General features: G+C 42.5%; 9 protein-coding genes across 17 annotated transcripts; 8 read left to right on the plus strand and 1 right to left on the minus strand.

The window, feature by feature from the left end:
* Positions 1-314: 314 nt before the first annotated feature.
* On the plus strand, positions 315-1,281 carry LOC310874931 (hemoglobin subunit beta-2-like). Its single transcript, XM_083787865.1, has 3 exons — positions 315-473; positions 705-927; positions 1,077-1,281. Exons 1-3 carry the CDS (start codon positions 382-384, stop codon positions 1,203-1,205), a joined length of 444 nt encoding a protein of 147 aa, XP_083643991.1. The 5' UTR covers positions 315-381; the 3' UTR covers positions 1,206-1,281.
* A 2,068-nt stretch (positions 1,282-3,349) lies between these two features.
* galk1 (galactokinase 1) lies at positions 3,350-15,234 on the plus strand. 2 transcript variants are annotated; one of them, XM_083788301.1, is made up of 8 exons: positions 3,350-3,704; positions 4,154-4,343; positions 4,528-4,647; positions 4,808-4,943; positions 7,208-7,389; positions 7,655-7,805; positions 12,174-12,336; positions 15,025-15,234. In XM_083788301.1, exons 1-8 carry the CDS (start codon positions 3,540-3,542, stop codon positions 15,097-15,099), a joined length of 1,182 nt encoding a protein of 393 aa, XP_083644427.1. In that variant the 5' UTR covers positions 3,350-3,539; the 3' UTR covers positions 15,100-15,234. The 2 variants fall into 2 exon arrangements, with proteins under 2 accessions (XP_083644427.1, XP_083644428.1); XM_083788302.1 differs by having other exon boundaries at positions 7,208-7,296.
* On the plus strand, positions 13,275-14,288 carry LOC310875168 (BTB/POZ domain-containing protein KCTD21-like; the record flags this gene model as incomplete). The annotated part of the gene is made up of 2 exons (XM_083788303.1): positions 13,275-13,682; positions 13,821-14,288. The coding sequence occupies 2 exons, from the start codon at positions 13,275-13,277 to the stop codon at positions 14,286-14,288; spliced, it is 876 nt and encodes a 291-aa protein (XP_083644429.1).
* A 443-nt stretch (positions 15,235-15,677) lies between the features above and the next one.
* Positions 15,678-50,479, plus strand: llgl2 (LLGL scribble cell polarity complex component 2). Of its 2 annotated transcripts, XM_083787759.1 has the most exons (27): positions 15,678-15,996; positions 28,553-28,671; positions 29,192-29,289; positions 30,416-30,497; positions 31,813-31,928; positions 32,282-32,440; positions 33,632-33,794; positions 34,008-34,140; positions 34,235-34,289; positions 34,535-34,689; positions 35,815-36,026; positions 37,210-37,277; positions 37,789-37,942; positions 38,556-38,660; positions 39,087-39,182; positions 39,294-39,490; positions 41,105-41,252; positions 41,616-41,763; positions 43,649-43,765; positions 44,246-44,412; positions 46,260-46,524; positions 46,887-47,043; positions 47,139-47,167; positions 47,391-47,438; positions 47,919-47,961; positions 48,726-48,787; positions 49,047-50,479. In XM_083787759.1, exons 2-27 carry the CDS (start codon positions 28,597-28,599, stop codon positions 49,049-49,051), a joined length of 3,057 nt encoding a protein of 1,018 aa, XP_083643885.1. In that variant the 5' UTR covers positions 15,678-15,996; positions 28,553-28,596; the 3' UTR covers positions 49,052-50,479. The 2 variants fall into 2 exon arrangements, with proteins under 2 accessions (XP_083643885.1, XP_083643886.1); XM_083787760.1 differs by lacking the exon at positions 47,391-47,438.
* Positions 50,480-53,590: 3,111 nt separating this feature from the next.
* On the plus strand, positions 53,591-93,933 carry myo15b (myosin XVB; the record flags this gene model as incomplete). The annotated part of the gene is made up of 66 exons (XM_083787561.1): positions 53,591-55,468; positions 55,669-55,845; positions 57,194-57,258; positions 57,624-57,687; positions 57,891-58,000; positions 61,585-61,664; positions 61,763-61,869; positions 62,021-62,124; positions 62,302-62,365; positions 62,501-62,614; positions 62,716-62,877; positions 63,114-63,227; positions 63,327-63,385; positions 63,542-63,665; positions 63,756-63,851; positions 64,500-64,631; positions 64,727-64,852; positions 65,826-65,903; positions 66,308-66,459; positions 66,726-66,771; positions 67,096-67,220; positions 67,563-67,677; positions 68,193-68,368; positions 68,552-68,645; positions 72,661-72,723; positions 72,843-72,900; positions 73,049-73,173; positions 73,547-73,642; positions 74,447-74,682; positions 75,438-75,607; positions 76,131-76,203; positions 76,576-76,758; positions 77,316-77,425; positions 77,728-77,795; positions 78,150-78,234; positions 79,057-79,089; positions 79,312-79,356; positions 79,456-79,550; positions 79,714-79,821; positions 80,194-80,266; positions 80,383-80,484; positions 81,074-81,236; positions 81,694-81,781; positions 81,904-82,174; positions 83,349-83,455; positions 83,610-83,669; positions 83,766-83,841; positions 84,491-84,609; positions 84,906-85,021; positions 85,140-85,281; positions 85,440-85,551; positions 85,978-86,248; positions 86,358-86,421; positions 86,512-86,584; positions 86,710-86,786; positions 86,895-86,971; positions 87,088-87,218; positions 87,736-87,830; positions 87,935-88,012; positions 88,116-88,212; positions 88,361-88,506; positions 88,716-88,840; positions 88,961-89,094; positions 89,234-89,367; positions 89,597-89,737; positions 93,697-93,933. Exons 1-66 carry the CDS (start codon positions 53,630-53,632, stop codon positions 93,931-93,933), a joined length of 9,180 nt encoding a protein of 3,059 aa, XP_083643687.1. The 5' UTR covers positions 53,591-53,629.
* On the plus strand, positions 92,381-124,294 carry tmem94 (transmembrane protein 94). 4 transcript variants are annotated; one of them, XM_083787755.1, is made up of 33 exons: positions 92,381-92,488; positions 93,581-93,993; positions 98,512-98,631; positions 99,540-99,667; positions 100,391-100,527; positions 100,910-101,118; positions 101,279-101,430; positions 102,471-102,573; positions 102,658-102,744; positions 102,894-103,010; positions 103,805-103,861; positions 105,064-105,168; positions 107,295-107,468; positions 107,604-107,828; positions 108,249-108,549; positions 109,642-109,815; positions 110,016-110,118; positions 110,267-110,475; positions 110,799-110,980; positions 111,077-111,212; positions 111,631-111,746; positions 111,917-112,016; positions 113,997-114,105; positions 115,522-115,708; positions 116,002-116,079; positions 116,770-116,855; positions 117,293-117,374; positions 117,637-117,785; positions 118,529-118,623; positions 118,967-119,060; positions 119,812-119,982; positions 120,505-121,255; positions 121,529-124,294. In XM_083787755.1, exons 2-32 carry the CDS (start codon positions 93,970-93,972, stop codon positions 120,575-120,577), a joined length of 4,083 nt encoding a protein of 1,360 aa, XP_083643881.1. In that variant the 5' UTR covers positions 92,381-92,488; positions 93,581-93,969; the 3' UTR covers positions 120,578-121,255; positions 121,529-124,294. The 4 variants fall into 4 exon arrangements, with proteins under 4 accessions (XP_083643881.1, XP_083643882.1, XP_083643883.1 ...); XM_083787756.1 differs by having other exon boundaries at positions 120,505-120,649; positions 122,043-124,294; XM_083787757.1 differs by lacking the exon at positions 103,805-103,861.
* A 223-nt stretch (positions 124,295-124,517) lies between these two features.
* On the plus strand, positions 124,518-135,380 carry tdrkh (tudor and KH domain containing). Of its 3 annotated transcripts, none has more exons than XM_083787769.1 (15): positions 124,519-124,566; positions 127,793-127,867; positions 128,904-129,055; positions 129,134-129,231; positions 129,483-129,684; positions 129,870-130,009; positions 130,128-130,458; positions 131,221-131,387; positions 132,259-132,434; positions 132,542-132,606; positions 132,722-132,873; positions 133,075-133,179; positions 133,343-133,397; positions 134,669-134,746; positions 134,832-135,380. In XM_083787769.1, the coding sequence occupies exons 2-14, from the start codon at positions 127,803-127,805 to the stop codon at positions 134,722-134,724; spliced, it is 1,764 nt and encodes a 587-aa protein (XP_083643895.1). In that variant the 5' UTR covers positions 124,519-124,566; positions 127,793-127,802; the 3' UTR covers positions 134,725-134,746; positions 134,832-135,380. The 3 variants fall into 3 exon arrangements, with proteins under 3 accessions (XP_083643896.1, XP_083643895.1, XP_083643894.1); XM_083787768.1 differs by having other exon boundaries at positions 134,849-135,380; XM_083787770.1 differs by lacking the exon at positions 127,793-127,867 and having other exon boundaries at positions 124,518-124,566; positions 134,849-135,380.
* An 871-nt stretch (positions 135,381-136,251) lies between these two features.
* On the plus strand, positions 136,252-155,004 carry mbtd1 (mbt domain containing 1). 2 transcript variants are annotated; one of them, XM_083787766.1, is made up of 17 exons: positions 136,252-136,410; positions 137,196-137,400; positions 138,264-138,397; positions 138,559-138,673; positions 138,756-138,838; positions 138,943-139,060; positions 139,409-139,543; positions 140,272-140,360; positions 141,319-141,553; positions 144,001-144,056; positions 144,507-144,611; positions 144,764-144,911; positions 145,168-145,250; positions 145,445-145,688; positions 148,242-148,313; positions 148,935-149,087; positions 149,688-155,004. In XM_083787766.1, the coding sequence occupies exons 1-17, from the start codon at positions 136,390-136,392 to the stop codon at positions 149,804-149,806; spliced, it is 2,115 nt and encodes a 704-aa protein (XP_083643892.1). In that variant the 5' UTR covers positions 136,252-136,389; the 3' UTR covers positions 149,807-155,004. The 2 variants fall into 2 exon arrangements, with proteins under 2 accessions (XP_083643892.1, XP_083643893.1); XM_083787767.1 differs by having other exon boundaries at positions 145,445-145,679.
* Positions 155,005-155,673: 669 nt separating this feature from the next.
* nme2a (NME/NM23 nucleoside diphosphate kinase 2a) lies at positions 155,674-158,548 on the minus strand. Its single transcript, XM_083787771.1, has 5 exons — positions 158,429-158,548; positions 157,205-157,334; positions 156,706-156,807; positions 156,369-156,481; positions 155,674-156,163 (listed from the first exon to the last, which is right to left on the minus strand). The coding sequence occupies exons 2-5, from the start codon at positions 157,328-157,330 to the stop codon at positions 156,049-156,051; spliced, it is 456 nt and encodes a 151-aa protein (XP_083643897.1). The 5' UTR covers positions 157,331-157,334; positions 158,429-158,548; the 3' UTR covers positions 155,674-156,048.
* Between the last annotated feature and the right edge of the window lie 129,810 nt (positions 158,549-288,358).

A 288,358-nucleotide genomic window follows, 5' to 3' on the forward strand; every position in this document is an offset into this window, starting at 1 on the left:
CATTATACTATTTTATTTTAGGCAGATAAAAAAAACATCTATAACGGGTTTGTTTGTTTGTTTTGGTCCAGATCAGAGGGGCATGAGGGCAAAAGGTGGTGACTCAATTGAGCCACTGTGTTGCCACGCCCTTCTGCAGCACGTGCTGTCAGTAAAGATACTGACCACGGTGGTGCGTCTCAAATCCAACCATCCAGAAACTACAGGCTACGAAAAGAAAGTTCAAGCTTATCGGATACCTGCATCTGCAACCTATGACAACTCGCCTTCTCATTTAGGGCGGAGGAAGTTTCAGGGATTTATATAGAGTGAACGGGCCCTTTTGGGGCCAGAGACTGTTTCTTATTAGGCCTACTGCAGTAACTCACCAAGAAAGCAATCATGGTTGTGTGGAGTGAAGCTGAAAAAGATTACATTAACCAAGTCTTTAACAGTGTTACATTTGAAGACATCGGACCCAAGGCTCTGTCCAGGTAAAACTCCACTCGGAATTCGTTGATTTTAGGTTTCAACAAAAGTATTATTATTATTATTATTATTATTATTATTATTATTATTATTATTATAGGCTAGTAGAAGGCTAGTATTAGCCTGGTTATTATTGTTATTATTATAATTTGTATTATTATATTTTTAGATATTTGAACATATGAGCTGTTCTGGACTGGTCATTCGGTTCAACATAATTTCAACTCACTCCGCAGGTGTCTGATCGTGTACCCATGGTGTCAGCGTTACTTTGGGGCCTTCGGTAACCTGTACAATGCCGAGGCCATCATGGACAACCCACTGATCGCAGCCCACGGCATCAAGGTGTGCCACGGTCTCGACAGGGCTCTGAAGAACATGGACAACATCAAGGAAACTTATAAGGAGTTGAGCCTTCTGCACTCCGATCAACTGCACGTCGACCCCGACAACTTCAGGGTAAAATTTATAAAACATGCATGACAGCCCATCAACAGTATAGCTAACTTAACTTGAATAAAGGGTTTTCATAATTTTCTCATAAATGAAACCCATAGGCGTACTCACAAGTCATTTATCTAATAGTGAATTTTCTCTGTCTCCCGCAGCTGTTTTCTGACTGTCTAACCATCTCCATCGCCGCCAAGCTTGGAACCAAATTCACTCCAGAAATGCAGACCGCCTGGCAGAAGTTCGTGGTCGTCGTTTGCTCTGCTCTGGGCCGGCAGTACCACTAAAGCTCGGTCTCTAGGCCTGAGGGAATTCAGTTTCCGGGCTGTTTTTGTTTCCTCAATAAAGAATCGTGCATTTATAGACGTGGCCTATTTGTTGTCTTTTTCCCCCCTTTTACGCGTGCGTATTTACGCACGAAAGCAATTGTTGTGGTAAGGTAATGTCAGATTATGGCATTAAAGTTAAAGATATACCATCATTCATATTTCATTGATTTGTCACAATCTTTGGATACATTTCTCCAAATTATAGGCAAAATAACGTTCTACATAAGTTAAGTGGTTTTCAAAGTGTAGAGGAGAGGCAGAGGGAAATAATAATAAACTCATAAAAATAATAAAAATATATACTTTTATTTTTTGTTGTTTCACCCGGACAATAATTATACTTTTGTAATTTTCATAATGCTGCTGATGTCTGAGGTGGCGGGGTCTTTCAGTAGGATACCTTCATGGTGCTCAGTCAGTGACATGATGTGACTGCGGAGTCGGGGAAGAGGCTCTGCCTGCATGCCGGTTTCCTGATCCAAGTTCAGCATAAGCTTTTTCACACCAGCATGTTCGGTACTGTGGGATGGATGGATGTGTAGGCAGGGCAGAGAGAGAATGTAATACAAGCACCAATACAAATCATTGTGTGTACACTCTTTATAGGTCTACACTGCTTACACATCGGTACATAGAAATTCTGTTATATATACAGAGCAACAAACTTTAATTCAATTACATTTGAATAAATTGCTGTTAAGAATGTTTTTTATACTAATTGAATGCAAAAAAATGAAATACTGCTCTCAACTTTCAAACTTATAAAGCTAATGTATCCTATATATGGATGTATAACTATGTCTGCCAGGAAATGCAACAGCAGTAGATAGGTAAGATGAAGAGAAGAGTTGTGTAATTTCACAGAGTTCAACAGAAATGTTGAAGTATTTTGTAGTGATTTTACATTGAAAGAAAAAGGGTTGTTGTGCTATGATTTATAACAGCCACTAGGTGGCAATGATGACTATATACTACTGCTAGGCCTACATCTAGACCAGTGGTCATATTCCAGGGATCCCATAAGAGAAGATCTTTTGTACGGCTCTATAGCAGTGATTCTCAACCCGTTTCATTTCAAGGACCCCCAGTTTGACATGCGTTAGTCTACGGACCCCCATTTAATGGCATTTCTATATCTGGAGTCTGTCTTATATATTTCCAATTCAATGTTAATTTAATTCTGAGAGTGTACAAATGGAAACAACGGGTCCATTTGGTTCCATTTGTACACTCTCTGAGTTACAGACCCATAAGGGTCCATTTGGTTACTAACTATCATTTAGCTGGGGACCCCCTAGAACTCCCCAAGGACCCCTGGGGGACCCCGGACCCCACTTGGTCAGATGGAAAGAATTCATCCAAATTCATCAATTCAATCATAACTACTAACAATGTAAATATAAGCAGTAGCCTATAGAAAATCAAGGGCAGAGAAGTATACTCTCGTAGATGTATTTATCGATTATGTATTTATCGATTAAGTCTACATCTTAGGCTACCTTTAAGCCTGCCCTTTACAAGTTTAAATGATGACATTAGGGAACACATTATTATACAAAAGGATTTAATTGAAAGATGATTACCGGTATGTACATTTAAAAAACCACACCCGTGTGAACTGTGAAGTGAGGGGCGCTAATATATTAAAGTCAAAATTTTCCCTTCATTGTCAATGCCATGGCGTTTTTAAAACAAACATTGAACTAAAAACAAACATTAAACCTGTATAGGAGGGGCTCAAAAATATATACGGCTACATACAATATACATTTTGGAGGATGCGGGCATCGATCCCGCTACCTCTCGCATGCTAAGCGAGCGCTCTACCATTTGAGCTAATCCCCCTCGATGGTCAACCGAACGAATAAAAAAGGAATATATACATATAACAGTAGCCCATCTCACGAACAGCACATTCAAGCAATATCGTAAATGTAGTTGTTTAAACTAGATGAATGATGATGACTGTTGTAATATACAACATGCACTAATCGAACAAACATAAGAGATAAGGAATAGCCGGTCGGTCATGTGATGTCTCACAGTCTACTACACCAATCAAACTCATCCAGGAACTAAATCAACTGACACATGATGTCATATGCTCATATGCCAAAATAATACAACTTTGTGTCCACACTACCGTTGTACTTAATCTGTATTGTATCTTATTCCTCTCCCACTTTGTTTCATAGTCATACATATTGGACAAAGTGACTTGAGTGCATTATTGGCTACCTTTCTTCATATACTTTATAGTAAATTACACTGGACTTGTACCACAATCTTTCGATGGCCAGTCCAGTTCCTAGTGTGTCCGAGCTGGCTCAGGAGGCTCGCCGTACCTACGAGCAGGTGTTCGGGGGAGAGGCTCCAGAAGTAGCGGTATGTGCCCCCGGAAGAGTCAACCTGATAGGGGAACACACCGACTACAACCAAGGATTCGTGCTGCCAATGGTAACATAACACAACGTTAATCCGTGATATATTTCTCGCACGTGGAATACGATTGTCGGTTAGAGGTTCATAACTTCATTACATGTCATGCATGGTCACTATCATGTACAAACAAAGTCAGACTCAGACAAACATTGAACACTGAATAATATAGTGTAAATTGTTGACCTTGTATATAGCCTACTTTTGTTCCCTGTGCTTGTCCATGCAAACTGTATGTATTCAATCAATCAATCAATCAATCAATCAAATAAAACATGGTCATTACAATAAATAAATCCATATTCCATAAAGCCCCCAGCCAAGACCCAGCCCGCAACAGCCCTGCCAATCGGGCTCAGCCCTATTGGCACGACAGGTTGCGTGTTGGTTTGGTGAGTGGGAGGCCCGCCCAGGTTCAATCCAATGCTACACATACATGTATGACAGCTTATGCCTCTCTCTATTAGGCCCTGCCCATGGTTACTGTGGTGGTGGGGACTCGGACATCTGGCCAGAGTGTCTCCATAGTAACAGTAACTAAGGATGTTGAGGAGCCCAATAGGGTGGACTTCAACCTGCCCAGTGATGGTTCACCTCTGTCTCCTGGGCATCCCAAATGGGCAAACTACGTGAAGGGTGTAGTGCAGCATTACAGAGGTAAATAAATTAGTGATGGCCATATAACTGAAATTAAATAAATAAATCAAGAAACCATTGAATGTCAAAGGCTGCATGTATGTGCCGGACACCAAATTTAGTTATAGCATTTAACTTGCGATGTGTACACAGTACACACACAGACACCAGCACAACAATACTCTCTCATCCCCCCCTTCTTCAGCTCAACCTGTCCCTGGCTTCAGGGCCGTCATAGCCAGCAGCGTGCCGCTGGGAGGAGGCCTATCCAGCTCAGCATCTCTCGAAGTGGCTGTGTACACATTCCTACAGCAGCTTAACCCAGGTCAGAGTCGGACCAGAGTTTGATAGTAGCACAGCACAAGTTAGCACACTAGTGATCACTGATCACAATACAGTTCAGTACTTACTTGGCTATAATCTGTACTGATGGCACAAATCGATTAACAGTGATTTGAGCTAAGATTTTTATTTTCTATACTCAGATGATGGAGACAAGGTGGCCAAGGCAGTGGCATGTCAGCAGGCAGAACACACCCATGCTGGCGTGCCTTGTGGCATCATGGACCAGTTTGTGTCTGTTCTGGGGAGAGAGGCTCATGCTTTGCTAATTGACTGCAGGTAATGAAAAGGTTTGCCAGCCCAGAAGTAATGTGTTTTTTTTTTTTTTTTAAAGATAGTTTTTTTGCGGCTTACGCCTTTTATTGATTTTTTTTTAAGGGATAGAAAGTAGGCTGACAGGAAACGGGAGAGAGATGGGGGGATGACATGCGGTAAAGGCCGTGTCGGGTCCGGGAGTCGAACCCGCGGCACACCGCGACTGGATCACCAGTCCGGTGCCCAGACCGTTACGCTACGGCCTGGGCCAAGTAATGTGTTTTCAATAACTAAAGGAGGAACATCTCAGGTGCCCTCCGTCCAGGTTGCACAGGGGTAAAGTGGAGAGTGGAGACTGGGTTGACTTGGCTAGCCGGCACAGGAGTGTTTTCTCTCACTGCACTAGTGAGTCCCACAGTTTGGGTCCTGGACCCTGGTTGCTGTTCAGAATGGAGCACAACTGGGAGGGATGGCATGTTTCTCCTCCCGTGTTACGCCCTCATTGTGAGACTACTCACTTCAGAAACATTATGACAACTAGATGTGGAATACACATGGTTGTCTATACCAGTGGTTTTACAATTCTGTACTCTAGGCTGTGAGCAAGTAAAAATTAATAGCGAAAATAGATGATCTGATTCTACAAGATATAAAGCTATTTGTGTTGTGAGCTTGTAGATCTGCTATTTTTGAAAACGCTGTGATAGATTTAAATAAATATAGTTGTGTGTGTGTGTGTGTTGTCCCCAGCAAAATGAGGAAGACACTAATGCGTTTTATTTATTTATCGGCTATTCAAATATAGAAGATCTACATGCTCACAGCAGCGTGTTGGATTGGGAGCTTGTAGAGCTGCTATTTTCAAAGAAAATCTATTTTCAAAAGTGTTGAGGTTGCCTCAATCTTTTCAAGTGGGGAGGGGACCATATCAATTTGGTGGTCCTTGCCATGAACAAGGAAAAACAACCGCACACTGTCTTCAAATGCAGTGACCACCATTTATTTACAGGGAAATAGCAACGTTTCGGCCTATGCAGCCTTCATCAGGCTATCTTAAAGATAGTTAATTTTTGGGGCACCGTACCCTCTCCTACGCACCTGTCGCTTGTAGGTGTGCAAAAGCTTTGCTTTTCAGTGGTCCTTGCCATGAAAATGTATAACCACTGTTTTAAGGTATAGAATTTGCCTCTGTTTTGGGAAATGAGTGTGCACAAAGTACTGATATAGTAAATAAAAACATCATTCTCAACCTTTTATATAGTTGTATATATTGCAGTAATAATATGTGTGGTTATGTCACAAAATCACAGTAGGTTCTGGCAGGGTATATTTGTATTGTCTGGCTTTGTTGGCAGTTCCACATCACGCCTGCTCAAGGATGTGGGGCTACGGGGAGCCAGACTGAGCAAAGCCACCAAATAACTCGGAGGAAGCAGAGAAAGCAAGACACTGGGTCTGACTGGGGGGGTGGGGGGGCATAAGTTGAGCTGCAGGTGGTGTCAGGGAGACATCTCTCCCTGCCACGGTACCACCAGGAGATGTTCTGGATAAGTGGCAAAATATCCATGAACGGAGGTCCCCAGCTGAAGGCCAGGCAGAAAAACATATTTTTTGGTATGTGGTCAGGTTTGGGACTGGCTCAGGAAAGAGGACGACCCTGTCATGCATAGTCCACCACAATGGGCACCGTTGGACAGGCCCAATGCCTAGCAGGAAGACCATCCTTCTGTATGAAATAAAACGTGGACAATGGGGAATTGGCAATGACTAAAATTCATTAAAAAGGTCAAAAAACGTGTTATTGACATTCTGAAACAGAATGTTAAGTGTCCTGGTGTAACTCGCAGACACACATCACAACATGTTAACACGGCAGTTAACAATTTCTTCGCCATCTGAACACTACATTGTAATTTATGTTACTTTGTTTAAGCTATTGATAGCTAATGATTGGACAGAGAGGGGAGACTATTATGCAATTATTAGACTATATATTGTTTTCATTAGCTCAATAGCAAGTTTCTGGGCATGCTGTGTCTAGAAACTGTTAGCCGTTAGGTGGTGAACAAATTGTTAACTTGTCGTGTCTGCGAGTTATACCAGAGCACTGTTAATATTCTGTTTCGGGATGTCATTAACTTAGCTGTGTGGGTAATGTTTGATATACATACAGACAGACCCTGTTCTAGACGACTTGGCCTTCTGCCACACTGTTAGATTTCATGATATGCATAATGCTTTGGTCATTTGAATATTATCAATCATGTATTTATGTGCCGCTTACTCAGGTCCCTGGAGGCAACCTTGGTTCCATTGTCTGACCCGAGCCTGGTCATACTCATCACCAACTCCAATGTCAAACACTCTCTGACTGGCAGTGAGTACCCCACCAGACGCAGACAATGTGAGGAGGCTGCTTCCATCTTGGGAAAGGCCAGCCTCAGGGAGGCTACCATGAAAGACCTAGAGGGTATATATTGCTCTTATTCTGTCGGTGGTTGACACTACAACAAACAAACCTGCGTAATTGGTTTAATTAATTCTTGAGGTGCCATAGAGTAGACTATTTCATGTTCAACATGTTAAGCTTGTCCCGAAACACAGGACCAACCTAATCTTAGCATTGCTAAGGCGTTATATACTGTATGTCTGATATCTAACCAAACCCGTTCTTGGTGGTAAATCATTAAGTTAAATTAACTATAGGAAGACTTTCATTATTGTAATTGTTTCAGATTCAAGGGGCCGACTGGATAATGTGACATATCGTAGAGCTCGTCATGTTATCGAAGAGATAGAGAGGACTTCCCAGGCTGCTGAAGCTCTGAAGACAAGCTCATATAAAATATTTGGCAAGCTTATGGTGGAGAGTCACAACTCCCTGAGGTAGGGCTCACACAGTTACTGTAAATACATTTGTGTCAATTTTTCTTCTTTATTTGTTTTAAGTTGCATCATCCCCACAAAACTCTGAAAGGGTAAAAAATTAGATGTCTGTGTGACCTGGAATTAAACATACTTAACTTGCTGCACAAAACAGTGTTCTGGGTCAGGGGGTCTTAGTATAATCTGATCGACAGGAGGAATTGACTTAAAGAAACACCTTTTTTCTGTTTCTGAACAAATATTGGTTAGTTTTCCAAATTTTCTAGCCCACAAAATAAATCGTGACAATGCTTGAATTTTCGGACCGCGTCCTTGGTATTTTGGCATAATCTGATTGACAGTTGGAACAGACTTAAAATAAACAAATTATCCGTGTTTTCTGATGTTTGCTTCAGAACAAACACAAACATCCAGATGCTTAGAACATTTTTGCGGCTTTCGCCTTTATTATTTTTATCGAACTATAAATGCACCACATCTGTGTGTCTGTGCGTGTGTGTGTGTGTGTGTGTGTGTGTGTGTGTGTGTGTGTGTGTGTGTGTGTGTGTGTGTGTGTGTGTGTGTGTGTGTGTGTGTGTGTGTGTGTGTGTGTGTGTGTGTGTGTGTGTGTGTGTGTGTGTGTGTGTGTGTGTGTGTGTGCGCGTGTGTGTGTGTACGGTAGCAATGCACGTAACTCGGCAACATTTTGCCCCACAGACTTCAAATTTGTGTTCCACACCACAACAGGGAGTGCAGTACCCAGCCTTGAGTCGGTGGCATGCGCCGCTGTCCAGAAACAGTACAAAAGTCTCTGGTCAGGCTCTGCCAGTGGACCTAATGAGGCCAAGTCCTCTCACCTGTGCAATTTCCAGCCTCTGCCTCAACCAATTGATTGCCATCCCACACCTCCCAATTTGTACTGCACTCTGTACTGAGTGCGGGTAGAATGAGCCATAGGCACTTGAATTAGTCCTCAAAAAGTCAAAGAAATCCCCAAGGTAGTCAAAAATACTCCAAGAAATACTCAAAAGATACTCAAAATACTCAAAAATGTACTCAAATACTCAAAAAGGTTACTCAAACATTTTCCACTTAGTTGGAATACTCAAAGTATTGACAATGTCAAGTCAGTCATTTGATGCAATCAATTGCTTTTATTCACCTTATTTGTGTCCAGAGAAAAAAACCATGGATGTGGTTTCCCGTCAAACAACTGTACATATAAACTGGCCAGGTTGGCTACAGGTCCTCTCAGCTCCAGGTACAGCCGCCCTACAATGACTCCTGCCCCTGGGCAGTGGCAGGTTTCCTGCTTATAAAGGCCAGGCCCCTCCCACTAGACCAAACCATCCCTGTCTGAAACTTACAAGTTACAACCCAGTTTAGCCCATGTCCAAAGACAATATATATAATTCCCAAAATGGTATAAACACCATGCAGTCTAACACCTGGTCTATTGACCATATTACTCAAACAAGTATTCATTAATAACTCTTCTCTTTAAACAAAACCCACAGATGGTATGGTCCACTCATGGACCAATCATGATCTCCCCCTCCATATAAGGCCGCCTGAGCCACTCCTCTGGTGCTTTGCCTCTGCCCAGAAGTCAGGGAATATACTGTGGTAAACAAGAAACAAAAGTCATAACTTTGATACATACAATGGTAAATAATAAAGAAAGAAATAACAATACATTTGGAAAACAGCACAGGAACAATGTTAATACCAGTTTTAGTGTGTGCTGCACTCACCAAACTAATGAACAAGACCCCTGGCTATTGTGTCATGGTGTATTGTAGTGGAGTGTTATGAGTGTGATGTGCTGTTAGTGGCAGGGTGAGCTGCCACACAATTGATTACTTAAACAGTCCCCCCAGAAGAGGGCAGGTTTACCTGCCAATCAGAACCTGCCCTCTTCTGATTGGCCGGGCCCAAAAATCTGCCCTCTTCTGATTGGCCAGGCCCAAAACTGCCCTCTTCTGATTGGCTGGGCCCAAAATCCGCCCTCTTCTGATTGGCTGGGGCCAAAAACATGCCCTCTTCTGATTGGCCGGACCCTAAACCTGCCCTCTTCTGATTGGCCGGGCCAAAAAACCTGCCCTCTTCTGATTGGCTGGGCCCAAAAACCTGCCCTCTTATGATTGGCCTGGCCCAAAAACCTTTTGTCTTTCTCTATCATTATTGCAACTCAAAATAGTATTTCCTGTAATTGTCCAAGTATTGTCTTCTATCTGCCACTGCCTTCGAATATGATCAGTGGAGTGGTTTGAACTTACATCAAAACATTCATACAGAATCTTTCTGGCACAGGTTGTGTAAGAATATTTTCTAGGAAGGATGTCCTAGGGGCTTGCATGTTCTTTGTTACATAATGACGGATTTGTAAAAATCTAAAGAAATGTGACTGTAATGAATATTTATTCCTTAGATTCTCAAATGACTCCATTATGCCTCTGTTATATAGTTTAGCAAGCTGGTCCAGTCCCTTATCATGCCAAACCCTGAATACTGGTCCTGATATGAGGGGCAGACCTTAAGTGTCAACATAACACAGTTTTGAGATTCAATATCGATCCATGTGTTTGTTATGTCCGGAATCCGGATTCACCCATTCATACTGTATGTACCGCATTTGTGCTGCCCAGTAGTAAAAACCTGCCCTCTGCTGATTGGCTGGGCCCAAAAACTTGCCCTCTTCTGATTGGCCGGACCCTAAACCTGCCCTCTTCTGGGGGGGACTGTTTAAGTAATCAATTGGGAGGTGTGGGATTGCCATGGCAATCAATTGGTTGAGGCAGAGGCTGGAATTTGCACAGGTGAGAGGACTTGGCCTCATTAGGTCCACTGGCAGAGCCTGACTAGAGCCTTTTGTACTGTTTCTGGACAACGGTGCATGCCACCGACTCAAGGTTGGGTACTGCACTCCCTGTTGTGGTGTGGAACGCTTGTGTCAAATTTGAAGTCGGTGGGGCAAACGGTTGCGTTTTGGTCGGGTTACATGCATTGAAACCGTACACACACACACACACACAGACACACAGAGATTTGGTGCATTTATAGTTAGATAAAAATAATAAGGTGAAAGCCGCAAAATATCTGAAAAAACAATATATTAACAACAAAATATTATTATTATTATAGTGTCTGTCTGTCTGTCTGCCTGTCTGCCTGCCTGCCTGCCTGTCCATCCCTCCCCCTGGGCAGACCTTAGCGCACAGCCACGGACAGAAGAAGCTGCGTTTATGTCATTTCCGAGTTTTTAGACAGCTGGTGGATGGAAAAGAAGCTCCACCCCCGCTGCTGACTGCCGCGGAGGAGAGCGTTTCCGGGAATCTGTCCGTCGCATCAGTCAGCCGCGGAGGTGGAGTTTATTTTCCATCCACCAGCTGTCTAAAAACTCGGAAATGACGTAAAACGCAGCTTCTTCTGTCCACGGCTGTCCGCTAAGGTGGCGTTCGACCCAGAGCCTGTCTGCCTGCCTGCCTGTCCATTGACTAGACTACAGCTTTTATTGTGAAGTTGATGACCATGTGACCTAAGTGACAATGATGATGATGATTTGTTTGTGGACTAGAACATTGAATATTGGGCCTATTTTTGTTTTTTTGTATTGGGGTGAAAACCATTGTCAGTTCCAAATCAAATAATGGTAAAATACGAATGACATTTTCCAGATTTGTTTTGTGTTAGAAAATTGGGAAAATGAACCAATGTCTGATGTTTGTTCTGAAACAAACATCAGAAAACAGAGAGAATTTATTTTGAAAGTAAATTCCTGCTGTCGATCAGATTATACTAAAATCCCGGCAAAAACGAGTGATACAATCAGAAAACTGGAGCATTGTCCTGATCTTTTGTGGGTGCTAGAAAATTGGGAAAATGAACTAATATTTGATGTTTGTTCTGAAGCAAATATCAGAAAACACAGACAATTTGTTTATTTTAAGTCTGTTCCAACTGTCAATCAGATTATGCCAAAATACCAAGGATCCGGTTCGAAGTATTGTCCTGATTTCTTTTGTGGGCTAGAATATTAGAAAAATGAACCAATATTTGATATTTGTTCAGAAAAAACGTGTTTCTTTAAAAGCAATTCCTCCTGTCGATCAGAATATATAAGATCCCCTGACCGTTGTGCCACACACCTTACAATATCCTGGTAAAACTCTGAAAAGTAAAACAGACTGCCGATGTGTTTGTCTACATCCGGCCAACTTTGGGGATTAGCTGTGACAGGGACCGTGTTGCATAGTTAGTTCATTGTTCAAGGGGAATTGGTCAGAAACAAAAAAACATTTTAGAAATTAATGCTGGATTGGCTGTGTATGATAATTAAGGACTAATATTAATATTAAGGACACAGTGTATGCATTGCCTCTCTGTCAGAGACTTGTATGAGGTGAGCTGCAGGGAGCTGGATGAGCTGGTGGCTGCAGCTATGGAGGTGGATGGTGTGTTTGGTAGCAGGATGACGGGCGGAGGGTTTGGTGGATGCACCGTCACTTTACTGCAGGCCCACGTCATTGATAGGACTATACTTCATATACAGGTAGGTGTTTATAGACACAGAAATAGACGGTAAATCATTCATTCAAGTTTTTGGAACCAACATTTCACTTTTTTGTTTTTAGGCAAAACTATTTTTCTAATAGTATGTGTAAAGAAGAAGAAACATGTTAACTCAAGGTGAATTCAACTGGGCTTTGTTCACTGAGGATAAAAGCCACATTTGAGATAAATTGTGCAGTCCCCCGTGTCTTGCCCGGATGGCCCCAGAATGTGTGTGTGTGTGTGTGTGTGTGTGTGTGGGAGCATGAGTACACAACTTTGTGTGTGAGATTGGGAGGGTATGAGCAGAGAATAAAAGCGAGTTCCGCTGTGGCTGAGACAGAAGAGTCCCGTTATTAGCATGCTAGTCTGGTCACTGTGCCCTTCACTTCCATTCTCTGTCTGCGGCTACTGAAACGCTGTCAAATTGGGCTTATGCAACAGGCCTACTGTTGGCTACTGGCAGTGCCACTGTCTACAATCCCAAGGCTAGAGGAATCAATAGGATATACTTTTAATCAAGGGGAAAGACCTGCACGGAAACTCACAGAAACTTGCGAACATGAGTTTGTTTTTATACAACAGAATGGAGCAAAAAAGAAACGGAGAACTGTATTTGTAAGGTATACCGGTTTTTCTTTTAATAAATCTTCAGTGTTGGCAGATTTCCTTGCATATTTTCTAACTTGTCCGTATCCTGGTTACTGATGTGCCTTGCTGACTCTCAAAAGAAGAGAGAGTCTTTCTTGGGAGCAAAAGAAACACTTGAAACTCCACATCTCTCACTCTGCTGCATTCCTGACCACTGCAGAAGGATCCTTATTCTCTGTAAGGCAGCATCCACAGCCTAGACAAGGCACAAAGGCCACCAAGCCCAGTGTTGAAAAGGCTTCCCGGGCTCATAAAATCTCAGCAGTTTGGCTTGCCTGACTGTCCAAGATGCTTAACCTCAACTCGCCAGACAGCAACAGTAATTCTCTCCAGGACCCAATATCATTGAATGTAGGTGGTGAAATCTACACTACAACACTTGACACTCTGACACGGTGTCGTGACTCGATGCTCGGGGCCATGTTCACTGGGCAGATCCCCGCACTCAGGGACAAGCAAGGAAACATTTTCATAGACCGTGATGGGAAGGTTTTCAGGCACATTCTGAATTACCTGCGTTCCAGCTCCCTGGATATACCGGTTGAGTATTTGGAGCTCACTCTGCTTCGGAGAGAGGCTGATTTCTTCCAGATACGCCCTCTGTTGGAGGAGATCCGCCGCTGTGAGGCATTGGTGCCACTCAGCCAGAAAGGGGGGCCACTAGGGGCCATGCTGATGGTTGATGTCGACTGCAAGGTGTGTGCATATTGTGTGTGTGTGTGTGTGTGTGTGTGTGTGTGTGTGTGTGTGGGGGTGTGTGTGGCGAGACCAGTTCTTTGTTTGTGTACACTGTTCAGAATGCATCACCAGCATGTTTTGCCATCTCGTTCCCAGGTGCAAGTACTCCACTTTAACTTACGCCGTGGGCCACAAAACTATGAACTTCGCACATGCTCTGTGTGTTTCTTCACTGTTGACCTCTTTTGTACCTGGAAGGCTTTTGTGGCACTTCTCTGTGAACGCTTCTCCTACAGGACCCCACAGGGTCTTGCCCACCCCCGTCCCTGCAACTCTAGACAAAACAGACTGAAACTAGAGTGGGTCCCTCGGCCAGATGAACTACCACTGGACCAGTATGACAAACAGCGTTACCAGGGTTTAACCATCTCTGACCCTGAAGTATCTCAGGCTCATTCTGATGAAAATGGTACACACCGGAGCCCCTATGACATCACAGATGGGCAGAGTTTCATGGAAGAGCTGCTGACTGTGTCACTGGCCGAGGGCTTCAAAGTTGATTCAGTGACCCCTGACCCCACAGATATTCTTAACTGTGCTTCACTGCGGCTTGTCAAGTGCTGAATTCTTGGCCAAATAACAAACTTAACCCACTACCCCCAGTACTTGACTTTCTATTACATCAATGATCTTAATATAGAGAGATGAAAGAACTTATGAAATGATATGACCACTAAACACTAAAACAAATGTACTGTAGTTTCTACCCCACTCTGTGTCTGCACATCTACCTTAGTTTTGGTTATTTTTGTTGACCAGTCTTAGCACATACATACCATTCAATGAACATTCAATGAACATTTATTAAATAATTTGAAAGTCCAGCTTCCTTCCTCATCCTGAATGCACATCCGCTTCTGAAGTGAGATGCTCTCATTCTGTAGTGGTCAGATTAGACATGGAGTTATGGACTGAGTGTGTAATTTTAGCAAGGAGGAAGTAGTGCTGAAGGAAGTATGCAAGAGGAAAAGATGTGTGTCCATTAGAGAGGAAAGGTGCCTGGTTGCAAAACAACCCTGTCCCTGTCTTTCCTCTTGTCCTTCCTGCAATGTGGACTGTGGAGAGATGAATTACTTAATAAACAGTTTGGTTCATGCACTCATGTGTAAATATGTACTGTATATTTGTTTGATTGTTTGATTGATCCCTCTTCCCCCTCCCCCTTATTCTTCCCTTTCTTTTTTTCTATGGAAATAACAAAACGATAGAACTTGTACAAAAACAAAACACCCACTTTTTTACTATGTAAACCTGTGATATCATAATAAAGAAGCTGATTCTGATTTTGATTCTTCAACAGGAGCGCTACAGTGGATCGCCAACATTCTATGTCACTACTCCTTCAGTGGGAGCTCAGGTTCTCCGTCTGTCATGACCTCAAATACTGTGTGTGTGCAAGTCTATTCTGAATGGTATAGCCACAAACGATGCATTCCTTTCTGTTTTTTTAATGTTCTCACTCAGCTGGATTATTGAAATAAACACTGTTGAAGATGAACATATTAGCCATCTGATGACTGCCTCAAATGTTATGATATACACTACACTATAGGCTACTGTGTATATGAAATATGCCTTCAATAAAACGAGTAGGCCTAATCAAGTAAGCAAGTTATCTTATTTATTTTTGCATAATTATGTATAATGTGGTCTTTTTTATTAATTATTTGGGAAAAATAAACAATTATTTTGTTAAATACTTTCCAAATGTATATTTGTTGGATGCAATAGGACATCTTAAACACAACAGGCTATGGTCATGGCCTACTTCAGTTATATTCAATTGCATTTTGATTTGAAGTGTTTTGAGGAAATCAAGGAAGACATTTATTTATTTAAAGAAAGGGGATTCATTCTGTGTTTTGTTCTATTATTACCAGCTCCCTGCCTAGAGGAGGGGTAGGTTAAGGGAGGAGTTATCAATCGAGTCAAGTTTAGCCCTGCGGAGGGACGCTGGCTGGCTGCTGCTGATGATTCAGGAAACATCGAGGCTGCCGCACCGCAGTGGTGGAAGGAAAAGAAGAAGAGAACAGCAGCCACAACAATTCCAGCTGTAAAACCTCAGAATACGAAACTATTTATATTCAGTCAACAACAACGTTGTGGGCACACAGCAGCAACACCACCAGTGGGAATACGTGGGTTTGCGCGCAGTCTAGTTCGCTTCGGGGGGAAACAAACCGACCCAACCTGGATAATACTTCTAGTTCTGACACACGGAGTTGCGGTTAAATCAGTGGACATTGTCTGAGCAACGACCGTTTGGAGTCAGGTGAGTTTAAGAGGAGGGCCCGGACACCCAGCTCCACTTTAAGCACCGTACGGCGGTGTCGCTTGTCAAAAACAGCTATTTTTGTACGGGACTACAACTGATCTACAAACTAGCGACGCGTCGTTTGCTCGGATATATGTTCTTTTTGGGCGTAGCGATGTTATTTTGGCTGGAAAGTGTCGACACGAGTTGCGTTTACACTTTCCCCCCCACACTCTAAATAACAATATACGTATTTTTTTCAGGTGAATGAATGTACGTCATTTTCGCCGAGCGACGACGCGCCTGTCTGGTCAGTGGTCACCCACAGGTGTTTTTGATGATGCCGACCCAACAAACAAACGCTTTAACCAGTAGCCTCAACTTGAAATCAGTGTTGTCTGAATACAAATGCAACTCAACTCATGCTGCTAATGCGAGCAATGCTAGCTAGTAATCTCAGAGCTAGCTAACGAGCCATAATCAATATTCAACTAAATCCTGCTAATCTGGTGCAGTGGACAAACTAGCATAGCTGCCGTTAGCATGCTAGCATGTGTGCTTAACTTGGGTCAGTGAGTAAGCTCGTCACGTCAACTCTCATTCATTTAATTTAGACATGGCTTGTGGAGAGGATAACTGATAGCAGGCAGAAGAAAGTGCTGTTTCTTCTATTAGTAAACCCGAGGCTGAAGTCAAGTTCAGTTTATATAGATACATTTGCATAATAAAGGAAACGGAAAGTTTGGCTAGAGGAGTGTGGTGGTGGATGGATTCAGAAAGGTGTGTCTGCCTTCCTCCTTGTAGTAATCTATTTGAGTCAACGGTCTGGTTTCATCCATGAGTAATAGTCTGTTTGGGGAGGGGGGCGTGTGTGTGTGTGTGTGTGTGTGGTTGTGTGTGTGTGTGTGTGTGTGTGTGTGTGTGGTTGTGTGAGAGTGAGAGAGTGCTAGCTGCCTCACCGGTTTGTCCAGTTTTCGACTATGCAATGAACCAAACGACAACAATCTGACCTCGACCCTCACAGTAGAAATACAATTACACCAAATTGGAATATAGACGTTCTTAGTTCTTCTGACAAAGCTATTGTAGTACACAACGGCAGAAGTAGGTGAAGCTGTCGCCTACAGTTAGACTTTGTGGCATGCTATTTTCTATTCTGTAAATGCATGACATCTCATATACCTCACACTATCCCCTTTATTCATTTTGAGAGGCAAAACAGGTGCACATCAGGAGGTTACTAGTTACTCTATGCCGTCTATGGGCAGATAAGTGAAGGACAGTTGAGCAGTGTCCTTCCAACTCCCACCTGCATCCAGTGCAAGGCCAACTAAACAAACAGCCTTTGTTCTCAACGAACCTAGTGTCATTACACCAGCATGGTAAGGTCCACCTGAAACTATTGTTGGTGAAGGCAAAATAAATATCCCCTCATGGGTCGGCCAGGTCAGACCGTCAGAGTGCAGGTCAAAATATCAGATACATAATGCGTATCTCTGATATGTTGACAGTTAGCCTTGAGTTAGCCATGTTCTGTATCCACAATTTTACTTGTAGAAATGATAAGAGTATAAAGACAATGATTCCACTAGCAACAAAGCACATCACAGTATACACAAAGTATATTTACTTTAGAGTGTACTAAAGTGTACCGGCGCGCAGCCGAAGGGGCCTTTCCAACTCCATTTCCCAGGCTGAAGTAGAGGCCCAGCCCACCACGTCCCTGGCTGGCTTTTATTTTGCGTTGTAGATTGAGAATACTAGAGGTTTACTAGAGCCCTCGCATCTAGAGTTTGGGCCTCACACCTACATCACACTGCCGATCCAACCAATATGTCTGAGTCATAGTGTTGGGGGGGCTTTGTCATGTACCTGTCAGTCTTTGTCCATTTTATTCCAATACATGGAGATGTCATCAATATGCTCATATATTGGAACTTGTGCATATTGGTGGGATCGGTGGTTCTGGACAACTGGATATCCCAACTACTCGATGGCCAGCACCGCACTCCTTTGAGGCCATAGCGGGCCATGTTTTAAGTTGGTCAGACCCATATGCTCATGACCAAATGGTGGCAATAGTCGGAGCTGTGGCTCTGGACAGGACAACCAGAACAGTGTGTCAGTCCTTGGCAGTGTTGGAAAGAGAGGAGATCCGCACACCGTTTTAAAAGCTCCCAAAATATTTTTTGTTTCCTGTTCTTTCTCAGTTATTTTTTTGGATCCTGCACCCGTTGCAATTTGTGGATGTGCACCTCTTGACCATTTGTGTTGGAAAGTTACTCAAAAACTGAAATATATGACGTGTGATTTAAAATCACACGTGAACTAAGGGGCGCCTCGAGGACAGTATTCAGATGTCTTTTGTTGTCCTAAAAAACATTAAAGTCACTAGACTTGGCTGGCAAAAAATTACATCATATTCATAACTACCCTTAAACAAACATTAAAGTCCATAGAATTGACTCACACATGACATGATGTAATTTCGGAAAGCCATGCATTGGAGGGGCTAGCGCCCCTCAAAATACTAATATTATTGAGGCGCTAGCTTTGAGGGTTTGTGTTAACAGTATCACAAACATTGTTTTGCTACCACCACCTATGACTAGTTTTGAGTGTTTGTGTAAAAACAACTAGTGTAGAGAGTGTACACAAACTAAAGACAAAAGTGAAAACGCAAATTGTGATTTGCCAGAATGAGATGATGCATGTCAAGAGTGCCCCTTACTTACCCCCTTACACACGGGTGTGATTTTTACTTTTCATATTACCAGTACATTACTCCCTGCTAAAAGTAACTAGTTCAGAGTATTTATACATTGTGTTATTGTTCTTTATACATTGTGTTATTGCTACTCTAACTCAAGTAAAACAAATCTGACTCAACTTCTTCCACCACTGCTCTTAACTGATTTATCATCAGTTAAGACCCCAAGCATCCTTGGGCTCAGTCATGATGCTGGTAGTTCTGTTACCTCTTTCATCCGATTCCTGTTTTACCTCTGCAATGTGGAAGAGATTTACCAAGCCGGTAAAAGCTTTGTCTGTGGTTTACTAATGAGACAGCAATGGGAAGTTGAGAAAGCTATAAAATGTCCTGTCCTCCACTAAATTGAATTATTCTGCTTTATGAGATGTATTAAGTCAAAACGCAGTCGAACACCATACAGTCAGTACTACATTCAGGACGGGAACCCCTTTTGGTGTTTTAAGTTATACTTTAGCTATTGGAAAAATCATGAAAATGTGGTGCAAATCTTTGAATATATAATTATATATTCTTTCATAGCGAATGATTATAACTCGACTCTGCTTCTGGGGGATCCCTCGAACAAGATATTTTCAGATGGGGGTCGGCGGCCAATTTCATATAGTTTTTGGGGTCCTTGTCTCCTTTAAATACAAAGTAAGTAAAGGCCAAAAGTAGTGATGCACCGAATATTCGTCCGCAGAAAATATTCGGCAGAAAATGTCTAAAAATGCATTTTCAGAAGAGCTGAATAAATGTTTTATGGACCCATAATAGTGAACTGTTTCCAATATTAGGTATTCGGTTTCGGCCAACAATTTCCCTTTCGGTGCATCCCTAGCCAAAATAAACCTTTTTCAATTGATTATGTCAGGGCAGTTGAGTTGACAGTGAGGTGAGGACTGAGGAGCCTTGCTGTACCAATGTAAACCTGTGCTCCTGACCCACCATCACCACCCTCTGGGTCTGATTACAGGAAAAGGGGGTGGTGGGGGTTGTTGGGACATTGACATCCTGCCAACCACACCCTAAACTGACAAGATCTTATTTCTGTTGTGTAAGTAAGGGACCGTGCAGAAGATGAGCTGCGGTAGGAAGCATCTCCACAATGTTTTTCTGTAGCGTTCACGATCATGATGAACACGCCTCCCTCTCGCCCCTCTTATTAGCTACATTCTTCTCTCTGTAAACACAGGGAGGGAATTTACATTTCACATACAGACTTCTTGGTCTTAGCTGAGCACTGGCTGTAACACACACACACACACACACACACACACACACACACACACACACACACACACTTGTTGGTGACCTGTTATACCGATCACGCCATATCATTTGATAATGAGTGTGAGAAGAGATGTCATCATCACTGCCAAGAATAGCCAGGCTGCCCAGTCATCATGGATCTCTGAAGTGTCACAGGTTTCATCCTGCACCCCTTGTTTCTTTGTATTGTTGATGCTATTATTGCAAATGAAAAGAAAGAAAGCTTGTTTGGTGTGATCTGATTGAGGGGAATGCCTCATTTGCTCACAGAGCTAATTCTCTCAGACTGTGTATATACTATCTTAATTGCACATTATAGCTGCCAAGCAAGTTTTTCTCAGAATGTGTGAAATTGATTTTATAGCCTGGCTTTTGACATTGTGAACTTAAGCTAGATAGACCCTTTTTCTTTTTTTGGTAAATGAAGAGTTTGTCAAGGGAGCGGCTCATTAGTACTATCAGCCTTTTTTGTCTCTGTCTCAGCAAGTGCTGACATAGCCAACCATTGCATAAGCCCATAAGCAGAATATTTTGAATGCCAAGCATTTCCGGGCCAATCATTCTTACGCTGGGTTAGTATGTTAACTATGTTGTTTAAGTCGGAACTCTCTGCAGCGTTGTTGGGCTACTCTAGTTGTCTCCACCAGGCCGAAGGCATGTGGGGAGAGTATGTTTTGCACTCCGTCCGTCCGCGTGTCCGTCCGTCCGTCCGTCCGTCCGTGTGTCCGTGTGTCCGTGAACAGCTAATCTCGGCCACCGTTAACCCGGTCGATGCCATATTTTGCACACACACTCCCTGGATGCCAACCATGAACCTCTGCCCCAAACTTTCCAGAACGGCCTGTTATAGCGCCACCAGGAGGCCGCTTTGTGCAAAACAAGTTTTTGCACAGTACACCTACAGATTTTGTCCAAACATCACGCAAATTGGTACACAGTCTCTCTAGAGCCATTCAACGAAACGGGTCTTTCAGATTTATCAGACTCCATCCTGATTGGTTAAGATTGGCTTCCAAAGTTCACAGGAGTGCTCAGTTTCAAACAAAATGCTGCAAATCATGAACACATCGCGTGATTTCCGTGAAATTGTGCACCCACATTCCCACTAGGCCGAGGACAAAATGCCACATGAACAATTTCAACTCAGCCTCAAGGTGGCGCTATAACTGGCCGAAAAGTGTTTTTACCTCTAACTGCACGGATCTGTGGATAACCTGGTGGAGACCTGTGCCCGGAAGGGCACTTTTTCTAGTTTACTGCTCTTGTTGTTGCCATGTCCAGGCACGTTTAGGACATTTTCTTTCCTCCATTGACTCCCGTCAGATGGTTCCCTTGATAGGCTGGGAATTTGATGACCTCACTAGATCATACTCATAGCAATAGTAGACAACAGCAATGCTTCTAATTAATTCAGACTGACAGGTTTTGGGAATTATATTGTAGAGTGTGGACAGCTGAAGGATTTGCCACACATCTCTGGGTCAATTCTGCATTCTGAGTGTTTTGTTTCCCCCTTTTTTTTCCAGGGCATTTTGTGTGGGTGTAGATGTGTATAACACACACAGTGACACAGTATGTTGCATTTAACATTACTCAAGGAATTTATTACCATCTCTTGCATTTTACATCAGTGGGAATTTATGACCATTTGTTCTTCCAACAGTAGCTCACACTTTGTGTCGGCACTCTGGTCTCACAACTTAAGTGCAGACAACGCAAGCATCCCGTGATGTTGAATAGGGCTCCTAAAGATTTTTGGACCCTTACACAAGTTCTTAACACATTAAGTAAAAGCTTGTAACGACATAAATGTAGCTTGCAAAGTTGAAACCTTCTCTTCTTTCTGACATTTGTATTAAACAGGTCAACAGGTGAGAATTAGCATGGGCTATTGCTCAGCGTTTGGCTTGAATGGGTATAGGCCACTCTGGTTCTCTGTCACTCACCCATGACATTGTTTTTCAGAATGACCTGAAACTGATGGAAGCCGTTTTTCTACGGACTAATTTCTGCTAATTTTTGAACGCCGTTCACAGGCAAACAAAGCTTGTGTAGTATGCACAGTCAAACATACTGTAGTGTCCACATGATCCCCGACAAACCTGTCCCGCTGTGGAAAAGTTAATTGTTTATGGTTTTGCCATTTTCCTCTACAATATTCTAACCAACCTCAAAATTGCTCTAATATCTCATATGACATTCCGCTTCTTTTTAGACTTAGCAACTGTAATATAGCAGTTCTCCAAAGTCTCAAGGATTGCTAAATTGTTGACCCATGGTTAACGAATAGGTTAAAGCCTTGAGTTTAATATCTTTTCTATATAGACATAGGCAGTTAGGCACAGATGCACCTTAAATCAAAGCTGTAAACTTTGGGAGCAAATGAGGAGAGTGACATATCTGACGGTATTAAACATGGCTCTGCCAAGCTAATTGTGCTGTTCATTTAAAGCTGAGCCCCTGCCCTGATAAGTACTGGGTGTGGGTGTATTATAATACTCTCCAGTGCATTTAATAGCTAGTTAAAGCTGCACTTGAATGTCTCAAGTTATTGGAAAGGCCACAATTAATCCACTTGGACTGTCGTGGGCTTAGCATGTCTGAACACTGTGGAAGGAAACACTGTGTGTACGTTTACTTTTCTAGACCCTTTAAAATGGTAATGCCACCTACCTTTGAACTTCCTTTTTTGTAACCGTTGCCCTGCCTGGCAATTAAATCAAATGGTTAGCTAACTAACCAAGGGAACAATGGAACATGGAAACCATCTGCAGGCAATGGATTTCAACTCTGCTCCTGGAGACTAAAGAACACTGATGGTTTTCATTTGAACTCTCTAGTTGGAGAGTAATTTAAACCTAAGAGACACATGATCAATATATTGGCTCTTATAAAGTAGTCTGGTTCCCCAGGAGTCAGGACTGAAGTTGAGAACGTGTATTATGTATAATCTATTCTACGTCCGAGCGATATGTTTATGTTTATTTAAGGATCCCCATTAGAGACAATGACTGAGCCTCTAGTCTTCCTGGGATCCTGAATACAACAAATACAATACAAATGTACAACTAAAAATACAATTTAAAATAAAAAACAGAACAAAATAAAATAAAAATAAATGCAGAGAACAAATTCACAAATCACAGTTCACAGTTATGTACTTGGCAAATTAGCAAGTTATCTCTTGATATTATTTTATATTTGTGGGCAGAGCATTGTGTGTGTGTGTGTGTGTGTGTGTGTGTGTGTGTGTGTGTGTGTGTGTGTGTGTGTGTGTGTGTGTGTGTGTGTGTGTGTGTGTGTGTGTGTGTGTGTGTGTGTGTGTGTGTGTGTGTGTGTGTGTGTGTGTGTGTGTGTGTGTGTGTGTGTGTGTGTGTGTGTGTGTGTGTGTGTGTGTGTGTGTGTGTTTAAGACAGTTTGATTTTGGTGTTTTTATTCTTATGTTGCCAGAAGCTGCTCCCCTGTTGTTGTAACCATGTTCAGAAGGCATTTTTAACTGGTGAGCCAAGCTATATGGCTTACCAGTGGAAATAATGTTCTGCAGTAGCATTAGAAGACTCACTGCTAATTTCTTTTCAACCATTAGCCATGCTGGATGTTCGTGCATATAACTAATACTTGTCCGGTATGAACAGCCTAGTGCCAGATGAGCCACTTTATTCTGAGCAATCTGCAACTTTTTCAAATCAGATTCTGTAGCTGACGACCAGATAACATAGTCGGGGCATATTAATAAAACCTGGGAATAAAGTTCTTACCAAGAATTTTCTTCACCAATGTGTTTGTAAAGGTGTCTCTACTAACATATCCCACATTGGTTTATATTCAACCACCCTAGGGGAATTTGACAGCTGCTGAAAGTTGGGGTACCATCAACAACCAATATATGGCAAAATGTTCTAAATTTCATTGTGCTTTAAGTAGCATGTGACGTGTCAAACTATGGGTTTTTCATCATTCTGAATCCATTCCAAGCATTAGTTTTGCACGAAAAACATTCCGTGGTCTAAAAATGGCCATAGCCGTCATCACAAATGTGATGAAGTCAGCACATGAAGTCAGCACATTGGGCATATTTGGGCAAGTGGTTATGGCCGTTTTTGTAGAAGAGGCAAACTAATATATTGTTTATGCCGTTTTATTTTACATGTGTACAGTGTAAACTTGAAACATTATTGTACTGTAAAAGTCTCTTTTCCCTTGATCTTTATCTTTTTTAGTATAATAGTATTAGTTTACTATAATTAGATAGACACTAACACTTTAATTTAGAACACACCCAAATCAAATCATACAAATATGTGTTCAATGATTGAACTTCAATCATTCAATCAAAACAAACGGCATAAACAATATTAGTTTGCCTCTACAAAAATAAAAGTTACAAGTTGTCAAGCTGTCATTCTCTTGTACTTGTACTTACTGTCTAGTAACCTCGGGTCTCGGAGGACAGTCTGGTGAGACCATTGGGGCAAGACGGTCACTCGGGCAGTGTCTGTAGGCCAATCGGAGGCAGGCGGGGCGTTACCATGTCTATGCTCGGACGTAAAATAGATATACGTGTTGAGAAAAGTTATGGCTATGGGATGATACACTTTGTATGATAAAACAAGTTGGTCCATACTTATTGATTACCAAACATTGCCGTGGGTGTTGTTTTTCCATCAGGGGATTCTTATCCTAGTCGAAGGAGTCCATGGAAGCCACATTTCTTAATGTGTGAAAAAGACCTCCCACCCTGCCATTGTTAGCAAGGCTTATGGCTTTGAGCTCCCTCTTTCTGCTCCACTGGCTCTTGTGGGACAAGTAACGTGCGTGTGCACAAAAATACCCACATGCTCATGTCTGCAAGGACAACAGGCCTGTCCCACTGCTGCGTCGCCCTTGTGATTGACAACAGTGTAAGAGCTACGTTGGTTATTGTCTCCGCCAGGCCGAAGGTGTGTGTGTGTGTGTGTGTGTGTGTGTGTGTGTGTGTGTGTGTGTGTGTGTGTGTGTGTGTGTGTGTGTGTGTGTGTGTGTGTGTGTGTGTGTGTGTGTGTGTGTGTGTGTGTGTGTGTGTGTGTGTGTGCGTGTGTGCCCGTCCGTCCGTCCGCGAGCACTGTTGGCCCGGTCTCTGCGAAACAATACACACTCTCAGAACCTCTGCCTGGGCTGAATTTTTCAGATCTAGTGCCACCATGAGGCAGACTTTTGCCAAACACGTTTTTTTATATTGCGCTACAGATTTTGTCCAAGCATCACGCAAATCGGTAAACTATCAATTGATGTGATCAATACAGATTTTTCCATATTCCATCGTCATTGGCCAAGATTGGCTTCCAAAGTTTGCAGGATTGGTCAGTTTTTGCACGCACATTCCCGCACCCACATTCTTGAGGAACAAATGCCACCCTTTTCACACTGGCCTGTTAGCCAATGTTAGCCTGTTAGCGCCACCAGCAGGTTTGATTGCCGTGAATGGCCTATTATAGCGCCACCAGGAGGTCACAAAAACCTACCTGACCTGGCGGGGACCTGTGCACTGCTGTCTCTGGTGTGCACTTTTTCAAGTTAAGTTCTGTTTACTGTAGCATTTCTACCTGATAGTCCACATGATTCATGATGACTGAAATTCTCTATTGGCTCAGAGTTTCACTCTTGTTTGATAAAACATTCCAGATGCCACCAGTCCAGACACTGTACAATTTGGCAACCAGTGACTGCTGAACCCGTTTGAACCCCCTAGGCCTATCAGGAACCAAGTTGCCCAACTGTTGTCCTTTCTGAGGACGTTTACTTGGGAAGTCTGTGAATGCCAGAAATGAGTAAGCCAGTGTCGCTGATATGAGGGTAATAACTGAGCTATGTCTCCATTTGGACTGAGAAGAAATGAGCTGGTTTGGATGGAAAATTGTGACTCATAGCTTAGGCCTGTGTCATGGACTTGTGATTTTATATTTATATATGTGTATCATATGTCTTGCTGAGTGACTGTCTGATTTTTCCTATTTTACTGTTATTTCTTTTCTCCCGAATCATCAGAAATAAAGCCTATTGGCTCAACCTGCACGCATAAAACTATAACCTCTATTCGCACTTTCTTGACGTGGACATTCCTTGGCGTCACTCGGCAAGGAGAAACGGATAGCTTTTGAGTTCCTGTGCAGAGAAAACGCATGCAATGAGGCTTTGAGGCCCTTAACATGCGGTTAACATGTGGTTTCCTTCACGTGATAGAGCTTTGTAGATCCATTCCTCTGAGGTGAGGAAATCAATTTGGGTTCTGAATAGTCTCCCCCCCCCCCCCCCCCCCCCTTTTTTTGCTTAGGAAGTTAACTTACGGAGTTCACCAAATGACCCAGAAGTACTGTATCTCTAGGATATGATATTATGATAAGAGAGTAAAGAGACAGATAGACCTGATGGGACCCAGGATATAAGAGTAAAGAGACAGACAGACCTGATGGGACCCAGTTAAATTCTCTTGGCTAAATGGTAGGGAAAGTTATGTGTTTCATTGCATCCTTTAGGCCTGCAACAAAAGTTGTTCTGACCTTTTCAATTAATCGAAACAAGTTGCATTTTTTATGAATCTTTTTAATATACTCAATCAAGAATCGACCCAAGTAAATGCTACCAAATGTTTCATAACTCTATTGTGTGATACCACTGCCATATTTTATACTCTGTTGTTCAACAGTGTCAGGCTAAAATAGCCGATCTGAAAGCTCACACCGCGTCGCATCATGGTGATGCTTTCTGAGCTTGTTGTAGATTGCTTATTTTGTATATATATATATTTTTTTAATTAACCGGTAATTTTGTTTTTACAACTGATTACTTTGATTTGTTCGATTTAGGAGATTAGTAAGATTGATAATAACATTAATTTTGGTCTCATCTGAAATCTTCTGCTTCAAAGTTATTTTATATATATATATATATATATATATATATATATATATATTGATTTTATAAGCTTCAGCTTAAGAAATAACGGTAGTGGGTCGCACACACCAAGACTTCAGTTCAAATTGTTTATTTCATATATTCTTTTTTAAACATATGTTTATTGATTTTCTTTACAGTACAAAGAAGTAATTTCAAAACAATTATTGACATATTTTTCCCCCCCACATCCCCATGGCAGCACAAATACAAACAAAATCTTATCAGGATTTCATATTTGAACAGGGACAAATCACAGACGAGTTTGCAAAGCTGTGCTTCTAACCTTCTATCCATGCTGTTCCGTGTTTACGTCTAGGTTTACCGAAGTGGCTTCCTCTTTCAGAAAGAGGGGGGCCTGGGGCTAGGAGCAGAGGAGGAAAGCCTTTCTGCTCTCTGCTGCCAAAGGTCGCCAGTGGTACTGTTCTCCGACTGCGTTGCGTTGTTGCGTGGGATTGGGAGTTGTTCCCAGATTGACGGACGATGTAAGGCACGGACTGGACGAGAGAAATTTCTCCACTCCTCCGTTGGTTGAAGCTTTCTGCGTCGATTACGTTCAACTCTATAAAGCACTTAACTGTGCTTGTGTGGTTACTGTGGCAAAACAATAGTTTCTCGTGTGTGTGTGTGTGTGTGTGGGTGTGGGTGTGGGTGTGGGTGGGCTGACTTTGCCCAGAAAATTCCTGTCTCTCATTATCATCAGCCTTGTCAGTGAACACTGTCACACACTGAGCTACCTGAGTCTGCATGACCCCAAAGCTTGTTCCTTCATTCCACAGACAATCGTTGTAATTCTACTTCCCTTTGGCTGTTCCAAGAACATTTTACTTTCATTCCAGGGGTCTGAACTGCTGTCATCTCTTTGATCACATTCTTAGCCAACCTCCCCCTCAACTCAGAATTTATAATCTGAATTTAATGAATCAGAATGACGGTGATCTAGTTTATGGCCTTTCCATATTAAAAGGTTATTGCCAGAGTGTCTGAATAACAATATAGTGGCCGGGCTGCACATCATCTGTCCTGTACAGTATGCGACTATGCTTCAAATAACTTTTAGGCTTTAAACCAGAAGGTGCCCTAACCGACAAAGGAGTAATCCTGCGTTCACACAGGCAGATGCAAAAGATTCAAAGATGCAAAGCTACATAGCATATTTCTTTGTAGCTGACGTTGAAACTAGCTCAACTTTGTTGTAGCTTTTGCAGCAGCTACAAACGTCCGATGCATCTTTGTATCTTCATGTCGCTGGCTTCCATTATGCTGCGTTCACACGGGCAGATGCAAAGATACAGTCTACCATTCTTTTTTTTTTTTTTTTTTTTTAAGATATTTTTTTGCGGCTTACGCCTTTATTGATTTTTTAAGGGATAGAAAGTAGGCTGACAGGAAACGGGAGAGAGATGGGGGGATGACATGCGGTAAAGGCCGTGTCGGGTCCGGGAGTCGAACCCGCGGCACACCGCGACTGGATCACCAGTCCGGTGCCCAGACCGTTACGCTACGGCCTGGGCCCAGTCTACCATTCTTTGTAGTTGTATTCATTAAAATATGTATATACTTTATACTGTGCATCTTTTCTATACTAAATGTTATTTTTCTTTTCTCTCTGTCGTCCAGGCGGTGTGTAGTGGCACTGGGCCTGTTGGCTCCAGTCTGAAAGGATGAGGAGGTTCAGGCGACATGGACAGGAGTCCCAAAGAGACCGAATCAAACAGGAGCTCTTCCAGTTCAATAAGGTACTAATAAAGAGAGACTAAGAAGAACCATCTGTATTTTTGAGCCACCCTTGAACTTCCAAGTTTTATTGTCACATCACAAGTTTACAGTGTAAGAGTGGGTGGGAAATTATTTACTAGCTCCCAATAATTTGCAGTTACAAAACATAGTCTTAAGAACTGGGAAAGGAACAAAGGAAAAAGTCAGATAACAGTATAAAATGTACACTGAAAGATAATTAAAAAAAAATAGTCTATATAGTCTGTATATTATAACACTCTTGTGCAAGAGACCTCACTTATCGATATCAACAATATGATTGTATAAATATGTGATAAGTGAGCAGCAGCAATGGAGTGTATTCATAGTCATGTATACGTGAAGCGATAATGATAAATAATGGCCCTGATTTTGGACTTTTTTCTTATTTCTGTTCTGTACCCCCCGCCCGCCCCCTTTTTGTGTCCTGTTTTGCACCTATCTCACATCCTGTCCTGATATTGGCTTCTTGCCTCGTTCTACATTTCACGTATTTTTCAGACCGTGGAGCATGGATTCCCCCACCAGCCTAGTGCTCTGGGCTTCAGCCCCACCCTGGACCTCCTGGCCATAGGCTCCCGCTCCGGAGCCATCAAACTGTATCCTCTGTGGTTCCTATACTGCCTAATCCTGAGCGTTATGTTTGTATATCCTCTGCTACGATTGGATAAATAAACTCTTAGGGATTTTACTGCAAGGAGGAGGAGTGGGTGTGTGCAAACACGTGTATTACGTTCCTGCGAGGACGTGCGCACGGCACGAGATGCAATTAGGTTTTACGTTTTCCGTGCGTGTCATGTTTGAACTTGAGACGGGCAGTACTCATGCGTGGCTGTGACTGCTGAAATCCTCGTCTTGTCGTTCACAATGCCACCTGACGAAGGTATTTAATTTTCCCACGCTGTTGCTCAATGCAGCCTAGTACTCTCAGACACTGAATTCTGTGTGTGCGTCTCTTGTCTGTCTCTCTATAGCCTCTCGCACAATTATACTCATTGACAGCGTGGTGGAGCCAGTCAGTACACTCTACCCATTCACACATTCAGATACACACACACACACACACACGCTGGCTGTGATAACCACAGTGCCTTCTCTCGTTAGACTAATCCATTCACACAATGAGGGAGATTGTTTGTGATAAAATAACACTAGGGACTCATAAAGGGAAATGTGTGAATTAATTTATTATTAGCCAAGAACAAGATGCTTCAGGGAACAGAGCAGATTGTGTTGTTTTTAACCCATTCTGACCTGAGATCAGATTCATACAAGGTTTCCACTGGACACACACTGGTCTGATTAACCCATTCTGACCTGAGATCAGATTCTAAAAATGTCAGTCGTTCTTCGATTTTTCAAAAAATAGCAGACCTACAAGCTCGTAGCTCGCCACTCGGTGGCGCGCTATGAGCTTGTAGATCTGCTATTTTTAAATAGCTAAAGCATAACATGATGCTAACACCAAAATGGGTTCCCGTTCAGAATGGGTGACTGCCTGGACAGATTGTTTTAATGCTAACAAAATGGTAATGATCCCAAGTACACACAGCATGACAAATGTACAGTACTGCGTCATCTGCGCCTCAGTTTATCTGTATGAATGCAAGGCACACAAACGTACTGTATCTTTTGTCCTTGTGTTCCTGTGTGTGTGTGTGTGTGTGTCCACTCCAGTATGAGGCGCATGCATGCACGGCCAGTTGTTCCTTGACTATTGTTCAGGTATGGTGCCCCAGGGGTGGAATTCATGGGTCTGCATGATGAGAATGCTGCCGTTACTCAGGTGCACTTCCTGCCACACCAGGTGAGTGAATGCATGCGCGCGACACTCTCTCTCACACACACACACACACACACAGTCCCTCAGCCACACATTTGTACCATTGTTGGTGAAATGTATCTTCTGAAATATAAGTCAGTTTGGATGGAAAAATCGTTGTTTTCATAAGGCTTGGACGAAATGACACAACATTCCTTATCAGCACTAAAGATTATTTGGCCCGTACGATTGAAAGGGCAAAATCACAGAATAAGGACATGGAAAGATTTCAAGTATTGGATACGGAAGTCTGTGGAATTTGGAAATTTGGGGGAAATTATCTATTTAGAATATTTTGTGTTTTAGCTGTTTTGGAACCTTTTAAGCCGTTTTGGAAGCTTTTGGTGACTAGTTGTTGCATTTTGTTGTGGTGTTAGGTATGGGTATAGGGTTTTCAAAAAGATGTGTACACTATTTGGGTGCGCGCCCCCCTAGTGGTCTGTTTGCACAGACTCAAATATTAGATATGTCAGTAAGTATTTGGTTGAAACGATGGTGTGCTAAATAACATACTCAATTTGTACGAACAAATAGAAAGGCATCACTTTGAAGATGGTGTCCACGGTGGCTGCCGGGAGCTTAAAATACTTCATGTTTCATTGCAAACCGACCACGAGCCAAATTATTTTGCGATGGTTTTTGAAAACCTTTTGCCAAAAGCCTAACACCATGCCAAAATTCAAAAAGTAGTTACCTAGTGCATAATCGTTATGATTTATTATGGATTGGCTGCCGGGAGCTAAAATACCTGCGATTTAATATGTAAAAAAAAATAGAAATCTCACGAGTTCATCTTTAGCCTATGCGTTTCTCCACAGCAGCAATACTCTATGTATATAATAACCACATATAGGGAATTTTGCTGGTCGTCTTCATTATGAGTTGATTACACTAACTTTCTTGAATTTAACTCATCAATGGAAGAAAGGGATTTTGTAAACGAGCCCAAAAGGACAGTCATATTTTTACCAGCTACACACACACACACACACACACACACACACACACACACACACACACACACACAGAGAGACACGGCAGCCAATCAGGATGATAGGTAGTCGATACAACAGCCAATGAGAAAGATAGGTCGAGTGGAAGTGAAAGCCAAGCAGAGAGAACATAGACCAGCTGTGCTTCCACAGCAGCTGGTAATAAAAACTAAAACAGAACAACATAGATTCACACTGAGGTTATTTCAGTACGTTCATTCCATTGTTATTACAAGACTTGAAACGGTCATCTTTCACACTAAGCTGGTTGTCCTGGTGACGTCCCTGTGTTTATATGATGACTTCAGGTTGAACTGGTGACTCTGCTGGATGACAACAGTCTCCACATGTGGACTCTGAGAGCTCACAAAGGATTGTCTGAACTACTGGAGATCGGACGCTTCACGCTAACTGGACCTCCTGGGTAACACACAAACTCACATGCACACTTAGTCCTCTGTATACACACTCGATACACTGTATAGCTCTGTGTTCTGTAGAGTTTGGTTTGCATCAGGCCATAGACAGACCCCCATTTTGATACATTTGTGACTCCCATCTACACTGTAAATCAAGTTGATTTTAAATCGGAGTATACATGTAATCTGAGTTACAGGTCCGCAAAAGGTCTATTTGGTTCCTATCCTGCTGGGTGTCCCCAGACCCCACCTAGAGAAACAGTGCAGAAGATTGACCATGAATGACCCATGACCTTGTTCTCTTCTAATGTACCTCTGGCTAACCAACCTCATGATCTCTTTTATCTCTCCAACTCAGTGCTCCCCCCAGTGTCACCCGTGTCACAGCGGTGCTGGCTCACTCCTCAGGAGAGCTGCTCTTGCTGGGGACGGAAGGAGGCCATGTCTTTGTGGTTGAGGTCCCAGGCTTTAGAGAGCTGGAGGAGAGAAACATCAGCCTGGACCAAGTCGCCAACAGGTCGGTGTCAATCGCACCATAGATAGACCCACGCCTATGCACTTCAAAAAACATTTGAAGTGCATAGTAAACTGTACCTGAGTTGGCTCTATACGTCAGGGGTTTTCAACAGGTCCACTGGTTGTCTGTGAAGGTATTTCATGTGGTCCCTGACCATGCATTTAGTAATGTAGGATTTTTTGATTTTTGTTTTCCACTAGTTGAGAAACAGTGAAGTGAATGACCTGGGGACCTATGATGACCGTCCATGTAGTCATTTACTGACAAGTGGAGGTTAAGAAATTCAACAGAAAAGGGAGTTAGAATCTCAAGGGAAGTGCACAGAATTGTCTTGAGTCATTATTATTAGGAAACTAGGAAAAGTGCCCCTCGGGGCACAGGTCTCCATCAGGCCAGGTCACGTTGTGGCCTCCTGGTGGCGCTATAATAGGCCAATGTGAAAAGGGTGCCATTTCTTCTTATGCCTTTGATGATTATTGGATGATTTGAGGCAGGATTTTTGGCATCCAGGGAGTGTGTGTGCAAAATTTGGCATCGACCAGGTTAACTGTGCCAGAGATCAGCTGTACACAGACAGGCGGACGGATGCACGGTGCAAAACATACTCTCTCCCCATGCCTTCGGCCTGGTGGAGACAATTCATAGTGGTCAATGGACCAACAGAAACAGTGGGATGTACAGTATACACAATTACACATGGGATGCATATCCAAATATATATACAAGTGTTACAAAAGCACTAATCTTAGCCCATATCCCCACCCAACAAAACAGTGGTCCCCAGGTTGATTCTAAGTCAGGGTGATGGTTCACAATCGGTTAAACCCCTGCTATATGTGGATTGAATTCTTCCCCCAAGTCTCTACAACAAAACTGTTCACCAAAATTAGCCGATCTACAAGGGGTGTGTGTGCATATAATTATAGGAATAATATTAAAGATAGATAATGAAGTGGTTAAACAAATGTAAACTCTTATTGACAGTGCCTTAAAAGCCCCACTCCTACATAACAATAGGAAATAAAACCTGCCACCAACACTACATCACTGCTATACACACTTGGTCACAAATTCACCCTTGCTCTAGGCCGCTGCAGATCAATAATGACATTTTAACTGCAATCTCTTTGTTTCCCTGGCTCCCTCCCTATTTTCTCCTCCACTCGCTCTACCTTCTGTCCCTCTGTCCAGTGTACCAGAGGACTATATAGGCAGGAGGAACCTGGAACACGTAGAGTCCTTGCAGGAGAACCCAGTCGATCCAAACCAGGTTATTATTGGCTACGGACGAGGTCTCATAGTCATCTGGGACCTGGAGAGACAGTGTGCTGTCCAGCACATACCAGCTACACAGGTACATTACTCTGCAGTCAAGCCAACAAAACTAACGTGCCACTCTTGCAAGACTTTATTTTTAATTTTTTTTTTAAGAAACTCCTGCTATGAAAGAACACCACCCAGTAATGTATAAACTGAGATTGTGAGCTGAGGAAAGGAGCTGCATTCTTTCTCTTGTTTCAGTTGTTTGTTTGTCATAAATTCTCCCTGTAACCGTTTGTTTCCACAGCAACTGGAAAGCGTGTGGTGGACAGAAGATGGTGGCCATATTCTTAGTTCCCATAGCGACGGCAGCTATTGTCGATGGACAGTGGGTGGGGAGGACACAAAGGATGAAGAAGAGAAATCAGATATCCCTTACGGTGAGGATTAAAATGCAAGCCTCACCACAAAGCAATTATAGCAATTTGCTTCAGGCTATTTACAAATAAACCCATCTTCATTTAATCTGTGCAGGACACTTCCCCTGTAAGGCCATTTCCAAGATTGTTCAGCTACCTACAGCAGAAGGGTAAGCTCTCTCTGTGCACTCCTTCATTCTTTCTTTCTTTCTTTTCTTTCTTTCCTTCCTTCCTTCGTGACATTGCCATTCTGTTTCTGCCACCTCAGTGAAAGTCATAACTGAGCTTATTTGTGTCATGAACATCTGAATGTTTAACTTGTGTTTCACATCCACCTGTTATACATTAATCCTCAGCAAATAGAGCTGAACTTGAACTTTCATTCCCCCCCCCCCCCTCCTCTGTCTGTGTGCAGGCCTCCGTTTCTGCTGTTCAGTGGTGGCATGCCAAGGGCCAGTTATGGGGACAGACACTGCATCAGTGTGATCCACAATAAAACGCACGTAGCTCTGGACTTCACCTCCCGGATCATTGACTTCTTTGTCATCAGAGACGGGCTGCAGCACACAGGTGGGCCCTACACACCAAACCAAACAACCAGCCCACGCACTGACTTCTTTCATAAACATGGCTGACGTACTGTACTTATGCTACGTTTTTGGCAGCTGTACTGTTATCACCATTGCCAAATATTTTAAGAAGCCAAATGTTGACACAAAATGCTAACGGCAATACCTCTTGGCTGTTAGCATTTTGACACGCTCACTGTTTATAGTTGTATGGTCGCCTGACAAGTCTGTTGTCGGTGACAACATACGCAACTTTGTTGGCAATGGTAAGAACATATCTACAGTATACTCATCTACAGATGAAACAAACGGAAGTTTGTTTTCCGTAGGTGGAGCATGTATATTAAAAAAATATATATATGGCATAGCTGACGTAGGGCACAGGCAAAATCCAGCCTGAAGTGCAATGTAGAGCTCTTCACTGGTTCAAAATGACAGACCCAAACTGTAATGAACCCCAAAAATCTTTTCCGAGACCCAATGTTTTTGTTTTGTTTTTGCCATAATTGGACCCGCAGAGCAACCTTTTCCACTCTTATTGTGCTGCAGTAATGAGTTAGACATGTGAAGACTTCTAGTGGAATGGAACATAAAGGGCAAGCAGTTCTTAAACTGTAAGAAAAGATGTATGACAAGGAACTGACCCTGTGTGTCACCTACTTCTGCAACTCTTTCATTGTCTGTGTAAGAGTTTCACAGATTGACACTTTCAGTTTTCGTACTAACGTCCCGATCCGAGTGTATTCCTGACAGTAGTTCTGTCCTGAGATCAGATCTAAAAATGTCTTCTACATCCTGACAGTTTTCTGAAAAAGCTATGTTTCTATGTCAGTCGTTCCTTGATTTTTCAAAAATGGCAGACATACAAGTTCGTAGCGCGCCACTCGGTGGCGTGCTATGAGCTTGTAGATCTGCTATTTTTCAATAGCTTAATGCTAACACCAAAAGGGTTTCCCGCCCCAAAATGGGTTAAGAAATCAAGGATGAGACTTAACAAAAATATTAAATTAATGACAAATATCTGCCACAAACATTTACAAACTGTAGGAGCTGGTTGTTGTACTTGTGTCTGTGGTGCATTGTTGCTTTCAAAATGGACTTTAGAGAATCCCCATGCCTTGCCTAGGTGATCCCAGTGCTCTGGTGGTTCTGGTGGAGGAGGAACTGGTGGTCATTGACCTGCTGACAGAGGGCTGGCCGGTCATCCAGACTCCTTACCTGGTGCCGCTCCACAGCTCTGCCATCACCTGCTCTCACCACATCTCCGCAATCCCCCTCAAGCTGTGGGAACGCGTCATCGCAGCCGGAGAGCTGCAGAGCACACACTATTCCAAAAGGGTAGGCTGACATTGACCTACTTTTCATTTGTGCATTTTCACATAACACTTCCAGTGCGCCAGAATTCTTCAAAATAAAGGTGCTAGAGTGCTCGGCAGATGAGGCAGATTTTACTCTGAAAAGCCCCAAACCGGGAGGTATAATTTTTCATTACTACCATGCGCTGCACCATCTGATCCCTCTTTAGAAGCGTTAATATTCCAAACGAGATGCTTGGTTAAGTTAGAAATGAGTTTTTACACAGTTTTGTCGGGCCGTATACAAGGAAGTGAACGGCTGCGCGCATGTCAAAAGTTTGATTTAAACGATTTTAATGAAATTTTAACTATTTCACACGGGTGCGTTTCAAAATCACACCTGTGTGAAATGAGGGGCGCTCTTATCATTATACATCTCATGAACAGCTGAATTTATGTGATCATCTACATATGACGTAAATTACATTGTCGATGGCATTTAATGTTTGTGTTGCCACAAATGTACTTCATATTTGACGGACATATGACCTCATTTCTCCTTTCATTGTCAATGAGACATGTGGGGACAAAAGCTGTATATAGGAGGGGCTGGACCCCTCAATAAAGACCCTAAGACGTCCCCACATGTTCTGGGCTCTCTACGGGTGTAATTATAAAGAGGTGTGCAGACGTCTTGAGCACTTAAGCTGTGAATAGAAATCATGGTATTTTTATTTATATAATTATTTTGTCCAAACAGCCTTTATTAGATAATTAGATAATGGCTAACGTATATCATTTTCTGCGGGACCATCTAATTTCCCTCAACTCCAAAGAACACCTTTTTGAGTGAGAAAAAAATCTCTATATATTATACTTTCTCTGTACAAACGAATCAACAAAGCTCTGATTGAAGCATATTAAATGTTCTCTTACTGACAGTGACATAATGTACAACTGGCCTAGAATGGCCTCAAACTCCCCAGCTATTCATTCTTCTGTGGAATGAAGCATCCTTAATGGTGGTATTGTGGTGGTGGAAGCAAGAGTGGAAGCATGTAGTCTCAATCTTTTGTTGGAATGGAGTGGAATGCATTAAGTTGGTATTATTGGAATGTTGCGTCCTAAACATAGATGTTGCCTCAATCTTTTGTTGCAATTGACCGCATTAAGGTGGTATTATTGTTAAACTTTCATTTCCCTTTGTGTGGTTTCCTTCCCTGCAGCCGTGGCCTGTCACGGGAGGCCAGAACCTGGCACCAGACCCCCCGCAGAGAGACCTGCTACTCACTGGGTCAGTTTAAAGTCACTTTGGAGATATTTTACATCTCTGTTGTTGAGCAACTCAAATCTACTTCACTTCATTGTCTAATCACAAGGTGTAAGTGGGTGAAATATGTTTTTGTGCAAACTGCCTACTGTTAGATTAAACATGGAAGTAAAATATTGAATATCAGAACAACTATCAGCAAATTGCAACAGATATCAAATATATTCAGTATAAGTTATTGTACCAGTGTAATGGGAGCAGCATGCTAGACTGCACTCGCATTCAGCAGCCTGGTGGCCTGGCTGTCCCTTAGTCTATTTGTTCAGCTTGCCACATTATCTTCTGCCTGCTGGTAACGGTGTGATCAGATTGTTGCTGGGGTGGTTGGTGTCTTTGATGGTAAGCTTGGCGTAATATACTGCATGTCCACGGAGGGAGAAAAGCTCACCTCCGGTGTGGTGCTGCGCCGTCCGCACCGCCTCGGTGGTATGTTGATCTTTTGGATATATTAGCAATGGTGTATTTTTGTCCGTAGGCATGAGGACGGGACTGTGCGCTTCTGGGATGCATCAGGGGTGTGTCTCTATCCCATGTATAAGTTGAGCACAGCCAGCGTGTTCCACACGGACGCCGACCCCAATGATAACATGAACCAGGGTACTGAAGGAGAATGGCCTCCATTCAGGAAGGTACGTCTGATAACCAATGATAACATGAACCAGGGTACTGAAGGAGAATGGCCTCCGTTCAGGAAGGTACGTCTGATAACCAATGATAACATGAACCAGGGTACTGAAGGAGAATGGCCTCCGTTCAGGAAGGTACGTCTGATAACCAATGATAACATGAACCAGGGTACTGAAGGAGAATGGCCTCCGTTCAGGAAGGTACGTCTGATAACCAATGATAACATGAACCAGGGTACTGAAGGAGAATGGCCTCCGTTCAGGAAGGTACGTCTGATAACCAATGATAACATGAACCAGGGTACTGAAGGAGAATGGCCTCCGTTCAGGAAGGTATGTCTGATAACCAATGATAACATGAACCAGGGTACTGAAGGAGAATGGCCTCCGTTCAGGAAGGTACGTCTGCGTTCACGTGTCCACACACAAAGATGTTGTGAGGAGTCTGATGACATAACAAAAGGGGACAATAAATATAATGGATAAAGGACAACTTCCCAGGGGAAATGTCACGTACAATTACGACAAGCATGTTACTTTTTATTGACTACAATATATATATATATATACTACAAATCTACCTATTTTCCCTTATCCTTCTTATCCTTTCTTTCAGGTAGGCTGTTTTGATCCCTACAGCGATGACCCAAGGCTGGGTGTACAAAAGATCCACCTGTGTAAATACAGTGGTTACCTGACTGTTGCGGGCACTGCCGGACAGGTAAAAGAGCACCCTGAAACATCTGTTAACTGAAATCTTAATCTCATCTGATGGCTGGATTTCATCATGGCAGAAATCTCTAGTGCCTGTCATTAAACTGCAACTAGGCTTCTGCACTCGATAGTTGTCGATGGCTGCTATCGTGTATTTGCTCACTGAGCCATGACTTTATTTTATCTGAACTGTGGTTCTTGTAGATTAATTCAAATATTAACCATTTAAAACACACACACACACACACACACACACACCAGTGATTCCACAACAATCTACAAGCTCACAACGTGCCGCAATGCTTTGTGAGGTTGTCGATCTGCTACGTTGCCTGAATGCTTGCCCATTTTCTCTGAATGTTCACCTAGAATTGCGACGCTAGGGTTCATGTCAGTTAATGTTGTGCCCCCCCTCCCCTCTCCTCTCGTCCAGATCCTGGTGCTGGAGCTGAATGATGAGGCAGCAGAGCAGACGGTGGAGGCTAAAGTAGTGGACCTGCTGCAGGGCCAGGAGGGATTCCGCTGGAAGGTAAGCACTAACTGTGCCAGTCAGACGTCTGTCATCTGATCAAATAAAGCGTAGCTATAGTCGTTGCTCATTTATGCTGTAGTACCAGGGTGTTTACCTTCCCCGGTTCAGGGCCACACTCGTCTGGACGTACGAGAAGAGCCTGTGATGTTTCCTCCAGGCTTCCAGCCCTTTGCTCTGGTCCAGTGCCAGCCTCCTGCTGTGGTCACTGCCCTCACACTGCACTCCGAGTGGAAGTTAGTCGCCTTTGGCACCAGCCACGGATTTGGACTGTATGACTACCAGCAGAAGAACAACGTCTTTGTCAAGTAAGGAACCGCGTGTGCCTATAAGGATAGAAAGAGGACAATCACAGGTCATTTGTGGTCGTCAAGAGGCGTATTTAGGGTTAGGACTTAATAGATTGCCTTTTCATAGTGCTTTTCTATGCACTATGTGCCTACTTACAATGGTCCATTCATTCATACATTTGGAGGTGAAGCATTTAATGTTTGAATTGTATTGGTTTGGGTAAAGGTTAAGGCCATGCAGTTGGGATGATAAAGGGTGGAAAATTAATTTAGTCAAAGTAAATCAGTTGAACATCTGCCAAGGATAGTAAAAATCACACCCGTGTGAAGTGAGGGGTGCTAATATATTAAAGTCTAACTCATGTTGATGTGATGTAATGGCGATAAACGGTGCCAACACAAACAATATGACGTAATGAGGCACATTATGACGTAAATTTTCCCTTCATTGTCAAACATTGAACTAAAGACAAACATTACACCTGTGTATAGGAGGGGCTGGCACCTCTCAAAAATACAAGGGTGTGGGTATGTGAGTCAGAGATTATCTTGTATTTGAGTTGCTCTTTGTTTGAGGAAGATAACTATATATACAGGAAATGTTCAAGAATACATCAGTATTCCTGAACCTGCTTATACATGCCATGCATATCTGCCTGCACGAAGAAGTAGCCATGTTTACTGCTCATCATTTTGTAAAGGCAGTACGTGATATTTATTGCTAAAAGTAGTGTTAAATAGTTCTATATGCTTCTATAGAGTGTTCAGTAACGGGTGTAGAGGCATATCTACAAAAATCTACATTTCTGCCTGGCCAAAATCCATACAATGAGAAAAAAGAGAGGACAAAAACAAGACCTATTAGTGGACAGCTGATTGGCCGCTGCGGGTGGCTCCTTTTCCTCCAGTTCTTGTGAAATTTGGAAGTGACGACACAAAGAAATGAGCAGACAAATGGAACTGGAGCACTAAAATGTAAGCTGATAAATGGGTATGCTCTCTTCTGATTGAAATTGGCAACCCAGTATAAGTTAATCACTTAGACAGCTATTGGGGATGGTCACTTATCCATAATGACTTATGAATAGTGTTTCACCTTGAGACCTGACACAGTTTGGGTTGAAACTAAAATGGAAGTTACATTTATAGTAGGCATGTGCAATGAATAAAAACTAATGGAAATTTGACATTTTACACATCACAATTATGAATACTAGGTAGTTGATTCAAACACTTAATCTGTTCAGCTGTTGCACAATGCCCTCATCTTCTCACCGTCACACAAGAGGTTAATAACGAGAACAAATCTCCCTATCCATCGGGCTCAATACAATCACACAGGACATTACAGCGTAAAGCAACAAAGACATATTTTTACACCTTGAAATAGAAGGATTCAATAAATATATTGTTGACGAGAAGAAAAAAATGAACCTAAAACTAAATTCAAAATAATTTGGGATTATGTTCATCATACCCCTACCCTGATTCTCATCTGCTGTACTGTACTTGTACTGTTACTGTACTTAACCATCCCTGGGGATCCCCGGACTCCACTTTGAGAAACGATGGCCTAATGCATATCAAACTGTGGGGGTCCTTGATATGACTAATTCCCTGCCTCTTCCGTAGGTGCACGCTGAACCCCAGTGACCAGCTGGCCATGGAGGGTCCTCTGTCCAGGGTGAAGAGCATTAAGAAGTCTCTCCGGCAGTCCTTCAGGCGGATCCGTCGCAGCAGAGTGTCCCTAAGGAAACACCACGTCAACAATGCCGCAAAGGTAAACGTTCTGAGTCTACACCACTTCGTCGGAATTACATGCGGTCCCCATTTAGTTTTTCATTTGAGAAGCATGTCGTGCACCGAAAATAGCCAATCTAGTGCACTGGTTTGGGACGTTATGGGTCGTGGAAATATTTTCCTTATTTTTTTGTATCCTACTACATTTCTTTTTATTATTTCAAAACATTTTCAAAAAACATTACCAAAAAAAGTTTTTTTTCATTAATTAAAAACAAATTCAATTACTTTTTTTTCAGTAATTTCATGAAGCAACGAAATATAAAATGAATTCTAGAAAACTGCTGTCTCTCTCTGATCAATTTCTCTCTCCTCCCTCTGACGTTCTGCCATTTCTGTGTAGCTCCAGGAAGCCAACGCGCGTCTAGAAGCTGAGCTAGCAGAGATGGAGCTGGCTCCTGTCCAGAGGAAGATAGAGGCACGCTCCTCGGACGACTCCTTCACCGGCCTTGTGCGCACACTATACTTTGCAGACACATTCCTCTCAGACAGTGAGTTTACGTTTCACAACCCCCCCACGTCGTCACTGAGGCCTTTATGTAGTGTTTGCAAATATTTTACGTTGTATTGTAGCACTTTGAATTTCTTTAAAATGTAACATTATCTATAAATAATGTAATATTTTATTAAGGTTAGACTTTTTCTTTAAGAGGGAGGGGAGCAGGGAAGCTTCATTCCTTATCACCCCTAAATGTCTGTAGAAGATTTCTGCCAGATGTGTTAACTAACCACTTAAGTGCCTTGCAGAGTCGAACGTAATCGACGCAAGAATACATAGGCAACGGAGTGAGAGAAATGTCTACCTTGCGTTTACGTCAGTTAAGTGATCCGTCTCGTTCCGTCTGGCTAAGAATCTGATCCCGAGCCTACGCAACCATACTGCTTGCGTCGCGTACCTTTGCGTCGAGGACACCCTGCCCACCTGGAGGAAGCAGAGAGCAAGAAGGCTTTTCCTCCTCTGCTCGACCCCTCTTAAAAGAGGACAACACTTCCGCCGGCACATTGAGTTGTAAATGTAAACACAATCGGCATGGATATATCACATTGGAAGTTAAACAGGACAACATGACATCAGCGTTCGAAGCACTGCTTTGCAAACTCGTCAGGGATTATCAGGCCTGGACTGACGTTATGTCCAGTGGGCAATGGATCGCCCAAAGAATGGGTTTAATATGTTCTTGGGCCAAATGTTGGCCCTTTGACCCAATCCAGCCCTGCTTTTCAGACGAGAACTCAGCGGAATTAGAGCGGAGAGTGTGTGTGTGTGTCTCATAATCCTATGCTTCCATTTGGTGACAATTTTGACAGTTTACAGACGCGACCATCAACCCGTGTTTTCCATTGCTGATGATCATCCACTAGCGGCTTCCTTTGACAATGAATGGTAGACTGCAATCTGCCCGTGTGAACGCAATGATTAATTGATTACAGCACTAACAAAAGACGCAACACTGGGTCAATCAATTAGAATAAACAAGTTTCAAGCTTGCAAGCGTCGTGGTTTATACAATCTAAACATATTTGACGCATCGCATCCGCATGTAATAAAATAGACCAACTGCAGGTGCCAGGGGGTGTCACAGCTGCCATCTATTGGGCGAGTAGATGCTTGCACATTAAAGATTATAATAGACCGACGCAAGTGACGGAGCGACTATATATGTATAAAATAAGCGTGCATTTTTTGTGTCCGTTTGACTCCCCCACGCAAGTCTTTAGTCTTAATGCTCTTCCATACCAATCAGTCAAACACTTAGTCTTAAGGCTCTTCCCCACCAAACAGTCAAAGACTACTTAAAACTGTCAGATTGCAACAGACTAGCATTTTTAATCGGCACAAACCAGTCGGCAGATGAAACATTATTTTTGCCCATGCAAGGTAGCCTGTAGTGCTGGTTTGCAGTTTTGCTAGTTCTGCTTATTATAAGCGACTTTGGGCTAGTTTACCTGTAAAATAGCTTATTCATAGTTGCACGTTGCCTTATTGGGCTTGTTTCTGAATTGTAGTTGCTTATTTGGGCTTGCTTTCACGATTTTTTTTAAAAAGTTATTCTTATTTTTAAAATACCTGATATAATAGGGCTCAAATGGTTAAACTGGTTGCTTCTTTTGGGCTTGTTTTCATAGACCTGGTCGCTTGTTTCATTCACAGAATCTGGCAACATCTCTGTATCCCACAACGAGAAAAAAACCCACAACTGGTAGCATTTTGTGTCACGGCACGCTGTAAGATTGTAGATCTGCTATTTTGTATTTTCACCTCGCCCCAGAACAGGGACGCCAGGGTTCATGTGGTAAAATTGGCAAATGTAAGTTATTGATATCTGGATGCATTGAGGGACATTACCCTGATGTTTCCCGCTCTTCCCCCCCCAGGCAACCACAACACACCCTCCCTGTGGGCAGGGACCAACGGCGGCTGTGTGTTTGCCTACATGCTCCGGCTTCCACCTGTGGAACGTCGAGCAGATGACCCTATCAGTGCACACCCCGGTGAGAACATGTGACCCTATCAGTGCACACCCCGGTGAGAACATGCACACCTAAACATGCAGATGACCCTATCAGTGCACACCCCGGTGAGAACATGCACACCTAAACATGCAGATGACCCTATCAGTGCACACCCCGGTGAGAACATGCAGACCTAAACTGTGGGGAGTAGTACTGTAGTTGGCACGTCGTCATACAACGTGTTTGCCAGCTTTAGCCCATTAAAACCGGGAAGGCATCTGTGTCACTTTAGATTTTAGCGTTTGATTATTATTTTTTTAATCTTGGAAGTTTGAGAACTGATTCAGAAGGCATTCATAGAATCAGCCCAGTGGTCTTAATGGGTTAACATTAACAATGGGCCTTTTGATTTAAAAAAAAAATGAACCTACTTGATTACATCTAAATCTTACACCCTTTCCCCTTGCTTCCTGTACTTTCTTCCTCTCATTTCCCCTCTCTCTCTCTTTTTTTTTTCAGCCAAGGAAATCCAGCTAATGCACCGTGCCCCGGTGGTCTGTATTGTGGTGATGGATGGCCATGGCTCTCCTCTCCCTGAACCCCTGGAGGTGGCCCACGACCTGGCCCGCTCGCCCGACATGCAGGGCTCCCACCATCTACTGGTTATATCCGAGGAGCAGTTCAAGGTAAGGAATACTTACCTTACACGTCCTTTCTAAGCCTTCCATATGGTGCCGGGCTAAAACAAATGTTTTTTTTGGCCTCTCCTTCTTGAATGTACTCATTTTGGTTTCGTACATGCGCACTGCCATTCACTTCCTTGTTTACGGCCTGATTAGAATGGCTCATAACTCTAAATCTAGAGAGCTCTCGTTGGTCCCCAAAGCGCAATGTTCCGTCTTCATTTCTGACTTCAGCATGTATCTCGTTTGGAATATATATGCTTCTAGAGAGACTTTAGGTGTACCAGCATGAGGTAAGAATGGAAGATTATGCCTCACGGTTTTTTGGGGGGGAACAGAAGGCGGGGCTTTTTAGAGTAAAATCTACCATCTCCTGGCCTTTATTTTGAAGAATTCCCTGGCATTTAATAAAGTGTTAACATGCACACACAAAGCAGCAGAACCACAATTCATGCATGACCCGGGTGAGAGGTTCAGAGGTACTCTGAAAAGAGAATAATAATAGAAACAATAGCGTCACAGAACAAAAAGAAGTGCCCTTCTGGGCACAGGTCTCCACCAGGATTTCTTCCTCAGCCTAGTGGGAATATGCATGCACAGTTTCATCGCAATCGGACGCTGCGTTGAGGAGTTGTGGCGATTTGTACAAAGCGGGCTACTCCTGAAAAGTGTAGGAGCCAATCGTGGCCAACCAGGATGGAATATGAGAAATCAAAAACACCTGTCTTGATCACATGACTATGGAGATCATGTGTACCGATTTGCGTGAAATTTGGATAAAATCTGAAGGAGTAATAATAGAAAATGTGTTTTACATATGTCGGCCTCCTGGTGGCGCTATAAAGAGCAGATGTGAAAATTTCCAGACAAAGGTTTTTCCTTGGCCTCTAGGGAGTTGGCATACAAAGTTATCCACAGATCCGTGCAGTTAGAGGTAAAAACACTTTTCGGCCAGTTATAGCGCCACCTTGAGGCTGAGTTGAAATTGTTCATGTGGCATTTCGTCCTCGGCCTAGTGGGAATGTGGGTGCACAATTTCACGGAAATCACGCGATGTGTTCATGATTTGCAGCATTTTGTTTGAAACTGAGCACTCCTGTGAACTTTGGAAGCCAATCTTAACCAATCAGGATGGAGTCTGATACATCTGAAAGACCCGTTTCTTTGAATGGCTCTAGAGAGACTGTGTACCAATTTGCGTGATGTTTGGACAACATCTGTAGGTGTACTGTGCAAAAACTTGTTTTGCACAAAGCGGCCTCCTGGTGGCGCTATAACAGGCCGTTCTGGAAAGTTTGGGGCAGAGGTTCATCGTTGGCATCCAGGGAGTGTGTGTGCAAAATTTGGCATCGACCGGGTTAACGGTGGCCGAGATTAGCTGCTCACGGACACACGGACGGACGGACGGACGGACACACGGACACACGGACGGACACACGGACGGACGGACGGAGTGCAAAACATACTCTCCCCACATGCTTTCGGCCTGGTGGAGACAATAAGAAATGCAATAATTAGTACATACAGTAATTGTGCCAATCGCAAAACAAAGTATGGCAATAAACAATGATGTAAATTGTCAAATTGCATCAATAAAAATCAGACCCGTGTGACTGTGAAGTGCTCTTATCATCGTACCTAATCATACATCCACTCATTCCAGCCAATCACAATTTGCATCCTCACCTTCGTCATCAATGTTTGTGTTATGCAACGTTTGTATTTACACACAAAAAAAAGGTTGTAGCCTCTTCAACGCCCCAAGTGGAGTTGGCCCCTGAAATCTGACCCCATTTCCTTGTGTGTGTGTGTGTGTGTGTGTGTGTGTGTGTGTGTGCGCACATGTCTAGGTGTTCACTTTGCCGAAAGTCAGTGCCAAGATGAAGCTGAAGCTGACGGCCATCGATGGCTCCCGCGTGCGCCGAGTGGGCGTGGCCTGGTTTGGCAGCAGTCGGACGGAGGACTATGGGGAGAGCGGCCTGCTGGTCCTCACCAACCAGGGAGACGTCCACGTCATATCGCTGCCGGGGGTGAAGATGCAAGTGCAGCACCCTTGTATCCGCCGCGAGGACGTCAGCGGCATCGCTTCCTGTGTTTTCACCAAGCACGGACAGGGTAAGAAAGGCTTGTCCGGGACACGCAGTGTGAAGCCCAATTTAAACTTGTTGAAACATATGAGTGTTTCTCGCCAGAAATGACTGATTTACAAGCTAACAACATTAAAAGAGAGAGAGAGAGAGAGACGCTTGCAGCTACTCTACTCCTTACAACAGTGTTTCACCGGATTTTTCTGTTAAATAAATAATTAGCGCGTTACTGCACACGTCTGTAGGTACCCGCTTGGTCCCGAGGTTCGGGACCCACCCCTAGTGCAGTACTTTCCCCCATTAAACCACCCATTGCTATTGCTATAGTACACCCATTGCGTTAAGTGCTTTCTCTGGTATTGACCTCCTCTGAACGTACACACTCCTCAGGCTTCTACCTGATCTCTCCGTCTGAGTTTGAGCGTTTCTCTTTGTCCGCCCGCTGCTTGGTGGAGCCGCGGTCCCTGGTGGAAGTGCTGCCTCTTTCACCCACCTCCACCCAACTCAGAGCACAGCCTGAAGGGGCGTCTGCAGAATCAGATCACAGGTTCACACACACTTTATTTTCTTAGTTTCTTACTCATTCAGTTGCTAGTTTATTTCTGTACTGATCAACTCTTGTTTTTCTTTGTGTCATTCCAGAAATGCCAGAAGGGACAGTGATGATGCAGGTAAAAGAGAATGTTGTGAGCTAATGAAAACCCCCCACGACGTAGTCAAATGTGCACGATTCACAATACTACATTCTCTAATGTAGTACGCTCTTGTTGTCTTGTTGTGCTTGTGCTAATATGCAATATACCTGTCTGTTTGTACAAACACACACACACACTCCCCTTGTATGTGCCTGTGTATACTGATATGCTGACTGCCTGCCGACTGCCTGTGTTCCAGAAAGCGCTGCTAGACGTGTTATGGAGCATGCTTTGCTGAATGACGAGAGTGAGTACTCAGGGAGGGAGAGATCGTATTAGATCATTCAGTTGAAGAGAGAGATCATATTAGATCATACAGTTGAAGAGAGAGATTATATTTGACACTGGCATCTCAATTATTCAAACCCTGAAAATGGAGCTTGAGTTACCTGTAGTGCAATGTGTGCTGCCAGATGACTACCGGTATGTCAGCTTTTCTGTGTTGTCATGACACCCATTGTGATAACGGACACACCTACTGTAAAATCAGCATTGTGCAAGCTCAGAACCTGTGCTGTAATTTTTTCAAGCTCAAAACCTGTACTGTATGTTTTGTCAAATAGCAAGTGTTTGCCAAACCATCATTCCTTTGCATGATTGAAATAACCCACATACTAATCATTGTTCACTGAATGCTGTTTGATATCGTCACTAACACGGTTGATTTGTACGAGAACTAAACAGTTTAACAAAGTTGCTAAAAGTGTGTGATTTTGTTTCATTGCAGAGGTACTTGAGGAAATCCAGAAGTCATTAGAAGGAGACCAGACGTAAGTATGGGTCACCCTTCTTCAAGGAGAATGTAAGGGCCTCATTCATAGACTGGTCTTAAGATCATTAAGTAACTAATTTATCTTAAGTAACTAATTTAAGTACAAACCGACTATAAAGCACATATTCGTAAAACCTTACTTGGAAATACATGGCTGTGAATCTGCTCATTCTGAGACGAGAGATGTTATAAATTGTGTGGCAAATTTCTTCGTTTTGTGGAAGATGTTGTCAACCGTATGTTTCAAATGGGGACATACACATGACGGGTACATACTGTACTTGTAACAAGATGGCTGATTGTCCAAATACACTCCACTCTGGGATTCCTCTCTACGGAACATTCCAGAGGGAACTCGGTGACAGGCTGTGTATCCCAGACATCTCTTCGCATCATGCCCACTGTGATGCAAGCTATTTTACACATCTAAACAGATGGATTGTTCAATGGTACATTTTATTCACAGGGAGATCTTTATTTGGTCCTTCTGCAGAGGCAAAGATGCACACAGGTGTGCGTGTTTAGATTAGATAATTTAAGACTCATAAATCAAAGTTAGTTTAAGCATAAATCCAAGACTATGTCTATAAATGAGACCTTTCCAAATAAGCATCAAGCTTTGTGAACTCTTGTTTCAAGGCCTTGTGTCCATCTGTGAACTTGTGTTGTTTCAAGGCCTTGTGTCCATCTGTGAACTTGTGTTGTTTCAAGGCCTTGTGTCCATCTGTAGCCATGTTCTTACAAGGAGTTTTCTGTCCACAGAACATTTCTGGAGAATAATGTGAACAGTACTCTAGATGGAGGGAAGGTGCTAAGCAATGGAGGTAATACTTTTTTCCAACTTCTGTAATCGAATCGCATGCCTCATGCCTGATTTATGTTTATTTGCACGCCTTGAAAATATATCTACAAGCTAACGGCACATTACACTGTGACATAATGTATTGTGATACCTGGTGAGCTTGTTGATCGGGTATTCTGTGCGGGACTACTGTGCGCAATGAGTATGTTAAGTTCAATCTGTTTGTAAGAATCATAATGTCTAGTGATGATTTTCCTTGTTTTCCTCTTCTTTTTTCTCAGACTGACCGGCACTGATCTCCTGGCCTATTACATCAACACTATACTACTACTACCACTACTGACCCCTAGCCTCAGACTGACAGCCTGGCTGACTGACTTCAGCCACCTCCCAGTGTATTACCAAAGGGCTTTAGTCAGTAGTGCACTAAGAGGACTACGGATGCTATTTGAGACTTGCCCACTGCTTCAGACAGCGGGGGCATTGGAGGGACCACCGCCTGTGCCTAGACCAGTCACTGTACCTGCCCCTCACCACCCGCGGTGTTCTGCAGCTCCTCGCCGACTCAGCCGGCCTACCGATGGCATTGTGGCCGGTCACCATTTAATCCAAAGCCTCTTAAACACATTCCTAATTATGTGACCATTAAAATCTGTCATTATTTTATCATGCCAGCGTCATACCAGCATCTCAAGCCTGCCATACTCTATACGTACATCACTTAGTTAAACTTGCTCACTAAAATACTACCCCTTCACGATTCCATTGGAAAGCTTTTATTTCATTTCCGCCTGTTTGACCGCACCTGTGGAACTGTGGTCTGTCCAATCACCACCCTGCCTCTGTTGCACAGCCTCACTGGCCTTATCTCCCCAGATGGACAGAGGTACAGGGAACATGGGAAATGGAGTCTTGTTTTTATGCTGATGCTTGATGTAACTTAAGTTCTACATGTAATTTGTGCCTGTTTTTAGTTTTTTTTTAAATCTTTATTGATTACTGATGAAACCTCAAATCAACGCAGATAAACTTATTCAAGGGAAAAAAAATGTTTTTAGAATGAAATGATGTTCCAGCATGAAAAAAAAAGATGTGACACAGGAGCTGTTTTTATATATTGGAGCGTTTTAGTTTTTTGTTTGTCACAGACCATGACAGGTTTATTTAGCAGCACCAGGGAGGTACAAACCCACTGCATTTAATGTCTTTCAACGTTATGTTGCTAACTCATACCTCCTTCCCCTCCCGTCCACTCGATAGCATGTTTAGTAAGTTTGTTACCTGCCATAGGTACTTCTCCGCTACTGTGGAGCACAAAATGCTGTACTTTTTAGGGGATTGACATTTTATGGGGCTTTGTTTTTAATTATTTTCTTTTTTTAATGTAAACCTTTTTTTAATGCCAGCCATGAATAATGTAATTTAGGAATGTAATTTTAAGATATTGTAGTCAAATGTTTAATATATATGTATATGAAACTGTATACCTGTGTTAAACAGTGGGTCTATTTTAACTGGGGTTTGCTGCTATTTAGTCTGATCTTACAAGGAAATATTTTGGTACTGTCTATCAGAATGCTGGGTATTTTAGCATTTGTGGCCTAGAATATATTTTTGTAGTGAATGATTAAGTCTAAGAACCCTAATTTTTGTTGATTTGTAACTTCACACTACAGTTTCCTGCTCGATGATGATTACATGTTTTTCACAAGAATTCCTGTGCCATTTGTCATTTTTACTTAACTAGACCGGTGCCCGGCTGTAGAGCACAGAGTCGGTAATGATGGAAGTTGGAGATCCATGAACCACCCGGCTATGCAATGGCCTGTGGTGCCTGTGTCAGAGTACCCGTTACACCCATCTATCTATCCCTTCTATGCCCATATATGAAGTTCTTTGACAGGCATGCCCATGTATGGAGTCTATGCAGATGCAGTCGGTACATATTTGTGATGTCAGACAGGCCAGCTCCATATATGGAGCCTGGGCAGGGCCCCTGTCCAGAGTCTGGGTAGAGGCCTTTTGTGGCTGTTCTGGACAACTGTGCGTCCGACTGACTCGACACCGGGCACTGCACTCCCTGTGGGGGTGTGGAACACGTGTCGAATTTGAAGTCGGTGGGGCGATCGGTTCTCGAGTAGATTACAACATACGGACACACAGAGACTTTGTGCATTTATAGATAAGATGCGTGCGTCATCATTTAACATTTGCATTTCATAACTTAAGTGCCTTGACAAGTCCTTGACTTAACATCTATAATTAAACTCACTGCCTATCAAGAATGACCACGGACTTGGTAGGCTCTAGCGATCGCTGGGTTGTCTGTATGGTGAAGTGGGTAAAGAAGGGATCAGTTGTCATACATGCACAGCCAAGAGTTTTGAGCATCCATTATGGAATGAGGTGCTTTGTCCACTAATTGCGCCAGCCATAGTGGCTTGACTGAAACCTGAGCCTTCTGAAGGACCTGTCTGTGAGGCTTTGCTGAAGAAAGCCTAATTCATGCTTTGCAAATGCTGAAATTGTTGTGAATTGTTGCTTCACTTTCAAACATGTTTGGTGTCATTTTAACTTCTCCTCTGATTTTTGTGTGCACCCCAGAAAGTTTTTGTTGCTAGATTCAGTATTTAGATATTTGATATTCATTTGAACCCTTTGAGGTCTCTGTTACAGACGGGCAGAAGAGAAAGTTGGAAGAACATCCTTAAAAACCTCAGCTTAGCCGGTTAGTGTGCTGGCCCTGTGCTCCTTGTGAGTAGCGAGGATGTTGGTTTGAGTCTGTATCTGCCCTTGGAATCCTGTCTCTCTGCACTTTCTGAATAAAGCTGAAAATCTCAAATTCTATAATATAAACAAAAAAAAGCCAGTCAATATTAATGTTTCTAATTGTACAATTTGCAAATATGCCAGTAAATATTTGTCTTAAAGATGGTGCCCTATATGGCGTCCTATATTAATATATTAAGATTATGCAGGTCATATCCCATCTGACACGTTCACATATCAAGTGGTTTTCCTATAATAAAATCGTAATTTCCAGCATTCCAACACATACACTGATGGAATCTTTCTGTCCTACAGGAGGAGGCAAGGCAATGTGTTCTTTCGTCAAACCCTTTCTCTCTCCCATCAACGCCTATTGTCAGTCACTCAACACACTGCCTCTCACCTTTCGTTCCATCCATTCACCAGCTGCCCATATGAAATGCTGCAGAGCTGTATGACCTGCCAAATGGAGGTAAATAATTCAGAAGGCACTTTGTGTGCTTGTGTATGTGTGTGTATGTGTTCACCTTTTTTGGGTGCATGTGTGTGTGTGTGGGGACAAACTACACACCCATCCTTTGATGGGTGGATATTGTATGTGTACTTGTATAACATTAGTGGGTGGGATATCAGCTCGTAGCTGTGCCCCAACCCTCAAGCAAATCTATGTATGTGGTCAGTGACACCAGTTCTTGAGGACACAACGGAACACTTTTCAGACCCCCAGCCATGCCTGTGTTTCACCTGAGAAGACAGGTAAGCTGCACTAAACTCAGATGAGCTCTCTCGATGCTCTACCCCCAGCGTGTACTGCTTAATAGAACCGCTTTTGGATGGATGTAAAGGTGGCCAATCAATGCCACTTTGATTTGACCTAGAGATATAACTGTTTGGTGTTACAAAGGGAGAGGAGGAGTTTATGTTTTTATCCGGCCAAGGAAATAACATTCATTTCATTGAATGAACACACATTCTTTTACATAGTGAAGATGGGTTACAGCCCAACATTACAACTAAGGCAGTCTAGAGGATTTGTCTTTGGAAAATGAGGTTAGTAGTGGGTAAACAAACGAGGTCTGACCTGTCTAGTCTGGGAACAAGGGGTCGGGGTCAGCTAAATGTGTAAAACCTTGTCTAGGTGCTGACTGACTGACCCAAGTACCTGGTTTCACTGAGCTTGAAGGACATGCCATTCAATGAACCTGCTGCCCTCATAAAGTTTTTAAAATGAGTAATAGATCTTTCAAAGTGCTTCAAAAAAGTGTATTAATTTAATGTGACTGTGATTATGTGCAACATTTGTTTTAAACTAATTTAGTGATTTTAAATGTTTTTGCTTCATTTTGTTATTATAGGTAAAAAATAGATATTTCCAGACACTGAAGATCTAGCCATGTCTGCTGCCAAATCCCGTAGCAGAGCACATGGCACAAAACCGAAAACACAAGCTGGAAAAGAAGAAATTCAGCAACAGAAACATGGAACAAAGAATGTCTCAAAAGCACCTAAACCTTCTTCCAAAGTTCATTCTGGTAAACCAAAAAGTAGGGGGAATTCACCCATTCCGGATCAGGATGAAGCCAAAGGTAGGGGGAATTCACCCATTCCGGATAAGAAAGATGAAGCCAAAGATAAAGTTAAGAATATAAAGGAAGAAAATAATAACAGAAGAATAGTGCAAGAAAAGAAACCACACAAAAAAACAGGGAAGCAATTGGCAAATGACCGAACTGTGCACAGCAAAGTACAACCCCATAGTAAGAATAGCAATTCTTCAGAATATAAGAGAACCAAACTCCAACCAACCCCCAAAACCACTCCAACAAAGTCAAGGAGGATCAATAGAACCCCAGCCAAGACTGTGAACAAGAGAAGTGGCAGGGTGACAGGGTCCTCAGAAACTGAGGAGGACGAAGAGGAGAAATCTGAGAGTGACGCAGGAAGCTCTGCGGAGGAGCACGAAGAGGGTGAAAGTAAAGATGAGAAGGAGGAGGAGGAGCCGGCATGTAATGAGACTGCTCAGACGCAGGGGAGCAAGACCAGCAGTGAGGAGGAGGCTGAGGTGTCAGACACACAGGGAGACACAGAGAGAGGGATGGAAGAATCAGCGGCAGAGGAGGAATCGGTGAAAGAACTCTCAGATGAAGATGTGACCAACAGTGAACCGGAGGAAGTACCTGCCACCACTGAAGAGGAAGAAGAGGAGGTCATAAGGTCAGAGGCAACTGACAGTGATGGGGGTGGAGAAAAGGAGATAACTAAAGGAAAACGGTGTCGACGGTCTGCCACTGATAAAACTGGCGGAAATAGGCGACTCAGACATAGGGCAAGTTCCTCTGGGACTGCTCAAGGGGGCAAACAAAAGATGTTTAAAAAAACAAAGGAAGATAAGCGAGCCGAGAAGGCTGAAAAACAAAGGGCCAAGGCGGAGAAAAAGGAGGCGGAAAAGGAAGCAAAGCAAAAAGCGAAGGAAGAAAAAAAGAACAAAAAGAAGTTGCAAAAAGAGGAAAAAGACTGCACTGTTCAAAAGGAGGTGCAGCCTCTGGTAATGGCCTCTCTAGCCAAGGTTGACACAGCAAAAGGGAAGGCCCAGCTGCTTCAGTTAGCCAACAAAACCAAGAATGTAAATGAAAAGAATGCGCCATTAGAAGATGTGGATGAAGAAGAACAGGATGCTACTCCCACGGCATCCAAAGCTGCCATAGGCCAGCGAATGATGCTTCTCAAAGTCAGAGGTAAAAGCCCCAAAGACAGCCCAGGGCCCGAACCAATGAAAGAGGAGCAACGGGATGCAGGAAGTCATGCCAAAGGCCGTGCCCAGAGTCTACTTCTGGGAAAGGCAAAGATGGCCTCTATTCAAAGTAGGACCAATAAGACATCAGAGAAGCCTGTTGAGGAAGCATCAGAGAGTGAGACTGCAGATGTAGGGTCAAACAATCCCAAGGAAAGTCTGATAACACGAAGAAAAAGTGTAACAACACTTGGCCGGGTGTCCTGCTGGATGCAAAAGAAAATGCCAAAGGGCTTAAATCTGAGGAAAAGGGTGTCAAATTGCACCAGAGCCATTGGGATCTCCCACTGGCTCTCGCTCCGAGCCCTTAAAAAGAAAGATGTGGGGAAAAAATCCAAGGGCAACTTCCTCAAGAACAGGTTGGCTATGAGAGTTGCCACAAAAAGTGACCTGGTAAGCAAGAAGAGCAAGGGCCCCTCTGAGAAGAGTGCTAAAGAAACACCCATATCCCAGGGGAAGGCAGAAGAGGAATTAGACGAGGCAGCTCCAGCTTCAGAGAAAGAGGCGGAAGCTAAATATGCTGTGGTGCTCCCCAGAATGAACAAACTGGGCCTAGGAAAGGTAGCCCAGAAAACCCAGGCAGCATCTAGCTCAACAAGCAGCACCACCACCTCAGAACCCAAACCCCCGAAACCAGGTGCCAGGCTCGTATTGCCGGTCAAACCGGACCTCGGACTCCTCAAAGCCGTCAAGAAACGCACGCCAGCGTTATCAACATCGGTTGGGGAAGCGGAAAGGAGTCCTGGGCCCACTGCCAGTGCAGTGGCACCGGGGGGATCGTCTGACACAGAGGACCGAAACAGGAAGACTGCCCTGCATAGTCAAAATGGTGTCAGCGTGCTCCAGGCTGCTAGGGGGAAATTGGGCACCTCCCAGATCAACCTGACAAAGATGGCCCTCTCTGGGGGAGGGGTCAGCGGTGGAGCCAGAACACCAGACCCAGAGAAGGAGCCTGTGCCTAGGATACCCAGGTCCACTGACACGCCCATTCAGAATGGTGAGCCAGGAAGGCCGGTGTCGGGGAGGAGGACCTTCTATGAGGAGGATGCAGACAGGGAGGTGGCCCACCTGATGGGTGACAGGGGACAATACACTACACAGGTGCACTGGGCTGGGAATGCACGGATGAGTGGAGACCCTCAGGTAGGCATCAACCTAATAATCATTTATGTTTAGTAGAGTAGAATCTCATTCTGTGAAATGCCAGTAGATAAGTGAGATGTTTTCTTCGTGTTGTGTTAATTTTACATTTATTTCCACCAGTGAAGAGCTTTCTAAAAAATAGTTTGTCACACAAGCTTCAGTGATTTTATGACCACATTCTCCTCCTGGTTGTGGTTCAGGACTGGCTGCGTGCTGAGCACCTGCTGCCCCACCAGACGGTGGAGAAGCTGACCAAAAGAACAGTGTATGACGACGAGGGCCAGGCCCAAACGGTCCCGGCCCACAACGGCAGAGGCCCATGGGAGTCAGAGGACCCTACCCAGGACATGCTGGAGAGTCGCCTCTACAGCACACAAGTACTGATGCTGCATGAGTTTAGAGGCCTGGCACAATGATTACATAATTGCCTAATTCAATTGTTTGGGGGGGAAAGATATATACAAAAAATGATTAAATGTGCTTAAAACTATGTGATTTCTTTGTATATTTAAGTTGTTTGTCATATCTGCCCTGTGCAATTTGTGATTACGAAGACTCAAAGGCAAACCGAAATACAAATTGTAACGTTACAATGTTCAATGAAAGAAAACACAATTTAATCTTTAATCGCAATTATTTGTGTGACAATTAATCGTCAATTTAAAATTGTATGCATGAGAATGGACCTTGGATTGCACGTTCACCCTCTTAAAACTGCTCCATTAGTTAAATGCTGTGAAAATGTATTCAAAATGTAATCGTAAAAAATAGGGATGCATGATATAATCTGTAGCATAATCTGAATTGACCATATCATACAAATGCCATATCGGTATCAGAACGGCTTCAAATTAATCCAGATTATTTAATCGGTTTTCACCAGCAAAAGAGAAAATTCATCAATGAGTTCAATATAAATCAAAATAATTCCCAGTACCTCTAGTCTAGAACAAAAGTCAAATGATGTAAAATCTTAAGTAAAAATAAACGTTCTACATTACTCATCTCATTGAGTAGTCCTTCAGTTGTGAAAACAGACACTTGCAAAAGAGTATAGGCTATTTATTGATTGATTGTATAATATCAGAAACGGTCCGAATCTCTATCGGCAGATATGACCCTGCAAATAATCGAAGATCGGATATCGGTCATAATTTCATAATCGTGCACCTCTAGTAAAAATTACTCTAAATTACATACCATAGCAAAGTTTTGTTCTCCTTCAAACCATTTTAATTGCAGGTGAACTCATTTATGGTGATGTCTACCGGTTTGAGTTTCAGCATCATCATTATTTCTACATCATCACTTATGGCCAGTGTTTATTGTAGGCTAGAGGACATAAAGGACTGCTACTGGTTAATTTATTTCCCAGTACAAAAGAGCATACAACACACTCTAGCATGCTGCTATGAGATTGCACTATATCAGCTATCACACGGCTCCACCACTGCAGGTGGATTGGTTACCTGCCGCCGGGAAACGTTATGAGTGGACCATTTATCCCTAAACTCTAACGGAGAAACATCAAGCCAAATGCAATGCTGATCGCACAAAGAGCTTTTTGCTGTAACTAAGCTTTACTTGTTTTTTTTAGAAAGCTATCAATATTCCAATGTTCGCTAAACAGGAAGGTGAATAGGTAATGAGGGTGAACACACCATGTCTATTGTACTTCCTGCCTGGTTGTGTTCATCTTGTTTACTCTTACCTTTCCTCTCTCAGGTGAAGATGCCAGGGAGTGACAGAGCAGTGGAGGTGGACGAGGTAGAGGATCTCTCCCAACTTGAGTGAGTCGCACGCACGCGCGCGCACACACACACACACACACACACACACACACACACACACACACACACACACACACACACACACACACACACACACACACACACACACACACACACACACACACACACACACACACACACACACACACACACACACACACACACACACACACACACACACACACACACACACACACACACACACACACACACACTCACTCACAAAAAACACGTGTAAACAAAAACACATATGCACATTGCACATGCTCACACCCTCATACACAGACAATATATAAACATATGCCACAGTATAAACATAAACACAAATGTCTGACCACTGGTCCATCACTGTGCTCTGTCCTCAGAGAAGTGTCTGAGAGTTCAGTGCTTCTGAATCTGAAGAAGAGGTTTCATCGAGACTGTATTTATGTCAGTTAAGTGTCCTCATCCTCACTGACTGCTTACCTCATCCTGTGACATTCCTTCAATAAAATCTATGTCCTCGTCCTTTCCCTGATGAAATGACTATACCATCTGTTATATCCCTTGAGATCTGTTGTACGTACCAATATGTTGCGCCAATATCCCTGTTGACTGGCTGTATCACATTCCCCTTCTCCTGTCACTCTCAGACATACATAGGGAATATGTTGATGTCGGTGAACCCCTTCAAGCCTCTTGGTATCTACACAGAGGAGCTGAGACAGCGGTACCAAGGCAAAGAGCAGCAGCGCAACCCACCGTGAGCATATAAGTCCTTCTCTCTGTTATAAGCTGTGAAGTGTCTTAGCTGCTGGACATGGCTACACTGAAGAATGAATGCTTTGCTCCTCAAGATTGATTTAGAGGGTGGAATTGGGTGCAAGGCTGAGATTTTTGGTTGTAGTGACATACAAGTTCCTAATGTATCTGCATTCCTGTCTAATCTTTTGAGATGCAGCCTTTTCTAGGTGCTCTAATTAATTATTGCTTTGTGTTGTGTCCAGGAGGACTATACAAGGGTGACAATTTAGGATGGGAAATGGGCTGGGTTGTAGGGCAGGGGTGAGTGATGGGAGACATATTTTTCTTCCTGTTTTCTTTCTTTTTCTTTTTATCCACTCAATGTTGCACTACTACAAAAATACACTTTAAAAGTGCTGTAATTTATAAACTTGTTTTATTAAAACAAAAACTTCTTAGTTAAAAACGTAAAGCTTTATATTCCGATATATCATTGCGTTAGCAATAATATCTGGCCCGGCAAATCAATTTAATTTACGACATCTGACTGACTGTACCACATGTAGGCTATAATATCCAAATAGATTTAACCCCCACCTGAAGAAAGGTAATTACTTGCGCAAGCAGAGCGCGCAAGTAATGATTTCGCCCGGTCTTCGTTCACCGTGACAGCCAACCCGCCATTTGACGTGTATGCAAAAAAAACAGCAAATCCGTGCCTGGTTTGCTGGGACCAGATTACATAAATGACCATATGTCATCATTTAGAGCTAGTCATACGTATACTATATACATAATCAGTAAAATAAAATAGCAAATTGTGCCTGATCTGCTGGGACCAGAGTACGTGGTGTGTATATGTATGACTAGCTCTCAATGATGACGTAAGAAATATGGTCATTTGTGTAATCTGGTCCCAGCAAACCAGGCACAAATCTGCTGTTTTATTTGCATACGCATCAAATGGCGGGTTGGCTGTCACGGTTTTTGGCGCAAAGTAACCACAGTATACCGCTAATCAACTTACAACTACATACTCTATATAGTATATGTATATGTATATGTATGTCTTACGTCATCATTTAGAGCTAGTCATACGTATACTATATACATAATCAGTAAAATAAAATGGCAAATTGTGCCTGATCTGCTGGGACCAGAGTACGTGGTGTGTATATGTATGACTAGCTCTCAATGATGACGTAAGAAATATGGTCATTTGTGTAATCTGGTCCCAGCAAACCAGGCACAAATCTGCTGTTTTATTTGCATACGCATCAAATGGTGGGTTGGCTGTCACGTTTTTTGGCGCAAAGTAACCACAGTATACCGCTAATCAACTTACAACTACGTACTCTATATAGTATATGTATACGTATGTCTTACGTCATCATTTAGAGCTAGTCATACGTATACTATATACATAATCAGTAAAATAAAATGGCAAATTGTGCCTGATCTGCTGGGACCAGAGTACGGGGTGTGTATATGTATGACTAGCTCTCAATGATGACGTAAGAAATATGGTCATTTGTGTAATCTGGTCCTAGCAAACCAGGCACAAATCTTCTGTTTTATTTGCATACGCATCAAATGGCGGGTTGGCTGTCACGGTTTTTGGCGCAAAGTAACCACAGTATACCGCTAATCAACTTACAACTACGTACTCTATATAGTGTATATGTGTACGTATGTCTTATGTCATCATTTAGAGCTAGTCATACGTATACTATATACATAATCAGTAAAATAAAATAGCAAATTGTGCCTGATCTGCTGGGACCAGAGTACGTGGTGTGTGTATATGTATTATTACAGAAATTAAAGTTAGAGACACATATTACTCTGATCATGATTTAGTATTAATATCACTATAGTCCAAGATGAAATACATTTAAAACAATTGACAATTTACAATAAATAATAAAATAATTATACTGTATAATATATTTTAATTCAGTTTATATACCTTTTTTTCATCACATATCAATGATTTATTTTTCTTTGAAAAACTAAAAAGGGATCTAGAATATATCTACATCAATAAAACTGTATTTCTTATATAGATAGAAACTTGAACCATACTTAATAATACTAGGTGTTTATATGCATAAAGTAGCCAGGTAGCAAATAGTTACACCTAATAATTATACATTTCAAACGTTCCTTCACAGATATACTGAGATTTGACAGTTTACAGCGGTCGAAAGTACTTGCGCGCTCTGCTTGCGCACTAGTTGGCCATTTATGGCCTACTAGTGTGCAACAAGCAAGTATGCACTTGACAGAGTGCAGTTCTAGTTATACTTGTATTCATGTTGAGAGGGCAGGCAGTGGCACATGAATCAGGCCGTTTGGGATACTGTGGCACTGAACCCCACCTCATCTTTCCAATATTTTTTCAATATTCTGTTTTCACTTTGGATGGAAATAAAAACTGTTTCACATGCCTTGAACAATGCAAATTTCTCTCTGTATCTAAGAAGAGACCTTGAACAATTTGACTGTCTCTGTCTCCAGATAAAAGTAACTAAAAAGCGCCACATTCAAGGATGTTCCCTGCACAAAATTATTACATAGGCATTTCTATACAATGTGATTACACACATCTATCAGTATAGTTATACCACACAAATTGTAAACGTTTATAGCAATATAGCCTGGCTTTTATTAAGTGGTCTGTTATAAGTTCCAGGCAGTTCTTAAATTAGTCAGTGGATTATGTTCTGGCCTGCCATCTAATGGCTTAGAAACAAATTGTCCTGAGGTCATTTGCCGACCTCTGTGTCTCCAGCAATTCAATAAACAGAAAATACATTTTCAGCCTCTCAATTTCTTTAGAGAACCAATTTATCAGTTTCAAATGTATAGTGCCCCAGTTCCATTTTTGTCTGCTCATATTTTGTTTCACCACTTCTAATTGTGCACTTGTTTATCCTGTATCCTGAGTTCTCTCTCATGATTGGATTAAATTGGTATCCAAACCTGATTTTCTTTTTAATAAAGAGTTTAATTGTCAATGGTTTGTAATGGAGCTTAACAAGATTTTACAAAATAAAGAACTGAAGGTCAATATACACACCCATATTAATATATTATATATTAAGTTAAAATTAGAATAATAGCATTATTAGCATACCAACATCAACATTTACTTGTTAGCATTGCAAACCTATTAGCTTTGCAACATGAGTGTGCAGCATGAATTAACTAGAAAATAAATTGTACTGATCATAAATTAACTAGAAAATAAATCACTTGGCATGAAATAACTAGAAGGAAAGAAAATCACGGCAAATAGGTACATTATACATTTCATATTCTATCATAACAATCAGTGAATTTACATTCTACTCATTCACACATGTTTATCCACCCATGGAAGCTCAGTGGAAACCTGCAGTCAAAGACCTTTAGCAATGCCCATTGCCTGACCAACTGACCAATAATCTCTAGCCAAATACCTCCAGCTTGCCTGCCTGAAGAAACAATGACGAATTCAGTAGCCCACATTAGCAATGTCAACTTAGATTCCAAAAGTCTCTCCTACCGCCATTGCCATAACTATTGTGGGTGTTTCACTTTACGTTTTTTCTTCTACAGTCATGTGTATGCCATGGCTGATGCAGCCTTCAACCATTCCCAGAACTCCACTGAAGAACATTGCATTGTTGTAAGGTATTGTGTTTGTGGAGAATCCATATTTGCATTTTAAAAATATTCTTGAAACATATTATTGTGCCATGTTGTAGGTCTCTATGGTCAGGCTGATATAAATCAGGCTTTCTTTGCAGTGGTCAGAGTGGTTCAGGGAAGACTGAAGCTACCAAGCTGATCGTTCACTACCTCAGCTCCATGTACCAGGGCAGAAATGACAACCTGCGACAGGTACACTTACAGTATAGGACAGCTCCTTATAAGTATAACACCTCTTAATCCCCACACAATTCCCAAACCAAGTATTATAATGCATTAGAGATTATCTTTATTTTTAAATGTGCTTGAATAGTGTTACCACCTTTTTTTCCCGCTCTACTAGCCCATGGAGGTTCTTCCTATACTGGACAGTTTTGGAAATGCCAAGACCATCCTGAACAACAACTCCAGCCGCTTTGGCAAATTCCTCCATGTCCACATTCTCCAGTAAGTCCACCCACACTCCCCTATCCTATGCCTTTGTGTATTTTGTTATATTTCACCTGTTTATTGATGTACTGTAGATTACATTTGATCCTTTAGTCGCTCCCTCTGAAGACATTGCTTGTGGTTGTATTATGTGCGGACTGAGTGTCTCCTCCTGTCTTGTCATTGGTCAACTAGTGGGGTCGTTGTAGGGACCTCATTGTCAAAATATCTCCTTGAGAAGTCCAGGGTTGTCTTTCAGGTAAAGACATCGAGTGAGGTGTGCAGTGTCCTCAAAATAGCTATTGTGGATGAAATGCTGTGCAAGTGATGCGGGAAGTAGGTATGGAATCAACCGATGACACTAACTAGGCCTTGTCTCTCTTTTTTTTTGTAGGCCAAAGAGGAGAGAAACTACCATGTGTTCTATGAACTGCTGGCTGGTATGAACGAGTGGGATAAACAGGAAGTCTATTTGCAGGGAGCAGAGACCTACTACTACCTCAACCAGGTTTCTCTTTGCTTGCTTCCTCTTCTTTTCTTCATCGCCGTATTTACCCCCCCTCTCTCTTGCAAAGGATCTCTCACAATGTGCATTGTTGTCTCTGTCAGGGTGGTGCCTGTGAGTTAAAGGGGAAGCAGGATAAGCAAGACTTCCAGCTCTTGGTCCAATGTTTTGAGACAATCGGTCTCCACGCCGACCAAATTTCCACCATCTGGGCCATCCTGTCTGCCATCCTCCAGCTAGGCAACATCTGCTTCAGTTCATACGAGGTGTGTGTATACATATACATAGCGTGTGTGTGTGTGTGTGTGTGTGTGTGTGTGTGTGTGTGTGTGTGTGTGTGTGTGTGTGTGTGTGTGTGTGTGTGTGTGTGTGTGTGTGTGTGTGTGTGTGTGTGTGTGTGTGTGTGTGTGTGTGTGTGTGTGTGTGTGTGTGTGTGTGTGTGTGTGTGCGCGCGCGTGTGTGTGCGTGCATGCGTGAAATAAACCAGTGTCATCGTTTTCAGAGTGAGTCGTTTGAGGTCGCTCGTATCTTCAGCGAGGCTGAGGCCAGGAGAGTTGGCTCCTTGCTGCAGATCTCCTCAGAGGCTCTGCAGACAGTCATCACACACCGTGTCACAGTCAGTTGCTTTCTGCTATAGACCTACTGTATACAGTACATTTTCCCTAGCCAACAGTCCTGTTTCTCCCTGTGTGCTGATCATCGTTCTGTTCCATAGGAGACTACTTATGACAGGATCTACTGCCCTCTGTCTGTGGAAAGTGCCATAGAATCCAGGTATGAACAATTGTTGCATAAAATTGGCCTCATCATTTGCTCGTATAGTGATTATTCCTGGAAAAAGAAGTAGAGAGGTTTTGTGGAACAGCTACATTTAAAAACAAATGTCACCCGACTCTCCTCACTGAAAAGCTTTTCTCCATTTCTCTGCAGAGATGCCATTGCCAAGGCCCTGTATTCTGTGCTGTTTGACTGGCTATTAGAACAGATCAATGATTGGCTGAGCCCTACGGAGATGGACAGCACAGTGGGAATAGTGGACATATATGGCTTTGAGGTTGGTACCTTGTCTGAGATGAAATACTCTGCATCTCCGTCTGAAATATAAAGTGTGAATCATGGCATGTCATCTCTGGTGTTGTTGTAGGACCTCGGAGTAAACAGCTTTGAGCAGTTTTGCATCAATTTTGCTAATGAGCAGCTGCAGCACTTTGTCAACTTGGCCGTGATCTCTCAAGAGCAGGTCAGTGAAACGGGGTCAACCTCTATACTGACCTCCAGGCATCTTACATTTGTTTGTTTCCCAGACACTGGGTTGCATGTATTTTTTTGCATTGCGTTACGAAATTACGTCACGTGGCAGCCAAGTCTATGGACTTTTAATGTTTGTTTAGGGTACCGGTAGTTATAATGTAATCTTTTGCCAGCCAAGTCTATGGACTTGGTTTGTTTAGGGCAGTAAATAACAGTATTAGACGTCATCTCGCTGATATAAAATACATCTTGTCTTGTGATACATGTATTTACGTTACGTTACCTAAAAATCTCGGCACCCCTCACTTCAATGACAAAAGATAGCAGGAAAATAGCATGGGCTAAAACGTTTGGGAACCACTTTTTGAGGGCTATCAATGTAGATGTTTGTCTTACACAAACATTACATTCCCATTGACAATGGGAATTTAATGAGACTTTAATGAGACTTTTACTTCACAGACATAGTGTCTGAGCAAATAGGCATAGTGTCTATTTTACGTCATCATGATGATGTACGATGATAAGAGCGCCCCTCACTTCACACAGGTGTGATTAAAAAAAATATATATATATATATATATATATATATAACGTAATGTATACAAATAACCTTGTGTGTGTTTGTTTTGTCCAGGAGGAGTACAGTGCAGAGCAGATCCAGTGGTATCCTATGGCGCTCCAGAACTTTCACTCATGTTTGGACATAATCTCCGCCAAGCCACACGGCATCCTCCGCATACTGGATGACCAGACCTGCCTCCCACAGGTACAGTACATGGAGACATACTGTACCCCACACATATACAGTACACACTCATGGACAAACTGCATTTTTGAACTCTCTCTCTCTCTCCCCAACAGTCCACTGACCACACCTTCCTTCAGAAGTGCCACTATCACCATGGCAACAGCCCCTACTATGCCAAACCAAAGATTCCGCTGCCAGTCTTCACTCTTTATCACTATGCCGGTTCTGTCACCTATCAGGTATGACGACACGCTGATATCAACCCATTAAGACCTGAGCTGAGGCCCATTCTACAAACGCCTTCTAAATCACTAGTTCTCAGACCGTTTCATGTCAAGGACCCCCAACATGATATTTATTTGGAACCCCAGAAGAGAAGATTTGTGTAAAAAGAAATGTGTGTGAAGTGAAGGGGGCCTTTGGGGTCATGCACAAAGTCGATAGACTAAGACTAGGCTGCCACATGACGTCACGGGGGGCATGAATAAGACAAAACATAAAAAATCCATAGACTTGGCTGCCACAGGACATCATGAAGGGCACATTCAAAGCCCGGCTATTTGTAAATAGACCAGCAAGATCCGTTGCTCTACCCTTGTCCCCCATATATGGGGACTAGGTTGGTGGAGGGTGTGTAGAGCCCAGGATCACATTAAATGATTGACACAGGGGTGAAAAATGGGTTACAAAATCGTGGGATAAAAAATATCACAACATGTCATGAGTTTTTGTCCAGCTTGTTGTCAAGCTTGGACATCTATTATTTATGACATCTATCTATTATGTCCAGGATAGAACTTTTTCCAAAATATCTTCAATAATATGTGAATATTTGTGAACAACATGAATGAATATTATTTGGGGGTCCCTGGTAGAAAATATTTTCAGATATGGGTTTGTGGCCAAATAAATATGAATTTGGTCTTTGAGGTGACCATGTTTGCTGGTGCACCTGATGAAGCTCTATAGTGACCCCTCCTGGTTGGTCAGGGCACCTGTTCACCGCTGCAACAAGGACGGAATCTGGGGAAGATAGTGAAACTCCTTTCCTAGATAGTGAAAGTCCTTGCTGTCAGTGTCAGGTGGGAAGAAGCAGCTATAATGACCCCATGTGTATCCGAGGAGGCATGCAGTTGTCTCTACACCCTCTCCAGGTCAACATTAGGGGGCTTGGCAGCAACAAAGTCTGCATAAAAATCTCTCTGTCCCCAGGTCCATAATTTCATAAACAAGAACCATGACCATTTCCGTGCAGAGGTGTTGGAGTTGTTCGCCAGGAGCAGGCTGAAGGTGAAAGAAAAAAAACAACACAACCTACCCACACATTGTTAGTGTTCCCTAAATATGATGGACATGAGAACAGTGCTGCCAGCTCACGCTACTGCTACTGTACTTTAGTTAGTCACTTACTGAATATCGTATCGTTGCCTTGTACGGCATGTCCAAAACAGTTATTTTTCCCATAATGGAATGATTTATTTATTTATTTATTTGGCAATTTTTGCTACTTTTATGTGACAATGTACTTTCCCGAAGTAAGGCATTAATTTACAAGAAAAATAAACATAAAAGGTGAAATATGCAGATCCAAGATTTCTGCAAGAAAAATAAACATAAAAGGTGAAATATGCAGATCCAAGATTTCTGCCCAAGCCCTATGTTGATAATTGGTTCATTCCTCGGCTGTGTCCCAGATGGTCTCCGAGCTGTTCCAGAAGGTTCAGGACGCCTACGTTCAGCAGAGGGAGCTGGGTGGTAGGAGAGGAAAGGGCCTCCGTCACCAGCCTTGGACTGTCTCCTCACATTTCCAACAGTCGCTCGCCGAACTCATAACACGCCTGGAAAGGTACATGGATGGATCACCATGCAATGACTCACTCCCACTCCCATCATCTAATGCAGTTTCACTTTTACTCTTGAGGGGGGATATTAAACCTGCTGGAAATGTAAAACAAGATAATTAATGAACCCTAGTGTTCATGTTCTTCTGAATTTGGACAGAGGTGAACATTTGGTGAAAATAGACGAACATAATGCTTTTTTTAATTTGGCTGTTTTATTTTAGAATTAACCTGTGTTTCTTTCTTCATTTTGTTCCCTCTGTGCCTCTAGGTGTAAAACCACGTTTGTCCGTTGCGTCAAGCCAAACTACGTAAAGGTATTTGTCACACGGACGTTAACCTATAAGGTAACATTTGGAAATAACTATTCAGTCAAACATGTTTGACCTGCATCAGGGCCTGTCACAATAATTACATAATCACCAATTTTTCATAATAGAATCATTTCCATTCATTTGAATAAATTAATTAATGTGTTGAAACATTTTCATTGGAAAAAAAAAGACATTTGTTCTCCAGACTGCACAACGCCTTGTGATACGTACTGTGTGTGTGTGTGTGTGTGTGTGTGTGTGTGTGTGTGTGACTGTGTGTGTGACTGTGTGTGTGACTGTGTGTGTGTATGCGCACGCTTACATCAGCTCCCTGGCATCTTCGATTTGGATTATGTGCTGGACCAGCTGAGGCATGCTGGAATGCTGGAGACAATTCACATCAGGAAAGAAGGATACCCTGTCCGTCTCCAATACTCCTACTTCATGGAGAGGTGCTGAGCAGCACACACGCACGCATACTCACACACATGTACAGTACACACACACACACACACACACACACACACACACACACACACACACACACACACACACACACACACACACACACACACACACACACACACACACACACACACACACACACACAGTACAAATCATCTGTATTTATTTATTGTGTAAATGAGTGTAAAAATAAAATTGAGGATTTTGTTGTATCTTCGTATCTTCTCTAGTCGAGTACCTGGTTTCATATTTCCCTTCACGTCTTATTCTCTGTTCACTTTTTCCCTGTCTTTCTCTGTCTCTCCCCCCCCCCCCCCTCTGTGTGTCAGGTATGGAGTACTGTTGGCGCAGCGCTCCACCCAGGCTACAGACAGGGACCAGACGGTGTCTCTGTTGCGGATGATGGAGGCGGAGGATGGACAGTATCAGCTGGGACTCACCAAGGTATCATCCACGTGAGCTTGTAGATCGGCTATTTTTAAATGGCCGAAATGGATATAGGGCTGAAGTGTTCTGTGATAATAATCGAAAATCTACAAACTGACTAGTAACTAAAGTTTTCAACTAACAGTAATGTAACTCTTGAGAGCGTAAAATGAGGTTTAATTTTCCGCTCTCAAGAGTTAAAGATCTATAAGGGTCCATTTGGTTACCAACTCTCCATCATTTATCTGGGGGCCACCTGGAACCCCCTCAGGGGCGGCAGTAGCTCAGGGTTAGAGTGACCGGAAGGCTCCCCCAGAGTTATTGTCGAAGTGTTCTTGAGCAAGACTCTGAACCCCTAATTGCTCCCGATGTGTAGGTTGGTGCCTTGCATGGTTTCCTCCGGGCATCGGTGTGGGAATGTAATGCACAATCTCTGTAAAGCGCCTTGGATAAAGGCCCTATATAACATTTACCATTTACCGACCATTGGTGGTTACACCGCTGCCTGTGTTTTGTTTTGTGTGTTTTACCAGGTGTTCATGAAGGAGCTTCTGTACCAGCGTGTGGACGACAAATGGAGCAGCACACAGACCTGGGCAGCCGTCACCATCCAGCGCAACATCAGGGGCTTCATCTGCAGGAGGAACTTCAGGTTCTTCAAGCAGAAGGCCATCGTCATCCAGAGCCACATACGAGGACACCAGGCCAGGTAGGCAAGCCCAAGGGAGCGTGACTGTGACTGTGTGTGTGTGTGCACGAGAAGAGGTGATGAAGCACAGAAACACATGTCAAGAGAGAGAGAGTCGGGTTTCATCTGAAATGAGGTCACTGTCTGAGTGAGCAGTGACGTTCAATATGTTCCTAGGTGACCGATGCCCCCTGTCTTCTGCAGGAAGCACTACAAGCGCTTGAGGCAGTCCATTACTCAGTTTTGGGCGGTCATGATGATAACGAGGAACACCATCAACAGACGTCATTGGAGGAAGGTACATATGCACGCACATAAACACACATAAACAAACACCCAATGGGAGAAAGAGAGCGAGACTGAAGGACACACAGAAAGAAAGATCCTGACTTGGTTTCTTGGCAACCATTTTGTTTAGTGACTTTATAGTACTATAAATCCCTGCCCTGACCTCTCTTGTGCAATAAAAGCAGCGTTGGAAGAACTACAGTATATTGAAGATGTAACTTGAAAATTACTCCCATCCCTGTTATCCACACCCTAAAAACCCACCTCCTACGTGTATTGTATTGTCAGATCTCTACTTCGATGTGTTTGTCACCCATAATTTACAGTTACATAATTATATCCAGTTGTATTAACAAGTCTTGTTCTCTTTTATGCCAGGCAGACTTTGAACTTTGCCATTGTTGTCAGTGGGACTGTTTATAATGTTAAAAGTGATCCATTTGTTTAAGTTGTAGGGTTGGACGAATGTGTTGATGTTGAATGTATTGAATTCCACACCCTTTTTGTGATTCTGTGAGGTTTAGAAATTATTTCTAGGTGCCACAAGTTGGGTTGACATACTGTACACCTTTGGGTGTCACAAGTCTAAAGGTCGGCAACAAGCCATTCAATGCATTTGTCACAGTGGCCACATGTACGAGTGTTGCTCGTACATTTGCTATACAATCATCTTTAACTACAGGATGTATGTACAGATCATAAAGAATGATGTTGTTAACTCTGTAAGGAAGAGTTTTTAATTAAAGCTCTTGAATGAAAGCGGTTGAAATGTTCCTCATGCCACGTGCTATTCTGATAGGTGTCTGTGCCTATTAGGTGATAGACATTGTAGGGCCACAACAGTGAAATCAAGCTAGTTTTTCTTGTCAATTTGTAGATAGGGTTAGGGTTAGGATAGGGTTAACTTTCCGGAGAAAGTTACAGGAGTGCATATGGTGTTTGATTTGAACTTTAAGCTTATCATAAAAAAACAAGAATATATTTTTAGCCAACATCATTGACTGTCTTCCTTCCTATGTTCAAAGACTTCTTGATAAACAAAGCCTTTCAGTTTGGGGCGTGAGCGGAGTGACAGTCCATTATTAGACACATCCTCCTGAAATCTGTAACGCCACCCTCTACGTCTCATTTCCCATAATCATCATCCTTTATCTGTTTGGTCAACATATTCTGCTACACATTAACCCTCTAAGACCCAGCGTTGCTTTTTAGCAACACATTTATTTTATTTTATTACTAAATTACTAAACTTTTTTCACCTAAACGTCATCAGTGATGTTCATTGCAATGCCATTTCAATGCCATTGGTCATGATATTTGCATATAAATACCCCCCACAGAGGCTGAAATTCACACAAATAAAAGATGTCTGGACATTTTTTAACCTAAGACTTTTGACCTTTACCCTAATAAAAGTAGGTAAAATAATTGTAATATATGTTTTTTTGTGATCATTAGAATGTCTAGAACATGTTTTATTCATTATTGTGAAAGATATCCCCAAAATGTAAATTATTAATTTATTATATTATTATATAATTATTATAAATTTTTCATCAAACTTTATTTTTTAACATATTTTTTAGTCTTAGTCCTAGTAATACAAAGTAGTAGTAAGGTTGAAATCTATTTTTTGCAAGTAGAAATTAATGCGGGTGTTAGAGGGTTAAGCCACACCTACCGGGTACAGTACAGGGCACGCGCGCACACGTGCATGGCACGCACACATACATGTTTGTATTACGATTCTTCTGAAAACATCCACATTTTAGGATGGCAATTTTATAAATGGCTTTTTCACATTTTTGACCCCAACCCTGAAGCTGAAAATAGCCGATCTACAAGCTCATAACACGTCGCAGCACGACAAATAGATCTGGCATAATAATTCTGTCCCTAATCAACTTGAACCTTTTCCTAATTACAAACATATCTGTAAAACTATTTTTGCATCATAAAGGAACCATTCATATTTATCAGATTCTACTATAATTATGGGGACATTTGGCCCTCACAAATATAGTAATAATATATATAGTAAATATATAATATAGTAAATAGTAAGTGTATACACACACACACACACACACACAGTCACACACACACACACACACACACACACACACACACACACACACACCACACACATGCGTGCGCACGCACGCGCGCACACTCACTTCTGTGCACACCTTCAACCACACTCTGTCTCGGACTTCAACCTCTATTACTGAAATTAGAGGCGGCAGGGCATCTCTCCTTCCGTCTACTGAAACCTTTCCTCTCAGACTTAGTTCCAACCCAGATGCACTGACAGGTAGGCTTTCTCATTCTTCTGAACATTTTGCGTTAGCTTTGTAGCAAAGATGTTATTACTTCACCATTGTTGTTTAATCAGTCTGGTGTGGAACCCATTGCAGAATGAATAATTGTCAAGGGAGATGCATTTCGGTGTTAGATTTCAAAACAGCATAGAGTCAGGTTATATTTCTTGACCTGTGCTTGTCTGTCGTTCTCGGCCCCTTCTCTTTTTAATTGGCTCTCGGCTAAATAGAATGTTGGATCGGTGTATTATTTTGTGTTTCCAATCCCACGGTGTCATTTATTGTGTGTTTTATTACCGGCACAGCAATTGGAGTTATTGTTTTATTATAGGGTTGGACTATGGACAGTGTAGTTGTCAATCTGCTGCTCACAGAGAGCAAAGACTATTGAAGTTTAAGTTACTTCATATTATGATTCAAAGCTCTTGCCTACTATGAATATATATTTTTTAAATGAGGGGTTGAATTCTCACAGTAAAGATTTCATACAGTATAAACACAATTTATACTGAGACATATATTGTGTGTTTTATATTGTGTGTCCTTTTATGATGAATTCCTGTTCTGTTCTTTGGCTATATAGAAGTGTCTATTTGTACGTCTCTAAATGTTTTGATGAATTGAACAAGGTGGACCCTCTTGTAAACAAGTGTAATGCTTTATTGGGTCGTCCACTCACAGTTAACAGTCTTTGTATTGAGTTGTGCTTGAAATGTACTGTAATTCTGCAAACTGTTATGATGATGATTAGTCATCTTATATTTGATTTAAATCCTTTCAGGAAGTGGTGGGGTTGGGCATGGCCTACTGTGTCCTCTTTGTTTGCACGAACCCCATTTCCTGAAAGATGTCATCATCATTATGTACTGTTAATATAATATGACATCATATAATATGAAAGGATTATATCGATATGTGGACAAAATGACCTGACGATCAACAGTAAAACATTTCACCGTCCAGAATGTCAAATTGCTGATGAAGATCTAGTGAGATTGAAACATTAAACAGCCATACAAAACTGTTGAGCTGCCTGAGAACCAGCTGTGCAGATAAAATGTTTACATCAACTGTTATGTGCTTAGCGCACACCAATGTGTGTCCTGCAGTGTCCACTTTATCTTGCAATGTGAAGCATCACCAGCTCTAAATTGCTGTAGCCTATGTAAAGGAAACACCTTATTTCCAAGCTGTAAACCTCCTGATAAAAGGCTCTCTTTCTGGACTCTTGTAACTGTGACCAGTACTGGAGGTGGGGCCACGAGCACATGGGTGGCACAGGCCTATATAACAAGATGTGTTGCTAAGAATAGCATTCCTGATGTAGAAATGAAGGAGTGCTGAGTGTTTGCTTGTGGTCCCAGGATAAAAGAAGCTCACTCACCTGAGGGTGTTTACAGTGTACAGTATAATAAGAGTTTATTAATTACTGGACCACAGGGAAGGTAAACCTCTAAATTCTGAAGCTGTGGACAATTATGGATTCTGATTTGTTTCTCTGTGATATTGTGTATTCTTTTGTCAGATTGTAGTGTTCTATTTAACCAGAATTCCTACCTGCGGATTCATCTCTTGTATGAATATCCGGCAAGTTAGATAAGAGCACTATGATTGACAAGATGATAGACTGGCCAAGCAGTGTGATCGATCTACTCACCAAGGAGTGTGTGTGTGATTGATCGACTGACCTGCTTTCACTTCCAGGAAAACAAAGAGCGAAACAAAGTAAAGGCTGCCACCAAGGCTGAGTCTGTCTCCCCTGGAATGGTAAGTTTGATTATTAATCTGACACTGATTCCATATGATAAAAACATCTATTCAACAACATACAGTTCTTCTACTATAGTAGTTCTTCAGAAACAAGCCCACTGTGTTCATCCTGCTAGGATGTGGGGATGCTGGAGATCCCGGCGGAGTTATCAGCCAGACTTCGCAGTGGGGAAGGTCAGCATGACGCATTCAGATTACAATATATGATTCAATTGTATTTGATAAAACTACACACACACACATCACATGAAATGTATGAATACTATGGTAGTCCATCACTGAGTCGTTGGTGTGTTATTGTTGTTCTTTGTGTCTCCACCAGGGCGGCAGCATGCTTCAGGGGTCACAGAGGTAGCGCCCCCCCAGGTGAAGGCGGAGCACCAACTCTCCTTGCCAAAGGATATAGATAGATACCCATTCTCTCGCTATGCCAAATTCATACTGAAGGTAATCTACAACACACTGTATACCTACTGCTGTATACATGTATAATATGCTGACACTTTTGGTAGACGCTTGCCCAGTTTCCTATACTCCCTGATAAATGAGAAGATTAATTGAAATGTAAAATATATATAAAATAAAAAAGTAAATACTCAAATATTCAAAGGTACAAGTTCGGCCTGGCATAGGGAAAAGGGAGCTTGCAGATCGTCTATTTCCACTATACTTGAAATAGGGCTTAATCCATAATATATTTTTGTAAGTTTGGGTCCCTTCCTAGAAATGTATTGGAGTCAAAAGTACAATGTTTCTAATTCTAAAGGTCAAGTAAAGATACTTTATTTACTGTCTCACTGATGAGTTGTGTCTTTCTAAGGACACATGGTGCCAGCCTCAGGACCACCCCCTCCAGAGACCCCTGAGCCCTCTGGAGCCGGACGATGCACGCACCGCTCTGGACCTCTACAAACTAGTCAGTCTAGTGTGTGTGTGTGTGTGTGTGTGTGTGTGTGTGTGTGTGTGTGTGGGTGTGGGTGTGTCGGGTGTGGCTGTGGGTGTGGCACAGTGTGTTTTGCCTTTGAGTGACTTTCTATTTCAGAAGGGAATTAATTCAGTCTGTAAAGAGCCTTAGCCACTTGAATCCCAGCATCCCAATTCTGAGGGGGGATTTTACCAGAAACAACAGATTGAAAAGCTCGCAACGCATTGTGAGCTGCTTGTAGATCTGCTATTTCTGGTGAAGATAGTTGGAGTGTAGAAGGAAGCACCAGACCAAATAACTCGGTCCGTTTCACTAAGTAATTACGGTAGTATGGCGGGTTTATGTTGTTAAACTGCTCACACCGCCACGCAGACTGCGGCTTCAAATACTCTACGCTGAACACAATGTCTGACCGTATTGGAGTGTGGGAAGATGAACAGGGGAGGACGTTCTCTGTCACTGCACTATAGAGTACATTTTGAGTATCTGCCAATACCGATTTTTCCCGATCCGATATAGAACACTTATGCCATATCACAATCGTACAATATCCAACATCACAGACAGTCTAATATTATGATATGGATATAATATTGATACTAGGGATGTCCCGATCACGTTTTTTTTTCTCCTGATCCGATTCCAATCATGACGTGATCGGCCCCAATGTCCGATCACATGATCGGATCGGGACAATCGTATAGGCATAATTACTAAATTGGGTTAAACTTCTCTTTCCCATTTAGCACTTTCGTTTATATACGTATTGTGTTTTTCTTCTGCCCACTTTGTCAGGTGTTGCGATTTACAGGTGACTCCGACCTCAGTGACTGGCAGGAGTATATGTTAGGCAACTATATTGTGGAGAAAGGCCAAAGCCGCCCAGCCTTGAGGGATGAGATCCTGGCCCAGCTGGCCTACTGCACCTGGGACAGCAGAGAGGACGAGAGCAGCCTCAGAGGATGGCTGCTGCTTGCCTGCTGCCTCAGTGCGTTCACCCCCTCACCGACACTGGACAAACCCCTGCTGAAGTAGGTTGTTGTAGCCCTGGTTCGTCTAGACTGGTTAGGAAGCAGCTTACTTGACGCACAGACATGGCAACAGTTCAATTCTCTGTGTTGATAGGTTCCATTTGGACTATCTGAGTTACAAATGGTTGAATTCACTTTCATTTCATTCTACCATGACGAGATTGATGTGCTACTCCATCGTTTTGTTAACCATTTAATTTCAAACGACTAAGAATTACATAATTGTCCGAACACCCTGACTGGAATGAATAATTACAGTCACCCACATCTGTTAAAACACTTCCCTAACCCTACAGTATAAAGATAAAGAAAACTTTATTGTCCATTAAATTTAACATAAAATGGAAATTTGCCTTTGGCACACTGGCAGTCAGTATAGGACAAAAAAACATCATTACACAAATGCATTAAAATACTATATAAAATAGTAATTAAATGCATTCCCATAACACAGCAACAGTGATCATGCATGGGCTGTAGCGATTAGATGGTAGAGATATTTAATCATGTTCTTATTTAAAATGTCCACTGCACTTCGCCATGGCACTCTTAGCCTGATGATCCTGCCTGATGGTACGAGATCAAATGATACTTTGTAAAACAAATTGTGAAAACACAGATCTCCAAGCCAAGCGATGCAGCTTATTGTGAGCTTGTAGATCGCCTAAATACATGCCCAAAACAGGAACGCCAAATTGAAAGTGGTTAAAAAGTGAATGTGCTGGTGTTTTCCCTCTGTCCATTTTCCTTTCTAGGTATGTGTCAGACCGCAGTCCAGGCGAGTACCGCTCTCTGTGCCAACACAAGCTGCTGACCTCTCTCCAGCTGCCCGCCCCTGCTGCCCGCCTCTACCCCCCCACTCAGCTGGAGTGGACCACCAACAAGCGGAGGGGCAAGATGGTGCTGGATGTACACACCTTCAATGGTATTGAGACTTTATCTCTCTCTGTTCCTCTCTGTGACTGTTCTGTTCTGTTCTGTTCTGTTCTGCCTCTGGAGCCAGACTGATATACCAATTTAGCCAAAAGATGAGCGATTATTTGACGTTTTTGGATGACATCTGTAGCTGCAGTTATGCAGCCAATTTGTTCAGATTTTAACCACTTTCAACCTGGCATCCCCCTATAATATGTCATTATTGAACGGGGTTCTGGGGCTTTTTTTCCATATACAGTAAGTACATGTAGCCTACTGTATGTTCTCAAATAGAAACATTAATCAAACCAAAGTTTTTCAGATTAATTCGAAGATTATGCATATCGGTCAAAGCATCGGTAATCATGGTTTAGGTCTAGAACTCCAAAATCAGGATTGCATTCAGACCTTTAATTAATCTGGCATTGGTCAGGCTGCTCGTCAGAAAACCGTGCATGCGTGCGTGCGTGTGTGTGATATGTATGTGAGCGTTTATCAACGTGATGAAATGGTCCGACTCCTTTTTTTTTCAGATGAGAAGTTGACAGCTGAGGTGGAGTCCTGGACCACAGGAGAGCAGCTGGCGTCATGGCTTCTCCTTTTCAGGTAGCCATGTAACGTCTAAATGCAGATATTTGTGCCTGGCAATGTGACCACTGTCCTGCCTGCTTATCTCTTTAAAGGTTTAAAGGTGTGCCTATGACATTTTATTGCATCATTATAAATGATAAGCTCATGAGCACACAGATCAGCGAATCAGTCCTTTCATTGGTGAAAATAAAAACAAAGCTCATGTGTGTTTGTGTGTGTGTGTGTGTGTGTGCGTGCGTGTGTGTGTGTGTGTGTGTGTGTGTGTGTGTGTGTGTGTGTGTGTGTGTGTGTGTGTGTGTGTGTGTGTGTGTGTGTGTGTGTGTGTGTGTGTGTGTGTGTGTGTGTGTGTGTGTGTGTGTGTGCGTGCGTGCGTGTACACGCCTGTAGAGGCGTACCTGAGGGTCCACAGGGCTGGTCAGTGTCTCTGCTGGCTGACGAGGGCTGGTCAGACCTGGCTGGTTCTGACTTCGTCATGGACCTGCTGGCTGGTGCTGAGGCTGAAGTGGTGCCTCCACCAGGCACACCGTCCTCCCAGGCCTCTGACTACCTCTTCAATGGGGAGGGAGACAGGTAGAGCAAAGCCAACATCTACAGTGTATTTATACCCACAACCTTAGAATTATCTAATATGTAGTTGACTTATTTGATATTTTTCATCTTTTTGTCAATTTGACATATGTCAAATTGACAAACAGATGAAAAATATCACATATTATGTATTACATATAACATATTATGTTATCTTTAGCTTGTAACTTTGTTGTGCTCTTTTGAGGAAAGCTCTAAATCCAAACCAGGATGGGCTGCATATACCCTCTAGCCCACTAACTGGTTCCCAAACACAAATCTTTATGGGTCCCTTTATTTTTGTTTCCTACATTTTGTTTTTAATTATTATTATTTTAAAACATATTAAAAAAAAATTAAGCCAAAACAAAAAACTAATTCAATGATTTCTTCAGCAATTTCATGAAGAAATCAAAGATTTCTACAAGCTCACAACCACAGCACGAAGATCTGCTATTTTTAGTAGTTTGGGTCCCTGGCAAATGTCTCTTTTTTGGTCTTAAGCCTAAAGGTTTGGGAACCACTGCTCTACCCTATACTCTTTCCTTTGTTTTCTCCAGGATGGTAAATCGAGATCTGGACGGCTTCATCCCACCAGCCCCCTCTATGCAGGCTCCTGAGCTGCCTGCGTTTGACTCGGCCCCCTGGAGCAGAGATTACCCAGCAGAGGGTAGGCATTCATGTCATTTACACCCAAGCCACACCCAAAGTGTGCCTTGGGTGTACAGTATCAGGTCCTTGGATTTACTTTGTTCTTTTTCTTATTTCCGATCATGGATTTACTTTCACTTGGTAGTGTTCTTGCTTAATTAATTCACCCAGAGTGGCCGACTGGCTGGGTCAATAAGGAAGTAATTCTTTATTGATGGTTGATGGTTTCAGCCACTAATTTATTTAACCCTTGCGGCAACACTGGAGCCATCAGATCCTGTTGTGTAATATTTGTTCCGCTCCTCTGCTCCATGTTTCCAGGTCGCGGGCGACAGATGGACGCCTACCTAGATGACCTATTTGATCCCGTACTGGACCAAGGACCTCCAGTCAGTGTTTTAAAACCTCTCTTCCATTTATTTCATAATGTTATAGTTATATACTGTGCACTATAGTTGCATGTGTTCCTAGTTCCTACGCTCGCTTATACCTGAAATTGTCACACATGAGTTTCACAAAAGCACACATTGATCCTGTTACTAAACTCTTCTTCTTGTATAAGCTTGTTCCAATGGATTGTGTATCTCCATTTGTATCTTATTGCAATGTGTGGTTTGTGTTTCCTTCCTTCTTGGGCGTGTGTGTGTGTGTGTGTGTGTGTGTGTGTGTGTGTGTGTGTGTGTGTGTGTGTGTGTGTGTGTGTGTGTGTGTGTGTGTGCGTGTGCGCGTGCGCGTGTCTATAGGACATGGAGAGAATGGCCATGTTAAATCGGAGGATGAAAGGCGGAGGAGGTGTCGGACCGATGCACCCAGGCATGTATGGAGCAGGTAGGACCTTCCATGCATCCATCAGTATATCCCTCTCCACCTTCAAAAAATCTATCACTTTTAGCTTATGATGGCCTGGTATATTGTTGTTGTACTGAATTGATTCAGGATTGTTTTTAGTCTTTTTATATTTCCCCATTTCTTATATCTCAATTTAGCCATTTTGCCAATTTCCACTTCCCCTTGTTCAGCCCCCTACTGCAGTGATTCAAAGTGGGGTCCACGCACCCTCAGGTTTCCTTGAGGGGGTTCTAAATGCACTCTTACAGGTCTGAGAGTGTACAAATGGAACCAAATGGACCCTCATTGATGTTAAAGTTTAGGCGGCGCAGATGGCCAAGTCTACCATAATAGGCTCCGATGCTCTGACAGCACGTCCTGTGTTCGATTCCCAAGGCTGCTGGACCATTGCTGCACGTCAATCTCCACTGTACTATCATTAAAGGCAGAAAAGCCTATTTATAATATATATATATAAAACATATTTAAAAGTTTGAGAACCACTGCCCTACTGAACACTGAACAGGCACGCGCATCACTCCCTGGCAGTCTGTCCACCCAATTGTGCCCATTGGGGTGTCCAGAGAAGCCAGGAGGAATCAAACCCTTAGCGGTAAAGAAAGCGTGGTGGTAGTCCTCCCGTTGGGCGTCTCACTAGCAGGTTAGTCAGTTAGGATACAACTGATAACACACAGAAATGTGCGTGGGGAGGAATTCATTGGCATAACGACTACATTGGGAAGAAAATGGGGTAAAAATAATTGGCTACTCTAAATTAATAATACATAAATAAAAACTAGAAATGCTAATTCTATTTTCCAGGTATGCCGATGACAATGCCAGGCTATGCGATGGGTAAGTGAGGGGAGTCAATCTGTTATTTTATAGGGGGGAACTGTCTTGTTTGGATACAGCAACATAATCCCCTTGTTTATCTATCGAGTCCATCTATCGTACAACATGGCTTTATTAAATATGTCCATTTTTGTCCTTATCACACAATATTGGACAGGTTAATAAGCACTTGTGTGTCTTTGTATTGCTCAGTTTTCTGTATGGTCTCTACTCTCTATCCAGGAATGCCCACGTATGGTGCCAGTCATATGATGCCAACCATGCAACGTAATGCATAAACATAATGATTTCATTATTATTATTATTATTACATTAACATGTAACATACAGAATGCAGTGTTTCATGCTGTCCGTTATTATCTGCAGCTATGATGATGCCCCAAGTTGCCATGCCTGCTGTTGACCCTGGGCAGATGGCAGCAACACAGCAGGCCCTCATCAACCAACAGGCCTTTCTCATGGTGAGACAGGGTGTCTGACTCTGCATGTAACAGCAATACAAAATGAGGTCATGAATAAACATCCCATGGTGGCTCAACCAGCGAGTGCACTACCACATGCTCTGTGTGAATTGTGAGGACCTGGCTTTCATTCACCCTCCTCTTCCTCTTCCCTGTTACACAGGCCCAGCAGATGACCATGCAGGCGATGACTTTGTCCCAGCAGCAGACCCAGGAGCAGAAGCGCCAGTCTGAACGCCGTCCCACCAGCTCCAGGCACTATGAGCCAGAGGTGTGTGTATGTCTGTGTGTATGTATGCGTGTGCTCATGTGCGTGAGGGATAGCATGTTCCTCCACACGCGTTAGGTCCTCCAGGTATATAAATAATGTGGCTCACGAATCCATGAGGTTCTCTTCACTTGCCTCCTCTATACAAACATGGGAGGAATTTGAAAAACAAGGAGGAAATTAAAAAACAAAACAAAAAAACATTTGTATTAATAATGGTATATCTTTTGTCAAAGACAGCATTTCATATTGAGCTTGTGTGGGTAGTACTGAATGCATGTATTAAAGCGTTGTAACTCATACAGACTAGTACAGTATATAGTATAGTGTATATACATAGTAAATACCTGTATATAATTTATATTCCACCTACAGCCAGAGATTGACCACACTGAGCCTAATGATCTGGAGTCTTTCAGGGATAGGAAGCATTACTTCCAGAAGATCTGTAAGTGGCACAGTAACACCGTTGTGTACTGAGTGTAATATACCCAGCTTGCTTGATAATTGATGTTACACTGCAGATCATTAAGGCATATCATGTTCTCATCGTCACCCCTCCAGCCAAACAGCCAAAACCTCGGCCCACCCCAGTCAGCCCGCCAAGACAGCAGCACTCCCCTTCGCCACCTCGGCCACCCCCGCAGACAGCCCCTAAGCCTCAGGGTAAGCACACGAAGATGAACTGGTCTCCTTTCCAAGACTGCTTTGTAGAACTTGATAATGTTGCCTTACCATTTTCATACAGAAGGATTGATAGGTTAGGCCCAACTTGTTTGTTCTTTTCTTATGAGGTAATGATTGTTTGGACCCATGGTTTTTCTTCTTTGCCATTTTTTTTTAATTGTTTGCTTTGTTTATTTTCAGGATTTGTTGTTTTGTTTATTTTGTTTTCTTTAACTCCTTCAGCGCCACCTGGTGGTCACCAGTTTAGGCTCTGAGTGCCAATTATCCCATTATAAAAAAAGAGAGGGCGTTTTTAAAAAACTGTAAAAAAAAAAAATGTAAAAAAGAAAATACGTCTTTACGGGCATGGCAACCAGTGCATAGTTGATTTAGATACGGGAATACGTCCCTGGCACTTAAACAGTTGGGCTAGTTTATAGTAGGACTATATACAGATTATACACTGTATATAATCGTATTCTCACTCATTTCTTCAACCTTTACTTCAAATGTATAGTTAGTCAGTAGTCACACTTCATTCTTGTACAATAGGTTAGTAGTCACTCTCCGATCCTTCTCGTCTTGACAGCGAGACGTCCCGCCTCACCTCCCACCAGAGAGACTGACTCTGCTAGGCCGACTCCTGCCCCATTCTCCGGCTCCAGCGACGAACCCACCTCCAGCATCCGAGACATCATCAAACAGTACAACAACAGAGCTGCCCAAGAACCCGCGCCTTTTGAGCCTGTTAGGTCAGAGTCAAAGCTCCCCCAAACCCATCTTGCGGTGAGCTAGATGTATGCTGGGACAAAGAAGGCCATGCTTATGGAGCTGGAAAAAAGGGGGGAAACTAAACAAAAGAAAAACCTAATGCACCCTTCCTTTTTAATATCCAGATTTTTAAAGTTCATGATCCCCTGACAAAAATAGGAATGGAAGTCCATTTCATAGACTTGAAATTAGTGAATCTTTATGGTTTGCCAGTACCACCTCGTGTAAATGTGTACACCGCTCACTATTCTTCATGTCAAATTAATCTCTAATAGAAAATGGCCAAATATCTTAGCTTAAATACTTTTTACATAACCCTGCACTGCATTGGCTAGTGCAGTGTTGGCTGTTGGAAAGTTCGCATCAATACAAGGAAAGTTCGCATTAATACAAATTATTTATTTATTACAGTACAGTTTATTTTTCCTGTCTTTACAGAGTTCCTGGTATCCATTTTGTGAAGAAAAATGACCCAAAAGAGGAAGCTCTAGCTAAGCTCAGAGGACAAAAGGTCCAACCACAGAAGGTGAGGATCGTCAGTACCAAATAATAGTCACAATATATGAGAAAAACAAATGTGTTCGAGAGCTCTGTCTTCCACCTGACTTTGATTTCTCCTCTCCCCCTGCTAACTGCTCACAAAAGCAGTGGGCACCTCCTCCAGTGAAAGCCAAGGTGAAGCAGCCTCGCCCTCCACCCGATAGACCTCCTACACCACCTTCTCCTGCCTCCAGTAGGGGTCCTCGTTCCATCTCCCATAGTATGAGACAGAAGCAGCGCTCCCTGGCTGATCTCTTCGGCTCCCAGCGCTCCCAGAAACCCCCGTCTGTCCCCCAAGACAACGCACCAGCACCACCACCTCCAGCCCCTATCCCTCAGACCATCCCAGACCCACCCCCCATGGCCGCCCCTGAGCTCAGTAGGTGCCCGACTGCCCGTCCCCCAAAACATAAGCTCTTAGCTTCACTTATAGCTCTCATGAAATAGACATAGTTATATCATTCCAGTTAATTAAAAGCCCTATAGTACACTAATGGTTTTTTAAAGAAAGAAACAAAGTGGTTCACATCAAAAGATCTCATACATTTTTCAGACATAAAAAGGTATTTTTATGTAGCATTTATTTAGATGAATGTGAGTTCCAGTTATATTGTAGCACACATTTGTTTATTAACACTATTTGTGGCTAGTTGAGTGGCTGCAACAACTTCAGGTGTGACATGGGCAAATGGACATGGACAAAATACAAATACTGGGTCAAAAAATGTATCTAAATACAAAATACAAATACTGGTCTGAGAAATGTATTTGAGATACAAATACGTATTTTGTATTTTGAAAATAAATGAAAATAATTTTTCATGAACATGTGTATAGTGTATATAGTAAATTAATAATTGATTGCCAAATATTAAATTAATGACCTGTCAGAATGTCTAATACATTGAAGATTATTAAGAATGATACACTTTATATTTTAAGCAACTTGAAGATGTGAGCCTTGTGAGGTAAGTCTCCAACAACTGAAGGCCCGCCCTACTCTGCCTCTCATTTGTGGTTCAATTTGAGTGTGTAAGCCAATCAGAAGGCGGAATATAAGTGACAGTGTTGTGTGTATGGGTGCGTGTGTTTTGCCCCTACAGTTTAAACCTGAGGCAGTGTAAATGTTTAACATGTGTCCATTTGAGAATAAAATTACATTAAAACAAAAAAAGTATTTTATGTATTTGAAATACAGAAAATACTCAATCTGAAAGTATTTAGATACAAAATCTAATTTCTTCCATCCCAGCGAAATACAAATTTCAAAATACAAAAAAGTATTTCAAATACGTATTTCAAATACATGTATTTCAAATACTGCCCATCTCTAAAAACAACGAGACAGCATAGTTTTGGGTTGCTGCGCTGTACAAAAGCTAAATGTCACTATATTTAGCCTTTTAAAAACATTATTGTGCGCAAAGCTCTTAAAATGACACGTTATGACTATGAGGCATAATGTTATGTTATGTTATCCCAAGATCCATAGGATTTGACTTTTTTTAACAGGTACAGTTATTATTCAATTTTTAATCTGTTCTGGTGTGCAGAGCCCATGTCAGAAGAGGATGGCGTTCGCTCTCAGCTGTTCAGATTCTCTGCTAGTGTCTCCTTCTCCTATGCAGCCATGCCTGGGAAACTGTTCCTACGCAAAGAGGTTAGAGTGCGCACGCATGCACCAGTTGCACGCACGCATGCACGCACAAGACAATGTGCACACTGTTTTTAGCATCTGCATGTTATTTTTAGATAGATAATTACATTTCACAAACGCATACAAATATGTGTGTTATTTTGTCTAATATATACAGGTTTTCTATCCCAAAGAGAAGTTCAACCGCCCCTACATCCTTAATCTGTTATGTGAACAGGTTTGTAATTGTGAAGGTTGTTCCATCATAATTCACCAGACATTCACCAGTTACTAGTCATTCACAGCTCATTCATTCCTCTTGTGTGGTGTTTAGATCATGAGGGACACCTACTCCCACAGCTGTTTGAGGATCACCAGAGAGGAGAAGAGAAAGATGAAAGATCTACTGGGTGAGAACACATCAGAAGACAACATGATATCATATGACTGGGTGTGACTGGCTAACAATTGTCCTCTAAAAATATGGTCATAGTGGTTCAGATTTCAGCATTCTAGGGTGATGCCTGTTGGGAACGCATGACTCTTCAGTTATGTAATACCAGTTACCGTTGTCAGAGTACTTCAGTATCCAGTATCCATTATCATCATAGTACTTGGAAGCCAGTCTATGACATAATTAAATACATAATGTGTTCAGAATGCATGCCTCTTCGGTTATTCAACATCCGTTGTTGTCAGAGGAGGCCACTGTCTAAGACAAGTATAAGTATAAGTCAGTTGGTCCTCAACATATGCAGCCAGGGGTCACACTCAAAGACACACACACACACACACACACACACACACACACACACACACACACACACACACATACACACACAGAGACACACAGAAATGCAAAAGGAATCTGCACACCAAACTTTTAACGTTTAAAGGGAAAACAAAATCACAATATGTCATAAAAAAGCTTCATGTAAACACCATGAACACCTGGTTTGTCTGGCCACAGTTTGTTTGTAGAACATAGTTGTCTGTAAATGTTACCATTGATCACATCATAATTTCATCATAATCTCATCCACTGCTTCTCTTCTGTAGCGAGTTTTCACGTGGGCACCACAATAAGCACCATCCAGGATGACAACATGAAGAAGAGGATAGTCATCGCTGCTCGAGATAACTGGGAAAACTACTTTTCTCGCCTGTTCCCTGTGAAGGTAAGCGCTGGTACAGTATCTTGAATTTCTGCACACACACAGCCGGAAACACATATGACAACTTAATATGTTCATGGATCAAATCGGCTGCCGAGCAAATCAAACAAACCCATGGGACAATGAACCAGAACAGGAAAAAAGTACATTAACTTCAGATAACCTAGGACTACAGTTATGCTCATAGCCGATAATGTGTTTGGTTTTATTAGTCAAATATTCCACTAAATTAGTCAAAAATCGTATTCAATGTGCACATACTGTATGTAAATATATGTATGCGTATCTTCTTGTTTTAGGCCGATAGCGGTGATGCTCAGGTATTGGGTATTTCTCATCGTGGGATTCGTTTGCTGAAGATTGTCAGAGCATCAGGCATCAACCCCAAACACCTCCATCTGCTAAAGAGCTACAGGTATGTCGGTGCACAACGTTGTTGTTTACAGTATTACATTCACCCGTGCGGATGTCGGATGTAAGTATAAACTCAAAGTGTGTGTGTGTGTGTGTGTGTGTGTGTGTGTGTGTTATAGTTTTGCTGAGCTGCTGTCTGTGGAGCTTCAAGGGGCTGACGCAGTGGAACTGGAAATGAAGAATGAACAGCTGAAACTACAGTCCTCCAGAGCACCTCAGATCACCTTCATGATCCAACACTTCAGCAGGGAACTCATCAAGGTATTTTCCTCACACTCACCTTCAACCTGTTCAGCATTGACCCTTATGACCATGGCATCGCATGGATTCCTTCTTCGGCTAGTAAAGCCATTTTGAAGTACCATTGCAGAAGCGTTTTCAACCTTTCAGCTTACCTACGATGCTGTCTCACCATTCAGGACTCAGGCCACGTGGTCGCTCTGAAGAGCTTTGTGACTGATGACAAGAGCCTGCTCACTTTTAGCAAGGGTGATGTCATCAAGCTTCTACCAATAGAAGGACTTCAGCCAGGTGAGGTCATCATAAGGCTTTCAGATTTGTAAGTGCACTCAAAAAGCAGTAGAGAAGAGAAGACCACGTGCACATGTGCAGCTCAATGGTGGAGCTGTCGTCACCTTGCGACCGGAGGAATACAACATGCACAGACTGTGAAACAAATATTATAATAATTTATAATATTACTCGATACATTCGACATTTCAGATTATTTCAGATCATTTAAATTCCACATCAAATTAATCGGAAAGGCGTACTTCTTTTTTAAAATCCTATCAAACGTAAGCCATAATGTTATATTGACATCAATACATTCATTAATGTATTCTTATTATGTAATTCTGGTGTGTCGTTCTGAAGACGTCATGTTTGGGAACCATACTGGAGATAATATCTGATGTTCCACTCACTTGCATTTTATATACTTTTACCCTCTTGCAGGCTGGAGTTTTGGCACAGTTGGAGGGCGCTCAGGGCTTTTCCCCAAAGACGCCACTCAGCCATCGGCCGCCCCAGACTACCACTGTGTCCATCTCGACCGAAGAGATGAACGGAGGAAAAGCATGCGAGCTGGTCGGCCTACCAGGCCTCCAACCTCTAGGCCATCGCCCAGTGCCGATTCAGGCTTGCACAGCAGAGATGGCTCAGTCCAGGGCTCTGAGATGGACTATCTACAGTACACCATGGCTGACTTTGCAATGAAATACTTCAGGTAAACGAATCAGCAAGTTGGTTCTGGTCGGATTGAGTAAGGTTTGTGATTTCTGATTTACAACGTTCATGTGCTGTGTCATGATTTTCTGAAACTCTTCACATCACAGAGTGAAGGAAACAGGTGGACCAACTAGTTCATGGGACTTTTCAGAGATGGTGGAGCACACAGAGGTATGTAAGGCAGGACAGCAAACCTCAGCCTTCGTCATCCCTCATCACACATTTCACATCTAATGCAATATTGGTGTTATTTTTACTTAGGTCCTCCTAGAAGAATCCCTCATCTTTTACGATGACCCTGAAATGAATGAGTTGGCTGTCCAGTCCTTCTGTGGTGAGCTGCTATAAACTAATCTAGCATCCACATCATTACTACTCCTCTTGCTCTACCAGTTGGCTCATGTATTGCCTAATCGTACCCCCTGCCCCCCTCTTCTCTCCTCCCCTTTCTCTCTCCAGGGTTGATGCAATTCATGGGTGACATGCCAATGCAGGAAGACCTCACCCAGATAGACTGTTTGTTCTTCATCTTACAGGTCTGTGTTTACTCTTTCAAGAATGTCACTGAGCTGAATTAGAATTGAAAGACAATTCAATTGGTATTTTTAATCTATTGATGTGTTTCTGTTTTTCCTCTCTATTAGCTAGGGAAGGAGAAAGAGGCACTGCGAGATGAAATCTACTGCCAGATTATCAAGCAGACAACGACAAACTGTGTCAAGTGAGCACGTTTCATGTATTTTGTGGAATACTATACATGTGTGTGTGATCATAGCAAGTAAGTGTAATGGCTAAAAGAGTTACTACAATTTAACCCTCTGGTTGCCGTGTCCACAGGGAGCGTTGCACTCTGGGTTGGCGTCTGTTGAACCTGGCGACAGGCTTCTTCCCCTGCTCCAACATCCTGCTTCCGTATGTCAAACGTCATTTGCGAGACATCGCCCATGAGTCCACACACTCGTACCAAGGTACACACACAGAGACATCGCCCATGAGACCACACACTCGTACCAAGGTACACACACAGAGACATCGCCCATGAGACCACACACTCGTACCAAAGTACACACATAGAGACATCGCCTATGAGACCACACACTCGTACCAAGGTACACACACAGAGACATCGCCCATGAGATGAGACCACACACTCGTACCAAAGTACACACACAGAGACATCGCCCATGAGATGAGACCACACACTCGTACCAAAGTACACACACAGAGACATCGCTCATGAGACCACACACTCGTACCAAGGTACACACACGGATACTGTACAACCATCTATTTTTGATCTACCAGGTGATTAGATTGGGCTATTGAATTGATCAAGTTAAGTTGATCAAAAACAACCATTATTCATTATTATTGTTTGATGTGCATCAATAGAATCTATCTTACCTTTATTACACCCACACACACACACACACACACACACACACACACACACACACACACTAATTTATATTCATATGCCTTCAGAATTAGCCAATACGTGTCAAGACAACCTGCAGCGCACTCTCAATTATGGAGGTCGTCGTACCGTCCCCTCTCAAGCAGAGTTGGAAGCTCTCCTGGTAAAGTGAAAAGCAAATCCATGCACGTCTGTTACAACCCCATTTACCTTCAGTATGTTGCATGGCTGTCAGAACGGTCCTTGAGTCTGTCTGTCCACTCACAGGTGGGGAAACTTTCTCGTCACATCGCCATTCAGCTACCAGGTGGTGTGGATTTCCCCATCAAGATAGAGAGCTTCAGTGTAAGATTGATTAATCTGTTGCGTTATTCTGCTTGTCATCCCCACTCCTCTATGAAAACAATTTCGTGGTCTCTCATTAACACGAATAACCGTTTCTGCACAGGTGGCAGGGGAAATGGTGGCACAGTTCTGCACGGAGATGGGGGTCTCACAGGCTACAGAAGTCAGAGAGTTCTCCATCCATGTTAACTGGCCCCATGGTAAACATCTCTGACGAATGATTTGACCACCTTGTATTAATTTTAGTATTTATTGTCTTTAATCTTTTATTATTTCCACTTAATCCTGCTTTTTATTCTGAATGAAATGTGAATCCACCGCTCTCTTTCCCTCCTGTCCTCTCATCAGATGGAACGGTGCGCCCTCTCCACCCAGAGGAGTATCTGTTTGACTTCCTGGATGACAACTTTGTCATCTTGTCGTTAAGCCGAGTCATATGGAAGCAGCCTCTCTCCTTCTGCAGTGAACTCTATGTAGAGTTTCACTACCAACAGGTACACGCACGCATGCACGCACGCGAGTAGGTGCTAGGTGACTACCTGGTTGGGAATTTGCCGTTAGCTGGGACTGTCTAACCAGCTATCATTGTAAGTAAATCACACACATTTGTGTGTGTGTGTGTGTGTGTGTGTGTGTGTGTGTGTGTGTGTGTGTGTGTGTGCGCGTGCGTGTGCCGTGTGCGTGTGCGCGTGTGCACGCGTAGGTGCTAGGTGACTACCTGGATGGGAATTTGCTGTTGCCTGGCAGTGGCTCCCCCTTAGTCCAGCAGATGGCAGAGCTGTCAGCCCTGCAGCACCTGGCTCTGGGACTGTCTAACCAGATATCATTGTAAGTAAATCACAAGCATTTGGAATTCACAGACTTCAAAGAAAATGACCTTATACATACTCTCTGAGGCATGGGAATTCCCCCGTTATCTTTTCTCTCCTCTCCTTAACTCCCACTAAGGCCTGAGTTAAAGCAGTACCTCCCGCAACAGGATGGCATCAAAAGCAACCTTGAGGAAATTCACTCCTTCTTTTTGGGCCAGCTGGCTGCCATGGAATCCCTCACCCCTCAAGATGCCAAAATACGATTTGTTGGTGAGTTTGATTTCCTTTTATTTTCTGCTCTGCTCTGCTCTGCTAGATACTGTTCTGTTCTCATTTTTATTACATTCTAAATCAGACAATTAGAGTTACTAATCAGGTGTGAGATGTGTCTCTGTTCACTGTCCTCAAGAGTTTCTCAGCTCCATGCCCTTGTTTGGCTCCAGTACCTTCCTGGCTCAGAAGGTCAGCCAGCGTGGCTGTCCCTCGCCCTGTTTAGTGGCCATCAACCAGGAGGGGGTGCTATTCTGCCACCCCAAATCACAGGTAATTGACTAATTACTGTAAAATCAGTCTCTGCATAGTTCTATGCACAATAGCTTAGAAAAAGCAACGGCTTAAAACTAAAGGGACAGTTGAAGTATCGACTGAAAAAACCTTAACCACAAACTTCTACAGTTTCTGAACATATTTAATTGTTGGGACTGGGAGAGCACATATTTTTACTGTATGCCACAGACACACTGTGATATGTTGTTATTACCTTTGATTGCAGGAGAGGACATTTGTGATTCCACTGGTGGAAGTGCAGTCCATGCGTACAATTCGCCCTAAGAAACTAAGCAAAGTGCCAGCAGTGGAGATCAGTTATGGCATTCAAGGTCGTCCTAGAAAAGTCACCATTCAAGTCAAACAGGTAATGACTCCATCAACAATGGCAATGACTGTTATGTGGAACTGTCAGTTTGTCACAATTTGTGTCATTGTCAACTATGCCAAACAAACAAATAAACCCCAAGGCCCAGCAGAAAATAGACACAATAAGCAATTGCAAGTTTAGACAATAATCAATTGTGTGAAATTACATCGTGAAAGTGATAGGAGCACAGGTTGTACTGTCTCTCTCTCTCTTCCTGACCTCATACGTACCTTGTAAGCAGTGAGCAGCAGTGCACAGTAGTCATATTGACCTTAGCCTGGGAGGCAGACCATTTGGGGTCATTTATGATCCGGTCAGGAGCGAATGATGTCTTACGTTATGTTGTAGTCTGGTATGTGAGGCCGGAACCCCCAAACCAGAAATGTTCTTCAAGTACTTCTTGGAATAGTTTGTTTGTATATCCAGATTTTATTTCAACTCGTAGCGACTGGCAAAACTAAAAACAAACAGGGGGGACCTTTACTGTCTTTCTGTCTGTCTGTCTGACTGTCTATCTGACTGTCTATCTGTCTGTCTCTCCCTAAGGCCAAGGCACTGTGCCACATCCTTGCTGTAATTATGGAAGAGCTGGTACGGCCATCTATCAACAGCTCCATCTCAAGTCGACAGTAGACACGTCTACGCAGTGCACACACACACACACACACACACACACACGTATGACTGGAGTTAATTCACCTGTTAATCATTGACTTGTGTAACAAGAAACAAATGTTACTTTCTACCTGTTTATTTGTTTTTCTTTTATAGCCTAGTTTAATGAAACTGGATCAAATGTATATTTACTGAATACTTTATCCGATTGTGGAAATCAATTCACATATTTACATGCAATGCATACGTATACTGTACATATTCACATGTATTAACACACTATATGCAAAAAAGTATGAATACACGCTCACCACAATAAATGTCCTTGTTTTAAGTTATTTTAATGTAAATAGATGCTGATAATCATAATATTGTCTGATACAACTACACCAGGAAAGCATGAGGAATGCAAGTCAATTCATTATTGATTATTAGTTTGTTTTTAATATATTGAATACTTAATATTTTTGTTACATTTTAATAAAACATTCCTTATGTGTTAAATTAGTTTGTCAGTTGAAATGGAAAATAGCTTGTGATTATGTCTATATTATGATTTTATGTATATTATGGAAGGTATGTTTGTCTAAAAAGGGTAATACAGGAGGACTTATGATAAATGTATTAAATATAAAGATATCAAATAAATATTTTAAAATAAATATGTAAAGAGATGCTCAAATAAATCTGGGAAAAAAACGAGAGAGATGACCCAGTTGTTTGTCTCCTGGGACCCCAAGGCTCCGGGGAAGACTACATCGAAGCGGTACAGCTCTCCCAATGGATAGTGGAGCCCATACAGCGGTCACATTCCAGTACTGCCTATAAGTTATGTCAGCATCCTGGGCCCTCTGCAGGGGGCGTCTCGATCCTCCAGGATATCTGCTCCGCAGTCCGCATCCAGCTGGTTGGTCAACTTTTGACAGCTTTTACAGACTGGATGTGAGTGACTGACTCACTTAGGCGAACACGTACAGGTGTCTACACCTGTCAGCCTTTTTTTCTTGGGCATATAATATAATATAATATATAATATAAGGCAGACTCTTGTCTGTCAGCCTCTTTGATACTTGTGGGGGGAAGTTTGCTTCACTTCAATCAAAGCAAGCATAACAACAAAGACAAACTAGAAAATTCGCAATATAGCCTACGCACTATCGAAGTTCCGCCGTTCGAGTTTTCATCGGAAAGGTCCAGAAATCACGTGTACAGATTTTTGTGAGATTTGGAGAAAATACATTTTGCGAAAAGCAAAAAGTGTGTTTTGGACAAAATTCAAAATGGCCGAAAATCTGTCATGGCGTGGCCTATATGGGGAGATGCGTCATGACCCAAGGAATCCAGGGAAAAAAATAATTTTGATTTTACGACCTACGGTTCAAGAGTTATAAGCCAAAACGTAAAGTTATAGCGCCACCATGAGGCCGACCGATAAAATTATAAACTTATAGGTTAAATAATTTTAGTGATAAGTATGAATTTTTCCTCCAAGTTTTGTAACTATAGTGATTACAGTCTCCGAGGAAAAAATACTTGAGTGTGAATTTTTACATTTTCCCATTCATGTCAATGGGAATTTTTAATTCACTAATAAATTCATATCAATTAAACTATACAACATTTCTCTTAGCAAAACACAAGCACACGATTCCCGGTCAATTTGACATATGGCTCAAGTGTGTACAGTCAAAAGTTAAAAGTTAAAACTGTGGGACAAGTAGTGCGCCAAACTTTGTCTTACTCCAGGTAAATAATACGGAAAGTGTTAGGCCTACAGTTACTAGAGTCTGGTTGAACCACACTAACAAGAGAGGAACTCACGAAGCAAGGTAAAGGTTTCCAATTTCAAAATAGAGCTGTAGAATTTGCTAGGGAGGGGAATACAATCTCGCTCCTCTCTTATCCACCAATCAAAACAGAGTAAACTTCCGATCTGTCCAATGAGAGCACCGGAACACGTCTTTGCGTCAGTAAAACGCCCCGCCCCCGCCCTGTAGAGGGCTAGGTTGCTTGGGGGTTGCTCATGCTCAACTTAACATGGCTGTTCCATGGGGACGCTTCAGGCTGGGTGGATGTCTGACACACAAGTGAATATTTAAAGGACATTTCCCCCAAAGCAATACTAATCTGCTGGTGAGTGCGAAACTATATTATTATATACAACTCCAGGTGTACTATTGCAATGCAGCCCAGTACGCAGCAGCAGCTACTTTGACATCGAGTCGCCTGGCTAGCTTGTGCAAATAAAAAAGGCTACTACTAGCAAATACTGAGTGAGAGACACACGTTACAATAATTATTGAAGATGCTTCGACTGTCTGGTTTGAAGTGACTGACTGACAGTTGCTGTGTTGTGTCAATGTGTCAGCCTTTCAATGTTGGATCAAATCACTCAAAACGGGGGAAATCATTCGGTTTCCTCTTCTAGACTAGACAAACTCGCTAGCTAAAGCTGACAGGACAGCTAAGTAAAGCTAGTGGTCGTTGTAATGTAAACTATGCACGTTGATCCAAGAGGGAAAGTGACACCTGGCCTCAGACAGCCACAATAATATCACTGTCAGTCAGCAAAGCAGAAGATTAAAGCATGTCAGTGCGACGGGCACTGGAGACCAGGATTGGCAGCAGTTTCCTGCAGAATATGAGAACTTGCTTTTAACTATTTTAATGCATTTTCAAGTGTGCACTACTGGGCAAGTCCGTCATCTAAACAATGCATCGCCGCGTGTCTTTTTCATTGCACAGTTTTACTATTAGCAACACCATACAATATTTACTCATTTGTTTTAATTGCTTAATATTTATTTATTTGGCAGAATCTCCTTTGTTCTCATGTTTCTGTCTGGTGGCATTTTTTTTCTCTTCTCTGTTTGGCTGAGCACTGTCATCCCTGAGCCAATGGAGACTGCTGACTATGGGGTTTAGTGAGGTTCTTTTTGTCAGAGGAAGCTGCTTATGTGGTCAGTAGTACCATCAGTAGTCTGGGCCCCTTGATACCCTTTCAATGTCAATGAAACTATTATGTTGCCACCTGGGTTCACCTCAATCGCCTTGTTATGACAAGACAGGCTGAATGCGCTATAGAAGTAGATCAGACTGGTTTGACAAAGTTGTGGAACCTTTGTTCCACACCTTTGCCGTTTTTTTCCTTCTGGCCCACATTTCAAGGTTGCTTACTGAATTATGTAATAATGTGCACTCTCTTTTTTCCCCTTTCATCCACAGATCCATATATGCATGTAATGAAGAGGACACCCACACTTTGGCCAGACCTGAACTACAGTTAAATCTCCCAAGAAAATCTCATCTCCCAGACTCCCACAGTTCCACTGTTCCTGCAGGTCAGGGTGTTTCCTCCCATCAGACTGGCAGATCTGGCTGGGAGAGAGGTGGTGCTGCCAGCCAGGACCGAGGCTGCTCTGTCTTCCTCTGTCCTCGGCTGGGGGACTCGTGCAGTGGCTGTCTGTCAGAGACGGACGTTCGAGGACCACCCAGGAAGATTCTGTGTGCAGTGTCCAGCTCAGAGGGTGAAGACTGGCATTGAGACTCGGGCTCTGCCTGGTGTCATTGCAGGCTGATAGCGGAGCAGAGTATGTGGAGTGCTTCTGGTCGCCATGGAGCTGCAGGATAAGAAGCAGGTGCGTGCACTCTGTGTTTGAGTCGACATCTGCTAATGATAACTACCTGTCCTTGGGGTGGCCGAGTGTTTATGAAACAGGTCTTAGCCCTTGGGGTTTACTAACTAACCTGAGGAGTACACTCTGCTAATCAGCACATAGCACAGGGAACAGTAATGGCAATATATCTAGCCACAGAGATTCTTAAAAATATATAATTATGTATTTATTGACATCCTACACAGAGCACATCTGTTGTTTTTATACAAGACACAAGCAAAAGGAAAAACTATTTAGGCAGTTGGTAGTTAGTAATAAGGGAGCATAAGACATTAGAGAGTCAGGACTCAGTATTAAGGCTGCATAAGATAGTAGGTAGTCGGTATTAAGGGAGCATAATGCACAAAACCCACGGGAGCATAAGCACACAGACGCATGCTGCTTTTCTTCAGCTCCATGTTAATGAATGTACCCGCACACGGATGCCCGCACCTAAAATTTATTTTCCAACTCTGGGCAAAAAAAAGGTGACTGTGCGTATTCTCATAGACATTAATACATTGTATATAATAGGATGACCAGACGTCATCAATAATAGCACACAAACCTTTGGGTGCTATAAAGCGTGTCAAACCACATGTCCAACCTACAGTAGACACAGGATCTAAATATCTCAATTGAACAGCAGTGAGACCAAATGCAACCACCCCAATTGTATAAGTTATATTTTTGGTGGGTTTGGTGCGTAAGGCCGTAGGGAGACGGTAATAAGGTAATAGACTGTAATACTGTAAGGCAACATAATCCTATTTGTGATTGGTTGGATATTGGCATTATTTGCACATATCCACAGGGCTTTGCTTTGATGTAGTAGTCTCATCATCACTGTTCAACATTAATAATTACATAATAATCAAATTATATTGCAGTAATTTAAAGCTGCACTATGTACCTTTCCTGTTGTAACCTGGATTTGAACCCAGGTCCCCTGCTCAAGTGATGCTAATAGAGCCAAGCCAACACAAATTCTACAGTAAATGCAAGTTATATTTGTGCAAGACTGCAAGTGGTCATGGTTTAAAGTAAACAAGATAACCCAAGGGGTTATTGAAAAATACTGCAAGGTATATAGAGTCCCCCATTCCACAAAGACAATTAACGTTTTGAGAAAATGTGACAATATTGAGAAATATCTTCCTGTGGTCCGTAAATGATTGTGATATCACTATAGTCTAATCAGCTAGCACTATATCGCTATATCCCACTCCTCCTACTGTACACACACATGGATACAATGACATAATGAGTGTACTGGGGTGATGAAGAATAGATCTATTAATGTATAAGTGGAGCTCTTGTTTAAAGAGTAACGACTTATCACTGCGTCTCTCACCCTCCCTCCTCCGTTTCTGGCAGTTGATCAAACCATTCTATAGTTAAACACAGATATTATGTAGGAGAACTGGAGAACCTCACTGAGTCAGCACGCCATGCACATTGCACAGGGATGGAAAATGGCCAGCCCTTGGCCAGTTATTGCTAAGTTCAACAATGAGGCCATCTCTTTTTCCTCTCTGTGTTCAACACCTGTATGTAGCTTTCCATTTATGTAATCATTAACTCTTAGCAGTACAAGCTAAAAAATGTTGCCAGTTGCCACTAGCTCTCTTCCTCAGGGGAAACATGAGTATCCTAGAAGTCGTTGAGGTAGAGTAGGAGCTCTGCTTTCACTTTCCATGTGTAAATTACTTTTTGTATGCGTTTGTATGTTTGCCAAATCATATCTATTTAGATTACTGGACGTGGACATGTGACCATCATATTGCATAATAATTCCATGTGTCAGTGTCGGAATGGTATTATTATTGTGGAGCGACTGAGCGAGTAACTTTAATGTCTTTCTTCAGCAGTAGAAGTCCATTGTGCATTATGTGATCCTGGCAGAGAATCTGTACTTTTCTACTTTTCTGTCAAGATATGGGATGAGGGAGTTCAGTAATGGACACTTGACTTGTGCTGCATTTCTTACCCTCTCTCTCTCTCGCCTGCAGCTTCTTATATTCATGCTTGTCTTGCTCTTTTCTTGTTTGCCATCGTTCTCTCTTAAATACAATTTCCTCCCCTTTTCGCTGGACCTTCGTTCTGCATCCCTATTACCTCACTGCAGAATGCGCTTTGCTGGCAAAAGTGGAACAAAGCCCTACAAGGGTAATACGGGCCAGGTTGGCAATGGTCCTCTTGTTTAAAGAGCCTCTTTCGCTTTCTCTCCCTCTGCTCTGTCCATCCTGCTTTTTCTATTTCAGCTCCTGTCCTGTCCTCTCCTCTCCCTCTCTCTGTCTCTCTCTCTGAGCCAGCTGCTGAGCTGAACTGAAATGAACCGGGGTTTGTTTGGATGCTGGATTTGTCTACCTAGGCAGGCACCACTATATGGGGCCCAGAGAGGAGAGGGAATTGGGTGAGGTTTAAAGCATCATTGGCTGGTTCCCGTCTATAGAAATGAGTCAAATGATGAACAAGCAATTTCTCCTACATGGGCACTGTTTTTTAAGTTCCTAGAATATATAAATATTCTCCTCACACACCTTTTTATTGTCTCCACCAGGCCGAAGGCATGGGGGGAGAGTATGTTTTGCACTCCGTCCGTCCGTCCGTGTGTCCGTCCGTGTGTCTGTGTGTGTGTCCGTGAGCAGCTAATCTCGCCCACCGTTAACCCGGTCGATGCCAAATTTTGCACACACACTCCCTGGATGCCAACGATGAACCTCTGCCCCAAACTTTCCAGAACGGCCTGTTATAGCGCCACCAGGAGGCCGCTTTGTGCAAAACAAGTTTTTGCACAGTACAGTACACCTACAGATTTTGTCCAAACATCACGCAAATTGGTACACAGTCTCTGTAGAGCCATTCAACGAAACCGGTCTTTCAGATTTCTCAGACTCCATCCTGATTGGTTAAGATTGGCTTCCAAAGTTCACAGGAGTGCTCAGTTTCAAACAAAATGCTGCAAATCATGAACACATCGCGTGGTTTCCGTGAAATTGTGCACGCACATTCCCACTAGGCCGAGGACGAAATGCCACATGAACAATTTCAACTCAGCCTCAAGGTGGCGCTATAACTGGCCGAAAAGTGTTTTTACCTCTAACTGCACGGATCTGTGGATAATTTACTTTTGTTGCCCTTTTATCCAACCACCAGATGAAGGCAAGCTGCAATGTCCTACATTCCTATCCTGGTGGAGACCTGTGCCCAGAAGGGCACTTTTTCTAGTTTTATTTTATTTTTTAGCTCTGACTGGTGGTAGTAATAGTTTTGAGTGAGAGAGGCAGAGAAAGACAACGGTTTCTTTGTCAGGAGGAAGAGGACAGTATGTCGGTTGTCTTATATGATGTTTCCTCGCTGCATCCGTCAGCCTATTGGTGATTAGTGTAGGCAAGTCCGCAAAATGAGGCTGAGGTAAGCCTCTAGGCACTAAGTGCGAGAGTATGTGCCTGTGTATAATCCGCACGAGGCACGTGTTTGTTTGTGACTTTGTGTTATGCTTGTGGGTATCTGAGGTCAGGTAGTGGGCGTGCCCTATTATACTAAGACTGCTTAGGTTGGCTGTGTGTGTGTGTCAGTATTTAAGTCGGTCTTGAGGATTTTGTTGATGCTTTGTTTCTCTTGGGGAAATGGGCAGTTATTTATAGTGTATCTGTGTGGGATGTGACGTTTGAAAGCTGAACCCTGAGAATGTGTGTACATCAATGCGTTTTATATGTGTATGTGTGTTGTTCATGTTTCTATGTGGATACACGTCGTAGACAGAGGAGCATGAGTATGTGGGAAAGGACTGCATTCCTATTTATATTAGATAAGTACCCCCCCCCCCCCCCCCCCCCAAATATCACTTAATTACAGGCTAAACATTTCTTTTCCCAGCAGTATGGATAGATTATAGCCAGCCAGCCATAAACGGAATCAGTTAATCAGCCAGCATTACAGTATTTCATATTTATTTTCTAGTTTTTTAAACTCCTGGACTGTCATGCCAGATGTCTTGTGCACACTGCAATTAGGCCACAGAAGTATGTGTGTTTATTAAATGTAGGTTTAATATTGCAAAAATAATGAATGGAAGTCAATGGGGCCTGAAATGTTTGAGTCATACACATCAAACATTCTGCTAATAATATTGGATTTGTGTTAAAGTGTATTTCTCTATTTCAGACAAATATTCAATGGAAGTTCATGATCACACAAAACAATTGTGCCCCCCCCCCCCCTCCTGTTGTAACTCTGGAGACTCCCTAGGGTCCCCTGTTGAAGAATGCCTTAAGACATTCCCACATTCAGTTAACTAGGAAAACAACACTACATTTCTGCATTTTCCGGTGACCCAAACTGCATCCTGGAAAATATGCAAATATAGCGAAGCCAGCACTATCTTTGAAACTTAAATTTCCAATCATTCATATTTGGACTGTTTTCTAGTAACCCATTCTGTCGTGTGAGAATACAGAATACACATTTTACAGTGTTGACGACGGTATGTTGCAGGAGGAGGGGGCTGTGATCCGAGGCCTGTCTACAGGCCAGGCTCTGACCACGCTCAGGGATCAGCTGACCAGTCTGCTGGAACAAGATCAGAAGACCGCACGCAGACGAGTCTCTTTACAGGTAGGCATGCACAATTAGCAATTTAGGCATTTAGCAGACGCTCTTAATCCAGGGCAAATTACAGTAAACACTAAGCAAGTAAGCATACACAAGATAATATCAAATGCATAGAATGCATTTGATATGCATTGTAATCTGGGGTCATAGGTAAACCAATAACCTATTATTAGTCTCTAAAGTAAACAGTATAATATTAAAAAAATAAGAATAATAATAATCCCACCAACCTTTAAATCTTGGGTTAATGACGTTCGACATCATTTGACATTGGAGAAGATTCTCTACTCCACAAGAGGGTACGCTTTAAAAATCTCCACCAATCTCCACCTATTTTAACATATATTGAGAGGATGAATGCGGCTGACATCAACAATCCTTAATAAATCATAACACTGACCCCACTGTAATGGTTTTTATTTTATTTTAATTGCATTATTATTATTTACTTTTTTGTGTATTTTATTCATTCCTTCTATATTTGAATATGTATATTTGTATGTGCCTTTTATTTAAATTTATCTTTGTTAATGGTACGAGATAACGGGGTTGTGGCTCTTTCGGAGCGGGAACTCTGGGGGGAGGGAGGGGTAAAATACTATTTGTTATGTTATTTTTTACTCTTATTCGACTTGAAAATATGAATAAAGAAACTTTGATGAAAAAAAAGACCTGGTATCAGTCTACATATCATGCTATCTATCTAAATTACATTTCAGCCTTTGCATAAGCCTGCCAGGTCAAGGCTAGGGCAAGTGCTATGCCAAGAGCACACACCCTTACTGTATCTCCCCTCTACGAATAGCTGCAGAGCTCTTCATCCAAAGTCTTAAAACAAAGGTTCATGTTATGTCAGATGTATTACATAAGTTGATGCAAATCATAGTTTTCTGTTGTTTGTGTAACCATAGGAACGCTGGCTGAAGAGCTTCCTTTACCATCACAACCGTCCCTCCTGTCTCCATTGGCCAGGCGCTGCCCTCACTCTATTGGTGGTACTGGGACTGGTCTGTTGTCCTGGCAGCCAGCCGCAGGGCAGGTGGGTCACCTGAATGGAAATGGTTTTAGCGTTGAATATCTATGAAAGACTTGTCCCGGCTAATAAATTGTTAAAAGACTTATCCATGTGACTAAATGGGGTAGTAAGTTGGCCTTGACCAGTAACTCGGAGGTCACTGGTTAGAACACAGGAGGGTGTAATACTATCTGTATAGAGCGTCGCAGTCCCTCCCCCTTTCAGAAAAACGAGTGGCCCAGGAAATGAAAACCCAATGCATTCTCCCATAGGCATTTCTTATTTAATTTATTTAAAGACCTTTTAAGCGCCGTACGAAGCCAACTCTTGTCGTGACAAATCATGACAACACACACAATTTTTCGGGCCAAACAAAGAATTAGAAAGTAGAAAAGAACGGCAGGTTACAACACTTTTTTTGTTGTTTTTCTTCTTTGTAATTATTTGTTTGGCCCGAAGAATTGTGTGTGTTGTCATGATTTGTCACGACAAGAGTTGGCTTCGTACGGCGCTTAAAAGGTCTTTAAATAAATTAAATAAGAAATGCCTATGGGAGAATGCATTGGGTTTTCATTTCCCGGGCCACTTGTTTTTCTGAAAGACTGCGACGCTCTATACTGGTTGACTTTTGAATGGTTTTGCGTTATTGCATGCATACGCAAAAAAAACACGGACACTTAATTGCCTTGTGTGAACTGACAAATTGATTCTTTTGAATTCACCTGTGGGTGGCTCTTCTGTTCTCAGTACTGGCATGGAGCTGATGAATGCTGCTGCTCTTTTCCTGCTTCTCATCCTCAACCTGCTGCTGGTTGGCCGACAGGAGGAGCTCAAGAGTAGCGAGATGGTCAGACGCCTCAAGTTCATCATTGCACAGCTCAACGGTGAGAACTCAACTCTAGACTAGATTTTGATCCACAGTTTTTGGGGTTGTTGCCCCTACTATAGTGCCTGTTTGGTCATGGCACTGAGGGGATGGTGTAGACCGGGGGTTCTCAACGTTTTTGGCCTGGGACCCCCGGAAATGCTTTGTCCATGTATCGTGACCCACGCCCCGCCTTGCCCCGCCCGCCTCCCCACCCCAATACAAACTGCAATTTTTTTTTTTTATCACCAAATCGAAAGTATCCAAAACACAATTTAAAGTCTGAGATTTAACTCCCTCCTTTGATCTCACTTTTCTTTGAATTTCTCTATCTCCTCATTGAAACACTTTAATGTTCTTCTTGCCCCCCCCCCCCCCCCTTCCTCACTTCCCCACTAAAGACTATACTTCAGGGTGTGCAGTTGAGGCGATACGGTGGTCTCCGTCTCTCTACCCTGACCTGTACACTCCCTCGTCTCCGTCCTGGTCCCTCCACTGGACATACCGAGACTCCCAACTGGTCAACCTGCCCGTCAGTCTGCTTGTGGAAGGGGATGTTATAGCTTTAAGACCCGGACAAGAGGCGTTCGCTTCTCTCAGGGGGATCAAGGTTCGAACATGTGTTGATACTGTACACATACACATACACACATACACACACACACACACACACACACACACACATTGTGAGCTTGTAGATTAGCTATAGCTATTTTCATTGAATACCTCAGGCTTTACGTGTCTCCTCTGTGTCTACTACTCATTCCCAGGATGACGAGCACATCATTTTGGAGCCAGGAGACGTGTTCCCCCCAATATCCCCTCCTCCTTCACCGCTGGCCAATGAAAAGAGAAGCCCTCAGAGCCCCCAGCAGCACCGGCTCTTCCGAGTTGTCCGGACACCAATCCTGGACAATGTCAGGTTGGTGACTCGGCTATGTTGAGTTGTCTGCACACCAGTCCTAGACATTGTCAGGTTGGTGACTCGGCTATGTTGAGTTGTCCGGACACCAGTCCTAGACATTGTCAGGTTGGTGACTCGGCTATGTTGAGTTGTCCGGACACCAGTCTAGACATTGTCAGGTTGGTGACTCGGCTATGTTGAGTTGTCCTCACACCAGTCCTAGACATTGTCAGGTTGGTGACTCGGCTATGTTGGGCTAGTGCACTGGTTCTCAATCCGTTTCATTTAATCGACCCCCATAACTGTTGTGCTAGCTTGGCACATTTTAGTGGTGCAAATACCAACATTGCGCTCAATGCACTGGACACACTCCCATGACGCAGGTTAAGACCTAGTGGCAGGCATTAATTAGCGTCCCAACTTTAAGAACTACTGGGCTTAAAGTTTGTGTTTTGTTACTGTATTGCTGAGTATTATGATGTGGCAGTGTTCTTAACTGTTCTCTTCAGCGTATACATGGATAAACAAAGGTCGGACTGAGCCGACAGTGTGTTGCATACCTCAGGGGTAGAGAATGTAAATTATTTCTCAAAAGTAAAGCTTTTGGGTAAATATTTTTACACATCATCCAAATGATTCTCCAGACTTTGTTTTTATTTTACCAAATCAATCAACGTGGTCAATGATTCCTTTTTTCTTCTTCTTTGTAAATTGTCCATATACAGTGAGGCTATACAAGCCTATACTATTGTGGTCAAGCCTCAGGACATTTCTATGCTTTCTGTCCCAAACACCCATGCAGACACTGAAAAGGTTTTTTTTTGTTTCGATATCTGGTAGTTTCTTGCACTCTGCATATTGCCAAAGCATAATATTGTGTTTTTACAGCTAAAATCTGGTCTTCAGACATAGCACTCACTGGCACACACATGCCACTCAAACAGCATGTGATGTCACATGCCAAACGCCAACCTCACTAAAGACAGGAATCGATGAGGAAGAACTTAAGGAATTGGTTTGAACAATCTTCTCCCCTTACCATCTTTGTCTTTCAACAGGAAAAGTTTGGAGATGGCCCTGTCCCGGCCCATCACGGCTCTGGATAATGAGAGGTTCACTGTGCAGTCAGTCATGACCAAGATAACCTGTCCTGTTGTGCTGGTGAGCACTTACAGTAGATGAGTTTGGAGAATGTTCCTTCTGTTAATTGGCATTGCGTGTTTTAAAACAATCATTTTGGTTTAGGTGGCGTTTTTGCTGGTGAATACTGTCCGCTACTTCTGTGATGCACCTAACCTCACCCCTGACTGCTTCAACTTTTTCCAGTTGCAGGTATAGACTGTTTATATAGTCTTTATATCATTTATATTCCGTGTGTGTGGGTCAATAGGAGACTCGGTAGGACAGTCTTTGAGATTTGTTCGGCTGAACTACTCCTTCTTAAGATTAAAAAGTTGAATGAGCTGTAACTGTCTTTCCAGTTGATGGGTGTTTTGCCGATCCTGCCTCTGGTCTTCCCTTTCATGTGGGTGCTGGTCAATGCTTATGGAGAGGCCCGCGTTCTAGCCGAGTCCAGCCGCGCCGCACCCACAGGCCTGGTGAGACAAAAACGCACTTAAAAAAACACACACACACACACACACACACACACACACACACACACACACACACACACACACACACACACACACAATCCCTTATAACGTTGTGTGCATTAACAGGAAGAGTGACTTGCGGTATATCTCCTAACAGGGAGAGGACACATGCCCTTGTGTCGTATGTTGTAACGAACATCTACACAAACATGACACGCACAGAGGAGACGCAGAGAAGGTCTCTCTGTGTTTTAACTAGACTCTTCTCTTGCCCCAGGAGGATACCCAGAGAAGGTCTCTCTCTGTGTTTTAACTAGACTCTTCTCTTGCCCCTGCCCCAGAGAAGGTCTCTCTCTGTGTTTTAACTAGACTCTTCTCTTGCCCCAGCCCCAGAGAAGGTCTCTCTCTGTGTTTTAACAAGACTCTTCTCTTGCCCCAGGAGAATACCCAGAGAAGGTCTCTCTCTGTGTTTTAACTAGACTCTTCTCTTGCCCCTGCTTGGAGGATACCCAGAGAAGGTCTCTCACTGTGTTTTAACTAGACTCTTCTCTTGCCCCTGCTTGGAGGATACCCAGAGAAGGTCTCTCACTGTGTTTTAACTAGACTCTTCTCTTGCCCCAGCTTTCCCCAGAGAAGGTCTCCCTCTCACTGTGTTTTAACTAGACTCTGTCACTCTTCTCTTGCCCTAGCTTGCCCCAGAGAAGGTCTCTCTCTGTGTTTTAACTAGACTCTTCTCTTGCCCCAGCCCCAGAGAAGGTCTCTCTCTGTGTTTTAACTAGACTCTTCTCTTGCCCCAGCTTGCTAAGTTCTCTGAGGATACCCTAAGCAGCTACACGGAAGTGGTGTCCTCCCAGGTATACCCTCTGACTGTTTTCCCTCCCTCTTCCTCCGCTCGCTCGCTCCCCCGCTCGCTCGCTGCCCTCACCCCTGGCCTGCACCCCCCACGTCCTCTGTGGAACCCTGTACACAGCTCTCACTGTGTACCCTTTCCTCCATCCTACTGACTTATGGAAACCTTCATGGACATCTTTGATTATGACCACCTTCCATCTGTCTATCATCTCGTCTAGGTTTATTTTATTTTATATAACTTGTTTTTCTATAAGTTTTCTTCATCTTGCACGGCCAGTTATTTCCTTTCTCTTTGGTTGTTCTCATTCTTCATCTTATAATCAACACTCTTTGACCATGAACTTTTAGATGTGAGATTGCACAAACTGAATTGATTCCTGGCATTTTCTCAATGTTAAACTGCTAACCCAGTCTGTAATCCCTTTCCCCCTCGTCTGCTCATCTTTGGTAATCAGTGAAAAGATGAATCAATACAGTAAATCCCATTCTGTCTGTCGTTTTTGGTTATTGTATTGCTACAGATTCAGAACATTGAATACGGAAGTGGCAGGCTAGAATTAATAAGGATTGGACAGTGATTGTAGCCTGTAGTTACACAACCTTTCTTGTTTGGACAAGTATTACTCTGATTTTTCAACTGAAAATGTCACGAAAGAGACAAATGCTATTTGTCACATGACAAAGTACATAGTATAGGTAAATGGTAATCAGTGTTGAAGGGCTTTAGTGCGTACCCTTCAGCTCTACAAACGTCTGCCTGCTCTGCATGACTGAAAATGACCCCCAATTAGACACCCACACCATTAATACTGTGGGGTTTCCTTTCCTTGTGTCCTTTCCTCATCTCCCTCTTTGGGATAATGGAAAATTTGCCTTGTTTGTTAAAAAAAAGAGAGGAAACAAGGAAGGGAACCGTGGTTCTGAACTAATCGGGGTGCTGCCCTCGACTGTGTCAGGACTGAGCAGTGATGTCATTGTGATTGTTTTGTCCCCTGCTGTGCTGGGCTGGCCATCATGGACTCTCATCAAACGAAGCCACGGGCAGGATGGAAAGTCACACATCTCAAAAAAGTTTGATTTGTTGCATTATTATAGAAAACTTTGGAATTTATTTTGGAGGAGGACTGTATCTAACAGAGTGGTGGTTCAACTGCCACTCTGTCTGTGTGTGTGTGTGTGTGTGTGTGTGTGTGTGTGTGTGTAGGAAATGCTGCGTTCTGTGTGGAGACATCTGGTGAGCGTCTTGAAGGGAGAATCTCAGACACTCTGCTATACCTCCAGCCTGCTACACAACCTAGGATCTGTCACTGTGAGTAGAGTGTGTATACAATAGTGGTGCGCGGGCCGGCCCGTTGCCTGCAGGTCCCGCGGGTTGTCCTGCACGGTTGTCACCCCCCCTTTCCCCAACAAAGGAGAAAAAAAGCATTCCGGTACTCCTCCTGCTGAAATCATCAGCTTGTTCTGTTGCTCATCTTGTCCTTTTTGACCGTCGGAGAAAAGTATCCTCTCCATCCTGAACAGCATGTTAAAACAATTCCCCTCTGAGGCTCTAAGGTCACATTGATCCCACCTAATACTTCGGTAGACTCAATGCGTATGGGCGGAGAAATTGGGATTCTTGCATATTTAATTTGCTGCGGTTTGCCTTCACACTGTCATCCGCAGCAATTGGAAACGCAGCAGGGGGGACCTTTATCAATGTGTTCCATTCATAAACTAGCCTACACAGTGAAATCTATGGTGATAAAATTGCATGTGTCGTGCCGTCTGGGACTGGACCCCCTCTCTCACTATACGCACGCAGCCACGCACTGTTCTTTTGGGCATGGAGGCACAGCGCTGAGCGCACTGATATAACAGACAGCAGCTCAAAAATGTTTACAGGTTTATCGAGATGAAAGTCCCTACTCCCCAGTCCCCACACAGTGACAGTACTCCATGTTTACGGCACGCACAGAGACACAGACAGACAGAATATTCTGTAGGCTATAATACACTGCAGTGTTTTTATGTGTTTTCTTAAGCAATTGATTAATGTACTCATCCTCATTTCGATCAGGGCTTCAGTCTCCTCATTCGATCACGTCTATCCACGGTAACGGGACATCTTTGCGCTGCATAAAATATGCCTTCTCCGTCTCCAACTGTGTTCAGCTCCTCACCCGCCACATTGTTTGCTTCATTTCCTTTATTTACTGCGGATTGCATTCGCACCTGCACCGAATCGTAATCAAGTGCGATTGGAAGCGAAGCGACACCCCCGTTTTAGCTCGGAGTTAAATGCGGTTCTTTGATACGCATTAGGATTCGAATGAGCCTTCACACCTGTCAAACGAAGTGCACTTTCTGAAAATGCGCAGCAGGATTCGTTTTAATCGCAGCAAAGCTCTCTGGTGTGAATGTGACCTAAGTCTGAACCTGGCCGGTGTCATCAGTGCAGCTGAAATAAATCTTTCTTAATTGAGCATGTGACCGTGCAGGTGTGTACAGTGTGCACACACAGAATTATAGGATCTACAAGCTCGCAACGTGTCGCAGGCGACGCGTTGTGAGCTTGTAGAGCGGCTATTTTGGGTGTGCGGTACCACCGCCGCGCAACGAAGTTGAAGTATAGGCACAATCCAAACTAAAATGAGAACATGCATGATTCATTCATTTCGAGTGGAGAGCTACACTGCATGCTGAATGCTGAGTGAAGTGAACACTAGTATATACTGTATACTATACAGTGTGTATGTGTACTACACAGCATGTCTGTCACTGTGAGTAGTGCGTTTGTGTCCATGTAATTCACCCTAAAGCATATGTATATCCTCACTGATGGGTAGAATAATTGTATCTATTTAATCTAGTGACAGTGTCACTAAGAATATATATATATTAATGACATGATCAAAATAGGGACGCCAGGTTTAAAGTCTTATACCTGAAAAAACAATGTTTCTATGCTGATAGTGTCATATCAGTGGTCCTCAAACTGTGTCAAGGACCGCCAGAATAATATGTAATTGGCCACCGACCCCCATCTGAAGATATGTTGTTCCAGGGACCCCCAAGAAGCAAAGATATGAGTTAAAAACGTTTGCTGTGAAATATTCAAAGATTTGCGCCATATATTTCAAGATTTTTCAAAGATTGCAGATCTACAAGCCGAGTGCCGCGTAGATCTGCTATTTTTCTGCTATTTCAGTATAACATAACCACAAAAAGGGGTTCCCATCCTGAATGGGTTAACAAGAGCTTGTGACTAAATAAAACAAAGTAATGGTTTTGGACAGGTTTCTGATGGACAGCGAAGATAATGTATATTATTTAGGTATATAAAGTAGTACACTCAAAATGTGAGATTACTTACATAATACATACTGTACATATTGTGTGTGTGTGTGTGTGTGTGTGTGTGTGTGTGTGTGTGTGTGTGTGTGTGTGCTATAGGTGCTGTGCTGTGTAGACAAGCAGGGCATTCTATCGTGGCCAAGCCCCAGTCCGGAGACGGTGCTCTTTTTCAGCGGGCGAGTAGAACCTTCTCATGACAGCCAAGACGACCTCCAAGATGACCTGTCCATGAACTCCTTCTGCCGCATGGAAGGTGATGATGACCGGGATGAGGTAATGTTTGTGTGTGTGTGTGTGTGTGTGTCTCTTCCTTACAGTATGAGAAGACGAGTACAGCTTATTGACTCTTCATCATTACTAGGGCTGGGCAATATACAGTAATATTGGTTTATCCCTCCTGTCCGCCAGGTCCAGGAAGTAGAGGCCCTTCTCTGTCTGCCGATGGAGTCTTCCATGCAGCTGGGGGAGGGGCCCGAGCCCAGCGAGACATCCCACGACACGGCTCGCTCGTCTGACGTGTTACGGCCGCGGCTGGCAGGCCAGAACGTCCACACGCGCACCAAACACCACTCAGGATCTAACGTCAGCTTTAGCCACGACACAGAGGGAGGGGAGGAGGAGGACCCAGAACAGGTAGCTCACACACACACACACACACTTTAGTATCCTTGTGGGGACGTCAAATGCAATTATTCACATTTGAATTGCTGACCCAACCTAATAATGATGGTCTTTTTTAGTTTTGTTTTTGGGGGGGTGGGGGGGGACAAAAACTATAACGATGATTAGTATCAGAATGTGAAGCTTTAACCTGTAACACAAACCTTTTTGTTTTAATAAACTAAAATCACTTTCACTAACTTTTACACGCAACAACCCTTACTGCAAAATCTCTCTCCCTAGCCCTAAAACCAACTTCACCTTAAACCTAATCCCTGACATTGTCTGAACCCAGTACTTGCCTATGTGCCTTATTAATTGTAACCTTAAGTGTAAAATATAAATAAATAATATAAAATTATCTTTCATTTTTTTGTCATTTTTCTTTTCCAGGACCTCGGCTGCCCAGAGGCGGATGACTTTGTGTGCGACTACCACCTGGAGATGCTCAGCCTGTCGCAGGACCAGCAGAACCCCGTCAGCATCCAGTTCGACGACCTCTCCTGGCAGGGCCACCTGCCCTCGCTCAAGCCGCTGGGCCTCAACATCATGCTCAACCTGTGCAACGCCAGCGTCACGCAGCAGCTGTGTCGCTTCTCCGACCACCTGTCCAACCTGGCGCTGCAGGAGAGCCATGGCGCTGTGCTGCCCGTGCACGTGCCCTGGGGGCTCTGCGAGCTGTCCCGGCTCATAGGCAAGTGTGGACGGCATGCTTGACACTGTTGCTCACAGGGGGTGGAATGTTTGTGCTAAAATAGTGCTGTAAACCCAAACTTTTCAGTGCTGCCACCCCCGAAAGTAATCGTATCTGAACTGCGGATCAAGCTCACAAGGTGTTGTGAGCTTGTAGTTTGACTATTTTAACAATTCCCCTTTCTTACATAATATTTGGTCAATTTCAGATAACCTGCATATATGTACACTTATACTGTATGTTGGTTTGTTTACTGTTGAGTGAGAAAACAATGTTGCACATTAAGCTACTCATCTGGGGGCCCCTCTGGGGGCCTCAAACCCCAGTTTGGGAAGTGAACCACTGCTGTAACCAGCAGTCTTTTTTACTAGTAGTTGGTTTTCTGTGGAAAGTCCCCCTCCAGTGAATTGTACTTCCTGATTTTCTCCCATTTCAATCACTTTCACATACACTTTGCTCCCCGCTGGTAGCTCAATGTAAACACAGTTGGAGTCACAGTTGGAAAGTGTGTACTTTGCAAGATGGAAACTCCAGTGACACTGTTGCGTTTATTTTAGCTGTGATAGGCCGTTAGATCTATTCATATTATTATAGAGTATTAAAATCCATGGCTTATCTTCCTCATTTATGTACATTTTATCACGATCTGCCCAGCCCGGCCCCTAATGGTACAGCACTTTTTTTTGCCAAGCATAGTTTCAAGAGGAGCTTAAGTATAACTTCATTCTCTGCAGAGGATGGTCCTTACTGGTCCCCCTCTCTATTGCCTCTCTCTGTTAATTAAATATGCCATCCTCAACCCAGAATGGCTAGGTTAGTCAGTTTATATGGCTTTGGTCTGGTTGGCACAGCATAGCTTTTATACTTCAGATTTTAACCCACTTTGACCATTATTGTATACATATTCAGAAATGACAGATATAAGATCTGCTATTTTAGAAAAATCTTAAACATTTGTGCTAATCTTTATACTACAATCTTTATACTACATGAAAACGTTAGAGAACCACTGAGCATCATACGTTTTTTTTGTGTGTGTGTGTGTGTGTGTGTGTGTGTGCGTGTGCGTGTGCGCGTGTGCGCGCGTGTCAGGCTTTACCCCCGGTGCGAGAGAGTTGTTTAAGCAGGAGAACCACCTTGCCTTATACCAGCTGCCCTCTGGTGAGAAGACCAAGGACTCCTGCCCAAGACGCCCACAGCACTTCATCAAACGGCAGCCTCCCATGTCCCACCTCATGTCCCTTTTTGTACGAGACTCCTCTTCCAGTGAGTATACAGTCTCCCATGTTTCCCCTAGCCCATTAAAACAGCGTTTTGTATTGATCCCCTGCTCTGTAGTGTGTGCCTATCTTCATCTGTCTCCAAAACAGTGAAATGTACTTTTATGATTGGCAAATCCATATTGAACAGTTTTAGATTTGTCAACTTAACAGGAACAGGTAAAGGCCAGCTTCTCTGTCCTACAGATAATGTCCAGATGCTGTCACACGGTTCGGCTGACCTCATCCTGGAGGCTTGCACCGACTTCTGGGATGGGTCCGACATTTACCCCCTGTCCAGCTCAGACAGGTAAGCACACAGTTGATGCTTGTGATGCATCGACCATTATGTTGGCAACAACCGTACCCAGGTTGGATTCTGGTTGAACTGTGTTGCAGGCCCTTCGCCCACGGTGCTCTCCATTTGGTGACCTAACTATCATTTCCCCTTTTTGCAGAAAAAAGGTTCTGGACTTTTACCATCGTGCCTGCCTTTCGGGCTACTGCTCTGCCTTCGCCTACAAGCCCATGCAGGTGTGTCTGTCCAATAAGCTGAATGGGAAGTGTGTGGAGCTGGCCCCAGGTCCCTGCCTCTTCTCTGGGGTGGAGTTGCCCGCCACCACCCCCATCAAACACAGCTCTCGCAGGAACAGCTGGAGCTCTGATGGTAGGAAAGGAGGCTGATGGGTCATGGGAATGTTGCAGAGAACAAACATCAAAGAGTGATGTGTGTTGGATGAGGCTTGGATGGGAGAGGGAGCAAATATAATATATAATATGGGATAGAGAGAGCAGTGGGCCAACTTGGAGCTTAGATTTATTCAAGGAAGTACGTTTAATAAACAAGATGGAGATCTCATAGAATACCCTTTCACACATGCAGTTTATTTAGGGGGTTCTCCTTCCCACAAGCATTTTTCTTATATCCCCTCCTTGTCGCTCTCTCCATCTCTCTCCTGGTGCAACCTTTCTCTGGTGTCGTCCTTGCAGAGGGCATCGGCGAGGGCTTGGAGCGCGAGGACTGCATCCAGGCACTGAGCGGTCAAATCTTCATGGGCATGGTGTCCTCTCAGTTCCAGGCGCGGCTGGACACGGTGAGACTCATCGATGCCCTGGTGACTGCCTGTATCCGCTTTGTCTACTTCTCCATGGAGGACGAGCTCCGCAGCAAGGTGATCTGAGTGAGGAGGGAATAATGGGTCACTTTCACTGCAAATGCACATAGAAAATCCCTCTGAACCTAGGTTTTAAACGTTCTATCCGTGCAGGTTTTTGCAGAGAAGATGGGTCTGGAGACAGGCTGGAACTGTCATATCTCTCTGACTCCAAACGGAGACAGCCCCTGTGATGGACCTGTGCACTCCAGTCCTAGCCAGGGCTCCCTGCACGATGATCTGCACCAAGGTAAGTCCCACACTTTGTGTCTACCTATGGCATATACTGTAGGAGTCGTGTGTGTCGATGTGCCTAGAGCTAATCTTGCAAACCGTGCCATCGATTAGCCCCAAACTTTGTAATTTCAACTTTTTTTAATATTTAAATTTTAACTTCATAATGGAAGTCAAGTGGAGTCATGCATCATAGATACGCCATAGACAAATGTCACAGGCTGGAGGGACACGTTGCCATGTGATCCCAAGATTATTCACTTAGTTTCTGTGCCTGCGTCACATATCGGGAATGGAAGATCTGCACACTCACAGCGGACACTTTGTGAGCATGTAAAAGTTTGTAGACATGATGCACAACCTAGCATGCGGGCGTATGCATATCTATGGGCTGGCTTCTCCTTGGAGATGACGTGGTTTGTGTTTGCGTGCAGATTCTCGAGACGAAGCTGAAGGACCATTGCTCCCAGAGGAGGAGGTCCACTCTGACCTGGCCAGTTTCCAGCCCACAGACAGTGACGTTCCCAGCTTCCTGGAGGACTGCAACAGGGTAATACTGACACTGCTATTGTTGAGTGGTAAATCTGTTCTTACAGTAATGAGCTGCTTTCTCTCTCAATTAAATTTGTAGAAATGAAATTTGTAGAAAATATGCGCCATTTCACGATGTCTTTGCTGAACATCATTCCCCTCTACCTTCCATTACCTTCCTCTCCCCAGGCCAAGCTACCTCGTGGGATCCATCAAGTTCGTCCACATTTGAAGAACATTGATAACGTGCCTCTTTTAGTGCCGCTGTTCACTGACTGCACACCTGACAGTGAGTCTACACGTGTTGAATGTTTTATTATTTCATTTTAATTTTAATTCACCAGGGCAGTCCGTTGATATACCGTTTTCCAAGAGAATCTTTGGTATAGTTACTAAAACAACAAAACTAGAGAAATGTGCAGACTTCCACCAAGGACGCACCGTGTCCATAAAGTGTTGTTGCCACATCCCCTTTGGGGAAAGGTTTCAACTTCATATATTTTGAATTAAAATGAAAAAACAAACACCCCTGTTTCTGTTTTTTCCACCTAGTCTCGCGTATTCCACAGTTTCCGAATGCTATATAGTCTGGAACTACACCCCCTGAAAGCTGAGAAAGAAAGCTGTCATCTGTTCATTTCCGTTCATCCATCCATCCATCCATCTTCAACCACTCATCCGGAGTCGGGTCGCGAGGGCAACAGTTTCAGAAGAGAGCTCCAGACTTTGCTTTCCTGAGAACATTAGCCACTTTCTCCTGGGGAATCCCGAGGCATTCCCAGTACAGTGTAGAGATGTTCCCATCTGGTCCTTGGCCTGCCTTGGGGTCTCTTCCCGGTGGGACGTGCAGTCCCCAAGGACCTCCCTAGGGAGACGCTTGGGACGTCTTCTCACCCTATCTCTAAGGGAGATGCCAGCCACCTGTGTGAGAGAACTCATTCTGGCTGCTTGTATCAGCTACCTTTTGAATATATTTTTCAATATCTTAAAGATATTAAAGACTGAATTTCCATTTCTACTACTAAGCAGCAAGCTATAAATGCTTTGACTAATTTGATCTACAATAAGCTACTGCAGTGCGAAGACAAAACGGAAGATGAGGTGAGGCAGGGCATTCGGATTGTTTTCAGCGATTCCGTTGCATAGACTGTATGACAGAAGCATTGAATATGGTGAGGGTCAACAGTCTGGCTTGAGAGAATAGGATCCACCAGGATGTTGTTGTTGGCTCTGACCAGATTTTTTTTTTTTTTTTTTTTTTAAGATATTTTTTTGCGGCTTACGCCTTTTATTGATTTTTGAAGGGACAGACAGTAGGCTGACAGGAAACGGGAGAGAGATGGGGGGATGACATGCAGTAAAGGCCGTGTCGGGTCCGGGAGTCGAACCCGCGGCACACTGCGACTGGATTACCAGTCCGGTGCCCAGACCGTTACGCTACGGCCTGGGCTCTGACCAGATTTAGTTGACACCCAACAAGACGCTCTAGAAGTCTAGGGAGGCTACTGAGAGTGTCTAACGCTCTACCGTTAAGTATCTGAAGTTGCGTTGATGCTTTGCAAATCTGTTTACATTTCCCATGCATGAAACCTGTGTTGTGGTTGGTCAGAAAAGATCACTTCCAGGGGAAGTACTGTACATGCAACAGCATTTGCTTGATAACAGCTTTTCTTCACGGAAATGAGAAAAGTCTGTGAATTAGGTTAACGTGGCGTTACGTGAATGTTTTCTAAAGTTATGTGATTGGCCACAATGATTGCCATGCTCCTTTTGGCCATTCACTGTAAAAGGTGAATCAGTACTACAGTACCTTGTAACTAATTAATGATGATTCAAAGTACTGTATGTCAATAACATGGTACCACCATCAAATCCTGTGTGCTAAATATAGTTAGATGGATTATTTTTTGTCTTTATTATTTTCCCTGTAGTTCTTTACTGTGGTGCTGCCATGACAACTGAATATCCCTCACGTTAAATAAAGGCCAACTGTCTGTCTTTGGCAGTGAAAACTTGACAAGTTTATGAATAAACGTTCATGTGGTTGCACCAGCAACCACTTCAGCTATTGTTTATTAATTATTTAGCTCTCGGTAAAAGGTTACACAGTGACGCACAGTGATACAGTTTAATTGTGTTACCTAATTTAGCCCTTTGTTCTTACCACTGCAAAACATCCATTATCCATGTGTACGTGTGTGTTGTCCACAGCGATGTGTGATATGAAGATCAATGACAATGAATACATGTATGTATGTGTCCACCTCAGCGATGTGTGATATGATGAAGATCATGCAGGAGAACAGAGAGGTCACATGCTGTCTGGGGAGCTCTGCCAATTTTCGTAACAGCTGCCTGTTTCTGCAGAGTGATCTCAGGTACGCGCGCGCGCACACACACACACACACACACACACACACACACACACACACACACACACACACACACACATGGGTCCCTCAACAGCTGTTGTTTTGTTCAAAGCATTTTATAAATAGATGTTCTTGACACATCACATGTCTATATGCACACAAACAGACCGTGGTGTGTGTCGTGTCGTGTGTCGTCGTCGTCGTCCCCCCCCCCCCCCCCCAGACTTAAACCGACACATTACTATAGATTCCTAGATGTTATATTTGGGATATGGGAACATAGCAAAGAAGAATTCCAGGAATTTATTGATGTTTTAAATAGCCATCATAGATCCATATCGATAAAATATGTGACACACACAGAAAGGATTGACTTTCTTGATGTAACAATCTTCAAGGGCCCAAACTTTAACACAAATGGGAAACTAGACTTAAAAGTATTCTTTAAAGAAACAGACACTCACGCCCTATTACACAAAACGTCATTCCACCCGGCACACTCCTACACAGGAATAGTCAAATCACAACTACTAAGATTCCATAGGATTTGCACGCAAAGAAGTGATTTCAAAATAGCTTGTAAAACGCTATTTAATGCTCTCAGACTAAGAGGATACACTAGGACATTCCTCCGGAAAGCTCAAAATACCTTCTTAGAAATAAGAGTGCGGGATCCAGGCCCTAAATTGGCCCTGATGACCAGTTATTCAACACAGAGCACACTAACAACAGAATAAAAAGGAATTTTGAGAACCGAACGGATAAAAATTATATCGGCCTACAGAAAAAACAAAAACCTTAAAGATTATCTAGTACACAGCAAGCTAAAATAAATCAACACACCAGCACGCCAGGGACCAGAATACTTCAAACCCAAACAATTAGTCAAAAATAGAACTACAAAACGCGTGTTGGAGATTAAAGAACAAATAACAGCCAGAACCAGCAACTGCATTTATTTAATCACATGTGAAAAATGTGGTTTACAATATGTCGGAGAAACGGGTAAAACAATAGCTACAAGGCTGGGACAACACAGATACAATATTAACAATGCAAAAAAGACAACCACAAGATTTGTGCAACATTTCATGGCTCACGGCATTGAAGCTCTAAAATGCGCTGGACTTCAACACAATCCCAACTGGACAGTAGGACAAAGACGTTTTAATGAAAAACAGTGGATTAAGAACCTCAACACGGATTTTCCTGGAGGCTTAAACATGCCTAAAATCAGATCTTGAACACAACAAAACTTAATCTCAGGATTAAACTGTAGAAATCTAAAAATTATTGGATCAGACTTCCTTCGGATACATGGCGAATGCATTCATTCCTTGCATTGTGGTGCACAGTGTGTGCACAGTGTGTGCACAGTGCACTGAAGTTTTTTAATTCCCCCCCTTGTTTCCCCCTCCTCAGCATTGCTCTGGAACCCCTGTACCCATCTCGTTGCTCGTGGGAGACCTTCGGTTATGCCACTGGAGGGTTCAACGGCAACGCGGAGGGCCTGTCTCCTCTGGGCCTGTCCGGGCAGCTCAACACACTAGGCTGTTCCGTCACCTTCCACCAGGGGGAGAGCGTCAGCATTGTCAAACTCATAGAGCAGGTGAGTGATGGAGTTTTTCTACCAGGTCTGTATATATATACATACCCCGCCAGGTCTGTATATATATATACGGACCCCAACGTATACTCTGTGTATACTGTATATAATGTTTGAGCCCCACGGCAGCTTTTATCATTGGTCCGGTTGCTATGGCAGTCGGAATCCAGGAGAGCTGTCCTTGGTGAATATTCAGCCATACAAAAAACTTGTGTTGCTATATTTTTATAGATAAAATAAAAAATGTGTGAATTCATTCATTCATTCATATCTGTTTACAAATTAATCATTTCCAGGCACGACACACAACCTATGGCATCCGCAAGTGTTTCCTTTTCCTGCTGCAGTGCCAGCTTTGTCTAGTTATCATCCAGGTGAGAGATAAAACATGTGACTAAAGCTGATATGAGTAGTATCAAACGATATGGCACTTGAACTTGGTAAATCCTAAGAAGGCAATAAATACTGCTATAAATACTGGGTTTTGACAAACGGCATCCTCTAGCTGTGACTATTCATGATATTTTTGAAGACCTTATTAATCCCGTTCGGGAAATTTAGTTTTAGCTTGACCCAGTTGATGGTTGCTCAGATGGTTATGATGAGTGCTTGGGGGGGGGTGGGGGGGGGGTGGGGTAAACTACGGCTGCCCCCAGACCACAAGTTCAAGTGCCATATCACTTGCTTTGAATAAATTATTACGATTTGTATATTGGATTTACAGCATTTTTTATTGGATAGTATGGGCTATCCTGTCACTGACTTTATTTACAGTAGTTAAGTTGATTTGTTTGGATCTATTTTGTGTGAGCAGTGCGTTGAATAACTGAATGTTATAGGCAACATAGTGTGTGTGTGTGTGTGTGTGTGTGTGTGTGTGTGTGTGTGTGTGTGTGTGTGTGTGTGTGTGTGTGTGTGTGTGTGTGTGTGTGAACACAAATCTGGTCAATGCAACCTCATGGCCTCAGTCAATTCAGGATATAAACATTGTCATCATATCATTATTATACATGTGGAAAGCAGGGTTTGTGGATGTAAATAATGCTGTCTTTGCTTGTCTGTAGTTCCTAGCTTGTGTAGCTCAACTCCCTCCACCCATCAACACTACTGACATCCTCTGGCTGTCCTGTTTTTGCTGCCCACTGCTCAGGTAACGCACACACTAGGGCATTCACTTCTAGTCATTTTTACTAGTTGAATAGTTTACTAGTCGACTAGTTGTTTAACTACCTATTATGTAAAAATATATATATTATATATATATATATATATATATATTTATTTTTCTTCTTGTCAACAAGGTCGACTAGTGGATTTACTAGTCGACTAGTTGCTTAATGCCCTAGCTCTCTCACACACACACACACACACACACACACACACGTCTGTGTTACTATACTTGAGGACGTCATTATTTTAGGATTATGATTTTATAAATTATACATTTTCTTTATTGGCAAGCCTTTTCCTAATCAGATTTGATCTCACTGTCAACATGGGTTTGTAATAATAGGAATAATAAGCCTGTATGCGTTTTGCTGTGCAGAGAAATGTCCTAACCAATTATGTTATGCTTTGTGTTGACAGTATGTCCTTTTTGGGGAAGCCTCCAGACAGTTCGGTCATGAATGAAGCCACAGGGAAGAACCTAGACTCCATTCCTAGGAAGGTAGGATCATTTATAATGGCTGCCGAGCTTATGTTCTTCAGCTACTGATGGGTCCATAACCACCACTTGTTCACTGTAAAATCCTGAGTGTTCATTTAACTCGGGTTGTAAAACAAATGACCCGTAAGTGTCAGTTATTACACACTCTGACGTAAATGAACATTCAGGATTCTGCACTGTACCTTTTCCAAGTTCAACAGCCTGTCTTTTCACTTGGCGTACAGTTTGTCAAATATTTTTCCATCATGTCTTCATCCATCAGACCCAGAACTACTTCCTGGGCTGTTTCCTGTTGAAGTTTGGTCTGACGATGTGTGCCTACCTGCTGGCCTTTGGCTTCACATTGCAAGCGTTCTGTGAAAACATGAGCAGTAACACCACGTTCAACTGCTCTCATATACTCATAGCCAGGTACGAATAACCGTCCTTCATTGTCAACTTAATTGCTGCTATTCTTAATAAGCTGGGGACCATGTGGAGTCCGTCAACAAGTAGGTTTAAGACAAGTAGTTTTTGTTGTTATTGCTGCTGCTACAGTGTTGAGGAACCAAAACAATAGATTCTATGGTTTTCCTCAACATTGTAGCAGCAGCATAGAATTCTACTTATTGTGTACAAATGCAAGTAATATGTAGTGTACTGTATATCCACATCCATCCGCAGTGCACTGGTCATGTCTACAGTTAATACAGTAACGATGATGTGAGAGATTATGACAATTGGCGAAAATAGCCAATCTGCATGTGTGAGCTTGTAGATCTGTTATACATTTTGGGATGCCACTGTGAAAGTGTTCAATGAATGAATACTATGACTTCGGTGAGTTCTTTAAGAGAGCCATTCGAGCCTGCGGTACCACCGTTGCCCAGGTGGAGCCTGCAGAACCATTGCGGCTCAAGAATCCACCACTCCTGAATGAAGTGTCTGGTGCTGGGAGTGTGGTGCAATGAGCAGGTTCTGGCTGTACTTCTGGTGAGACCAGGAGTGGACCTGGTGAGATGTAGGAGGGGCCCGGACAGGAGGCAACCCACAGAGCCTAGTCCCGCGAGACCCGAAACCCCAATGACCTTGGGATACATCACTGAGGATACGTCCCAGGTGCATCCATGCGATGTTTTCGTTCTGACTATGCTATGTGTGTTTTTTTAATGCAGCTCATCTGCAGACGCCCCCAAGTGGTTCAGTCAACTTTCCAATGGTCTGTTGCTTACTCAGAAGGTCATGGCGGGTTTCCTGGCCTTGCACATAGGTAGGAGCTCTCTCACGCACGCACACACACACACACACACACACACACACACACACATTCTGACAGTAAAGACATTTTTAATGGGCCAATTGCTATTTTTTGTTTTTACCCAAATCCTATTGCTCTATTGTGAGAAGGACGTGAAAACACATCTGGATTACACATTTGACTTAGGCTGGCAAGTATTCTCAGTGCCTTTTTGTGACACCGAATGAATTGGGACGTTTTATATCAGATTTTCTCCTCACAATAGACAGGATTCAGATTAAATAATGGACAAACCCCTTTTCTTTTCCTTTAAAACCTGTCCCCGTCTATTTGTATTTCTGTGCTGATGTTCCAGTGGTTCTCTCCCTGAGCTATGTGCACCGCTCTCAGCCCCTCTGGAAGAAGAGTCCCTTCAGCAACACGTGGTGGTGCCTCACTGTACCTGTGGTGTAAGTCATCATCTGTCTCTACTGTATAGGTAGTGAAAGTAGAACTACGCCATCTGCTGGTTGTGTAAAAAAACCAAAAGGTTTAATCACCATTCATTTCCCCATAGGGACACGTTTTGATTATGTCTTTTTATCAGATCCAAAGCATTTAACAAGCTTGCTGATGAATATAGACATGGTTAAAAACAAATTGTGTGATAGCGGAAACATGCAGTCCGCTTTGGAAAAAGTGATCATTAAAATACTATTTCTGTCACTGATACTAACCCATTTAGACCAGGAACCCTATATATAACTATACCTTTTAATTAAGGAAAGGCGGGAACCCCTTTTGGGGTAGTGTTGCTATGTGCAGTATACAGTATAGCAATATAATTAAACATACATTTTTGGTAATTTTTAAATAAATATTTTCAGTTTTTCAGAAAACTTGGGTCAGGGTTTTTAGAATTGGCCTCAGGTCGAAATACAGCAAGTTAACTGTCAATTTTAATAATTTAACAATTTTAATTATAACACACACACAAAATCATAGTGACATAGATGTCCAATGTAACTGAAGGGGACAACATAATGTAACACTGTGTTGTACAACCTTGAATGTGAAATATATTTATATTTTTTCTTTTTTGTAATCTATATTTTGAACACAAACGGCAGGCTAGGGAGCATTCTCTCTTTATGCATCTCACATATTCCCTCTCTCATCTTTCAGGCCATGTTTATTGAAAGTATATTTTCTCTTGTCCAGTTTGTTTGGTCAGGTGATCCAGGCTACGGTGGATTACCACTTATGGCGTGACCAGAACAGCCGCATGACCTTTAACATGGGGGACATTCCCTTGCAGGCCTGGCTGCTGGTGTCACTGTCCACACTACTGGTGGTGTTGGTCAATGAACTAGTTAAGCTCAATGAGATACGGTAAGAAATAATATATACTTGATTTGATTTGTGATTTGGAAAGTATGCTTCGTTTGGCAGGTGTGAAGCCTCATGCGCATCAAAGAACTGCATTCTACTTTGCCAAAAAAGATACATGACATGCCTAGAAGATATGTAAACAAGGATAAGAACAGAAATGAACAAAGCATGCATGTCATCATTGTGCACAGTCTCTGATGAAGTAGTTCATGGTATAATCATTAAATGTATATCAATATGCTTAGGTAGATGATTGTTTCACCACTGGGTCAAGCAAATAAGGTCATAAATCATGTGTGATTTTTCTTGTTACCTTTGTTATATAATCTATTTGTACATCTGTATATTAGTCAGTCATATACAGAAATTAGCACTGTAATACTACTACTGCTACTCGGCGAGAGAGAAAAAGGAAATGTGTCTGTTCATATTTTGTAGACATCATTCAAGTTCATGGCAATGGGCTTATCATCTTGTATACGGTGTTTTAGTCAAATAGTTTTCCTCCTCTCTCCAATACAGAGTGAGGGTTCGCTACCAGAAGAGGCAGAAGCTCCAGTTTGAAACCAAGTTGGGAATGAACTCTCCATTCTGATTGGTTTCTTGCAAGGAACGGAATCACGTGACTATACTAGGAACCAATAGGCGTCCTGGAAAAGGGGGAACGGTGAATTCACCTCTAACAATCACTATCCATGACTTTCAAAGGCACTTGACCTGTTTCAACTAAAAAGCACTGCAGCCACTGTTTGGTGGAGTAGATCGGTAGGGCTTTCATGATGCAAATATTTGAGATTCTCACTTTCTATTTTATTGAAATTACGATTATATTTTATCATATTAATTTATCTCTTTTTAAATAGAAAGGAGCCCAAAAAGCTGTACATATTTATTTTATGAATATAAGTTTGTTTTAAAGGCATGAGGAATGTTTTTGAAGAGGTTATGCTCTTTCACGTTTATTCTCCCCCTTTGGGTTTGTCACCCGAGATGAACACCGTGCATGGTCCTACTCATCCTGTGCGTCACCATTTGTCTTGGAAATAGCTTCTCAAAGGAGGAATTTTCCTAACTACTTCACTTTGGCCAGAATTAGGTTCATCTTGGTTCCATTATGTAAGTCTTGTGGTCCTCTTGAGGAATTCTAGCTGTAGTGGTTGGTTGTTAAACAGCCACATTAGACTTTAGAGGACCGATGTTAGACGGACATGTTTTTGGTGTCCGCCAGGCTGGATGGCCGGACTCTTATGTTTTCACCTTTGTCTGTCCACGTGTGTGTCTGTGAACAGCTAGCCTGAGCTAACGTGTTAGGTTTCTGGTCTAGAGGGGCGGGTCGCGGCTGAGATTTGCGCACGCCCTGATTGGATCTCATCGATCTGTCCGTCACCCCCGGCCCCTCCTCTCCCCCCTAGTGCAGCGCTACGTCACATCATTTGGAGCGACGCCCACCCGGAAGGGTTGACTCCCACTTTTAGACCAGAGCGGCCAATGCGTTCCTCCAGGCTTTCAATTTTTGCACCAACAAAAATGAAAGCCTGGTACCGAGGCTAGTGAACAGCTAATCTTTGGCACTGTTAGACCGATCGGTGTAAAACTTTTCACATTTAATCGGCCTAATGATGGTGCTATAACGGGCTGATTCACATTTTGATCTATAACTTTTCAACCGCAGGTCGTACAATCAAAATCTTTTCTCCTTGATTCCTTGGCTAATGGTGCAACTCCAACCTTTTATAGAGCAACAAGCAGGCATCATTTAACAGACCTACTGTATATGAATGGCCACCATGCAGGTCTGGCAGCAAAAGATAGGAAGATATTGTTGAATACAATATGTGTGTAAGAATGAAGTTTATCGGCCTGACATGCATGTAGCTACATATAGCAAATGGTGTGAACTGTGAAGCTACCTCTTGCCTTTCAGGCAGCTTGATACCAGTTACAAAGAAGCATTTATGAGCTGCAGGGAAGGCCCTTTTCTAATTCAAAAAGAAAAAATACACGAAACTGCTTAATGCTCTGTAACTAATGTTTCGACCAAACAATTTGGTCTTCGTCAGGTGATGATTACAGTGACCCAGGACCCCTTATCTGACGTTATTGCATCACGTGACCAGAGTAGTGATGCAATAGGGAAAAGTATGTAAATCAGGAAACACTTTATACATACTAATACAGAGAAAGCGACTGCATTTTGCAATAGCTCTCATTAAACCAATATACAAATAGAACAGATATGAAGAACATCTTAGTGTATACAAGGTATTCGTACAAACGATCTCACTACTGTGGTAGAACAGTCAACATTGTTAGAATTACTCTTAATCCAGAAAGGACCTGTTTTACATACTTTTCCCAATTGCATCACTACTCTGCTTTGTTCGAAATGTTTTAGTTTTCTTAAGCTGAGCAGGCTTTCTTTCTAACATTTGTACTCGCCTTGTCCTGCACCAACGACTTTTGTAATTCAGCCCTTCTCCTTCTGCCATAATGCAGTTAATATTCACTCCACTAAATTGCAATAACCCTTTTTTTATTTTAACCCCAGCCCGTCCACACACAAACTAACTCCTGAGCAAAGCCAAGGTATTTTATGCTGTAACACAATTAGGAAGGAAGATTACTTTTAATTTGATGTTAAGGATTAAGTGGAATTGATCACATTTTTATAAACGTATCTAAAGAATGTGCAGGAATGCCACTGAAAATTTTGTGCTATAAAAAAATTATTCTTTGATAGTGAGAATTATTTAAACTGCTACATTTGGTTCCATCGGTGGTATTGTACATTATCACAGTCTCCTGAGAGGTGCTTCATATAATTTTATTGCCTTCTCTTTCAGCCTGTCTGCCTACCCTTTTCACCTCATTTTTATCAAGGATTTGTCAGCTATGTCACAAGTTCACAACTAATTGTGATCTAGCGGAACGGCTTCAGACTTAAGTAAATTTGATTTGTACAGCACATTTAAAAGTGCTGCACAGCATACACATCTAAAACTACAAGTGGTCCTTACTACAAATGTTGAGCTAATTTTTAACAAAAGTGACATTTTCAATTGAAAAATGTACCAGTAGAAAATATCCTATTTGAGTTGAGCTAGGAATGTGCGACGAAGTATAAATTAAACTATAATATCTCATTAAACTACAAGCTACACACACTTGTGATTGTCATGTGTAGTATTAGATGTTTAGGCCGCTATGTGGCCTTCACATCTAGATTTTCAGGCTGCTTAGTTGACTGAAAATCTAGTAGCGCTGATCAGAGCACTACGTTACAGAAAGCTGGTGAAACAGATCCAAATATCCTACCTAGGCTGCAGCTTTCCACTCAGTTTATTTAGACAATGTTTAGGTCTATTTATTCTTATGGTGTTCCATAAACAGCCAATGTCTGTAGCATCCATGGTCTCCGCAATGAAACTTCTCTCTGTACTTTCATTGCATGTCACCAAGTACTGCCATACGAATTGGTTTACGTTGTCACCCACAGCTTGGCAACCATGTGATTTGAGATATATCGCTGAACCCTCTTTGCACGAATGTTAAATGATAACCAGCCGCCCCGAACCCAAGGTGGCACAAAACATGGGTCTGATATTAACCTCTTCTATTGCTTGTACCCTTCTTAATCACCTTTTTGATAGTGTGCTCTCGTAAGCGTGCACATTCATATCTGTGTACACAGCTACGGGAGAAATGGTTGAGAATGTGATATAAGAACACTAATTGGTCATGGCACTAAAACTGAGCTGGGTGGAAGAAAAAAAAGATAGCCGGTTAACTGATGCCATTTAAGATCATTTTTAACAGATCTATACATTTACAAATTATGTAATGACTCATTCCTGTTAGCCCCATTTTATATTTTGGTTAATTTGACATCACTAGCATTCAGTCTATGCTGCATGAAAATTTAATAATGGATGCTCAGTCTTGCTCAATGTTATACATTATTTTACTGTTGTATTATAGTTTGTTCGCTGCACACTGTGAATTGGATTCAGTTGAGTGTACTAACTGCAGAGTTTTTCCTCGCATCACTATGTAAATGTGACTCAAGACAGTTCTTCATGTCAGTCAGTCAGTGACGTGCGGTTGATTACAGACATTTTGATAACATCCATGCCATGCATATGCTCAAAGCAGAACCGCCCTGTCAGTTGACTGGACTATTTGGTTGTTCACAAGATGCATAAGGGTATATTTTGTATTTTTTTAAGATGTCTGTAAAATTATTTCAGGTTTTTGCCTAATTTTGTTTGTGTATCATTGATTACGTCATGTTAATAAATGTATTTTTTATTTATATGACTAGTGGTATTTGTGCTGTGGTGGTCTCCATAGATGTTATGTCTATGGTGGGCTGTGGGTATCGCCTCACTGATTGGTGAGAAGGTATCACTTCTTCCGCCAAACACTCACGATTGAACTAATCTGATTGGATAATAAAGGAGGAAGGGTCCTTTCTAGCCAATCACAGCTGGTGTTGTGAACGAGGTACCCTTGGTGCGTGGTTTGCAAAGGGGGCGTTCTGTTCCGTGGAAGACACACAGCGGTCGAAAGAGAAAAGGTCTACATGTAAGTCTTTTTAGAAATATTTTACAATTCTGGCGTTAAATATTCAATATTGGACCAATATTACAATCAATGTCCGTGTTGTATCGACTGTCATGGTGTTATGGGATCGTTGGATCATTCTCTACATCCGTAACCAGCATACTAGCTGTAGGCATCGTTAGCTGGGTTGTTAGCACATAATAGTTTGTCGTCTTTTGGAGACTTTATACGAGGATTATATTATTGGTTTGTTTTCATGTCCTTTTTTTTGTCCTATTACAACGAAAATAGCACTCATCCAGTAACACAACTACGGAGTTTATTTACATATTCAGGTTAATTCACCCACATGCGGTCTGCAATCACAGGAAAGCTGCAGAACTCTCAAATCATTTACACCAATCCTTGTGGTTTAATTAAGATGAATTACTGATTATTTAAGACTTCATTGGTACTGGTATTGATGCCATGCCAGTGCCACACTGCCATCCACAGCACCTGGAGCACTAATGAGTTCCCAGAAGTTTTACTGGAGCACTTTTTACTGGTCCATAGCTTTAGTAATGCAGAGCTACTGGGGCACATATGGGGAATAGTTAAATGGCTCAATTGTTAATCATCATACAATTCAAATGAGCTTTGGTATGACAAAACATACGTTTTATCAAAGTGTCAAAAACAAAACTATCTAAGAAACCAACTGGGTAAATAATGTAGGCCTACACATAGCCTCTTTTTATTGATTTTCTTATTTGACAGAAGTATATTTTCACAATTCACATATTTCCCCCCATATGCATACACACAAATGGAGGTGTAGGCAAGTTACAGTAATTTCCAGGGTTTCCAGCCAGGCTTGTGGGAGTGACCACTCCACAGTGGAGTGGTCTGAATATACCTAGCTTCAATAAGGCTCGTTTTGGCTGCATCAATCAGCAGTCGTCATCACCTCCTAGTCAGGATCTTGGACCGCTGCAGATAGAGGATGCGTGCATACTGCATAGCATGAAAGTACAACATTTACGTTACGTTATACAGCCAGAGACAGAGTACTCTGACGCTCACTGGTGGAACTTGTGCGGGGGTCGAAACCGTGTAGTCGGTCAGACGAAGCGGAACCGCAGAAGCCCATCTGCGCTTGAAGCACTGCGGGTGAGAAACGATCTCTGACTCTGGCACAAAAACGCAGGTCTTCTTGCAAAGAATGCGGCGAACTGCGTCGTGGCGTGGTGTCCGAAAAGCGCGTTATATTCACCATTCCTCTGACATGTGACGTGAGTAACTGCGTCGGGACCAAAACACTCACGAATTGTACCTAAATGCTAAATAATTTGGAACGCTACACTAGTGTAGACACTACATTGTGTAAAAATATAGTGCACAACAGTCAGGAACGACTGTATATAGTAGGCTAATGATTAACAAGAAAATGCAATAGACTGGATATTGAAATTAATATAAAAGGCAATGTACAGAATCTGTACCACAGCTATTTTCGTATCATTGGCTGATTCTTCTTGATTTTTACTTGCCGTTGTTATCTCTACCGTAGTATTCTTGACGCATACTGCCATCTAATGTATACACCTGAGCATATAAACCAAGGGCCTATCAACTTTACAACACAGAACACGTCAACAACACACGCACACTTTAAAAAGTGTATCTGACCTGGTTCCTGACCTGAAAATTGATTTTCTGTTTACCAAAGAGCTGGAGAGACAGGGAGACCCTTATTACTGAACAGAAGCTCTAATAGCTCTATAGCAATGATTGCTATTAGAATATAGAGTTTACAGCACATACAAATAAATAAAATCATACTCTTAATCCGGATTTTAACAGACAATATTCTCTACTACTGTACTACATTAGTAGTAGTATAAAAAGTCGTGTCCTCAAATCCCACTTCCCTCGACTCGTGCACCGTATCTTTGTTTTCTGGCATCTTCTTGCAACTATTAATGACATGTTCCACTGACCCCTTTTCCTGACAGAATGGTTCCAACTTCCAAATAAAAGGCATTGCATAAGTGCCCCACGAAAGAGTGACCTCTTTTGGGTGACACTGACTGAGTAACCTCATTTTTTTTAGGGATGCACCGATCCGATACTCGTATCGGAGATCGGCGCCGATCCAGGCTAAAATTCTAGATCGGGTATCGGATCGGTGGCCGATCCATTATCCGATCCTATCAGATCCGATAATTATGTGTAATTACAGTATGAAAACAACTCTACCTCCTCTGTGACACAGCAGTGTAGTATTGACAGTATAACATGTGGAATGCAGCCAGGCTAGCCTGCGCACACATTAACCTGGTCTAATTGTTGCACAGTTATTTAATAAATAATTCAGTGCATTTATATCTGTGTTTGTTACATTTTGTTTTACAAAGTTGGGAAAGTAATGTTTAAGTCAAGCCTTGATGTTGCCTTATTGATTCCAGACTCCACACAGTGAGGCATACAGCTTAATAGGTTATTACGTTTCTTTGTGGGGGGTATCGGATCGGTACTCTGTATCGGCAGATACTGGACCCCCATGTATCGAAATCGGTATCGAATGCCAAAAAGCCGGATCGGTGCATCCCTAAAAATTTTTTAAACCATGTTTATTGAATTTAAATTGTGTAACCTTGATTTTCTTAATTAAATACACTATAGTTTAAGCTCGTCACATGAAACTCCAAATATCAAAACATTAGAAAGCCGGTGTATATGTGTATGCGTTTGTGAAAATATAATAACAATAATACAATTATTGAAAGACAGAACTATAGTAAGTGTATTGTCTGCTAGCGTGCTGCTTGCTTTTTTTATGGATATACAGTACATACCGTTGACTTTTACAACTTTGTCATGAGTAATTCAACAAAAAAAACGTATAACACACAAAAACATTGCGTCAAACAGTGCTGCCGGGCGGGTCTTTGTGCAACCCCTCCGGGATGTAGATATATGCTATATTAACACATTTACTGTAGGTGGGGCCCCCTGGAACCCCCTCCGCCTGAACTCCACGTTGAGAACCATAAGTAAAACTGCTTGCGGGTGCTCTACAAGCCTACAGCTCAAAAAAGGCGTTTCAGTTTGAATAATAGTTGTTCCGGTTTGTGATGAATTATAATAGTAGTACAGAATACAGATGATTCTGCTAAGGCATCTTGTGTGAATGCTGAAATGTTTGCCATTGTTTCAGTTAAAACCTAGATCCAATAAGATCTCGGTTATGATTTTGTCACAGCTCTTCCAAGATGGACATGCAAGTGTCCAAGTCCGACTGGTTTCTCCACTGCAGCCCCAGAACCCTCTTCTCCCAGTGAGACACGCCTCTGCATGGTGGTGTTGTGTCACCGTCTGCTTGGTCCCTGGTTCCAAGTGGGCAATATTCGTATTCGTGTTGGATAACCTCCAGCTCATTTTCTTAGTCATACGCTGACTCGCTGAGTTGTTTCAGCGGTACAATGATAAAAGCCCTGCAAAGAATTGGGGTTGTGTATTAGACCCTTTTAATGGACTGACTGGAGGTTTCCCAACTCTGGTATTTAATGTGTGCAGCAGCTTCAGGGTTGTCTCCTGCAGTCTAACTCTGACTCAGGCTTGATGTCACCTGATTTTGGCTTGTCACTTTTAAAGGCACCATAGTGCTGTGTGTGGGGATTGTATGTATTTACACTAAATGTCTAATTATTTTGTGTATGTATGTGAATAATGTGATTGAAGAATTACTGATGGAGTCATTGGATACATCATGATTATATGAAATGAGATTTGACTGGCTATTGCTTAAATGTTTCTTCTGCATGATGAATACTGTTTCAGCTAAAAAAAAGCCAGCAACACATTAATGAGTTGGTTGGTTACTGATACAGTCTGAGTGCAACGCAAAGCCCTTTCACACTCTTAAAGCCATAATACACTACATTCTTACATTGAATACTGAATGTACCCACTCATTTTAGTAATTGAATAGTCATCTCAATCACATTTTGTATTGTGATATGTGTTGTGGACAATGTTACCATGATGTGAATGCTCCCCTTTTTACATATCAGACTACAGGTATGGTCTTGACTGCAGATATTAATCAATTTTGTCTAGTTTCAGAAAAGGTTTAATTAGCATTTACCATAACTGTATACTTTATTACCTTAAATTACTAGCCTGATTGTCAGACTGATTGGGTCTATGGGCTGGAACCAGACTATTAAATGATAACCATAATTTATAAATCAAATAATTGTATCGTTGGTTGCAGCCCTAGTCACAAATCCTACTGTATGTCGTTGATGACTTTATGGTCATTGGACAAATATTACAAGTGGAAGGTTAAGTTTCTGCATTTCTCCCCTTAGGTGGAGTCTTCCACTGGACGCACATCGTGTCATGGATGCCCTGAAAGAGAGCAGCACCCTGAGCTCAAAGATGGTGGCCCTGGCAGCAGGACTCTCTGTTGGGGCCACTGTGGGCTATATTGTATACAGACAACTTGGCAGCACCGACAACTGTGAGTTTATTTGGCTTTATTAGATTGATGTTATCATTAGGAAACTTTAAATTCAGCTATTTGTTTTGTCATTGACAGCTCCAACGGTGAGTGCTGAGGATGCTGAGTCTAAGATGACAATTTCCATTGAAGTTTACAGAAATATTTGCAAATGTCAAGCCACATTTATGGATATGGTGAGTGAAATACTAAACAATTATTGGATATAAGTTTAACATAGAAACATTTGAAAAGTCCCATGGATCTTACATTTAAATTCACTATATTTTCAACATTATTTTTGAACAGTTTCCCATGCCCATACATTAATTACAGAACCTTTTTTGAGTAAAAGAAAAAATAATTTTCAGTAAGCTGCTCTTCTTGAAACTGTATTTGGCAAAAGGTGTTGCTAACTCAGTTTTCTCAATTCACGTACACATTTTAGGTGAGACAGAAATCTGGAGCTCAGGTAAAGGTGCTTTCTGAGCAGGGGGAGCCAGGATCCCAGGCTGCTGTGACCCTAGTGCTTCAAGGATCCCCTGAACAGGTGCTGCTGGCCAGCTGTGTGTTGGAGAATTTGGCTATAGATTGTGAGCCAGCGACTGAGACCTTAGAGGTACCTCAAACAGCCTTTGGACGGATCATAGGTAACTTAATCAACTTGTTTTTTGGATTTCTTGACTACCGGTATACGTTTTTTTCAGGCCTACATTATAAAGCCTGCTACCAATACAATTAAGTCATTACTGTGATGACATTTACTTTTTACTACAGCTTCAAATAAATTAAAGTCTGTCTTTGTGCCACATTGCCATGTTATATCTTGTTTCAGGCCGTGGGGGGGAGTCTGTTAAGCTGATCTCAAGGACCACTGGGGCCAAAGTAATTTGTCCCAGGGATACGGGGCGGAGCCTAGACGCCACCGGCAATGTAACAATCACAGGAACACGTCAGGAAGTCAAACAGGCCAAGGTGAGACCCAACTCCTACAATAAGCGAAGCCGTAACGCTAATTCCAGATTATTTCTTCTATTTCAATGCATTCGTATTGCTGTTCATTTGAGAAGGAATTAATGTTATCTATTTTCAGGAGATGATCCTAGAGAAAGTCGGGGAAGACCTGACAATGAGAAAGATGATCTCTCGAGCCTCTGCCCTCCGCCACAAGCGCGGACCCCGGGACCTTGAGGTGCAGATGCCAGAGATGGAAGAGGTCAAACCACAGACTTTGAACAACAACGGTCCTTACTCTGTCAAAGCAGAGGAGCAGGAGCACCTTGAGGCCAAAGGCACCAACACACAACTTGAAATAATGTGTGACGACGAGGCAAAGGAGCTCACAGTCCCAAATCTGGAGACAAATGAAGAGGAGGAAGCTATCGTGTCACCAGATTCACTGTCCGATATGTCAAAGTTTGAAAGTACGTTGCTGCTTTCAAAGGTTAAATTTGGAGAGCCACAGTGCTTCAAGTCAAGCTTATTTCCTCCTGAATAGTGATTACTTGTTATTATTGTTATCCACATTTAGTTCTTCCATGAACTGTACATTTAAAGGTAGGATAAGTGAAGTGTTAAATAGCTCTATAATCGGATAGTACTCGGATAGTTGCTATAGTGTTTGTTCTGTAACAAGAGTCTCCACCTCTAAGCAGAAAATGCATTTTCAGTTCAGAATATCTATTTTGCCCAATCAGGATAGACACCTCAAATAGGAGAAACATTAAACAAGTGGAATTGGAAGTGATGACAAAGAAATGAGCAGACAAAATTGGAACTGGAACACTATAAAAAGTTAAGCTGATAAATGGGTACTTTCTCCTGGTTGGCTGACATTTTGTCAGAATTCCTATCGGAATATACTTTAACCTTTTGTAACTATTTTCCAGTTTGTATGAGAAACTTGTAGCTTACAATAGGAATGTGAAAATATCGGGTGGACTAGAATATTAATGTTGAGTCCTTAGGCAAATGAAAAACGCAGCATAATTTTTTCCAACCGACACTGAAAGTTGAAAGTTGAAACAAATTCACACTGCGATCCACTTTAGTTGGGGTCCCTTTCCACGAAAAAATTAAAACCTGTTAATTTCTATTTGTGTGTGTGCGTGCGTGCGTGCACAAACTAGAAAGCGATTCTCAGAGATTCTTCTATAAGGTCACATTTTTGCTCTTATTGTGTCAAGTTCCCAGCCCGGACCTGAGCTTCCAGCCCGATGAGCACTTGGAAGTTTTTGTCTCCGCCTCAGAAAACCCAAATCATTTCTGGATCCAGATCCTTGGCGTGCGCTCCCTTCAATTGGACAAGTTGACCGAAGAGATGAACCGCTTTTACAGCAATGGAAACCTGACTGTAAGGCAAAATCTTGCAACCTGTGCATTCTGCACACACACACACACACACACACACACACACACACACACAGTAGTGGAGTTGACTTTTGTTGAAGTTGAAGTTGGAGTTCCATTGTTCTTAAGATTTATAATCTTAAGAATAAGGATTATTATGGGTGTCTAAACAAATCCAGCGCAGCGATAGTTCATTGAGACACGGAAGGCAGAAGGTTTATTATCTAATCTCCCCTTCGTTCTCTATCAGTAATTCATTCTGTTCCTTTAAATCAGCTGTCTCTCCATGTCAACTCCCCTCACTCACATTCGCTGCCAGTTAACTCACTCACGCCCACAACCCCACATTCAATTATTTTTAAGCAGTCACTACAGTGTAGTGACTACACTGTCCTCAGTCTATTCTGTGTCTTTGTTGTTCAGATGTCAGGGTTAAAATTTCTTCCACCTCCCCGGCCTCCTCACTGTGGCAATGGTTCTGTAATGGGTGATTCTGTGATTATAAACGTGATTTATGGATTGTACTAAATGTGGTATCTAGTTATGTTATGGGTATCTGTGATTATAATGTGTTTTATGGATTGTATTATGATCATCTAATATGTATGTTCAGTATCTGTGGTATATGGAATACATTGAAAGTTATGTTGTTGATGTAATGTCTTTATGTTATGCTCTGCTCTGGGGTTTGTTGTTGATATCAGAGCTGTGTCTCAGGGCACAGATAATCTGAGATCAAATGTGATATGATATCAGATGATATATCACATGAGCAGAGCCACACCGCCATACTAAATGCAATAGCTTTGCTATAAATGGTTAATGGTCATTCTGAGCTGAAGTGTTTCAATGAACCATGGTTTTATGTTTTCCAGGAGCACAGGGTTGAGACCATTGTGGTCGGGGATATTGTGGCTGCCCCATATCGTCAACAAAGCAAATGGAACCGTGCCAGGGTGCTAGGGGTCCTGCCTTCAGGCTTGGTGGATCTGTACTATGTGGATTTTGGAGACAATGGAGATCTACCCAGAGACTGCCTCCGCAGTATGAGGTAAAGGCTCAATTATAGGAGATGCAGAATACTATTACTATTATGTAATGATACAATTCATTACTGTAATGTTTTGTTTTTTGTAATGTTCTGCATTCACATTTCAGGAGCGACTTCCTCAGTTTGCCGTTTCAGGCCATCGAGTGTAGCTTAGCAGGAGTGAATCCAGCAGGTATACATTTACATAAATGCATGCATGCCCCCCTCCACCCCATCAATAACTTATCTTAGCTATATATCAATCTAGATATTCAAACTATATGATTTGTTGTAAACCGGTTCCCCAGGAGAGGTGTGGACTGTGGAAGCCCTGGATGACTTTGACAGGCTGGCATATTGTGCTGAGTGGAGACCCCTGCTGGCCAAACTATGCAGCTACTCTCATTCTGAGGTCTCCTCCTGGCCCAGCGTAAAGCTCTATGACAACAATGAGGGCAAGGTCTGCTGTGTGTGTGTTTACGCCTGTTATATTACAACTCTCTCTAAAACTTAACCGAGGTCATTGTGTTATGGTCCCCATAATGTGGGCAGTGCAATGTCCAGGCAGCTACTGGCACACCCTGTGTTTATGTTTCTGATTAGCTGTTTGTATTGTTGCTGTTCATAGTATTTTGGTGTTCTATCCTCTGTGTGTTTTTAGGCTGTGGACTTGGGTGAGGAGCTCATACAGCTAGGCCACGCTGTGAGGTCCCAGGATATGGGAACGGTTGATGGGGACAACCTTGGCTGTCTTCAGAGAATGCTGGTGAGTGGCTGAACATGGGCTTGCATTCTTTCTCTCATGTACACTGACTGTGAAAATGGGTAAGGATAGAGACATTCCTATGGTGACAGACTCTGCCCCAGCTGAAAAAATTCTGTCACTCCTTTAATGCCTTAAGACATCCTCATCTCCTGTTCTTTCTTAGGATGATGTGATGGGAGCCACATCAGAGCTAAGTCTGTCCTGCATCAGCTTGTCAGGTGGGTTTAACAAAAAAATGTTTAAGGGGGCACTGTGGTGCAGTCGGTAGCGCTGTCGCCTCAAAGCTAGAAGGTCCCTGGTTTGATTCCTACTGGGGACACTGGGAGTGTTCTCTCTTCCACGTCATCAGCCCTCATACCATAGCTGTTATTAACCACATGAACCCTAACATCCCTACTTTGGGGGCGAACATTCAGCTAAAATAGCCGATGTACAAGCTTGCAGTGATTTGTGAGCTTGTAGAGCGGCTATTTTGCGTGAAGAGATTTGATAGAGGGGAAAAAGTAGAGTGGTCAAGTATGGGGGACTGTGGGCGACCCCGACCAATAGGCTGGTTGATGTGGGTTAATGCAGGATTCGATCAATATGCTAGATTCGAGAATCAAACTTAAATCCCAGTGAAGGAAATTACATCAGGATGCAATCAGTAATCAATAATGAATACCTCTTGTGTCAATCATGATTGCAATATCCTTTTTGGTCAAATCTTAGATTGACTGGTCTACTAGAGTTGTGCATAGCTAATCTTTTTACAATAACGTTATTTTTCAGAAAGGAAGCCATTGAGGGTTAAAATGGGTCTTAATGCTTTCAACTCGAGTAGAATTATTAATACAATATTAATTAGTACAAGTGTCTATGACAAAGAAAATATATGATTTGGAGACGATGAAGACTATTATTATTATGTGGTAACAGTCCATTTGCTCAGTACAATATTTTGGGGGCACACATAGAATGTGTGCAGGGTTGAATCTAGTTTGCATTACTACGATCTCTAATGGAGGATTTAGTTGACACAATGAAATAAAATGGGGTTAGTATTCAGTGTGGGTCAGACAGACAGATTTGGGAGAGCAGTAGCTTTGTTGTTGCAAGGAAAGCTGTAAACATAGACTAGTGGTTGTTTTAGTCAGATCGGTTGAAACACCGCTCCAACGGAGGGACACAGTATAACTCTATGGGGACACAAAAGCGACACAAGCGGTAGGACCTGGACAAAGTGTATAATGGATACATATGCATGCATTCTGAATTATCATCTGACAATCATCTGTGACATATCTTATTCCATGCACTTCCTCTGATTCTACAATGGTAGCACACTGGCAATTAATGTGAAACATTTTTCCACTGTGGCGGTTTCAATGTGAATAGGATAGAAACTAGAAAGGGGATTAATACATGCTTTTGATTGCTTGATTTGTCACGTAGTGTATGGTTACTGTCTGAGCATACATTCACAAAATTATTTCTCTTCATACCTCAGAAGCTGCCTCAATCTCAGGAAGTGTTGATGATGTAATCGAGGATGAGCTGCTCTAAGACCAAAGATAAAAGTGTTAAGGTATTAATAGACTCCTCTCTGATTAATATCATAATCCATCTACATATTATGGAGGTCTTGTGAACCACTATTTGTCTGTATAAAGGTCTCTTCTCCCCTCAGCTCCCAGCACTGACTATCCACTCCCCCCACAACCACATGAACCCTCAAAGAAGTGTGCAACAGGCAGTTCTTCCAGACAAATTTGTTTAATGTTTAATAGAGATTATATTTAGTGCTGTTCTGTTCAGCCTGCTGCTTTATCAGTTTGTTCTTACAGTAATTGTGTTCTGAGAATTGAAGAAAGGCGGAACAGAATTCCAGTATTATTTGTTTAAAGCACTGTGATGTGAGGATTGGAACCAGATGGCCATTGCTCAATGGTGTTTTATTTTTTTATGTTTTGTTTTTATTTTTATATTTGTTTGTAAATTGTAAATCAAATAGATTTCAAGACACATTTATAAGGCTTCAGATGCTACTAGAACAACTAATGCTGAACATTCTATTCAGATTTTGTTGAATATGGAAATGTGTCTGCAGCAGAGTTATGATAATAAAGGCCTAACTGTCTTAAATGTTGTGAATAAAACACTAAAGCTCTATATGTAACACCATAAGTGTATACTGTATATTGGTAAATAAAGTTAAAGCTAATAAAGTGCAATGTCTTTATTTCAGATCACTGTATACAGTATATACAATTTGTTACGTTTTATAGCATGTCGTCACTGTCGGGTATTAATCTCCTTGGGAAATGTTAAGGATTTATATACAAACTCAATGTTTATAAAAACCCAAACACACAAGACATTTTCACTTTAAAATAGCAACCCTGGCCCAGGCCGTGGCGTAACGGTCTGGGCACCGGACTGGTGATCCAGTCGCGGTGTGCCGCGGGTTCGACTCCCGGACCCGACACGGCCTTTACCGCATGTCATCCCCCCATCTCTCTCCCGTTTCCTGTCAGCCTACTATCTATCCCTTAAAAAAATCAATAAAAGGCGTAAGCCGCAAAAAAATATCTTTAAAATAGCAACCCTACAAGCTCACTGCAATGTGTTGTGATGCAATGCATTTCTGAGCTTGTGTTTTATTTTACAGGGAAATGTAGTCTGATTTGAAATATACACAAGCACAAGCTTTCTGCCCAACAGTGACAATTATGATCTGTTTGGATGTTTGTTAGATAAAGATATTATTTATGACCATTGTCATTGGGATGCTTAGTTTAATTTCAAATTGATGTGTTTTATTTGTATTGTATTACATTGTGTATAAAAATCAACATTCACCTAAATAAGATAATACAGATATATAGAATGATATATAATCGATCATGTCATATTCATTTCAAATCTTCACTTTTGACATCACCTTTCTGTTTACAATGGTGGCATGGTACTTTACAGAGGGATGGGTGTCCAATGTTTTTGTTTTCTAAATCAGTCAATGACCCACCCCCATTCCAGCCTGGCCCAATCAAAAAAAAGTAGGTTACGCTCACACATGCGCGGAAACACCGGAGTAATTGTTGATATCCTGCTTTGGTTGTATTCATTTTTAGACTTTACTATTTAAAAGCCAATGCATCCCCAAATTTAGGGGTTTTTATTCGTATCAGCTGGCTCAGTCAATTACAACGTTATCTATATGAGGGGCTAATGGAGGACACAAGGGATTTGGTGAGTAAAATAGTGAAATATTAAGGGCCGTGAGGCTCCGATCAGGGAAGATCTGCTTGGGCTAGCGTTCCTCCTTTGTTGTTATCTGTTGAGGAGAGCAAGCTAGTATTTATGTTGCTACATAAATGAAACTGAAAGCTTGTTAAACCCCCAAGGCCTAGTGTAATTTAAGACCCTGCTTATTTTTGTTCCGTATGTGTAAAAGAGCTGAATAATTGAAATCTTTTGCTATTTGCTTTTAATACAAACTGGAAAAACAGGTTTCCGCTAGCTAGCTAGCCATGCTAATAGTGGCTAGCACTGGAAGCTAAGTCAGATAAAGGCCCCCGTCTTTCCCATCAAGGTGCTTGGTTCTCTGTTTGTGACTGTCTCATTTATTGTATAAATGAATTATGTCTGGTGTATTGCCTGGCGCTAAACTGCTGTTTCTGCTTCAGAAAGGATAACATAACGTTTAAACTGTCAGTGTCAGCTGTTCTGTATGATGCTCAGATGAGGAAAAGCTACCACTGTAGATAAATAATCAATAACGTCAATGATGGTCCCAAAGACCAGATGGTCAATGTTCTTGTCTTATTTGTATTTTCAGCATGTATGAAGACTAGACTTCATTTTGTATTAAGTTCGGTGCAACTTCCCTATTCTGGTGCCATGTTCTCCAACGCCTGACAGCTCAGCTATGTTGTTGAGAAAGCTTCACAGATCTATTAAGGCAAATAAGTATTATTTTTGATTCCTTATTACAAGGTTAACCCATTCCCCCCATAATTCTTCCATCTGTAAAGGCTGAACGCACCCCACGTTCAGAGCGTAAGCGGAGAGACTCTTTCGGCATGTTTGACGGCTATGACAGCTGCAGCGAGGAGTCCACCACAAGTTCCAGCTCAGAGGACAGTGAAGATGAGGTGGTGCCCTCCATTCCTGCCACCCTGCCCATCATCAAGAACAATGGACAAGTGTATACCTACCCTGATGGCAAGACTGGCATGGGTTAGTAGTTGGAAACATTTATTACAGCTATGGGACTCATTATACATGCTTAATATACATACATGAATGAATGCAACCTATTATAAAATTATTTTTTATAATTGGTTGAATCTAGACTTCCAATACATCCATTGACAGCCCGTTGATCCAAATTTCCGATCTGCTTGTATTAAACTACAACTCACCACCATTGCAGCTGTAGGGCAAGGGTGAATTATCCTTTCATAAAAATCTACCATAGACATGTTATGAGCTACTTTCTGTCAAGAAATTCCAAGTGATTATTCTTTGCCGTGCGTACCAGTACCACCCTTCCAAACTCCAACACTTAGAAAAATAATTACCTGCATGGAATTTCTTGACAGAAGGTATACATATAACTGATATAAGTATACATATCATAACATGTCTACGGTGGATTTGTATAAAACAAATGCTTTGCCAATTAAAAGAGGATAATTCAAGCTTGCCCTACAGCTGCAACGTTGGTGTGTTTAACGTCATTTAACACAAGCGGATCGAAAATTTCTATTTGGATCAATGGGCTGTCAATGGAGGGTATTACAACTCTAGATTCAACCCATTATAAAAAATCTAGTGTTGCAAATTGCGTCTAGGATAAAGCATGTAAGAAAATCACAAAGGTGTATTTATACAAAAAAATTATCTGCATTTCATATAAACTAAATTGTAATTACTCTGCAATGCCATGTTTTTGTGCTATGGAATGGATTGATATAATTCAGTGAAGAATATATATATATATATATATATATATATATATATATATATATATATGAACAATGCTTGTGATTATTTCATTAATGTAATATGACATTAATGGTGTTTCTTTTCCCACACAGCCACCTGTGAGATGTGTGGGATGGTTGGTGTACGAGATGCGTTCTACTCCAAAACCAAGCGCTTCTGCAGTGTATCCTGCTCCAGGAGTTATTCTTCAAATTCCAAAAAAGCTAGCATCTTGGCAAGACTCCAGGTAAGTGTGCAAACTCGAGTGCACTGCATGTTTTTTTTCTCCACATGTTTCTCAATGTTGGAATTTTATGTTACATGTGCATGTAAATGCATTAAAGCCTTAGTGGATCATAATGTCTTCATCCAGTATTGATGTGGTGATTGTGTTTTCCTTTGTCTAAGGGCAAACCACCAACAAAAAAGGCAAAGGTTTTACAGAAACAGCCCTTAATGGCGAAGCTGGCTGCATATGCCCAATATCAAGCAAGTCAACAGAACCAGGCCAAATCAAAAGCCGGTATGTTTATAATAAAGACAAGCAGTGGTTTCATGGTGGGAAAATACCTTGTACTTAACCCTTGTACTTTTCTTTCTCCCAGTGGTCCCTGTTGAAATCTTTGAATGGGGCAAATACATCTGTAGCAATAACACGTGTGGTGCTCCAGTCAGCTGTTTCAAACATGTGAGTACAAACAGTAGATGGTGACAATTAATTAACTGTGTAGAACTATTTGGCCAAATTATTTTATTTGAATAAGCTTTGGTCTGATACCACTTGTTTTCCAGGCCCCTATGGGTTTATGCTGGGGAGACATAGAAGAAGGAGTTAGAGTTGAAGTCCTCAACTCGGATACCAACTTCTCCACTAAAGTCTACTGGATAGCGGGAATCATCAAGCTAGCAGGTAAGGATCCATTTTTTTAATGTATTTAACCACACAAAGCCTAGTGTCCTTATTTTTGGCATGTTATAATAGGTGAACATTTGGTGCAAAATGGTAGATCTACAAGCTAACAACGCATCAATGTGATCTTGGAGACCAGCGATTTTTGCCGAAGACATTTAGTGTAGAGGAGGGGACCCAAGTATAGACCCCTGGGGGACCCTGGTCAACTGAACTATATAGTATAGGGGTTAAATATGTTTTCTTACAAAATATTTAAAAGGCACGCTTTCTGTGCCTGGGTGTAAATATTGAGAGATTGTAAATGTGTGAATGGATTTTGACTGTAGATTGTATATTCTCGTCCAGGGTTCAAGGCTCTCCTGCGGTATGAGGGCTTTGACAATGATTCCAGTAAGGACTTCTGGTGTAATCTATGTATTCCTGAGGTGCACCCGGTGGGGTGGTGTGCTTCGAGTGGCAAGCCCCTTGTACCTCCAAAATGTGAGTCTCATTCGAACTAGAGCCAGACTGATGTATCGGTTTGTTCGATATAGTAAAGTTCGATATAGTACTATAGTTCGATATAGTATAAGACCTTTATTTATTTATTGCATCTGCAATTCTGCAGCCGTTTGTCACAATTTCCACCACTTTCAACCTGAAGCCCCTTCTCTATTGGGCATGTCATTATAGTATAGGCAAACATTATCATTTTTTTTAGATGTTCAAAAATAGCTGATATAAAAGCTTGTCATTGCAACATGTGAGCTTGTAGATCTGCTAGTTTTGAGCATTTTTGAATAATACTTAATTTGTTTGCGTATAAATTAAATGTTCTCAAATAGAATCGTCATCAAATCTAATCAAATTTTGACAAAATATCAGTCAAATATCAGGAATCGGTGATTTAGGATTCTAAAATTGGAAAGAAATCTAGCATCGTTTGGGCTCTAATTTTATTTTATTCTGTTCTGTTCATTCTGCAAACACACCATCGGTCTACTGTCAAGCAAATGCATGGTGTCCGTAATGATTTTCAGTAGTTACATTTGAATACAACACACACACACACACACACACACACACTTCTGTAAGTAAGCTGATTGGACTAGGTAATTTTGGAAAGATGTATAATAGAGGCCTAATGATCTACTATTTGTTATTTATTATTCTATGTTCTTTCCTGGACAGTTGTGGAATTGAGGTCAAACTGTTTATTTCCCTTACAGCTATACAACATAAGTACACTAACTGGAAAGCCTTTCTTGTGAAACGTCTCACTGGAGCCAAAACACTGCCACCTGATTTCACTGCCACGGTCAGTGTCACACAACATGCACGCACGGAAACACACACATGTTGTACCTTGGAAGTAAAAAATATTGTCAGTCTTTATCTATTGCTTCTGTCCTCTGTGAGCAATAAACTAGATGTGGCGATTCCATTCACTCTCATAGAACGGTGAAACGGATCTCAAAATCACAACACACACAAACAAAGCAGATGTATACAAAGTCCTGGTGCATCATTTTGGGGAAGTGAAAATTGCTGTATTCATATTGTATTGCCATTACTCTTGATGGAAGTTCTGTTAAGTAATACATTTATGTCACCAATACTGGCGTACCAGGAATTATTGGCATTGGGGATGCGCCGACAATCCTGGGAAAAACATCATAATAATTGGGGTTCAGCCGAAATGCATAAAGTGTTTCCTTACTTTCAGCTTCAGTTCATTTCGGTGCATCATTGAATAATGTTGAGATATATTTTGCCATACAATTAAGTGAATGGAATCGCTACATAAGGTTCCTTTTATTGATCACAGAAACAACATGACAATATTTGTCTTACATCATTCTCAAGGTAGCTACACCTCTTCAGACTCCACCTTAGCCCATAGCACTTGCCCTAGCCTTGACGACCTTGCAGGCTTATGCAAAGGTTTTAAAATGTAATGTAGATAGTATGTTATTTATATTCATTTTGATCTGGCATCCTATACTGTAGTTCGTTTAGTTTCAAAATGTTCAGATTAATTATTTTTAGATATTATACTGTTTACTAAAGAGTCTAGAATGGTGCTTCTTGGCTTACCTACCGGTATGTTCAATTACCTTGCTTACTATAAATCATGCTGGATTAAGAGCGTCTGCTATATGCCTAAATTGTATACATATATATATATGTATACCAAATTTCAGCATGGCTTATATTGTATATCCTGTGGTTTGTGGTATAGGTATTTTCTTTATTTCAATACATCCTCTCCTTAGGTGCATGACAACATGCAGTTCCCCTTTAAGAAATTCATGCGGGTGGAGGTGGTAGATAAGAACCACCTGTGCCGGACACGGGTGGCGCTGGTGGAGCAGGTGATCGGAGGACGCCTCAGGCTGGTCTATGAGGAGAGCCAGGATGGCTCGGATGACTTTTGGTGCCACATGTTTAGCCCCCTCATCCATAACATAGGCTGGTCCCGCAGCATCGGACACCGCTTCAAGCGATCTGGTAGGTTTTTAATGCAAACACCATATTCAAACGTCTTGCACCACATGCAAAGTGTGTGTGGGATATGTTATTGATTCCCACATGAGGAAGAAGAGCAGAGAATATGACTATGTTCCCTGACACTCCAAATCCAATCCAGATTGGAATGAAATTGGTTTTATGATGTCTGAACGGTGAATAACAAAATTATAACTGATTTTAGCTAATCATATCTGAATCACTTCCCTTGGCCTTGCTGAGACTACATTAAACCAGTTCCACTCGTATCTGGATAAGAGATCAGATTATTAGGGCTGATTATGGACTGCAACTCTGAACAAAGTCAGACTCTTTTAAGGCCTCTACATAGTCTGTTTTGGTTCTTGCGTGGGGGAGTCTAAACGGACACAAAACGCAAGGTTATTTTAGACATGTATAGTCGCTCCGTCGTTTACGTCGGTCTATTATAAATTTTAATGTGCAAGCATCTACTCGCCCACTAGATTGCAGCTCCCTGGCACCTGCAGTTGGTCTATTTTATTACATGCGGATGCGATGCGTCAAATATGTTTAGATTGTATAAACTGTACTGACGTGCTACTTTACTTTTTTGTTATGAGTTGAGATGTAGTTATAACTGTATATAATGAGTTCCATAAGCTCACACCACGACAAAGTTTTGTGTCTTTTGTTAGTGCTGTAATCAATTAATCATTGCGTTCACACGGGCAGATTGTAGTCTACCATTCATTGTCAAAGGAAGCCGCTAGTGGATGATCATCAGCAACGGAAAACACAGTTTGTTGGTCGCGTCTGTAAACGGTCAAATTGTCACCAAATGGAAGCATAGGATTATGAGACACACACACTCTCTCCGCTCTAATTCAGCTGAGTTCTCATCGGAAAAGCAGGGCTGGACTGGGTCAAAGGGCTAACATTTGGCCCAAAAACATATTAAACCCATTCTTTGGGAGGCCCATTGCCCACTGGACATAACGTCAGTCCAGGTCTGATAATCACTGACGAGTTTGCAAAGCAGTGCTTCGAACGCTGATGTCATGTTGTCCTGTTGAACTTCCAATGTGATATATCCATGCCGATTGTGTTTACATTTACAACTCAATGTGCCGGCGGAAGTGTTGTCCTCTTTCAAGAGCGGTCGAGCAGAGGAGGAAAAGCCTTCTTGCTCTCTGCTGCCTCCAGGTGGGCAGGGTGTCCTCGACGCAAGGTACGCGTTGCGTTGGCTTGGGATCAGATCTCAACCCGACGGAGCGAGACAGATCAAGTAACCGACGCAACACAAGGGAGGAATTTCTCTCACCCTCCGTTCTTGCGTCGATTACGTTCGACTCTGTCAAGCACTTTACAGGGATAGTAGCCCAGCAGCGGTTACCTATGGAGACACAAAGGAGACTCATCAAATTATATATAGAAATGCAACAAAATATCCATTAATTCAAGTCTCCATGGGGTGAGTAATCGATAGAAAGAAAGTGAACTAAACCTTTAACCTAAAAAAATGCTAACCGGCTTTATTGATATCCTTGGCTGAGTTGTGTTCACGTCACAATGTGGCCTATTTGTTTGCATCCAGATTAGAATCCCAATTTCCCTGACTTGATCACCTGACACTTCCTAGTGGGGAAACTTGTGTTGTAGACCATAAATCTGTCACCACATGTAATCACCTAGCCTGACCCAGAGCGAGACATTTCTCGTCTAGAGGGGCGGGTCGCGCCTCAGAAATGCGCGCACCCTGATTGGATCTCATCGATCTGTCCGTCACCCCCGGCCCCTCCTCTCCCCCCTAGTGCAGCGCTACGTCACATCATTTAGAGCGACGCCCACCCGGAAGGGTTGACTCCCACTTTTAGACTTGTTCAGCCCACGGCTTTTTCCAGGCTTTCATCTTTCGCGCAGACGAAATGAAAGCCTGGCTATCGAGGCTAGTAATCACCTAACTTGGAACAAAACAATAGTAGTTCCATCCTGCAGTAACTTGCCTGTCCTGTCTTTTTCCATGCTGTGTTGTGGAGACCATGGTATTTAGCAGGCTGTGTGCTGGCAGTGTCCCTCCCTACACAGTACGCACACAAGATGATAATTATCTTGAGTCATAATTATCTAGAGTCATAATAATCTTTGTCTATGGAACAAAGCTCTTTACATAAAACTGAAGATAAAATAAAAACAATAATCTGTGTAAAATATAGTATAGTGCAGAAACAAGAACATGGGACTCTAATAACATTTAAAATCTTGGAAAGGCTGTTTGTTAAAAGTATGTTTTAAAGAAGATAAAGAGAGAACATGTTTATTGCATGTGAGCAATACCTTTACTAAATATCAAATTTATTTTTAATAGATAATCTAATTTGACAAAATAAATCTAATAATACATTAACATTGAAGTCATTATGTCATGTGACATCCACAGTTACAACTCTTGTTCATTATCTTTTTTCCAGATGTGACCAAGAAGATGGAGGGTCAGGTTGATGCTCCTTCACAATTGTTCCAGAAGGTAAATTAAAGCATCTTAAAATGTTTATTTTTTCCCTTCCTTTTTACATTTGATTACTTGGGCTACATGGCAGCTCTGCAATCTTAATTAATTTCTATGCAATTTGTTAATGAGCTTGTAGATCGGCTATTTGCCTTGTCCATCATACGACAAAATAAACCTTAAGTGGTTAAAGTGTATTATATAGCCAGTGGGTGTTTTTATAAATTGTGTCCATTATTGTATATTCAGAGCATACCTATGTACAAGCACCTCGACAGTGTAGGGCCCGCACACCATTCTTTTGGTAAAGAATTACTTAATTGAATTAAACGACAATAGATCTGGCCTTATCTTCATCAGGCCAGTATCGTACTGAGTCGGTATTTGTTTTAGTTTGTCTCGTGTATGTGGAGTGAGAATGTGTGTTGGAGTGAGAAGATGTGCTAATGCCTCGTGCTGCTCTGCTAGGTGAAAGATGTGGACCAGAATGGGGAATGGTTCAAGGATGGGATGAAACTTGAGGCCATCGATCCTCTCAATCTCTCAGCTATATGTGTAGCCACTGTAAGAAAGGTGAGCTGGTTTCACACAAAATATAAGTGGGAGATGGCGCTACTAAATCATTGAATGACATGGTATTTTACAATAGGGTTTTCACTTCAGTCAGCTGTCATGACTCTGAGCCCACCCTCCTCCATGGTGATTCTTCTGTCTGCTCTGTACAGGTGTTGGCTGATGGGTACCTCATGATTGGGATCGATGGCTCAGAGGCGGTGGATGGATCAGACTGGTTCTGCTATCACTCCACATCTCCTTCTATCTACCCCGTCGGCTTCTGTGAAATCAACGAGATTGAACTTACGCCCCCTAGAGGTACTCATCTTTCCTCGTTAACCTTCAAGCACGTCCAACTGTCCCAAATCAGTCTTCTGTGCTCACATCCTCAGAAATATCTTTATTAGAAACCTACTCTACTTGGAACTCGCCTTATATTTTAAAGAAACGGCGAGTCTGTACTCTGATCTAAAGACATTTGAGTAATTTTTTTATTTTGGCCTCTTGTCTGTGGCCTCCTGTTTTGGCGTACAGTTTCTAATATACCAGTTTCACCACTGATTCTGTCCCTCAGGGTACACTAAACTGCCATTTAAATGGTTTGACTACCTCAGAGAAACGGGTTCTATAGCTGCTCCTGTCAAGCTCTTTAACAAGGTATGTTTCAGTAATAGTATTTTTTTCCCTTTTTTAAGTCACGTCCTTTTTTTTTATTGCCTTGCCTCCAGTTCCCCTGTGAATTTGTAAGATGTTTATGGATTTAGTTAAAAGCACATCAAAAACAACATTGATCATCTTTTTCGGTCTGTGTAAAATATTTCTGTTCCCTCTGCCGTTTTTTGGCATTCCAGGATATCCCAAATCACGGCTTCCGACCGGGCATGAAGCTGGAGGCAGTGGATCTGATGGAACCACGGCTGGTGTGTGTCGGCACGGTGACGCGGATTGTCCACAGACTGCTGCGGATCCACTTTGACGGCTGGGAGGACGAGTACGACCAATGGGTGGACTGCGAGTCACCTGACCTATACCCCGTGGGCTGGTGTCAGCTGACCGGATACCAACTCCAGCCACCCGCTGCACAGAGTGAGCAATGTACAGGACACGTAGCCTTGCGTAGATATTCTTGCCTTGCGTGGATATGAACCTGGATCCCCTCAGTGTTGTGATTATTTCCAAGCGGTTACAAAAACATTGAAATGGACTATTTTGGTCTATTGGTTAGACCTACTGTACAGCTACGTCACACACATACTGAGCCCTGTTTGGTTATAGCCTGGTAAGCCCGCCCTGAAAAAAGAAAAAAAAAGCAGGTTACATCTTTAAATAAATACTTTTTGAAATATCTATGGGGAAAATGCATGGGGAATTATTTCCTGGGCCTGTCATCGGCATGAAAGGGGGTGGGACTGTGACGCTATATATTTGCATATTGCATATATTTGCACCACTACTGCTGGTCTTTGAAATACGCCCACAATTGAGCAACACCAGACTCAATCTGCCTGGGGCAATATTAGTCCGGCAGCCGACAGGCTTCTTTTTTTTAAAGTGGGGAATTTGGATTATATACCGGTAGTCTTTTTTTATTGGGTTAGGGTTAATATAGGTTTAGAGTTAGTATATTGTTTATATACATATATTCATGAATCCACTTGTTGACTGGCTCTGTATTGAGCAATTTGTTTTATCTGGGTTTATATGTGATCCTCATCCTACCATTAACATCTTATATAAGGCTCAAATGTGCCCAAAATGTGCTGACCTCATCACATTTCATCACATTTGTGATGACTGCTATGGCCATTTTTAGCCCAAGGAGGTTTTTTTTTGCAAAGATAATGCTTGGAATGGAGCAGAAACATAAAAAACCCTAGTTTGACATGTCACATGATATATAAAGCATAATGAAAATGTGAAAATCTTGCCTTATATAGGATGTTAAAACGCATTAACTGCTGAAGAGGTTAATTAACCTCTTTAAAAAAAAAATAGGAATGACTTTCAATCACTTTTGTACCCAACCTGGCAACACATCTATGAACCCTGATGCATTGTGCAACACTTCCAGCAAAAATCCGTAGAGTTCCATTATTGAATATAAACCCATATAAGACAAATTGCTCAATACCGACAGCCGGTCAGTAAGTAATTCATGAATGTAATAATAACTAGAAAATTCGCAATTAAAAAAAATTGCAGAGTGTGGTTGCCGCAGTGGCTTACATATGCCCCTCCCACTAGTATTGCCAGCCAATTACAATTTCAAGTCACGCCTTAGATCATGCGTAAGTCATTCGGAGGGGATTTAACCCCCGAAATTCATGTTTTTGCGACAAACGGTTACATTTCTCGCATTTGCGGCGCCCCCTATGGATGAAAATGGACATGTGATTGAAATTTGGGATGGATTGGACATTCCGTTCGTGATTTATGGCATTTTTTGTGATATAGGCCCCTCCTACTAACTTCGGAAGACGATTACGGCCGAACGATACGCACTTTCAAAATTCTGCGGCTCAGTTTTAATTGGATGGGTCCAGAGATCACGTGTGCCGATTTCTGTGAGATTTGGACGAAATCTGTAGGAGGAAAAGCAAAAAGTGTGTTTTGGACAAAATTCAAAATGGCGGAAAATCTATCATGGCGGAAATGGGCGTGGCCTATATGGGGAGATGCGTCATGACCCAAGGAATCCAGGGAAAAAATAATTTTGATTTTACGACCTACGGTTCAAGAGTTATAAGCCAAAAGGTAAAGTGGGCTGTTATAGCGCCACCATGAGGCCGACCGATAAAATTTTAGGGTTAAATAATTTTAGGGATAATGTTGAATTATCCCTAAAAGTTTTGTAACTATAGTGATTACAGTCTCCGACGAACAAATACTTTTATGTGAATTTTTGCCTTTTCCCATTCATGTCAATGGGGAAATTTAATTCACTAATAAATTCATATCAATTAAACTATACAACATTTCTCTTAACAAAATACAAGCACACGATTCCCGATTTTTCCGGTCAATTTGACATATGGCTCAAGTGCGTACAGCGTACAGTGTGGGAGGTATAAAGCGTCAAAATAAAGACTACTCCAGTGAAATAATAAGTATAAAGTGTTACAATTACTAGAGTCTGGTTGCCCATTCGGGCAACCACACTAATAATAATAATAATAGCTCAGATTTATGTAGCGCTTTTCTAAATACCCAAAGCGCTTTACATGGGAACACCAGGAACAGACTTTATTAAGAAAAAGATCAAAGCTAAAACATAACAGATACAGGGTTAAAAAGATAAAAGGATGTATGTATGTTGAATGGATGGATGTATGTATATAGACAATATTTTAGGCCAATAAAAAGACTATATACGAAATGTCTCACCCCACAAGCCCAGCTGCCGGACTATATGCATTTAAAAGGCAGATTGAAGGTTGGATACACGACACGAACACTGGCGCTGTTCTTGAAATTCAGAGATGCCGGGTGTTAAACCCTACACATTTTAACGCTGGCATTAAAGGAAATAAATCATGTTTAATTTTGTACTACTTTTTTAACCGTTTCAATTCATTTATTTTAAAATAGGGCTGGTTAAAGTACTGTATTCTCATGAATTTAAGTCCTAGTACATTATTTCTTATTCAGGTGCAAGAGATTTGACACCAACTGTGCCCAAACAGAAGAAAAAGGCCCAACAGTACAAGGGACAAAAGAAAAGTGAGTAATCCTTCCTATATTGTCAGTCTAGCTTCCACTTTTCCATCTGGTTTTTCCACTTCTTCCTTTCCCCATCCTCTTGTCACCAGTTTCTCTACAGGTGGACATTCATCTTACCCCTCACTGGTCAGATTTTGTGTTCGGTGTGTATGGAATGTTTTTATCTGGCAGATAGACTTGTCTATGTTACAGAATATTTTGGCACCGTGTGAGTTTTGGTTAATGTCACATGTGACACCGTAGCAATATTTTTTGTTGATACTTGAAAGCAAATGGCCAAGGCTTGCACTGGTCTCTCATCCTGAAATATTTCAGTACAAAGAATCTTTTTGATGGTGTTGCTTTAGCTTTACTCTTGTTAGTTAATGGTGCATCTGCTTACTTGTGTCTGGTAGTCATGAGTACCAGGGGCTTATTCAGATGGGCTCAACAGCAACATAATGGCAATGGCTGGGTTTCTAGAACGCATGTAGTGTAAGACTTGTAGTACCTGAGGTCTAACCATTAAACCTTTTTCCCCCTATATTCAATTGGAACATTCAAACAACCTAGAATTGAACTGAACCCTGTATGTAATAAGCCCCTGGTAGCTTACCCAGAGTCTGGCTTGGTGTTTACTAGAGAGGAAGATTCCAGTTGGTCGACGGCCCTTCAGTCAGGCAGGCAGGAGGAGGAGCTTCTCGGGGGACGAAGAGCAGAGTCCGCCCCCTTATCCCGCCCAGGGGCCCACTCGCCCCCGGCCCCGTACCCACCTCCACCAAACCCACAAACCAGGTAATGGCACTCTAATGAAAACCAAGCACGGCACTTGAGCGTTTCGAAGGAGAGGGTGCTGCTTAAGGAGTGTTTGTAGGTTCCTCTCAGTGGAGCTAGCTGTGTGGTGGATGCGACTACTGTTGATGCTGCATGTTTCAATTGTTCAATTAACTTGGTGAATGTGTGCTTGTTGTGATTCATGTTCTTCACCTCATTGTTCTTCTCAAAACAAGAAGTGTTATCTGTGTTAACTGTGTCACATTAGTGTGTCGATCTACGAAAATGACCGATTTTCAAGCTACCAATGCAACATGTTTTCGGTGAGCGACAGACATGCAACTGTAGGTAAAGAATGAAACCGCACTGTTAAAAAATAACAATCTATCAATTGCAATGTATTTATACATTACCGCTCCATTTTTGTAATTTTGTTTACATTACAATTGGCAACAACATTTAGCTAAGTCAGTGCTTACTGTGCATGGAGAAACCTATCCGACGTAATCACTGGGTAAGAAACTGGAAACCAACACTAATGTTCTTCCTTCCATCATTAGAAGCATGATGTTTGTCAACTTACTCATCTTGTTTGTCCTTCTCTTTCTTCCTCTCTGCCAGAGTCTCTGCTGCGACTGAAGGAGGAGGCAACAGAGGTGGATGAGTTCACCTTCTCCCAGGGCATCTCCGACCAAGAGAGCAACGGCTCAGGCAGCTACTACATCAAACAGGAGCCCTGAGGTCAGAGGAACCAAGCGGGATGGAACGGGTCATGGTGCACCAATGGAGACCCAAGGGACAGGATGTGGGGGGGACGGGACAACAGTACAAATTCACCTCAAAAGAAACCCAACACTCATAGTAGACCAACATTTCACCTCTCCCATGGCAGGGGGGAGGCTTGTTTCATGCTTCATGGTCCTCGAGATTTAACGTTTTTTTTTAATTTTGGGGTTTGTTTTCTGTTTCTAACCTCGTAGCCGTGTGTGCACATACACAACACTCGATCACTCCTCACACCACCTACAGGGTTATGAGTGAGGGGTTGCTCTGTGCCTCCAAAAAACACCTGGGGAATGGTGGGTTACTGATGTCTGGGCATTCTCTGGATGATTCCGCAACAAGCATCTCACCTCTCCTCCGGAAAGACACCCAGACAAAGACACATTAGACTTCTGGAAGAATCCACACAAAACCCCATGTTTCCTTGAAGCAGGAGCTTAGACATAGGCCTTCCATCCTGCCTCCGCCAATACTCTGACCCCACCCAAGTCTGGGCCACGCACAGAGACCTGTAGAAACTGTGACAAAACATTCATTGAGCCAGGTCTTTCGATTTATTTTTCTTTTATCAGGTATGAGAGCCAGCTACTAACGTTACAGGCAGAATTCCCATTGACCTGGAGAGAACAGAGGGTGATTATGGAAATCTAATTATGTATATTTTGATTTATTATTTCTTTTGAACAATTTTGCCAGGAGGACTTGCTTTGTTTATAGTACTTGAAGTCTTGATATATATATATATTTTGCTTTTTTTGTTTTTGTTTTTAGTGTTTTTAGTTTATTTGTCTTAATTGATTTACTTATTTTGTATTTTCTTTTTGGTGGCTGGATGGGGTACTTAAGTGTGATGTATGTATCAGAGTGATTATATTCATAAAATATGATGAGACCTATTCATATAGAACTACAGTATATAGCTATAACAGATTTAAAGAGAGTGGGTTTTGAATAGTACAGTGATGCTCAGCATTGGTCCGTCCCCCACCCCCCGTCCCCCCCCTTGTTGCCTTCGCTTTAAAAACAGGTTGACATTTTTCCCCGGCTGCACTTCATTATTAAAAAAAAAATTACATCATGATACATTAAACAACTTTCACCCGGATGTCCCTATTTTGGGCATTTCATTAATGGGCGAAGATATTCAAAAATGTTAAACTTTTCAACAATTAGACTAAATTTGTCAAAATTATTCAATAGTGAAAATGGCTGATCTACAAGCTCACAGTGTGTTGCATGAAGACTCATTGTGAGTTTGTAGATCAGCTTTTTTGCTATTCATTGCAAAATAGTGGTTAAAAATGTTTTGTCTTGGGATATTAGTCATAATTGGCATAGAACTGTTTCTAAAGTTTCTGTGATAATTTCTCCTTAAATCTTGTCTGCAACTTTATTACAGTGATCCACATGCATGTATGTTAGTGGCTTTTTACAAGCACACTCTGCACTTAGATTTGTAAAGGCCTATTCATAGTCTGGATTTTCGGTGGTGAGTAAAAGCAGAGAGAAGGGCTGGAGTGGTGGTGGTGGTTTGCTCTTCACCGCGGCTCGTGACGTCATGTTGTAGTAAGGTGGTCACCCCACCACCGTAAATCCAGACTATGTATGAGCCTTAAGACTCCAATATCCTTCGCACCTGGTAATGATTCCACATGTCATCTGGTAAATTTGCCCATTAATAGAAAACGCAGACAATTAGCAATCCTGTCTAATGTTTACACATTTAGTAGTAATGTAGGGTTTTCTTGTTTCGTGTAGAAATTTAGGCAGCTGTCACTCAGACCAAGAACAGTGTTCACTGTTTACTGTGAAAAATTTATTATCTATAATAATTCTATTATTTTAGGTTTCTTTTTTTTGTTTAAAAACCTTAATACATCATCTTACTTTAGATGCAATTCCCCCTCAAATCCTTGAATTATAAATGTATTATATAATATTGAGAACCTAAATAGTGAAGCTGTAGATGAGGTTAAAAAAAAGGGGGGGGGGTAACATTTCAAGGGGTCCCAATGGCTGACCAGCAGAGTATATTGTATAAATCAGAAACCTTACTGGTATGATGGGGCACACTCTGACAAGTTATTTGATTCCCATTGTCCAAACTTGCATACTCACTCATAGAAATTTCTTTGGCCATGCATAGTATGTAAGTTGTGGTCATTATGGGAACGTTATGCGAACACTGTCACTGATTGCACTACAGGAGTCAAACCAGTCAGATTTGCATGTTGAAAATCACCTTTACAAGTCTTCAGGTATTGGCTTTTCGCAGACAGATTTACTGACTGTTTTGGACCATGTGTAAACATTCATACCCAGCGGCGGACAAAGGGGTCCAAAATTGAAGCTGGAGGCTCTTCTCACTCGGCATTTTTAATAAAAATGTGGTCGTAGAAAAGCATGTGCGCTACTTTGAGAAAACCGAAGTAATGATCTCTTAACCAAACAGTTGAGTGAAAACTGAATGGTTGTGTCAGACATTACAATATGCAAAGCATTACTTTTGTTTTTCATTGCTTGGGTAGTTCTCTTGTCAGAGCCATATGGATGCAAACTCGAGTCAGTTATTCAGTTGAGCCACAGAATAACATGTTTATAGTCAGTAATAATAGTACAAATGATGCACTGCTTTACCATTACCTTTTGAAGGCAACATTCACACATACAACGGGATCTAAAAGTTGCATAATACATAAGATTGTTTTTATTTGGTCAGAACAGATTCTTGCGGCTATGACGGAATGGAGCAAAGATCCTGATTAGTTCGTAATTTTCTACTGCATGCATGTGTGGGGAAAAAACGAATCCACATTCTTTTGTTATTTACAGCTAGATTTATGCAGCTATTTATCTACTACCTCCTCATGCTAGGCAAGTTTAGCAAATGTAAAGACAACGTGTAAACTAGGCAGTGAAATAGCATATGCAAACTATAACCTAAAATGTTCCACTTGAAAACTAGTCACCAAACTGTTTTTCACAGCACACAAAGTCCTCTAATTTGATATGCAATAATAGTTCCCATATTTATGTCTTACACCTTCTAATGACACAGATCACTACATTTAAATCTAATTTACATAAGAAATGATTTAACTAAATTGTATTGTATAACTGTGATTTTTGTGAGCTGGGGTTCATAAATGACAATATAGCATTGCTGTATATGGCCAAATACTATATTGAAAAGCATAATAGTTTTAAGCTACTCAGTGATGGAAAATGATGCATAACTTGTCTTTATACCAGTAAGGTTCACAATTCAATTCTCAGGAAGCATTTTTTGGAAACATGTTCTTGGTTATAAAGCCTGATTTATGCTTTGGCAACAGTCATGCAATGTTTAGTTTGATTTAAAAAAGAATATGTATTTTCAACTGCGTTCTGTTGACACTTTTTACGTTGAAAATATGTTTTATATTTTATTCAACTGCATGTCACGTCATGTCGTCGCCAACAGACGGTTGCATTACAAGTCTAATCTAATTTCATAGGTTTGTGAAAAGCAACGCAAAGAGGACTTCTTTGCCATATCCTTAAAAGAAGAAAAGGGTCTTGCTTCCCATTTGATGTATGAATGTTTTATTGCTTATTACTCCCACTGTTCTGTGTTGTGGCTTGATAATGTAGAAACACTTTGTGTTCAAACGTTCAAGGCTATGTTTAGTGAAGCTCTTCTCGTCTTCTTGCTTTGTTATAGATCTTTTCCACTGATATTTCTAACGGGATTATCGATTAATCTTTTTTTCTACAAGGTTCCATTTTCTTTTGTCTACAGCTTCATTGGATACTAAACTAAACTAGATGGCTATGGTTACAAGACCAAATGAGCAATAAAAGTAGTGTCACAATCATACATGGGTTTCAGGTTAGAATTTAATTCAGTTAGGATACATTTCCCTCCCTGATTTGGAAGGGGAGAATTGAGCATTTAAACGATGGTCACAATCTTAATTTACTGACCAAACTGCATAATATCTTAGTACAAAAGATAAGACTGTTTCATGGGCTAACTTTGCTGCTACCCTCTCCCAGATAACCCAAAATAATCAAACGCACAATCAACACTGTTTGCATATTTCTTTTTGTTAAGGAAAAAAGGCTTATTTTAAAGTCATTCTCATTTTTCCTTGTGAGTAGTCGATCTAAACATCCCCTTCTCAACTTGACTCCCAATCTATGATGAACATCTTTGCTTTCCGCACCCAGTAGTTCTACATGTCCACCCCTAAGATCTGTGAAAACTAGCAAGTGTTATGCAATATGCTACCACATTTCTTAGACCTAGGTCATCATCACAGGATTGATGTGGGGTATCGGGACCAGTTAGGGCTGAGTGAGGAGCTTATACGGGCCTGGGTGTGTTGATCAACTGAATGCATCGGGACCAGTTAGGACTGAGTGAGGAGCTTATACAGGCCTGGGTGTGTTGATCAACTGAATGCATGTTGTTGGAAAAAAAAGAAAAGAGAAGAAAACATTGTGCTGATGTTGTTCTGAGCTTGTTTTTATTGTAATTGTCATTGGTTGTCCCTTCTGTCCATCTCCTAGTCAAGTTCCACACTCGGATTCAGAAGGATTGTCATGGAAGTTCTGCAGTGATTACACACAAACAATCCTTTTAGATCTGTACAGTGCCATGGACTAGATTGGAGATACGTTTTTTTTCCTTGGATACTAACACGGGTCTTTTGTATGTGATAGCCCCAACTATATTCAACCATTATATCGTGGTGCTATATATATTTGATAAAAATGACTTATCGTATTGGGATTATTATTGTCAGAAACTGTTATTGTGAATTGAGAGGGTTAAGTTATGGTTCGAAATTTATTTTGGATACAAATAAAAAAATATATGTTCAGAATAGTTATAAATCTATTGAAATTATTAACACTGACCCTTGAGGTACATATTAGATTGCAGTTTAAAGTTTGTACATCTTTTTGATAGCGTCTATACACGTTTCCTTTCATATGGTAAATTTGTGCTGTGATCAAGCTTTGATAGACTTTCTTGTATTTGTAAATAAAATCAAACAATGGAACATTTTTGGTTGTAATGATTGCTCATTTGTTTACAAATGTTTTCCGCATGGCTGTAAAAAGGTGGTTTTGTAAGATCTAACTTTTACACTGAATAAAATGTCATTACTCGGAGCATACAGAATTCTGTCTATTTTTTTTTTTCTGTCCATAGTACCCAATTAAGCAGTCCATCTGGGTCTCAAGCTTAACCTAACAATTTAAGTATTTTACCCCATTTCCATATTTATACGCTTTGATTGCCCTCTCATTTGTTGTGCTTGCAGCTTCTTTTGGTCGTTTTGAATGTTACACCATCTATGCTGCAGCATTGTCTGAAGGAAGCCGAACAAAGTTTAACATAAGTTTCTCTATGTACCTGTACACAAGATGTAACAAGTACAACCTTGAGGCTTTTACACCAGCATTAGCTCTGGTGACTGGTCCATAGCCTTCTACGATTCTGCCCTGTGCAGTAGAGCTATGGACCAGAGCTACACCAGCATTATCAATGCCCCTGGACTGACTTGCGATGGCATCATGTCACAGATAGACAAGACAGCAACGCATCAGTGTTGTGTTGATAGCTTATTTGTGTCACTCAAGATCCTGTAGGCCTCACTCAACAGGTCAGCACTACATTGTACCATTTCATGTAACGTTAAGCATTTAGAAAACAGTCTATTTTCCAGGACTGGAAAACTTTAATTTCAAAATATTTCCAGGCAGGAATGTCACAACTGTGGGTGCCCTGCTAGGTGATCGCAATTTTTTCCATGCATGAGAAAGAAACAAATGGGAATGAGTGCCTTTTATTTGAAACTTGTTCTCCATTAAACAAACATGACATACAGTACATTTTCTGTAGACCTGGGGAATGCAATGTTCATAAGGAAATAAAGGAATAGAAGTCAGGAATGGACCCAGTACATCTAGTCTGGGGAATGCTATGTGCATAAGGAATAGAACCAGCAATACACTGACAACAGGCCTACAAAGAGACCAACCAGACAGGTACAGTATGATGATAAGGTACAACGGGAATGTGAGATGACACCGATTTAGAAACGGATCCCTTTTCCTCCATCCTCCAATATTGAGAGGAACTAGGCTTGGAGGCAAGTTAACCAGTCCTTAACCAGTGTTTAAGGTCAACGTCATGGTCAGAGTTTTAGTAGATCCAGTCGTGTGAGCAGGTTTTCCAGTCCACCAGCTCCTCTGGCTTGAACCACAAGGAAATTTCCTGATTGGCACTCTCTACTGCATCACTGCCGTGGCAGATGTTCCTGGACAAGAAAACAAAAATAAGTAGTCATCACAACAATCCAGCAAAGAGCTCAAGTGCCAGTGTTGTATGGTCATCAGCGCTTTCAACCTAGAACGCACACTTCCAGATTGGCAGTGTGGCATTGGCAGATTGGTAAACTGGAGCTTTGCTCTCAGGGTCAACTTTGTACTTTGATGGAGCAGCAGTATGCCGGTGGCCCTTACCTTCCGACATCGATGCAGAAGTCTCCTCTGATTGTGCCTGGTAGGGAGTTGGCAGGATTGGTCTCTCCCAACATCACCCTGCCAGTTTTCACTGCCCCCTTGCCTTCCCAAACCTGGAATTAAAACCACAAGGGAGGTGAAAATTTAGCCAATTTTATTTTAACACATTTTGAATTCCCATCTCTTCCCCTTCCCCACTGACAACCACCAAAACGGGTCATAGCACCGGACACCTCGAAGGGTTAATCTACCCCAGACTGTATTAAAAGACTACTTTCACTTGAGACACAAAGTGCCTCGGTTGGTTAAACACTGCCCATGCGTTTCACCAGCTTACCATGGCAACGATTGGGCCAGAGTGCATGTAGTCGACAAGGCCTGTGAAGAATGGTCTGTCTTTAAGGTCGTCGTAGTGCTTCATCAGGAGGTCTTTAGGGGCCTGCACAGGAGGGGGGGAACAAACCATTACCATCTTTAGACAAAATTGCACAGGGGTAGGAAAAGTTCAACCCCATTTTGGGGCATAAATAATATATTAGCTTTTAATCCAGAATTGACTTTCAAAAGGACCCCTTGCTGTTCAGAGGGCTAAAGATCATGTGCTACCTAGTGCACCATCTGTGCACACTACTGAATCCCATGGGCAAATGCTTGCACGGAAGGATAACTGTGAATGGGACACTTGATGCTAATACTAATCTGGTCCCAGGCCGCTAGTTAGAGGTCTCAAGGTGAATGTGGTCGTGCATGACAAATGTAGAACTAAACCTTTATTGGCATATACACACACAATATATAATTAATGCAGATTTTGAACAGCTATAGATTTCACTTACATGTGTCATTTTCAAGCCCACAAGTTTGAATCCTTTCGTTTCAAACCTCTTGATGATCTCGCCAACAAGTCCCCTGTGAACTCCATCGGGCTTGACGGCAATGAAGGTGCGCTCCTCGTTAGACATGATTCTGAAACGCAGCAGTAAGCAGAGTCAGAACACTGACACCAATACATAACTTAGTGTCAAGGCATCAAAACGGATCACTCACGGTTGTCGAGCACAGCTGGCCCCCGACCCCATCACAAACCAAAATAGCGTCACCTAACAGACATAGCGCGAGGGACTGATCGTAAAGCCATGATCCAAGCAGCAGATTGTGTAAATCTTGACCTGATCCCTTGCTGGGGATGTCATTTAACCAGCTAGTTCTACCCAGTTGCGCATGGGCGTGGGTTTTTTTCTCCAGCGCATGCGGCATGTGATGTTCAGTCAGACTTGACTCCTGACTGCTGGTGAGGTGACAATGTAGCATATAGGCCCAGCCCGGCCGGCTGCATTGGTCATAGGAGAGTCTAGAACCCAGCAGGCTGACTCGTCCAGTCAAACCAGGTATGTGACAGTAAAGACAAGTGCTCCATGACTCTTTTAAATCAAGATGAATGCCCAAAAGTTCACTTAACGTTACCATTAGCCGGCGTTCGGCCTAACGTCACAAAACCACATGGGCCATGCCCATGGCCCTTTGTTAGCAGGAGTCATAGGACACATTGTAACATGCACTGCTCCACTGCCAAGTGTACATATGGGGGAAATTACATTGATGCGGTACAAATTTAAGTATAAAACGTTGCAACAGCACCTTTCGTTACAATATCTGGCAGCGGTGGCCGAGTGGATTGCGGAGCGGGCTAGATATCGGAAGGTCGCCAGTTCGAATCAGCGGTCCGACACGTTAAAATTACCACCGTTGAAGTGCCCTTGGACAAGGCATTGAACCACTACCATGAAATGCTCCATGTGGGCCTGGCTGTAAACAAGTATCTGATGCTTAGTCCAGTTACCCTTGGTAAACTTGATTTACCAGAACGCATTTCTTCTTCTTCTGAAGTTCTAAACGCTACGCAAACAACCGACTAACAAAGGCTCTGCCTCGCTAGTCGCTACCTCCGGGAGTCCGTCCGGGGATCATAGTTACATTCGGAACGAGTCCTGCACGAAAGCTGTGCAATCAAAGGGAAATAACCCACTATGTGTTGAATAAAAAGCTAATTTTCACATTACCTTTACAGTGAAAGTGAAGCTTCGGTTGTAGTTGAAGCAGAGACTGGTGCTACAACTCCGGCTGACGTGGCTAGAAGACCTACTGAGTGTGCGTGCCTGCTTTTTATACCGGCAGGCCGGGCGGGGCGGAGGCGGAGCTCAGCTGGCACAAAAGGGACTGGGCAGTGGGCACAGTCTTTACACAGTAATACACACAATCTATTCCCAACAGATTTATTTTTAATTAATGACCAACACACCAAAACAAGTTATAGGCAGGTACTCAGGCAGGTTTGTTGCACCTGTTAGAGCAGGATAATTTACACTTTAATTCTGAGTAAAACTGTACTCTGTAATGCATAGTTGCATACATGTAGACACGTGACATGTCTGCTCCCCCCTCTTTCGCACGCACGCACGCACACACACACGCACACACACAACTCACAACACACACAGTGTGATGTGTTCCGTAATTCCCTTTTAAAAGGAATTACAGAAATAGATATCAAGCTTATGAGTCTTAGTATGGCTTAATTTAATAGCATATTGCGTAACATTTTGCATAACATGGAAACACCATTAAGAAGCTGTATCATAATTATTAAAGCCACCAGAAATCCTGCACATAACCACAGTGTGCTCCAATATCTATTGCACTTCTGTGCAAATTGAGTGCAGCATGTTCACCTTGTGGTTCTCTAACAGTATGAAAATATTAGCCATAACGGTTCAAACCAAAACTCCCTCCGAGATGCAACCCGCTTTGAAACATTACGTTTTCGCCCCTGCTTCCTTGGCTGCCGTTGGTCTTAATGGATGCTGAGGCAGCAGAAGTGAGTGAGACTCCACTGAGATAAAGTGTGCCTTACTGCAGGCAGACTTGACCATTATGCAAGGCAGGCTTTTTTAGACTGGTGTATTTGTGACGCCTCTTGTGATTAAGTATGATTATTAGTTGGGTAGAGGAAGGAAGTGGTGTTATGCAAAGCCCCTCGTTGACACTGCACACAATATGATGTTTAAAGCATGACTTGAATGATTTTTCTCCTCACAGGTCTATTCTACACATGTATCATGCATTTGCGTGCACACACACACACACACACAGGTATACACACACCTTGTGCTCGACTACCCCAATGAGATGATGCATCTCAAGGGGCTTCTCCTCTAATTTAAACTTCTAAATAAAACATCCCATACCCATAAGTCTGTGTATGTGTGCAGAAAAAAGTACCACCCTCCCCCCTCCTCTCCTCTCCCCTCTTGTCATCCCCTCCCCTCCCTTCCCCTCTCCTCTACAAGCAGTGTGGTGAATATAGCAACAGGCCGGTGTACAGCCTCTCCTCCTTACAGGCTCCTCTCTCCACCATCCTACAGCAGAGGATACTCTCAGGAAACAAATGGACAGCTAATCCCTGAGCCTAATCTTCCGACTCTACACTGACTGCTTTCTACTCCCAGTCCTATTTTTACGAGGGTTTACAGCCAGGATTAGTCAGCCTTTTTTTCTCTCTCTCACTGCGTTGTTATTCAGAAGGACAACACTGGTGACGGTTAAGTGTTATTGAGATGACTCTACAAAGCGTGTTAGTTGTGTGTGTCAGACTGTCAGTGTGTGTGTGTGGCTCTGTGCAGCTGCTGCTGTTGTTTTTACTCTACAGACCTCCTGGGGTTCGCCAGGCAAGCACACAAGTAGCATAATTGTAGTACACATCACTTCAGCATTTGTCATTTTATGAGCTGCGCTTTCTTTTTCTCTATAGGACTCATCGTTCAGAGAATGTGCTGTCCATCAGCACAGTATTTTCTAGGGGGGTGATACAATGGAATGTAATACAGTGTGATTGTTTTCCATTACGAGGCAGCCCTCACAGATTGTCAAACGGGGAAGAATATTCAGAAATTGCACTGACTGGACATAAAATGATGTTGACAGAATATTTTGTCGGGGGAAAAGGTTGATTTTATGGTTCAAACTGCTCATAAGGAGAATCAAATGAGTGATTTCAGGTGTCAGATTCCTGAGCCAGGCAGCCGATGTTTTTAGCTGTACATCTAAATGTAGGCACACTTCTATGAACGCACACTACTATGTTATCTATGTAGATAACATAGTATATGTGAACAAGTAACCAACATAAGTTGATCTAAGTGTTAGTGTGCAGGGAGGGGTGTAGGCCAGCAGGCATGGTGGTCTAAGTTATATCCTCTGGGGTGCAATGCCCTTGATTGCCTTGTAGATCATCACCAGTGTGTGGAATGTGATGCGGATAGCAACCAGAAGTCATGAAAACGTTGGGAGGTTCAAGTTGTAGGGGTTTGAGTGAGCATGCCAGCCGAGGGAATTGCATTAGTCAAGCTTGGAGATGACTGAGGCTTGGATAAGGAGCTGGGCAGACTCCTTGGTGAGGTGAAAACACACACACACACACACACACACACACACACACACACACACACACACACACACACACATGCACGCACACTTGCTCAAAGCTCAAACAAATAAAACTGCTCAAATGGCAGTCATACCATCCCACTGCTCAGCTCCATGTTATTGTGTTCCATCCAGTGTCTAATATTGAAGATAAAAAGCTGTGATGTTTTACTCCGATTCACATTTTGTGAGGTCTTTAGATCTCAGTACCCACTGACTGCCCTGAGAGGATTATTACAATGCCAAGAAACATTACAGTATTATGCACCCATTGTTTGGGGATTATGCTTATGACGATGCTCTTTGAGTACATCGAGTCTGTGTGCTATATAGGCAGCATGTGTTCAAAAGGGTAAAACTGCTTTATTACTTGCTCAAGTAATAGTTTTCGTCCATGTCGCCGTTTGATGCGTATGCGCCGTGACGTAATGACTACTTGTGCTTGATATGGCAGTGGTGTCAGATTACATACATGTATACATACATGTATACATATGGGCATTACCTTTAATTCTCCCGACACTAAAACATATCGTCATTACGTCACCATCGAAAATCAATTACACCCTGGCATTGGGTCCTTTAATCCACATCTTTATCACGTCATCATTGAGAGCTAGTTATACCAGTTATACCTTTCCACATTTCACCTTTCCTTTAATCCACCTGACACTGATTGACATATACGTCACTATCGAAAGCCGATTAATCCACATCTTTATTACTTCATCATTGAGAGCTAGTTATACCAGTTATACCTGATGTCATATGCTGCTACGATACATACTCATCAAACTGGGCATACGCAAATTAACCACAGTATACCACTAATCAATTTACAAATTACATATACATATACAGAGGCATTTCCTTTAATCCACCCGACATTGATCGACATATACGTGACCATCGAAAGCCGTCTCTTACCATACTTAACAATACTACTTTTTTACCTCCAAAAACTAGGTACGTAGCAAATAGCTAAACCTAATTCAATATTTCAAACGTTCTTTCACAGAGAAGCTGAGATTTGACAGTTTGTAGCGGTCGACAATACTTGCGCGCTCTGCTTGCGCACTAGTAGGCCATATTGTGTGCAACAAACAAGTAGGCACTCGACAGAGTGCAGTTCTAGTTAATTTATCATTTCAAAGATTGATGACCAACTAAATATATATTTAGTTATTTTGTTAAAGCCTTCCATGTAACTTTCAAAGCTAGCTCACCATATTTATCTGATTGTCTGATCAATGTCTGTTTGAGAGATGTCATACTGGCTTGGAGTGACTATGAATATGTTTACACATTCATGTTCATGTGTGTTTTCTGTCATTTAAAATGTGGTGTCTCCCCCCCCCCCCCCATACTCTGAGGACCCATTAGAGGTCCCACTGGTTCCTAGGCTATAGTGTCCAGCCCAAATCAAGTGCCCTGTATTTTCCAGACTAAGTCTGCATGAAAACAGCTGAATTATTGATGCTTTCGTCTGGCCTCAGCTTATAATAAACCCACCACCGTTTGTTAGAGCTCCTTTTACGGCTGAAAAGCTTGAAACTTTAATGTGGCTAGAGAACATGTTCTGGAAGACTGGGTTGTTCAGCGGTCTTCTAGTAACTAGTTGTAAGTAAGGCAACTAGAATCTAGTTGCCTTACTTACAACTTTGGTGAAGAGTCTTATGTGATACTGAGAAAATTCCATCCTTATGTAATATGGATAGTGGTAAAGGGTTATTTTAAATCGAAGCATGACACAGAGAGAAAGAGAGAGAGAGGAGAGGAGGGTAAGGGAGAGGAGAGAGAGATAGAGCGCTCGGAATTCATGGCAGCACGTTCTTCACACAAAGATCTCCTCTGTACACAAATATATGATGAGAGCATCATTTGTTTTATTTATATAGCCTATAACGGGAGTCCCCAGCATAACCATCAACTACAGCATGTAGTTCTTGTTTGTCTGGTGCTTATGATAAACAATTAACTTACTTTATGATATGATAGGCTACTCATATTGCAGGCCTGGCATAATGACCATCATGAGTGACACATACGCACGCACGCACACACGCGCGCGCGCGCACACACACACACACACACACACACACACACACACACACACACACACACACACACACACACACACACACACACACACACACACACACACACACACACACACACACACACACACACACACACACACACACACACACACACACACACACACAATGCATCAAACTCAGCCGGGTGCAGTTCCATCAATAACCACAAGAGGGCACTCTGGTAGTGTGCCAGAAATGGCGACAGGCTCTACCCGCAGACTTTCTCTCCCCGCTGCATTGATTGATTGATTGAAATATTTATTAACAGTTTGTAGAATTTACAGTACATTTTAAGCACAAACTCAATACAAAGACTGTTAACTGTGAGTGGACGACCCAATTAAGCATTACACTTGTTTACAACAGGGTCCACATTGTTCAATTCATCAAAACATTTAGAGACACTTCTATGTAGCTAAAGAACAGAACAGGAATTCATCATATAGGAAGCAAAAAGGGAAAAGATATATATACAGTGAGGGGAAATGGGGTGGGGGGGGGGATTCAGATTTTACAGAGGCCAGTTTCGAATTGCAGCCATCCGTAGGTGCCCTTTGAGAGCGGTTTTGAAGGAGTCAAGGGATTCACATGTCTTAATGACTGTTGGTAGGGCGTTCCACATTTTGGTGGCATAGGAGCGAAAAGAATTTAGTCCCTTGTTTGTGCCGAATCTGGGTTGTACATGGTTTGTTGCACTCCCTCTGGTGTTGTGGGTGTGGACTTCGTTTACATTAAGGAAGTATTTAGACAGGTACATGGGTATCTTGGTGGTGTATCGAATCTTGTGGACCAGACCCATTGCAAGATGCTGTACTCTGTCGTCGACCCTAAGCCATCCCAGCCAGTCAAAGTGGGCAGGGGTGAGGTGGGTTCGGGGGGTGAGGCCAATTAGTAGCCTGACCAGTTTGTTTTGGGAGGTCTGGAGCCTTGTTTTAAGGGCCTTTGAGGTGCTGTGGTACCAAGAGGTGGATGCATAGTCAAAGAAACCTTGTACGAGGGCTCCTGTTAAGGTCTTCAAGGTGTTTTTGCTGACCAGTGAGGAGATCCTGTAAAGGAATCTTGTTCTTTGATTGACTTTTTTGATTACGTTGGTGGCCATCTTATCACCGGAAAGATTGGCCTCCAGGATGGAACCTAGGTAGGTAATTTGATCTTTTCGTGTGATAATATTGTCACCCACTCTAACCAAGAAGCCATCTGCCTTGCTGAGATTACTATTTGATCCGAAGAGGATGGATTCAGTTTTTCCCAGGTGTAAGGATAGTTTGTTATCAGCGAGCCAGGTGCAGATTCTACCGAGTTCAGAGCTGAGGGTCTTTTCAACCTGCAGTTTGTTCCTGTCCGAGACCAGCAGTGCTGAGTCATCTGCGAACAGGAACAAGCTGCAGTCACAAGCTGAAGTCATGTCGTTAACATATATTAGGAACAGTAAAGGCCCTAGTATGCTTCCTTGTGGGACGCCACAGCTCACTGGGAGGGGAGGGGACAGTGTTCCGTTCACCTCCACCATCTGTTCTCTCCCCTCCAGGTAGGATTGCATCCAGCTCACTGATGTGCTATCAAAACCAATAGCTTTAAGCTTGTTAACCAGTATGGAGTGGTTCACGGTGTCAAAAGCCTTTTGGAGGTCCAGCATGACCATGCCGCAGTATTTTCCAGCGTCCACCTCGTGTTTGATGTGGTCGCTCAAATAGAGGAGGCATGTGTCAGTGGAGTGGGATGTTCTGAAACCAGATTGGAACTCGTACAGCAATTTATTAGTGGCAAGATACTTTTCAACCTGTTCATAGACTATTTTTTCCATCACTTTCGAGATGGAGCTTAGAATAGAAATAGGGCGGTAGTTGCCGGGTTCTAATTTACTCCCTTTTTTGTACAAGGGGGTTACTTTGGCCAGTTTAAAATCTTGGGGGACCTGTCCCTGTTTGATGGAGAGGTTAACTATGTGGGTGATGACTGGAGCTATGGAAAAGGCTGAGTCTCTGAGAAATTTGGAGGGGATATTGTCATGGCCAGTGGCCTTGTGGGGTTGGAGGGCACTCAGTTTTTTAAGTACCTCCTCGGTTGTTACCATTGCCATTTTGAAATCATCTTTACAAACACCAAGGTTTTTGTAGAAGGCTTTGATGTGCTCTACACCAAAACGCCCAGAGTGGGAGGGCAGTTTGCTAACCAGCTTTGTTGCACACTTGCACTGTGCACTGCACAGACTGTATTGTGAACTGTCTGTACCCACTACACAGTACACTACCCAGGCTGTCAGTCTGATAGTCAGTGTATCACGTAATCACGGTCACCACCACTCGCCAAGGAGTGTGAGAACGAGAACTTAAGCAATGAGAAGCCAGATGCCAGATGCCAGAAGCTAAGGCATCTGACTCTCAGTCGTGGACTTGTGGTAGACGAGAGGTGATGCCTTCTCCCCTCTCAGATGGGGCGGGGGGGGGGGGGATGCAGCTCGATTGCGCGAAAAAGCATGAAATAAATTCCTGTTCCATTTCCAAATATGAACGTTTCATGACGTACTCAAGGCAGTAGCATAAACAATGGTGAGTGAGGACCGTTGAGAGAAGGACGTGAGCTGGCGCATATCATTACACAGAGGAATGATAGGATTTATGATAACATAAACTGCAGCATACAGTATCACCGCAATATATTGCTGTGTTTTCCCACAGCTCTGGCAATGTCCTCAGGTGTTTGCTGTAAACAACTTGTGATCATTCATGACAGTGAGTCTGCATGGAGGTGTGAATCATCACCACATGTGTGGCGACTGTGGTCCCCATGTGTTGGGTCTTGTTTAGCCCTCTAAGACCCGCATTAATTTCTACTTGCAAAAAATTGATTTCAACCTTACTACTACTTTGTACTACTAGGACTAAGACTAAAAAATATGTTAAAAAAAATAAAAAAATAAAGTTTGATGAAAACTTATAATAATTATATAATAATGATATAATAATATAATAAATTAATAATTTACATTTGGGGGATATCTTTCACAATAATGAATAAAACATGTTCTAGACATTCTAATGATCACAAAAAAACATATACAATTATTTTACTTACTTTTATTAGGGTTAAAGGTCAAAAGTCATAGGTTAAAGAATGTTCAAAATTGCACAGAGTCCAGAAACTTTTAATTTGTGTGAATTTCAGCCTCTGTGGGGGGTATTTATATGCAAATATCATGACCAATGGCATTGCAATGAACATCACTGATGACGTTTAGGTGAAAAAATAACAGAAAATAATAATAATAATTAAGTAATTAATTAAAATATATATTGTTGCTATAAAGCAACGCTGGGTCTTAGAGGGTTAGACTGGCACCGTTAGATTGCTTTTCTGCATTCTGAATAAATATTAAATAATAATGTGATTCTTTCTTTCTTTCTTTCGTTGCTGTTTGATAAAACCAGCCAATGTGATACCAATATGGATAGGCCTAACATTTTAATTGGGGTGTCAGTGTCATTGCTGCGACGTGCGTGCTTGCAAGCCCTTAAATTAAAAGTGCACTGTGCTTGTGCTTGCCAGTGTTGTTGCGCTTTTGGGCGATGGGGTGGGTGGAGTCCTTGGCTGCCATTGCAGTGACAGGAATAAGGCTTGGGTTATTGCCCATGACGCTCCCGTACAGGGGGAGGACAGAGTGAATGATGCCAGGACCACACCGCCATTTCTCTCTGCAACAACTTCATAATGTTATTGTGTGTCACATCGGTACTGTCACTCACCACGCCCCACCCGCCTCTTTTGCAGGTGTCAATGATGAAGCTAATGGTCAGAAGTCCTTTACAACCTGTCCCACTCTCTCCATCACTCTGCTGCAGCATGTACTGCGGCCCTAGGATGCAATTGGGAGTAGGACAGGTTTGTTTTGTGCTTATGTGTGTACTGTGTGTGGTCTATATACCCCCCCCCCCCCTATCTGCCTGCCTATTGCCTAAGCATAGCTATTTTTCTATATGTCCCCTATCGGAATGATGTATAGTGTGGTTGTGAGAAATCAATGCTCCTCTATTAGTAGTAATGCCTCTTCCCATCTTATAGACCACTCATCACATAATGTTCCTGGTGTGGGGATGACAACGCACTTAACAGCACACCACCACACCATCTACTTTCTAAATGTTTTTATCAATGGCTCCAGAAAAGCATTATAGCCGTTGCGTTGGTTGGATGTCTTGCAGGCTATAGACTCATATTGAGCCACATCGTGCACCATTTCCATCCCTTTACAGCTTTGCTCAACATCTCCAAGCTCTTTAGAAGCATTTTAGAGGTGCCTGGAATTTACAGCCTATTTAATTGGACTACAGGGGAAGAGCGAGCGAGAGAGAGAGAGAGAGAGCATGCACTACTGATCTTGTTTTGCACTTCCCTTGACATCACTGAAAGTCATTGTTATAGTCTTCCTCCCTTTTCATAAAGGTAAGCCTGTATAGATTTTCATTGACAAAGTCACGCAAAGCATATAGAGCATGATGTCATAACCATCTATAAATTTAAATTAAACTTAAAGTGAACACTAAATTCATTTTTTTAATAGGCCTACCTGTACAGTGATTACCCCACTACAATTTATGGAAACAAAGCACCCATTCTAGACTGAGAAGAATGGTGCTGTATGATGGTAAAGTGAGACATTCTACAACCGCCATCATCACTGTTTATTCTCTGCATTATGGAGTCACAGTGGTCAGACGTGGGCATACACAAGGCCTTGTGTATACACATATCAGAGTGTGTTCCATACCTTAAGTGTTTGTTACTGTACATACGCCCACTGCGTGAGTGCCAGCTCCGGCTCTATGATTTGTCAAGGACAGCGGAGGTTTCCATTAATGGAACATTAGCCCCTCCTCACCCACGCATCCCCACTCCACAACCCCTGACTTTGTCTTCATTAGGCCTCCTGTGACATGCTACCATCACGTCTCAAAGTGGGCCATTACCGGCCCCCGGAACACCAATAGGACCCCTTGCTCGGCGATAATAACGATCTGCTCTATACCGACTCCTGTGGACTCCACACGAGGCCGTGAGGTGGTTGGAGAGTACAGTATGGCAGATGGGGACAAGATTGTTAAGTTGTCTCATAAATGCTTTTTATGTGTATCTCTCTGCACTATGGGTACTCCCTGTCCTATTGTAACCACTTAAGAGGTTATTTGGCACCTGTGTTGTAGGGGTACATGTTCGGTAACTGTCTTGTCAGGGAAAGAGAAGAAGAGAGTGTAGTACGAATGGGTTATGACTATTAATAACTTTCACATGATCAATAATGAATTAACAATGAATAATGAAAAAACTCTACACTACTGCATGGTCAAAAGACATGACCATAACGACACAGTTAGACACTTCTTAATAATCATTTAAATAATGAATAGAACAGTCAATGCACAAACACATTGATTAATACCTATTATAATCACACAACATATTGAAAACCCATTCTGTGTGGAGTTTGCATGTTCTCCCCGTGTCCCCTAGGGTAGGTACCCTCACAAAAACATACAGTAATCCTGGTCTCTAAACTACCTCCCCCTGGCCAGCCGGGGCGCCTGATGGAGGGGAAAGGAACTGGTTGGAATAACGTGTTCCTTCCACGTGCTACGTCCAACCAGGGAAACTCTCCCCTGTCAGGTGAAAAGAAGCAGCTTGGACTCCTCATGTATAGAAGGAAGCATGAGGTCAGTCCGCTGGTGACAATGGAGTTCACACCATTGTAGAAAGATTATTAAGGTTACCAAGGAAATTCATTTTCTTGGTAGTGGGCTTACATCAGCTTAGTTCCCGGACGATCAGAGAGCTCCACATATTTATACGTCTGGGGAAATCAAATTAATTAAATGGGCTGGGATGGCAGAGAAAAACAGTGCATATAAACCTATATGCCCATAACGACGCCATCTACATACTTTCATATTATGAAGGACCGCCATAACGTTTTTGTTTGTGTCCATTAATTGAATTTAGATGTCACTGACGTGTCAGTTTAGGCGGAGATCTCTCTGATCTTATGGCTACGGGAGACTAACTAGACTCTGCTGTACTGCTGTACGGTTAGACTGAAGCACAGTGGTTCTCAAAGTGTCACTCCAGGGACCCCCAGGGGTCCTTGGCAGGGTTCCAGGGGGTCCCCAGCAAAATGTGTTAATACAGTATCACAATAATTCTAACCACTTGGCTATTCAAAAATAGCAGATATGTGATGTGAGCTTTTATATCTGCTATTTGTTAAAGATGGAGTGCCACAATTTTTGTATTTTTCCAGTTTTTCATGTGTCTATGAGGTGACAGTACTTCATTAGACACCCTGGAGTTGTTTTTATGTGCAATGGTGTATTAACTTTGTATTTAGGGTTTCTTCCTGGAGGCTGAACCCTTGACAGTCAAACGGGCCAATGAAGTAAACAGTAATATAGTGACACCACACTATCAGCCCCTCCCCTAACCCTTCCCCCTTTATCATACAACTACAGCTGTGGGTGCGGCTTCAGTTCAGGTGGATCACCACCCATCACCACCCACCAGGCAATCCAGGCATACTTAATGAACTGGTGGGCGTGTCCACATAAAAGCATGATTTTAACAAATACTGTACACTTTTTGGAAAAAGTTCTTCCCCCTTATATTGTAATAATACCTGATGATCATGTTTTAGGGTGGAAAAAAATGGTGGCACTCCATCTTTAATATTCTTAAAAATCTCAAAAGTACTAAATAATACTAAAAATACTAGTCTTTTTTTCTTGGGTGTCCCTGGCACAAACATTTTCAGATGGTGGCAGAAAAAGTTTGAGAACCTGGTCTAGCCTGTCTTTATTGTAGCTACATTACTGCCTTTCAGTGTTCCTATCAGGATGAATGAAGCTGTACGGTTTCAACCCACTCAGTCTCTCTCTCTCTCTCTCTCTCTCTCTCTGAATATTATCCCAGTACAGCCCTCTCCTTGTCTCAACAGTCTCATCTCAAACTGTCAGCATACTAGCACCACGTAGCCCATTCTGAGAGATATATCAATGTTGGGGAGAGATATACGACTCAGATATATCACACAAAGCCTCTGAATATTTGTCAGACCGTTACAAACTGAGATAAGCCAGGTTAGACAAATATCAAGGCGGGCGAGAGATACACCATGTGTTTGGAATGTAAGAGAGTAAGAACCAGAGACAGCTGCCATGTGAGAGAGATATCTATGGAAGTCCATTTCTATCACCAAAAAAAATGAGGGTGGTGACACTTATGTCGGTATGTATCATTAATTCTGAGGAAGGCCTGTGGCTGTGGGACTGAACCTGTAATAAACAAAATATCCTAAATGAAGTTCTGAACAAAGTGAGTGCTGGTATTCCTTTCTAAGAAACTATTTCTGCCAGAACCGTGCACCCGATACATACTGTGAACTACTCGTCTGACGAATGCTCAGTTCTCTCTCTTTTCCAAGAGATGTCAAGCTTGCCTGACACATGAAGAAGACTAGGAAATGAACAGGGGCGGAAAACAGTTTTCACGTTTCGATTCGCGTTTTCATTTAATTAATTGAATTGTACCTGTTCCTTTTAGATGCTTGATGAAGTAGGCCTATAAATCAACTACTTTTGGAAAGGCACAGAGTAGCCTAGTTATGCTGCTGAATCAGTTACGATGTCAGGATATTCCATTGTATGTTTGATCCCTCTTAAGTCAGTCTGTGAGAAAGCTGTCTAATAAAGAAAAGATGAATTGGAGAGGCCTGGGACTATAAAAACGTTTATGGTCGGGATGCTATACAACATTGGCATGGTTGGTGACATTATGTAAGTAACTATACAAAAGTGCTACTTTTGTACTTTTAATTGAGTAGTTTTCAACACTTAGTGGTGTTGAAAGTATCAAAAGTATCACTTTTGGAACAGGGAGAGACAATTTGGCTTGGCTGCCCCTTGTCCATTACTTGAGTAGAAACAATTAATAGACAGGATACCACTGATATGGTTGACTGTACGCCATTTTCTTTTCAGATGTTTTCCATTTTTGAAATTATTACTATTTTATTCTATAGTATGCGGTGTCACTGAGCAGTATGGGTGGGAGGGTTGAGGGTTTTCTTTATCTTTTTTCTTTTTTTTTTCTTTTTTTGTTTTCTATAAAAGAAAATTTATTATATCACATTATATCACAATGTTTAATCTACAACAATTTATAATCTGTTCTCAATAAAAACCTATTTGACAAAAAATGTATCACTTTTGTATAGTGAAATATTACTTGAGTAATATTTAATTCAAGTACCAATACTTATCTAGTATCTAGTACTCTTTCCATATCCACCCCTGGTAGTAAATGAGATAACATACTGTATACCAGTAACTAGTCTCTCTACAACACAACACAAAGGATAAGCTTATTTGGCATGGTATCACCTTGCTGCTGGTTTCCTCTGCACAGTGACATCTGGAGTGTTAATTTCCCTCTTAAGGCCTGGACAGAGTCTGTTTTGTGCCTTGCGTGGGGGAGTCAAACGCAAAAACGCAAGTTTATTTTAATCTATAGGGCCTACAGGTCAATTTGTAGACTCACTCAGAGTGAAATGAACACTGTATGTACAGACACAGACACTCTTTACAATGCACAGTGCACTGCATCAAGTTGATGTTTCCTGGTTTGGCATCATTATTATTTCTTATAATTCAACCCTTGGAGAAAAGTGCCAAAATCATTGTGTGCATTTATAAATGAGCACTTAGAGTGCCCTTCCACCACTAAATTGGATTTGTGAACTCAAAGCTCACTGCAGATTCACCACTCATCGAATCAGAACACTACCCACACATAGTATTCCAAGCACACTTTTGGCCCTTGGGCTGAGTAAGAAGCGTGTTTACCACTGCAGCCCATGCTGGTTGTCATGTGACAATCAATATAACATCAGCCGGGCGGCCCGGGCCCAATTAATTGTCTTCAACAGGCCGAGAGGCAAAGTCAGATCTAAAAAAAGCAGATCTACAACTACAAGCTCGCAACGCATTGCAATTTGCATTGTGACAAGTGACAAATGCTTGTAGATAGGCTCGGCCACTCGCCACTCGAAGACCCTAACAGGAGCGCTCGTACAAGGTTTCTTCGACTATGCATGCACCTCTTGGTACCACAGCACCTCAAAGGCCCTTAAAACAAGGCTCCAGACTTCCCCAAACAAACTGGTCAGGCTCCTACTTGGCCTCACCCCCCACTTTGACAGGCTGGAATGGCTTAGGGTGGACGACAGAGTACAGCATCTTGCAATGGGTCTGGTCCACACGATTCGATACACCACCAAGATACCCATGTACCTGTCTAAATACTTCCTTAATGTTAACAAAGTCCACACCCACAACACCAGAGGGAGTGCAACAAACCATGTGCAACCCAGATTCGGTACAAACGCGGGACTAAATTATTTGCGCTACTATGCCACCAAAATGTGGAACGCCCTACCAACAGTCATTAAGTGCGAATCCCTTGACTCCTTCAAAACCGCTCTCAAAGGGCACCTATACGGACAGCTGCAATTCAAAACTGGCCCTCGTAAAATCTGAATCCCCTCCACCCCTTTTTCCCTCGTATATCTTTTCCCCTTTTACCTCCTTTATGATGAATTCCTGTTCTGTTCTTTGACTATATAGAAGTGTCTATTTGTGAGACACTGGCTGAATGAGCTTTCATCATACTGTACCCCTGAAAAGATACTGTACAATGTAAGAAGAAGGCCTGCTACTTTTGAAAAGATATGGGGCAGGTTCTTTGAGGTTCTACCTTCAATATCTCCTCTGGGTTTATTTAGTTTTAGTTTTTATTTATATTGTTATTTTCATGTATTTATCTGAGTTGTTGCTGTCAAGAGGTGTTGTGTACAATACAGAGTAATGAGAGCTGTGTAGTTTTCCTTTCTGGGGTTGGGGTGGGGGGTGGGGTTGTTTTTGCTGTTTTTTGTCTTTTCTTTTTTGAGTTTGTCTTGTCTTGTTTAAAAAAAATAAAAATAAAATCATGATTCTGTAATTAATTGTTGTAAATATCTGCATTATCAATAAATACATCTTTAAAAATAAGTGTCTATTTGTACGTCTCTAAATGTTTTGATGAATTGAACAAGGTGGACCCTCTTGTAAACAAGTGTAATGCTTTATTGGGTCGTCCACTCACAGTTAACAGTCTTTGTATTGAGTTGTGCTTGAAATGTACTGTAATTCTGCAAACTGTTAATAAATATTTCAATCAATCAATCAATCAATCAATCAATCAATCAATCAATCAATCAATCAATCAATCAATCAATCAATCAATCAATCAATCAATCAATCAATCTTCTTGGTCACTCCAGCATGGTGGTGTCATGTGGACTCTATCGGGCTTGTTTTCATTATACATGGTTGCTTATTTCTCTCGGAAAATCTGGCAACACTGAACAAAACCTCATTGGTAACACCTGCTGCATGCGAACCTAGCCAGAGTAATACTCTGAACCTAGCTATAGCCTCCTAGGCCTATTGAAATAGCTGTCTGTAAACAAATTGGGTCTACAGTCCTTTCCGGGAGAAAAATAAACTAGAAGTGAACAAGCCTACAGTGACAGTGACTGGTTTATGTCTATCAACAAAAAGCGGCATTTCTTTTGTCACCCTCGCCTCGGGTTAGCTGGAGCCAATTTAACTTCCTAATGTGGCGGTCGGTTTATACTTTCTCCTCAACTTTTTTCCACCAACAAGAAGAGCAAAGAAACACCTCGTCCTCAACATCAACAATGCAGCAAATATTAAATGGCGTAGTGACAACAAAAAGGCCCAAGACGATTTTTCAACAAACACAAGCCGGACATATTTCCAGGCCAGTTTGGACATAAAATGAGTGAGTTGTTTTAATACATTTTCCTTTTATACTTCCTTCAGTTCCTTGAAATCTATTACAATAACTGTTTTATGATGACACGTACACACGCGCTCATATACAGTACACACTATTTAGGTTATTAATAATCTAAATAGTGTGTCAGGCTGACATCAATGGAGTCATATCTTGACTTGATTAGCCTGCTGGTCCTGGGGGATTTGGCGGAAATAATAACCGCAATATCTCTCTCTCTCCCATCTACCCCACCCACATGTTCCTCTGCCTCTGAAGAATGTTATCTCTAGTCTGGGGTGTGCATTCTGTGAAACCATTTACACACACACACACACACACACACACACACACACACACACACACACTCACGCGCTGGTACTGTATGTAACTCCGGATTGTCTATGTCTGTCCCTCTCTCCAACAGGGTGTGCATATCAGTGACCATAGCCTAGCCGCAATTTGCGGCTAAGCATAGCCTGGTCTCGTATAAAGGGTTGGCCCTGGTATGATGATGCCATTAACCCCAGTTTGTCAAAAGCTACACCCAGGGACAAAAGGTTAAGGCCAGTATACGTGGCACGTTCTCTCTTTTTGCCAGGCCTTGGGGCTTTGATTGCATGGAATTCTCACTGACAGACAGGGGGCCAGGGTGTGAATGGTTCTGGTTCTGCCTTTCCACTGTTGTTTGTGAAGTAAGTGGTATGAATGATTGATTCTACTGAGTGAGTACATGAGATGATTAGAAGGAAGTTAGGGGACAGTGGGGGGCAACCTGCAGTCCCTCATCATACATTCATTAGCTACAACATACTGTACTCACCACTATCAATAAATAACCGGGAGATGGCTTTTTAAGGAGCCAATATGAAAACAGCTTGCCAAATGTGAAAAGAGTATAGAGATGAACAAAAGTGTGTAACTATCACAGTATGTCACAGAGGGAACAGGAGCAGCTAGCTCATTAGCGTGCAGGAGGCACAGCGTGACAGGCAGGTGAGCATGCACAACTCTCAACTCTATGCATGCTCGGCACTTGGATGCAAAGGAGGGCTTGCATGATCACACGTTAAATGAAATGAAAGTGCACAAGGCTTGTTAGTATTCACTGCAGCCTATGTCCTTGTAACCGAGTGGAATTTAGGTTTTTATGTTTTATCTCATTGGAGGATCTCATCCATTATTTAGGATATACTGGCGTGAACTGACAGACGCTCCTCAATAATTCCTGGGGAGCTTGGCTGCCTCAGATGCTTTCTCTCCCTCCCCTCTCCCTCCCTCCTTCTCCTCTCTGTATTATGTTGATCGCTCTTTACTAACCTCTTCTCTCTCTCCCCCGGTCCTGCTCTCTAGTTCCCTTCATCTTGCTTTATCGCTTTCTTTTTCCTTGGTGGGTTGGTTTCCTATTCCCCTAGTAGGCTGGCCTCTCATCTGTGCTCTTCAACAAGCCTGTGTTCGGTTGAACTGGACAGGTGTTGGCATGCAGAGCGGAATATACACACATATGTACTTAGCCTGAGAGAAATGGGGGGAGAGTGAGGTGAGGAAGATATAGTATGAGAGCGAGAGAGGGAGAGGGGGAGTGATAAGAATGTGAAGTTGCCAGATGTATATGTGATGTAGAATCTTAAGTGGGTCTTCCTCGTTTGTTAATTTCCTCTCTGCCTGTTGTATTATTCATGTGCATGTATGTATTGCATGTGTCTGGATGCATCCACATGTAATGTGGGCTGAGGGACTGGACTCCCCCCCCCCCCCCCCCCCCCCCCACACACACACACACACACACACACACACACACATTGCACTAGAAATAATTCCATATGGAGTGTTCATTGATATTCTGTTGACTTACTGATCTTTTCTTTCATGTTGAGACACAGATGAAGATTATCTGTGATAAAAATGTTAATCACTAGGTTTATGAGGGATAATGTCATGATGCATTTTGCACCACTGAGATCCCTTACAGCGTGCAGCGTGGGACTAAAGGTATTACGGCATTATTGTATTTACATTTATTTTATATACATACAGATGGTGAAATTGCTTCACCAACAGGTGGCAGTATTGGTTTGGTGCAAGTCTGTAGTACACAGTCCTCTCTTAAAGGTCTGACTGTCACACATCTACTGTATGTGTTTATGCTGACGTATTAGATTTCTTTTTTCAATCAAGTCTTTTTTGAACATCTAGTAACATTCTGAAGAATGAGAGGAATTTCCTTGGGTACAGTAGAATCCCTTAAATTAGGTTGTTTATGTTCAAAAGTCACAGAATGATGTCATAACTGTATAAATGCACACTTTGTTGTCTTGTTTTCAATCCAGAGTGTAGCGCGAAAGCATCAATGTTGATGGCGTGTTGTTTTGTTAGAGGCAGGCTGGAAGGCGTGCTATGTACAGAGAGCATTACAGGAGGTAATGGATCTGGTGCAGTAGCTCACCTGACACGCTCCGTTTATCAGACCTTTAGCTCATTGATTGGAGCCGCTTTACACTGTGAACAATTAGCAAGGCAGCCAAGGGAGAGACGTATAACTCCATGCTAGGCCGGCCATTTTGGCAGCCTGTGCTTTTTGAACATGGAGGGAGTGTGTGTTTTTGAGGGGCCCTCCTATACACAGGCTTGTCTTTAGTTCAATGTTTGTTTTGTAAATGCATTGACATTAAAGGGAAAATAATGTGTCATTTACATCATATTGTCTCTCTATTGTTAATGGCGTTTAATGTTTGTGTTTGCACCATTTGTTTTACATCACCATTACAACCTAATGAGTTAGACTTTAATATATTAGCGCCCCTCACTTCACACGGGTGTGATTTATTTTGTCTCCACCAGGCCGCAGGCATGGGGAGAGAGTTTGTTTTGCACTCCGTCTGCAGACTCATGGTTGCGCTATAACAGGCCAATTCATGTTCTTACCTATAATTGCACCGATCTGTGTACAACTTTGTAAGCACACTCCCTAGAGGCCATGACAAAACCTTTGCCCTGCATTTCCACATCTGCCTGTTGTTGCGCCACCATGAGGCCAATTTCTGCAGAAGTTAAACACTATTATCCTGGTGGAGAACTGTGCCCCGAGGGGCACTTTTTCTAGTTTTTAAAGGAGTAGTGAAACGGAAACTGGGCATTTTATTTTTATGTTTCATCTTGTCTATGCTGGAAACGCTGGCTCTGAATTTTCTGAACCAATCAGAGCGTTGCATCCCTCCAGGCTATGGGTCCTATACGTCTGTCTCATGCACAGTGGTTTGTTTACATTGGTACTTTACAAAGTGACAGAGAGACGGCAGAAAAGCCAGGGGATGTTTTTCTAACCTGTACACAACCTATATACATATTTTAGCGTGATGATTAGGTTGAAAACGAGTAATACACTGTCTGGATGTCATCTTGAATTGGATTAAAAACTGAGGATTTCTGTAATCAGTAGCACCTGTGTTTAGACGGATGCACGCAGATATGGGAATCAAACTGGTGAGCTTCATTTTTATTGGCTTTTATTGATGTGGGCCTCGACACGTCATCACGCAGCACGTTTTCAGGAAGTAATTACATTTTTTATGGACCTTTTATATAAAAACACACAAATGACAATTTGCCCATTCTTTTGTCATCCATTGTCTGGTATGTCCATATGATGACCACGGATATATTTCACTACAACTTTAACACATTCCACGCGTTATAGTATAATTGACAAGATACCTTGACTGCCGCAAAAATCCCCCTGAAAATAGTCCTAAAATTTGTTATTGAGACGACAAAAAAGCCACTTCCGCGATCCGCCTCACAGACAAATAGCAAAGCGAGCTAAGATTGCCCATACCCCCTCGTTCACTTTGCATTGGAGTCAGTTTCCCAGAAGCCCTTGCAAGCCAGTTATAGTTTGATTTCCGGTCATCATAACGTGTCAGACTCTTCACGATGTCCGCAACAAAGACTGATTTCCATAATAATCATCTAACAACGGCGAATTACACACATAAAAACAAATAGCGGGTTTAGCATATTACGCATGGGAAGACAATGGATGGCAGGTTATGCGGTCAAAGTGTAATTGGTATGTATTGATCCCAACAATGATCATTTCAAGCAATTTCAAATTAAAGTCACACTGTGCTCAGCAGCCTCCAGCAGTGTTGATATTGTAAAAGTAAGACCCATTTCAAGCCCGTTTGCTCGGGCCTCATTTGCCAGTAACACACATCCTATCAACTGGAAAAACCATTCCACTCTCAAATAACTCCCGATGAGAAAATCTATCTCTTTCATCTAGTCTATTAACTTCCCTACAAGAGAGTGAGAATTGGCTGTCCAATTCCCGTTCTAAAATATTTGCACTAATGCGTGCTGACACTTTGGTAAATAGATTTCTAAATGTTCCCCATCGACCGTTAACTGCATTCAAGCGCCATTGTTCTGAAATAATACTAATAATAATGGTATAGAAGTATAGAAGTTAAATTACTATTTTGTGATATAAGATTATGGGATTAATGAGTCCCACGAGGAGAAGCAAACAGATTAAAACACGCAGCATTATGCTCAGTTTATGACTACTGTGTGGAAAAAAAATCTTTATACTTTTCATGCAGTGCAAATGAGCTTTCGTCTTGAAGTAATTTGATACACATACATATACCCTTGCTGCTTGTTTTTTATTAAAGGACAACTTTTCAACCTACCTTCATATAATTGGTCCTCACTAATGTTCATGATAAATTACCATAATTTCTTTCTACTCAGTTTGTGTCTCATAGGGCTGTGGGCAGTTCAGAAACCCATCCACCAGTGACATCGTTAGGCAGATCTTTTTTTAAACAAGATTATTTTGGAAAAATATTTGCATTTTATTATCGTGAGAACGATGGCTTCCATTTTCGCATTGCAACTTTTCAGGAATAGAAAGCATACCGTTTCTATTGGCTTGGATTCCCCATCGATGATGTCACTGGTGGACGGGTTTCTGAACTGCCCACAGACAGAGTAGAAAGAAATTGTTATTGTTATTTTATCATGATCATTAGTGTAACTGAGGGGGACACCTCCGGTTACTTAAATTAAACACTGGTTGAGGCGGACAATATGGACTTAATTCCGATCAAAGAATTAGGCTCCGGAGAAGGGATATCTTCAGCAGATGTATTAGCTACAATGATGTATGTGTGTGTGTGTGGTCTGGAAATAAACAATAAACAGAAATAAAGAATAGTATCAGTAACATGAACTTGAATTAACTGGAATATCCACTTAAATAGCCACAGCAAGATTGATGCAATCACTAAACAACAGATATGCAGTGTAGCTGTACAGGTTCAATGGAATGTCCACGCATCATACAGATGTCTCATTTGGTTTTATTTTGACTTGAAACTCCTCCAGACAGTCACCAAGACACCGTGAAAACTAGAATAAGAACAAACATACATTTGTTGAGTTGTAGGTGTCCATACTCATTGTGAAATAGGAATTAGTGAGTCCACACATGTGCATTCAAAAGATCACACTAGTTCCACAGTTCTACATTAAGCAACATTAAACAATCCACAACAACACATCACAATAGAATAACAGAGAATATGTACCGTGTGCGCCTTTGAACCATGTGCAGATTGATAATATCGTCTCTCTCTCGGACGTTCCCAAAACAAAACAGCTTCTTTCCAGGAACTCATTTCACCTCTGACCCTACTGACAGGTGACGTCACGTGAGTGACGTGACACTCTAATCACGTGACTCCCTTTCAAAGGGTGCATTCTTACCTTGAGAATAACCTTTTAACATTCTTATTGTTTTTAATAGTATTTATCCGTAATGAAATTAATGCAAAATATGCATGAACATACATAAGCAAAACCATACAATATTATTTATATTTATAACGAAAAAACCCTGTCTCTTGTTCTGGGACAGTTACATGCAGTATGCACAGTATATTTAAAGGCCATCAAACATTGGTAGGCTACACAAATTATTAAACCCAAACTATGCATGTTAGACTCTAACAATACATATTGTATAGTTCTACAAGGAAATCAAAAGTAACTCCATGTGGTATATAACATATTAAGGCCAAAACGATCCAAATGTTGATAAACATGTAAAGAATTAAATACTGTAACACAGAGTAACATAAACAGCATAAAAACGGACTACAGGCAGTAGGGAGCTAAGCTAACCAAACAACCATGTGCTGTCAATTAACCAAACAAACTATCAAAAACCTAATATACAGAGTCACAGATATTATTTAACTACTAAAGTAACACTTATGACCCAAACGTAGTACTTACTTTGATTAAAGAACGCACAGAAGATACACTTGGAGAAAACAAATACAATACACGGCTCTCAACAGGTTGGACTGACTGACCATGCTGATGACAAACGCTAAACTGCCTAAACTGCCTACCCTCCTAATTTGACTGCCTGTGGAAAATTACCAGCCAATACCAGGTCAGGCCACTAGGCGGCACTGACAGGCTTTCTGACAATTAGTGAGGACCAATTACATGAAGATAAGTTGAAAAGTGGTGAAGTGGTCCTTTAAGATAATAATTATAATTCATCTTCCACGTGTCTTCCACTGTTTGGATCGCAATCTAATTTAATAGTTGTAAAGTTGTACCCAACACATGGCAAGAAACCCAAAGCCACAACAGCTACGTCGCTATTGCAACACCCACAACACCATCTTACACACTACACCCACACACACTCACACGGCAGTGACGTCACACACTTACCTTCGCAGTGTTGCAACACTATCTCCTCCTATCGCGCCGAACGGCAAAACTCGACACCACCCGCCAAACACTGGCACTGCCACCAAAAATGCCTCCCGTCCACACTCACGCCGCCAATGCATTTGTTTACTACAAACATTATCGCCCGAAGCACCCACACCCCCGGAACACTGTTGCCCTTTCACCACGCTAAAGTCGCCAGGTCTATGCAAGTGAGCACAAATTACATGTGAGAAAATTCATTCACAAGCCCACAAATGCCATTCAAATGCCATTCAACACACACTACGACTCGCTTACAATTCTCGAAACTGGCAACTACTACTCCGTCTTTTCATTGGCTACTAGCTCTGCCTCTCAGCCTGTGCTGCTCTGATCTCCGAGTCTCCCTGACAGTCCTGTCCACTGTCCGGACTCCGCAGCCCGCAGGAGAAAAATACAAGGAAGGAGAGGAACTTTCGCCTCACGATTTTGCTTATTCCTTCTAAATCTCTGTATATTAAATATCGCTCTCTCAGCGAATCTCTTAGTTACATAAATATTGTTCTTTGACAGATTTTGGTTTGTTCCAAACTATTACAATTACGCCGTTCGAATTCGCCATTTCGCCTTCCAGCCATACTGCCGAGTACATTTCATTGCGCACACACACACGCACGCCTGGAAGCCACGATCTCTCTCTCTCTCGCCACGCACGCACGCACGCACACACACACACACACACACACACACACACACACACACACAGGAATAGCCGTGCAGCCTATACACGGCGGCAGCGAGACAGGACGTTATAATCTTGAGTTTCATTAAATAACTGTCTTTCTCCGCACGTGCGCACACAACATTATTCAAGTGAAATGCATAACGCCAATATTGGGCTAATATAGGCTACCAATATGTGGGTAGCCTGCAGGGATTTAACCACGGAATGAATATATATATTATACTCTATACCAGGGAACCATAGAGTATATACTCTAAGGTAGCAACACAATGCTGCGTGCGCTGCGTGCGTGCGGTATCGCACGTAGCAACACAATGCTGCTTCGTAGCAACACACATCAATGCTGCGTGCGCTGCGTGCGTGCGGTATCGCACGTGTGTGTGTGTAGTCGCACGTGTGTGTCGTTCTCTCATAGTGGTATGTGGACTGTGGTAGTCGTCACTAAACCACGCGACAATCATTATTATGCATCTTGAACAACACTGGGATTATTTATGGACCTGCAGCAGTAGGTGAGTACTTTTATCTATGTTGGACGTTTGTGTTGCTGCATCATGAGCTTGGAGATCCAGAGCTACCAACCTGCACACATTTTGTGTACCAACCACGCAATTCTAGGTGTCTATAAGCCTAGAATTGCGTGGTTGGTACACAACATGTGTGCAGGTTGGTAGCTCTGCTGTGTTGCTGCATCATGAGCTTGGAGATCTGCTATTTTCAACTGTAAAGTACATTTTGATGTCAATTCTCTCTCTGTGTGTGTGTGTGTGTGTGTGTGTGTGTGTGTGTGTGTGTGAGAGAAACAGAATATGTTACATGATTATGCATTGTGAGCTGGTAGATCTGCTATTTTCAACTGTACTGTACTTCAAGTGCAATTTGTTGCCAATACTGTGTGTGTGTGTGTGTGTGTGTGTGTGTGTGTGTGTATGTGTGTGAGGCCAGAGAACTATAAGACAAACGCACATGGAATGGGAAATAGAGGGGGGGAATGGAAATGGTAGGGTTTTTATTTTTGGTATTTGACTTTGCTACTGATGATTGTACGCAACAACAAGTATTGCATTGTGTGTTTGAGCTGACACGCCCTTTTTGATGTCAATCAATCAAGTCATCTCAGGTCATCTCAAGCGGCAGATGCAAAAATAGTTTTTTATATTAAAATTATATATATTTTTGTCATGTGTTCTAACTGCAAAGCCTTTGTGATCTATACTGGTAGATCCTGATCTACCTTTTGGGCACCGCTTAACGTCAGATCAGCGGTTTTGTCGGCCAGCGCCAAAAATGCTCCCCGACAGCATAATCGGAGGAAATACCGGGCAGTGTGTATGAGCCATAACGTGTTGACTACACTACACTACACTAATAAGGACACATGTGGAGTCAACTCCCGCAATTTCCTTCTTCCCATAGTGCGCGGCAAAGTAACTCTAAATTCTAGTGACCATATATATGCCTCGTGATTGGAGATATCCTAAAAATTGTAAACAGCTCTCTACAATCAGGCGTCTTTCCAGACTCACTGAAGACTGCTGTAGTTAGGCCCCTACTCAAGAAACACAATCTTGATCCCTCTGTCTTGGGTAACTATCGACCCATTTCAAATCTACCCTTTCTGGGCAAGGTTTTAGAAAAATGCATCTTTCATCAATTGGATGTGTTTCTACAGAACAATAATGTGCATAACAAATTCCAATCTGGCTTTAGGAAAGGTCACAGCACAGAAACAGCACTTGTAAAAGTAATGAATGATCTTAGGGTGTCTGCTGACAAACATGTATCTGTTCTCTTACTTCTAGATCTAACGGCTGCATTTGACACGATTGATCATTCAATTTTAATACAGCGTCTGGAGCACTGGATAGGCCTGTCTGGTACGGCCCTGTCCTGGTTTTCCTCCTACCTATAAAACAGAAGTTACTTTGTCAATCTAGCCGAGTTTGACTCAGACAAACACGACATCAGTTCTGGTATTCCACAGGGCTCGATTCTTGATCCTCTGCTATTCTCCTTGTACATACTGCCATTGGGTGAACTCATTACCAATCACGGAGTCAATTTTCATTTCTATGCAGATGATACCCAACTATATATTTCTGTGGCTCCGGATGATCCCTGTGCTTTAGACCCGCTGTTGACCTGTCTGTCTAGCATCAAATGTTGGATGAGTGAGAACTTTCTCAAGCTAAATGAGGATAAGACAGAAGTTCTCATAATCGGTTCTAGTGAGCAGAAAGAATCAATAATAAGCAGACTTGGCAACCTGACTGTAGAAAGTAACAGTACAGTAAAGAACCTGGGGGTCATTATTGATTCTGAATTTAATTTTAATTCACACATTAATCATGTTACCAAGATTGCCTTTTTTCACCTTGCAAAAACGCTAATCCACGCCTTTGTTTTTTCTCGGCTTGATTACGGCAATGCACTTTTTTCAGGACTGCCAAAGAAAACAACTGACAGATTACAACTTGTCCAAAATGCAGAATCCAGAGTTTTAACTACTAGAACTAAGATGAGAGAACATATTACTCCAGTTTTGGCTTCACTGCACTGGCTTCCGGTTGTTTTTAGGATTGATTTTAAAATGATTTTACTTGTGTATAAAGCTCTCAATGGTCTCGCACCTTCCTACCTACATGACTGCCTGCCTAAATATGTCCCAAACCGCCCCTTTAAGGTCTTCCACTGCTGGCCTGCTCGCTTCGCCTAAAAAAATGGCAACTAAAAAATACGGGGAAGCAGCTTTTTGCTTCTACGGGCCGTCAGCATGGAACAAGCTCCCACTGTACCTTCGTCAGGCAGCCTCTGTAGACATTTTTAAAGCACAGCTCAAGACCCACTTCTACAACATTGCTTTTAATTGATCTTTTATTTTTTGTTATTCATGTCCTCACTGTATTGCATTACTGCTTGTTTTTTAATGTCGTTGCCTTGCTTTTCTTTTTTATTCTCCATTGTTCTGTAAAGCACTTAGGTGCATTTCATGTCATGAAAGGTGCTATACAATTTTTTTCCCTCTGCACTACCCCTCCTCCTCTGCACTTCATCATCATAAGCAAAACCACCATTGTTATTCCCTCCTGCATTTCAGTCTAGATCTCTCTGACATCACACTCCTCATAGTCTCTCTGATGGCCTGAGGCAGCCACAGGTGGAGGTGTGTGTGTGTGTGTGTGTGTGCGTGTGCGTGCAGTGTGAATCTAGACCCTCAGGTTTCCATTGGTGTGAATTTCAGGGTAAGATTCTCAGGCTGGGGCTGCGCAGCTGCAGATCCCGGCACTGTGTTTAGAGTCTGTCATGAATAAGTGATGACATGGTAATACACAGCAGCTCAGCAAAGGAGACGGCTCTGCAGGACTTGATGATATTAGAATGCAATAAAAGGAAATCAGGTCAGGCCCCAACTGCCTCTGTTACTTCAAACTTCAGGAGCCAAATGTATAGAACTGTATATTTTAGGTGTAGACATATACAGTATGTACTGTACACACGAAACAGAATAAAATCTGTTCCTGTGTGTTTTTTTTCCTGAAGAAATCTCAATCATCCTGAAATTGTGGCATAATTTTGAAGATGGTGTCCACGATGGCTGCCGGGAGCTAGGAAGATGATGTGCCTTGGTCTTTTTGGCACCCTGTCCGTTCGCTTGTCTGTGAGCAGAACCTCTGCCCCAAAAGCACTACAGACAGATTTTTGCTAAACCCATTTCATTTTTTTGGGACCATAGGTCGCAGTTTACTAAGAAAACCTGTCAGTCTGTTCGTCCATCAGTCGTGACACACTCCATATAGGACATATTCCATATGTTGATCTGACCTCATCAAACCCTGTTCACTCAAGACACTTCCCCCGCTGCCACCCTTAGATTTCCATATATGGAGCTGACCTGTTCTGACATTCCATATGTTGATCTGATCTCATCAAACCTTGTACACTCAAGACATGCTCCATATATGGCCAGACCTCATCAAACCCTGTACACTCAAGACACTTCCCCCGCTGCCACCCTCAGATCTCCATATATGGAGCTGACCCGTTATTTTCCCGTTTTTAGAAATAGCGCACTGACTGCACTGTGCAATGCAAACTAATAGGCGAGTGCTCTCCGGTCTGACGCGATATTTCCGAACGTAAATGTTCAGGTGTGGTGATCTGTCTGGTGCAGCCAATTCCCTGTTGCTTTCTTGAGCCTCTGCCTTGTTTGTTTATGTCCTGCTGCTGCGCTGCTTCCTGCTTGTAGTCTGACTCACACCTGCAGCTATCCCACTTGATAGAGTGAGGACCGGTAGCGACAGCACCGCCCCCCTGCTATAACTATGGCTGGAAGGCAAGAAGCAGCCGGGCCGATTCAACAGCGGTAGATTCCTTATTCAATAAATTAAGCGAGCGGGTAAAATACAATATAAAAAAAAATGATAATGCTACTTTCGAATGGCAATTTTAGCATTCAAATATTAAATATTTTTTCGAATTTCATTCATATTATGAAATTCGTTCTGACAGCCCTATACTCACCCAGCAGTCTGCTGTCACCCAGGCATAGATATGCGTGCAAGCGGCTAGGTCACTTCTCGCCCTCTGGGCATCTTACTGGTATTACTCCTACAGAGTATACTGATACTTGATGATTTTAGGTATTTTGTTCAAAATGTTTGGACAAAATATCTTAAGTGTACTGTCCAAAATATGGCAAAAATTGGCATCCTGGTGGCGCTACAACAGGCCCATGTGAAAAATGTGGGGCAGAGGTTCTGCTGTGCTATATCCAGGGAGTGTGTGTGTGTGTGTGTGGCAGTTCACCGTGCCACTGACACTGAATTGACCTCAGAATTATTGTTTATGTTGCAGAGAAAGACATTTGTTGGACTTTATATATATATATATATATATTATTTGATGCTTGATTCAATTTGATTGATAATTGGTTGACTCCATTGTAGGGAGCAACTATCAGCTGTGGGGTGTGGGGAACATCAACATACCAACAGTATGAGGGTTTGTTTAGAGTACTCTGATTTATCATTGTGTATATTATGTAGATAATGGGTTGAATATTATGTAACACTTTAAATGTGTACGTGAAATGTGATGTCTCTGGACATTGAAAAGTAACTGGGGTAATTGTGGAATCAATTTAGGGTTGGTATGGTCCGTGGGAGGGGCTTAGCCTATATAAGTAGGGAGACTTCCCACTGCCGATCAGTCAAAGCAGGACTGTAGAGATGTGAGGACCTAGGGCCAATCTGCCCAGTTGCTGTGTAAATGCCTTCGTTCTTCAATTTTGATGGTCTGTGAAAAGGTGAATAAAAACTGTTTTGTTTTTGCTAAAACGGATTTGCCCATGAGTGCCCTTTTTGGAGTCATTTGGAGTAATCCTAGCTGGTTCAGTGTCATTTTTGGGCACACACTACCCTCACTCAGGACAGAGTGTGACAGTGTGCACAGTTTCGCTGCGATCAATCCAAATGTCCAACGGTGCCAGAGAATAGCTGATCACAGACGTACGGTACGGACAGGGTGCAAAGGGTGGAGACTACAATATAGAAAATTGAGGTGAGCAAACTACATGCAAAGCCGCCTAACATGAATGAGAAGAGAAGAAAAAGTGAGTGTCACAAACTGTAAAGGGCAAGTTCCCCTCCGCTCCACAAGGAGACCCCACAATGGCTCAGGAAGGACTTGTGGCAGTGCCTCACTGCCCCCCTCACTTCCTCCCTCTCACTTCCTCCCAATAAAGCAGGCCTGGATGATGCTCACTTGTCCTTTGTCTTCAAACACATGCACAGCCACCTTTGTGTTCACTCTGTGCATGGAGATGTTTGCCAATGCGTCTTTTGATCTTGTATCAATGTAAGTTATCCCCAATGATGTGGATTATCCTTTGTATTGATATTCTGATTTATATTATGAACTTTCTAGATGTATGGCTAAATATTATTTGAATAATATGCAATATATAATATGATTAAAGGCCATACTATATTATAATTTAATGTTTATATAGAAAGATATTATAATTAGTTTATTTTCTTTGTTTATTTATAGAACCATCATCAAGGCAATCATCTGAATGTCAACCTTTATCCTGCAAAATAAAACTGGATAATACAAAATCCTGCTTCCTGGTGGTTTGTGGCTCCAGTTGAACTTTATATCCTAACAGTGAGCATACAAGAAAGTATGAATATATGGATAAAGGTTGAATCTGCCAGAGAAGAGATTACAGTGTGTTTGCTGTGTAGTGTAAGGGAGACAGTGTCTCAGTCTTGAGAAGACGAGCAGTCGGCATTTGAAATTGTGCCAAGAAAGACTGAAACCCACCAAGGAAGCAAGGGAAGCAGAAGGTTTGGGATAGAGGAGAGAAAGAGAGGATTTATAATCCACACAGAAAGGCAGAATGAAAGTTACTGTAGCTAAAGAAAAAAACAAGGGAAAGAGACATAAAGAGGAAGGAAGGGAGGACCCACACACAAAGGAGGGAAGGTGATGAGTAGTATGGAGGGCTGATTGTGCAGTTGTGTCGACTACCAATGTGGGATGAGAGCTACTGAGTTGACGAGGACACAGTATCGCACTGCAAGCCAAATATCTTTGAAAACTCCTCAGAAAACAAAACTCCACAGTGAAGTTGATACTGTGAGCCCTTGAGATACATCTGTACACTCATAATTAATGATACTTCAGAGAACAGAGCAGATTAACCACTTCAAAATGGTTACATGTTCAAGAAAAATGAACAATATAATTGTATTGTGCCAGTAATATGGAGAGGGAGAGGCTTGTGATTGCTTTTCAATTAGCCGCCAAACGGCTTCACTGCATGTCCCCGCTCAATATTTACATGTATTACTATTTATTAGGCGGCCTATCGGAGGAAAGCCCATCTGCATTGCCCTCAGGCCTAATCCTATTGGATCCAAGATGGGACCATTGCAAGCCAACTGTTCTACAATCACAACTGCCGTGAATCCCTTCACAACCCATCTCTTTCCTTTGTGGTGTCATACAAACAATTTCATACACTAATTGCCTGACAGGCAATTAGGCAAATATTTGACCAATTAAGAGGATGTAAATGTGGTTATATCTGTTAAGTTCTGTGCATGTTTTGTCTGTGTACTACACTAACAGTCACATCACATTACAATACTCTAATCTTTGTCTTCGGAAGGTCAGGGTTTAATAGCATGAATTACATTCATCTGGGACTAAGCCTTATCCGTCTAATCTTCCATATCTAGCTATTCTATATGCTCTTTTTCTCTATGCTATGTGTGATCATTTTATCAACCTCATGTTTGTAGATAGGTATTCTGAAGCGGCAAGACAAATATATATTCGCAAGACACCATGAATGTATCTCAGCCATGGTAATGGCTCGACAGCATAGCTGCAATAAATGCCATGGTCGCCAATTCTTAATAGGCTGTCGCCGGGTCTGAGTCAATCATGTTCCTATAACTCGTTTGTCTTCTCTGAGATATATCAGATATTAGTGTACCGTACTCATTCCGCAGAACAAAAGTTATCAAGGGGTCAAATTGAAGAGTACACACTGTGTTTCACTCGCTCGCTGTCTCTCTCTCTCTCCTCTCGTTAAATGTGTCAGTGTGCAACGCTAGCTCATGTTAATCTCGTGCGGTAGTGTTTGAGCAGAGAGGCGGTTATTTCCTCTGAACACACACAGACTGAGTGACAGCAGCATTTGTTAGACTGACACCGGTATTAGTCTCTCCCTGTCCTTATGGGCTTTACTGACACCAGTTAACGCCTAGATGTTAGCTCAGAGGTGTGATGCAACCAGACACATTTGCCAAGATTACACATGTAAGAGCTTCATAGTGTCGTAAACGTATACAAGCATTATTGTGTTTTCCTGTACTTTCTACAAAATGCTAGATTTCAAAACACGTAAACTGATTTCATCATAGCCCTTTAATGTGTACCTCACGTTTTCCCAAAACACTGCAGCATTCAGGATAATAGTGTAGTCCTCATACATAATACAGGCTATAACACCAAGGTGTGTGCAGCAGCTGAATAAATAGTTGATGTGCATATTTGAAACACTGTTTGCTCTGAGCCTTGTTAATGAGTGTGTTGTGTGGGCTCCTGTGTTTCTTATTTAAACAACACCCTCAGAGGATGGTAAACTGGGTAGCACTTAGGCTTGATGGCAATACAGAGCCATTTGAAATGTGGCCGGTATTCAGAAGTGAATGGTGGACTAAACATATTTGAAAGTACTACGAACAGTGAAAAAAAAAAAAACGAACAAATCTCTTTAAGGCTCATTAATAATCTGGATTTTCGGTGGTGAGGTGACCACAGAGAGAAGGGCTGGTGCGGTGGCGGTGGTTTGCTCTTCACCGCGGCTCGTGACGTCATGTTGTAGTTCGGTGGTCACCTCACCACCGAAAATCCAGACTATAAATAACGCTTTAGACTGTTGGACAAAAGAAAAAAACCCTACTCCGTTACACTTTCCTGCAGACATGTACAGCATATTCAGTAGCACAGTGGGAGAAATAATGACACTTTCCCAAGCAAAACATATTCAAGTGACGGGAGATTAAATTGGCTTTTCCCTGATTTGTCATTCCAGACTCATCTCATGTCTCTCTCACATGCTGGTCTAAACCTGGTAAACCTGTCGTACTCACTACCGTTTATATCAAATGGGTTTCAGAGGACGTCATCAGCTATCCTGGACTGCCCGTCCATCATATCACATCTCTTTTCTTTATTTATTTTTTCATCCCACCTCTTCCTTTTTCATTTTAAGATTGACTAGAAATAAATTAACTGTGGGCCTAAAAGAGTACTTAACCGATGAAAAGGGCCTAATGATGGCAGACACCTCATTGCAATGCAAATGCATAAAATATCAGCATGGATGGGATGAATACAAATAAAAATCATTCGGTAGGAATTCAAAGTGTAAGGGCTTTTCTAAATGCATTATTGAAAAGGTGGTAGCTCCTAGTGGGGGCTTAGTAATATGTGCAGGTTCATGAGCTGATTCCTGCTGCTGCACGAGTAGTATCATGTGGTGGTGCACACTTTGTAGTACTGGGATATTATAATGAGGTGCAGGTATTTGGAATACATCAACCTTGAATGCAATGCAATCAGTCATTAGATTGGGCTCCGTAGTGGTAAAAAAAAGGAAATGATTTTCACATCGCTGACATTAAATCATGAGAATCGGTCCCAGAACAACTTTTTAATAGCGCCTTTCAGCCTTGAATATTAATTATTCACAGTTATCTGTGCGTAGCTAAGTATGAATATTTCTTTCTCAGCAATGTTTCCAGCCACACTTTTGAGTGCGCTGGATGTTTAAATAATGACCTAATGCACCAAAAGTGTGTTTTAAAAATTGTTATTTCATCAAGGGAAGTTTAGTTCTCCCAGACATTTGCTACACGTGTGTGTGTGTGTGTGTGTGTGCGTGTGCGTGCATTTCCCACAGAACTGTCGTAGTATGTTGGCATCAGGTGCCAAGTTGATGGGCAAATCTCGTCAAAGTGTTACTTATTCACATTACTTTGTCTATCTGATGGGCACAGAGCATATTAATGAACATCCTTATACAAATACATACAGTAGGAGTTAGCAAGAATGTTGTTTAAATCCATAGTGCCTAGATCGGTAACAAAAACGGGAACATATGACGATATGCAATACAAATGCACTATTAGAGAAAACGGTTGTACTTTGCCCATTGCCCAGGTAAAAGAAAAACTGTTCTACTTTTGCCTTATGCCTTTGACTTTGTTTGCGATGGATTGCGATAAGGTAGTCCCTTATTTACATATACAGTTTGCCTATATGGCACCTCACAGTACCCTCTAGTGGTGGGCCTAGTAACAATGCTACTGTCGCTTTATGTACTGGAAAGCACATAAAGCCAATATAAATATATTGGCTTACAAATAAATAAATAAATGGAATGGATATAAATGCAATAATTCACGAACCCACTATGGCTGTATTGTGAGGGCCCATGACAAAAGACTAAACTACACTTCATAACTTGACAATTTTTTTTTTTTTTTTTTTAACTTAACAATTAACCCAGTTACGGCTCAGTGGCTCAGTGCATATAATTAAGTATGCTTTTACTATTGTGCATCAAATTAGTTGAAAACTGCTCTTACTGTCACTCTGAAGGAAAATCTTTGTTTTGTGGTGTTGCATATCTATACATAATTGTCTTCCTTGTTCCTTTCAGGAATAAGTGTAACTGCACTAGCAAGCAGCGGGTTCCTCCACAAGTAAAGACTTGTGATCAGTGATCACAAGTCTTTACTTGATCCATATATATTACTAGAATTTCGCGGCCGCTCATCCCAGAGTTACTTTGCCGCGCACTATGGGAAGAAGGAAATTGCGGGAGTTGACTCAACATGTAGTAACGGATGGGTTATTAGTTATTATTATGTGTCCTTATTAGTGTAGTGTAGTGTAGTCAACACGTTATGGCTCATACACACTGCCCGGTATTTCCTCCGATTATGCTGTCGGGGAGCATTTTTGGCGCTGGCCGACAAAACCGCTGATCTGACGTTAAGCGGTGCCCAAAAGGTAGATCAGGATCTACCAGTATAGATCACAAAGGCTTTGCAGTTCGACCACATGACATGGCCCTAAAAATATATATAATTTTAATATAAAAAACTATTTTTGCATCTGCCGCTTGAGATGACCTGAGATGACTTGATTGATTGACATCAAAAAGGGCGTGTCAGCTCAAACACACAATGCAATACTTGTTGTTGCGTACAATCATCAGTAGCAAAGTCAAATACCAAAAATAAAAACCCTACCATTTCCATTTCCCCCCTCTATTTCCCATTCCATGTGCGTTTGTCTTATAGTTCTCTGGCCTCACACACATACACACACAGTATTGGCAACAAATTGCACTTGAAGTACAGTACAGTTGAAAATAGCAGATCTACCAGCTCACAATGCATAATCATGTAACATATTCTGTTTCTCTCACACACACACACACACACACACACACACACACACACACACACACACACACACACACACACACACACACACACACACACACACACACACACACAGAGAATTGACATAAAAATGTACTTTACAGTTGAAAATAGCAGATCTCCAAGCTCATGATGCAGCAACACAGCAGATCTCCAAGCTCATGATGCAGCAACACAAACGTCCAACATAGATAAAAGTAATTACTCACCTACTGCTGCAGGTCCATAAATAATCCCAGTGTTTTTCAAGATGCATAATAATGATTGTCGCGTGGTTTAGCGACGACTACCACAGTCCACATACCACTATGAGACACACGTGCGACTACACACACACACACGTGCGATACCGCACGCACGCAGCGCACGCAGCATTGATGTGTGTTGCTACGAAGCAGCATTGTGTTGCTACGTGCGATACCGCACGCACGCACGCAGCGCACGCAGCATTGTGTTGCTACCTTAGAGTATATACTCTAAGGTTCCCTGGTATAGATGATTATATATATATATATATTCATTCCGTGGTTAAATCCCTGTAGGCTACCCACATATTGGTAGCCTATATTAGCCCAATATTGGAGTTATGCATTTCACTTGAATAATGTTGTGTGAGAAAGACAGTTATTTAATGAAACTCAAGATTATAACGTCCTGTCTCGCTGCCGCCGTGTATAGGCTGCACGGCTATTCCTGTGTGTGTGTGTGTGTGTGTGTGTGCGCGCGGCGAGAGAGAGAGAGATCGTGGCTTCCAGGCGTGCGTGTGCGTGCAATGAAGTATGGCTGGCAGGCGAAATGGCGAATTCGAACGGCGTAATTGTAATAGTTTGGAACAAACCAAAATCTGTCAAAGAACAATATTTATGTAACTAAGAGATTCGCTGAGAGAGCGATATTTAATATACAGAGATTTAGAAGGAATAAGCAAAATCGTGAGGCGAAAGTTCCTCTTCTTCCTTGTATTTTTCTCCTGCGGGCTGCGGAGTCCGGACAGTGGACAGGACTGTCAGGGAGACTCGGAGATCAGAGCAGCACAGGCTGAGAGGCAGAGCTAGTAGCCAATGAAAAGACGGAGTAGTAGTTGCCAGGTTCGCGAATTGTAAGCGAGTCGTAGTGTGTGTTGAATGGCATTTGAATGGCATTCGTGGGCTTGTGAATGAATTTTCTCACATGTAATTTGTGCTCACTTGCATAGACCTGGCGAATTTAGCGTGGTGAAAGGGCAACAGTTTTCCGGGGGTGTGGGTGCTTCGGGCGATAATGTTTGTAGTAAACAAATGCATTGGCGGCGTGAGTGTGGACGGGAGGCATTTTTGGTGGCAGTGCCAGTGCCAGTGTTTGGCGGGTAGTGTCGAGTTTTGCCGTTCGGCGCGATAGGAGGAGATAGCGTTGCAACACTGCGAAGGTAAGTGTGTGACGTCACTGCCGTGTGAGTGTGTGTGGGTGTAGTGTGTAAGATGGTGTTGTGGGTGTTGCAATAGCGACGTAGCTGTTGTGGCTTTGGGTTTCTTGCCATGTGTTGGGTACAACTTTACAACTATTAAATTAGATATATAATATATTATTATTATGCACATTGATCAGGTTTTTTTGTGTTTAATACATTTATCAATAGCATAGACTAGGCTATACACATTAATTCTGAATATAGGTTTTGAAACTCATTTGCCCCAATACAGCAGCTGTGTGTTTTAGCTACTGACCCCCATTTAAAGCCATTTGTATCTCAAATTATTTAATAATTAAATAAAGGGTTTTAAGGCAATTAAGTTTGAAGCTTTAAATACATCAAAAAAAGAACTAAACCAAAATAATCAATTTAAAAAGCAAAGTACAAGAGCTTACCTCCTTAACATAACCATAACTCAAAAGAACTACTAACTCAAGATCACTTGACTCAAATCAACAAACGGCAAAGCAACAAAATCATATCTAACTGAACATAACAGAAAGAGTGTGGTGGCCAGTTGAGAAGAGGAAGACAGGTCCCAGCATGCTGCACTCTGTTCTGCTCTCCTTTTTATATAGAGAACTTCAATCATCATCAGCCTCTCTGAATGGCTGCAGCGCTCATGAACGCTCCCCACCAATCACTGGCTGTCTGGAAGTGTCCCCTCCAATCACTGGCTGATCACACACTGTTTTGTATCCAGTCACACCCACATTATCACAGTCTCATCTATATCTGCCACACCACTTCCTTTCCAGGACCAAATCATGACTGCATATCGGTACATTAATATACTAATTCAGATGGTTGACATTTCTCGATTTACAAATATTTTTAGTCGTCTCGTAAAATATTTTGAGATTTTCTTTATTTTCATATTATGCCATAATCATCAAGATTAAAACAAAAAAAGTTTTAAATATAGGCTACTTCACTTTATGCGCAATTAATTGAGTATGTGAAAGTTTCACTTTGAATTATATTGCGGAAGAAATGTAACTTTTACACAATATAAACGTTTTTTTAGAAGGTGCTAATGTCTATCTAAACACACATGCTGATGCTTTCCTAAAGCATGATGGACAACAACGTGGACAACATTGGACAACATTGTTGGCACCCCTCATCCGCTCCTCCATTTGTCTGTGCATATTTATTTTAGCCTAACCAGGATGCGTACCACAGTCCCCTAGTGCTCCCCCAGCGCTCTCTGAGTCAACATGTGTGATTGTTGAGGGGTTTAACCAACCCTCCAAGCAATTTGTTGCCTGGGATGAATTAATCTAATGAATTGGCTTGGGTCAATTAGATCGAAGTCTCCAATTCTTTGTCTTTCGTATTTGGTATGTCGTGCTAAGTGCATACCTTGTCATGGCGATACCATTAACCCCCCCTCCCCCTGATGTCAAGGGAGGAGAGAGAGGATTCATAAAACTAGGAGTCTCCTCTCTCACGGCAGCTCACAACAACCACAGTGCTTGTGCCTTGTGGTTAATGGTGATTGATGGTAATATGTGTGTAGCAGGGTTTTGGGGTGTGGGACACATTAATTAGTGGCAGGTCAGAGGTATGATGATGTATGATAAGAGCACGCGTCACCTTTTTATTAATAACTGAGAAGTGTGTTTATTATAATTTTTTTATATTTTTGAGGGGCTAACCCTCCTATGCCCAGCTTTGAGTGTTTGTGTAAACACAAACATTGAAGACAAAAGTGAGGACGCAAATTAATTGTGATTGGCCGGAATGAGATGATGTATGATGTACGATGATAAGAGCGCCCCACACTTTTTTAAATATAATTACTAAACCAATTTGTCAGTCTGTGTCCCATTTTATACATTGTTGTACAATGGTGTCATATAATGAAAATTGCATATATATATATATATATCTTATATTTTGAGGGGCGCCCTATGTCCAGCTTTGAGGGTTTGTGTAACACAAACATTGAAGACAAAAGTGAGGGCGCAAATTGTGATTGGCCGGAATGAGACGATGTGTGATGATGTATGCTGATAAGAGCGCCCCTCACTTCACATGGGTGTGTTTTTTTTATTTTAATACACACAATAAAAAGGCTTTTGCACACCTACAGGCGACAGGTGCGTAGGAGAGGGAAAAACAAGTGCCCGACGTCATGAAAAAGAAAAAAACACCCGCACACTGTCTTCAAATGCAGTGAAATATAGCCTGATGAAGGCCGCATATAGGCCGAAACGTTGCTGTTATTTTTTCACTGCATTTGAAGTATTTTCTTTTTACACACACACACACACACACACACACACACACACACACACACACACACACACACACACACACACACACACACACACACACACACACACACACACACACACACACACACAGAGAGAGCTTATCTTCAAACTGATCCGTGGCACATTTGCTATGTCCTGACCTCTAAGACATTTCTCATACAGGGAGCACATTCTGTAGATTGAACAGAGAAAGTGATACCTTCAGAGCACAATTACCAGCCTTGCCACATGGCCTATCCACTGCATGGACGGAAAGAAGTCATCTTGGCAGATTAGCTCTCCTGCAACATCCATTTATCCACATTTAGCTGCGAACAGAAAAGGTTAGGTTTCACCTCGACAAGTAAAGTAAATGTTTCTGGTTTTCTATCAGGGGGGCAGTGAAGCCAATAGTGTCTGAAGCCAGTAGGAAATCCTGACTTCCTGAAAGTTCATATAATGGCCTGTTGTGGCGCTGTCATTGGGCCCAAAAAAACCCATCCATGTCCATGTATTTGGGCCCAACTTCACCTAGACTGTATTACCTTAGTAAACATGGTCATGAATACTTTTTGGGGGGGGGGGGGGGGTTTGGGCCCAATGACAGCGCCACAACAGGCCATTATATGAACTTTCAGGAAGTCAGGATTTGCTACTGGCTTCAGACACTATTGGCTTCACTGCCCCCCTGATAGAAACCCAGAAACATTTACTTTACTTGTCGAGGTGAAACCTAACCTTTTCTGTTCGCAGCTAAATGTGGATAAATGGATGTTGCAAGTTCGTGCTCACATTGTTCACACATTGTGAACATGGAAACCCAACTGCGGTTCCGTTACAGAGGTGAAAATGTAAAAAAGGGTTAAAAAAATATCAAAGAGCTTGTAGATTGGCTTGTGCGTGCACCATGTTCGCTAAGAAAATAGATAATCGATAATTTATAGTTGCAGTCCTAGTCTCGTGGAAATCCTACACACAAAGAAGACTCAATTTGACTTTTGCATGCTTGTTGTGCATGATGGTAGCCTATGTGGGTGCAGACTGGGGGATTACAGTTTATACAGTAGTATAAGAGGATCCAAGGAATATTTTATCATCGGAACACTGAACTGGATGACCCTGGTGCAGTATGAGAATACATAGCACCGTGCCACATTGCGATTGCAGCGCAATTCTCTCAAGCAATCTATCTGGAACCAGAACGTATTGAGCAGAGAGAGGGAGAGGGACTTTGCCTGTGTCTGTTACGGTTTCAGAAGGATCTGTCTGTTTCTCTGTATTTGTCCGGGGGCCACAGCCTCTATGCCACGATGTGGCCGCTTTGCTGTTTGCCGCCTTGTGTTTGTTTGGCAACAGCAGACGGTCTCACGGCGAGGCACCGAGCTAGGCCACTGCTGTGGCGGTGTGCGGCTGCTTTCACTGTGATGAACAGCCCATCGCGCTGCAGCTGAAAGGCCTGGAGGGGGAGAATGAGGAAAGGAACCGGAGAGAGTTTGGTCAGCGGAAAGGAATAGAGGAGGAAGGAAATGGTGACTTATAGAGGGGGACGTGTGATAAATGACCTGGGCAGGAAAATACCAGAGGAAGAGGGGTATGCGTATGCGCTGATCTATGCCTGTGCATTTGTGTGTGATCGGGACAGATGGTGGTAAAGTTGGACCCAATATTATATAGAATAAGCTGTTCCGCATATTTACATTTAATAGGCTAAGAAATTACACTTTGGACAAGATGGTCTGTGCGTTTACCGTCCAGGATATAATCTTTACTAATTCTTCTGGCTACACATACATCATACATCCTAGTATAAGCGAGGGGGGATCAATGTCACATGATTCCTTCTTTGACCCTGCAAAAACCCTGTCTCACAAATATGATTATTGGCAGAATCGCAGAAAGTTTCGAATATTTGGCAGTCCCGTTTGTCTGTTTTTGTTTTTAAAGCCATTTAAGACTGAGGCAGATTCTAAAAACGCCTTCTAAATACTGAACAATCTTTCTGAAAATGTTCAAATATGAATCCAAATTATCCAATAATTACAAAAATGTTATGCGGCTAATATACTGTACAAAACATGGCAACAACAACCCCAAAAGGCGTTCCCGTCCTGAAGGGGTGAAACACCAAAAGGGGTTCCTGTACATCCTGCGGCCAGCCCGTTTGGCTGGCCGCCAAAGGATGTAAAAATGGAATGTTGCAACATATCATGCATCATGCACATCATGCATGGCTGTCTGCATAAGACCCATCAAGGCAGTGCCTCACGTCAAGGCAGTGCCTCACGTCAGAATGTACAAAGCCCAGACCAGTCGAGATCACTGTCAATGCTTCTGTTTTTTATACTTTGTCTTTTATTATTATCCCGCCCTTTGGGAGAGACAACTGAGGGCAAAGACAGAGCAATCAAAGACAATAGTACTGTAAATATCCTTTAGGGATGTTATTGAGATGAGAAAAATACTTTACATGTATGTACATGTACATTGAACAGGAATGAGTTTTCTGAAGATTTAAACCGTGCCAAGTAGAGGTTTTTGGGGGTTTTTTGCGGACCGATACCGATTGCTTTTCTCAAGATCGGCCCATACTGTACCAATCTTGTGCGTAAGGGGAACATTTTTATATTTCCAAAATGATTATGTCAAACCCCACGTCGTCAAAACTGTTCCTGTGTGTGTGACGAGGAAGGGGAGAATGTTTAGGCCCGTCACAAAGATGCAAAACAATGTTATACTACATATCTGACTTATCTTACTGTAAATGGTATAAAATATCGGTTTCTCCAGATCTGGCCAATTCTGATCTGCTAAATTGCCCGTCACCGATGGCGTCATCGGCAGATCGGAGCACCTCTACAGGGACTTTGCACCATATAACTGGCCACTGGAGTCTTCAGCAGCAAGCTTGGTGGACAGCCTATCCTTTGCTGTTATTTTATGTACAGTAGCATATAGCCCGATGAAAATGTAGCTATTATTTGGTAATCCATGATATACAGTATGAGAGCCAGAGGGAGAGGTAATAAATCCTGCTCTAAATCTGTTTTGGCAAATGGAGAATCAAAATGAAGGATGAGAAATTACTGTAGAGTGTTGAAAACAAATAAAGTGAATATGGCCTGCATGGTGAGGAGATATTGGAAAATGCCAATGTGCGGATGGCGAGAATGATTCCCTCTTCTGCTCATCTCCCTCAGGGTGGGTGGGTGTGTATGTGTGTGTGTGATATGATGATTACCATAAAGGAGACTAAATCTGTCTCTGACTGTAATGTCTATGGCATCATTGGGAAGCTATAGTCTTTTCCACCCAGCTGATAAAGTCTACAAATATGAACCTTTTCACATATTGTTCTTTCTATCAAATTCAGGCTCACACACAGATTGCCTAAGGCTAGTTCGGATGGATAAGAATAGTAGGAAAATTCAATTTGTTTTGCGTGTGTGTGTGCGCGCGCGTGTGAGAGAGCTTATATGTGTCCATGCAGTTCAATGTGAAGGAACTTATAGTCGATGATATTTGACATATGATCAATATTCAGTTCAAGGAGTTCAAGGGTCGCTCTCTGGAGAAATATAGAACTTTGTTATGGATCTCTGGAGCTCAAACAAACAATAGCGCTGTATTGATTTCTGACTCAATTTCTGAGGGAGACATTTGTCACATAAGTGCATTTTTGGAATGTATTCGATTATGTATCCTTTTAATGTCTCATTTTTTGCAACCCATGGAAGGCTGTGTAACCTGCTGCCACAGTTTACCACAGTTTTGTAAAAATACAGCTGACTGCCTCTGACTTTATGCGACTTCCTTCCCTGTGTTATCACACACACACACACACACACACACACACACACACACACACACACACACGTGCACGCACACACGCAAATGTGTGCATCGATATTCCTTATGGCCTATGCCCTATGCGTTCCACATTGGCAAAGGTGTTATTATTATGTGGGCTTTGGGGAGCAGAGCTGACAGGAGAAGATTGGAGAGGAAGCCAGAGGAGATTTATTGTGTTGCGTGCTGCGTTGTGACCAAGCCCCCAGAGCATCTGGCCAACGTTGAAGCCGCCCCAGTCTACTGGCCAAAGCTGGAACTGCAGGCTGGCAGTTTTGCCCGTGCATGTAGCACGAATAAAGAGCGCACAACTGGGGTTTAACACAGAACGCTTGTTTATGAATCTTTTCAGGCGAGTGTTCAAATCGAGAGAATGAAGAAATAGAGCGTTCTTACGGATCCTTCAGTCAAACACCACTGAGCAACTTCCATTGAAATGAATAGATGGGTTGTCCGGTCTCTACATTATATATTACTCTATGGTTGTCGCACAGCAGTGTGGGAGTTCCCATAAACCATTTGTCATTCTGCAGCAGACACCGTGGCTTGGGGTTAAAAGGTTCTAAATAAGTCCTGAACTTCAGTAGCAGGAGATGGCACACTGGCCACCAGCTGGGGTTCACCACTACCAGCACCCCCCACAAAGCAGCTCCCCATTGAGCCTTTTATACACTGTAGACTAGAGAGAAGATAAGTAATGTAGATAAGCAGTGTCTGGCCTCAATGTAGGATGTCATCCCTGGAATCCGCCCCAGGGAACACATGTCCTTTAGTGGGAGAGGGATGCCTGCTTCTCCCCAGACAGCAGGTTTTAGTTACATAATTACCTGTGCATACAGTAGTTACCTGTGACTATCTCTTTTGCCTATTGGATCTGATCTGTTTAAGACGGGGTTACTAGCAAAGTATTAGCCTGTTCTGTGGTTGTGTGCCAGGGCTTAGTGTTAGTTAAAACAGTTGATCTCCAAGCTCACAACGTTGTGGTGCGACGTGTCATGGCGCAATGTGCTGTGACCTTGTAGATCTTCTAGTTTTTGGTGCATGCAACCAAGTTTATTTTTATTTTTTTATATATATATAATTTTTATCCCACAATTTTGTAACCCAGTTTTCTTTTCACCCAGTGCCAATTATCTAATGTAATCCTGGGCGCTACACTTCCTCTGCCAACCTGGGGGGGCAGCGGACTGACCTCATGCCTCCTTCTATGCAAGAGGAGTCCAAGCTGCTTCTTTTCACCTGACAGGGAGAATTTCCCCGGCCGGACGTAGCGCGTGGAAGGGACACGTTATTCCGACCAGTTCCTTTCCCCTCCATCAGGCGCCCCGGCTGGCCAGGGGGAGGTAGTTTTTAGAGACCAGGATTACTGCATGTTTTTGTGAGGGTATCTACCCTAGGGGACACGGGGAGAACATGCAAACTCCACACAGAAAGGCAAAGGGTCCCCCGCCTCGGGTATGGCCACTGATGACGTGGAGGAGGGAACACGCCGCCAATGCCCACAGCGTCCCCAGCGGGAATCGAACCCAGGACCTTCTAGCTGTGAGGCGACAGCACTGCCAACTGTGCCACCGTGCCCCCATGCAACCAAGTTTTTGATTGATTGATTGAAATATTAACAGTTATATTACATTATAATTACAGTACATTTCAAGCACAAACTCAATACAAAGACTGTTAACTGTGAGTGGACGACCCAATTAAAACATTTAGAGACATACAAATAGACACTTCTATAGTAAAAGAACAGAACAGGAATTCATAAAGGAGGTAAAAAAGGGAAAAGAAACATATACAGTGAGGGGGGAAAAGGGGGGGGGGGATTCAGATTTTACGGGGGCCAGTTTCCAGGGGCCAAGTATATAAATTAAGCCTCACGAGTTAATTTTCCGTAAGGGGAAATTAGCTTCCTTTGCCTGTGGTCCTGCAGAGCTGCATTGTATGGCCTCCAGATTAATTCACAAGACGAATAATGTAAAAAGATCTTTGTTTGAACTGATTCCCGTCCAAGACTTCAGTGCAGCCACTCCAGCCAGTCTTTTAACACCACATGGGTTTTATCAGCAAAAGCATGGCTGGCTCTTGGTGGTTCCTTCCTTGTTAAGGACTTTCTCTCCTTCTGGCTCTCTCTTCCACTTTGTGATCCAAAATTGATGCCAAAGCTAGCCCCCGTGGACTCTCTGGATGCTGAGAGACTTTGAAGTGGGAGAACCTTGACAAAACGCCCTGAGGCAAATATTTCATGGGGGCCATGGGGAGGGAGATTCTCCCTGTATTACACCAGCATGGAGGGGGTAACATTGTTTTCAGGAAAAGTTTCTGGAGGACAAAGGACATATTGTGTGTGTGCGCTGTGTATTGAATTTCAAGATAGGTTAAGAATTAAAATAACACACGTTTTCTAGCTATTGAGATATGGTTCTACATTTTCCATGTTGTCATTGTCTGTTAATTGGCTTGGTTCTGAATTGGCGTACACCGTACAGATGGCACTGCACCATTACAATTGTACATGATGATATCAACTCAATCAGTGCTATCATAGTCCACATTATGTCCTAAATTTGCTTTGATTGGATAAATCAGTGTTTCACATTAACTAACCTGCACCATGATCGCTACAGTATGTACTCTGTAGTAGAACTCTGTAGTTTCGCACTTCCCAGCCAGGGAGCAAAATGCCCATTGACCCCTACTAACAGCTTCCACAGACAGTGAAAGTAAGGGGAGCTATATAGCCTAAGTACAAACATAAATTTAACCAATGAAATTATTGCCTTTTAAATGCATGCTGTCTGTATAATCCAGAGAGCCCCACAGTAAATGGTAGTGAGTCTTGAAGTGGCCTAAAGTAGCATAGAAAACCACTATGATATATTTCTTAAAGAAGGCAAGCAATCTGTGAACAATAACTAAGTGATTTAGGAAAATGAATAATTTCTAAAAACAAATCACTCGCACAGTGCCTCTTTTTCATTAAATCTGGAGAATAATTTAGATAAACCCATTGTTTACTTTGCACATTCAGTCAGTTTATGTATTCCGGTAAGCACAAAGCCCTCAAGGCGATGTCTAGTAGAACTCAAGGCTCTCTAGAGTGTGAATATTTAGTCACATTTACAGCCATTTCCAGGTGTGGCTAAAATGCATAATGAGTCGTACACATGACGCAATATGTAGTGTTGAGAGGTTTTTCTTCAAGTTCACACAAATTCCGATATAGTTCACATTCATACATTCATACACACATTCAATTATGCATTTTGAACTAAGTTCCAAAGATGATCTTCACTTTTTTCCCTCCTATATACAGGTGTAATGTTTGTTTTTAGTTAAACAAACTCTAAAAAACTTAATCTTGTCCCTAACACAAATGAAATGCCTTAACAATAAAGAAAGTTTAATGTTTGTCACCTAATCATAGCAACATGAGTTAGACTTTAATATATTAGCGCCCCTCATTTCACACAGGTGTGATTTTTTTTTAAATAATGTATTCTCATTATTATTTCAATAGAATGTCCTACCCATCCATCACCAGCAGCCAATCATCATTGTCACTGCCCCCTTCCTAAATTAATTACTGTATTCTACAATAGAATGACAGACAGCCTTTTGAACAAAATGATGTGACTATATATTTTATTATCACTAAACAATGTCACATATTATGCCTAATATAATTATGATTTAGGAAGAATCACTGTTGTGTATGTTTTACCCCTGTCATTATCGGTGTGCTCACTGTGCTGCATGAATGAAAACAGTGATTTTGAGAACAATTATTCAGATGTGAGGTCCAGATGTTTTGACTGAAACATGAACAGCTGGTTAGAGCAGCAAGCTGCAGTGCACGAGCATGTGACCTCAAGCAAGTCCACCTCAAAATAGAAAGTTGGGTTGTCTGGACTCTTGTCAAGTACATTATTTTGTTCTTTGCTTTCTTGCTATTGAGGAACAAACAAGTGTGTTTTTTTCACCAACTTGCAACAGTGAGTGGCATTGTTAACTCTTGCGGGAGTTAGTGACCTGTTTCTTTCCATCTCACTCAAAGCACTAATACAGGCTTATGTTGGTTCAGCACAGCATGTATTACACTTCCACCTTGTGGGACAAAGAGGTCTAATTGCCTCCCCAGTCTTTGCGATTCTCTTAAATATACTCCAGCTTCTCTGACTGGCCAAATAAAATTCCCTACTCATGGGCCTATTCCATTGTGAGTTGAGAATGGCAGCTGAGGCAGAGCGGTTACTAGATGATGAGGTTCACACTCTGTGCACTAGTGCACATAGGGAGAAAGCGGTAGCTCTCCCCGAATATTTACCAGCCCTGTTTGCTACTCCAATATACGCCTGGCCATGTAAGCCAGTGTTTCTCAACCATTGGTCCACAGACCACTAGTGGTCCATGGACTGGTCTCTGGTCCTTAGTGGTATCTGGTCCTTAGTTTTCTCTAACGCTCTGCCAGGGACGATATATTTCTGCATTGCCAGAGGTTTTCGATGACTACCGATGTCTAAACTGTATTCAAAATCACACACGTGTGAACTGAGTGGTGCAATTCCCCCCTCCCCCCCCCCCCCCCCTCTCTCTCTCTCTCTCTCTCACTCTCTCTCATTAGAGTCACTACCCCTCTCACTGTTTCTGGCGCCCCCTACTGCTATTATTAAGTCACATACTCATGCTCACACAGACACACAAACAAGTACGAGACAGACACACACACAGACACACAAACAAGTACGAGGACATTGCAAGCTGGTTGTAGGAGTGGTTGCACCACTCAAAAATAAAGGTAGACAACACCCCAGGAAGATTCCTCACCCTTGAACCATAGGCTTTCGTCTAGAGATTTACATGCTCACGTGCCAGTCACCCACTTCTACTTGCCCTATTGTAATGTACAGGCCTTATATATGAGGAATCTGAGGAGAATCAGAAGGAATATAAGAGGTAATCGGTAAGGAATCGGAAATGTTAGAATTGCTTCCATCATTATGGAGAACTGCAAGTTTTGAAGTGATCAAATCTTGTAAGCAATGTCCCTAACAATGGAGGTGGAGATCAAGAACTAATGTTGAATTGTTCCCAATGTGTAAACATCATTTTTACTTGCCAACCACCTGTTGAGGCATGGGTCTTTTTTCAGTTTTTCCTAGTAGTTGATCAAAGGTTCTCATACTTTAATCATAGCCCCTGAGAGCTAAACCCTGTGTTGCCAACAACTGCACAGCACCAATTATTTTTTAAGAGGCATGCTCTTGCTACTTCTTTCCGTTATGCACCAATGCTAGCCAGCTGGCACTGAACGTATCTGTCTTCATACAGATGGGTGGTTATTGCCGTCTTGTGACAATCAGACATTTTATGATGTAAGCTTAATCACTCAATGGCCTTTTTCCAGCTCTGCTGAAATAAAGGCAGGTCCTGAATTCTTGACCCCATGGTGATGTATGTGTCAGTGTGTGAAATGCCTTCCATCCGTTAAAGCACAGCACACCTTCTGCACCAGGACTGAAATGGAGGTGTACCTCTGTGTTTTGAGCTTTTTGCCATCTACGCTTATAAACGTAGCTATGCTACTGGGACCTATTTATGCCTGCTACGCGTATAAGCGTAGACAACCGTTTATTCCATATATGAACACGCCGTCCATCTGTTTACCTTTTAGCATTGCTCCGGCTAGTATAGACCCCACCTTCCTGTTTAACCCGGAAGGACAACAAGCTCCGTATAGTGGGCCTGCTACGGCTGTAACCTGTCGTAGTCAGTGTCCAGGCTTTCAGCGTGCATGTAGCCTATATGGCACGGTGGACGAGGAGGGAGCGTACAGTGTGGTGTTGAAACAGCGCGTGTGTTCACGTTAACATGCCCCCGTCCAACTGTCAGAGCTGGCTTTCAGGTGCCTGCAACCCCTGCGTTGGCTGCGATGCTTCCCCAAAGAAGAAGTTATGTCGACTGACGCAAGAATAGCTGTAGTATCAGGGTCCGAGTTGTTTTCTCCGTGTGGAAAAGTGTGTCCCAGTATTAATCAACATCCGTCCCAACATCCATTTCACTGGTGACACGTGATTTGCGGGGAGATGAGTTGTTTTTTACGCAAATTAATTTAATTGAGATGATTGTTAGAATGTTTGACCGTTGGCGTGTGTAATGCAGGGCAGATTAAGGTTTGAGGACAGGGCTGCATGGCGCATTGGACCTGATGCTGTTCATGCGTTGTGGCGGTGTGAGGAGGCGCACAAGGCGAGCAGCTGTCTTGCTCTATGCTAAGGAAGTATTCTGCTCCATACTATCTGTATCTAACCATTTCCCTCTTCTCCTGTATATCTCCATATACACGAGCGTAGCTGGCGTGTGCGGAAATCGGTTAATTGTCAGGTAATTTGGACCATTTGGGACGGTTCTATAGTTACTTTAGCCAAATATTTACCTACTACAAGCTCATTCATCATCAGCATCTCATATGCTGCAGTACAGAATGTGAAAGAACTTTCATATCAGCAGTTACTCACCCAGTGCTGAAATGGAGGATGTAAGAACATACTTCATATTTACCCTTACAGAGAGGGTAAATATGAAGTTTTGGCCCAAAGTCTAAAGGTCATTACACACTGGCGAATTAGCGACGCGATGCGAATAAGCGATCTGAAAATGCGAAATATTGCATGTTGCAGTTCGCCTGCGAATCTCTGCAAAATACGACACCAGAGCGAACAAATAAAAGCGAAAACGGTCGCATTTTCGCACATTCGCACATTCGCCACTGATGTGGAAGCTTGCATGGACTTCAATTGTTTTTTTTTAAATGCGAATTATTCGCACGAATATATCGCGTCGCTAATTCGCCAGTGTGTAATGACCTTGAGTGTGAGGGGACTCCCGACAGCCGGCCGTCGTTTCCTTCTCCCATCACTGACGAGAGGAGGAAACGACGGCCGGCCGTCGGGGGCCACCTAGTGGGGGGCCCGTGTGTTGACACAACCTGCGCATGCATACAGATATACTTGTGACATCATGGTCACCGCTCTTATTGAGACACTGTGTGGCCCAATTATACAGCCACTGTTTACAGTAACAACAACTCGTCTACATTGTAGAACGTCATGCCATCATGTTTGAGTCTGTACAGTTAATTCCTATTATTCTCCGTTTCTTTCTGCATCTGTTATGAGAATGATGACTCATATCTCCTCGTCACTTAATGGTTCTGTCATGATTCATATCTCTTGCTCACATAATGTGACCAGTACTATATTATTCCCTGTGTTTAACTTTAGTTTTGAACTTTTGAATATATTTTCATTTAGTTTTAGTCTCATTTTAGTCAAATGAATGTTTTAGTGTTAGTAGTCTAGTTTTAGTTGACTAAATATTTTAAGATTTTAGTCGACTAAATCTACAGTTGATGTATTTTGGCAGGCCTTGATGGCCTTGAGAGCTTGATGAGTGTAAATTTGCTATTTTCAGCATGCAACCAAGCATAAAATGACTTTTAGTTGTACTGGATCTCTTCTCCACTAGTCTCTTAATTCGTAACATTTTAGTCTAATCTTTATTTGTTGACAAGATTGTCAATAAAGTTTAGTGTTAGTTTTAGTCATCGTTGCTTGGTTTATATTTAGTTTTCGTCAGTGAGAAAAGGTACTTGACGAAAAATGTTCAACATTTTAGTCAATGAAATTAACACTGGTCTGATACTGCCTCTTGTCATCTTGTTCTCCGAGATTAGCTCTAATTGAGGGTGGTGAGCCATTTGTTTTGATTTGTGATGTCATATACATAATACACTATACATTCCAACCCACATTTCAAAGGGGGGCGGGGGAGCACAAATAGAGCAAAACATATTAAATTAAATGACAATTGTCTGCAATTTGACACACAGTATACTGTAGATTCAAAGACACAAACTTTGGGGGGATTATTTAAAAACTTCCTTACATATGATTTATTTAACTGTAATCTCCCACTTAGTATTAGGGTAAACACTGTATATTTTGGCTATTTAGAGATGTCCATGTCAATTGTTTGTGCTGTTATGGTTATTGAAATTGCAACTAGCTTCACCTAGCTTCAGCTGACACTTTTCTTGAAAAGAAAGAGCTAAATCTGGGCTCTTTCACACAAGTCATTTAAGGGGCATACATTCACATAAAAAACATCCATAATGCAAATGAATTAAAACATAAAAACAACAAATATGATGGGAATCTTCTAACATGGAAATAGCTATATTTTCAAATACAATTCATCATGACTGCTCAGATTGAGCAGTAGTTCCTGTAAATTATTTTCCAAACTGCTCTGTCTCCTTGAAAGATCCATCACCACTAGCCTGAGTACATAACCTCACTCACTGTCACAGCCTGGTCAAACTATAACAGTGCACTGTTGGGATACAACATAAGCTGCTATTAGACTTAGAAGAGTAATTAATTGGTCCAAAAACATAAACCAATAAAAGTAAGAATCTGTACATAATTGCTTGACACGTGTGATTTGTTTGATCTATGTTGACATAATTAGATGTTTGACTCTGTTTATCGCGTATCTTGAGAACCGTCTGACTGACACACTTCAAACTTGATTTGCACATCGCCACCAAGTATTGTCTCTTTGCAGTGGACTGTTATCATTTGATAAGCACATCCATGGTTAGTCATTGTTTTGAAAAGGCTGTGTCTGTATAGATTACTGTTCTGTATACATTGTATCATTTCATATTCTTATCAGGCCATTTCAATGGAATCCTCAGGGACCTCATGTGACAGGCAGACAATCCAAGCGTCCATCTCTGCCATTCTTGTTGCTCTAAGAATGGCCAATGAACACTTAAAAGTCCCTAGATAATAAATTCCATTCATGAATAAATCTGGTTGGTCTCTGTGTTTTTAAATTTGGCATCTCCCTTAGAGATAGGGTGAGAAGTCACACGAGAGAGACTCGGAGTAGAACCGCTGCTCCTTCGCCTGGAAAGGAGCCAGCTGAGGTGGTTCGGGCATCTGGTTAGGATGCCTCTCGGGCGCCTCCCTAGGGATGTCCTCAACGCACGTCCCACTGGGAGGAGACCCCGGGGCAGAACAAGGCGCAGTTGGAGGAAACACATCGACTCACTGGCCTTGCCCTTGGAACGTCTCTGAATCCCCCAGGAGGAAGTCCCTAATGTTGCTCTGGAGAGGGAAGTCTGGAGCACTACGGACCCGACTACGGATAAGCGGTTGAAGATGGATGGATGGATGGATAATGGAGCTGGCCATAACGCCAAGCAATAGCTACCAAGAGGTGGATTTTTGTAACGGCTTCAATGGTTTTGGTCAATGCACATGTATTTTCTCTCATTTAATTTCCTGCTACATTTCGCTATTCAATAAAAATGTCTTAACTTTGTGCCCTGATATGCTCCCAGTTGGAGAACTACTGTAGATGGTTTTCAGCGAGGAAAGGGGGACATGTCAGTTTTGGTTGGCTACATTCTGTGGCAGATTCATATCCCCTGGGTCCAGGGACCCTCCTAACCCCATCTCACCCCCTGTGTTCGTCTCATTGCCAGAGCTATGTCGTGGTCTGACCACCATGGCCCTGCCAGTGCTGTTTGGACTGGACTGAAGTCACTGCAATGCCCTCGCCTCTCTGATGGCTCTGTGTAGGCAAAACCAACAGACACGTGCACACTTGCCTGTGTATGTACATGCACATGCACTGTGTGCAACCACTTAAGCCCTATATACTTCACTAACTGACAAATAGCAAAAACAGCAGATCGACAAGCTCACACTGTGTTGCATCGCATTGCATTGTGAGCTTATAGAAGTGCATTCGCTATTTTCAAAAATAATAATTATTTCGCCCAGCTGGCCATTGGCTGGCCCAGACAACGAGGCGGGACTTCCCCCCTTCTTCTCCGTTGGTTTTTATTTTGACTCGAGTGGGAGGGGAATCCCGATCATAGACTGTAACGGTAGCCACGCCCCTCAGAACATACGTGACTTTATGGTAATTTTTTTAATTAATGGGACCATCATTTTCCAAAAAGAATATTATGACATTAGAAATGAGACTTTAAACTAGTGACTGGAAGAAGAAAGTATTCATGACCATGTTTATTAAGGTAATACAGTCTAGGTGAAGTTGGGCCCAAATACATGGACTTCTATGGGGCTATGGGTTTTTCTGGGTCCAATGACAGCGCCACAACAGGCCATTATATGAACTTTCAGGAAATCCCGATTTCCTCAGTGGCTTCACAAAATATCTGTCTGACTGCCCCCCTGGTTCTACCAGGGCTATTTCTTTTTTTCTCATTTCCTTTTCTTTTCCATTTCCTTACCCCTTTTCTTCTTTTTATTTTATTTTTCCCTTTTTTGTTTTTGTGGGTGGGTACTGGGTAGATATGATTTTTTATAAAAACACATATAGGATCTAGCCTGACAGCGCGAGTCCCGTCATGATGACCTTTGCTGCATGTCTGCATGTCTCCCCCCCTGCCTTCTCTCTCCCTCTTTCCTGTCAATCTTCACTTCACGCAGAAAAGCCAAAAACAAATCTAAAAAAAAGAGAGAGAGAGAATGGGAATGAGAATGGGAATGAGAATGTTGACTGAGTATCCCTTGTGTAACAGATCGAGATGATTGTGTACTTGGAGGGACTGAAGCTGGATGAGTGGCAGAAAACCGGGTGTATTTTCAACAGGTGTTGCTAAGTGCTGTTGCCGAGGGCAAAGGTGTGCACTTGTACAGTAGTAAGCCATTTCTGATCTGTTTTTCTGCATGGCCCCCTGCTGTTGGCGCCTTCATTCATATGTGTGGGCATTCTTAGGCCTGCATATTTCATGCATGTATGGTTTTACGCACATGTCCTTTCATCACGCATGAATGTATTCTCTGTGTGGAAGGGATAAAGTGGCGTGTGTGTGAGTGAGTGAGATTATTCCACTCTCTCTACCTTGGATACATCACATTATTCCACTCTCTCTACCTTGTCTCTGACTCTGTATTACTTTCATTGCTGATGTATGTTATTCTTTGTGGGAGCCCATAGATCATTATGCATGTTGGAGTGTGAAGTTTTTTCCACGGTAACTAACTGGCATGAGCTCATTTTCCACAGAGGTAGTATTTTTTGGCTGTCGGCCGCGTTCAAAGGGGGTGTGTGGGGGTGTGTGCATCAGGCAGTTGCACACAGACAACGGACGGTGCTATGGCCTTGCATCCTAAACAGCTCAAAAGCCTCTTTACATAGAAACTTGTACACCCTTAAAGATGGAGTGGAGTGATTTTTGTACTTTTTCTGTTTTGTATGTGTCTACTGTCTATGGAGTTAACATTACTCTAATAGACCCTCAGGTGTGGTTATAATATTCAAATATGTCTTCCCTGTGAATCTTTGGTTTTCTGAAAGCTGAAGGCCTTTGAGTCAAAAGTAATAACCAAAGTGGTTATCATAAGCATCACCCTAACCTCTCCCTTAAACCCCTCCCCCTTTATCATACAACAACAGCTGTGGGCGAGGCTCAAGTTTAGCTAGATGGTGCTAAGTCGAAAACCAGGTATACTTAATGAACCGGTGGATGTGGCTACATAAAAACATTTTAACACCATCTGTACACATCTTTTTTTAATCTTCCTTCTAGTATAATCATAGTACCTGATGATCATGTTTTAGGTGGGGGGGGGGGGGGGGGGGGGGTCATGGCACTCCATCTTTAGTCTTTCAGTCACACAGACATACTGTAGCACACTTACAACAACATACTGTTGTGTACACAGACAGCAGACACAGTTGCTTGTCACGGCTAAACGTTCTGACAGTTCTGACACATGCACTAGATATCATGTATCTCCTTTTCTACACAGTAAAATCTATTTTCTACCGTGTACTCGTGCTTATGTTTTGCTCTCTGCATATAGATGTGCTCGCTTCACACTTGCATCATCTTTTGAGCGTAGAGCATCTTCTATGCTGCATTAAAGCACAGTGAAAATGCTCTGACGTCAAGAGGAAAAGAAAAGGAATATAGGATGTGCTGCATAGTGCATACTAGCCCTTTCATTGCTGCCCTTTCATTCCTTTTCTGTCAGCAGCACACGCACAGGATGCCGCTACTGCTTTATCTGTACACAAAGGAAGAGGAGGATGAAGAGGGAAGATCTGGAGGATATCCTGCGCTGGATTCATTCCTACAGTATGTGACGTCATATATGTCCTTTATAGAACGGCCCCAGGCCTGATTTATACTTATTTGCACACCAGTGTCAGGCCCCAAATGAAGCAGATCTACCTACAAGCTCACAATGTTCCGCAGCGCGAGTTTTCAGAGCTACAGTTTTTGGTGAACAACACCTGCATGCAGCTGAGTATAACTCAGGCACTTGCATTTCCTTAGATTAGACAATAGTGACTCATCAGCGGCCTAGTTTACCCATTGCAGGGATATAACGGTGTCCATAACTTCTTTAATGTGGAGTCCCCTCAGCTCCTCTGCTACGGTCTATGGAATGGATAGTGTACATGATATAATTTGAGGCTTTCTGTTGGGCCTGCAGAATAATTACATTATCCTGCTTATTGCACAGCTACTTATGCGCAAAATAACAATTTCATCCACTAACACATTTCCACTTCTATTGCAACAGAGCAACGGTCTACAACAAGCTTGACACTAAGTGTTATCTGTGATCATGTCTTGTCTTGGTTCTTCTTTTTTGATGATAGTCACAATGACATAGAACCTGGGGAACATAGGGATGACCCCTGTGAAACCGGTTATGACATGCACACGCACATGCACGCACAGTGCTGGTAGTGGAAAAGTTAGTGTGAAGCCCCTGTCTGATCTGAAATAATTACCTGTCCATGCTTCTAGCTAATAGGAACCGGGAACCTTTGGCCATGCAGGACCCTGATCTAAGTAGTACATTGTGTTCCAGTGAGTACTCTGGCTGTAGCATTTTGAATGGATCCAACAGTCTTTTAGGGAAGTCCCAACAAAAGGGGCATTACATTGATCTAACCTGTTGGAGATAATTGTATGGACCAGTTTTTCTCAGTCAGACTGAGACATGAAGCTTCTTACTTGGGAGATACTGTATGTTAAGTGATGTGTTTTAAAAATGTAGATCTGAATTCATAGAATGAAGTGGAATGGTGCGATTTCATAGCACATTTCTACAAAATGCTTTAAAATGTGCATTACATTCACCCATTCACACGACAACGGCAGAGGAAATAGTGCAAGGCACTCATCGGGAGCAATCAAGAGTTAAGTGTCTTGCTCAAAGACACCTTAACACGCAGCCAGGAGGAACCAAGTATGCAACCTTCCCATTCCAAGATGTCAAGTCTACCTCCTGAGCCACTTCCGCATAATAGCACCCACATTATTATCTGCTCAATGGGTGTCACAGACGGTGAAGCCAAATTAGAATGGATCCTCTGCCTCTGTCTCTTAGCACATCTACAGAGATATCAGTCTTGTCTTTGTTCAGCTGTAGAAAGGTGTGGGGCATCCACTGGTTGATATTATCAAAGCGATAATTCTTCCTGGTGAAAAGTGAGCTGTACAACTGTGTACTATCAGCTTTATAACACATTGGCCCTCATTTATTAAACAAACATACAACAGAAAACTGGACATCCGTGGAGCCTATGATCAAATCTCACATCACGTCTCTAAATGTGTATACTGTGCATATATTAGTCAGTCAATGTATACTTGAGGTGCTATTTTGTTGGAGAATCTGACTGGCAATTATCATCTACATATCACAAAAAAATGTAACCTAGTGTATGGAAAAATGTTCCATTTTGTAAATCGACTATGTGTCATATATCCCTAACATAAATAGGTGTTTTGGTAACGTAGTAAAGTAGTAAAGGTTTATTGGAATATCCGCAGACAGAGTACAAAACCAAAGTACAAGTACAAGGTCAAAGTGATAGACAATTACAATACAATAGACCAAAAGGTTTCCCCAGATTGCGAGAGCGAGCACAGATATGTGTCTCTTCTTATACCCCCTCGTAGATGTCTACAAGTGCTTGGTCAGAAGGGGGAGTGGAATAGACACAGTTCGTTGCAGAAGTTCAAACAATGGGTCAGAAGGGCCGTTGATAGTTGACACATAGTGAGGGATCTACTAGTTCCTTATCAGGCTTCCTGTCTTGTGAATCACCATCTCTGGGGAGCTATAGACACCCACAGTGTCAACGTGTTGGTACTTTCACTGAGCCTTCTACGAGGGCCTCTCCGGGGCCTCTCCGGGCCGGGCCTCTCCGGGTTTCCTGTTATGCACCCTGGCACCTTGATGATAATCTCATCAAGAATGCACGAAACAGGTTTTATGACCAGGGGGGGAAAGCACTTGACAGAAAGAGATAATGGTAAAGCATATATTTTTACCTCACAGACACACAGCATCCTTCCAGAATGCAACAATTTACAAAGCTTTAATATGCTCTGCTTTATCAACCAGAACCTGATTAAGGAACATTGTGTGGTTTAATATTGAGGCTAATTTAAAAGACAAAATGTGGGTGGACTTGGAGCTGATAATATAAGACGTCTATTTATTAATTCAGAGAAGAAAGAGTGGGCAGAGATAGGCAGGAACCTCTGTCAGGACTGATAATAATAAGTCATTACAATATAGAGATTCAGAAATTATTTAGAAGTGGCAGAAGTAACATACGAGATATGGTTCCAAAAGCGAAATTTACTGGAATGCAATTATAATGCTACAAAAGTGTGCTTGCCACTATGAATATTAGATTTTTCGCGGAGCCTTGACATTATGAGGAATTGCATTGATGCCGGTAATAGTTGGATAGATAGACTGTAAGGTAGGTTAGAAGGGTTGCTGTCCACAGCGCACACACTCAGCATTTCAACAAGAGTAACATCCTTCTTTATACATATCAGTATCAATAAGGCAGTGTAGAAATTCTCTGTTACAAGTAAAAGGAATTCTAAACTTACTTTACTCACTTGAGTAAAAGTGCAAAAGTAATGGTGTCAAAATGTACTTAAAGTACCAAAAGTACATGTGCAGACTGTCCCATTTCACGTTTTCCAATGTATACAAATCTTTTGAAAATAGCAGAGATACAAGCTCAATGTGAGCTATTCTCAAATGGCTAAATGTGTGTATAGGGATGAATTGATTAATGTATACATTTTTTATAATCAAAATCCACAAAGTAACTAGTAACTAAAGTTTTCAAATCAATGTAGTGGAGTAAAATACAATATTTGGATCTAAGATGTAGTGGAGTAAAAGTATTGGATATTGGAAATACTCAAAGAAAAAATTGTACTGTAACTGGTTGGTTACAACAGGTACTCTGGCGGTGGGTATTGCGTAACCGGTGTGTTCCCAACGGCCATCGGACTAGTTAGATTACATTTTAGTAGTAACTGGTTATTCAGTATCTCAACTCAAATTTGATTATTGAATAATAATTAGATTAATAATTCAACCTCTATACAGAACAGTATAATCTCACCTGTCTTAAATTGATACCAAGGCAAAATTATGGCATGAAAGACGTCACATTTTATCCTACAGTCAAATCAATTACTGGTATATTTATCAAAAACTGCAGTGTAAGCGGTAACTTGAATAGATTGAATCCCCATTCAGATGAATGAATCATATCCTCCCTATCGTTGTGGTAATATACCGTACTGCCTCAAGCCATGCGCATCAAACGGCACGTGGCGTGGCCCCAGTGAGCCTGTGATCGTAGCACGTCCATTTTCACGGCTTTAGGGGCACTCGAACTATGTTTAACTTCACCCTCGGCAAAGGACTCCTATGTAAATGTGGGTTAATGTTCCACAACGGAGAGCATCGGGAACAAAAAGAGGGAGTGCAGATGAGAGGGAGAGGAGTGGAGTGCTGTGGCGATGGGAGTGCTGCAGCATTGCAACACAATGTTTCTTCTTTCAGTCAGCTGGCCTAACCCTGCTGTGACTTAGTGATCCATGCCGCTGGTCAGCACCGCAGGTCATTTGGTGGAGCTATTGGCCAAGGCTCAACATATTGACTTTTTGCCTGTTTTTATTTTCCTACTGAATTCAGTACAGTCTAGTACAGGCATAGACAATCCTCTCTGCTGTGGTCTCTCTCTCTCTCTCTCTCTCTCTCTCTCTCTCTCCTCTCTCCTCTCTCCTCTCTCCTCTCTCTCTAGAATTCAATAAATTGACAAGAGGTCCTGGACCCCCTACCTTAGAATTCAATAAATTATTGACAAGAGGTCCTACCTTTTCTTTCTTTCATTCATTCATTCGGTTTATCCTCCTATTCTTTTCTTTGTCTCCCTTTCTCTCTTGGTCTCAGGGTGTTCTCTATCGTATATTCAGTCTTCAAGCAACACACACACTCTTCTCACACTGACAAGTTCTTGTCTCTTGACAAGACAAAACAATGTTTTCTGCTTTGTTGCTTTTCGATGTTTACATTGTATAACTTTTAGAGGTATCTGAAGAGCACAAAGTACGTTTCTGAACATGCCAAGTATCGCAAGACTGTCCACCGTTTCCTGTCTGGCAACCAAATTTCGCGATAACTCTGAGACAGAAACGATACCTGCCACTGTTCCATATTTGTTAACAGTTCAAAAGGTGATGGAGGGGGGGGGGGGGGGGGGGGGAATTCCAGCAGAGACATCAGCACCACGGACAGTGGCAGTATAAACCACTGACTATAGGGAATCGTAAAGTTAAACCATTGCTTTTTTTTAATTGGTTATTTAAAAATAATCAGCATAGATTACTCTCATGATGTCAAGAGGACCTGACACACACACACACACACACACACACACACACACACACACACAATCCAGATTTAACGAAAAGTAATCATGAAAATGTCTGGTCCTGTGGAGAAAAGAATATTTACTTTACTTGAATTGAATTGCCTTGTTTAGGGGTTTTAGTATAGCTCATCAGAATCCATTTAGTCCTCATACCGTTTGGAATATGTGATGTAAAACAAAAGCCACTCCTTTGAGAAGTAAAGAAAAACCTCTGGTTCAGTGGTTGAATGATGTCAATTATGAATGCAATCTTCTAAATACTGTCCTATGCAGAAAAACGAATGACAGGGTGATGAATGCATTGATACTACTAGGGATGGGAAACATACATCAGTTTATTTTGATACAGATTTAATATAGCCAGATAAGATAACCGACTACCGCACAGGTGGACAAATCAGACAACCAAACCGACCTCTGCACTACACCTTGCACCACCACACAAACTGTGTGTGTGTGTGTGTGTGTGTGTGTGTGTGTGTGTGTGTGTGTGTGTGTGTGTGTGTGTGTGTGTGTGTGTGTGTGTGTGTGTGTGTGTGTGTGTGTGTGTGTGTGTGTGTGTGTGTGTGTACAGTATATGTATATATGTTAAAGTTGTTAATACATTACTAGGCCTATTTATATTGTCAATCAATGGGCAAATAATACAAAGTATTATGGCATGTTCTTGTTGATGAAGTTCCTTCTTTTCCCAAGTCAATTTGTAAACTTCATTAGAGAGACATGCAAACAGGAGCATTATCATGGCTACTTGTGTCTCTGTTGGTAATGAATTCCTCTATCAGCGGCCCATGTATGCCATTACTCTTATCCCCCAGACCATGGCATGCTAATTAACATTTATAAAATACAATTTGTTTTCAAAGAGCGAGAGAGAGCACAACAGTGAATTAGAGGGAGAAGAGGAATATGAAAAAAGCAAGTGAGTGAGAACTCACTTTGGTCACATTTCATTTATGAAATTGAATTAAAGGAGAATTCCAGACCAGTGCTTTTCAATCTGATGTCATTATATCCAGTGGTAGAGTTGGAGGAAAAAAAAGTCCATCCAGAACGCACTGTAGCTCAGCATGTGCGCTGGGTCTTAGGCTCGTTCTCCTTTTTACAGAAGCCCCTTTGCCTTAAAACGCTGTGCATCCAATTTGGTCATTATGAAAGACATATGAGTAGGATTATTTTTCCAGCAATCAAATTATTAAGCGATTTAGCATAATGACCCAGTGTGCATGGTCGGAGCATGCGGTGTGCTATGTAAGTGAGTTATGTAATTTTTCACCTATACCACTCTATTATTGGATATCATAACATCAAACCCCTCACTCGGGTGACCCATCTGGGGTGATCAAGTCCCGACTTACGTCCCAGTAGCTACCATCGATCAGACCCACTAGGGAAAGACCATGCAGGGCCACACAATGCCGGGACTGAGAGGTGCTATTCTGGCATGTGGAGGGACTAGACTCTGTGGACTCCTGTCCGGGCCCCTCCTACCGGTACGTCTCACCAGGTCCACTCCTGCTCTCACCAGGAGTACAGCCAGGACCTGTGCGTTGCTCCAGACTCCCAGCACCAGACACTTCATTCAGGAGTGGTGGATTCTTGAGCCGCAATGGTTTTGCAGGCTCCACCTGGGCAATGGTGGTACCTCAGGCTCCACTTGCGGCTCGAATGGCCCTCCTAAAATGCAGCGGTGTCAAGAGTCTGGCCTGCAGGTCAATTGCAGCACAATTTTGACTGGCCCACCAATCAATGTGCTTAATCTCCAAGTCATCCAACAAGCTTTAAACGGAGAGTGGAGTCAGTGGACCTTCCTTTCCAGAGATAATGAAGAAAAACAGCATGGCCAAAACACATTTACAGTATATTTCATCATAATGCATTATAATGCACTATTATGTTTCATATATTACACTTGCTATAAATGTTTATAATTTTGCATAACAACGTACAACAAACTTTATAACTTATAATGTGCTGTTCCACTGAGCTTATGATGCATTGTGACCAGCACTTATATGTTAATATGTTATAAACTTTGCCATAAGTTTATAATCATACATGTTAGAAAGTATTGTAAGTAATGACTTATTAGTCCATTAAAATATTATTATTATTATTATTTTCTTTTTTTTAAATATTATTATTATTATTACTATTATATATATATATATATATTATTCTACTCTTTAAGTTAAGTGTTACCAGTTATTTTTATGTTCCTTAGTATCACACCTTGTCAGGAGGCCCAGGCCCAGCTGACATTATACGCTCACAGATAATGTGGCTTATTTCCCTAGATGTTTTTTGCCTCGTAGATCTATCCATTTCATACACTTCTGATATAATATGACACATATTTGAAATTACAATAATTTACAATACATCTACATTGAAAACAAAGCTTGTACTGTACTATGGATTTTAGTAACTATTCACATTCTACAAAGACTCCTGGATATAAGAACATTTCTGTGTGGGAGAATTTGTGGCAGAGGCTCTTGTGTCTTTTAGGTAATTGCTACAACTTATGTCTCACTTAAGTCTCTCTCCCTCCATGCCTGTCAGTAGTACATCCTAATTCATCCTCTCGTGTAGGCCCAGTGAAAATCTCTCATTTTCCCCCGAGTGACACAGTCATACGTTGACGTATAAATTAGGCTTACGGCTGGCATCCTTTCCTTTGCCCAATATTCATCCTCGTCTCTCCGTCTTCACCTAAACTATATCGTCCTTGGTCTCGGCGCTCCCATACCCAAGTAGCTCCTCTCCCTCCGTATCTCTCTTGAGGGATGTGCCCTCATTTCTTATTTTCTTTTCCTCACTCTATCCCTCACTACCTTTATCTGGTGTCACTGTCAGAATGCATTTGGAGCTAAATTATTCATTAGAGAACTGGAGGGCAATCAAAGCGACTGGTACCAGTGTGTTGCGTGCGTGCGTGCGTGTCCAACGCACTAAGTGCATGCGTACTTGCTTACCTGTGTGTGTGTGTGTGTGTGAAAAGGGAGTATAGCAGGCTGGAAGAAGGAGATTACACAGAAACCCAGAGGGAGATGAACACAGAGCCCTGCAGCTCTCCTTACAACCTAGAGAATGCTAATTCAATAGAGGTATCCGTGATGTGTGGGTGTCTGTGCGTTCGTGCGCTCGTGTGTGTGCATGTTTATGGAGGGAGGGCAATGAGTTGACTTATGGGCGATTTTGGAGATGGTGATCGTATCGGTTTTCTCCCCAGATACAATCAATGCTAGTGTTGAAACATGGCACGGACGACCGTGCGCGGACACATGTATACAAGCAGATAACTGCCTTTACATCTATTCACCCTATGCCTGAAGCCATTTGAATTCATTTCCTGCCATGTGAGACCTTTAGCACCCAGCGGTACTGCTCTTTCTTTTCATGTGTGTGTGTGTGTGTGTGTGTGTGTGTGTGTGTGTGTGTGTGTGTGTCTTTTCATGTGTGTGTGTGTGTGTGTGAGGACCTGGTTCCCTCAGGCTGCAAGGAGTCCCTGTGTGTTACTTCTACTCATTTCTCACCGCTATCCAATTAACAGTAAATCCCACTGCCCTGATGAGCTCACAGATTATACCCCCCCCCCCCCCCCCCACAGACACACACAAACCTTTATTGTACAGTATGCAATCATACACATTTGAGTGCATGCGTATAAGCACAGACCCTCGCACACATATTCATATTTGCACTATATGCACTGCAGCCATTAGAGGCACACCAGAGGAATAGCATGTTTTTATGGAATCGATAAGAAACCAGATTCAGTATACGTTTATAAAACATTAATAACCCCTGAGTGAGTGGGTACTATTCGAAATGGTTTTGTAATTATGAACCTGCACATATTCATATATGCATGTACATGGAGTAATGTAGTCTCATCTTGCAATATCAAATCACACTTGGCTGGAGTTGTTTTTAATATTTAACAGCATTTCTTTTCTATTTTTGTCGTAGTTGTGTGTCTCTCTGCCCCCATATAGTCATCATTAACCCCTAGGCATGCACAGTGAAAGCACTGGCGTTGCAGCCCATGTGCTTAACAAAAGCAAAGCGAGCATTTGCTTGTATACTTTGCACGCACGCACAAACTCTGCGTATGCTTGTCCGTCTCTCTCTCTCTCTCTCCAGTGTTGTTTTTGGCAGGAAATTTTGGTTTTAGTCTTATAGTCTCTTGAATAGCTTCCATTTAGTTTTAGTCACCCGGAATGTTTTAGTGTTAGTCTAGTTTTAGTCGACTAAATATCATAAGATTTTAGTCGACTAAATCTACAGTTGATTTAGTCGACTAAAATGCATTTTTGCGGGACTTGATGCCGTCGTAATGATTTTTTTACACTTGCTGAAAATAGCCGATCTACAAGCTCACGCGTTGTGAGCTTGTATTATACTGGATCTCTTGTCCACTAGTCCCTTCCTAACATTTTTGTCTAGTTTTTATTTGATGATGAAATTGTCAGTATATTTAGTCTTTTTTTTTTGTCATCATAGCTTAGTTTTTATTTAGTTTCCATGTAGTTTTCGTAATTGAAAAAAGGTAGTCGACGAACATTTTTCGTCTTAGTTTTAGTCGACGAAATCAACACTGCCTCTGTCTTACCCTTTTCCTTTCATGAAGAATGTCATGATAATCTGTTGTGGGCGGGTGAGTTGGGGTGTTGGCTCTCTCGGCAGGAGCTTTCAATTAGTATTTAGGCAGAAAACAAGCTGTGACCATAACTAAATGATGAAAATACAGATTCTCTGCAGTTTCACACACAGTGCTGCTGGAGTAATAGGATATAATTGGCATGGGATCGTTTAGGCTAAATGTTAAGAAAGCAATCGCACTCATGTGACGTGAGCGGTGCCTTTTTTCATGATGATGATAGCCTCGGAATCCAACGTTTTTATTTCCAGGGAGAAAAACAAGTCTGGGTCCGAGTCCACTTCAATTCGGCATAGAGTAGCGCTAACGCCGATCACTCTCTGATGATTCCTGATCATCTGCACCTTTGTTAAATTGACGAGCACACTCACACACGTACACACACACACACACACACACACACACACACACACACACACACACACACACTCCTCTCTCTCTCTGTCGCTCTAATTAATTAGTCTCATGTCGCGCAGCTGCGTCTAGATTCTCCCAGCGGATCCTGCTGGGATCTGTATACCATAGAAAGCATACAGTAGGTGGACCCCAGGGCAGGCTATGATGATGATGACGATGTATAGACGCAGTAATCACAGTAGCCATGCTCCTACCGTCTAATAGACACCCACTGATAGACACAGATACACACAAAGTCACATGTTGGAGCCGTTAGCACTGCTAAAAAATAGTTGTAGAATCTAGCTCACAGGGCCGAATCAAGGAACGTGGCATTTCAAAATGGCTGCTTCTGCTGTATTTATTGGACACATTGACAGGTCCAATTGGTCAGTCCATCTTAGCTGGCCCAGGGAGGAGCCTCGCACAACAATAAAACCCTGTCGTGGTGAGAATAAAAAAGAAGGGAGCGAGACACACAGAGAACATATTCCATTTCACAGTCTACTGGAGTCCAGCAATCTCTCCAATCTGTCAAGGCTCATACCCACAGACTCCTGGTGGACCTCAAAACAATTTTAGAGCGATCTCTCTGAATGCATTACGCAGCAGTCAAACACCCTGGGACACGGACAGAAGGGTTCAATTCAGGCTCCATAACCACTCCCTACTGCCCCGACCAGTAGGACTTTAGCTCTAAGGGCTCGTTTAGACTATGTCGTATGACTTCTTGACAGAAATAACTTGGGGGCAGGTTTGAATACCAGCCCTTTACTTTACTTTCCTGGCTCTATTGAAATAACGTGAAATAATAAATAAAATAAAATGAGAATACCTTTTTTATTTTTTTTACTTTGGATGTGGATGGATAGTGGTCCATTTTTACATGGAAAACCACTTACAAAACATGAATTAGCTGGGAGGGAATTCATAAAGATCCCTCACTTTGTGACTATAGTTTTAGATTTAGGTTAGGTAACGCAGGTAACGCAGTCAGCGCGATGTCAGTCTATCCACGGTAATGGGACATCTTTGCACTGTGTAAAATATGCCTTCTCCGTCTCCCACTGTGTTTCCTCATCATTCATCCGCCACATTGTTTGCTTCATTTCCTTTATTTGATGCGGTTTGCATTCACACCTGCAGTGAATCGAAGTCTGGTGCGCTTGGAAGCGAATCGAAACCCCCGTAATTTTTAAGTAGAATGCGGTTCTTTGATTGAGCCTTCAGACCTGCCAAACGAAGCTCACTTTCCGACAATACGCAGCAGGATTTGTTTTAATTGCAGTAAAGCATTCTGGTGTGGATGCGACATGAGAGAGCAACTGCACGTAGCCAGCAACAGAACGGTCATTGCGGCGAGAGGCAAGCATGCAGCCAATAGACAACGATTGCGCTAGACTAGCTAGAAAAATAAGTAAATAATATTGAAGTTGATCGGTGAGCTGGTTCTCTAGATATCTCTTGAACAGACACACACACACACACACACACACACACACACACACACACACAGCCACTACCACCACTTTTCAACGATTGCATTTGATGACAGTTTATTTAAATAATCCAGTTACCATTCTGTTCTTGCCAATTACCTTTTAAACACTGACTCCTCTGAATTAATTACCCTTAAGTGCAGTAATGTGCCATTCAGGCCTAATTGCCTACCGTTTTGCAGCAGCCTCTATTTAACCACTTAAGCCCCATAGGAGGGGCACTAGCCCCTCCTATGCTTTGTGGGCCTGTGTAAACACAAACACTGAAGACTAAAGTGTGTAAACACAAACATTGAAGATAAAAGTGAGGACGCAAATTGTGATTGACCAGAATGAGATGATGTATGATGACGTATGATGATAAGAGTGCTCCTCACTTCACACGGGTGTGATTTTTTAAAATCAGCTTAACTCACTTAAATCTTCCACGGTCAAATATCATTTAGGTTGTCCTTGATATATTGCATTTTTTTAGGATTTAGATGACATTTTTAGAATCGGCCCCAAGTCTTAATGGATAAAAAGAATGAAGCTCAGTTAGGTTTTTGATTTAGCTCCCTCCCGCTTTCCTTTGACTATACAAGGATCACTCTGTTTTCTCTGATCTAATCTGATCTAGTTTGTGAACAGAAGCTTAAGTTGAATGGATGCTATGTGTGGAATCTATTGAATATCTGACGTGTGTGTTTATTCTTTTATGTGGCGTAGCTGGCTTAGTATTTTCAATCAGCCGCCTTATGAAGTAATCCAGTAATAGTTGAGATGAAGCTGGTTAATAAACCAGACTAATATCGCACGGACCGCAGGATATTAGTCTGGGGAGGCTCAGCTTGGATTTCATTTCCAGGGGAGCGGGTTGAAACATTTTCTCTTTGACGCAATTGGTCAGAGCTACTGTCAGTCAAAGGTCTCAAGCATTGAAAGTCACTGTACCAAAGCCCGCCCATATTGCATACCGTGTCCCGATTGGCCGCCCCATTTCTCTGGTGTAGGAAATGGGCGTACAATTGAGCCTCTCCAGACCGTAATCCGCCGGCAGGCAATTTATTTTTGCCAACGGCTGATTCGGTCTGGTTTATTAACCAGGCTAATGAATAGCAGGTTTGTGAGAGATGCAGGGGTGGGTGGGTGGTGGTGAGTTGAAGAGCCTGCAGCTTCTGGCCTTGAACTTCAACATCCAGGCGGGTAGTCGGTGCATGCAGTTAGAATCTGTGGCAGTTACTGTAGAACTGTTTTCACTGCTGCAGAAAAATCACCCCCAACTTCCCTCAGTATATCCAATCCTAATCAATTTGCTGATTCAATAAACAAATCTGATGTAAAACAATTGGTGTGACAAGTTATAAGAATCATATAAGAAGCGGTTACTTAAATAGTGGGTGGGTACTAATTATCATTAGAGACGGTCCTAACCAGAAAGAGATTATAAAGTATATATGGGATGGGTGGTGCTGGCAGGCAACTGTACGTATATTGTCTTGTTTTGTTTTTGTTGTATGGATTGTCATAGTCTTTTCGTCTACATGTATGTTTGATTAAAATTCAATAAAATGTTAATTGAAAAGAATAGTGTATAATAACACCAATTTGGACCAGCTTTTCAGATTGGTGAGGTTGAGAACTGAGGTTCATTTAACAATGGCTACTGAATATCGGTCTATAGAATTAAAGGCTTATATCCAGTGCTTGATTTGTAAGTTATTAGGTGCTGGAGCTCATGAATCAGACAAAAAGTACCTCACTGTGAGGGGCAAAGACACATTTAAAGTTAAACATTTTGTCACAGCATTCTTGTGATCTTGCACATACATTCATGTTGAAAACGTAGGATATAAGTTGGTGAAAAGGTAGCTGTAATAAACTATTCAACTGTTTGAGCTGCAGTCTGCATCAGGATGTGAGGTAGTAAAACACCTAGTACATAATCACAGAGGTCAAAAAGAGTATAGCAGATTGAAGTGTGTGTGTGTGTGTGTGTGTGTGTGTGTGTGTGTGTGTGTGTGTGTGTGTGTGTGTGTGTGTGTGTGTGTGTGTGTGTGTGTGTGTGTGTGTGTGTGTGTGTGTGTGTGTGCGCGCTAGTTGGAAGTCAGTCTCAGGCTGTCCCTAATTTGAAAGTGATGGAGTTGTCACTTGTCGTAAACATTGGATATACTGTACTTTTGTCAGTGGGTCAACTGGTAGCGAGCAACCTTAAAAAATGCTGTAGCCCTGTAAAATAAACTAGAATAAAAGGTAAAACGTAAATGTCACAGGGCACTGCTCTGCTCGGTTTTATTGTCTTTTTTGTGCAAGCTCCATCATTTTGTTGTTTTCCGAAAATAAAGAAAAGGGGGGAGGGTGGGCAGAGAGATGGAGAACAATAAGAGATCTTCCTATATGTAATTGAGAAGAGCACACTTTGTGCACGCACAGCTTTGTGCGCATTTCGGTTGTCCAAGTCATAGACTGTTGTGTATGCGGAACTTAGTGCCGTTTACGCCTGTGCTTTGTGGCCGTGATACGTCACTGACTTTACCTCTGTGTTTTAAACCCAGCTTTGTGGGTGTTTGCGGTTTCCCTTTCCGTGATGCGATGGAGCAATTACAGAGCAGCCACACAACCTGCCTAGCACGGAAAGAACACGGTCAGTGGCCTTCGTTCAAAATGTACAGTTTGTGGGTCTCACTCAGATTGCAGTCCCAGATTGCAGACGCGCAAGCTTCTAGTCTATATACACATAGCATAAAAATTAGGTACAGTATATACATGAGATTAGACTTAATGTGCAAAAAAGTAGCAACGCATTGGTAGGCCACATAGCAGGTAGCCTACATGAGATTAGATATAATGTGCAAAAAGTAGCAACACAACGCCAGGTCCATATAAGAAGGTATCATAAGGCGAAAACCTCATTCACACACTTCGTGCAGCACTAGTTGGCTGTCCAATTCATTTTAGCTATACTATTAGCTATACTAATTGTGATCTCAATGCTTGTGAAGGAAAATCGAGATTTGAGCAAGAATCGTGCAGCACTACATGATATCAAATGCAAGGCTCAATATCATGGCTTCTAAAATTGTATGGTTATTGGTTTGGAAACTGTTTTTGAGTGTGGTAAATCGTGAAAACGGTTAATCTCAACATTCCAAGCTGCAATTACAATGTACCCATGCCAGTGTGGCAGACATTTGTTAGAAATTGAGGTACAGTACAAAGTGAAAGTCCTTTACAATTTTAAGATAAAATGCATCCATAAGGAGAAAACGGTACAGTAAAAAAATTTACTGGCTAAAATAAACATCAATAAAAACAAATAGCATCAGTTACAATCATGGAACTCTATGCAAGGAGAGGCAATAAATACTGTGAAAAGATGTTTATATGCAAGTATGGTTTCAGAAGTGTTTTAAAGGACAACACTATCCCTCTCTACTATTATTTTCTCCAGGCATTACCTGCTACTTATATTGGTGAAAATTGGAAGATAAGCATGTTCACAGAACTCTCCTGGTTGCCTGCCTCGTGTTTTGAGGAAGAAGCCAGTTCTCCTTGTCCTCTGTCAGTGTCAACATGACAAGGCTTTGCAAGTTTGAGTGTTTGATTTGTTGCATCATGTTGCTTCACTTTTCCAGTGCAATTTACTCTGATGTCTTGTGTGTGGTCGTTAACATAAGACTATTTGATAGCGAGTCAGAATCACTCAATGGAACAAGACAGTGTGTTGGATTCCTGGTCTGTTTGGGTGTTTTGTGCGTCATTCTTTTGTATGAGAGCCCAGTGATATCCCATCAGGGAATCTTTCAACTCAAATCGCTATTTCAGCAGCACAAAATGGCATCCTCTTTAGCTGTAATGGGGACAGGGAGTTTTTCCTTTTTTTGTCTGTGTGCATGCGGGTATGCAGTCATGCTCCTATTGCTTGATTTATACTTACTTAGGCGCCTGTGTCGCGAGGCGAAAATAGCCGATCTTCAAGCTCAGTGTTGGTATGCACAACTACTGTAAGTATAACTCGGGCTTAAGGAGAACGAAGTATAAGAAAAACTGTCTTCTGTGTTGCCTTTGAGCGTTATGCAAAGTGCTAGTGTGAACACCAGACGAGATTGTTCATGAGCTCCAGTGAAATAAATGAGTCGCCATTTCGTTTTGGAGTCGGCCAGGAATAATATATGCAATGAAGAAGGTCATTTCTGAGCCTGCTGGCAGAGAGGAAGGAGAGATTGCTGACAAATGGCCGCCACTAGCACCACTATCACCATGGTGCCTGTTTTTGTGCATTGTCAGGGATGAGGGATACATAGCAGCCTGTGGCCATTCTTGCTCATTAGTCCATACAACTGCGCACTCTCTAGAGACTCATACACACCCGCACGCACGCACGCACACACACATCTCAATTTGATGCATTCACTATCTTTGAATTACAAAGAAGTCAGAGGAAGCCAAACCACCAGTTTCAAACCCCTAAAAGTTCACTGACTGTTAACCACAAGGGGAGGCCCATAAAAGGGAGGGATGGAATGGAATGAAATTGTAGAGATAAAATACTGGGGACAGAGGGAGTGGCGGGAGGTCTATCACAGAAAGGCAGAGGGCATGTCAGGGAGAAGAGTGACTTGAGGAATAAAAAAGGTAAAAATGGGATAAAGACTGACTTCAGTGCCAGTAGGTGTCCTCAGCAAACAGCGAGAAGACTCCACCTGCAGCCACTATTAGGGCGGGCTGGGTCTCAAGTCAGGCCATTATCACAGTACCCTAGAGCCTAAAGTCTCTATCAACTGTCTGACCCAGTCACCATACACACCTCAATGTAACGGCTGAACACTGTATCTTTGATAAATGATGGGCAAGGAATGAATGGCAAGCGTCATGTCGCTAAAGTGATCAGCTTATAGAAATGATCACTCAGTCTCACACTCACTCTGGCTTGATGCAAAGCAGAAAAAAGCTGCACATGGTGTACAGTAATTGCAAATTCCTTTCTTTATTTTTAACATGGATGCTATTGCAATCCATTATGCTGGTAGCAGGGGCTGTACCCAGGGTCTGGGTCTATTTGGACCATGGGCTGTACCCAGGGTCTGGGTCCATTTGGACCAGGGGCTGTACCCAGGGTCTGGGTCCATTTGGACCAGGGGCTGTACCCAGGGTCTGGGTCCATTTGGACCAGGGGCTGTACCCAGGGTCTGGGTCCATTTGGACCAGGGGCTGTACCCAGGGTCTGGGTCTATTTGGACCATGGGCTGTACCCAGGGTCTGGGTCCATTTGGACCAGGGGCTGTACCCAGGGTCTGGGTCCACTTGGACCAGGGGCTGTACCCAGGGTCTGGGTCCATTTGGACCAGGGGCTGTACCCAGGGTCTGGGTCCATTTGGACCAGGGGCTGTACCCAGGGTCTGGGTCCATTTGGACCAGGGGCTGTACCCAGGGTCTGGGTCCATTTGGACCATGGGCTGTACCCAGGGTCTGGGTCCATTTGGACCAGGGGCTGTACCCAGGGTCTGGGTCCATTTGGACCAGGGTCTGGGTCCATTTGGACCATGGGCTGTACCCAGGGTCTGGGTCCATTTGGACCAGGGGCTGTACCCAGGGTCTGGGTCCATTTGGACCAGGGGCTGTACCCAGGGTCTGGGTCCATTTGGACCAGGGGCTGTACCCAGGGTCTGGGTCCATTTGGACCAGGGGCTGTACCCAGGGTCTGGGTCCATTTGGACCAGGGGCTGTACCCAGGGTCTGGGTCCATTTGCGGGGTACACGCCATAGCCACATAACACTCGACACCGCCCTCACCCACCTGGAGAACAGGAACTATGTGTAATGCCGTTTATAAATTACAGCATTCAACACCATTGTCCCCTCTAGACGCCACACCAATGTATAAGGTTATTAGAAATAGGAGCTTATTTACTGCACTTTTAGACAATTTTAAAACTACAAAAAGCCACTTGATGAACATAAAAAACATGCAGAAATTATACCAAAATGACACCTACAAGACACCTCAATTATAGCCCATTAGCTATAATAAACTACACACAAACCCATCCTCTATTTAAGTAGACACAGAGGGATGTTAGTAAAACTACTTTTATTAAAGATGTTATAATGTTGTGCATATTCGTGTGTGTGTGTGTGTGTGTGTGTGTGTGTGTGTGCGCATATTAGTGTGTGTGTGTGTGTGTGTGTGTGTGCGCATATTCGTGTGTGTGTGTGTGTGCATATTCGTGTGTGTGTGTGCATATTCGTGTGTGTGCATTTTCGTGTGTGTGTGTGTGTGTGTGCATATTCGTGTGTGTGCATATTCGTGTGTGTGTGTGTGCATATTCGTGTGTGTGTGTGCATATTCGTGTGTGTGTGTGTGTGTGTGCATATTCGTGTGTGTGTGTGCATATTCGTGTGTGTGCGCGCATATTTGTGTGCATATTCGCGTGCGCATATTCACATTTTTGTATTGATTTTTAGTTTCATTTTAGTTAATGTATGTATTTCACTATGTATTAGTAGTCTACTGTAGGACTAATAATTTATAATACAAGGCTATTAGTTGCACACACACACACTTATTATTATCCCGTGTGGAACTTTGTTGGTTGTAAAGTGTCTTGAGACAACTTGTTGTGATTTGACACTATAATAAAATTGAATTGAATTGAATTGAATTGAATTATTAATGAACTAAGCTAAATAGCTAGGTAGGTATACTGGCCAATTTCAGTTATATAGACTGAAGGCGTATTTGCCATGCCACATATGTGCTAACAATGTAAATAGGCTGCAAACACTGGCATGCTTCATACTGTAAACACAGATCTCTAGAACATGTTGTTATGAAAGATTATTAGCAATAATGTTCTGCTAAACAGAGCTTACATTTTTCTTTACAATACACGGTAGGCTGCCTACCTGCTGGATGCTTAATAGCTGTCAGTTAGTAATTCTGCCCCTGGGAGAGTGGGAGGGAGAGATGGATGGAGTTTGAAAAGAAGGGAAGGAGGTTAGACAAAAACAGAAGATTTTCAGAGAGAAGAGAGATTTCATTTTCAATTAAGACCGCTTTATTAACTTTGCAGTACAAGAAAGACATGACAGTCAGATGATTTTATATAACCTGTATATTATTAGACATTTAAAATCACAGAAGCCAACTAAAACCCTTTTTTTAAGAAAGCAATTTTTGTAAGGTAGAGAGAGGGAGAGAGAGAGGCAGTGAGACCTAACATGAGACACTTTGATGTGGGTGAAATGAAAGGGGCAGATGGATACAGACAGTGGGTAATGACTCCTGTGATCCCGTGGACCGTTGGGGGCTGCCCCCCCGGCCCTCATCTCAAACCGGTAGTGGCCCGCACAGCTCTTCCACTCATTATCACCTGGGGGGATCGGGGGGTAAGAAAAGAAAGACGAGAGCGCTGAGAGGAGTGTTGGGGATTGTCGTCCTCTTCCTCATGGGTACAGTGGGGAGGATCACCAGTTGAGAGACACTTCACTGGCAGATAATAGAAAACACACAACACTGTGTAGTTCACACGGCCAGCCACTTCTTGGTGAGCAACAGTGGCCTCTGAGCCCACTGAAGCATGTGCCACCGGTCGGTAACCCGCGGATCCCTAGCTGACAAGGTTGTTGGCTGAGTAAAGATGTGAGGTTTACCCCAGCCATAGCCATGGGAGATAGTGCTAGCCCAGGAGACGATGATCCCAATCATCCCAAGGTCAGGGCAGGTTTTTCACATCATTATTGTCCCCCTGTCCCCTCCCCTCGCTCCGTCCCAGAGGAAGCCCCTGCCTCCGTTAGCCGCTTGATGGAAGAGGAGGAGGCTGCTTGTCATTATGCCGCCACAGTAAACTTTAGTGACGGTCTGACAGCCACAAACAGGGCGAGGTTACCTCGCTGATCTGTCATCTTGGAGACAAGACAAATGGTGACCCTACAGGAGAAAAGAGAGCGGCTGAAAGTGATCTTTTTTGTACCAGTTTCCTGTGTGATCCTGAGCCGGCATTTGGAGAAAATCAAAACACAGAATGTACATTTGACAGCTCTACAATCATGTGCATAATTAATTATCAGTTAATCTTCAAGAAGTTCAAGTCGCCTCTCTCTGTGCAGCAGTTTCTGTTGTCAGACAAATGACAGACCAGAGCTAGCAATATCCTGCATGGCCAAATGATGCTGAACCCTGAACTGCAATTTCGGCTTGTTAGATATTAAACCCATAATTTAATTTACTGTATGATTTACCATCCAAAATTAAAGCTTGGAAAAAAAATTCACAAACATGCACGGCAACAGTTGTCAGGTTGTCTTTCTGGTATTATTAAACATGGACAATTGGACACACACAAAACACTATCAGTGCTACATACAATGGTGCAATGGGCAACCTCTTTTTAAAGCCAAACCAAACACAGTTTGTGATGCCATGCAATGCGGGTAGCAGCACCTTTGAAATATTAATCATAATGTCTACTGGCCATATTCACATTTCACGGTGAAGAAGCAGGCAGCCTTCATTAGAGCCCGTATCAGAGAGGCTTTTTGTGTCTCCATCAGTCACCAGGGAGCTGGCAGTGGGACGTGTGGTGCTGCTGGGCCACTTAATAACCCCTATAGGGACGCAAAGCCGACCCATTCTTCACCCTGACATCTTAACGGCAGCCTAAACTGGGACTGGATGATATGTTAACTGATAATACTTTGTCCAGTGGAACACTTGCGCTATATCTCTCTTTCCTTTGCCTCATGAATTCCATTATTGCCATGGTGATTGGAATGGAAGTAGGGCAGAATGGGCTACAGTGCTAAAGTAGTCAACATAGCCTGAATAAATGTTCTGAGAAAGCGGCGAAGTTCCCTTTATTGTCTATGGAGATGAGTGACTGCCTCCTTTCCTACTGTGGCATATGAGGTATAGGTAAGCAAAAAGCCATGCGACAAGCTGAGAAAAGTTAATCACTTAATCACTATATCACTGTTGCTCTGAGGAAACCAACCAGAAGACCACTGTTATACTGAAGTAGGCTTGGACCATGGGCAACAGTCATTTACAACAACCACAATACGATTACAGATCTGTGTGCTTTGCAGTGTGTTTTGAGTATACCGTCATCGCCGCGTCATTGAATCACCTTAGGTTGCACAGTACTTGCGTTCAATGTCATCGTCGTCGATAATATTCTGTTTCTTATGAAAATTCCCCTGCTCAGCTCACTACTTGGTGAAATTCTAGGACAGAAGACACTTCTAAAGATGCCTTCGCATATGACAAGAAAAGCAATATCAATCTACTCAAGAGTGCCCACTTTAAAGCTTATTTCTGTTATGTGAATTATCCTCAGTGGGAGCCCAATACTGTAGTATAGCATTGCCCGCATGTCATGCAATCCCTAACAAAGACAGATTGCCAGCTTTAAATTGTGGACCACGATGCGGTTGAGTCAAATTTCCCTGCATAAAGCCCTCTTTCGGGCCTGTGTCTTATTACTGGGTAAGATAAGGCAATACGTCTGCTGGCTGCAGTGAGATATCACACTCTGTCAAAGTTAAAACAGAATATGATATTACCATTTGGCCGCCTTCCCCCATCCCTCTGGCTTTCCTTTGTCCCCCTCTCCTACTTTCCTCTCTGTCCATGTTCAAGTTACTAAAGATATAGGTCAGAGATGGGTCAAATGACAAACACCTTGGACGATTTTTGTGATAGGCAAATCAGTACTGTATAAGAAGCTCTGCTGAAAAACTATATAGCGGCAGATAAAAGAAAGAAAATAACGGGTCATGCCAGTCACCGAATAGTTACTGTTAAGTCATTTGCACATTTGTTGGCAACACACTATCTTCAATGTCAACAACAAATATCTGGATAGCTGTGTTGCATGTGCTTCCCCTCTCTGCTCCCAGTATTCTGTCTGTATACTATATCAAAGCAAAAACTGCCCAAAGCAAAAATCACGCACGCACACATACACCCACAGTTATGCTCTGTCTGATCATTATACATAATATTACATGGTAATGAAATACTGTGTTCAGAGGAGAATTGTTTTTTTGTGGGTGTTTTTGGGTCATCTATGTGGACTGGGACTCCAATGATTCTCCCTTTTCTGATTAGCATACAAATGCTACACTCTGATTTCCACTTTGGTGAGAGTAAAGGCATTCCACAAGATCTAACCGCAAATCTAATATCTTTTGGCATTCATTTCGAGCAATGTGGCCTGTTGCTCTCTCTCTCTCTATCTCTCTCTCTCTCTCTCTCTCTCTCTCTCTCTCTCTCTCTCTCTCTCTCTCTCTCTCTCTCTCTCAGACATGTACAAACACTCTCTCTCTCTCTCTCTCTCTCTCTCTCTCTCTCTCTCTCTCTCTCTCTCTCTCTCTCTCTCTCTCTCTCTCTCTCTCTCTCTCTCTCTCTCTCTCTCAGACATGTACAAACACACCCATAAAATCCAGGAACTTCACTGCTCAGATTCTCTCTCTTCTCTCACACACAGACAGACAGACAGACAGACATACGTGTGTGCACACAGACAGACAGACAGACGTGTGTGCACACAGACAGACAGACGTGTGTGCACACAGACAGACAGACAGACGTGTGTGCACACACACAGACAGACAGACAGACATACGTGTGTGCACACAGACAGACGTGTGTGCACACAGACAGACAGACAGACGTGTGTGCACACAGACAGACAGACAGACGTGTGTGCACACAGACAGACAGACGTGTGTGCACACAGACAGACAGACAGACGTGTGTGCACACAGACAGACAGACAGACAGACGTGTGTGCACACAGACAGACAGACAGACAGACAGACAGACAGACGTGTGTGCACACAGACAGACAGACAGACAGACAGACAGACAGACGTGTGTGCACACAGACAGACAGACAGACAGACAGACAGACAGACGTGTGTGCACACAGACAGACAGACAGACAGACAGACAGACGTGTGTGTGCACACAGACAGACAGACGTGTGTGTGCATGCATGCATTACACACACGTGCATAAGCATACGCTGATTCAGTGTCAGAATGGAGAATGGCATACCCTGCAGCTAACTTTAAGATACTTATCCACTTATCCACTTATTAGTGAGGCTGCCGTGTGCAGTGACTCATATTCTTTCATATTGTTTGTTTTTAATTGGAAACATTATAGAGCAATCATCTGGCTTTCAAGTAGACCATCTCGTTTTCTATTCCTAAATAATTCTGTATTGTGCTGCCAAGCTATTTACGAGCCATCACACGTGATCTGAGAGTCACTGTTAATGGAAGAGGAGGGTAATAGCACTTTTACAGGTTTAAAAAGCTTTGAATAATGGTTCCCATTTTTGAAATGTTTTCAATATAATATGTAGATGAGGTGTGTGCATTTTCGACATGATTTTTTCTTTTGCATTGATGTCAGTATTATAAATATGGTGGTACCGGCAAAGATTCTTCATTAATGTTTGCAGGGAAACCATTGTTATGCTTAGCTCATTGAGACATGAGCATTATGCTGTCATGCTTTCCATTTGTTGGTGTTCAAGAGAGAGATTGCAGGCGACATAACATAATGTGCCATTACTGGCACACTGATACTGTATATACCCACAAATGTCTTTGGGAAGAATATTGTGACTAACGACATTTGTTTTTGAGTGGTGCAACCACTCCTATAGATAGCTATGTGTGTCCGACCCTGGGTCTGTACCTGGGTCCCTGGGTCTGTCCGAGCATGAAAATAGCGTGTTCACCACCAAGTGTCACTGTTGCACGGCCTAACACACAGACACAGACGGGCCAGGGAGGCTGGATTGTACAGTACAGTACAGTACAGTACAGTACAGTACAGTACAGTACAGTACAGTACAGTACAGTACAGTACAGTACAGTACAGTACAGTACAGTACAGTACCACTCACTTCAGACAGGTCTGTACTAGGGATGTCCCGATACACTTTTTTCGTATCCGATCCCGATAGCCGATACCGATACCGATACCGATACCAGATAATATTTATAATAAAAATAAAAATAAATTACTTATTTGATCTCATGTTGTTAATTTCAGACTCTTCACTCAAATGTGCACTTGCAGCTTGGGCAACTCGAAAGCAAACTCCACATGCCCCAACATTTTATTTACCTGCCATAGTGTCAACCCCTTACCCCTGTGTCGGATCAGTAGTTAGACATATCGGTATTTGCCGATACCGATACAGTATCGGGACATCTCTAGTCTGTACAGTACAGTACAGTACAGTACAGTACAGTACAGTACAGTACCACTCACTTCAGACAGGTCTGATTTTTATTCAACATGGAGTGTTAAAAATGAGGAGTTAAAGGACAATGTTTTAGATTGTTATTAGAGAAAGTAAAAGATGAGTGTTTCATTTGCTGCTTTCTTTCGTTTTAATGATTTTTGCTATTTTTGACAGGGGGAGGGGGGGGGGGGGCATTTAAACAATAATTTGGCCTTTTTCTTTTCATTTTACGGCAATCTCTTTATTATTATTTACTATAGTCCTACTAGACCCCATTCATCTGGCCACAATATATTGGGGGACTTTATTGAATGTGAAGGTGGAGGTGACAAACTGACGATTGAGCCTACGACACACAGTATGGCATCCCCTAGGTTCCAGTTGGTCGTTCAGACACACAGTATGGCATCCCCTAGGGATTACTAAAAGAAATGACTAAAAACGCTAAAACGAAAGAAAGCAGCAAATAAATAAAAACATATATAACACTCACCTTTTACTTTCTCTAATAACCTAAAACATGAACCTTGGTTGAAAAAAAGAGTTATCCTTTAAAAATGGACCATGGATATGGACCATTTTTTCTTCCCACTTACTGATGCTTGTACGCAACTACATATTCTCCATTGACTGCTCATGAAACAATGAGATTAACAACACTCAATATACAAGTCTAGGATTGGCAGATAAAGGTTCGTCAAGTATATTGCTGGTGCTGCCATTTTAAGCGTTTCAAGTTGTCCCATTCTGTGCTCTGTCTCCTCTATTATACACAGACACGTAGACAATGCTTTGATGAGCTTCCAGCAGGTGGTAGAAACCAAACTTGACAGAGTTTGATTTACATCCGTTACAGCGATGGAAAATACCCTGCAAATGACTGGCCAAAGCATTTTGGCTCTATTGTTGACAGCATTAGATCAATAGAGATTCCAGTCTCCAAGCTCAACATACTGATGACAAGAGTGATATATATCGCCGTTAAAGCAGGCTAGGCATCTTCATAGACTCAAGACCTGAAAATTGATAAAGGCCAACAGGCTGTTCTCCTCGAATAAACCCACCAGTCGATGGAATATATACTCAGTGAGTCTTAAAGGATTTAACTTGCCTCACAGTGACATGTACAAAGTGATACAAACGTTTCTTTTTCTTTTTAGGAGGGTTATGATTCCCACCCCCAACGAAAACAGATACATTTCCTCTGGCTGTCTCAGTTGCCATGGCGATACCTGGCAGGCGGATGATTAGACTGCAATGCATGGAACTCATTTTCAAAAGTGCATCATCCCAACTCCTCTTGAATCCACAAAACCGATGTTACTACCCATGCTCAGTTCTGAGGGCATCTGGAGGTCTTTTGGTAAACATCAATTTCATGTTTTTTGCATGCTCTGTTTTGTTGTTACATTCACAGAGTTCTCCATTGTTGTCTCTCGCCTGTGCTTTAGGGCCTGTTTCTTCAAAATAGGGTAGATTTGGCATGTTACATTTTGATGTTAACGCGTTCCAATGAGCACTGAAACCTAATCAACACAGAAATCTGTATACTGGTTAGTGCTGCCAACGAATATTCTATATCCGAATATATTTTCGAATCAAAAAAATTAATGAATAACCAAATTTATAAAATTAAGAATTTATTATTTTATTAAAAATAATAATAAAAAATATTTTTTACTTATTATTATTATTAGTTTTCTCGAGACAGGTGCCATGGGTAAGCGACGCGTTGTGACTTGTGAGCTTGTAGATTAGTTATATTTGCCACGCCGACACCGGCATACATTAAAGAATAAATCAGCTGCCTCGTACTCTTCCTAAACGCAGACTACGCAGCGCAGCGCATAAAATGCGTAAGGATGAAATGTGGTCCCGGGTCCGGCAGCAGCAGCAATGCAGTGTTCTGTTCTGTGAATTAATACTGCCTCCGTGCCTCGTTTTGATAAGGCTGTGTGGTAGGATTGCTCATTTAAGAAAAATGTCTGAAGTTTGACTGGAGAAGGGAGAATGCATGCGTTGTGTTCCAACTCGGTTTTCAGCAGCACCAATGTGCGGAGAGAGAGAGTTGCGCCAGCAATGCGATCTTAAATGTTATGTCTCAGGTTGTATTGGTGTAAATATAATTATTAATAAATCCGAAATCCGAATGGGTCGAATTGCTCGAATCCACGTGGGTTTTTAAAACGAATATCTGAATGTAATTTTTGGACAATTCCGGCAGCACTAATACTGGTTGGCTTGAGGGTGTGTTTGTAATGCTGTAGGCTGGATATGAACGTCAAGAGTGATGCCTCATGTACACATAGTCATGTGTGGTGGCGTTGCAAGCTTGTAGATTTGTCATTTTCAGTGCACAACGCCCCCGTACAACTAATAGCCTATAACTCTGAAGTCTAATGCTAGCATACAGGTATAGTGCTCAAATGGGTGCTTCTGTCTGGATTTGTGTGTGTGGATTTGTGTGTGTAATTGTTGGCACTAACTTGATGGTACTGACAACACCCCACTTGAGAATAATTATTTTCATCCTGTTGTTTATAAGTAGCGATATTGTGTTCATTTTCAGTATCTAGGCTGCAGTTTCCTACGCTGGCAGGAGTAAACTGGGTTGTGTAACGTGGCCCCTGGTGTGACTATTCTCATGACAGACCCCTGAACAGTGGATGTGCCAAAGTTTAGTGTTTATCAATCCACCCCTCTAGGCAATTTGAATAGGGTTATTTGAGATGCGAAGCAACACATTGGAATGAGTGAGTTATGCACACCTATGTACAGGTTAACCTGTGTTTAATCCTTTATTGGTCCATTACTACTTGAAAATTTGCTATCAAATATATTATCCAAATCCCCAAATCACCATTTTTCCTAGTGATCATGTCACTGAATATATAATCAAATGTATTTGGTGTGCTTTATTAATTATTATAGTTGCCAGCGTGGAGTCTCAATAAAAAAAATACATAACGAATGTTCAAATATGCATTTAAGCTAAATGTGCAATTTGTATGAGTTCAAGAAGTTCAGTAATAGGCAGAAATGATTGACAATGTTTATGTGTTTTTAGACCACAGAAATTAATTCCCATGTAGGCTACTGTTTTTCCAGTATAAGATAGATGCTTGCAGGAGCGGCATGTATGCCATAGTGGGGGTGGAGGGCATTTTAACAAGCGTCTTGATATGCATATAAATGAATCCATTTATTTGTACATGATACTGTATGAGTACGGTGCTGTAGTAGACAGTAGACAAGCTGTAAATAGGAGTAAGAGAATGTTTGTGTCATTCTGCAAGCATTTCCAAGGTAACTGAATTTAATTTGATTGTGGGATACAGGTTAGTGGCTTCTCTCTATATATATCTCTATCTCTATCTCTCCCTCAGCCATTTGCCATCACAAAGTCATTGCTTCCTACTATGTTATAGTCCTAGTTGAGAACCTTGTTGACATGGTGAATACCCAGCCACCTGGTCTATCTTCCAGGTGGAGCGAAATGCCTTCACGACTGACGACCTATGTCGCGACGTATATTTTTCCGTCGCAACGTATATTCGAGTACGTCCTGGCGTAAATATCAATTCGTCCCGGCAGAACGGACTCGTCGCGGCTATATCTACCCGTTTGCGACCTAGTAGTTTGACTATTCTTTTACGTCGCGACAGAACGGGACACGTCACGGCTATATCTACCCTTCTCGACGTAAAAGGTAATTCGTTGTGGCGTGTGTGGACTCGTCGCAACAGAACGTGACTCGTCGCGGCTATATCTACCCGTTTGCGACGTAATGGTTGACTTTGTTATATGCCCGGTGCGCGGTGCCCTGCGCGGTGCCCTGCGCTGCCCTACGCCCACCGCGTGCACCTTGCCGGTCCGCCCTGCGCCCTGTGGCCTGGCACGTGTGCACGTGTGCCAGGCCACCGCGTGCACCATGCCGGTCCGTGGAGCCCTTCGCCGTCCCCAGGCGACCCTGCGTTCCAGAGCTGTCACATGCCCACCGAAAATAGCAGATCTACCAGCTCCTCTCCTACATACGGGATGGCCCGACCCGCGTCTGTGGACCCCTGGGGGGGTGTGTGTGTGAGCGTCTGAGCTCCTATCTGTGTGCCTCCCCCCCCCCCCCCCCCCCACCCCATGTGGACCCTTGCAGGGGGGGGGTCGGGGGGTCCCCCTATGCACTTTGTGTAGATGCTGCGTATCGCCTCATACTGAAAAAATTACTATTTTACGCACAGCGCAAGGCAATATGTGATTACGATCGTCCTTCTGGGGGGGGGGGGGGGGGGGGGCTGGCCTACACAATAGATAACCTACCCTGGCCAACACAATAGATAACCTACAAGGACATATGAATTTAATTTATATACACGGCTATATTAATTTAGCCGATCATCAAAGCTCACCGCGCTCGTATAGCGCATTGACTGTCTGTCTGTCTGTCTGTCTGTCTGTCTGTCTGTCTGTCTGTCTGTCTGTGTCTCAATGACTTGCCTTAGGCGGATAATATAGACTACAAGTACTTTATTAAAGTAAAGTAAAAGTAAGTAAGTAAGTAAATTTTATTTTATTTTGTACTCACTTAAAAGAGTGAGTTCTCATTGCGTTCTCTGCGTCGTAGCGCATGCAGATAGGCAGATAGGGGGGGGGGGGGCAGTTCTATAGGCAAGGGCAGAAGGTTCCTATAACGACAGTGGGTGCGTGCCCACCTTAGAGTAGCCTATATATTTTAAGGCACCCGCCCCGCAACTTATTATTATTGGCTTATTATTTTGCCACCAGCGGAGTTGACGGTTGACGCCGTTGTCTAGTATAGACTATAGGCCTGTGCCAGGATGATTTTAAATAAATATGTCTCTGTCTCTGCGTCTCTAGAGCTATAACATATATACTGTAGCACACATCATGTGTGACACATGTGCACACACACACACACACACACACACACACACACACACACACACACACACACACACACACACACACACACACACACACACACACACACACACCGAGTACTAAGTATAAGTAGCATATAGGGTACGGCTCTAAAAACATTAAATACTGCGGGAGCATTACACTAAACAAAGTTGGATTTGTACATTGCAGAAACGTAACATAACGTAAGTGTTCTTATTATTGTCCGTCTGGGTTTTATAATGCAGTGTGAGTCCGCTCACACTTGCGATAGCCGATCTGCAAGCTCACAACGCGTTGCGCTGATTGACAGTGCACGTGCAGCAGCTACTGTATAAAATTATATTTAAGTAGGCTACTTTTTTGTGTGACGTCTGTGTGTTATTGACTTCTTGTTCCTTAATGTGCAGGTTTATCAGAGCGATATAGTGCAGCTGTGAGTGAGTAGGCCTATAGCTGCTGCTGCTGCGTCCGTGCACCAATAGAGCGACCGCGGCAGCGGCACGTATGAAATATTAAATAAAAATATGTTGGGCTTCCGGGCGTCCGTTTCTGGACTGTACCAACGGGCTTAGGGCCGGACGGTCCCTTAACTCCACGGGCCCCTATATTTTAGGCCCGTGCAGGGCTCTAGTGTGTGTGTGTGTGTGTGTGTGTGTGTGTGTGTGTGTGTGTGTGTGTGTGTGTGTGTTAAATGTGGTCATTTAAATGTAGGCCTATTATATACACGCACCATACAAGCACCTATATTATATAATGTGTTATACAAATGGGCAATCAACATATAGCAGCACCCCCCACCAGCAGATGTATATAAACATGGAATTGCGCTATGATATTAAAATGGACTGAGCTGTGATTGTGCCGTACTGCGCCGGCCGGTGGCCACTGGCCTATTCTGCCATGCAGTATAAATGCATTATCATGCCTGTTGGTGAAATATAAACATCTAAAATGGTTCAGTAATAATTAGCATAAGTTATTATTAACGAAAAACATCTAATACTATTTTAAATTGGTCTAATAAAGTTAGTAACTAATCAGAAGCAGCAACCATTTTGTTTCAAACAACTATAGACCAATAAAATAGTAGGCTAGTATTTATGTTTTTCGTTAATAATAATACATGCTAATTATTATTGAACGGTAAGTACGCTGGTATGTACGCTAAGGTACACTATAAGCTTGTAGATCTGTTTATTTTAGTCAGAATCTCGTGTGTGTGTGTGTGTGTGTGTGTGTGTGTGTGTGTGTGTGTGTGTGTGTGTGTGTGTGTGTGTGTGTGTGTGTGTGTGTGTGTGTGTGTGTGTGTGTGTGTGTGTGTGTGTGTGTGTGTGCGCGCGCACACACATCACATGTGCACACATGTGTGCTATATGTTATAGCTCTAGAGACGCAGAGACAGACATATTTATTTAAAATCATCCTGTCTCGCACGGCATATAGAGCCAATGAACGGAGCATACCCCCCCCCCCCCCCCCCCCCTCTCTCTCTCTCTCTCTCTCTCTCTCAGCACACGCTGTGCTGTGATATCAATCAGACGCAAATGATCATTGAGTAACGTTAGCTCTGACTCGCACATTATGTGAGATCACATAAAAGGCCTTTAATATAGCCACAGATCATATAGGAATAGGCTTGGGCACTACCCTACCATCTCTCTATAGTGGGGCACCGACGATCTGCAAGCTCACAACGCGCTGCATGTGGACGCAACACTTGGAGCTTGTAGATGCGCACCACAGATCATACAGGGCGTGTGTTCCAGCTAACCCTATAGCATAACACACACACAAGCAACAGTATAGACATCTATTCATCATTATTTATTTCAAATCAAAATACAATGTAATGCTGCACCACTGTCATGAAGTTCGCACGCACACGCACACGCGACACACACACACACACACACACACACACACACACACACACACACACACACACACACACACACACACACACACACACACACACACACACACACACACACACACACACACACGTTTGCTTTCATTCGCTGTATGATACATTAGGCGATATAGACCCGCTGCGGCCCAGCGATAATCAACCGCTGTCCGCTGCGATGCGTGAGCTTGTAGATCAGATGCCGACAGACAGACAGACAGACAGACAGACAGACAGACAGACAGACAGACAGACAGACAGACAGACAGACAGACAGACAGACAGACAGACAGACAGACAGACAGACAGACAGACAGACAGACAGACAGACAGACAGACAGACAGACAGACAGACAGACAGACAGACAGACAGACATGAAATGAAATGGTTCAATAATAACACACACGAGATTCTGACAGAATGCGGCGGCATGCTTAAAATAAACAGATCTACAAGCTTATAGTGTATACCATAGCGTATACATACCAGCGTACTTACCGTTCAATAATAATTAGCATGCATTATTATTAACGAAAAACATAAATACTAGCCTACTATTTTATTGGTCTAGTTCAGTTGATTGAAACAAAAGTCATGGAATTCAATTGCCTACATTCAGTATAGGCCTGGTTTTGATATAATGATGCAGGGAGATTTTCTGAGCCAGTCCGTGCCATGTCATTTTTTCAGATTAATATTTAAATCTTTAGTTGGAAGAATGCAATAGCATATCATAAGTGTTGACCATAATGGGACGGTTGGAACCAAATGAACCCCCGACGGCCGGCGCTATTCAGCTATAAGGCCTATAAACGATATGGCCATACAAATATGGTTATGTGGTGGTCTGTGACATGTCTGCGTGCGTGCGTGCGTGAAAGAAAGACAGAATACGACGCAATGACATGTCAAATTGTCAATTGTAGATCAGCTGCTTGTTATTTAAGTAGGCTAATATGAAGGCAGCGTCTCCGCAAACGTGGACACCCGTGGCCCCCCTTGATCCCCAAGGGTCCACGGTGACCCGTACCGCCCGGGGGTCCCCGGACCCGTTTGGGCGGCCCGTCAGGTGGTTTTCGAGCTTGTGGATTTGTATTTTTAATATTGCTTGTCAAACGTTTAACACTAGCAAGGCTGAAAAAAAATCACTCCTACTCAGTCTGACTATATCGGCCCATTCGACCGCTCTCCCCCTTTATCCCCCCCACCCCCGCACCACTCGTTCACACCTCTGGAGCTGGAGACGTCATTGTTGCCTACACGCACTCACTTTTATTTTTTATTTTCTTCCCTCTCTTATGAATACATTATTATACACCCAATGAAAATGTACACTTCACGGATTATATATTTGGAATTAGGACAATCGGTAGAAAATTGGCCGAGAATAGCACAATAGCACATTAATTGTTGCCTAAATGTATACGCACTTTTCTGAAAATGGTTAATCTGCAAGCTGCCCCATTTCCTTTTCAACTTGATATGTTTCGTAGAGAGGGCATACACAAGCCAGAATTCCGTGGTTTACATGAGCAAAAAATAAGCGAGTTATGTAAAGAGGGGTGGAGGGAAAAAGGCGATTATTTGGCACAATCAATCAAATATATATTAATTACATCGCGTAGCCTATAATGTTTCCCCCTCTATATAATAGAGGGGGACAATATATAACTCTAATGTCGTATTTCGTCATGTATGTGAACTATATGCTGCTTGTAATACTGTTGGTCAAAGTAACTAGTAGTTGGACAGGCTAAATATAATAGTAGGCTATAAGCCCGTTTTCAGCAAAATGCTTTTTGTTCTCTTTTCTCCAGGCTCATATACCCGCATCGAGATGAGCTAGCTCTGCGACAGCCGTGCTGTTTTCAATTAAATTACTTGCAGTATAATATTAATAAATACTACATCCTATATATATTGTTTGTCTGTCTAATCATTCAAATGTTTTTCTGCATGCATATTGCATAGTTTATGTAAGCCTGAATTAAAGTCTGATTACGGAGGCTTTTTCCCCGTCTCACAAACAACGAAGCCTATAAATATTGTCTGAGAAGTTGAGAATTGGTGTCATGCACATATGCACCACACATTCCTGCTGTTGTCACCACGCGGTAAATAATGAATACTTTGTGTTAATTCAACCATGTTTATTTTTTCTTATTGTTCACAATATCAGAAAGCATGAAAGAAAGCAAATATAAAGCGGAATAAAATCAGGGAAAACACAAATCCTACGCATTAGTTTCTGTTGCTATACTTAGAGACACTTGACACATGTCATTGTAAATGTTCCCGTACATGTACCACATTGGCCATGTATTGCGTAAATCCACATCTTGCCTTGGATGGGAAGAGTTGCTCATCGACCGTGATGTTTCCTCCAGGCACATAGCAAGATATGCAGTTATCTGTGAACTGATTCCAAATGTCCGTTATTGCAGCAAACTTGTCTGTTTCTTTGCGTGCTTCTCTGGTGTCCTTGTCGTCAAATCGCAGGTATCGCATTATGGATTTGAAACGGTCACGAGACATTGTTTCTCTCACCGTCTCATTCCCCCATGCCCCTTTCGCCCACAGTTGATTCAATGGATAACCAGATGTCGACATCGCACGAATGAAAAACACGCTGATGAATGCTTTCAGTTCAGTAACAGACAGATCCCATTCTTGATTCTGTCCATCACTGCGGGCAAACTTCACTGTGCAGTCTTTGACGTTTTCCAACATGTCGGGGTCAAACATACACAAAAAACTGCTCAACTCGTCGTGGATTCTGACTTTGGCAAAAGCAGTAGGACCTGGCCTGGCATTTCCCCTCACTGTATATGTATCTTTATTCTTTTCCCTTTTTGCTTCCTATATGATGAATTCCTGTTCTACTGGCTGGTAGCCTATGTCTTGTATAGGGCCTTGTATATCTGTTTATTTTAAGCATGCCGCCGCATTCTGTCAGAGCAGAGACATATTTATTTAAAATAATCCTGTCTCGCACGGCACAGCGGCACGCCATCACTATATATACAAATGACAGGGAGAAGGTGTAATGGTTATTACAACGCAAAAATATATACATAATAGGCTTTGATGTAAAGACATTTTAAATGATTATTGATTATTAGAAAAGGAAAATAAATCACCTGCTGCGGTACTGGCCCTTTCCAAGGTATGGAAATCCATTCAGGAAGTATTTGCTGTCCAGGTCGGCAGCAATCCAGAACTTAATTCCAACAGCATGCAGGATGCATAATTCTCAACTTCTCAATATTTGCCTATATTTTACAGAACATAACTTAACATTAAATGCAGTCTATTAGTATTGACTATGCATAGTATATAACTTATAACGTAAGCCTAAAACGAATCTATAAACGAAAAATAAAATAAAGAAAGAAAACCTGCACTCTCAATGGGCACTATTTGGTCACATTCGATCATAAAAACATTTAGGCCTACATGGGACAAGCTATATATATATATATATATTTCCCTATTTGTCTATTGGTATGTCTCTAAATTTTTTGATGAATTGAACAATGTGGACCCTGTTGTAAACAAGTGTAATGCTTCATTGGGTTAATATAGTATGTTTTTGAACGAATATTTGGGCCTAAGCAGTTTTTTGTGTGTGTGTGTGACCAGTGTTAGTCGACTCGGAATTGCAGCCATCCGTAGGTGCCCTTTGTGTCAGTGTGCGCCTGCCCAACCCCCCCAACCCCTGATGTGTGGCACCTATACGGATGGCTGCAATTCGAAGTGGCCTCTGTAAAACCTGAATCCCCCCCCCCCCACCCCATTTCCCGAGTCGACGAGCAACACTGGTCACACACACACACAAAAAACTGCTTAGGCCCAAATATTCGTTCAAAAACATACTATATTAACCCAATGAAGCATTACACTTGTTTACAACAGGGTCCACATTGTTCAATTCATCAAAACATTTAGAGACATACCAATAGACAAATAGGGAAATATATATATATATATATATATATATATATATATATATATAGCTTGTCCCATGTAGGCCTAAATGTAGGCCCCCCCCCCCACCCCATTTCCCCTCACTGTATATGTATCTTTTCCCTTTTTGCTTCCTATATGATGAATTCCTGTTCTGTTATAGCGCATCATTATATCAAAACCAGGCCTATACTGAATGTATTACTTTTGTTTAAATCAACTGAACTAGACCAATAAAATAGTAGGCTAGTATTTATGTTTTTCGTTAATAATAATACATGCTGAGGGAATGTGCTCCGTTCATTGGCTCTATATAGGCCGCGTGCGAGACAGGATTATTTTAAATAAATATGTCTCTGCTCTGACAGAATGCGGCGGCATGCTTAAAATAAAAAGATATACAAGGCCCTATACAAGACATAGGCTACCAGCCAGTAGAACAGGAATTCATCATATAGGAAGCAAAAAGGGAAAAGAATAAAGATACATATACAGTGAGGGGAAATGCCAGGCCAGGTCCTACTGCTTTTGCCAAAGTCAGAATCCACGACGAGTTGAGCAGTTTTTTGTGTATGTTTGACCCCGACATGTTGGAAAACGTCAAAGACTGCACAGTGAAGTTTGCCCGCAGTGGTGGACAGAATCAAGAATGGGATCTGTCTGTTACTGAACTGAAAGCATTCATCAGCGTGTTTTTCATTCGTGCGATGTCGACATCTGGTTATCCATTGAATCAACTGTGGGCGAAAGGGGCATGGGGGAATGAGACGGTGAGAGAAACAATGTCTCGTGACCGTTTCAAATCCATAATGCGATACCTGCGATTTGACGACAAGGACACCAGAGAAGCACGCAAAGAAACAGACAAGTTTGCTGCAATAACGGACATTTGGAATCAGTTCACAGATAACTGCATATCTTGCTATGTGCCTGGAGGAAACATCACGGTCGATGAGCAACTCTTCCCATCCAAGGCAAGATGTGGATTTACGCAATACATGGCCAATGTGGTACATGTACGGGAACATTTACAATGACATGTGTCAAGTGTCTCTAAGTATAGCAACAGAAACTAATGCGTAGGATTTGTGTTTTCCCTGATTTTATTCCGCTTTATATTTGCTTTCTTTCATGCTTTCTGATATTGTGAACAATAAGAAAAAATAAACATGGTTGAATTAATTAATAATATATATATATATATATATAATAATATATAGGATGTAGTATTTATTAATATTATACTGCAAGTAATTTAATTGAAAACAGCACGGCTGTCGCAGAGCTAGCTCATCTCGATGCGGGTATATGAGCCTGGAGAAAAGAGAACAAAAAGCATTTAGCTGAAAACGGGCTTATAGCCTACTATTATATTTAGCCTGTCCAACTACTAGTTACTTTGACCAACAGTATTACAATTTACAAGCAGCATATAGTTCACATACATGACGAAATACGACATTAGAGTTATATATTGTCCCCCTCTATTATATAGAGGGGGAAACATTATAGGCTACGCGATGTAATTAATATATATTTGATTGATTGTGCCAAATAATCGCCTTTTTCCCTCCACCCCTCTTTACATAACTCGCTTATTTTTTGCTCATGTAAACCACGGAATTCTGGCTTGTGTATGCCCTCTCTACGAAACATATCAAGTTGAAAAGGAAATGGGGCAGCTTGCAGATTAACCATTTTCAGAAAAGTGCGTATACATTTAGGCAACAATTAATGTGCTATTGTGCTATTCTCGGCCAATTTTCTACCGATTGTCCTAATTCCAAATATATAATCCGTGAAGTGTACATTTTCATTGGGTGTATAATAATGTATTCATAAGAGAGGGAAGAAAATAAAAAATAAAAGTGAGTGCGTGTAGGCAACAATGACGTCTCCAGCTCCAGAGGTGTGAACGAGTGGTGCGGGGGTGGAGGGATAAAGGGGGAGAGCGGTCGAATGGGCCGATATAGTCAGACTGAGTAAGAGATATATGCCTAAAATCATATTTACAAAACGTTTCAAATGGGGAAAAAAACAGAGATGATTTCAATCGAATATTTAGACAAAGTCATGCAAGGGGAACTTTCTCTGGACTCCATGGGCTGAGAAAATAAACATTGAAATCTCAAATTCGGTCAGAACGGCTGCTCAGACTTCCTAGTGTTAAGGCATATAGCCTATTTAATCTGATTGGTATAGCTCTGCATGGTTGCTGCTTCTGATAGCCTACTAACTTTACGCACGCATGCGACACACACACACACACACACACACACACACACACACACACACACACACACACACACACACACACACACACACACACACACACACACACACTAGAGCCCTGCACGGGCCTAAAATATAGGGGCCCGTGGAGTTAAGGGACCGTCCGGCCCTAAGCCCGTTGGTACAGTCCAGAAACGGACGCCCGGAAGCCCAACATATTTTTATTTAATATTTCATACGTGCCGCTGCCGCGGTCGCTCTATTGGTGCACGGACGCAGCAGCAGCAGCTATAGGCCTACTCACTCACAGCTGCACTATATCGCTCTGATAAACCTGCACATTAAGGAACAAGAAGTCAATAACACACAGACGTCACACAAAAAAGTAGCCTACTTAAATATAATTTTATACAGTAGCTGCTGCACGTGCACTGTCAATCAGCGCAACGCGTTGTGAGCTTGCAGATCGGCTATCGCGGAGCGGACTCACACTGCATTATAAAACCCAGACGGACAATAATAAGAACACTTACGTTATGTTACGTTTCTGCAATGTACAAATCCAACTTTGTTTAGTGTAATGCTCCCGCAGTATTTAATGTTTTTAGAGCCGTACCCTATATGCTACTTATACTTAGTACTCGGTGTGTGTGTGTGTGTGTGTGTGTGTGTGTGTGTGTGTGTGTGTGTGTGTGTGTGTGTGTGTGTGTGTGTGTGTGTGTGTGTGTGTGTGTGTGTGTGTGTGTGTGTGTGTGTGTGTGTGTGTGTGTGTGTGTGTGTGTGTGTGTGTGTGCACATGTGTCACACATGATGTGTGCTACAGTATATATGTTATAGCTCTAGAGACGCAGAGACAGAGACATATTTATTTAAAATCATCCTGGCACAGGCCTATAGTCTATACTAGACAACGGCGTCAACCGTCAACTCCGCTGGTGGCAAAATAATAAGCCAATAATAATAAGTTGCGGGGCGGGTGCCTTAAAATATATAGGCTACTCTAAGGTGGGCACGCACCCACTGTCGTTATAGGAACCTTCTGCCCTTGCCTATAGAACTGCCCCCCCCCCCCCTATCTGCCTATCTGCATGCGCTACGACGCAGAGAACGCAATGAGAACTCACTCTTTTAAGTGAGTACAAAATAAAATAAAATTTACTTACTTACTTACTTTTACTTTACTTTAATAAAGTAGTAATCATTCGCTGTATGATACATTAGGCGATATAGACCCGCTGCGGCCCAGCGATAATCAACCGCTGTCCGCTGCGATGCGTGAGCTTGTAGATCAGATGCCGACAGACAGACAGACAGACAGACAGACAGACAGACAGACAGACAGACAGACAGACAGACAGACAGACAGACAGACAGACAGACAGACATGAAATGAAATGGTTCAATAATAACACACACGAGATTCTGACAGAATGCGGCGGCATGCTTAAAATAAACAGATCTACAAGCTTATAGTGTATACCATAGCGTATACATACCAGCGTACTTACCGTTCAATAATAATTAGCATGCATTATTATTAACGAAAAACATAAATACTAGCCTACTATTTTATTGGTCTAGTTCAGTTGATTGAAACAAAAGTCATGGAATTCAATTGCCTACATTCAGTATAGGCCTGGTTTTGATATAATGATGCAGGGAGATTTTCTGAGCCAGTCCGTGCCATGTCATTTTTTCAGATTAATATTTAAATCTTTAGTTGGAAGAATGCAATAGCATATCATAAGTGTTGACCATAATGGGACGGTTGGAACCAAATGAACCCCCGACGGCCGGCGCTATTCAGCTATAAGGCCTATAAACGATATGGCCATACAAATATGGTTATGTGGTGGTCTGTGACATGTCTGCGTGCGTGCGTGCGTGAAAGAAAGACAGAATACGACGCAATGACATGTCAAATTGTCAATTGTAGATCAGCTGCTTGTTATTTAAGTAGGCTAATATGAAGGCAGCGTCTCCGCAAACGTGGACACCCGTGGCCCCCCTTGATCCCCAAGGGTCCACGGTGACCCGTACCGCCCGGGGGTCCCCGGACCCGTTTGGGCGGCCCGTCAGGTGGTTTTCGAGCTTGTGGATTTGTATTTTTAATATTGCTTGTCAAACGTTTAAGGCATATAGCCTATTTAATCTGATTGGTATAGCTCTGCATGGTTGCTGCTTCTGATAGCCTACTAACTTTACGCACGCATGCGACACACACACACACACACACACACACACACACACACACACACACACACACACACACACACACACACACACACACACACACACACACACACACACACACACACACACACACACACACACACACACACACACACACACACACTAGAGCCCTGCACGGGCCTAAAATATAGGGGCCCGTGGAGTTAAGGGACCGTCCGGCCCTAAGCCCGTTGGTACAGTCCAGAAACGGACGCCCGGAAGCCCAACATATTTTTATTTAATATTTCATACGTGCCGCTGCCGCGGTCGCTCTATTGGTGCACGGACGCAGCAGCAGCAGCTATAGGCCTACTCACTCACAGCTGCACTATATCGCTCTGATAAACCTGCACATTAAGGAACAAGAAGTCAATAACACACAGACGTCACACAAAAAAGTAGCCTACTTAAATATAATTTTATACAGTAGCTGCTGCACGTGCACTGTCAATCAGCGCAACGCGTTGTGAGCTTGCAGATCGGCTATCGCGGAGCGGACTCACACTGCATTATAAAACCCAGACGGACAATAATAAGAACACTTACGTTATGTTACGTTTCTGCAATGTACAAATCCAACTTTGTTTAGTGTAATGCTCCCGCAGTATTTAATGTTTTTAGAGCCGTACCCTATATGCTACTTATACTTAGTACTCGGTGTGTGTGTGTGTGTGTGTGTGTGTGTGTGTGTGTGTGTGTGTGTGTGTGTGTGTGTGTGTGTGTGTGTGTGTGTGTGTGTGTGTGTGTGTGTGTGTGTGTGTGTGTGTGTGTGTGTGTGTGTGTGTGTGTGTGTGTGTGTGTGTGTGTGTGTGTGCACATGTGTCACACATGATGTGTGCTACAGTATATATGTTATAGCTCTAGAGACGCAGAGACAGAGACATATTTATTTAAAATCATCCTGGCACAGGCCTATAGTCTATACTAGACAACGGCGTCAACCGTCAACTCCGCTGGTGGCAAAATAATAAGCCAATAATAATAAGTTGCGGGGCGGGTGCCTTAAAATATATAGGCTACTCTAAGGTGGGCACGCACCCACTGTCGTTATAGGAACCTTCTGCCCTTGCCTATAGAACTGCCCCCCCCCCCCCTATCTGCCTATCTGCATGCGCTACGACGCAGAGAACGCAATGAGAACTCACTCTTTTAAGTGAGTACAAAATAAAATAAAATTTACTTACTTACTTACTTTTACTTTACTTTAATAAAGTACTTGTAGTCTATATTATCCGCCTAAGGCAAGTCATTGAGACACAGACAGACAGACAGACAGACAGACAGACAGACAGACAGACAGACAGACAGTCAATGCGCTATACGAGCGCGGTGAGCTTTGATGATCGGCTAAATTAATATAGCCGTGTATATAAATTAAATTCATATGTCCTTGTAGGTTATCTATTGTGTTGGCCAGGGTAGGTTATCTATTGTGTAGGCCAGCCCCCCCCCCCCCCCCCCCCCCAGAAGGACGATCGTAATCACATATTGCCTTGCGCTGTGCGTAAAATAGTAATTTTTTCAGTATGAGGCGATACGCAGCATCTACACAAAGTGCATAGGGGGACCCCCCGACCCCCCCCCTGCAAGGGTCCACATGGGGTGGGGGGGGGGGGGGGGGGAGGCACACAGATAGGAGCTCAGACGCTCACACACACACCCCCCCAGGGGTCCACAGACGCGGGTCGGGCCATCCCGTATGTAGGAGAGGAGCTGGTAGATCTGCTATTTTCGGTGGGCATGTGACAGCTCTGGAACGCAGGGTCGCCTGGGGACGGCGAAGGGCTCCACGGACCGGCATGGTGCACGCGGTGGCCTGGCACACGTGCACACGTGCCAGGCCACAGGGCGCAGGGCGGACCGGCAAGGTGCACGCGGTGGGCGTAGGGCAGCGCAGGGCACCGCGCAGGGCACCGCGCACCGGGCATATAACAAAGTCAACCATTACGTCGCAAACGGGTAGATATAGCCGCGACGAGTCACGTTCTGTTGCGACGAGGCCAGCTCACGCCACAACGGGTTCCGTTCTGTTGCGACGAGTCCACACACGCCACAACGAATTACCTTTTACGTCGAGAAGGGTAGATATAGCCGCGACGAGTTCCGTTCTGTTGCGACGAGTCCACACACGCCACAACGAATTACCTTTTACGTCGAGAAGGGTAGATATAGCCGTGACGTGTCCCGTTCTGTCGCGACGTAAAAGAATAGTCAAACTACTAGGTCGCAAACGGGTAGATATAGCCGCGACGAGTCCGTTCTGCCGGGACGAATTGATATTTACGCCAGGACGTACTCGAATATACGTTGCGACGGAAAAATATACGTCGCGACATAGGTCGTCAGTCGTGAAGGCATTTCGCTGTCTCTCCTATCTACAGTAAATATTAGGTATCATTTCTTGAGCATTTAATTTTCCTCAAAACATTCATTTCTGAGGGATGCAGATAAAGGGAGTGCCTCTCGCCCAGAAAGACTCATCATTAAAAGGAAAGCAAAACATGTCAAGGAGATGATGATTGAACATTGCTTCAGTTAGAGCTTCTGGTGTTTTGAGAAGGAAACGGTGTGATTTGAAGAATAAAAGCGGTGTTGTGAGAATATAATACATTAGGAAAGCTGGAGAGGAGGAAAATAGATCACTGATGGTTGACATATGACACCATTATTGTGCTGTCTTTAGAAATTCTGTGAGAAAATGACTGCGAGGGGACAGGAAACACAAGAAAGGACTCCTAAGAGACAGAAGGAAAGGAGACAAATGGATGAAGATGAAAAGAGGACAAATGGAGCCAGAGGGAGAGTTCAATAAACAGGGATTTAAAGATGATGAGAAACCAAATGAGAGCAGGATAAAAGAAGGCAAAGTAATGAAAAGTGAAAGAACCTGTAAACTTATGAGAATGAAACCTTTTTTTTTTTTTTTTATCCCACGATTTTGTAACCCATTTTTCACCCCTGTGTCAATCGTCTAATGTGATCCTGGGCTCTACACACCCTCCACCAACCTAGTCCCCTGGGGGACAAGGGGAGAGCAACGGACTTGAACTCATGCTTCCTTCATGCCTGAGTGTCCAAGTTGCTCCTTTCCACCTGACAGGGGGGAGTTTCCCTGGTTGGATAGCGCGTGGAAGGAACACGTTATTCCAACCAGTTCCTTTCCCCTCCAGGCGCCCCGGCTGGCCAGGGGGAGGCAGTTTAGTGACCAGGATTACTGCATGTTTTTTGTGAGGGTACCTACCCTAGGGGACACGGGGATAACATGCAAACTCCACACAGAAAGGCCCTTTCGCCAACCCCGCCTTCGGGTATGGGCGCGGAGGAGGAAACACGCCGCCAGCACCCACAGCGTCCCGAGCGGGAATCGAACCAAAGACCTTCTAGCTGTGAGGCGACAGCACTACCAACTGTGCCACTGTGCCCCCGAGAATGAAACATTTTGACCTGAAATGTGAAAATGGAACAGAGGGGAGAGACTGGCATCGCATGGCACACTCTGGCAACGTATGACAAGATGAGTTAGGAGCAGAGAGGGGCAGACGGAGGGCTAACAGAAGTCACACCTCAAACCCATTCATGCGTGTGACACGTGGCTATGTCAAACTGAAGCAGCCTCACTGACTAATTACTCGCCTTGCCTGCTATAGTAAACGCAAGAAGGAAGTTTCTCTTGTAGAAAAGGATGAACATGAAAAAGCAGTGCTTTAATCAAATTAGGCAAAGACCTTTCGGTGGAGAATTATTCAAATAGAAGCTATCACATGGGAATGACAAGCTCACTGAATTAATCAGCAAGAGCTTCTTGTTCAGTTCCCAGTAGCATACCATACAGAATGAACCTGTAAAAGAAAGCCATCATTTATTGTCTTCACCAGGCCGAAGGCATGGGGAGAGAGTATGTTTTGGACTCTGTCCGTCCGCGTGTGTGTGTGTCCGTCCGTCCGTCCGTTACCAGCTAATATCCGGCACCGTTAACACAGTCGATACCAAATTCAGCACACACACTCCCTAGATGCCAACGATGAACCTCTGCTTTCCAGAACAGCCTGTTATAGCGCCACCAGGAGACCGACTTTTGTATAACCCATTCTTTGATATTACTGCTCCAGATTTTGTCCAAAAATTCCCGCAAATCGTTTCACAGTATCTATAGTCATGTGCTCAAGATGGATCTGTCCGATATTACATATTCCATCCTAATTGGCTAACATTGGCTTTCGAAGTTTGCAGGATTGGCCCGTTTTGAACAAAAAGCATCAAATCATGAACGTAGCGTGCAATTTACGTGAAATCTTTCACACACTTTCCTACTAGGCTGAGGAATATATCCCACCCTTTTCACATTGTTGTGAATGCGATGCTACCTACAATTTTCATGAGACCACAGATAATAATCTGTCTTTGGCCGAGCAGCCAAGTGGTGGTGTTCTATTATAATTATAGCTTCACCTTCACATCATTGGACTCTTAATGCATACATTTACATACATTTGTATGAACTTGTGTACCGTATGTGTTTGTGCTGCCATATACATTTGAGCATGTGCGTGCTAGATGTAATGGCAGTTGCACTTTGACAAGTCCTTCTGTTATGACGGCACTAAGTGAGCGGGGGGGAGGGAGGGGGGGGGGGGTGTTTGTGTGTCCATATGTTATATGTATCTCGTCTTTATTTATCAAACACCTTGCACTACAGGCCTCCCAAGAAAAACTGCCGAGAGCTGTTCTCGTGTGTGTGTGTGTGTGCGCATGCGCGTGCAGTGGACCTTTAACTTGAGCCATTTAGGCGCAGCCAAGTCAGCCTTTACATTTAGTGTAGTTCAGTTGCACTTTAAAAAGACCATAACGTTCAATGAGCGATGTACGACAAATCTGTTTTGTATGGGCATGCGTGGTACACACACTCATACAAATCTGTTTTGTATGCGCATGGGGGGGGGGGGGGGGGGGGGTACACACACACACACACACACACACACAGCACGCTCACGGAGGATATACAGTATGTATGGGTAGACTTCATTGTATTCCTTCTATAGATGTCATATACAAATTGGTATCAGCGTTAGCCCCTCCCTTCCTCTCCTGCCCAGTCTGACAGAAGCATTCACAGGTCAGGGAGAACTTCAGGAAGGCTTACGGCTGATGAATAGACTTTGACATACATTTGAAACATTCCTGACGGTGGCTGTTGAGAAGGCAGTATCTTTTCACAGGTCGGTGTGCAGGCTTTTGACATCAATTCGGCTGTTTTCAGTGTTGAAGCATCTGAGGACACATTGCGCTAGATTCCTATGATATGAATACTATTTGGAATTTGGTATTTGGTCTTCAAGTGCAACAACTGAATTTAATTAATTACCATATTGCCCAAAAGAATAGCTAACTGTAGGTTAGCTCAATTAAAGATTCATCATACTTGGTTGAGCGTGAAATATTTGCTACCGTTGATTGGTTCCGCCAGGTAGGTATCCTGGACAAGAATCAAAAGCAGCCTGTGCTACCTCCCGGGCAATCTTCAGGGTATTCTATGCCAGGTTATTGCACAAATAGTATGGCAACCATTTTATTTTTAATGAGGCAAATAGTTTATTCTCCCCTCTTGAGAACAGGAACACCAGATGGCATAACGATGGTGAGATTTCACCCGACCAAAATGGTAATTCAGGATAGTATTCCTTTTGTGTCTTGCACCGGTGATGTGCTTGAAGTTGTACATTTATCAGGTTACCATTTTTCTTCTCTCCAGTTTCATTGCTTATTTGCTACACCATATGTCATACTAAAAGGAGACATGTACAGTTTTTCAAGCTCATCTCCATTTATCTATTGTATCAAATTCATGAAAAAACCACCAGATAAAAAACCTGGGTGTTATTTGACGTCAGTCAGCTGTGGATATTTGTTAATCACCATATAGTCTAATTCATCCTCCATTGTACAACTATTTTGCGCCACCTCGCTTCCAAGACAAGTTGCGAGCTTGTAAAACGCCTATTTCCGGGCACTTCACGCGCTCATATGACAAAGTGTAATTCAGGCTTAACTCAGCCAGTTACTACTTTTAGCCTTAGAACATTTTACAAACACTTCTCCTGGAGCACTGGTTGATCAGCTGACAATTTAAGAGTGCAAGTGTTATTAACACTAATGGAAAGCTGAATAGGCTTATCAGTAGTTGTGTTGAACAGTGACCATGTGTGACATTAGTGTCACACATGGATACAGAATAATATGAACTTGGCAAGTGAGTATACGAACCCGAAGTGATCCATATCTTCACAAGCACAATTACACACATTAAAGCAGTGTGTTCAGTTAATCTTCCAAAGTATACCATTATCAAACTATGCAGTTTGATAATGTAGCTACTATGTAGATCACATCAAACACAAGGGAAACTGTCCAAGAACTGTTGCAAGACAAATAAGCTTCAGAGACAGGCAGCACTACAGTACTTGAAGGCTCAAAAGGCGATTTTAAACGCATTTTATTTCAGAATTCGTTTAATTTGTTACAGTACATCACAAGTTTTCATGTCAGTGGGTGAAATTCATTTTTGTGCGTGCAAATATATACACAAGCAAAGATATACATAAGCAACACATGAACATGACGTTAGACGTAAGGTGCAAGAGTTGTATTTGAAAATGGTTGGGTTGCAAGCGGTTGGCCATAGAATTTACTTAATGTCACTTCACTACTCTTTAGCTCTCTCTGTATTTCCGGTGTCTATCCAGTATCTATCAAATAAAGGCTCAGAAAAGACCCAACAATACCTTTATGCAGCTAGAGTCTGTATTGTTTTGCAGCTAGAGTCTGTATTGTTTTGCTGTATTGTTTTGCAGCTAGAGTCTGTATTGTTTTGCTGTATTGTTTTGCAGCTAGAGTCTGTATTGTTTTGCATTGATTGGTTACGGGTGTTTTAGATGTGTGGGTCTTGCCCCTGCAAGCAGCAGTATGGTCATGTTTTCAACGATTACCACATCGGGGAAAAGTAAAGCCTAATACTTTCATGTGCTGTCCTCTGGGTATGCTTTGTTTAGCTTTTTGTTTAGTGTTTTTTATATTATGGATATATTCATATCAAGGAATAACAACTAAACAAACAGATGCAAAGAGATCAAGCTGAACAAATATGTAGTGTGATAATATAATGCCCCTGTGCAAATGTAAATAATACAACTCAACTTCATCTTCACCCAACTCACCTAATATACACTACTTGTGTGTCTAATTTACATACAGTATGTTAGTCCAAACAGTATTGCAACTTTTCTGTCTTTTTTTGGCTCATTTATGACATTTAAAAGGTCAGTGTATTTAAGCGAATACTTTCAACTTCTCTACATTGTTACCTCCGCCAACAGATTTGGACGGGTTTTGTTCTTGTTCCATTTCATTTGTCTGTAAGTTTGTCTGCAAGCACAATAACTCCAGATAGCTTGATTTCCATGGAACGTGGTGGGAAAAATGAATGCTTGCCTGAATAGCAGTGATGCTTCTGAACAGGATCAGGACACAGCTATGTGATTTGAAGGCAGGATCCTTGCCTTGCTGAAGACATACATTGCTATACTGCCTAAATTAAAATGCTACCTTGCTATCAAATGAGGACTTTGATGTTCTCAGCAGGCTGTAAATGCTGTGTGCAGACTGGAAGCTACAAAGCTGCAGGCTATAGGCTACCACTGTTTTGGCTTTGGAGTCCCTGGCGTACCTGGATAGAAGTACAAAGGAGAAAAGAGTAAAGACAAAAATCAGACCCATCTGAACTGAGTGGTGTGTGTGTGTGTGTGTGTGTGTGTGTGTGTGTTTCACTTTGTGGTGAAAAAACTGTATTTCCGTGCTTAGACATACAGAGACATACATACATACACACATTGTTGCCTATAGGGTCAAAAAGGGTGGGAGGATGGAGGGATACAGAAACACACGCGCAATTATCTCATTGTGGAGTGGGTGTGAGTGGTTGTCCATGATAGCATAGATAACACAGGAAAATCACCGGCAAGTATTTTGCAGCAACACTATTCATATTGTTGATGCCCCATTCATACAGTTTGATGGTTTTATTCACAGTGAAACATAAACCTTGTTCCGAATGAAAATGGCATTGTTTTATTGCCACATAATTTCCGTTCTAATTAATCACAAGAAAATAATGTACCTGGTGTGTAAGGACCTTTTCACTTAGAGGCCTTCATGCAAGTATATACTGTACATACAGTATGCGTACACCTACATCTACAGTGCCCTTTATCTTTCCCCGCCCCCTCATCTAGCTCCATATACTTACTACGCTGACATGCACAGCCTGGAAGCTCGTTGACACTTACTTTATGTATATGGCCACGTGGGGAGCTGTCCTGCATAAAATGTTATGGGAATCCATGTTGATGAGCCATATACCTTCCACTATACAGTATATAAGGCAGAAACCTTGCATTTCCATAGGTCATAGGTTTTTATGGGATTTTCCCACTTCCATATTGTACTTCGTCATATGGCAGTGTAGAAAAGAAGAGGCAAAATACACATTGTGTGCATGCTATTTTTTCAATGCCCCAAAGCTCCCCCCCCCCCCCCCCCCCCTTCCTTTTTCATTGAACCAATGAAAATAATTAATTAAATTACTTTCCTGAAAATGTATGATTTTGGACATGGACACAGTTTCTGCCCATTAGCAACGAGTAGTCAAATCGATGGCTGCAGGGGAACACCCATCACTGTATACTGTATAGGCCTACTACCCTCTCTTTCCCTTCACACACTCACACATGTGTCTTAAGTGGCCTCCCCCATAACATATTTGCATTGATTCCACATGTTTTCAGGTCATATTTATCAGGAAAGCTGGCACCACACACTCCCTCTTTCCCTGCCACATGCGTATATAGAGCCTATTTCCAGCAAGACCCATTTAAGAGAGACAGGGCCCCTGGGGAACGGCAACCGCTTGTGCTGACACTATGATACCATGCGACTATAGACACTGCTACTGTTGAGGCCACACTGCACTCTGTCTTGGCACCAAGCACTATTAATACGCCTTTCATTTGTAGAGAGGGAGAGAGAGGGGGGGGGGGGGAGAGAGAGAGAAATTCGATACTATTTCAATGTGGAATTCTCAGATCTCGCAACTGGTTACGGGAAGTACCACCACTTTTTTGTTGAGGTTTCCCAACAGCATCAAAACTAGCAACAACTTCAGTTATATAAATTAATAAATATTTCGCTTCACAATTCGCTATTGGAATAGTGTCCGCTTCTTGGGCATGAGACAGAAACTCCTCATACACTCATACTCGCAGGAGTATGGACTCTTGCGTCATGATGTAGTGCGCACCCCCCCCCCCCCCCTAGTTAGCATCTGGTTAAACAGCTCTTATACTAAACATATCCCGCTTCCTTTGTTACGCTAGCTCGGTAGCTAGCCAGAACAAAGATAACTAGCGGTCCCCTGCTTTCTTGTTGCGTTAGCAAAATAATTGCTGGGATTTCTCTTGACGGGCTTGTTTTTAACTAACCAGCATGTGGTGACTAACAACAGGTGTACTGTAGCTAGCGGATCACAATCCACTAGCGACCAAAGTACTGGTTTGACACGACGCCAAAAAGGTGCGTAGCTTAGCCAATCTGGCCTTTGTTCCATCAGCACGTGGTGGCTAACAGGCGTAGCTAGCGGATCACATTCCACTAGCAACACGCTGTAACCACACAGGCACGAGCCAAGGCTCCCTCCACCAAGGACCCTCGACTCGTCAGTAGACGGCTGCCTCTCACCACCGTACTCCAACGAGTCCGACGGCCTGCGGGAGGGTTTGGCCTTGCCCTTGGAGGGTCGCCCCACACTCCCGACCGAGGTCAGGCACCCCGGCCTCCACAGGGACCTGACCATCTGGTATCACCCTGCCCTAGGGTCAGGATGGACTTGGCCGCATCTCCACCCGGGAGATGAAGGCTTGGGTCAGGTCGGTGTGACCTGGACCTGATATATATTGTAATGACCCGGCTGTAACCTGCTCCTCCAAGGGAGCTATAGCTCTCTTGGCATGGCTTGTCGATTGCCTGGTTTACTGGGTTTGGAGATCAGGGTTCGACTCCAGCTCTGGGTGCTGATCGTTATTAAAGTGCCCCTGACCGAGGTTACTTGGGATCCAATGGTCAGGATGCCTACAGTGTCCTGGTGACACTGGAGCGAACCAGGACCCGGATAGATAGATAGATAGATAGATATTTATTGATCCCGAAGGATCAGTGCAAAACATACATACAGAATAAAATGAGCATGCTGAACATATAAAATACATTACATCAGTAAATAGAATGCAGTAGAAAAAGGCAATAGCTATAAGTTAAAAAAGGCATGAGTTAAAAGTAACACAAAAAAAACAAAGCAAATACGTTAACTGACAAACGAATGATAGATTTGAGTCTCTCTCCCAGGCCTGAACTAACACCTCGTCTTGAGGGTTCAAAGGGACCCAAAGGGAAAGAGAGACGGCAGCGATCCCGACTGCCCAGTGGCGGGCGTCCTTTGTCGTGCCTACCAGTCGTAGTATGACCTATCTGCAGACACTGGTGTGTCTTCATAAGCACGGGGGTCTGCAGGGCATGGAGCTCACCCCGACCCGTCCGTTCAGAGGTGCTGTTCCACGGACAGTGAGTATGAACATGGCTACTATGACGATAAGTCATTGTACGTGACTGCATGCACAGTCCACCCAATGTGTGAGTGAAGTCATCAAAGTGTAAACTCTTTTACTGTTTTATGAACCGGGAGGTGAAAATGTATCTTGGGGTGTGTTTTCCCCTCTCCCTCCGCCTGTTTATCCATCAGTGATGGGCAAACTCAAGAAGCTACTGTAGGTTAATAAACTTTTGAAAGAGTGTAGACACAGGACACCAATCTTTCCCCGTTCTTTATTTTATTTTGGTATTTTCTTGGCACAGTGTAGACATATTGCCTTGCTTGATTGTATTGTCACTGCCCCCGAAGGGAGTTGTTAACTCCAAGCTGAGAGAATGAGCTCCCTGGGTTTGGGGGAAGCGCACAATGCTGACGGAAGCAGAAACAATGCAGGGTGCGTTTGTGTGTGTGAGAGCATGCATGAGTGCGCGTGCACACACACACACACACACACACACACACACGTGTGTGTATTCCAATGTGTGGACAATTTGCACACATTTTTTCCATGACATTTGTGTGAACCTGTAGAGACCTGTGTGTGTGCAGTCTGCATCTGCATGCGTTTGTGCACATGCACAAACCTGTGTGTGTGTGTGTGTGTGTGTGTGTGTGTGCGCGTGTGTGTGTGTGACATTGAAACCGATCATCTGCTATTAATCAAGTAACAGGGGAGTGAGGGGACTCACTCCAATATAAGTTTTCGTGCTTGGCGGAGTTGGAAGATGAGTTGCACACAGCTGGCCTAATTCACTTAGTGATGAACACTGCCTGGGCCATGTGGTCACAGACACACACACATAATTATACAGTACATACTGTAGACTGCTCCATATTACCAGAATTACCGACAATATATCCAGCGGTTCCCAACCTTTTCTGGATCAAAAAAAGAAAAAATCTTTGCGGCCCACCCATTTGACCACTTAACACGGCAGCCTATCAGCAGATCAGGCCCACTTGAAAATCAAAAAAATATTCTTGGCCCCATACCATGGCCCCTACTGAAGCCCTGCGCAGGAGTGTTTTCTTAGTCCCACTCCCGCCCGGATGTTGGACCATTCCCGCCCTCCCCCGCAATGATTTAATTTCTGGCCAGCGACCGCCCGCAGGTAATTTCTGCCCGCCGCTCCCTCCCGCAATAAAAAAATAATGAAATGCAATTAGTCCCGCGGCGCATAGTACTGTGGGTCTCGGAGTCGTGCCTGGCTGCCTGCACGAGATAGGGGTTGTTTGTTTGTGAGGAGTTGCTCATAGAGTGAAAGTGTTCATATTGTGTGAGAGAGAGACAGAGAGACAGAGAGAGAGAGAGAGACAGACGTGTGCATGTTTCATAGACATTCATATCTTGCAAAGTATATATACCATATATTAGACGCCCTGAGGGCGAGAAAAAGTCGTACGATTTGTCAAAGGGCGAGGTCGCGCTGAAACAACAGGTCTGGGAATGTCCATATATGGACCTTTTTTATTTACATTTTTCGGCTGGGTAGGGCGTAAAATGTTTGCTAATTAGTAAGGCCAGGCGGAGCCTCGGGACAGCCCTACCTGGGTATCCAGGGTTTATATGGAGACGGCCCTACTGTATATGTAGCATGTCACGAAGTGTGACGGACTGACGGCCATATATGGTAGCGTGATGGACGGACGGATGGACTGACTGACAGGTTTTGCAGGTTTTCATAGTAATCTGCGATCTATGGTCACAATAAGCTCTCGTTTTTTTTTATTATGCATCTTTTGTTGTCATTATGCATCTTTTTTATTATGCATGTTTATGCATATTTCTTTTTCCATTAATTAAAGATGCATTGTATACATTTTTGCCCCGGATTTGAACCTTGGCCTCCTGCATTCCGGTAAGTGCTGAATTTGTTGCGACTGAAGGCCTATTCATAGTTTTAAGTGGCCACCTGCTCGTGGTTACCTTCCATCTCATAGTCCATCACCATATCTCCTAACCTCCATGGCCAACAATTCCTCAAATTAGTTAATTGTTTTCCCTCTGCTTTCTCTCCACTGCCTCTGTTCTATTCCTTGCTGGTCCTTTTCCTTTCCTTTCCTATTCTATATAGTCTCTCTCTTTCTGTCGCTGTCTCTATTATTTCATTCCTTTGTTCTCTCGTTCTCCCACTGCTCTGTTTCGCCAGTTTGTTGTTTGTTTTTATGTCAAGAGTTTGCAAAACCAACTTCTAGACCAATCACATTGCCTGGAGCGAGTCTGCGTGACCACCGTTTTGGTGGTTAGTAAAAACAGATTGAAGGTGATAGCGGTGCAGGTCACCTCAGCACCTTAGGCCTTAAGCTAATAGAGCCTGCCTGTTTGCTCAAGTGGGAAATTATTCCCAGGTCAGAATTAGTTCATCTGTGCGTCCAAGTGGACGTTTGTGCCAAATTTGAAGGGTAGGCTACTGTGCAATATAGTGCTGGAGTTGCAATAGAGTTGCAACGCACGCGCACACGCACACGCACACGCACACACAAGCGTGTCTGGACGAGCGGTTCTCATGTGGTCTTGCAGCACTGGGGTTTGCGTGCCCAAACACTCAGCAGTGAAACCTCAGGGGGTGCCTGGTGGCTCAGCCACTTAGTGCATGGACCATTTGCTCCTTCCGAGGATGCCAGTGTGAACTCCACTCCCATCCTGCCTCACGTGTCTCCCTTCTCTCTAAACTCTTTCACTCTACCATGTATTGAAGCAGAAATGGTCAAAAGATATACTTACCCTTACTTAAGGTAAAAAGGTTTAAAAAAAAAATCAATCTCAATCACAGGACACAGGATGGAACAAAGAACGAAGGGAGGGAGGGAAGGAGGGATGGCAAGGGAACTCATGGTTGAACAGGAGCGAATCTTTGCCGCTGTATCCCTGGGATGGTTTTGGTGACAAATCAGACTGGACAGTCTCCCTCTCTGCAGGTGCAAAAAAGAAAAACAAGGACAAGGCTATTGGATAACAATAAATATGGGTTCTTTACTGTCTCTGTCTGCTGTCCCTCTCTTGGGTCAATAACAGTGTTTAGTATCTGTGACCTAAGTCCATTATGCCGTTAAGCGTACAGTGCATGCAACCGGGGGATGTAAAGCACTATACCGTCTTCTTCTGTTTCATCTCTCACCACACTGCGACAGTCGAGAGCAGCTGAGATCGTGTGTGTGTGTGTGTGTGTGTGTGTGTGTGTGTGTGTGTGTGTGTGTGTGTGTGTGTGTGTGTGCACATGTGCGCGCGCGCACTTGCTTGCTTGTCAATGTGTGGACCGGACATAACGTTTGTAGGTGTGTGGTCCTGTGCTAATGTTTGATCCTTTGTTGCTGCCCTACATGCCAGTAGGTATAAAGGGCATATGTAAGTAAGTGTGTGCAAACGTTTATACCACACACACACACGCTTTTTGTGTGTTCCAGCACAACCTTTTGGCCATTTAGTTTCTGTGGCAGCAGATGCCTTCACGGCCCAGTGGGCCATCCTGTTTCTTTCCACCACGACCTGTACGTCTGCTCCACAGCTGCACCTGCACCAACCTCTCCCCACAGAGTATAGAGTCACAACGCCTCCCCTCTCTGCAAAACCAATAAACAAATGCAATAACAGAACCTCATAGAGATGCTTTTACGCCTTTGCCTCTTCTTACTTCAACGTTAGTGTGTTTTGTGTTTTGAGGGTTGACTCTGTTCACATGCAGACGTTGTTTGCAGCTGCGCGTGTGTGTGTAGGGGGGTGGGGGTCGGGGGGATGCTTGCAGTTTGGCTTATCGTGCTTGTAAACGTGGATCCAGGGTTCAGATTAGGGTCATTATGTGACTGACCCAAAATTGTCATCCACGCAAGATTCGTCCCGCCACCTCAATAGAACGGAACTTCCTACAGCGTCACATTGAGGCAGAGACCACCGTCAGCGAGGAGGAAAGGCCACCAAGCCCTCTGATAGGGGATTCACACTGAGACGGACTGAATCCGTTTCATTGGAACCGTTTCCGAATACGGTTGCCTGGTCCCCAATGGCCATGATTCACATTGCCCGAGATTCAACAGCGCACCCGGGTACACTTGCATAACACACTTTAATCCTCCTGATGACGGTGTGCTTGATGGCTGGCGCGCACGGACACTGACCATCAACTGTGCGACATTGTCTCAAATAAATCCAGACACACTGAATTGCATTGCCTCTTTGGCTTTTTGCCGTTATACTACTTCACTGTCAGCCTGCCTGCTATTCACTGTGTCAGTCAGTTCTGTGCTCCAGTGTATTAGTTTGCTATGGATTCTACTTTAGTATTATTATTATTTTGTTTTACTTTGGAAACTGTGCCAAGCAAAGCCCAAGAGCCACGTGTAGTCCGCAGAATAAGATCAGCGCGGTTCTGCGCGTATAAGCAGATTCAACAGGAGAAGGGCGGCGTTGAGAAATGCGCTGGTGTTACGCATCGTGCAGCGGCTGTGTTTTTTTTTGTTGACGCTTGGCTCGTCGACTAGAGATTATGTCACGTTCTTTTAAAAAAAAACAGTCCACTTCCTTCTTTAGGTACGCATGCATTCACATTGGAACGATCCGTATCTGAATACACTTCAACGGTCCAGAGACCCTCCCCCCATGCGGTCCCGGGGACGGTTGGGCGATCCGCTCCCGGGAACGGTACGCATCATTCACACTACCACAACATCTACCAAGTGGTCCCGAGTGCGCACCCGGGACCATAGTGTGAATCCCCTATGAGAGGAGTTAATGAAGGCCAGGCTGAGCTGTGGGGCCTCTCAGTAGATTAGCAACACATTATGACAGTCATTTACAGCTCTGCAAGGTGCTGAGTGAGACAGTAGCACATGGTGACATGTAGCGAGGCTGTTTTGTTAGAATGTTTTTCTTAGGTGTTGCTTGTTTTTTGTTTTGCCGGGGTCGATGATAGTCTGTCGTTATGTCCGTCCATCCCCACTTTAATTAGCAATATACTCTATACTGTATGTCAAACTATTGTCTTCATGATCCTCCCTAGCCTTGATGACCTTACAGGCATATGCAAAGGCTCAATTATGTCATTTAGATAGCATTTTATGTAGACATAGCACTCTATAGCGTATAATCATAGCTTTACTGTACAGTTTTTACCAGCTGCTGGGTATTTGATGTATTACCGTGTTCTTGTTGTTGCTTACTGTAAATCGCTCTGGATTAAGAGCGTCTGAATTGTGGAGAAGAGATCCAGTAGAACTTAGACAACTTATTTCATACTTGGTTGTGCACGGGTGTCCGAAAATAGCCGATCTACAGCCGATCAGCTATTTTTGGCACACAGCAGGATCTGAAATTACTGAGGGGGCAGTTGAAATATCATGCTTATAAATTATGGTAAGACAATATGTAGCCTACATAAAACTTAAGCTGATTGGGAAGAATTTGCAACTGTGGGTGCCAGGCCCCCTCTGGCACCGTGACACACAGCCAGATATAAATCAGGCATTGCGACATCGCCATCACGGCCCGCCAAAATATATCTTTTATGTTGACTAAAGAAACCTACTGTACTGACTTTGGTGACCAAGACAGGGAGGAGCCTAATTAATAACATAGCATAGTTACAAACGGAAAATACAAAATGAGACGAAATCTATGTCATTTCAAAAGAAAGTTGTAGTTGATAATTTTGGTACATTGGTTGGTTTGTGAATGATGCCATGTTCCATTAACCAGAAATCATATCTTCCATGTCACTTTGACTCTGAGCACTTGTCCCGTGCACTCTCTGCCCAGAGAGATAACTGTTTTTATTTGATGGCCTTCATTGGCACCCCACATTATCTCTTCTCTCTGTGAATAACATTTTTGGGACTCTTTTTTTTGCATTTCTCTAATAACCACTGTCCTACTCCTAACCCAGTTACACTCTCACCATTTGAGAATCTCCCATCCTTCAGATGTCGCTATTTATTCACTTTTGTGAACCTCTGACCCCAGATCCTGGTGTCAAAGGGCTGTCTTGAATTCTGTACTATATAACTATTCCACTGATGATTTATCGGTGGGAGAACTTACTGATGCTGTTCTGGACTACATTCTCTCTCCCCATAATATAACGGAATTATCATGGAAAATCTTATACTCCTGGTTCAAGGTTCAAGGTGTTTTATTGTCACATAGATGTACAGGTACAGCATTGTGAAAAACTTTCGTTGGGTGATGCTCCACAATACACATAAGTAAAAATTTAAAATAACAATACTAAGTATAACATTTTAAAAAAAATTAAAAGTTTGAAAGGACTCAGGTCAGTATACAAGGCCGTAATACCACGGAATGTTCAATGTTCATTTAGGCTTGTTGAGCAGTCTCACAGCCTGAGGGATAAAGCTGTTCTTCAGTCTGTTTGTGTTGGCTTTGATGCTTTGGTACCTCTTCCCCGAGGGCAGCAGCCTGACAAAAACTGTATGGGGGTGTGTGGGGTCCTTAATGATCCTCAGGGACTTCCTGAGGCATCTCTGAGTCTGGACTCCTTTCTTGCGTGTGTCAATGCTTCCTTGGGTTTTTCTTAACGAGGTGATCTTGCTCTGGTACTTTTCATATTCTCTCATTTAAGTTATTGAGTATTTTTCTCTAAAAGTATTCCCATCCTTAAAAGGTTTATTATTATTATAGCATACATTTTTCTATAAAACTAAGGTTAACATTATACAAAAAAGTAGTATAATGTCTATTCAAAGGTTATCTTAATGATGTATGGCTTTGAACGCCTATATGGTCTGAGTATATACTCTAATTACTTGTAAGAGGTATTTTTCATAGTCTGGCATTGTCCAGGGGTCCTTCCTTCCTTTTATAAAGCTGTCGAAGTTAGACAGTCCTAATAATAATATACATAATTATGAAAATGATTTAACAGTAGTGGCCAAGCGAGTGACTCTTACTAACTTGTGAATGCCTGCAATTGACCAGACACAAAAAAATGTTCTTACCATCACGTTTGCGTCTATACAATTTGAGCCAAGTTGGGCCAAAGTATGTATTTCAGACCATTTGTAGCATTTTTATCTACAAAAGCCAAATTGAATTGATATGAATGGCCAGTGTCTGTGAACCGTCCCCTCTCCTCTCTCATTCCACTCCAGACCATTACGCTTTGAGATTGACCTTTGACATTTCTTTCAGTGCGAAGTGGTTGTTTCTTATCATCCCTCAGTACGTACGTACCTCCCCTAGGCTGGGCTGCAACAAAGCCGGAGCTGATTGCTAATGCCTTACAGTCTCACTGCAGGCAGGGCCCTGTGAAGTAACACCAAAGCAGAGAGTGGAGGAGCAGGGGAACACCACCAGTTCACACAGTTCTCTCATTCATCATGGATGCTCTGCAGCTCCCGGTTCTTAAGCCATTCAGCCATGCTGTATACATTCCATACGCAGAAACAACCAGTGGTGGAAAAGGTACTCAAATGTTTTACTTAAGTAGAAGTATACTGTAATATAGAAATACTCTGTTACGAGTCAAAATGTACAAATGTAAAAGTACAAAAGTATTGGCATCAAAATGTACATTAAAGTACCAAAAGTGAAGGTACTCATGATGCAGAATGTCTCATTTCAAGTCTTCAATGTCTACAAATACTTTGAAAGTCGCAGATCTACAAGCTCACAATGCACCACGATGCGACGCATTGTGAGCTTGTAGAGCGGCTATTTTCAAAAGGTCCAAATGTATATACTGTAGGGCTGAAGTGGTTACTGTATATTTTGTAATAATAATCAAAAATCTGCAAAGTAACTAGTAACAAAAGCTTTCAAATAAATGTAGTCGAGTAAAAGTACAATATTTGCACTCGAGTACTGGAAATACTCAGGTGAAGTACAGTACTTAAGTAAATGTACTTAGTTACTTTCCACCACTGGAAACAACACTGTTTTCCAGGCTGAGAAACGACGAGTACAAGTGGAGGGTAATACCGAATTATAGACGTAATCCAACAAATGTTTGTTTATATTTTGACTTCAGAATGTAAATCGCTCATCCTTTTGCTTGCAGTGGACGAGACAGAGCTTGAGAACTCCCTGTGGCTGCGAAGCAACACAATTATGGCAACTCCTGAAATATGTTACTGGTGCATGTGGAATCTGCCTCATAGCATGTGATGATGCAATCTAGCTTTTATCTCAGTCTGAGATAATGCATCACCACAGCCAATAACCAGTCTAGTGGTAAGAAGATCGTTCAAAGGTACCTCTAGAGTGTGACAATAACAACATGCCTGGTGGTAGATTAAAATGTTTATGAGGCTCGCTCACCGTATTCCACTCCGTGGAGATGGGCCTGGTTCCATATGTAAATGGTTCGCTCTCTACTCCCCCGCCCTCTCCCTGGCAGTAAACTTGATTAAAGTTCTGTACCGGCCCTCTACTGAGGGATTGCCCCAGTTCAATGCAATTTTACATGGCAGCAGATGAACGATCTCACTCAGTGCCGGAGTTACAGAGCTCTGGCAAATTCATCACGGCGGGTGAATATAGACATCCGTACCAAAAAGAGAGAGCGACAAGGTTACAGTTGCCAGCGCATTCAATCACAGCGAGGGAATAGACCCCTGTCTCTATTTCTCTTCATCACTCAGATGCAAATAAAAGTCATCCATCAAGCTCGTGACAGCCCTCAAAAGATAACTAACTGCTAGCATAATCATTGCCTCACAAGTCTCATGCTGACTGTGAGTATTTTTGCTTGCTCACTGCTGGTTAGCCAGCTGGCTACTTTTGGCTGGTTGTGTGTGCGTGTGTGAGTGTGAGCGTGAGTGTGCTTCTCAATACTCCTTTGCATTCTCTTTATCTCTGTACGCATGCATATTCCTGTTAACCAGACTTTCAGTTTTAATCTAGCATATTAATCAATATGTTCCAATCATTAGCCGCCTCTGAAAACAAAAAGTTCTACTACTGCATAAAAAGAAACGCACAAAAAAAAACTTTTACACATGAAAACAAAATAACTGTTGTCTGAAAGCTCATTTCATACTACTGTATCGGTATAGCCTCAGGCTATCTCTTATTTCTTAACTTTATTAGTGAGTTAAAGGGATAGATGTTCAATTTCTTCAGGGCTCTCCATCCCTGCAGGAAATCTCAGAGGGACCAATCAGTGGCTCAGACTAATCCTGATGCCTAATGTTGGCTCCCATATCTTGTCAGCAGGTTCCATCATTGTATTCAAAGGGCCCTGGTGTCTCCCTGTCATCCGCATAAGCAGGTCGCTATCCAACTTTCAAAATACTAATTTTATCATGACGGTAGTGAGGGACAAATGCACCATTTCATTTGTTTCATTTAAAAATTAACCTGCTTTTTCTGACACTATTGGATCTGTTCCATGATGTCTGCCAATCACACCTCTATAGACGAATCCAGGAGCGGGTCTCATGGTCGCAGCCTACGTATTTCCTGTAGGCGGACTCGACGTAGCTGCGGGGTTTAAACCCTCACCAGGCGCACGTCTTCCACTACAGTGAACGGCAGAGTGACTGATCTTAGTCTGCCTCAAACGTTACTCTTTTACCTGCTTTTTACTAAACACTAACATTACAAAGATGCCCAGAACATCGGGATGATCCTGTGTAGTTTATGGCTGCTCCAACAGTAGTGGCAACATTAAAAAAAATAAAAACGGAATGTCAAAATATCCTCCGCGGTGGCTGAGACCAGAGCCATTGAGTAATGGTTGAGACAAAGCAGTGAAAGATACAGTATTAACCAATACCTTAATCTTTCTGTTTTATGAACACAAGGCTGCTGTACTTTATACCTCATACTTTAAATGCTTAGTATGAGGTATGAAATACATTCAGTAATTCAGTAATACTGACGTTATGTATCTTTCACTGCTTTGTCTCAACCATTACTCAATGGCTCTGGTCTCAGCCACCGCTGTGGATATTTTGACATTCCGTTTGATTTATTTTTAATGTTGCCACTACTGTTGGAGCAGCCATAAACTACACAGGTTCATCCCGATGTTCTGGGCATCTTTGTAATGTTAGTGTTTAGTAAAAAGCAGGTAAAAGAGTAACGTTTGAGGCAGACTAACATCAGTTACTCTGCCATTCACTGTAGTAGAAGACGTGCGCCTGGTGAGGATTTAAACCCCGCAGCTACGTCGAGTCCGCCTACAGGAAATACGTAGGCTGCGACCATGAAACCGCTCCTGGATTCGTCTATAGACAAATCCACGGAGCGGTGCCCTGATTACAGCCATTACTTAGGTGTAATCAGCACTGATTAGCTACACCTGGCCAACAGGGCACTGCATCCACGGATGCCCAGGGTACACCTCTGTGGATTTGTCTATACCTCCGAGTTCCTGCTGTGAGAGAGGCAGCTGTTCTAGCTGGCTTATTATGGGTGGCGTGTGTCAGCTTGAATATTTTATTTGTATTTTTGTCAGGTGAAAACCTGACATATAACGGGCCCGTTTTTATTTATTGTTTCCCAGGGTTCCCTGTAGGTCCTGGAACCGAGGTATGTGGAACCGTCTGCTGTGATAGTTACTGATTGTCTGGGCATCTCTTACTGCAGTGAGAGAATTTTGGGCAGCTATAGCTCGCTACGGCACCATTCCATCCTGCCTGTAGAGCGCAGCCAGCAGCCCCAGCCAGCTTGTCCGCCGCCCCAGTCTCTGAAAACGGAGAATGACTAACTTATTTTGCTCAGATTTAACCTTGCTTTGAGACAAATAGTCTCAGATGGTGGTCTGGCCTGACATGGTTGTTTCGCAGTATTTGCAGCATTGGCTAGCTAGGGTGAACAATTAATTCTGACAATCAAAATGACAAAATGACAAAACTCAATTTTCCCCTTAAGCATAACCGGAAGGTAAGCATTACTGTAGAAGCAGTGCAGTGCTCCATTCATCTCTCCCCTTTTCTCATACCGTGTGTGGGTAAGGGTATGTGTTTGTTAAAAAAGAAAGAACAAACACAAAACTCACAGTTGCAAATTTAGTCTGTAAAAATTGCGATTGATATCTGAGTTATCAAAATTGTATTTTATTTTGACAAGGCAGCTGTCTGTGGTACAGATTTTCTTAATGTGTCTTTGGTGAATGAAGAAACAGATGTGCATGTTTAAACAAGCGTGGCGAATCGGCTGACACTATAGCGTTGACGCACTGAGAGACCCAAGCCTGAACCCTGCGAAATGAATGTAGACGGTAACTGAAACGTACAACCATGCAATTGAGATGTTTGTATCAGTTGGACTGCATTAAGGCTTGCTGGTGCGCGAACCAGGAAATGCATTGCACTCCTCTGCAAGTCTATTATCCATTTTGGGTCTGGACTGGAGTGCTACAAAATGAGATTTATTTCTTGGGAATAGGAAAATCCGTCCTTTTTTTTCTACCCCTTGGCCAGGGCAGGTTGGGGGAAAGTATGGAGGGAGTGAATTACTGTAGCTTGCGTTGGGTTCTCGGACATGTGTATAGAAAATAACTGAAAAGAGATGCACACCAGGGAAATTACTTTCTTCTAATTGTTGGTTGGACAATTTAATCCTGTCATAAAAAGAACCCTGGAGATATGACGAAGGAAGAGAACATTTTTATTGACTAAAGCCGTCTGATATCTGCGTAAATTAAATCGGAAACAGCTACTGGAGAGGTTATTGACCATTGTCTTACACAAAGACTGAATTATAGCTACAGTATTCCTATGTCTCTGTCTCAGACATTAAATATTGACCTTTCGACACAGAACTGTAAGGCATCAGACATCACACAGAACAAATAATCTTAGACGTTTAATAATTTGTCAACATTTCTGCCCTGTGATTACAGTATGCTGACTGATAATATTCTTTCACTGAAGAGACTTTGAAACATATCCAAATGACATTGACATAATAATGGATTGTGTTGGATTCATGGACTTCTGAGTTTCTGGTCATTTTCAGCCAAGGGTGCACGTACCATCTGTGATTGATGTATGCCCCCGGCCCCCCACCCCTTCCTTTTGCGCCAATGACTTATGACCATCCATATAACATGACCATATTATTTTACTGTATGGTTTGGTGTGTGTAATATGGAATGTGAGCTTACCATAATCACAGTAATTAAAACCCATTAAAACCGAGAAAGCATCTATGACATTTTAGGTGTTCGCGTTGGCTATTCAAAAATAGCTATTCAAAAAGGTGCTTTTGAAATAAAGCACTTTTAAAGGTATATTCAGTGATTTCACTCAAAAAACCTTAGGTTTCGTTTTTGGCTGTGGGACCCAGCCTTTCGTCCAATCAGGATAGACCCAGGGGTTAACTGGGGACAGGTAGGAACTCCTTATATGGCCAACACACTCTATAGTAGGGAGGATTATCACAACAAAACAAAAAAATAAGTGATATTTGAATTAAGTGAAATCACTGAATATACCTTTAAACTGTAGATGATGGCCAATGTTGATGATAATTGAAAATAATAATAACAATAATATCGTATCGATATTGTGTGCCCAATAGTGTGTATCATATCGTGAAAGTTGTGTATTGTGACGCACCTCTTTCACACTGTGAAACAGAGCTGCAGGGCAGCACCAAAACACACATGGTGGAGTGGTCATCAGAGGACATTGGTCGTGAATAGACTCCACTAGGGCAGTGACAAAGTGACGGATGGCTAGCCATTGCATGGGCCGGGGGGGGGGGGGGGGGGGGTACTCAAGCCCATGGCAGCATTCTGAACAGATGGTTTGTCTGTATGAGCTGAATATATCCAGAATGCATGGACCAAATAATTATGAGCAACTTAATTTGATATCACCACAGAGATACCAAAAACAATGGATCTTTTTGATTAAGATTTTATGGACAAACGTGTAATATTCAATTCCAAATCATTCCCGCAATCATCCTCGTAATTCCCTCCCTCCCTCGCCCCACACGAACGCACGCACACACGCACGCACACACACACACACACAGAAAATTCAATGAGAATTTGACTGCTTGGCAAACTATGACTTGTGCAAACCCCAGACCATGACAAAATGTTTCAAAAACAGCATGAGTTGATGCCAGTTGTGCCAATGTGTGTATCTTTGAGGGAAAAAACACAAGAAAACACCCTTTTCTTTCCCCCCTATCTCCCTCTAACAATGCATTGATTATTTATGGGATGAATATTATAAATACTGATGCATTCCAATAAACCTGGCATGTACAGTGGGTGGTGTTGGTGAGAGGCATCTCTGGATATTTGCCTCCTACACTGTTGTTTGTGTTTGTTTACTGTTAAGTGTGCACTCTTGAGGGTACCTAAAAGAGAGGAGTTTTTTGTTGTTCTTCCTACATCAGCAGTCACTCCTTCTGGCTAATTAAAATCAGCCTCACCTTAAACCCTCACTACCCAGGTAGCTGAGTAGAATTTCTCCCACAGTAACAATCCACCTTAGGGGCAAGTTTTACATACAGGTAGATAAACAGATAGGTAAATAAACAGATAGGTCACCCAAATCTCTAGGGTTCATACGTTACTCCAGAGAGCATGACAGATAGAGGGATGGACGGACTGACCCAGCCATCCATAGAGCTCTCACACCTTTATTTGCTTGGATTCCCCATTGACGATGTCACTGGTGGACGGGTTTCTGAACTGCCCACAGCCATCCTATGAGACACAGAGTAGATTATTTATTTTTGATATTTTATCATGCTCATTAGTGAGGACCAATTATATGAAGATATGTTGAAAAGTGGTGAAGTGGTCCTTTGATTAAGAACCATGGCGGCGATTTTACTATTATAAGTTAATGGCAACCCAACCCAACTATTATGTGAAAGTGTGAATATAGTCAATTAAGTTGACTTCAACTGTGTTTAGAAAGTTTAATTTGTTAAGTATGCATGCCGAGACACATCAACGCCTAGTGATGCTCATCATGTTGTGAATATTGAACCCTACATGTGCAGTTCATGGTGAACCCAGTGATTGGCCTAGCGATAGTCCTTGATATGGAAATCAAAGGGCTCATTTCCCCTGCTTCTAATACTTGATGTGACTCAATTAGCATCCATCTCATGCAAAGATACTGAATCCATTTAATCCTGCTAAAGTTTACTCTCAACAGGAACATATTTTTTTGTCTTCATAGGCCATATACCATCTTATTGTAGCTATTACACACAGCCAATTATACTATAAAAATACAGTTACCCCTACTCGAGATCTAATATTTATTCCTCATGCCAAAGTCCAACAACAATGGGGCTGCATAACCGCATGACATGACATGGCTGCTCTGCATCATATCCACCGCTAATCTCTAATGACATGGCTTCTCTGCATCATATCCCCTGCTAATCTCTAATGACATGGCTTCTCTGCATCATATCCCCTGCTAATCTCTAATGACATGAATTCTCTGCATCATATCCCCTGCTAATCTCTAATGACATGGCTTCTCTGCATCATATCCCCTGCTAATCTCTAATGACATGGATTCTCTGCATCATATCCCCTGCTAATCTCTAATGACATGGCTTCTCTGCATCATATCCACCGCTAATCTTTAATGACATGGCTTCTCTGCATCATATCCACCGCTAATCTTTAATGACATGGCTTCTCTGCATCATATCCCCTGCTAATCTCTAATGACATGGCTTCTCTGCATCATATCCCCTGCTAATATCTAATGACATGGATTCTCTGCATCATATCCCCTGCTAATCTCTAATGACATGGCTTCTCTGCATCATATCCCCTGCTAATCTCCGTCACTTGGACTATAGAGGAAAGTGTAGCTCTATGGTTTGGTTTGGTGTTCAGAGCTCAAGAGAGATTTATCCAGCCAACGTAGCCCTAGGCCTGTTTTCAGGGGGCTTTGGGCCCTGCTTTGAAGCAAGCTGTGAGGGCCCAGCCGCTTGGCAGAGAGAGAGAGAGAGAGAGAGAGAAGGGGAGGAGGGCTTTGGGGGAAATGGGAGACAGAATTTTTGAATGTGAATCATGTTAACATGTAGAAAATAAATCCCCAAATGTTTATTATTCTGATGCCTGCTACTTTATGCAGCGCTACAGTATGGCATATGTCCCTGTCAAAGACTTGTCACACTCACGTCCACAGGGTGCTATTCATCGCCTGCAGGACAATCCCCACGTCAGTAAACGCAGCATAAGGGCAGCTCTCAATGCCACCGCATTTGTCTGCCTGATAGATAGTTGTTGTCCTCTGAGGATAGGGTGGTGCACCGCTAAAGGAATACCTGTCAACAACAGCATGCCCTATCTTTCTCTCTCTCTCTTTCTCCATTCAACAAATTAGGAAATACTCCTCCATTTTTGAGTATTGCATAAGCACTAACCCCATGTCTGACCCCTCATTCCCTCACCGCTCTGCCACTCAAGGCCAATACCTTACAGGCTGCATTCACTCCTTTCAATGTTTCTGCCCTCTGAGTCATGCTTGTACATGTACATGTACTCTTTATTTTTTTATTTTTTAGAAGAAGCACTGTGCTGAAAGCATGACACTGAGCTCTTGGCACGTACAAGCTACCATACAGTACCGTACATTAATACTGCTTTGACAAAGACAACCGTTTCCATGGCAACTGTCTTATTAGCCGTGGCCTGTTGCTGTGTATCCTGTAGTGTCAGATGTAGTCTATTATCCTGGTGTCAGACGTGTGATGGGAGTACGACTCCTCGCTGCTAACAAGTTTGAGATTTCATACAAAATAATACATGCATACTACACGCACGCACGCACGCACGCATGCCATAATGCATATACAATATTGTGGGAGCTCTTTCAAAATAGTAAATTGTGGGGTGGTATTGTTTTGTGTGCCAGTGGGAAAGGTCCGATTCTCAGTGTCACATTTCACGTACTGTATGTGCAAATATACAAAAAATAAATAACACCCCAAGGAATTGTATGTTCTAGGAATACCCTTTTCATATTGAGGTCCATTATTTATTTGGCATTTGAGCCATGGACCACCATTTGATGAGATTTAGCCTATCAGACCCAAAACTAAAGAATATTTTGTTGTCATTGGACAGGATTTTGTCAAGAATTCTGTATTGATGTGGTACCATAGGAGAATGTTGATCAAAATAACACTTATTTTACTCTACTTGTGTAAACTTCTTGTAAATTTAGTAATCCATATGTTTAACAATAATTTAACTCTTGAGTGTGAAATGAAAGCAATTATTTTACACTCAACTAAGAGTTAACAATCAAGTGTTACCAACTCTCCATAATTTAGCTCGGGACCAGCTGGAACCCCTTCAAGGACCACTGGTGGAAACCCACTGATCTAATAATACAATAAAAGGTATGAAACTGCAGTTCAGAGCTTGAGTAGATAGCTCCTGCGGTACCAAGTGAAGGGTGTCTTTGGTAATGTATGCCAGCTCTCCGCCGGTATCTCCATCCCAGCAGCACATACTGCTGGGATAATTAGACAAGGTCTCAATGTTTTGACACTTCTAGACACATCGCTTCAATCACAAGCTTGTGCTTTGCTCAGTTCACATTACGGGGAAGACTCTGGCGAACGTTTGTCATCTCACATGCGAGTGCCAGGATAATATGCATGGAAATCTGCTGTTTGAAGCGGACTGTTGACAAATAAAGACATTGCCTGTGCATCAGACGCTAACCCACCCACCCACCACACACCGTTTGAATTATTAATTTATTGCATTATTCAACAAAGCTTTATTTATTCTTTCCACAGGTTTTTAATCTTTGCCAGCATTGACTTTGTTTCAATATTAATGAATTTTGCCCTTTAACAAAGACATCATCCCTGGCACAGGGATTGGGTACAATGCACAAACAACGTACGATCATCAATAACTTTGTCATAAGTGTTCACTCTAGTAGTTTACATGCGGGGGGCTGGCACTGCGGGGGCACGCACGCACGCATACACGCACACACGCACACAAACACACAATAGTAGATCTACTAACTCACAAGGCTCACAACACACATCATGTTGTAAGTTTGTAGATTGGATTTATTTTAATGAGGCTTAACGCAGTACTATGTAACTTTCCTCTTTTACCCCAGATTTGAACCGTTTCCTGCGCAGGTGCTGACATTTTTTCCATTGAGCTAATGGAGCCTGCTTGCTCAGGGGACAAATAAAATAAATTTGTGTCAAATCCTGTGTCTAGATGAAACATGATCGTAATGTCTCAATAGAAGAGCAGGGAGGCAAAATACAACCACCTCAATTCAATTGTATAAGTTATATTGTATTAACATACTCTACCATACAGATTGGACAAAATTACATTTTATACATTAAAAAAAGTTACATGAATTTGGAAGGTCGTAGAACTCTTGACGGTGACCCGGGGGAGGAGGTACTGTAGGAATGGTGTAAAAAGCAATTCCGCTATGAACTGCAAGAGTTATTGTTTTTGGTCTGGCCATGCCAAAATGTCTTTACTCTTCTGATCTCTTGATTCATTTTGACCTTGATGTTTGACCTCAGTCTCCACTGCATGACTACTCTTACATCTTTCTGCAATGCAGGAACAGCATAAATGAATCAAGAAGATGGCCTGGAAAAGTAAAACCTATTGGTTGAATCACATTCTATATATATTCTTTCCTCCAACCAGGGTGGCGGAATGCCTTTATGGATCATTCTGACTGAGTTTAACCTACGCACGCACGCACGCACGCACGCACGCACGCACGCACGCACGCACGCACGCACACACGCACGCACGCACGCACGCACGCACGCACGCACGCACGCACGCACGCACGCACTCACACACACACACACACACACACACACACACAGAGACAATTGAGTTAAGAAGTATGGGTTTACAGGGGTGCATTTCTTTGGTCCTAAGTACTAACAGTCCGGCACACAATAGTCCGACACCCTACCCCAAACCCTAACTTAATCCTAACCGCATCGGAAGCCATGGGTGAGTCTTAACTGGCCACGCATGTGTCTTAACCAGCCACGCATGTGTCTTAACCGGCCACGCATGTCCGGAGCCACGGCTGAGTCTTAACCGGACTAGTGTTAGTATGTCAGACTAACGTGGCTCGCAACTGTGGCTCGGGAGGTAGAGCAGGTCGTCCAATGATCCATGGGTCAGCGGTTCGAATCCCGGCTCCTCCTGTCTACATGTCGAAGTGTCCTTGGGCAAGACACTGCAACCCAAATTGCTCCCGGTGTACTGGTTGGTACCTTGCATGGCTTCCGCTGCAATCGGTGTATGAATGTGTGTGTGAATGTAATGCACAGTCTATGTAAAGCGCCTTGGATAAAGGTGCTATATAAATGCAACATTTACCATTTAACGTATGCGCCCCATGTTACAGTAGGTGATATTGCAGAAGATTAACAATGCCATAGCAAAAGTTTATGTTGATATTATCTGCAATGTAAAACATTCTGTGAAAAGAGGCCACATTGTGCATTATATAAATAAACAACCCTTCCCGGGCAGTCTAAAGTCTGAGATCTCAGATAAATAGTAATATGTTGGGTTCTCAACTTCCCATGCCAGTTTTCAGCGGTTATTTCTCAAACACTATTTGGAAATACATAGTGCATCTAACTGTTTTGTCCTTTTTGTCATTACAGGTTGGATTGCCGTGTCTAGACAAACCAGGCAGAAAGTGTCAGGTAAGCATTCAAGTAAAGTAAATAGTAGTTTGTTGTCTCCACCAGGCCGAAGGCATGGGGAGAGAGTATGTTTTGCACTCCATCTGTCCGTCCGTGTGTCCGTCCGTGTGTCCATCCGTCCGTCTGTGTGTCCATCCGTCCGTCTGTGAACAGCTAATCTCCGGCACCGTTAACCCGGTCGATGTCAAATTTTGCACACACACTCCCTGGATGCCAACATGAACCTCTGCCCCAGAATTTCCAGAACGGCCTGTTATAGCACCACCAGGAGGCCGCTTTGTGCAAAGCAAGTTTTTGGACAGTACACCTACAGATTTTGTCCAAACCTCATGCAAATTGGTACACAGTCTCTCTAGAGCCATTCAACAAAACGGGTCTTTCAGATTTCTCAGAATCTGTCCTGATTGGCTTCCAAAGTTCGAAGGAGTGCTTGTTTTTCAAACAAAATGCTGCAAATCATGAACACATCGTGTGATTTCCGTGACACGCACATTCCCATTAGGCCGAGGAAGAAATGCCACATGTTTCAACTCAACTCAGCCTCATGGTGGCGCTATAACTCGCCGAAAAGTGTTTTTACCTCTAACTGCACGGATCTGTGGATAACTTTGTATGCCAACTCCCTAGAGGCCAAGGAAAACCCTTTGCCTGTAATTTTTCACATCTGTTCTTTATAGCGCGACCAGGAATGTAAAACACATTTTCTAATATTACTCCTTCAGATTTTATCCAATCTGTACACATGCTCTCCATAGTCATGTGATCAAGACACGTTTGTTTGATTTCTCATAATCCACCTTCATTGCCTACGATTGGCTTCTAAAGTTTTCAGGAATAGCCCGCGTTGTACCCGTTTTGTACAAATTGTCCCAACTACTCAACGCAGCGTCCGATTGCGGTGAAACTGTGCAGTTTTCAAATCGGCCTCATGGTGGCGCTACAACAGGCCACACAACACACACACACACACAAAACATGATTATATTTGTCCTAAACATTTTGCCAAACATCACACACACTCCTATCCTCCCATGGAGACCTGTGCCCAGAAGGGCACTTTTTTTAGTTTCAAATGGTTTCCCCACTTTCCTGTGTATCAAAACATTTTTGCACTCCTCATCCTGTGTACCACAAACCCCACCTCTTTTGTAAATGAATCACTCAAACAAAACATGCTCAATCATCCTTGTTTACTTCTCTGACGCTTCTATATGTGACCCAGTGCAACAAATAGAATGTCATCCCATTCCACTCTCGCTCTTCAAGCGCTTAGCTATGATTAACTAAACATCAGAACTGAAATGGGCAGGTAAATATGAAAATAATGTACAACAACAACTATCTGCTGGTAGAGGTCCTTCGATGCCTGTGTCTACTGAGATGGATAGAAGTGGGACAGAGAGCCAGGAGAGCATCATTTAATCATTTATAAATCATGGCCCCAGGATATTGGCTTTTTAAGGCAACTTTGACCATTTCATGTTACTTGTAAATGTTATGTTGTATTTTGTTGATTTTACACACACGCACGCACGCGCGCGCGCACACGCACACACATACACGCGCATGCAGTGTTGACAGTGACACTGTCAAGAAACATACAGGTGGTAGTTGTAGGTTGCAGCAATTGCGTTTCCAGCTCTGGCCATTTAGGATTTAGCTGGCTCGGAGGCTGGAGCAGTGACGTGTGCAGGTTCTTCCCAATCAGAAACTGCGCTGCCCTTCTCACCAGGGTATTGGCTTTTTAAGGCTACTTTTGACCATTTCATGTTAAATGTTATGTTGTATTTTGTTGATGAGAATACATTCTCATCAGTACAGTGCCTTTCAGTGTATTTTTTTTCCATATAGACTCTTGACATTCTGTTCAGCCTCACCATTCACTTGTGGGTTACGAGGACTGCTTGTGACGTGTGTGAATCTATACTCTTTTGCATTAATGATCTCTGATGAGAACTGGGGCTCGTTGTTGCTGACCACGGTCTCTGCGTACCCGTGATGACTAAAGACGTCACAGCTCGAAACGATAGCCTCCACTGACTAATTCAATGTACTTGGACAAATAATCTTTCTTCCTCACCCCACCCCCCTTTCAAACAAGTCCATCCCCACTGTGGTCTGGATCAGTTGCTCTCTGTACTGGATTCTGTATTTTTGGACAAATTTCACACCTGTCTACTGTCTGTCTGATGTGGGCAGTGATACCAGGCCACCATACTGATTCCTGCATGGGCTCTGAGCACAGCATTTGGAGATCCCTTGATGACCTTTGTGGAGTTTAGTTATTATCTCCCCTCTAAGCACCTCTGGTATCACAAGTCTCTCCCCTTTCATGAGAAGGTCACCTGCAAGATACAGGTTTGCTCTGACCTGCCAGTAGGGGGGGGGGAAATCTGGTGTTTTTCTGGCCATTTTCTTAGACAGTAGTGTGACACAGTTTTGCATGTCATCTGTTTGTTGTGCCTGTTTGATTTCTTTCAATCGTGTGTCTGTAGCAGGGAGTGAGAACACAACAGCATTCTCTTTTTTTATACTAGAGCGGTGCCTGTTGGGCACCTGCCTACTTGGAATGATGCAAGTTGGAAATGCATTCCCCACCCAGTTATTATGTCTGTGTCTCTTTTATGCCCATACTGTATATGGAGTTCATTGTCAGACAGTCTATGCAGATGTCAGAACATCATTGTGATGTCAGAACAGGTGTGGAACTTGTGTGTCGAATTTGAAGTCGGTGGGGCGAACGGTTCTCGAGTTACGTGGATTACAGAGACTTTTATTGATAGATAGAATTTATTTGGGGGGCTTTTCTGCCTTTATCGATAGGACACAGTGGAGAGAGACAGGAAACCGGAAGAGAGAGAATTGGGAATGACGTAGCAAAGGTCGTCCAGATCTGGATTCGAACCTGCAACATGCTGTCAAGCATGCGTCAATGTGGTATGCGCCTGAACAGCACAACTCCTCCTTCTCAAACACCTGGACCTCTTTTTCTAGTTGTAAGCCACCAGGTCACATCTCGTCTTGCAGTGGAGCTCTATTGTGTGTCTGCAATGCAGTGATGAGTTTTTTTCCCCTGGGACATGGACATTGTCATAATCATATTGCAGCAGTCTCAGACGAAATCTCAGCACCTATCCCATATGCTGATGCATCTGCTGCTACTTTTGTCTCTGCTGTATTGGAAATTGGAATATTTAGCGAGCACCTTTGGTGTCCTTTCAGCTTTTGAAAAGCAGTCTGTTCAGGTTCCCCCCAGATCCACTCATTGCTGTGGCGAGAATTTGGCCAGATAATTTGCCATGCCTGTTAGGCGGTGTACATCCTCCACACATTTTGGCTCTGGCATCGCTTTAGTTTTGTTTGGGTCAGGCTCGATGCCTCTTGCAGAAACCTTGTGCCCAACAAAGATCATGTGCTCCTTAGCAAATAACTCGCACTTTTCATCCTGGATCTTCTTGAGCAGACAGTGTAGTCTTTGGTCATGCATCTTCCTGTCTGTTCCGTCCATATGAGACAAACGTTTGTATGTTTATGTGTGAGGGTTTGTGTGTTTTTGGTGGGAGACAGGAGATGAACACAGAGGTGTGGAGAAATGGCATGTTGTTTCTAGGGGCGTGTTATATTGGCATATTAATCAAATCTGGAGGTATACTAAATGAGAGCTTGATTGTGCAGGATGACATATTGGCAAGGCATAATTAATAGGTCCTGGAATGCGAAATGAGTGTAATCTATGTATTAATGGTATAGTAGTATTGATGGAGATTATTTTAGATTTTTTTGTATAGAAGAATATTACTGATGCCTGATCGTCTGTAAGCATGTGTGGCAGGGGTGTGCCATTACATTTTTATTTTATTTTTCAAAATAAACAGACACAATAACTGTTGATAACTATTATTACTAGAAAATACTGTTCCTGGAGAAACAGTGTGGGCTAGCTCTCTACACAATCATGTATTGACCCTCGTGGCGTTACAGCCCCCTCCCTCTGTCTTCCTATTGGTTGACCCACATGACGTCACAGCCCAGAGGGAATACGGCCCGGGAATAATTACGATAACAATAGTGGACTCGCTACTCAAGCTCACAATAACATGTAAAGTATAATATAAAATGAAACCGATGACATAAAGCAAGGCATTTGTGGCTACATGCATACATGACATACCTTCTTTCCAGCCACAGTGCCTACACAACAGCTGTAAAGAAAGAGCAACTTACAATTCAGGATGGGCATTGGGCAGCTCAAACGTTGGTTGATACACATTATTTCTCTCAGTTGAGTGAAGCAATAATTTACACTCCAGAAAGGATTGCCGTGGATCTTGGGTAGCTTTGAGAAATCCTGATAGAAGCTTATTGTATGTCCCTTCCAGGGAACACCTCTGATTTCCCTAGTGAGGTTTATCATGCTCTTTTAGCTGGAATTCCAGGAAACCTCATCAGGGGAGCCCTGGTCTTTGCTGGAGCCAGTGACCTGTGAGCACACTCCAAAACCAGGTCTCCTGGGAAGTATGAAGGATCTTTGGGAGTGTTTCGATATGGCGTTCTTGACATTAGGCTGCTCCAGGAAACCACAAATGCGTAAATCCACCCGTCTATCCCTGTCCTTGTATTCAAACAGCTTGGCTTTCAGCGTCTCAATCCCCGTCTGAGGCTGGAGCCATTGGGCAGTCATGATGCGGTTATTGGGTACCGAAGAACAGGTTCCTTCTGTGTTTCTTTTTGAGTGGTGCAACCACTCCGAGCAGAAATGTCCCTATGTCCCAACCTATGTCCCTATGTCCAAACCTGTCATTATGTTTAGAGTACCAGTAGGGGCAAAAGTGGTGCTGTTGTGCTAGAAACGGAGAGAGAGAGATAGTGTTGCACTGTTGCCTGCTAATTACAGAGAGAGAGGGAGAGGGAGAGGTGTCTGCTAAATGCTAATTCCCCCACACAGTAACACTGTCATTTCTGGACTGTTTCGGGCGTGGGGCGGCTCGCCCTGTCCGGGCCCCTTCTGTGTTTATGACAGTTCCTTCTGAATGTCCACAACATAACATAGCTCGGATAGCTTTTGAAGAAGTCAATTCATTTGTTAATTCCGCCCACACACATTTCTGTGTGGTCACTGCTTTTTGTATCTTACTGACTTACCTGCCAGTGAGGAGCCCCCACCGGGAGGACGTAGGGCCTTTGTCCTACTCCTCCCACCCAAATGTCCCTGCCACCCCAGCCTGTAGTAGTACATGGCTACATGCATTGACAAATATCACCCTCTCTGCCCGCCTTCCCTCCACCTAACAGGGGCCAATTGTGTTTGTATAGACACCAGACAAAGCCGGATGCACCACGGTGGATTTGAACCGACAACCTGACAGGGTCATTACCTCGGTTGGTAAAGTCCCTGCCCACCACTACAGATATTACAGTTATATTACAGATTTTGTCCAAACATCACGCAAATCGGTACACATTATCTCTACAGTCATATTGTGTCTGTGCAACAATAAATTCATCAACATGAATCTTTTACAGATTCCACTCACCTCTATAATGACTGAATTCCAAATATTGCTGGCCCACAATAACCTACCTGGCCTGGCAGAGACCTGTGCTCCAAAGAGTGCTTTTTTCTAGTTTACATTGTTTCTTTTTCCAAAGATTATGTACTGTATTATGCTTCTAGGTAAGGTGTTGAGCAAATAACCACATATAACCTTCTGTATTGTCTTGACCTATTGACTAGTGAGTAATGGAAGCGGGTGACCATGCAGTTCTCCCAGTTTTATATTCACAGCATTAATTAGATCACTCATAATGTAGGCATACATATTAATTGGAGTAGCCAGAAATACTGAACTTACTGAACTTTGTTGATGGAGTTATGAAAACAATCGTCAATACCTAAATGATCTCCTTAACAATATAAACTAAAACAGCACTTGAGCTGTTTGTTGTTTGTGGTTGGCTAACTGCACTTTAGTTGAATGGCCCTTATTATGCAACTGTCTGGATCAGTGCAAAAATAATAAACCAGCTTAGTTGTTAGATACATTTTTTACTGCTTTCCTCTTGACACTGTTACTGGAATGAAACAACTGTAGGTTCTCAACACAACTTTTATTACCGGCACTCCGCCATTGCAATTTTGTCAACTGACACACCGTATCACAACATCTGGTTTAATCCCTTCCGGTCCCCCCTTCATAATACAAGTATCCCCATCGCCTCACAGTACAACACATTGTAAATTGTAATTTACACTGGTCATAGAGAACAGGAAACATACAGTATAACTTAACAAACTCAGTGTCTTTCAAAAATAAATGGCAACTAATTCCCAAAACAGCTTGTGACTGTAGAACATAAAGAAATTGAATAATGAGTCTTGTGACTTGTGTTGTCTCGCAGGTGTCGTCCAGTGGGAGCCGTTACTAATTATACCCTCGGCAGAATTAAGGGGGAGAGACCAGGCATTGTCCTTGCATTTAACTAGAATTTATTGAAGGACAAACATGCATGACAAATTATGACTTCAGTATGCTACATTCTGAAAGTATCTCTGACAAGAAGCATGTCTAACCAGAGACCTGAAGTTGGCTACCTCCTAAAAAGAAGAAGCAGCCCAGTCCGGAGGAAATATGGCAATTTATATACATGGCCAAGTGCACGCACATGCACATGCACTGAAATGCCCGTGGTGGGTGGGGGGGGGGGGGGGGGGGGGGTGTGTGTGTGTGTGTGTGTGTGTGTGTGTGTGTGTGTGTGTGTGTGTGTGTGTGTGTGTGTGTGTGTGTGTGTGTGTGTGTGTGTGTGTGTGTGTGTGTGTGCGTGTGTGCGTGTGCATGTGCGTGTGTGCGTGTCCATTAACAATACGTAACCAAGGACTTATATAAGGATGGTCTCAAGATAATAGAATATATCATGGTGGTAGTCACATCCATTGATAAACTTAACATAGCATGGGAAGCACATGACCTGTTATTTCTGCGTCTCGCACTATTGAACACTGAACACTCACAACACGTCTTCAAAACAACCCTGAGCGTTCACATGGAATATATAAACCTACGTCTAAACAACAACTCATTACTATGCAATGTGAACTCCATGGCATAACATAACAATGTACTGTAACATTGTGATGTGGATGCAATACAGGTGTTTCTGCAGTATGTGTATTTGTGTCATATACAAAGACATGTTGCCTATACATCACCTCAGAGCAGGCCTATTTGTCTCAACAGAGGGAAAGAGAAAAGGGGTGTCTCATAGCCTTGCTCAGGCTGTCTGGAGTTCCACATGATATAGACTACATAATATTATGTGTATATGGGGTAACAATATACTACACTTGCAAAAGAGTTTACATGTTTTGTGTTAAAGTCAGTCGCTTTTGGTTTGTACTGAGGCTCTTTTCAATGACATTGTGGACTATATGTAGACACAGATCCACATTGTCTCAATCTGCAGACAATCTGCAGATCTGAGCTGTGGTATCACTGTAGAAAGGTTGTGTGCCTCCCCATGTGAAGTCATCCACATGGCAGGCTAGAACCCCAGTCACAGCACAGTCCTTATCTAGCCAGTAAAAATAAGGATGGATCAACTTTGGAAATCTTTCCTCCTGTTGTCAACACCATTTCCTTCACTCTGTTGTACCAGTGGAGAGAAGCATCTTCCAGACCATTTATCTCAACATGTTTTGCTAAGTCAAGTGATGCATCTTTTGTTTCAAACACACAAAACTCACAAAATCTGGCACATTTACAAATGTATCGTCACATAAGTCTGTGGTATTGTCCGTGTTTCTACCTCAAGGTTCTCAGCTTTTGATATATCAGCTGAATCTGTGGTGTCTGCAACTATTAAGCAAATTATACACGTTTTTGAGTGGTGCAACCACTCCAAGGAACAGCAATGTCCGTGTCCGCCTATCTATGTGACGTTAACCCACCCACCCATGAACCTATGTGACTGTGAGCACCAGTATGACTATTAGTACCAGTAGGGGCGCTGTTGTGCCAGAAACAGAGAGAGAGAGACAGTGCAGCACTGTTGCCTGCTAATGAGAGAGAGAGGGGAGTTGCACCACTCAGTTCACACGGGTGTGATTTTTGTACTTTTGTACATTTTAGCTGTGTGTAAAACACCTATCTATTTATTTCACAATGTGTCCTGTTTTCAAGCCGACACCTGTTCTCTGCTCTGTGCCACCATGTGTATCATCAGTTGTGTTGTTTATCAGTTTCATTT

The sequence above is a fragment of the Protomyctophum parallelum genome (assembly GCF_964188405.1).
Source record: "Protomyctophum parallelum genome assembly, chromosome: 17".
NCBI classification, from domain to species: domain Eukaryota; kingdom Metazoa; phylum Chordata; class Actinopteri; order Myctophiformes; family Myctophidae; genus Protomyctophum; species Protomyctophum parallelum.

What these genes read in the sequence shown, in the direction of transcription:
- LOC310874931 (XM_083787865.1), top strand. Translation starts at nt 382, where the DNA reads ATGGTTGTGTGGAGTGAAGCTGAAAAAGATTACATTAACCAAGTCTTT. An exon ending in GGACCCAAGGCTCTGTCCAG is followed by an intron (nt 474 to 704) that starts GTAAAACTCCAC and finishes CTCACTCCGCAG; the next exon opens with GTGTCTGATCGTGTACCCAT. An exon ending in TCGACCCCGACAACTTCAGG is followed by an intron (nt 928 to 1,076) that starts GTAAAATTTATA and finishes TGTCTCCCGCAG; the next exon opens with CTGTTTTCTGACTGTCTAAC.
- galk1 (XM_083788301.1), top strand. Translation starts at nt 3,540, where the DNA reads ATGGCCAGTCCAGTTCCTAGTGTGTCCGAGCTGGCTCAGGAGGCTCGC. An exon ending in GCTTTGCTAATTGACTGCAG is followed by an intron (nt 4,944 to 7,207) that starts GTAATGAAAAGG and finishes CCGCTTACTCAG; the next exon opens with GTCCCTGGAGGCAACCTTGG. An exon ending in GGACTATACTTCATATACAG is followed by an intron (nt 12,337 to 15,024) that starts GTAGGTGTTTAT and finishes ATTCTTCAACAG; the next exon opens with GAGCGCTACAGTGGATCGCC.
- llgl2 (XM_083787759.1), top strand. Translation starts at nt 28,597, where the DNA reads ATGAGGAGGTTCAGGCGACATGGACAGGAGTCCCAAAGAGACCGAATC. An exon ending in CAGCTACCTACAGCAGAAGG is followed by an intron (nt 34,290 to 34,534) that starts GTAAGCTCTCTC and finishes GTCTGTGTGCAG; the next exon opens with GCCTCCGTTTCTGCTGTTCA. An exon ending in AAGAACAACGTCTTTGTCAA is followed by an intron (nt 39,491 to 41,104) that starts GTAAGGAACCGC and finishes CCTCTTCCGTAG; the next exon opens with GTGCACGCTGAACCCCAGTG.
- tmem94 (XM_083787755.1), top strand. Translation starts at nt 93,970, where the DNA reads ATGGAGCTGCAGGATAAGAAGCAG. An exon ending in GAACAGCTGGAGCTCTGATG is followed by an intron (nt 110,476 to 110,798) that starts GTAGGAAAGGAG and finishes TCGTCCTTGCAG; the next exon opens with AGGGCATCGGCGAGGGCTTG. An exon ending in GTTAAGCTCAATGAGATACG is followed by an intron (nt 119,983 to 120,504) that starts GTAAGAAATAAT and finishes TCTCCAATACAG; the next exon opens with AGTGAGGGTTCGCTACCAGA.
- tdrkh (XM_083787769.1), top strand. Translation starts at nt 127,803, where the DNA reads ATGGACATGCAAGTGTCCAAGTCCGACTGGTTTCTCCACTGCAGCCCC. An exon ending in AAGCCACATTTATGGATATG is followed by an intron (nt 129,232 to 129,482) that starts GTGAGTGAAATA and finishes TACACATTTTAG; the next exon opens with GTGAGACAGAAATCTGGAGC. An exon ending in CGATATGTCAAAGTTTGAAA is followed by an intron (nt 130,459 to 131,220) that starts GTACGTTGCTGC and finishes TATTGTGTCAAG; the next exon opens with TTCCCAGCCCGGACCTGAGC.
- mbtd1 (XM_083787766.1), top strand. Translation starts at nt 136,390, where the DNA reads ATGGAGGACACAAGGGATTTG. An exon ending in GCCCCTTGTACCTCCAAAAT is followed by an intron (nt 139,544 to 140,271) that starts GTGAGTCTCATT and finishes TTTCCCTTACAG; the next exon opens with CTATACAACATAAGTACACT. An exon ending in TGAACTTACGCCCCCTAGAG is followed by an intron (nt 144,912 to 145,167) that starts GTACTCATCTTT and finishes TCTGTCCCTCAG; the next exon opens with GGTACACTAAACTGCCATTT.
- nme2a (XM_083787771.1), bottom strand. Translation starts at nt 157,330, where the DNA reads ATGTCTAACGAGGAGCGCACCTTCATTGCCGTCAAGCCCGATGGAGTT. An exon ending in CTGGCCCAATCGTTGCCATG is followed by an intron (nt 156,482 to 156,705) that starts GTAAGCTGGTGA and finishes TTTTAATTCCAG; the next exon opens with GTTTGGGAAGGCAAGGGGGC. An exon ending in TTCTGCATCGATGTCGGAAG is followed by an intron (nt 156,164 to 156,368) that starts GTAAGGGCCACC and finishes TTTCTTGTCCAG; the next exon opens with GAACATCTGCCACGGCAGTG.